The sequence below is a fragment of the Pezoporus occidentalis genome, unplaced genomic scaffold (assembly GCF_034315485.1).
Source record: "Pezoporus occidentalis ecotype Australia unplaced genomic scaffold, CSIRO_AGI_Poc_V1 ctg113, whole genome shotgun sequence".
NCBI lineage: Eukaryota > Metazoa > Chordata > Aves > Psittaciformes > Psittacidae > Pezoporus > Pezoporus occidentalis.
In genome coordinates, this window is record NW_026912918.1 from 2,526,145 (window position 1) to 2,810,711 (window position 284,567).

Genomic DNA, 284,567 nt, shown 5'->3' on the forward strand with positions numbered 1-284,567 from the left:
ATGGGATAGGATGGGATTGGGAACCGGTTAGAATGGGATGGGGTAGGACAGGGATAGAGCAAGGTAAGATGGGATGAGATAGGATGTAATAGGGATGAGAGATCAAGATAGGATGGGATGAGATAGGATGTAATAGGGATGAGAGATCAAGATAGGATGGGATGAGATATGGTAAAAGTGGATGGGGACAGGGCCAGATGGGATAAGATGAAGTGGGGATGCAACAGGATGAGAAAGGGACAGGTTGGATGGGATGGGGATGGGCTGGATTGGATAGGATTGGATGGAAACAGGTCGGGATAGAATGGGTCAGGTTGAGACAGGTTGGAATTGGATGTGATAGGATTGGATGGTGACAGGTCAGGATGGGATGGGGATTGGTCAAAATGGGATGGGGATGGGTCAGGTTGGGACAGGTCGGAATGGGTTGTAATAGAATGGAGACAGGTCAGGATAGGATGGGGATGGGTCAGGGACAAGTTGGGATGGGATGGGGACAGGTTGGGATGGGATAGGATGGGATGGGGACGGGTCAGGATGGGACAGAGACAGGTTGGGATGGGATGGGGACAGGTTGGGATGGGATAGGATGGGATGGGGACGGGTTGGGATGGGGTAGGATGGGATGGGGACGGGTCAGGATGGGACAGAGACAGGTTGGGATGGGATGGGGACAGGTTGGGATGGGATGAGATGGGATGGGATGGGGACGGGTCAGGATGGGACAGGGACAGGTTGGGATGGAATGGGATAGGAGGGGATGGGGATGGGGACAGGTCAGAATGGGATCGGATGGGATGGGATGGGGACACATCGGAATGGGATGGGGTAGGATGGGATTCGATGGGGACAGGTCGGAGTAGGACGGAGCTGCGCAGGACGGGACGGGGTGTACGGTCTGGGGACGCGCAGGTCGGACCGGGCGGGACGGGCCGGGCAGGACCCCCGTTGCCGAGCCCCGCCATGAGGTGGTGCCGGGGTCGCTCCCGCGCCCCGCGCTCCCCGCGCCGTCCTTTGTTTACATGGGCCGGTGGCTGGCGGAGGCGGAGGCGGCGCCGCCGGGGGCGGGCGGGCGGGGGGAGGCGGCGGCGGCGGGCGGGAGCCGCCGCGCTCGCACCAGCTGTTTCCCGCCTTGAGCCGCAGGCAGAGGCCGCCGGAGCCGGAGCCGGGCCTGGCCGCCCCCGCGCCGCTCCGGCATGGAGTACTTCATGGTGCCGGCCCAGAAGGTGCCGTCGCTGCAGCACTTCAGGAAATCTGAGAAGGAGGTCATCGGCGGGCTCTGCAGGTGGGGGCCGGGGGGCGCGGGGGGCTCGGCGCGGGGCTCGGTGCCCCCAGACCGCATGCGGGTGTCGGGTTTGGGGGTGATCGGGGGTGGGGGGGGGCAGCACAGCGCGGCCGCCGCAGTCCCACCGCCCGCACGTGGTCCCGCCGCGCACATGGGGCCGGGCGGCCACGCGTGGCGGGATGGTGGCGGGAGGCGCAGCCCGCTCGGCCCCGCTGCCCCGTGGGGTTGGGGGGTCTGGAGGTGTGTGTGGGGTTAACGGGGTGCGGGGGGGTCCGGCGCGGTGTGCGGGGGGGTGTGTTTACTGCCGGGCCTGGCCGTGACTCTGCAGCCCTCCCGGAGGAGGCGGGTCGCGGTCGGGGCTGCCGGGACATGTAGTGCGGGGAGGCGGCGGCACAAAGCCCGCGGACGAGGCGGGGAAGCCCCGGCGGATCGGGGCAGCCCCCGAACCCTTGCACCCCGGCCGGGCATGGGGCTGGAGCCGCGGGGCCGCCCCGGGCCGGCGGGGCCTGGTGGGGAGGCGGCGGCGGGCGGGCCCCGCCACGCGTGGGGGGCGGTGCAGGCCCCGCTGGGCCATGCGGGACGGTCCGCGGCGGTCCGGGGCCGTGGCAGCGGCTCAGGATACCCCCCGCCCCGGGCCTGCCTCGCCGTGGGGCCCGGCCGCGTGTGTGGGGCGGCCCGCGCCCGTGGAGCCGCTGTAGTGCAGCTCTCAGCAGCCAGGCCCCGCTACACGTGTGGGGCAGCCGCGGCCCCTTGAGGCCCAGCCCCGCCAGCCCGAGCCCACACGCACCCTCCCCAGGGGGCGGGCCTGCCCGAGCTCACTGCTGCCCCACGGGCTCACCTGGGGCCAGGGGCTGCATCCCGGTGGTGCTCAGGGGGTGCCCGCTCTTGAGGGCACCCGGGGGCTGCAGCTGCGGGGTGGCTTCTCCGGCATCCCCCATGTTGGTCACTGCGGGTGGCTGTGGCCCAGCGTGAGCCGGTGGCCTCCGTGGGAGGGCGAGTGCATGGGGCAGGGAAATTTGGACATTATGCCCAAAGGTGGGGAGCTGCATGGCCCCACACCTGCCCCTGGTATGGGGCAGAGCTCTAGGGGAGCCTCACTGCCTTTCCACCACCCTGAGTTCTCCGCTGCCCTCCCTATGAGCTCCAGGCAGTGGGGGATGCCCTGCCTGCAAGCTCAGGGTGCTGGGAGACACCCTGCCTGTGAGCTCGGGTACACCTTGCCTGCAACCTCTGGCAGCCTGCCTGTGAGCTTAGTGAGCTTGGGGATGCCAATCCTGTGAGCTTAGGGACATTCTGCCTATAAGCTTATGGATACTTTGCATTCAGGCTTGGGATACTCTGCTTGCAAGCTTGGGGGCACCCTGCCTGTGACCTCAGGGAGCTTGTGGCACCCTGCCTGCAAGCTTGGGGACATGCTGCCTGCACAGCCATGTCTTCCCTGCACACCAGTGCAAGCTGCAGTGCTGGTTGTGGGCAGAATGGGGCCAGTATTGGACCCAGCGTTTTTGCCAGGCAGAAGCGGCATGGCATCAGTGAGACCCAGCAGCCTTGTGGGTTTGTTACCATGGAGGTCTGGGTGAGTGTGACTTTCCTGCTGTGCTGTGCCAGGGGCTGATGGACCACAAGGGTTGGAAGGACCAAATTCTGCTCGACTGACCCAAACCTGCAGCACCAGATCTAGGCTAAGGACACCCTGGGGTTTCTTTCCTGTGCCAGGGCTCCAGTGGGTGCCACTTGCTCACCCTGCCTCTGTCTTGCCCCATCCCTGGCAGTACTGGTTGCCAAGGAGCTTCTGAATCCATGGGGGTTTTCCCCCTTTCCATACTTCACTGTCACTTCTCGGGTCTCTTCCTAGGAAAAGCAGCTGGGTCAGGTTGCGGGAGGTCTGCCGGCAAGGAAGCAGGCTCTTCCTCCTTCCCCGGTATTTAAGAAACCGCTTCCGTGCTGCCCAGTCCTGGGCCTCTCCGTCCCATTCCCCGTGCATGGCTGCAGCTGGCACTTCAACATCCCAGAGCCGCACTCTGGCCACCTCTCTGGCCCCACCAGGCATTGCTGCAGGGAGATGGGGAGCAGACCCTGCCTGTATGAAAGGATTGTGTCCCTGAGACCTGCCGGGTTTTGGAGTGTTCTGGGGACAAGTTTGGGGCTGGTTTTCAGCAGGAGCAGGGAGGGGTGCTGGCCACTGCTGGAGGGGAGCCTTGTGCCACCATCCCACTGCAGGCAGCTCTTGGTCTGTGTGGTTGGATGGCTGTTCTCTGTGAGTAGTGCAGACCCCCAGGCACCCATTTGAGCTCTGCAATACCTAGGACACCCACTGGGAACTGCACAGGAGAGAACTAGTGCAGGGGGAAGTCAGCACCCAGTGCCAGCCTGCACTGGGATGCTGCCTCAGTGGCTGGGGACAAACATGTTCCTGGCCCCATGGACTGAGCTTGGATCTTTACCCATCCCTCTGGGATGCACTGTGCTCTTTCCTCATCCCCCCTAAACTAAATGGGTATCCTTTCCCATCCCTCTGGGAATCTTTCCCATCCCATCTGGCATCTTTCCCCATGCCAGCATCTTGGAGGAGTTGCAGTGCATTCCCTGGTCACAACAGGCGATGGGTGGCCTGGGACCCTCTGGACGCTGCTTGGGCACCCAGCAGTGCAGCAAGTGGCTTGCTGCTAAGCCTAAGTAGCTTGGGTTTGCCACTTCATGCTCCCAGATCTGCATGGTTCTTCCATGGCCTTGCTGGGACCGCAGGGAGGGCAGGATGCCAGGCTTTGCTTTCCAGCCTGGCACTGGCAAGGCGCTGGGTAGGATGGTCCCATCTCCCTCTCCTGGAGCTCCTGGACACCTGGGCAGGAGGCTGGAGCCGTCTTATCTTGCCTTGCGCCTCAGCCTGGCCGTTGTGTTTAGTCTTTGATGCCTTGCAGCATCCTTGGCACCGGCGGCCTGCCTGGTGGGAGCTGGGTGCTTGTATGCACCCTGGGGAGGGCCACTCCTGGCAGTGGGGACGTGAAATGACTGGTGGTGTGGCCAGGGCTGCTGGTTGTATTGGTTTGATGTCATGGCCAGCTATTGTCCTGCACCACGCTTATTAATTGCTGATGCTGGCCACTACCTGGCAGGCTCACCATCCCATTGATCCAAAACCCTTGCCTGCATTCACTTGCCGTGCTCCCTGGGCTCCTGGGGAAGCGGGGTGTGGGTGAAGAAGCCAGAACCCCCGCAACAGCGGGCTTTGCTTGGGGGGTTGATGACCCTGACCCATGGGTGTTGGCCTTGGCCACCTATATCCCTCCCTGCTGCTGTCCCCACTTGCTGCTGGTGGTGTTGCCAGCTCTGGGAGGCATTTCCTGGCCCATCTGCGGGTCGAGGGCGTGGGGGGCGAGGAGGCAGCGGCAGGAAGCAGGCAGGAGCTGCGGCTTGGGGTGGGACGGGGGCTTCTCTGCTGGGAGCTGTCATCTGGAAGCCATCAGCAGGGTGGGAGGGAGGGAGCCGCCTTCCTGGGGCCACACACGCTGGGCGGCCCCGTGGGGACAGAGCCGGCCGACCCGCAGCCTCCCTCGCCTGCCCAGGGGTCCCTGCCATGCCCAGCCCTGGTGCTGGTGCTGGGCAGCCGCAGTCTGAGCTCAGCAGAGCTGGGGGGTCTGCAGTGGGGCTGTTCAGTCAGTGCATCCCCCAGAGCTTCAGGTACGGTGCTAGAGAAACTCACCCACCCGCTTTTGTGCTGGCCAGCGTTACAGCCATCATCCCCTCCATGTTTGCTGCCTGTGGGGGGTTGGCATCATCATTGCAAAGTGAGGGCGGCAGCTGGGGGCAACGTGGTAGCAGGGGTGCAGTCCCCTTCTCCCTTACCTGGTGCCTCTCTCCTAGTTTGGCTAACATCCCATTGACTCCGGAGACCCAGCGGGACCAGGAGCGGCGGATACGCAGGGAAATTGCCAACAGCAACGAGAGACGGCGGATGCAGAGCATCAATGCTGGCTTCCAGTCTCTGAAAACCCTCATCCCGCACACGGATGGGGAGAAGCTCAGCAAGGTGAGCAGCATGCAGGCACTGTTCTGCACGTGAAGGTTTTCAGAGTTCCTTGTTGGGCAGGACAGGGCTGTAAGAGTAATTGGAGTATTTGCTTATGTTAATTCAGTGATGGAGGTCTCTTGGGAAGAGGTTTCCTCATGAGAGCGGGTGTGCGTTGCAGCCCTGGTGTCTCAGAGTGGGCTGGGTGTATGTGACAGCACCCTGTGAGCAAGGTGGCAGGTGCCTTGGCAACAAGGTGGCCACGCTGTGCAGGCAAGTGGGTTGAGGAGCTGGCGCTTGGCTGCCATATGTGTTCCTGAGATGAGTGAACTGGAGGTTCACCATGATGGAAATCCCAGGGGTGAAGCAGAACCTGGACGGAGATGCTGGGGCCAGGCAAGGAGCAGTGCTGCTGTGTCCCAGGCAGGGAGGGAGCTTGGCTGGAGCAGGGCTTGGGGAGATGCCGTGGTCTCTCCTGTCTCAGTGTTCCCCTCCCGGCTCTTCTGCAGGCGGCCATCCTCCAGCAAACGGCTGAGTACATCTTCTCCCTGGAGCAGGAGAAGACTCGGCTACTGCAGCAGAACACCCAGCTCAAGCGGTTCATCCAGGTAACGCCTGCTTATGTGCCCCAGGGATGGGGTGGGAAGGGATGGGACAGTCCCGGTTGGCCAGGGAGGGGACATTGTCACTGTTCCTTGGTGTCAGGGCAAGACCCTCTGCCCTGATAAGCCAGGGAATAGAGATGTTTTGCACCCTTCCGGCAGGGCATTGGAGTGCTGTTCAGCCTGGCCTTTGCTTGGCAGGGGAAGAGGGGCTGGGGTCCCATTTTCCATCTGGGGTATCTTGGTACGGCCTGGTGGCTCCTTCAGTTCTGGGGCAGCGCAGTTGAACTATCATGGGTGTTACCCTTTGAGAAGTGGGTTTGCATGAGGTTGGGGACTGAGGACCAGGAGGGTGGGTGTTCTCAGGGCACAGGAGCTATCTATCCCCAGGTGTAGGTCCCACATCCCTGGGGAGACCCTTCCTTGCAGGGAGCTGTGCTAGGGGTTGGTCAAGAGGGTGGCACCATGGTCTGGATGCCATGGTCTGGATGGTGGGGAGAACATCAGACATGGTCTGGATGGTGGGGAGACATCAGAGCTGGTCCCTGTCCCTTGACGCCATGTCCCCTACTGCAGGAGTTCAGTGGCTCCTCCCCGAAACGACGACGGGCAGAGGACAAGGACGAGGGGATTGGCTCACCAGACATCTGGGAGGACGAGAAGGCTGAGGATCTGCGGCGGGAGATGATCGAGCTTCGGCAGCAGCTGGACAAGGAGCGCTCAGTCCGCATGATGCTGGAGGAGCAGGTGAGGCCATGCGGGGCCAGATCCAGCTGGACCCATCCTTTAGCATCCTTTGGCCCTGCTGGAGCTCCTTGGAAATGCTGGTGCGGCTGGAGTGTACCAGGTCATCTGCTCTAGCCACCTCTGTGCTGTGCTTGGCTGTGGGCTCCCTGGCTCTGCTGTGGCCACTGCATGGAGGGGGACAGTCCATGGCTGGGGATCAGGGGGTGCTGTGCCAGCAGCAGGCTGGGCTCCCCACCAATGTCAGGTCTCTCTTGGCTGGCAGGTTCGCTCCCTGGAGGCCCACATGTACCCCGAGAAGCTGAAGGTGATCGCTCAGCAAGTGCAGCTCCAGCAGCAGCAGGAGCAGGTGAGGTTGCTGCACCAGGAGAAGCTAGAGCGCGAGCAGCAGATCCGAACCCAGGTGAGTGTAGATGCTGTCCCAGCCCACCCTGGATGTAGTCCACCCATGGGGACACCCTGATAACCTCCCACCACCTGAATGGTGCAGCTGGGTGCATGGGAAATGAAATACAGGCAGTCGGGCAGTTTGGTGATGTGCTTGGCACCTTCTGTGGGCTAGGCGGGGATGGACAGTGAGGTCCCAGCAAAGCTTTCTCCCTTGGAGAATTGGGAAGAGGTCACTGCACAGCCCACTCCAGCATCCAGGGGAGCTGCGCTTATGGGGCCAGTGTTTTTGGTGGTGGTGGGGGAACTGCGCTTATTGGGTACCCCATGGTGGTGCGGGGGATCATGGCTTGGACCATGGTGCAGCAGCTTCCAAGCAGCTCTGTTGCCCAGCACGGATGGCTTTGTTTGGGAAGGTTGCTTTCTGGTAGGCAGGGATTCATTCAGCTTGGTGTTAGCAAGCCCACAGCTTTCCAAAGCTGTGCTGGTAGGTGCTGGATGCGGCCACCCCTCATTTGCCCCTCCAGCAGCATGTCCCTCCCTGCTAGGCTCTCCCCACTAGGCATGAGTGGAGAGCAGCTCCCACTTGAGTGAGGTGTGGTCCTGCCCCAGCTCCCAGCAGGCACATTTCCTCACCCTCAGGTGATAAAGTGACATCCATCCCATCTGGGGGTGATGCTGGCAGTGGTTGATGCAGGTAATGGTCCCTGTGCTGGGGCAGGTGGTTTGCAGTGGTGGGGAGGCCAGCCCCATCTCTGGCGGTTCACCTCTTGCTGGGTGACTCCTGCTGAATTCTGGGGACCCCCAAACCACTCCTTGCCACCCACCAGGCTAGGAAGGGGGAGCAGTCAAGCTGGCAGGCAGTGGTGCTTGGCAGATGTGGCAGGACAACAGGGATGGAGCTGTCTGCTTTTTGCCTTGGCACAGTTGGATTTGCTAACGGTGGGGGGAGCCTTTGGCCAGCCTGGTGCAGTGAGGAGGCGAGCGCAGGGTGAGCGCGGTGCCGGCACCCGTCCTTGCTCACTGCTGGCACCTGTCTTTGCTTGCAGCCACCCTGGAGCTCAGCCGAGGGGATGCTGGTCTGAGGAGCTTCAAAGGGAGGGAGAAAAACCGGCTTCCTCCCTCCCTTGGCTTCTCTGGAGCTGTGTCCCTGCAGGATCCCTGCCGGCCGCCTCCTGGGGAAGTTCAGCCTATTTTTAGGTGAACTCTCCTTAGCCTCTTGCTAGGGCGGATCTTCCCATCTGCTCTTCTAATGAGGAGCTCGGAGGGGTGCGGCGGGTTCCCAGCTGTGCAGGTCAGGACGATGGGAGGGCTGGCACTTGCCTCTCCTTGGCTTAAAAGTCCAAATCTTTCCCCCTTTGGGATACAGGGAGTTTTTTATGTTCCGCTCTGCCAAAGCTAAGGTGATGCAGCTTTCAGCTGGCATCCTCTCGCATTTGGCCGGGATGGGTGAACTGGAGCAGCTGAGCTGCTGCTTCAGTTTTTGTGGGCTCTCAAAGGAGTTTGGTTTCCACAAACAAGTGTGATGCTCTCCCCATCACCACCATGCCCTGGTCTGTTCTGACTTAAGGGGTTTTTATCTTCTCTCCCCAGCTCCTGCCATCACATGCTCCCCCAGCGCCCACCCACCACCCCACTGTGATCGTTCCAGCGCCGCCTCCCTCCCATCACGTCACCGTGGTCACCATGGGCCCGTCCTCGGTCATCAACACAGTCTCCACATCCCGGCAAAACCTTGACACCATCGTTCAGGTAAGGGGGGCACCGGGGAGGACAGTGGCAGGAGTGCCTTGGGGGGGTCCCTCACCCTGCTGGGTGCATCAGAAGAGGGTACACAATGTCCTGACGGGGAGTGGTTGCCCTCGGCAGGCGATCCAGCACATCGAGGGGACGCAGGAGAAGCAGCTGCAGGAAGAGGAGCAGAGACGTGCTGTCATCGTGACGCCGGCACGCGCCTGCCACGAGCCCTCCGCCTCCGACACCGCCTCTGACACCGAGGGCAACGACAGTGACTCCATGGACCAGAGCAAAGAAGAGCCCTCGGGGGACGGGGAGCTGCCCTGACACCCCCCGGCCAGCAGCCGGGCTGGGGACCGGGGCGGGGGGGAACGTCAGAGAATATGCTGAGATTTTTAAAAAATACAACGCGATTTGGGTCTCTTTTATGACCTCTTCCCAATACTGTAAAGCAGAGCGCTAGAGGCAGGTGAAGTCACCCTGCAGCTCCCGGGGGGGGAGGCTCGGGGGGGGGTGGGCACTCAAGGGTGGCCACAGGGGACGCGGGGGGCTCGGGGTGCAGTGGGATGGTGGTGGGGGGACATTAGGGATGGGGGGGGGGGTGTCACAGCTCCCCACCCCATGTTATCAACCCCCCCCTGCTGACCAATGGGAAATCCTGCCAAGTCGTCGTGTTCCCGATGGTTTTCCCTTGGGATGGGGCCTTTGGTTGGGATCTTAATTTGGTTTTTCCTTCTCTTTTGTGGTTTGTTTTCTTTTTTTCTTTTTTTAATTAAATGTTCGTTTTTAAGCAGCAGGGAGATGCCAAGTGACACAGCAGCAAAGGTGGGACAGGGATCTGGCTTTGGGGTACAACCAGCCCCACCACGGCTCCCACACTGTGCGGGGCAGGGAAAACCCCTTGGGAGACCAAAATAAATCCTGGGATTATGCCATCGGAGCACAGGCGGGAGGGACAGCACATGCCACCCCGCAGTGTTTCCAGTGCTCACCTCTTTGGCACAGGGATGGTGGTTCGGGGGCTGATTCCACACTCCCATCCCTGTCTCCATCCCCCCACCTTGCACCCATCTCTCCTTTAAGCACTTAATCTGGTTTGTGGGGTCTGTCAGCTCCAAAGAGCTTTTCTCCTTCATGATTGTGTCGCTTGGGTCTGTTGTGGCGGGTGGGGGGGTCCCCATTCTGTGTGTCCCCCCCACCGCCCCCCCCCCACCCGGCTGTAGGGTTTTAGGCCAGTTGTGTGTAGAGCCTGGGTGGTATTTCGTAGGTTCCCCCCCGCCGCAGCTGTTTCTCAGTTCCTTTCCCTTTTTTTTTTTGCTTTTTTTTTTTTTTGTTTTTTTTTTGTTTTATTTTGTATTTTTTTTTTACGATTTTCAGGTCTTTGTGTTGATTGAGAAGCTATTCTATTTTGTTAAGAAAGTGGAAAAAAAAAAAAGAGGCTCGTGCCTTTGTAAAGAAACAAAATAAAGTTTGTACTTGGTTTTTTAGAAGCTCAGTCCCGACATTAACATTTGTGGGGGTGATGGGGATGGCGTCAGCTCTGGGCCTTGTGGGACCCTGGTCCCTCTTGGGGGCCCTGGGGCTGGTGGGGAGGACAGGGAGCACTGCCTGCAGTGGGAATAGCAGGCAGGGAGCGGGCAGGAGGATGCTGGCCCCAGCAAGGTTTCCTGCTGAGTGACTGGGCTATATTTAAAGCTCAGCCCTGCCAGCGCTGCCCGCACATGCTGCGAGCACACTGGGGCTCAGCTTGCTGCTGCGATGAGGGGGGTCTGGGGCTGGTTTTAGCAAGGCTGTAAGGCTGGGGTGAGGTTTTGTATCCTCTGCCCTGCAGATGGCACCTGTGGTGTTCCAGGATGGGGGTGTCCCCATAGCTGGGGGGGCACTCATCTCCGCATGGCTTTCCATGGGGCTGTTGCCCTGCCTCATGGCTCTGTCGAAGTGGGGGCACCTATCTCTCAACAAGGCTTTTTTTTTGGGGGTGGCACCCACCTCTTGACATTTCCCCTGGCTCTGAGTCTTCTCCCACTCCCCATCCACATCATGGTGCTCAGTGGTGCCCAGCTGAGGACCAGCTCCTGCCTGCTCCCTCACCATTGTCCCCTCCCTGACACCTCCAGCTCGGGACCACGGGCTCCCCCCTTGCTCCCACATTTGCAAGGAGAGCTGGGCTTGGTGTGGGGAGGGGGCTCATGTTTTCCCCCAATTTGTCCCTTTCCCAGAAACAAGCTGAGTCATGGCCCCCCAAAAGTGGCTCCTCCAGTGATGGCCTGCTACAGGCAGGCTTTGGGGACAGTGCTGAATGGCTGTCCCCTACAAGTGAGGGTGGCAGGAGCTGTAGATCCTGCACCTCTGGCTCCCACCATCCCCATGCCATGCTCTCAGTGCGGTGCTGGTGACGTTGGGGACACACCCAGGCATGTCCCTTGCCTACAGGGTACATGGCATTGCCTGGAATTGGTGATGTGTGGTGGCCCAAGAGGCTCCCAAATCAGCCCAGGACAAGGTGCCTGGGGACACCCACCTCTGGGGACAGATGGGGGACTCTGCGGTGCCATGATGCTTGGCTCTCCCCCTCCGTGAAATCCTGATCCCGCCAAAAACGGGTTGCAGGGACTTGAGGCAGCGCAAGGAGATCCAGTGGGATGCTGTGACGGAGACTCTGACCCCGCATGGGCAGTGCTACTCAAGGAACCCCATGTCAGGGTGCCACCACATCCATGGCTCATGCCATGACCCTTGCCCAGTGCTGCACCACTGCCAGTGTGCCCCTTTCCTGTCCCTGTCCTCATCCCCAGGGCCCCCTGGGAGTGGAAGAGCGGCAGCAGCAGCATCTGTGCTGGCCGTGCGGCAGCTGCCGGCCCTGCCCTGTGCCTGACGACGTATAAATAGAGGCAGCGAGCAGCAAGGAGCTCCTGGCAGCCACCATGAAGTGCCTCAACCTGCTCTGCTGCTGCGTGGCCTCCCTCCTGCTCCTCAGCACTGCAGGTACAAGCTGCCCACAGGGCTGTGGATGCCTGTGGGGCTTCAGGGTCCTCATGGGGCTGTGGGTGAACACATGGCTGTGGGTCTCCGTGGGACTGTGGGTCCCTATAGGGCTGTGGGTGGCCACAGGGCTGAGGGGTCCCATGGAGCTGTGGGGTCTCATGGGGCTGTGGGTCCCCATAGGACTGCAAGGTGCCTGTGAGGGTGTGTGTGCCTGTGGGATAGTAGGTGTCTATGGGGCTGTGGGCACCCAGCAGAGCTGTGGGCACCCATAGGGCTGGGGGTGACTATTTGGTACTGTTGGCATCTTTGGGACAGTGGGTGCCTGTGAAGCTGTGGGCTCTCACTGAGGCTGTGGGTGCTCGTCAGGACTGTGGGTTCCTGTGGGGCTTTGGGTGCCATGGGGCTGTGAGTGCTCTGCAAGGTTGCAGGTACCCGTGGGGCTGCAGGTGCCATGGGGCTGTGAGTGCCCTGCAGGGCTGCAGGTACCCTTAGGGCTGCTGGTGCTGGCAGGGCTCTGGGTGCCTGTGGGGCTGTAGGTGCTGGTGAGGCACTGGGGTGCCCGGTGAGCCCAGCATGCACCCTATGGCTGGGTGGGTGCCATAGCAGGACAGGGTGACGGGTACAGCTGCTCGGGCTCCCCAGCAGCTCTGCCAGGGCTGCAGTCACCCCCAAATGTGCAGGGAAACACGGCGGGGGCTGTGACTAGGAGGGGCTGGGGGGGGGGGCATGAGCTGGGGTCCCCGCTCTGGAGCCAGGGTGGGCACAGGGGCTGTGCTGCCATTAACGTGTCCAGGGTCAGCGCCACCCATGGGTGCCGAGGTAGCTTGGTTTTGGGCTGTGGGGACCTTGGTGGGGGCTTCCAGGGTGCTGGGGCACCCTGTAGTTGGGACGGAATGGGGTGGGCTGTTTGCCCTGGGGGTCTCCCCTCCACCCAAAAACCTGCCAAGCAAGAAAGCACTTTGGGTGACCCTGGACCCCCTTCCCTGGGCTGTCCTGCTTCCGTCGAACACCCGGATCCCAGCCCTGGGGCCATGCAGCGGGGCGGCATTTCTGGTACCCTTGCTTGCCCTTGAGTTAATTTGGGCCGTTTCTCTGCCTGGCCAGGCTCTGGCGGCTGCGCTGCCGGGAGGGGGGCAGCTAAGTATGGAAACAGCCGTGTAAGGGGACACTGTGCTCCCTGCCGCAGCCCCGGCCCCCCCGGCCCTGTGCCGCCGCGGCCCCGTGCACCGGCACCCGCAGCTGCCGCCTTCCAGCACCCGGCACCCCTGGCCCACACGAGTTTTGGCCTTTTAAGGGCATCTTGGGCCATTCTGGTGGGTAAACGGGGTTTAGGGCCAGCCATGCACCCTGCTGGTGGTGGGGTGACCTCTGTGGGGCCCTGCATCGGGTCTGGGGAAGGGGTGGCTGTCACCATGGTGAGTGACCACCAGCCCAGCTCTTGGTTGTGCTGAGGCCGGCATGGAGGCTGGCATGTCCCAAGCAGTGGCAGATAGGGAGCAGCCTGTGTGATGCCATGGTTCCAGGTGTGTGACTGGGCACCTCATCACCAGCACCTGGCTCAGGCCAGTGTTGGGATCCTCCGTCTTGGAGGTGGCTCCAGGGCCAGGAGGTGCACTGGGGTCTGCAGCTCTGGAGCCAGATCCAAGGGGGGCTGGAGGTCTCCTGCTCATGTGTCTGGAATTTCACCCTCGTCCTGTAGGTTTGGTAAAAAGATGGAAGCAGGCGCCCAGCTTCTGCTCCACAGGGACCAACAGAGTTCTCACAATGGGTTTTGCCCTTCCTTTGGTGCCAAGCTGGGTCCCCAGACCCAGGCTCCTTTGGGGTGCAGGAGGTGTCTCAGAGGGATTGTTCTCCCATCTGTGGGCCTTGTCTTCCCATTTAATTCCCCTTTAGTGAAGAAAAGGTGGGAGGAGCCCAGCAGAGAACCAGGGGCTTCACTGATGCATTGTGGAGAGGTGTGGTCCTCGTGGCAAGGGCAGGTTTGGTGGTGCTTGAAGCCACTTGGGGCCCTGTTACCACTCCTGGAGGCCAGGGGTGGGAAGTGCCCCTTTGGCTTACACAGCTCTCCATGGCACTGGGATCTCCGGCAGAGGCCAGCACCCACTGCAGGGCTGGGTGAGGGCCCAGTGCGAGGGCACTCCCCTGCTACTCCATCCCTGCTCCCGCCCAGGCAAAGGTGTGCTCGCACCTTGGGCAGAGCCTAGCCACCCCTTCCAGGCTGGGTGGACGTAGTGAGTGCCTGTGACCACTGGGAATAGGCAGTGTCCATCCACTGTGCTTGGCAGCTATGTACTGGGGAGCCCTTGCCCACCCCAGGCACGGCAGGATTGAGTGGGGGCTGTGCTGTGCTGTCACCATCTCCAAGCTGGGTGAAGCTGAGGAAAGCCCTGGCATACTGGTGTTCTCCTGCAGCATGTGCTGAGGGCACTACAGGGCTGGCACAGACCTCTCCTGGTGACAGTGAGCGCTGGCCACTGCCCCTGGGACTCCTCATCCTGTCCCAGCCTGGGAGGTGTCACCTCAGTATGGGCTTCCATCACAATGGCCTCATGGCATCTTGGGATGTTCCCCATCCATCACCCAGGACATGTCACCTTGGGGTGCTCTTCATCACCTGGCATGTGTCACTTTAGGGTGGGCTTCACCTCCCAGAACAGAACATCTTGGAGTGGACTCCACCACCTGTGTCACCTTGGCTGGGCTCAGGGCCCCAGGACACAGAATCCATGGGTTCTCCCCACCTTGACCATCCCGGGCAAATGCACCTTAGGGCAACCAGCTTCCCCAGAGATGGGAGACTGCTTGTGTCCCATTAACATGTCACTGGACTCACTCCAGTTCCCCCCCAGGATCAGCACAACTGTGGGCACCACCGCTATTGGGTACAGGGGTGGCCAGTGAGGCAAGGGGCTCGGGGTGCCACAGGTACCCACAGATTTTGATTGCTTGTGCCACCAGCATCCCTGTCACATTCCTAATACTTCATCTGGAGGACCTCCCGGCCCCTGTGGGTACCTCATCTCTCACAAACTGTTGTCTGAGCAAACCAAGGCAGACGCTGGGCAGGTTGCTGTGCTGTGGCAGTCTCTCCCATCAGATATCCTTGTCTCAGTGTGCAGGTGACAGCCAGCCAGGCAGGATGGTGAGGACAGGGCACAGGGCCACCAGTGGGTCCTGTGAGAGTACTGTGCTGGGAGGGCTGTGCTGTGCCCTGGACAGAACTTAGTGGGCTGAGCTCTTGCCATGTTCCTGCTGTGTCCCCACTCGCTGATCCACCACCCCCACACAGGAGCCAGCTCCCTGTGCTGGAAGCAGGGATTCACCAGGGTGCTGAGATCAGCCTGGCCGGAAGGTCCATGGCTGACCAAATCTCATAAAATTGCCCATTCCCTGGTGCTGCAGGAATAGCAGTGGCCCTGGTGCCTTGGCAGGGCTCTGCCCGGCTATTTTCAGCCCATGGGGACATTTCCCTGGTAAGCGATAGCTCGAGGAAGCCAATGCACTCGTGTGCCCGTGGGGGCTGGTGGAGGGGCTGGAAGTCTCCAGCCGGGCACCCTGAGCTGGGCTGGGGTGTTGGCAGCAGCAGCACAGCCCCAGTGCCAGCCAGGCAAGTGGCTTGACCCTGCCACCTCCTTATGCGTGGGGACACGGCGTGGATGGGATCAGAGCTGTGTAACCCCATTCCTGTGCGACAGCTGAGCTGGGATATTCCCCATCCTGCTGCTGGGGGTACGGGTGAGAACCCCAGGGCTGGGTACTGCTGTTTGGCATGGCCCAGACATTCCCATGGATTTGAGGATCTTCTGGGACAGCAGATCATCAGGAATAAAATCCAGGCTGACAAGTCCAATGGCTCTCTCCCTGTCCGGCCCAGGTGACCGGGAATCCTTGGGATGACCAAAAAGAGGCATGGGGAGTCTTCACCCAGAAAATCTTACACTGAGTGCATGGAGGATATCCACTGGGAAGTGCTGGGGTGGGTTGGTGAAGCCTCCCATTGTTGGGGAGGCCCAGGGACAGTATCAGTGTGACCTCAGGAGTCCCTCTAAAGGAAGGGGCTCCTTCAGGCCCAGCCATGCCACAGAGTTTTCCTCAGGTCCTTCAGCACCCCCAGGCTGCAGACCCCACAAGGGACACCACAGGTGGAGAAATGTTCTTCACTGTAGAGCCTGACATCTGCCTGTGCCAAAATACATGCTTTGTTCTGGCTTTCTGCTCACTTACGGGCCCAGATCTACCCTGGCCAGGGAGTGGCAACTGCTTTATCTTCTCCCCACCCTGATCTTTGTGTCTTCTGCAAGTCAGGAGCCCAGGTTTTCCTCTAGATCTTCAGGGTGGATGCCTAAAGGCAGTCGAAGAAACACCCTGTAGAAGTGATTCCCCAATTTCATCCCTATATTTAGAAAGCTCCAAGCCTGGATTTAATCCCTTTGGAACAGCCTGGTGAGGCTTTTCTTTACCCTTTCTTAATCAAAATATCATGTAGTTCTAGCCAACTATTTATAGAAATCAAATAAATTTATGTTTTCTTTCAACTAAACTGAAGATCTCCTCCACAGATGAGGTTAGGCTAGTCTGACAAAGCTGTTTCCCATACCCCTGCTGGGCTCTGCATTGAAAAACTGGAAAATAATTGCTTTTTGCTAATGCTTTGGGATCATGAAGCCTCTGGAATGGGCTGCTGTGGTTGGGTGTTCTGAACTTTTGAGTGCACAAGGGTCTGAAGAGCCAACCCCATCCTTAATCACCCTTGTGCTGTGTCCTCTGGGCCTTTTGAGCTGCTTTGGGACACTTCCCTCTCCAAGGTGAAGGTGTTGGCCTGGCTGGTTCCAAACTGGCACTGGAGCTAGGATCCCACCTGTCAAAGGACTGCCATATGAAATGTGAGCAACAGAGCACTGGACCTTCACCTGAGGGGCTCGACAGCAGCACCGGGCTCTGCTAGGATGGTGCAGAGTGGGAAACCGAGGCATGGCAAGAGTGGAGAGGAGATGCTGTCCTTTGCTGCATCCTGGCCAAGCGCCCAGGGTGTATATGCAAGGCTGGGGTGCCCAGGCCTGATCCCAAGTGAGTGGCACAGCTCCCCTGGCCCTGCCTCCCACCTGGGAGGCGTTACTGGTTGTGCAAGGTCAGGCTCAGGGCCAACCTGCTCTACCTCATTTTCCCAGGCTGCTGACCGGCAGCGGCATGGAACAATATCCCTGTGCATCCTCTCCCCAGCAGATCCCTGCGGCACCTCATGGCCAGGGCAGGCAGGGGCCAAGTGCCATGGGGTGGTGGCTTGAGCATCAGAGCCCTGGCAAACTCATGTCAGGTCCCCAGCCAGCCCAAGCCCCAGGCTGTGGGGCCATGAGCTGAAGGAGCACCAGGGGTGCTGAGCAGATGCTATGGGGAACATTGACATTAAATGGTGGGGGGGGGGGGGGGGGGGAAACTGCAGGAAATGGGGGTTTGCAGTGAGTCAAGCAGTGTGCCTGATGTCTTCCATGGAAAATCCTGGATGGCTCTTTTGGGTCCAGCTATTTTCTATGAGGTTTTAAAGGGCTCTGTCAGAACAAAGCAGTCTTGCCTTTCCCTGAAAAGGAAGGGACAGACATTTGGGGTGTAAGCTCCCCGCGAAACCCCACTGGGAGGACAGAGGGAGAGCAGGACATGCAGGAGCTGGAGGATAAACTGGGATCAGAGCAGGGGAAGGGGGCGTGTGAAAATCCACCCTGCAGCGCTGCACATCACCGGCCCCACGCACGGGGCTCCTATTTCTGCTGGAGGGGTAGCATGTCCCTCAGGGGCCACCTGTGCCCATCTATCCCTCTGAGATGGCCCCTGCCCCGGCGCCATGCTTGGGGGCTGTCCCTGTGGAGGACCCATTTCGGCGCCAGGATGCTGCTTGCTGTTCCACATGGCCCCATGCAGGGATGGTGGTGACATGATGGCAGGGTCATGTTCGGGCTCCAGCATTCACTGCTATGCTTTCTGCATGGGCTTTTCCTTGGTGCAAACCAGCTGGGGCATCCTGTGGCACCCAAAGCATTGCCATGAGCTCAGTCCCCATGGCTGTGCCCCAGGGTGCTGCCACTGCTGGAGAAGGGATCCCCAGGCTGCAGGCAGTCCTTCCAACCCCTGCATATGGATGTGAGGTTCAGGGCAGCGTAAGCTGGGGACCCTCTGGGAGGTGAGGTCCCCATGGGAAATGGGGCAAGGGCTTCTCTCTGATGCCACTCAGCTGCTTGGCACAATGCACAGTGTGAACAAGGGGAGTCCCAGTGTCACTTTACAACACGGTTGCCCCCGCTCCCTCCCGGCTCACAGGGACCCACAGGATGGGCCCCAGGTGACGACGTCACCCTTGGCTGGCAGCAAGCAAGGGGCTGGGGCCAGTGGCTGAGGGAGCCGGTGCTTTGCCATTGCACCCTACCAAGCTGCTGCTTCTGACTCCCTGTACGGTTGCTGGGCTGTATTTTTAGCCTCCAGTGGACGTGCAGAGGGTGTTAAGCCTGTAACCTTCGTCCCATTTCACTGCTCATCGGCCGGCCATCTGCAGATCAGCACAATTTGGTGTGTGATGGATTTGGAGACCATGTAGGGGAAACAGGAGGGAGAAGGAGGTGGAGAGGGACTTTGCATGAGATCTTAAAGGTCACAGGAAATAAAGCCTGTGACCAGCACACTGGCAAGAACATCTCAGTTGTAGAGCCTGGGTGGCCATGGGAGGTGGTTTACAGTGGGCACTGGGGCTGCTGTTATGCCTGGACATGGCAGTTGATGGCTGCTCTGCGCTCCTGTGTCGGGTCAGAGAGGACACACAGACCATGCACAAAGCCCTGGGGATGCGCATGGTCTCCTTTGCTTGCTCCTCCTGTCCCCTGCTGCCTTGACCGTCCCCAGATGCCATCCTGAGGAGCTATACTCCCCTCCCATCCCTTCAGGTCACTGGCTATTTTGGGGACAAGCTGAGGATATCCCTGTCAGCTAAGAGGACCCTAAGGAGACCCAGGCTGGTCTCCAGGCCTCTGGGGCCAGGCAGCAGCATGCTGGCTTCCAGCCACCCGGGGCTTTGCAGGTCAGATGTAGCGTGTTCACCTTCCAGCAGCTCCTGCCAGGCTGAGAGGTCCCAGGGGTCCTGTGGAAAGGTGACGTGAGGAAGAAGCATGCTGCGGGTGGGAGGGAGGCAGATGGGAGCTGCCCATGACCTATCTCCGTCCAGCTGGAAGCTGAATTGTGAGCCCAGAGGCACCTGTGAGCCATGTGCCAGCAAAGGATGGAGGAGGTCAGTGAGGGCAGAGCAAGGGTGACCCGTGCATCCAGTTTTGGCAGGGAAAGGGGTGGAGGAGGCAGCTCCATCATGCCAGGCTGCACATGAGAGCGACTAGAAACCCTGGCAGGTCGCGGTGCAGCCTGTCCCTGCAGCCTCTGGCACGGCTCATTCCATGTCACGAGCCTGCCACTGCTGCCTGACCGTTGGCCAGCAGCACTACCGGCCCCAGCACGGACAGTGATGCAACCACCGGCCCGGCATCCCTGGCCACGGCAAACTGGCCTGAGTGGTCTGGGGCTGCTGCAGACCCAGCCTTAGCTTAGCCACCACGGTTCCTGTGACCAAGCCAGTGAGCCCCAGCTCTTTAGATGCTTGGCAGGACACGCAGCTGTGCGGCTCCCAGCATGGATACAGCACAGGAGCAGGAGGAGAGGGCTGGCTGTGCCTGGTGCTGCCCGTGCCCAGCGCTGCCTCCCGCAGCATGTGTGGAGATGGCATTTTTTCCTGGTTGGCATCTGCTTGCCAGCTGGAGTACAAAGGAATTATTTTCTTCTGAAACACTTCCCTGGTATGCAGGCATTAGACGTTTCAGGGGATTATTTAGACTAGCAGCAACTGTTTGTAACAGAGACAGTATAGCCAGTGATCTTTTATTTTTGGCACCCGCTGACTAATGTTAAATTGCACTTGGAGGCCTATGGAAAATACGGATGTCTTCTCCCGGGCCGCAGAACAAACTCATTGTGTCCCCGCCAGCCGCACAGCACAGTAAATGCTTTCCTAGTGAAGGGATGCTCACAATAAATAGCTCCTGATCCCTGCTGCCGGGTCAGGCCCTGCCTGCTTGTGGAAAACCCCTGCTGGGAGCCCTGCATCCGTTCCTCCTCCTTTCCCTTGCCATGGCCAGTGTGATGCTCTCCTGAGGCAGGGCTGGGGAAGGACCTTTTTAACCTGCCAAGTGCCCATGGCCCCTCAAGCTATGCTTTTTTATTCATTTCCCCCCATTTTTTAGGGCTGCTTTGCCACCTTCCTGCAGCACTTCATGGCCTGTGGAAGCTGCAGCCCTGGGCAGCCATGGCTGGTGCAGCCATAGAGCCCCCTGCTAGCATCAGCTTTGCCAGTCCCAAACCCCTCTTTGCACCCAGCTTCTTGCAACAGGGACAGAAAATGAAGCTGGAACTAGAGAGGGTTTAGGAAAGAGTTTAAGCCTCTCGATAACAGCCACAAATCCTGCTCTGAGGGCAGGCCTCCCCCCTCCCTGGCACTGACAGGGGGCTGGTGGCCCCAGAAGCCATGTGCCGGCAAGGGTAAGACTGACTGAGCTGTTCTCATCGTTTAGAGCTGCACGCCCCTGGCACGGACCATGCTGGTGCTGCTGCTGAAGGTCCCCTGCCAGCTGCAGAGCCCAGGCTGGAGGAGAAGGCAGCCAGCAGCAGCCCGGAGGAGGACCGAGATGGTGGCTCCCCCAACGCCTCCTTGTCTGCTGCCGTTGAGGAGGGACAGGGAGACGGGGAGGAAGAGCCGGCGGGTGGCCTGAGTGAGGACCTGGGGCCTGGGGATGGACAGATGGAGGAGACCACCATGGAGAAGGGCCAGGAGGGGACCGGTGAGGCACAGGGTCCAGGGGAGGATGCCATGCCGGGCACCCCTGAGGCAGCGCATCATGAAGGGAATGGCGGGCCTGGCCCACAAGATGGACTCCACACCAGAGAGGAAGAGGAGTCTGGTGGCAAGAAAGGAGCCTCTGAGGAGCAAGGGCAGCCTGGGGAAGAGAAAATGGAGGAGCCAAAAGCAGCATCTGCTCTCAATGGGGAAGAGCAGAGCTCAGAGGAAGAGGATGAGCAGGGAGAGTCTGAGGAAGATGGAGGTGAGGGAGAGTCCAAGGAGGAAAGAGAGTCTGAGGAAGAGGAAGAGTCTGAGGAACAGGACGCTGGGCCAGGGGGTCCAGAGGATGAAGGTGAAGGGAATGACGAGAAAACAGATGGCACTTCTAGCAAAAAGAGCCTTGGCAAACCAGCAGCTGCCGGCAAGGAAGAAGCCAGGGATGACCCCATCAGATGCCAGCACCCACCCTGTGGGGATGCAGCAGAAGACCCACCAGCAGCAGTGGGAGACCCACCAGCAGCAGCGGAAGACCCGCCAGCAGAAGATCCACCAGCAGCGGCGGAAAACCCATCAGCAGCAGAAGACCCACCAGCAGTGGTGGAAAAAGCCTCAGCAACAGAAGACCCGCCAGCAGTAGTGGAAGACCCACCTGCAGCAGAAGACCCACCAGCAGCAGAAGACCCACCAACAGCAGAAGACCCACCTGCGGACAAGCCATCACTGGTAGAAACGGAAAGCCCAGCTGCTGCCATGCTCCGGCACAGGCAGATAGGTTGGAGTCTTTTCTTGTCAGTGTGTAGCAGCGAGAGTGACCTACTATCAACCCTGGCAGAGCTGAGCTTGGCACATTAAACCGCGCCTAGTGCATGGCCATCTTCTAACGCTTGTGCTGCCTGCCCCTAACCGCTGCACGGCTGGGCCGGCTGCGGGCATCAAGGGTGCAGGCAGGAGCCGCGGATGCCTGCAATGTAGGCGCTCATCGCAGCGATACCAAAGCTGGCTGACATTTTCCTTGATGCAATTTTAGGCCTATGATTTCTCCTCTGGGTTGTGGACGTGGATAAGATTCTGAACACCCAGGTCCCTTTCAGCACCCTCAGGCCTCTTAAAGGCTCTTTATCCTCCACCCTTGGAGTGCCCTGGACCCCCAGCTGTCTTGGTGTAAGGGCAGGATGCTGGCTGGGCTAGTGGGTCTCTTGCCTACCAGTCCTTGCCTCGTAGGGGAAGGTGTGAAGAGCTAATTCAGACGCATGAGTTGCCAAAGCACTGGCGCTGGCCATGTTTGGTCAGTAAAAGGCTAGATAAAGAAAAGAGACACCCCGCTCCTAGAAACGCTTGTGGACTTTGGCCTATGGGTTGGGCAGCGACCTTTGGACCCAGATGAGTCTTTCTTTGCTTTCATCTGTAACATCCCAGCTCAAAAAGTTCCCATTTGTGCTGAAAGGGAAACCCAGTTTTATCTCTGTGGCTTTACTTGGCAAGTCAAAAGGTCTTTCTCAGCCCAGCACTCAGTAGACAATCCACACAACCCCAGGGCTTGACAGGGCCCTGCTTGCCCCAGGCATCCCCAGCCCAGCCAGCTGGCACATGTTTGTCCCCAGACCTGCCCCCCAGCCTCCACTAAAGCCTGACCCAGCTCCTGTTATCAAAAAGCACTGCATCTGGCCCTTGGTGTGCCAGCACCTCCAGGGCAAGGACATGTCTCTGTCTCAGGGACACTGGGGTGCCTACCCTGTGTGGAGGCAACCGCTTCATTCTCCCCCAGCCTAGCATGGAGCCACAGGGTCCCCAGGGCCCCATGCAGAAGGCTCCAGCCTGATATGGGGGCAGAGGTGGGAGGAGGGAATGACCTTGCTGTGGATGGGTCAGGCTCTCAAGAGCCAGCCCCAGCCTTGCACATGCTCATGTCTCTGGCTCAGTGCACAGTTTCTGGGGAGCGGCAGAGCAGATCGTGCCGGCACTCGAGGCTTAGCCTGGGAAGAGCCGCAGCTGCTGGGGGTGGGCAGGGGCCCCTTTGGGCTGCAGGTGCCACACGTGCTTGCACTACACCCAGCCCTGGGAGCGCTTTCCAGGCACATCCTCCACATTCCCCATTAGCGGCTGGCCCTCGCTCCCCCCCCGGGGATGCAGGACGCGCCTCCCTCGCCAGCCCCTTCTTGGAGCCAAGCAGTTGCCCCTGACGCTTCCCCCAGCAGCCATAGCTCTGGCAGCCTCCGCCAAGTCTCCAGGAGCCTTTGCAAAACAGAGCCCGCACGGCGTGCCAAAGGCAATGGGGGTTACCGAGGTGCACGGTGGTGCCAGGCTTGGGGTGTGTGTGCTCCCCTGTGCCCTCTCCGTGTGCGAGCCCCTCTGTGGATCCTCCCCTTCACTCTAACAGGTCTACTTTCCTTTTTCCTGCAGAAGAGGCTGAAGATGCCAGCAAGCTGACCAAGCGTGACCGGTCCCACTTGGAGAACACCCTCAAGCTGAATGAGGACAAACCCGCCGATGATTTCTCAGGTGAGGGGGCCTGGATGGCACTGAGCCATGCGTGCCCTACTCCTTCAGTCCACATGATCCCTGCAGGACAGCTCCTCACTATTCTGCTGCACCGAGAGCATGGATGAGATTCCACTCCCCGGAGTGTTTGGTTTTTAACATTAGTTCTTGTAAATTGAGCAACACTCTATCTTCAGTAACAGCCCTTTTGCTGCTCTTGGGTTAACCTAATTTTGGGTATTCTAAAGACAATCCTAAGGGTTTGCAAGAATTAGGAGGACAGAGAGGCTGGAAGATGCAGATGGAGAATCAGCCCAAGCTGGCCACATCCCTACCCAGAGAAACCTGGGACAACTTGTGATAAAGGGTTGGGATTTCTATTCCAATTATTCCTTGGGTTTTGCTATTATAAGGCTTGCTTCTGCTAGCCCCATGGGCAGTCTAGACTAGAAAGAGATAAAAGCTGTTGAGGAAAAGGCTATTTCCTTCTTTTAGTGAGCAGCTTAAGGGCTGTGCCAGGGTCCCTGGCATCATGGTGGAGGGCTATTTGGGATCACAGGTATTGACTGCGAAATAGCATTAATGAGGGGTGTCCCTTCCATCAGCTGCTGGCATGTGAAACACTGGCAGCACATAGGGACTGTTGCCCAGTGGGAAACATTAGCTGGGGAGAGGCATCAAAATGTTTGACCAGGATAAGTTTGGCCAAGATTTCAACTGTGAGCCAGGTCCCTTGATCCATGGGATCTGCAGGGAGTGCCCAACAGCTTACCTAGAGGGGACTCAACCATGGTGGTGGGGTTTACTTTTCACCTATCTGCATGCTTCTGCCCCTACAGGAGTACTGCAGCGGCTGAGGAAGATCTACCACTCCTCCATCAAGCCTCTGGAGCAGTCCTATAGATACAACGAGCTGAGGCAGCATGAGATCACAGGTAATGCCATGGGCACTGGGGTCTCTTGCACCATCAGGTCATTGAGATGCAGATAACAGAGCAGATCATGGAAAGGCTTGGATACTTTGTCTTCCTTTGCAGCTTCCCAAGAAGGCCATGAACTTGCTGGGCTTAGTGGACATGCCCTAGTGAACCCAGAGGCAGGCATTTCCGCATCTGCCTTAGCCCATCTGCTGTCAGTACCATCTGTGTAGGCTGAGCATTGAACCCTGCCTGCTTCGGGTCCTCCACCTGCTCAGCATCAATGCCCTGTACCCCTGCCAAGCAGAGATCACGACCCAATGAAACAGGCTTGGCAAGGACACTTAGGACCTCTCAAGGCTGGGGATGAGCTTCCTGAGGGTGCCTGGAGCTGGCATCCTTCCTGCTCAGTACAGGACAGCCATGTGGGCAGGGTATCCCTCAAGTTCAACAGCCTTCACTCATCCTGGGAGTTAGAGTTTCCACCCCTCGGCAATTACAGACCCATTGGATCAGGTGAGCAGGTCCCTGTGGCCACCAGCGTTGGCACTGCCTGAGCCCCATTAGTACACATGTCCCTCCAAACTACAGGAAGCTCTTGTGACCCACATGACACAAGCAGCCACATTTTCCAAGCACAGATGACTCAAGCCCAAGCCCAGATTCCCTGTTCAGTGGGGATCCATGGGGCAGGGACAGGGCTGTAGAGTCCTCATCACCAGCCCATGTTCTGTCCTATCAAGACACAGAGCACCCTGGACATCATCCACAACCCACTCACAGTGCTTCTGGATGGGTCAGTGGTAGATTTCAAACAAAAGCCCTGCCTAGCTGCCTCCCACAGGCAGTTCCATGCTGCTGCCTTTGCAGTGCCTCTCCCTCTGTGCTGCCTGCCAGCAGTGGGGGACCATGATCTGCTTGCCATGTGGGAAGGGAACATGAAGGCTCACAGGCCATGCTGCAGCCAGCACAAGAGAGCTGCCCCACGGATCATCACCTCATAGCTGCTGTCACTCCAAGTGTGCTGGCCTGCCCCTTCTGCATGCAGCCAGCACAGAGCTGCCAGATGCCTGGGAAAGGAGCACCAGGAGCTGTAGGACTGGCACCCCAGTGTGCATCCCCACAGCCTCTTCAGCAGTGGCATCATGCAATGAGGACAGCCCAGCCATGCCCTGTCTCAGCTGCCTCCATGCTGGGGCTCACAGATTCAGAAACAGCCCAACCTCCTCTCCAAGCTGATGTGGTCTGTGTTGGTAGCATCACAAGCATCTGCATTTGCTGTCAGCTCAGGCTTGGACACTGTTTAGGGGACTATTTGGGGTTACAGGGGCAGCCTCTAACCCTTGCTTTGCTCCTCACTGCCAGAACACACAGCCCCCAGCCTCAGTTCCCAGTACACAACCCATTTCCTTGCTCAGGACGTCTCAACCTGCCTTTCAGCCATCCTATGCCCAACCAGCCACCTCCCTGCTCCCTTTTTGGGAGGAAGCAAGTGTTTCCCAGGCCCCTGCTCATTTCCTCCCTCCCAGCTCCTGAGGAAACGACCACTAATCCTTGTGCTTTCCAGGCCTGAGGCCCCTTTTCAGCAGACAGCGAGTCCTGGTGTTCCTCTCAGCACTCCACAGTCTGTTCCACTTCACCATAAGGAAAAACCATCCCTCAGACTGACAATCCCCCAGGTCAGCTCCCAATGTGAGTGCCCAGCACACCTTGTTGTGTGCCACATGGCACCATCCCAGTGGTGCAAATGCAATCCCAGGGCTGGTAACTCATGCTCACAGCCTCCTGGCCCTAAGGGAAGGGCACATGGATGCTGCATTCCCTGCAAGCCTTGGCTCTGCCATGAGAGGCCCTAGCCACATGCTTCCCTCAAAACATTTCTCTTGCTACCAAACTCCTTAAAGCATCTCTGACATCCCGACCATACCCTAAAACACAGCCGTAGCCTGGAATTCTAGTAATTTGCCTTTAATACCCACAGATCCATCTTTTCCCAATCCTCCATTAGCTATGTAATTAGAGAAACCTACAAATTAGAGGGTTGCTGTAGGGAGCTCTTTTGACCTTGCAAGGCAGTGAGGACATGGTGAGGTTGAGGGAGCCTTCTGAGCTGCTTCCTCTGCACAGTGCCTGTGTCCTGAGGTTCCTTGCACTAGTGGTGCCCTGCAAGCTGGAAGATGTCCCCAGTGTCCCCCCCCCTGTCCCCCTACAGTGTGTGTGTGGGGGAGGCTGGAGGGCACAGAGCTGCCGCCTCAGCGAGCTGGGAGGAGCGGGACAGCTGGGAGAGCAGTGGGGCAGGCTTGTCATGGAATATGTGTGACCTTTGGAGGTGTAAGCCAATATAGAGGGGTACCGTCGCAAGCACCTCGCCCCTCCATTTCACAGCAGCCCTCCATTTTGTCTGCCTTCCCAGCAGCTCTGCTCCCACACACCAGTGTAAGCAGGGAGCCCCTCTACTCCCACCACTTGCAAAAGCACCCCTGTAGTTGAGTGTCACAAGAGAGCTGTGACTGCCGTCATCAACCGAAGAATGAACTGTCAGGGTGCATCCCAGAAAGCTCACCCCACACCCTCTGCTTACAGTGTGTTTAAGCCTGGCAGGTGCCGCCCCCTCTTCCCTGCTGCCACCCTCTTGCATCCCCACTCTGCCACCCCTCTGGCTGGGTCTGCCTGTGTTCTTGGCCACAGCAGGACCACCCCATAGGGACTGTCCCTAGGTCAGGGGTGAGGGACTCTCCCGGTGTGATGATGGGAAGCTTGCTGTGAACTCATGCCAGTTTGTAGTGCATGCTGGTAACCCTAAGTACTGTATACTTATATATATATAAGTATATATATAAGAATATACATAAGTGTAAATATTTATGTATATTACTTATGGCCCAGAAAGCCAAATCAGCTGCATCAAAAGGAGCGTGACCAGTAGGTCAAGGGAAGTGATTCTCATCTTCTACTCCACTCTGGTGACACCCCCACCTGGAGTCCTGTATCCAGCTCTGGGGCCTCCAGCACAAGAGGGACATGGACCTGCTTGAACGAGTCCAGAGGAGACCACAAAGATGCTCAGAGGGCTGGAGCACCTCTCCCATGCAGACAGGCTGAGACAGTTTATTCTTGTTCAACCTGGAGAAGGCTCAGGGGAGACCTTGTAACAGTCTTCCAATATCTAAAGGGGGCTACAGGAAGTCTGGAGAGGGACTTTAAACAAGGGCATGTAGTGACAGGACAAGGGGGATGGTTTTAAACTGAAAGAGGAGAGATTTAGTTTAGACATTAGGAAGAAATTATTTCCTGTGAGGGTTGTGAGACACTGGCACAGGTTGCCCAGAGAAGCTGTGTCTGTCCCATCCCTGGCAGTGTTCAAGGCCAGGTTGGGTGGGGCTTTGAGTAGGTCTTATGGCTGGTGTCCCTGCCTGTGGTAGGGGCGCTGGAACTGGATGGTCCTTCCAACCCAAAGCATTCTGTGATTCTATTCTATATGTGCCAATTACCAAGTTTCCCTTTATAGAGAAAGACCTCCCAGTTGCTATTGTCAGCTGGATATGGGTAAGCCCACCACTGGGGTGGTCAGAGCACTTGTCATGGTTAGTTGCTGTCCTGACCATGGCTTGTTGGGCTCCTTTTGCTCAGTGAATGCTGCTGGGGATGGCAATAACTCCACTGAGCGGAGCAGAAGGGCTGGGTGCTCTCAGACATGGCAGCTCTCCTAAGGCTGCTTTGTTGAGCCACATTCCAGGTGTGCAAAGCAGACTGGGGTTTAGTGCTTGTCCTGGTAGCTGCAGGTCTTGTTGCTCACAGACTGTAACTCCTTCTCTCCTGCTGGGAATGTGGCCATCGCTTGGCTTTTCCTGCCCACAAGAAGGCCAGGGCCAGTCTTCATCTCCCTCCTTGGCCTGGGCCAGACCCAGGCAGCTGCGTCCCTCCTTCGACTCACAGTACCTTCTCTCTCTCCCTGTGTCCCCTGCTAACAGCTTATCCTGGACGCACCCTGGGCTCCTCTGCCACAGGTTGGTATCGCTGCCTGCTGCCTGCATGCTGCCAGTCCTGCCCAAGCTCTTTGCTGGCCTGTGGCTTTTTCTATTCACCTGCCTCAGCAGAGCCACACTTTCTGGGCACTGAGCAGACCCTGGCACTCAGCATCCCATGGCACCCATTGATGTCCACAGCCCTTTCAGAGCTCAGCACGTGTGTTGCTTCACTTTGTCTCTGGCCTGACTCTGCGCATCCCATCAGTCCTCTCCTTCCTGCAATCCCTGCCTCACTCAGGCCTTGACACCTTTCCCTCTTGGGATAAAGATTCCAGAGGCTGCGTAATTCTCTAGCTGTGGTTCAAAGGCATTTGTGGTGGACCTGCGGGTAGTTCTTTGAGCTGTAGCTTGAACTGGAGGAGCCCATCAGATCGCCCACACTGTGGAGGGGAGCTCTTCCCACCCTTCACCCTTCTACATGAAGAAATTTCCCCAAAGGTCCACCCTTGATCCCCTCTGCCTGCAGTTTAAGCTGATGAGCCTGCAGCAGCTGTCCCAGGAGCACAGACTGGCCCCTGTGTGGCGGCCTCAGCCCCCTGGGAGCTGGAGCTGGCTCTTCTCCCTGCCTCTCTTGCTCAGGGTGTGCTGCCAGGTCCCTTGGAGAAGCAGGAGATGGGAGACCAGCCAGGAAATACGAGCCAACACCCAGCCTTTCCCCTGGGTCCAGTGCTGGTCCATGGGGACTATGTCCCTGCTGCAATATGAGGCAGGGAAATCCCATCTTCTGGCCCTCGTGTCCCACCCCACGCAGGCAGAGTGGTCAGCGGTGTGCAATGGCAGTGTGGGTGATGCTGGGAGGGTCTCTTGTGGTGATTTAGGTTTCCTGAGTGGTTTGAGGACAGAGCAAGATGTTTGTGCCTGTGTTTCAGTCTGAACTAGGAGAGGAAGTTTTGCTGTGTCCTCCTCTTTGCCCACCATCCTTGGGAAATACTTGCACAGTGCGGGGTGAGCTGACACCAGCCACTTCTGCTGGGCCTTGAAGACAAGGAGGGAGAGACCCAGCCCAGGGTTAATTCCAACCCCAGTGCAGCAGTGCTTCCACCCATGGCAGCCTGGTGTTGCAAGCAACATCAAAAACCTCCCAGAAAGCAATTGCTTTAGGAAAAATAGACCCTACTTGGACATCCAGGTTGCCCCTACCTCCACAGTGCAAGACAAATGCAGGCTCTGTGGAGGGAGACATGACCTTCCTGGCCTTGTTTGCCAGGTGCATTGCAGGACTGCAGCATGCTCCTTACTCTACAAACCTGCCAGCTTAAAGAAGGTGCTTTAAGCTGCTGTGTTGCAAGCAGGTCCACAGATGAAGGGGTTTAGGGTTTGAAGACCCCCCTGCTCACAGGTAGGGCCTGATCATGCACTAGCCTGTGACTCCTTCTGCAAATGCCACCGGGACATGTCTGGATGAAGCTGGGATGAGCTGGAGCTGGGAGCGAGGCAGGCGAAGCTGGGAGCGAGCAGCCACAGGGTGGCTGGAGAGAGCTGCGGTGATGAAGCTGCTGCCATCCCTGCCCTGTGCTGGCAAGGACTGTCTCTTTTCCCCCAGCTGGACCATCAAGGCGACCCAAATTGGTGCTGACAGATTCAGTGGAAGAGGACATAGCAGGGACAGATGCCAGGCCATCTCATTCCCGAGTGGGAGATGCTCTTTGCTCTCCCAGACCCTGGGCAGCAGCAAGGAGGACCCATGCATGGCGTCATCTTCAGAGCTACTGTCCCACCTGCAGAGCCACAAGGATTCAGTGCTCACAAAGCCTGTGGGGTGCCAGCACGCTGCTCCCAGAGCAGGGGCTAGAGGTGGGCTTGAGGAGCTGTTGGTGACCCAGCACAGCACTGCGGGCATCGCTGCCTGTCTCAGCACAGCAGGGCAGAGGTGAGGATGTGGAGCAGGGCCGTGTTCACACAGCCCCACCTGGCCGGGAGCGTGTTGTGAAAGAGCATGCAGGGACCCGCCTCAAACCTCTGGCACAACATCACAGGGGATAGTAATAATAATAATGATCCAAAACCCCATTAAAGCAGCAAGAGAACAGAGCAGCAGCGATAAAGTGGCACAGAGGAGTGATTAAATCAAAAGTCTGAGGTTTTGACATTTGGTTTTGTCCCATGTGAGAAGATACTTTTGGATCCCTGCAGCTCACAGGCAGTTCACAGGCAGAAGGCTGGGCTGTCCCCCTGGTTTGGACATGGCTGCCCTGCTTTGGGGAGGAGGGTTGAGCTGCACAAATGCTGCTGTGCTGCTGTCATGAGATGTCCCCAGCCCAGTGGTGACATGCTGGCCCTGAAATGGGCAGGTGCAGGCAGGAGGAGGCTGGCATGTCCTGCCCAACTCCTGCACCCATGGACAGATGGGTTTGGTGCAGAGCCACCATGCACTGCCTTCCAGTGCCCTTGGGTGGCTGGAAGCCACAGCATCATGTGGGCTTTGCAGCTGCCTGCACCTTGGAAATGGATCTCTGGCTTGCTGGAAGGCTGCTGGCTTCTGTGTGAGCAGCAGCCACAAAGCAGTGGGGTCTCTCAGCCACTGCAGGGAAAACAGCTCTGCCTTAGGTGTAGGGCCAGAGAGGGTCCCAAAGGCAGTGCAGGTACCGCATGGGCATCTTCTTGCCTTGGGCCATGGGGGAAGGCTCAGGTCTGTCTGAGGGACAGCAGCTTCCAGCTCCTCCAGTGGCATCCAGCCCCTCCTCTGGCTGGACTCCTGCTGGCAGTGTGGAACGGACCCTCTTCCACCCAGGGAAGGTTCCCACCAGCAGGAACTCACTCATCCAGATTTTACTTTCATTCCTGTCCTGACTTAGTCTCCAGCTGACTAGCTGTCCTGTGCATGGCTTGAGGGTTGGCATGGCCTGGGGGCTTCTCTGGCTCTGCTGACTGCCTGCCCTGTGGCGTGGGGGCTGTAGGGGTCAATCACTGTGGGCATAGGCTGATTGCATGAGTCCCGATCAAGTGGGGATTGCTCCTGGGGGCAATGGCTGTATGTGTCCAGGGACCTCTGTGCTCCTGGACCAATTGTGTGGCATAGGGAGAGATCCTTACGGGCCCATCACCAGCCTCCTTGAGCCCTTAGCAAACTGTGGAAATAGAAGAGTGTCAGATGGGGGCTACAGTTCATTCTCCTCCCGCCTTTCCCAAGCCCAAAGCAGGGACATTTTCCCAGCCTGCCTTCCCCTCACCAGCTGGAGCCTCACACCCAACTCACACATAGGCAGGGACCTTCTGCTTGACCAGAGGGCTGAGAGCCAAGATGCAGGAGTGGATCCTTGTGAGGGTACAGTGGAAAGGCTTACAGCTGGCACAAGGCTTGCACTGAGCTTACCAAGCACTGCACCATAGTGTTGCTCCTTAAACCATGCCAGCTCCCTTTGCATGAGGCATTCATTTGCCTGGTTGCAGCATGGGTACCACATGTCTCATGCTTTGTGGCAGCTGCTCCTACAGCCAGCCCCAAAGTCACTCCAGCTAGATCAGAACCAACTGATACGAGACTTAAAAGACCTTCTAGTCCTCCTGCAGCCTAAGAGAGTACAAAGCTCAGATCAGGTCAGAAAAGTGAGGAGCACGGTGATACCCTGCTCCTGCAGACACTAGGGCCCGTTGCTGGGTGATGCCTTGGCTCGTGAATGGCTGGTGGCCCCAAAGGGTGGCTGTTTCCCCAGCAGCATCATGGTGCTCAGATGGGATGCTCATTACAGCTGGGAGTTAATTGCACAGCGGCGACAGCTATTGTTTCTTCACTTCCTCTTGTTATTTCCCCTCTCTGCAGATGGGGAGATCACTTCCAAGCCAATGGTGCTATTCCTGGGACCATGGAGTGTTGGCAAATCCTCTATGATAAACTACCTCCTCGGGCTGGACAATACTCCCTACCAGCTCTACACAGGTACCACACTCACTGCTTCCTCCCTGCTCTGCCGAAAGTGTGCTGACACCTGCATTCTGCCTCCCTGTGGTCAGTGATTCACAGCCACATCTCTTCGATCCCCCTTATTACAACAGGGAGGTTGAGATCTATTCTGTGGTACCACACAGAAGAAGTGGTTCCCTTGGGAGAAGGGCATCTCTCACTGCAGCATCCCTGTCCCACAGCACAGGGCTCGCTGCCTCTGACCCCAATTGCAAAAGCAGTGGTCACATCACAAGGACAACTTGCCTTTGTATTCTTCCCCTCCCTCCTCACGTGGAGCCAATTAATTTGCCCTTCCAGGAGAAAATCCATTCCCCTTCCCGCCTCCTTGCTCCCACAGATATCATCTCACAGCCAAGGGCAGATGTCCGTGGCCAGCTCTGTCCTGCGGTAATGAGGGTTCTCAGGAGGTGGTTCTCCAGGGTGCCTTGTGCAGTCAGGCCACCTCCAGAACAACCAGTCCCTGCAGAAATCAGCCCTGCTGGCATTTTCTCAAGAGGTTTGGCAAGAGTTTCATAGCCTTGTTGCTTGCCTTCTTCCAACATCTCTTGGCAAGCAAGTGATGCTCCTGAGCTCCCCAGCTAGTCTAAGGCCAGCCCTATCATGTCCATTGCCTAGCACGAATCTCACTGCTCTGCTGTTCTTTTTATTTCTGGGCAGGGGCAGAACCCACCACCTCCGAATTCACTGTCATCATGCATGGCCCCAAGCTGAAGACCATCGAAGGCATCGTGATGGCTGCCGACAGTGCCCGCTCCTTCTCACCCCTGGAGAAGTTTGGGCAGAACTTCTTGGAGAAGCTGATAGGGATTGAGGTGCCCCACAAGCTGCTGGAGCGAGTCACCTTCGTGGACACGCCAGGCATCATTGAAAACCGGAAGCAGCAAGAACGAGGTAAGGGTTTATCGGGTTCACCTAAGGGACTCCAGGAAAGATGCTGTAAGGATGTGAGATGTGCCTCAGCTACTGATTTAACACTCTGTTTGTCAGCCTTGGAGCCAGGCTTTGCCAGTGGCTGGTGCTACAGCAGGGCTCAGAGAAGCACCAGTCTGTCCCCACAGCACTTGGTGGACCAGGACAGATCAGCAGGGCTTCCTGACCCACTTGGTGCCTACTGGGGAAAGCAGTGACATGGTTGATATCTAATCATAGGAGCAGCAGGAATCTGTGGCCAGGAGCAGGGAGAAAGAAGGTTTGGAGGTGGGACTGAGGGAGACACGTAGTCATAGGCCCTGGCACACAGGGATGGGTTTTCATGCCAAGAAACTCTGAAGTGTTTTTAGCACATGTGAAACAGGTTCTAGGCTGCACGGGAAGTCTGCTGTGTCTCACACCCTGTCCAACCCAGACAGCGCGTGAGGCGTAGCAGGCTCACGGTTTATCTATCCCTTTTCCTGAAGGGACTCATCCTGTGCTGACAATTTCTGCTGGATTTCTGTCTTTCTTCTCCCCAAGGTTACCCATTCAACGACGTGTGCCAGTGGTTCATTGACAGAGCTGATCTCATCTTCATTGTCTTTGACCCTACGAAGCTGGACGTGGGCTTGGAGCTGGAGATGCTCTTTCGCCAGCTGAAGGGCCGTGAATCTCAGATTCGAATCATCCTGAACAAAGCTGACAGCCTGGCTACCCAGGAGCTCATGAGAGTCTACGGTGCCCTATTCTGGAGCCTGGCTCCTCTCATCAATGTCACGGAGCCGCCCAGGGTGTATGTGAGCTCCTTCTGGCCCCAGGACTACCATCCGGATACCCACAGAGACCTGTTCCTCAAAGAAGAGATATCACTCCTGGAAGATCTCAACCAGGTGATTGAGAACAGGATGGAAAATAAGATTGCCTTCATACGCCAGCACGCCATCCGGGTGCGCATCCACGCCCTTTTGGTCGATCGCTATCTGCAGACCTACAAGGACAAAATGACCTTCTTTAGTGATGGAGAACTGGTGTTCAGGGACATTGTGGAAGATCCTGACAAGTTCTTTATCTTTAAATCCATTCTGGCAAAGACCAATGTCAGCAAATTTGACCTCCCCAACCGTGAGGCTTACAAGGACTTCTTTGGCATCAACCCCATCACCAGTTTTAAGCTGCTGTCTCAGCAGTGTTCCTATATGGGAGGGTGTTTCCTAGAGAAGATCGAGAAGGCCATCACTCGTGAGCTTCCCGATCTCTTGGGAAGCATTGGCTTGGGAAAGAAGCCCAATGTTCTCTCCTGCGACATCACTGGCTGTGGCGAAACTCCGAAGAATCGCTACAGGAAGCCCTAAGGTGTTTCTGTGATCTGACCGTCCATGTGTTCCTACCGGTGAATGAGCTTATGTCTTATCTGTCCAAGAAACCGTGGTTTGTTAACCATTTGAGTGCCGCACTGGCAAAGGCTGCTGTATGATGAGGATGTTGAGTCATTGACATCGATGGCAGGGGAAGATGGGTGGGCATAAGAAAGAGAATAAAAACTGTGAATTCCTGACATTTTATCTTTGTTCTTTTGAGTAGAAGGCAATGTTTAAGCTGTAAGTATGAGCAATGCACGGTGAGCTAGAACTGTAGCTGCTTTTTCACTGGTGCCAGCACTGCGTGAAGAGGAATTTCAGCCTCTGCATCCCTGAAGCCAGCAGGGAGCAAGAATGAGGGCACGGCATGAGAGCACAGGGGAGAGTGGTGACACACTAACCCAGGCATCACCGGGAGCCCTGGTGCAAAGCGCTGGGCAAGGAAAGAGAGGCCAGGTCCCAGCTGTTGTTTTCAAGTGCAAACTTCCTACAAATCTCCACAAATATTGATCTTGTTTTTCCTTTCTGAGACTTTCAGATTGCCCTGCCCTTTCACTCAACAGTGGAGTTGATCTTCTGCAGCTTTTGCCTTGGTTTTCACCTTATGAAGGGGCTTTTGCAGGGGCATTTGCGGCTCCAGGCAGGTGGCCATGGTGGAATTTGCAAGTCCATGTCAGAAGAAGAAGTGGGCTGGAAAAGAGCTGCCTGCACTGGCTGAGCCGTCCTGGAGGAGGAGGGTCAGCACCTCACATCAGATAGTCCTGTGAGCAGGATGCTGTGAGCAGGTTTTCCTCCCCGTGGGCCAGCACAGAGAGAGGGCACTTCCTGGCTGCATGTGCCATTAACTTGAAAAACCCAGGCTGGCAAGTCAAGCCTGCAATCAGCAGGGCTCTGAGGATCAAAAGTGTGGCAGTATGACCTTGTTCAAGTCCGTGTGGCTGTTTTTTCAGTCTCTCAGACCCTCATGGTTTTGTGCTCTCTGGAGGGAGGCAGGAACAGGGGGTCACTATCCCATCTGCTGATCTGTTCTCCCTAGGACAATCCAGGCAGGTTTCTGTGGCTTGTTCACCAAACTTCCCTCATTTTAGCCATTTGTTGGCTCACCTCTGCGCGTCAGTGCTCAGTCCTGGGAGGAGTATTGCTCTGGAAGCATCTGAGCAGGGGGAAGTTCCCTGTGGACAGCTGGCCTTGAAACCTGCCAGTGAAAGCCAGGGGATTAGGCATGGACTCACCACTTGGCCCTCATGGACAGCATAGCTGGCTGCTGAGCCACACATGAACTGACCAAGAGGTAGATGCTGCTCTGGATGGAGAATGGCACCTTCGAGCCCACCAATGAGCTTCTGAACATCCTTTCTGCTTCCTCTTGCCAAACAACTGCAGCTAAGGGTGCTCTTCAGGAGCTTCTGGAGCACAAAAGTGTGGAGGTGCTGCTGAGGCAAGAAAAATGAAAAAGGAATGGAAGAGGGAAAGAGAAAGCTGGGAATGTAAGGCTGTGTTGTGACGAGAAAGGTGTGAAGGGCTGTGCCCCTTGCCTCCATGTGCCCAAAAGGACATGAGCAAAGGCAGAAGGTCCATATGAGCTCCATGTTCCCTGGCATTGAGGCCGGGTGCTGTGAAGAAGAGGTCCCCTCGAGTCCAGGTGAATTTGAAGGATGCTGTCCAGGGACTCCCATGCTCCTTGCCTCTGCTTTGAGGTAGAACTCTACATTTGAACCAGACACAAATCTATACCCAAGCATGGGAAAGGCATGGCTCATGCAGAGCGATTTTGCCTGCAGCATGAAGGGGACTGGAGGTCCAAGGGAAGGGAAGCAGAGTATCAGAGAAAGCAGCAGCCAGAGCAACCCGGAGAGAAGCATTGTGCTCCTGAGTCAGTGCCATGAGGTCTCAGACTTGCCCCAGAGCTGCTGCCCCCTCCACTGCTGTTCCTTCTTCTTTCTTGTACATGATCCTGTTGCTCATCAGCATCCCGCTCTGTCTCACCCACTCCTCCTTGCCTCTCACTCTCCTCCGCTGGGCCTGTCTGCATGCTCTCCATTAAGAGCTGATGGAATAGAAACACCAACAGAAATGTGCTAATGCTGCCACTGTTCCTGCTGTCACACTGTGCGTCACTGTCACTGCAAGCAAAGATCATCAAATGTTTCTATTTGCAAGTTCCGCCTCTTTCCTTGCTGCCCTGTCCCCCCAAAGCCCATGGACTCTGGGGTACCCAGGGGTAGAGTCCCCCATCCCAGAAACAAGCTCCGACTCTCCTTTATGGCCTGGAACCTGAAGGCATCATTTCTCTGCTCTCAGGCCGCCCCCATCGTTCTCCCCACTCCTTCTTTTCTTTTGCGTTATCCTCCAGCACTCATTGCCTCCTCTCCTCCCTTTCTCTTCCCTTCAGCACCTGCATGACCTGTACAAACCCTGGTGCCCATGTCCTGGTTGGGGCTCCTCTGTGACAGCCAAACCCCATTTCCCCCCATGATAGTGTACGTCAGGGTTCTCTTTTCAAAGTGATGGCAGTGGTGGTCTGAGGCCAGGGATAGTTTTTGCTCCCTGTGGCACATGCTGACCCAGCTCCATGCTGGCTCTGGGAGATGCCAACACCAAGATGCTTTCTCTTCCTGTGGATCCAAGTGGCACTGAGTCCCAAGAGGATCGCAGTCCCTAGCCCAGCTCTCTCCAGGCTTTCTTAGGAGAGTTCTGGGAATCTGAAAGCAAAAATAGAGAGCAGGGAGACCTTTTCATTGTGCCAAGAAACTCCAAGGCCCTACACCTGTGGCACTGGGGGGCTGAGCGTCTTGCCTTAGAACATCACGGGAGGGAGGGAGCTGGGACACAGCCCCACGTAGATGCTCGTGATTGTGTGCATTGGGATAAAACTGTCAGCTTGAACATCAGCCTGTCTAATAAAACCTGGTATTTCCCAAACACACTCCCTGGGGATGCTTGTTGTATTTCTACTGGTGGTGTGGTGCCGGGAGTGGGATGTCCGAGGGAGTGCAGCTGCAGGGAGTGAGGCAGGAGCTCCCACCTCCTTCCCTGCACCCCAGCCTCCTACCCATCCCTGCACAGGACCTGCTGGCCATACCTGAGCCATTTGGTTGCTTTTTCCAACCTGGCTTCCTGAGCCATAGGCACAAAGGAGCAGGGTGACCCCCAGCTCCTTTACTTTGTGCTCCAGGGCAGCATGATCTCTCCTGGTGCGACAGATTATTGCTCCCAGTCACACCAGGAGATGCTCTTTTTTGTGTGCTCCCCCTCTTCCTCCTCCCCTCCCAGAGGCCCCTGCCATGAGAAAAAAACCATCCCTTCCCTCGTCCCTGAGGGACCAGCACGAAGCCAGCTCTGATTCACCCACAGTGGCTGCGGCACAAAGCCCTGGGGAGAAGTGGGAGCCGCAGGGTGGCCAAGCGCTGACAGCCATGGGGCTGAGTCACGGCTGGGGGCCCACGCGCCGCGGCAGGCACAGTGCCCGTGACTCAGCCTCGCTGGCAGCACTGCGCACCTTGGCGGTGAGGTGGGCTGCAGCACGTGGGGATGCTCTGCACTGTGGCTGCTTCGCCTCCCTCCAGTTTTGCATTGCATCCTGCCTGCCCTGACTGCTGCTCTGGGGAGAGCCCTGCAGGGATGCCCTGGCTGAAAGTTGCCTCTGTGCTTTCCCAGGTGGCAAAAGCACCCAGGCAGGCAGGAGCTGTCCTGCAAACCAGAGCCTGCACAGCACCTGGTTCTGGGTCTGCAGTGGAGGGCAGGGGACTGGGGACCACAGTGGAGAGCAGGGGATTGGGAACCATGGCAGCGGGCAGGGATCTGGGGATCACTGTGGAGAACAGGGGGTTGAGGACCATGGTGATCAGGAGGGGCTCTCACCAGTCACCCATCGTGAGGTGGATGGAGGCACCATCCTACTGAAGGACAAGGGTCATGCCAACTGCCTATTATAACCCTACTGCCTGGCCTGTCTGCCTGTCTGTCTTTCCAACTATCTGTCTCAGTAATCAGAGAAGATTGTTCCAAGAAAGCTGGAAGAGGAGAAGGAATGTCTCGCTTGGCCATGGCTTCCTTTGGAAAGTCTGGAAAAACCGTGGCATCCCGACATGTGTGAAGGTCTGCCTGGCGAGCAGCACATTTTCTTTCCAAAGCTGCTGTAAAGATGTGAATCATGAGCCGGTAACACTCCTGGCAGATCGAAAACTGATTCCACTGAGACGTGGTGCTGGCAGCAGCTCTGCTCCATCTCTTGGATGGAAAAGACAATATTTCTCTTAGAGTCATCATGGGGAAGAGCCACTGGTGCTGCCGAGAGCTCAGTGGTGGCTGGGTCCTTCCTGTGCCCAGGGTGTTCCCACCAAAGGGGGCCTTGAGCAGATTTCCCAAAGGTCTCCCAAAGCTGACAGTGGCATTACCAATATTCAAACACAAGCCCAGAGGTTTACGACCCCCTCTGGTTGCCCTTCATAACCTCAACTCTTTGGTGGCATCTCTGCATTTCAGGGATGAAAATATCCAATATTCCAGTGCCTCATTTGCAACATGGTTTTCCAGGCACCACACTGCATGTTGCAGGGAAAGACAAGGTGGGGACCATCCGTGTCCAGCCTGTCCCCTGCTGAACCCATGTATCCAATGCCAGGGCCAAAACCCCTCCAAACCTTGCACCTGAAATGCCCTGTGCTGCAACTGGAAGACCCCAGTGGACGTGGCATCTCAGGTTGTCCAGAGAAGCTGTGGCTGCCCCATCCCTGGCAGCCAGGTTGGACAGGGCTTGGAGCAATCTGAGATCCAGCATATTTCAGCCAGCCTGCAGGGAGTTGAAATTATCCAAGCAGCCCTTTGGGGCAGGAGGAGAGAAAATGGAACACAGGAGGGTGAGCTGGTGGTGAGCTTCCTTGTGACTTTCCAGTGCCATTTGCCTGAAGATGGGAATTGATGGGGCTGAGCATGTGAACCAAGCACTCCCGGGGCACGGAACGCTGCCGGGTGCTTCCTGGTAGCTGTGATTAATTGTTGTTAATATTAAATTCAGCACATCTATGCAGGATAGAGAAGTGCTTAGGCAGAAGCCCAGCTCCTGTCCTACCTGTCATTAAAAAACATTAAAAAACATTGCAATTAAGCCACAGTGGAAGGAAATCTGAGTAAAAGCGGCTTCAGCTTTCCACAGACATCTGTGTCCCACTGTTTCCTCTTCATCTGGCAGAGCTGCTTCTGTTTTCCCTCCTCTCATGACCCGTACACTGCTTTTTCTCCTTTATCCTGCCTGCAGCTCCCAGCAACGGGAGTTTGAACGGGGAGGAAAGGAGCCCCAGCTGCCTCTGACCCACTGCAACTGATGGAAATCTTATGTCGGCTGCAGCTGCAGCCCCAATCCCGGCCAAAATCAAGGCTGTACTTGTTCACCTCGTTGGTCACTGATGTCCTTAGTTGCTCTTTTGCAGCCAGCACCAGGTGCAGGCTGTACCTGGTCAAAGCAAAATGCTGAAGCTCTGGCAGGGAGGGGAGTTGTCAGGGAAGCTGGGTACATGAGTACAGCAGGCCCCAGTAAAATCAATAGTGGAGCTCCTCCACTCACCAGGCTGCCAGGCACAGGGTGCCCCCAGTACCTGCTCACACCATGATGAGTAGTGCTGGGCCCTGTGGAAACACTGAAGAGGTGCCCAGGTCCCAGGCCAGTGCTGCCAAAGAGCCAGCCATGGCTACGGCAGCCCCAAGGTCTGCAGCAGAGCTGTGCTCACAAGTGTGGTCGTGGGGCAAAGCAGAACAGGGTTCGTTGCATCCCAGGACAGGGTCTCCATAGTACTGCCTGCCTGGGTTATTCTGGCTGCAATTCTTTCCTGGTGAAGGTAAAGGCAGGATACTATGGGCTTGCAATGGGTCAGCCTTTGCCAGAGGACACCGAGAGGAGCCACGGCAGCAGGGCTAAAAGGGGACCCTCCTCTGCCTCTCCCCAGGTACTGACAGGATGGCAACATGATCAGAAGCAGCGCTGAAAATCTAGGGAATGCCTGGAATGACAGATGGGAGCGGCAGCAATGCAGAGCCAGGTATGCCAACTGCAGCAGGTTAGTACAGCATGGCCAGCATCTCTGTCCCTTCCGCAGTAGGTCCTTAAAGCCCTGATGTTGCCCAGCGAAAGGCCAAAGAGCCTAGATAAGGCTTAGAGTGAGGGAGCTGGAGATAAAAACAGGCAGCAAGGAAAAATAAGCCCTGTGGCATGTACAATACTGGTGCCAGGAATACTGCATTGAAAATATTAGGCTGAGTGTGAGAATGATCATGTGAGAAGCATCCTCAGAGGCAAAGCTGGCTTTTTAGAGCCATGCAGGAAGCTGGGTCAATTGGAGGATCAGGATGGATGGGGAGGGAGCACAAAGCATGCTGCCGACATTCAGGTAAATCTGGGACTCTGGGACATGGCAGGTGGTGATGGCGAGCAATGAGTCTGGGGTGAAATGCAGGGGACAGCGGGAATACCCTGGCTTTACTCGGTGCTGGACAACAAAGAGCAACAGCAGCAGAGGGGCCAGGGCTCCAGCTGTGTCCATGGGCTCTGCTGATGCAGCAGAGAAGGGAAATATTTTGCCAGGACCACAGTGCCAATGAATGGCTTTTCTTTTCACCCTCCCCCGCTTGCAAACATCATTGTCCTCTACATAAACACAAAATGCCCTGATGTGAGTGTGCTCAATGGCAGTTTGCTTTCTGCACAGAAACAGTGGGACTGCAGTTTGCAGAGGTGATTTATTCCTGTTTCAGGGATGCTTTGCAGCAGGTACAATATACTCCCAAGATATAAAAGAAATAGATGGAAAAAAAATAAAAATTATATGAAAATCTGTTTTTCCCGATCAGTTGCTTCTTATTGATGAGGAGAAACCTTTCAGTCTCAGCTAGTGTCCAAACATACTTTTTTTAGCTGTGATACATGTTAGAAAGTGGAAAGAAATTCAGGCAATGCCATCCTATGAGCAGTAGATTCAAAATACATAAAGGTGTTGTTTTGGTTTTTGTTTCTTTATGGGGCTTTTTAATAGCTGCTGCTTAAGTTTCATGGCCCAGTACTGTGATTCGGCACAACAAAAGCTCCTATTCACCTGAGGGAGCAGGTCTGAGACCATCTGAGGAATCTTAATTCCTGAATTTCTAACCTTTTTTTTCCCTACTATGAAGAATCTCAATAAGCCAATTACAGAGATCTCAACATAGTGCCAGTTTTTTGATAACAAATGCTCAGGTTTAAGCTCCGCTCCGTAAACACTCAGGCGCATACTTATACCTACAGGTGTGAAAAATCCCATGCAGGTCAGCAAAACCAATCACGGATATAAAGCTAAGTGCATGTGGAAAGTGTCTGCAGGATCGAGGCCAGGGCTGCAAAACAGTTTAAGCTATAATCTTCCATTTTTGTTAGTTTCTTGACAAATTTTGGCTGTGGGCTGGGAATCCTTCCTGGTTTGCTGAGCCAAAGGTGATTTTTCTCCCCAGGCAGTCTGAGCAAAACCCATCGCCCTGAGTTTAAATTGTTGGGCTTTAAAAAACACCTTTCCCACTGAGGACAGTCTGCCCTTTCAGTTTAGAGTGCTCAACATTGACACCAATTGTGTGTGACACCAATGAAGCTAATTAAAGACAGTATTTGCTGTACATTGTAGTCCTCCAACGCTACAGTCCAGTAGGGTTGGCTGCTTTTGCTAAATAAAACTGAGCTCTTCCTACATGGCAGCAACACTAAATACAACATTTACAGTCTACTAAGAGGTTTCTTCAGCCCTGCTTGACTCTCCTTACTTTCTGTAAGATTTCAGGCTTTAAAAAAGGGAGATCTTTTGGACTGAGGTGTTTTACAGCTTTGAGATGCTGCACAGCAGGAGACGGATGGGGCAGCCCAGCCATCCCAGAACACCCCTGCCAAGCATCCTTAGGCACTGGGACCATCCTTTATTCCTACAAAAGGGGTGTTCTCTTTTCAGCCTAATAGATAATTTAACTAAGACCTTAGCCCCAAAACTCCACGTGTTCATTGTCTTGCACAATGCTGAGTGGTGTAGAAATGGTGGGCTCCAGGAAGAAACCACCTGAAGCTCTGTTCTGCGAGAGACAGAGACATCCACCTACTAAATCGTTGCTACTGTGCGCCATCTTGCTGGGAAAAATTCAAGGCAGAGAGTCCATGTTGCTCAAATTTCCATGGGTAGTGAAGCATGCTGCCCACAAGATGCATTGTGGGATAGTTTGCAGCCTTGCTGAGGCTAGGAAGACAATCTCTCTGACACCCATGCCTGCATTTCTGGCTTGTAAGAAGAGGTTTGAGGCTTTAGCAAAGTGAATGCACTTGGTGCCTCCTGGTCTACGCAGCCTGCTGTAAAGGTGAGACAGGACAGGATGAAAAATGGAGTTAAAAATCAACACATCTCAATTCAAGACAAACTGCCTTTAAAAGAATATGGCATGTGCCTGGACTTTGAACCAAACACAGTGAGAAAAGGAGGTGAGTGATCCAGATTAAGGGCAGTTCCTTTGTTAAGAGCTGAAATGGCCAGATAAAAAATAACACATGGCAATCATTGTTTGGGTTATAATAAAATGGAATTTAATAAATATGTATTACAACCATAAAAGAGGAATAGAATATTTTCCCTGCTCTTCCAGATAATCAAACCTGAGAAAGGAATTGGAATGAGGATGGTAAAAGAGGGAAAATGGGCAGACAGGAGAATCCCACTGAGCACAATGAATCTGCTTCTCAGACCCCATTTTCTTGTTTATAGCTGGAGTCTTTTCTCTCTGTAACACACACCTCTGCCTCCTGAAACCACTGCAGGGATCTGCAGGAGCGTGTAACATCCTCCAGTGATCCTCACAGCGGACCAGGTCTGGTTATGAAAGACAGAGGCCTTGAGAGAGGCACGAGTACACCAGTCAGCCACTGGCACTGCACACTTGCTACACACCAACGCAATGGCACATCCCTGCTGCCACACGGCATGTCCTGTCACTGCAGGGAGAGGTTGTGTTTGCTGCCTTGCTGAAACATCAGCTGAAGATGGTAGAAAAGGGCTTTTCTAGTATGTTTTTAATAGATTTTTAAATATATATTTTCAGCCATGCTTCAGCTTTGTAGCTTATTCCTGAGCAGGTTCTCCAGGCACCCAGGAGTTTAGTCTCAATAACCAAGATGTTTTGACTAAACACATAAGACACACAATCTGCTCGTTGGTTTGTTTGTTTGGACTGAATAAATACTGAGAACCAATTCCAGCTCTTTGTTTTGTTTTCTAAGTGTTCTAGGAAATAATTTCCCAAATTAACATACAATATGTGGGACAGATATGTGGTGACAAGAGGGGGTCACATATAGGAGCACAGCAGCCAATTCCATCTGCACCAAATTCCCTCTTTGAGATATCTTTTGGTTAATAATGCATCTCTCTGAATCTACCGAAACATAACCTCTGAGCAGGTCTCACAGGTATAAATCATGCAGAGCCTCTGAAAGCTGCAGCCTGGAGGAAAACTTTGCTGGGAATGGCTGAAAAGCCTATGATAGGTTATGGCTTTTTCTGACTGTGTCATTAGGAGTTTAGCTCAGGCCATGAAGCATGGGGGTCATTTGATTTTTGCTTATCAAGTGTGAATGCGGTATCCCATCACCCCATTCAAGGAGATTCCAGGTTTACAGAAGGATTAGGGCATCATCCCTAAATCAGTCCACAAACAGCAGAATCCAGACCTGAGCTACTTCACTTTTTATTCCCATACCATACCACAGTTGTCAGGGCAGTTAACACAGGTAAAGATGGCTAGGAGATACAATAGCTATCTCTGCCAAAGTGAGTGCATTTGTGTTTTCAGAACCATTTTCTTCCCATCTTGTTCCCTGGAAACAGAACTGGGCACGTGGCAGAATCATGCATTCAGTCTCCGTTTTAAACATGAGTGTTTGGAAGGCATTCACTGCTCCTTTTGCACTCATGGTCCACCGATAGCACCGCAAAAGTCCTAAATACTCTGGAAGCATAAAGCTTTGAGAGTTTGAGAGTGTTAAAAATGCTAACATGAACGTAATGTTTTTGTGATTTTTAAGTACTTGATTCTGAAGCTCCAACAATAATCTTTTACTGCAGCCTTTCCTTTGTGAAGTGTAAATAAAATCTTTCAGTCATAAAGTGAGAAGTCAGTAGCAACTGGTTTAGAATGACATCAGTTTTTAATGACTACAAATGCTAAATATATCACCTAGCAGTAGGATTAGTAGACTGCATTGGGCCTCCCCCATTTCAGTCACCACACTAATGTAACAGGGGGCTCTGGTTTGGGTAGTGGGGGTCATCTATATTCCTAGAGAGCATCAGTGTTGCCATCATGCAGGTGAAATCTCAGGTCTAGCTGAGAAGGATGCTCTCTTCTGCCCTTTCTGGGGGGAAAAAAGAGAAGATCACAAAAAATCTGGTATTACTGAGTTGGGTTATTTTTTAAAATGATTCTGGCTCCCACAGCACAGAATAACAGATTTGTAGCTAAAATACACTGTGACAGCCTGAGCCAGGGAAGGAGAAAGTGAATCTATTCAGGGATGTGGTCGGGAACACTCAGCTCGAACAGCTCTCACCAGACCCACTCCCAGCTCAGAAGCGCTGGTGTCATCTTTCTGTCACACATCAACTGAGACAAGGGATCAAGTCACAACAATGCCACAGCAATTCTCTTAACCCCAGAAACCTAATTTTAAAGAGGGCTTGGTGAACGCACAGCAAATGTTTCACTATGCTTTACATTGTGTAATTCCTTGTGGCGGTTACAATCCCCCAGCTAGGGTTTTCTGTGGATTTGCAGCAGGTCTTTTTTCCAAACCTGTGGCGTGTGCACAGGATGACTGCATAAGCCTGTAATTGTGCCAGTAAATTCTCATCTCCACCTCTTTTCACTTGAATAATCCAAAACATTAGATATACAATGTGCTGGAATTTGCAATTGTACTGTTGTAAAAATCAGAAAATGGTAAAATCACGTTGCAACCCTCACACCCATTGCAGAAATGACAGTTTTTCCAAATCTCTACCTTTTCCTCCATAGTACCACAGGAAAATCCCATGCCGTGGGTCACCCTAGAAGGAGACTTGCCTGCATGGTTATGTAAATTGTTTAGTTCTGAATAGTTAGCCTGGTTTAGAACAATTTAGTTATGAGAGTCTGTCCTGGGTTCAGCAGTAGCAGTCATTTTTCCCCTTCTTGGTAGCTGGTGCAGTGCAGTGTTTTGACTTTCAGCTTGGGAACAGAGCTGATAGTAATGTTTTGGTTTGGCCAAGGACTTTGTGAGCCTCATGCTCTGCCAGGGAGGAGGGGAGGCCAGGAGGAAGCAGAGACAGGACACCTGACCCAAACTGACCAAAGAGGTATTCCATACCACAGCACGTCATGCCCAGGATGTAACTGGGAGTTAGCCGGAAGGACTGGGAGACTGCAGGGTTGGAGGAGGTATCGGTCAGAGCTTGGTCGGGCTGGGGGGGCGAGTTATCAGTCGGCTGCTGGTGAGATGATGTATTCTCTTCCCTTGTTATTTCCTTTATCATTATTATCATTGGTGGTAGCAGTAGTGATTTGTGTTATACCTTAGTTACTAAACTGTTCTCATCTCAACCCGTGGGAGTTGCATTCTTTTCGATTCTCCTCTCTGTCCCTCCGAGAGCAGGGGGAGGGCAAGAAAGGGGGGGAAGTGAGCGAACGAATTACCTGACTGGGTTTAAACCACGACAGGGTCCTTTTGCTGCTCCCCTTCCCATCAGGACCTTCCCACAGATACTGCAATATGAGGACAGGTTGTCTAAATATGGGAGCTCTGAGAACAGAATAGAAAGGTTTTGTTTTCTGTTTATCCAAAGCATTGACTTAATACACTGTATTTTTCAAGATTACATCAGCCGTGATATTGTGCAGGTAAAGGAGCATGTACCAGACCTTCATGGTGAGATGTGAGCAGGTTCATTGTGGCACAGAACAGCACGTGGGCATCCAGCCATTCTTTCGGAGAAAACAGAGGAGAAGTTTCCAGAGAAAGTAAAATACATCTGGACTTTCCCCAAGGCAAAGGGTGTTTTCCTTCCCCTCAGCCTGGTAGTGGCGTCATCTCTCATGTGCTCAGGGTTCAAAAGGGATTACTGTTTTTTTGTTTGCCCATCAGGACAACCCACTCTTTATGGAAGGTAGAGCTATTTCAGAGGACTTCTAACAGAAAGTGCCAGCAGCAGTCCTTTGCTTGGAGCAGGAAGAGTGTGAGACCTGCAGCACGTGTGGAGGGAAAACCAGGAGCATTCCTGGCAAGGTGGCACAAAACAAGTATCTGCTTGACATGTTCCTGAGACTTTATTTTTAACAGGTGCTGTTCTGCGGGATGCTAAAAATTACTGGTGCTAAATCTGCAAGATCAAAAGCTGAGCAACTCGAGCAGGGGAGAACGGGAGAACTAATACTCTGATTATTTTTCTACTTCTTGTCCTGACTTGAGCCACAGAAACTCCTCCCTAATTTATATCACATCGGGACTACTTTTACATGCCTTTTCACTGCCTTCCACCTACTCATGGAAGTCCTGATGATGACTTGACAGTGTCACTTCCCACTACTTGACTGCAACTGGTGGTCATTTGCACTGTTTTTGCCATTTCATGCTGTGCTATGGAGCAGAGTTACAGCATGGCAGCAAGAGTTACTAGACTCTACTTTGGGAATCGTGGATGAGTACCACTGCAGGTGATCTCCAGTCAGTGTTTTATAGCTTTCACCCTGTCTTCTTGCCATCATTTCTTAAAAGCTTAAAACTTCACTTTTGCCTGGGTGTAGTCTCCCTATTTTCAACGTCCTGAGAAGCTGCAAGTAGGTGCACTGGGAGCTTGTGCTGGGCTGGATGATATAAACAACTGCCACTTGTAGAGTGCTCCTGCTGTTTATTCCTTAGTGCTTCCACACCCAGACATTCATAGCAATATTAATGCTCACATTTCAAGTAAGAAAATGCCTTCCTGCCTTTCCTTCTTTTCTTTTTAAAGAAGAGTGTCATGCAAGTTCCTCCAATGGGTGTTCATAGTCACCAGAGCAGGTTAGATGCGGCTGTATCTGCAGACAACAGTGGTGCTTCCTGTCTTCGGAAAGGGCACTAGTTTCTATTTCAGGCTTTGCTGACTCGAGGGTGAGGTACCCGAGCTGATTCAGCAGCTTGGCAAGCCCAGAACTTCTGGTTATGAATGGAATGAACAATAAATTTCAAGTTTGTCTTCATCTTACCAAAACGTATATTTGAGTGAAGCCACCTCCTGGTGGCAGACATTTCACCAAGTAAGTGGTAGACTCTGCATTGCTTTCAGTGTAAAAGGCCACACAAATGAGACAGCCATAAAGACTGACAGTAAAATCCTGATCCCATGGGAGCCAAGGATTCCTGCTCAGGTTTTATCCTCCCTCTTGAGGTCCAAGTCACATGAAAGGATCTTCTGCTGCTTACTTGCTTATTTTATCTGCTCATCTGGGATTTAAAATGGTGTCAGTAACATGAATAATCTGAACTGCAATTTCAGAAGCATGAAAACACAGAACACAAAACAAACCTGGCTGCCCTGAGGAAGTGAGGAGAATGCACCACTTACTCAGATCCTGTGGTTTCAAAGAGACGTCAAAGATAATCCTTGTGCTCTTCTTTCATGGAAAGGTGAAATAAGAATCATGACACTTCTCTGATTTTAAAAGCCATGAGGGAGTATCGATCCTCCAAAGTATTTTCTAATGTTTACCTGGTAGTCTTTAAACAGAAGTCAGAATTTGTTGGTTTTACACCAATAACGTGAATACGTTCACCTAGAGGTTACCAGGATTCAAACTAAAGCTCATAACGAATGCTGCACATCAGCAAGGATGCAGAAGTTTGTCAGAAAGGGAGATCCTGCTATTTATTAAGGTAAGAAAGTAAGGAATGGGCCATTTGGGCTGTCTCCCTTGAGCCTTTCCGACCATGGATGGACTAAATAGGTTTCAATGTATTTTTCTCCAGTATTTATGCTGTTTCCAGAGCCAGACAGGATCAACTTCCATGACGTCTGTTAGTTTTCCTTTGACAGCATACAATAAAACCCACAGATTTCTAAAGAGCATCCCTCCTCCCAGCTACACCAGCATTATCACAGGCTGTTGTTCCAGCCAGCAGTTTCCATGCCATATTCTTCCACCTTGTGAAGGCGGTTTGTTAAGTCTAAAAGTGGGTTGTCACATTTCAGAACCCCCATAAATAATTTTGCACAGCTCCACTAGGTAAGCCATGCAATACAATATTATGAATATCAAACAAAAGCTAATCATTACAGCTGACAAAAGCTTCACCTCTTAGAAAGGAAGTAAATTCAACTCTATTAATATGTATACTTAGCAGCACAAAAAGATATGTGCAAGTAAGATACGCATTTGCCCAGCTATTGCACTGTAAAATATTTCCTCTAACTCAGTCTCTGAGAAAGGAAAGCAGTCACAGAGTATTTTGGATGGGCAGTCAGAGTTCTCTTCAGGAAAACAGCACAACCCAGGTCTACCAGGTAGTAAAATGAACCTGGGACTCAAAACTGATACAGCATGGTAGTTCTTGCTCCACCAAGATTTGCAAATGGAGGTTGCTGTGAATGTGACCAAGAGGAAGCATCTTCCTTAGAGGATGCTGCAAACATTGCCCACTCAGATGCTGCCTTAGAGGGACACACTGATTGTGTTTACATGCCGTGGGGTTAAACTCCTCCGGATGAAAACAAATCAGAAGGCAGGGTAGGAAATAACGGACACAACTTCAGACCACTTCTTGCCCTCTAAGACAAATTTTATTCATACTTGAAATAAATACAAGCATCACAGGCATTTCTTGATTACTGCTTACATATATTTAACCTGCTTCTTGAATTCAGTGGAGAAAAATCTTCATGATAAAAGCAAAGTGAAAGAAAAATGTCCAGAGTATAACACTCAATTAAAACTTCAGGAGGCAGCACTAGGTCTTTCCCAGCCTGTGCAGAGCTAACAGGAGTGTTCTCTCTCCTGCATACACACTGTATGTTTCCACAGAACTTGGTAATGACAGAAAATGACTGGGCTGGTTAGTGTAGAGGGACTCTTTCACCCAAAAGATCAAGAGGAGGAGCAGGATGGGAGTCTACAAGTAACAAATGTAGTGGGAGCTTCCTTGGGGGAGCAAGGATTCTGAACAGTCTCGGCATCACAATCTGAAGCTTACTAAGGAAGAGTATTAACAAGTCAGATGTCTCCTTCAGACCCATTTCACTGTCCTTCGAACCAGTAAATGAAAGCTGGAAAAGAGAAGACTGCTTCATCAGTGGAGATCAAAAGCAGTCTCTGACTAGTAGCCAGACAAAATTTGGGATCATGTGGGTCACTCAGTTAAAACTTGTGATGTAGTCAATACCTTTGATGGGATTCTGTTTATTTTAAGAACATACAAAGTCTGCTTTATTGAGCACAGGGGGAACAAGACACACTTCTCTTGCTTCCCAGCCTGAGCTTTGTTTCTGCTCGTCCTGTCTCCTGCACACATGTACCTCCATGCCTTTTCATACAGATGAAAAGCGTTGCTTTCATCTGTATGAATACAGGGAAAAGATACGAGCAGGCTCTCTCCTCAGACTGTGTGAGCAGACTCATTGTCAGTGCAGCATGCAGGCAGCTGAACCACCTCCTCCCTGTGCTTACTTACTGTTGTACACATACCAGCCACTGCCCAACAGCTGTATTCTGAAGGGAGGTATGATCCACAATCTTGCATCTGCATTTTAGATGAAAATTGAATTAAAGTCTACCCAAGCAAGGTTCAGTAATAAACACCAGTTTGAAGGACCTCAACTTTTATGACACTCTGGGCAAAGGATGTTTGACTTATATACCGCCCAGGCACCCTAAATAACCCAGAACCAAAAGAACCAAATGAAATCATAATTTTGTTGATACCAGAGGAAAAACTTGTATCTTCAACTAGAAGTAAATGTACCCTGGTGTTCTTTTCAATGACATCCTGATTTGTTGAGAAATCCCCTGTTCCCCCTTCCCCCAGCCCCCCCCCCCATTTTAGCTCTTTGCAGTTTCTGTCTTATTTGGGGGGGTGTTAAGGTAATGCAGCTGACTCAGGCTGGCTACTGAATAAGGGTATAGTAAGCAATAACAACAACAACCTAAAAAGTCAATACTATCATAAAACAATGATAAAAGAATTAATGCTGGAATGTTAGTACCTCTTACATCTCAAAGTTCAAATCACCCCATCTCTACCACAGCATAAATCTTACAGTTTACATATAAAAGTTTTTTGTTAAAAAAGGTAGTTTTACCTTAAATTCTTTGCCATAGAGGCAAACTCCCCTTTTTTCCTTTTCCTCCCCAATTTCTACAGTATCTTTGAACCTTTGCAAGCTGTCACATTTATTTAATTCTCCAGATTAAATAAACTCATCATCTTTTAAAAAATAAAAAATGTAACTTAAAGAACATTTAGATGATTCAATAAAAAGATTGCAAAGAAGTCTTAGTAAATTTATCAATTAATAGCCAAGCCTGGAAGTCCATCCATGCTTTCTGCTCTGTCAGCTAAGCGATTTCTTTCTTCCTAACAGTGTTTTTGTAAGAGCAGCATGGTAAGCAGCACTTGCTATAAAATATTGATTAGCCGAGCCATTAGTTGGAATTCAAGAGACAGCTGTGTCATAGTGAACCCAAACCAATTATTGCTAGTGTTTTTTTTCAATATGCTATAGATTTTTTCAATTTTTTATGGATTTTTTTTTTCGTAGAATCATGGAATGGTTTGGGTTGGAAAGGACCTCCAAGATCATTTAGTTCCAACCCCCCTGCCATGGTCAGGGACACCTTCCACTTGATGAGGTTGCTCCAAGCACTCTCCAGCCTGGCCTTGAACACTGCCAGGGATGTGGCAGTCACAAGTTCTCTGGGCAACCTGTGCCAGTGCCTCACCACCCTCGCAGGGAAGAACTTCTTCCTAATATCTAATCTGAATCTCCCATCTGTCAGTTTAAAGCCATTCTTCTTTGTCCCGCCACTACAGATCCTTGTAAAAAGTCCCTCTGCAGATTTCTTCTTGGCCCCTTTAGGCACTGGAAGCTGCTCTAAGGTCTCCCCAAGCTCTCTCAGCCTGTCTCCAGAGCAGAGCTGCTCCAGCCCTCTGAGCGTCTTTGTGGCTTCTTCTGGACTTGCTCCAGCAGGTCCATGCCGTCCTTATGTTTGGGGCCACCAGAGTATGTCAGGAAACACGAAGTTCTCCAAATCATCATAATAAAGCCACATTTTACAGCATGGTTACTGCACAATGAGGAATATCTTTACAAAGGAAATGGGGGAAAATGCACATTTCAGTTCCAATATCTGTGTGACCACGTGTTTTCTATTACTGTCTGAGAAGAGTGCGTTTTACTAAAAGGTGTTGGCTTCTGAGGGTAAGGGGCTCACTGCTGGGTAAAAAGCACTGCTGAAGGACGGGTGGCTGGCAAGCGGCCAGTCGGGAAAGGCTCACCCGGAAAACAGCAAATGGGATTGAAGGAAGCAGGAGCTGCAGCAGGAAGAAACCAGACAAGCACCAGAGCAGGGGCTAAGAGGGTCAGGATGAGGAGAAGATGGGGGGATCGAGGGTTTGGATGTTAACATCACCTGTGAGCAGGGGTAAGAAGTGGAGAGCTGGGAAGAGGGTGGGAAAAAGCTGAAGCAAGCGCAAGGAGAAACCCTGTGAAGGAGGGAGAGATACGGGCCATCTGGTAGGAAGAGATAATGAAATTGAGGGAGCGGTGCAGGCGAGATAGCGTCAGTTATAAACAAGCTAAGAAAGAGGAGAGGAGAAAAATAACTCAGCAAGTTTCCAGCAGGCTTCGGGGATGCGGAAAGGTTGAATTGTTTGCTAAAGTGCATGTTGTTTGCGCATGGCAAATGTCAGCCCTGCCAACGGCGGCGGCTCCCCGGCCCCCCCTGAACAAACACGGCCCTGAGGCGGTTGGGGACCCGCCTGGGGTGACCCGTCCTGAGGGTAAAGAGGGCGGCCCTGGGGAGAAGGACGGACCCTGCGGGACCCGCCCGGCCCCAGCCTCCGGTTCCGCCGCACCGTCCCGTCACTGTCAGCCCTTCCCTGCCCGCGGCGAGGGAGCGTCGCTGCCCCACGGAGGAGTAACTCACTCACACTCACACACCCGCTGCGGCGACAGGGGTGCGCCAGGGGGGCTGCGGGGACCGGCCCCCGCCCGCGCCCCTCAGGCCGGGAAGAGGGCGGGCGGGCGGGAAGGCAGAGAAAGAGAGAGTGAGGGGGGATTGTGTGTTTGTGTGTGTGTGTGTGTGTGTGTGTGTGTGTGTGTGTGTGTTTGTGTGTGTGTGTGTGTGTGTGTGTGTGTGTGTGTGTGTGTGTGTGTGTGTGTGTGTGTGTGTGTGTGTGTGTGTGTGTGTGTGTGTGTGTGCGCGCGCGCGCGCTCCTGCCGCGGCGCCGTGCCCCATTGGCCGGCGGGGGCGCGCGCCTGTAGCCCCCCGTGAGAAAGATGGTGGCGGCCCGCGCCTGAGCACGTCCCCGTCCTTCGCCTCTCTCGGCGGCGCGCAGCGGGCGGGCCGGCCCCCGGCAGGGCACGGAGCTCCCCGCGGCGGCGCGGCACCACCCGCCGGGAGGGGTGACAGGGCAGCCCTGAGGCAGGCCAGGAGAAGGCGGCTGCGGAACCCCTCGCCGGCGGCTGAGGGGCGCCGCAGGGGCTCTCGCTCTCTCGCCCGGGCGCTGCCCTCGGCGGCAGGAAAGCGTGGGGCAGCTGCGGGCCCCAGGCCCCGTTGGAGGGGAGGGCTGCGGGGGCGCGGTCGTCGGTGCCGTCCCGGCAGGGCGGGTGCGGGAGGGAGGCGGCGCGGCTGGAGCCAGCCCCTTGGCGGCGGTCGTGAGGGGAGCGCTGCCCGGCGGGCGCGGGAGGAAGCCGCGGCCAGCTGCAGCCGACATGGAGGAGCGGTCCCCTCCCGGCCGGGGCCCGGCGTCCCCCCCGCGGGACTGAGCTCCTCGGAGGGGCTGCGGGAGCGGGGCCAGCGGCGGGCGGCAGCCCCAGCCTGGCCGGCAGAGGCGTGCGAGGCGGGGGGACTATGTGGGGCTGCCCGCGCCCTAGCGCGCTGTGTGCCGAGCCCGGCGAGCGGCGGAACGCCGCTCCGCTGCCCGGCCGCCCCTCCGCGCAGGCGGCGGTGCCGGCGGGAGGAGACTAGAGGCAGCTCTCCGAGGAGCCCGGTGGCTTCCCCAGCGCGAGAGACCCAACTCCTGAGCGGGCTCTTCAGGAGGAATTGACAACATGGCTTCCCCACCGCACCAGCAGCTGCTGCATCACCACAGCACCGAGGTGAGCTGCGACTCCAGCGGGGACAGCAACAGCGTGACGGTGAAAATCAACCCCAAGCAGCACCAGGGCTGCTCCTCTTCCAAGCACTGCAAGTACAGCATCTCCTCCAGCTGCAGCTCCGGGGAGTCGGGGGCCACCCGCCGCGCCGGTGGAGGTGGCGGCAGTGTACCCGGCCTTCGCCGGCAGAAGAAGCTGCCTCAGCTCTTCGAGAGGGCCTCTTCCAAGTGGTGGAACCCCAAGTTCGACTCCAACAACCTGGAGGAGGCTTGCATGGAGAGATGCTTCCCGCAGACCCAGCGGAGGTTTCGCTATGCCCTTTTCTACATTGGTGTGGCCTGCATACTCTGGGGCATTTACTTTGGCGTACACATGAGAGAGAAACAGATTGTTTTCATGGTGCCGGCTCTGTGCTTCCTCTTGGTATGTGTAGGCTTTTTTGCATTCACTTTCACCAAGACTTATGCCCGCCATTATGTATGGACTTCGCTGATACTCACCCTCCTGGTTTTTGCTTTGACCCTCGCTCCGCAGTTCCAGGCTCTGAAACCTATCTCAGGAAGTGGTGACATGTCCAATCAGACTCCCCCGGCAGATCCCACAGACACTTGTCTTTCTCAAGTAGGCAGTTTTTCTATGTGTATTGAAGTGCTCTTGTTGCTTTACACAGTGATGCACTTACCCTTGTATTTAAGCTTGTTTCTGGGACTGTCGTACTCGGTCCTCTTCGAGACCTTTGGTTATCATTTCCGTGATGAGAACTGTTTTGCACCTCCCGGGGCTGGTGCTGTTTACTTGGATCTGTTGAGTAAAGCCTTCCTGCACATCTGCATCCATGCCATTGGTATCCATTTATTTATAATGTCTGAAGTCAGATCGAGAAGCACATTCCTGAAAGTGGGGCAGTCCATCATGCATGGCAAAGACTTAGAAGTGGAAAAAGCCCTGAAAGAGAGGATGATTCATTCTGTTATGCCAAGAATAATAGCCGATGACTTAATGAAGCAGGGGGATGATGAAAGTGAGAACTCCATCAAACGTCATTCCACCTCAAGCCCCAAAAACAGGAAGAAGAAGCCTTCCATACAGAAAACCCCCATCATATTCCGTCCTTTTAAGATGCAGCAGATAGAGCAGGTGAGCATTTTGTTTGCAGATATTGTTGGCTTCACGAAAATGAGTGCCAATAAATCTGCCCATGCTCTGGTGGGGCTCCTGAACGACCTCTTTGGACGTTTTGATCGTCTGTGTGAGGACACTAAATGTGAGAAGATAAGCACTTTGGGAGACTGTTACTACTGTGTAGCTGGCTGCCCAGAGCCCCGGGCAGATCATGCTTACTGCTGCATCGAGATGGGCTTAGGAATGATTAAAGCCATTGAGCAGTTTTGCCAAGAGAAGAAAGAAATGGTGAACATGCGTGTCGGTGTTCATACCGGAACAGTTCTGTGTGGCATTTTGGGAATGAGGAGATTCAAGTTTGATGTGTGGTCCAATGATGTCAATTTGGCCAATCTGATGGAGCAGCTCGGGGTGGCTGGAAAAGTCCATATTTCGGAAGCTACTGCGAAGTACTTGGATGATCGTTATGAAATGGAGGATGGAAAGGTGATTGAGCGAGTTGGTCAGAGCGTGGTAGCTGACCAGTTAAAAGGTACCTGCTTTTATTTTATGCTCAGTCTTTTTATTTCATTTTATGAGAGATTATATTTTCCCTAGCACTTGATCTATGCTTGCTGACTTGCAAATTGAACGTGTTTCACGCTTAACTCCATGTGCTGGTGATCACAAACACCATGGGAGTTATGGAATAAAAGATGCCACAGAGATAAGCATGAAAGATCTTCTGGGGTACTCAAAATCCACTTAGACTTTAAAGCTCCTTACCGATCCTTGTGAGAGTATCGTCTCATAGGGAGGAGAAGGTTAATGTGTTTGCTGTCTGCAAGAGGTTTTTGTTTCACTGTTGTGTGTCATCCTTTAATTCAGTAAGTAAACTTGTTAATTGGCTTCATGTGCCATACATAGAGCATATGTGTTTTGCAAAATTATGTGTATCTGTGAAAAGTTCTTTTTGGCATTGGGAGAGTTGGGACTGTGAAGGCATTTGGGAAATATGACAGCTGGATTCACAGAAAGAAATGAGCACTGTAGATTTGGCAGTTTGATACAGCAAGTTGTTACAGTTCGAAGTTGGGCTGGAAAAAGTTACTCAGGTGGCTCAGTGAGCTGGCAGAGGCTCTCATTGCAGCTCGAAGGACTTAGGGATGAAACTACAAATTTGCCTTTTGGAAGAGAAAATGAGGGATCCTTTGGTTCCCCTCATGGCTTGTGTACTGGTCTGATTTTCATTTTTCTGTGGAGTGTTCATTCTGAAATGAAACCCTTGACTGCTTTCTAACAGCTCTGAGAAGCGCGTGCAGGAGAATTGTTCATGCTGAGGGTTTAATTGTCTCTTTAGTAAAAGCTGTGTCTCTTCTGTGCTGTGCCTTTGTCTGGCGGAGCTATGGTTCTCTGCAGTGCCTGTAGCCCAGGGTGGGGAGCAGCCAAATCAAAATGGGAATGAAATGTGTCACAAAACCATTTATAAATGTGCCCCTTATTTATAAAGTAATCCTGCAAAACAGAGTGGAAGAAACTGAAGGAGTCACAGGATGGTGCTTTGGTGGGGGGGAAGGAGATGTTTGTTGCAACAAATACAAAACGAGGCCAGGATGGTTGTAGAAAGGTCAGTGAGTAAGGACGGAGGGGGGAGTATTGCAAAACAGTGTGGAAGCAGCAGTGGCAAGCGGCTCGCCTGTGGCAGGCGGCTCGCCTGTGGCAGGTGCTTATTCTGATATGACACAAATACTTATTTTTGGTGAGCTGGCTGTCTGCATGCGTATGGCAGTGGGGCTGAAATGAGAGGCTCATGGGGAGGAAAAAATATCGATAGTGACATTGGTGGCTGGAAGGCATAGGACTGAAGCAGATGTGTGTCCCTGGGCTTTGGCTTTCTGTTGAGCTTCTAAAACTACAAATCAGTTAATTTTTTTGAAAATTGTTGTCACTCATGTATTACAGTGTGCTTTTAAGAAAAAAGGATCAGATGTAATCTCTCCTTTACCCTAAGCTGAGTCTTGTTGTTCTAGTGGAAATAAATGCAATAGGTTGTAGAGAAACAACCCTGGGATATTTCCCTCTTCCACCTACCTTTACAGTCAGCTGCAGCATGAAGGCTGTGTTGTAGCAGCACATCAAATTAAGTATTTTTGCTAAATTTATAACTGCACTCAATTAGTCACAAAACAACATGAACTTCTTTGTGGAGACTGATGATACTGCTCTTAAATATTTTATTTGTTTATATTTTCCAGGAGATCACAGTAGCACTGTGTAGAGCAATCCTGTCCCATGCCAAGAGTGGGGTTTTTTTCCATGGTCTTTCTGAGACATTTGTTCTGTCCTTGTTCGTATTAATTGTGAAAGAGCATAGTTTGCCATCTCTCATCAGTACAGGGGTTTGGGTTTTGCAGCTTTGAATACCTTTCACAGGTCTGGCTTTAGCCAGGGCACTACAGACAACAAACTGAAACGCCATCTAAATAAGATGAAGTATGTTGGGCTGACCTTTTAATGCTCTCTTTTTACCCTGAAACCTAGCTATGAAAGCAACCGGAGCATGTGGTAAGAGTTAGTTTAACGAGGAACATGGGTTGGGTTGTTTTTTTTTTCACCCTTTCCTTTCTGTCTTTTGTTGTGGAGCTGTAATTAGCTTCCATTTCTTATCAATGTCTTAATATAGTTACAGAAATCAGCATCTGTGTGGGTTTGTAAACCAAGCAGAGCTCTGCTGTGACAGCCTCTTATCTGTGCCACATGTAGTCCCTTTCCCTCCCATGTCCAGACCCTCAGGGGCACATGGTGGGTGCTGCAGGGTTGCCCATTTTTTCTTGTTTCCTCAGTGCTTTGTTCCACAGTCAAATTCCTTGGATGATAGATAAACAGCATCAGGGAAGGAAAGAAAAAGAAGGCACTGGTAAAAGCAATGTAACAGCATTGCCACAGGCTGGCATCTAGAACCTGCTGCAAGGGAGGGTTTTGTTAAGGAGCAGCTCTGAGATTTAATAGAGTAAACTGAGATTTAATTGATTAATTGTCCTCTGACAAGCACCTGCTCAGGTTTGTGAAGGGAGGTGCTGTTAGGAAGCTTTACTTGCCTGTTTTCCCTGAGAATTCGTTGATAGTAGTGATAGAGAAGAGGAAGTTTGTTGTGGTTTTTTAATTATGTCATACATCGTACTCTTTTCAAATATGAAAGTGCTGTGGAGATAACAGACATGAGCTTTGTTTCCCTACTGGTACTTCACTTCTCAGCTTCCTTTCAACCTTTGGTATTTTAATGATATCCTATTTTTTATGTTGTATGTCTAGTATATTATCTCTTAATTGGCTGAGCTGCCAGGGTAGCTGTAGCTGTCTTCTGAGGCTAAGGCACCGTGATCAAGTAAACTCTTTATAGAGGAGAATCGGAGGTGCTGAGCACTTGGTGCCCATATTATGCACATTTCAGGGTTTTTACCCAAGGCTACTTCTGGACTGAGTCTTTGAACAAAAGTACCCCCATTATTGGAGCACATCAGGCATCCTCCTGGACCAAGTCTTTTGGCTCAGCTCACCCAGAAGGAATCCAGGCACAGCTCTACAGTGCGCACCAAAGCAGGGTGCATTGGAGTGAATTGGGCAAATGGCTTCAGAACAGTGCTCGCCGTTCCATCTGACATACTAATGTAGAGGTCCCATGAGTTGTCTTAGTACTGCTCTCCTTGGTTTTTGGAATAGATGAGACAAAACTAAGTTTCCCTCTCACTGTGCTGCTTTGTGGTTTACTGAAATCTTAGGATTTCTTCCTTTGCTTCCTCCTTTGCTTCCTTGGGTCCTTATTGCATGAAGTGAGGCCCTGGTATGTCCCCTTCTGTTTCTGACTTTTGAACTATGGTGTCTAAAACAAACTGACAAAGAGAGCAAGCCTGTGATGACCCTACAGTGGTTTTGCCTGTTTTAAGATTGCTTAGGCCATCTCTTTTCACTGCACTTAATCCCCTTGCATGTGAGGGGAGCGCAGGAGAGCGAAGTTGTTTGATATCTGCAGGCAACCCTAGAGAGCAGTTCAGTTTTATCTTTCATAATACTTTTGCAACAGAATTCTTTTTCTGTTTTCTTGTTGAGCTTCCTAGCAAGTAAATTTATTAAAGACTATGAGATGCTGAGAGTCACAGAATACACTATATATAATACGTTAACATATCCCTTCTGATTTCTGGAGTCTGAGATCTCAGGATACAAAAAGTTCTGCTTATGGAAATACTTCTGTTTTGCTGTGTTCTTTTGGGTTGTTTGCATTTCTCTTTCTTGTTACTTAGGAGGTCACGATATTGCTATTTGTCAGCCAGTAACAATTCCAGAAATACCAGGGTCACCAGCATCTTTTTTTTTTTTGAGTGCTCAAAGTACATAAGCCTGTTGGGGCAAGAAGGCTTTGTCTGTGTTTATAGAGTATAGCACAGTGGAACCATGATTTCATTTGGGGCGTTTGTATGTACGCTGGTGCTTAAGTAAGAGTCATTGTTATTAAAATTCCTGTTAAAGTAATTCCCAAACTTTCAGCAACAAGACACCTCCTTGTTTGGTTTGCCTCAAGGAATTGCTTTATCACTGAATTTCTGTTTTAGGCCCTTGAAGATACAGACATGCTTTTCTCTCTGGTTTTGTTGTTTGTTTCATCATGGAAGAAAGGTTCATGGCTCTTGTACCCTCTATCACGTGACTAATCAAAGTGGTCAATGGCTTCAGAGGCAAGGCCAGCTTTCATAGCCCTTACTGCATTGAAGTCCACCAGCTCATCTGGGGCAACCAGTGGCTGTTCCTCCTAAAGCCTATCAAAGATTTGCAGGATACTGTGTTGTCTTTCACTATGCTCCATATTGTGTTAAATGTCTGCTTTACTTTTATTAAACTTTTTTTTTTTTAATCAAGCAAATCAAAGTCACCATTTGGCTCAATATTGAAACCTCTTAATGTAAGTTAGGGCTATTATTTCTCCATAAATAGCCTAACTCTATATATGGTGGCAGACTGTAACCCATATGGTGGTCTTCCCTAGGCAGACCATGAGATACAGCTCCGCTAGGTGCCTTGATACCCTGCTGCTGCTTCAAGTTTGGGTTATTAGGGAATACAGTGTAGTGTTGCTGAAAGACAGAAGTCACAGGCAAGGTTGTGAAGAGAGAAGTCATTGATTCCTTTTTTTTTTTTTTTCTTCCCTTCCTCCTCTCTGCAGCCAGTCAGAAGCAGACCACAATTACAGCCTGGTAGCAGTGAGGTCTTCCCTGCCTGTCCCATCTTTCTGTCTCTTACTAGACCTGTTCACAGAGGGCCTGTAGCTGTTGTGTGTTTCTGGAAGTTCACAGGTAGATGAAAGATAAGATGAAAGCTATCCTTAGCTTTTTGAGCCCAGCCTGCTGGGTGTAGTATAAATGTATAAGGCTTGTGCCAGCGGGATGGCTCTGCAGAGAGCTGTGCACAGATTCAGCTTTGCTCTGTGGCTTGGCTGAGATCAGCTTTAGTCTGTAACTAATGTGTGTTTTTGGGGTGAGTGCAGGAGGTTAGGGTGCTTGTCTTGTGTCTTGCCAGCTGTTGTGAGGTTTTCCTATTCAACCTCTGGTTTCATCATGTTCAATAAATATAAATCTTTAGATACATGCTTTTTATGTTTATTGAGCTCATTTGTGACAGACATTGTAATTCTGGATTTCATGTGTTCTGATACTAATTTGAGGGTCAGGCAGCAGCTGATAGAACCAAGTAAGCATGTGTGTGTATTTCCACTTTCCCACAAAATGAAACTCCCAGTACTGAGAGACAGAAGATGTTAGTGACTAGTCGGTTTATCTATCTTACATAATCCAACCTCTTAACACTGTTACTGAGGTGTAGTGGTTCATGATCTTATTTTCAAGTGTGAGCCTGGAAATAAAATACCATCCACAGGTTGACTTCACTCCTGTTTTCAAAAAATGAAAAATACTCAGTGACAGATAAAGAATTATAATTAGAGGTAATTTGCATGAAGATGTATTGCCAGAAAGAAGTAAATTCAACATTGATTTAACATCTTGATGTGATCTGTAATTTCACCATGTAATAGCAAAAAGAAAAGGAGGTAAGTAGTGACTGTAGTTGCTCAACCTGGTTCTTGTCAAGTCATCATATGGTGAAGATGTTTCATAGCTATAAACAAAAGAAAGAACTTTGTAGGGAAACCTAATGATTATTGAGCTTTCTAAATATTTTACATGATGTGATGACATGATTTTTCCTGAAAGTAAACCTATGTACTTGTGTGTTAGTGCTGATCAGCTTTACTGCGAGGTAGGTTCTGTGACCTCTGCAGGAAGTCCAGAGGTTCTCCAAATTTTGAGGAAGATTTATTGTGTTGCTCTTGGTTTTATTTGTGCAAGACCAAGTAGAAAAATATCTCAATTAAAATGTATTCACACCTAAGCTGTTTTTATTATTTAAGGAAAACTTAGATGTTGGGTTTTGAGGCTTTGAATTTCAATCATGTACTTCAGGGCTAATTTGACAGCACACAGTGAAAAATAATTTAGAAGCATAGTTAGTATCTGTGGAAGATTCTCCACTTTGGACAGGATGGAGACTGACAATGTTCTTTGTTTAGCAGTGTGGGCTCCAGTTTCAATTTATTGTGTGCCCTGACACTAATTAACAAATAAATCAAGGCAGCACTGACAGTCTGGTTGTAAAGTGTTGCAGCTCTGTTTAAGCCCTGTGTAAGCACTGTAAAGTGAAGTCACAATTTCTGTAGACCTCAAGGCATTTACATCCTGCATGAGTTGAAGCGAGCATAGCAGGAGTGGAGTTTTATTCTGGAACATAGGACAGATGAGTATGGAAATCTGAGGTCCTGTGGTACTGGAGGGACACCATGGCTTCTGCTGCATTCTGTGATCATCATCTGCAGAGTCTTTCATTTATGTTTCTCTCTTTGGCTACCCAAATTAGAGGTGCTGCAATGTAAACAGGTACGCTACAACTAACAAATCTGGGTGCTCTTCTTCCTTATGCGCATTTACATCAGTAAATCTTCAGAGATAGGTGAGAGACTATTTAAATGCAAAAGAACTTCTTAAAATGAAAGCCTTTACATGGTGGCTTTTTGGGAAAAAAGATTGAAAAGACAAAACAAAGGCAAAGACACATAATTTACATCCATCTTCTGTCAGGAGGAGGATGCATGATTTGAATGGGTTGTTTAACACTCTTTTTGCAGTTATTTCACAATATGTACTTTTCCTTCTGGCAGGCAGAGGATATAAGAATTTACATACACCACTTTTAAACAAAGTACAATTTTATTTGTTCTCAAATTGCTGTAGGTTGTCCTGGAATATTACTAAAATTAATAAATAAAATTATTTTCTATTGTCTTCAGTTTGTGTGCAAGCTATCTCTCTCTTGATCCTGAATCAGAAGCTCTCTCCATCCATCCTGGCTCTGTAAGGGGAGACTGCCATTCCTCTCTGTTACAGCTGACACTTGAAAATTCTCTGCTATTTTTAGATGATTTTCAGTCTCATTTCTGTCCTTTGAAAAGAAGGGGGAAAAAGAATCCTAGCCTTTAAATTTTTAACTTCCAGTGGGAGTTGCTATTGCAAAGAAGCCTGCTAGTCAATGTAGTCTCATTAACACATTTTAACAGGTTCTGTTATATAAGTTTGCATTATTGTGATGGCTGTTCCATAGGTTTGTAGGAGATTGTTGGAGCTCCATTTGAAGCAAAGCCATGCAGGTCTTGAAAGCCTAGTGGTTTGCTCCCAAGTAATAATTTGAAATTGAAAATACAAAGTGGCAGTTGGAAAAGAATGATGGAGTGGAGATTGTGCCGCAGTGTTACAGCTTCTTTACCTGAATGTCCTGTTTGGGCACTGGTACTGTCAGATGTGGCTGGTTTGTCTTAGCTTGCTAGGCATATGTTGGCAGTGGATTGTACCAGAAATCTGCACTGCCCTTCCAAGCCAAAGTCTTCTCATCAAATGAATATTCTCTCATTATTTTTCTCCAGATGTTCTAACCAATGAATATATGATCTACACTAGATATATGGCTTTAGGGGTAGATATTTTTCATGATTCTGAAGTTACTTTGTGAAGGAACAAAATGTTTTGGATACATTTCTGTAGCTAGCATCCCTCGAACTCAAAATACCCCTTAAGATTGCCTGAAAACTTTTTAGGCTTGTAGTTGCTACAGTAACTTAATGTGGGAATTCTTAGCAAAACATATAATGCAAGTGTTTACTTCACTATGATACTGTTCCTTGTGTTGCACTTCTAAAGCTCTTGTTTTCAAGGTAAATTTAGAAATCATGCTATTGTTTATAAATTTATAAATCATGTTATGCTGTCATAAAACAGCATTACTCACAATCTCCAAAATTGGCACAGGGCAGAGGAACTGGTGGAGTAAAGTCCCTAGTTGCTACTGGGACCTTTCCTTCTGCCTGCTGCTTACCATGTGCAGAAACATGCAAAATGTCTTTTGCTGTCCGTATCACATCTTGATTATCTGCTAGTGAAATTTGCTTCCTTTTGCGTTTGTTTTCCTTCAGCTGTCAGCTGAAGTTCACTCAAATCCACTTGTGTGGATGTCATCATGGGCTGGAAGTCCAGGAGTTCCTGTCAGCCGCGTGATTCCTTAAACCAGGGGCCCTGCCATTGCAAGGGGAGGAGAAAGGCCATGTGGAAAGAGATGAAAAGTATCCAAATCCAGTTGTCTATAAGTGTATAAAGAGTTAGTTTCCTTCCAGTCTTGTTAATTCAGAGGTCTTAGTCAAAAGTTTCCTATTTACTTTTTAAAACAGAGGGAGGAGGAGAAAGTGGAAAGCAGAGCTAATTGATGAGCAATACCAATGCTATTAACAACTATTTGTATGATAATGATAGTTTGGTTGACTGGGCTTAACTGCACAATAAAGAAAAAAATGAAAAAAAACCAACCCCCCAAGTCTATAAATGAAATAAAATTCATGGTTCATGCTATGAAATATCATTCCAGCCTACAGGAAAGGTAGTAAAACTTCTGCTTCTGACATTAAATGCTTAGTTCTTTACATTCATTAGATAAACAAGGATGTTTGGGTCAGAAATGGAATATTTTTATTTCTTAAATGTACAGTTTTGATGTTTGATGTAGATGCATCTGCTTAACACATGGAATAGAAGTTAATTTTTTTTTTTTATTCTTTTCAGGGTATGCTATTTTCAAAAGACCTCCCTGGGAAACTTTTGCATAGCTGTGCCCAGTAGTTCTTGGAATTAAACTCTTGCATTCTTTAACTCGTGTTTAATGGACATGTGAAGTCTGTCCTGTAAGGTACTAAGAGTCTTTAACCTCTGACCGACTTGGACAAGCGTACAGCAGATAAATCTGTTGGAAATACTCAGGGCCTGACAGAACCGGTGTTAAAGACAGGATATAGTGAGGAAATGTTCCTGTAAGGGCATTATTTGCAAAGAGCCCAGGTACAACATTGGCTCCAAATTTCCTTTGTTTAGACAGCGTGATACTTGGTAAGAGCTGCTGGTGTTTCCAGGAGGTCAGCATTTGGGCGGCACTAAGAGGAGAAATGGCTGCAGGCTTCCAAATGAACAATGAAGACTCTGAATGTCGCACATGCCCATGGTGAAACTACACCAGCAGACAATCAGACTTTGATCCAAAGCTTTTGTAACCTCTCCCATCTATTTCTAGTTTTTAAAACTTGGTTGTTATTTGATAACAATATGTGGGAAATGAAAAGGACTTTACTTGTTTTGCTCTGACTCCCTGTTTGGGACTGACCTTGCTACTAAGATACGGGTTATGTAAGAGATTCATAAGTACATATAAGTTACTAATGAGACAACATAAATAATATTTAATGTTTTACTTGCTGCTTGGCAATGTGACATCAACCAGAAGCAGAGAGTGTTCTTAAAAATACCACGTGAGGATGAGAAAATTCATTATAAATTGTTTCATAATCCCAATAAACCACTTAAGAGAAACACACACCCCATGCCTCACCTGAAGTTTTGGAATCCATAATGATCAGTACCTGAATTTTTCTGCTGAGGATGTTAAAATAACATGTACATCTTTGGTTATGAAACATTCCTGCTTCTGGAATTTGCTGTGGGTACAGAGCTAAACAAAAGGAGTGCTAGGCGTCACAGAAGTCACGTTTTCTTGCCTGTGTCAGGTGTTTTAATTTGGTGTTATACAATAGTTTTCCACAAATAAGTCCAAAAAGTCTTAAGTACATAAAGCTTTTGAGTTATTTGCTTTTTTTACATACATATATATGTGTATATAGAGGATTTCAGTAAATGTGTCCTTAGGATGTTTCTCTTACGTGAAAATACTCCAAATTGTGTTTGTAGTCTGCTATTTCTTAATAATTGGATGCTTTAATTTAATCAATTTGGAAACTGTGTGCAATTCTTGTAGCGCGAATGACTAGATATTAATCAAATGGGTGGCATTCCTTAATAGAAGTTTTGCTGATCTATCTATATTTAATAGGGAGCATTGTAAAAACTCCCTGTTTATAATAGAAGGTGGGAGCCGCACCTAGGAGAGGTTTTCAGTGTGTGCTTGTCTTTGGCTGTGATTGCTTCAGTGTGGCAAGGATTTCCCCAGCACTACTTGTAGAAGACCAGCTCTGGAAAAGAAAGGTCATTGCTGCTGTAGTGGAGATGTATTTGAATATGACCTGTGTGCTCATGGGAACTGAGCCTGAGACCTCTTGCTTTATCTGATGTAGGGGATGGGGAAAAAAGGAATTTTAGAATCACAGAGTACCAGGTTGGGAGGGATCTCAAGGATCATCTGGTCCAACTGTTCTAGGCATGACCTAGGCAGGGTGTCCCAGCACCTTGTCCAGCTGAATCTTAAAATAGTGTCCAGCACAGCAGAGTGTACCACTTCCCTGGGGAGATTATTCCAGTGGCTGATTGTTCTCATTTGGAAAAATTTTCCTCTCATGTCCAGTCAGACTCTCCCCAGGAGATTCTTGTGCCCATCACCCCTCATCTTTTCCATGTGACTCCTTGCAAAAAGGAGCTTTTGTCCTCTCTGTAGCCACCCTTCAAATACTGAAACACGGTGATCAGGTCTCCTCTGAAAAGGAGATAAAGGATAACATTTTTTTTTAACATGCAAAGGCTACCAAGGGGAAGGTACTCTGAGCCCTGATGCAGCCCTCAGACACTGGTGTACTTTGTTGTTTACCCCTGCTCAGAGAGACGGCTTGGTGATGACTGACTGCTTGCTGTTCAGGAGTTGGTAATGTCCATAATCGGGTATGAAAGCAAATCAGACCATACGGAAGAGATTTTTGCTCAGGCACAGTGTTTTCCAAGTGTTATAAAAAAGTGCGTGCATGATGTGGCTATATTTAAAATATGGTGCATCTGTTAAGCATTTAATTCTTTCCAAGATTTCAGGAGGTGACAAAGTTGGAAATTGTCTTAAAATTTAGATAAAGATTTTTTTCCAAGTTAGGATATTTGCCTGCTAGGCTTCTGCGCTTACCAGTGCTTCTTGGAAGTGGTGTATTTGATAAACACTTAAAGAAACTGCATTACTATCTATTTTGGGGCCTAGATTATGATTTGACTTGTATGAGCCTAATATGAGCCATGGACAAGTGTGCAGCTGATACAGTCATAAATTTGTGTGCTGGATTGTGCTGACAGTGTATAATTTGTCTAACCCGTTTGGAGGAAAAGATTTGTTAATTCCTGCACTACTTAGTAAGTACAGGAGTTGCACCATGCCCCAGCAATGCTTGGTGCAGCTTTTTAAACACTAAATCCCCGTAATTCAAGTATCCCTTTGTTAAAGTTCACAGTTATGGCTGTTTTATTTCAAAGAAAAGTGAGTTGGGTTTAATAGCAGAATTATCAGTTTGTGGAAATAATGTGATTTTGTGTGTTTGTGTGTGTGTGTTAGATGTGACCTTTGGGACATCATGGTGACACAATAGTTTGTGTGGGAAAGACATAATAATTCAAGAGCTGCTTTTAATGTATGTTGGGTATGTCTATAGTTTATCTAAATATGACAAGTTTAAACATAGCAAATGACTTTCGCAAATACACATAAAGCAAAATGGTGCACTGGAAGACCTTGCTGCTGTATTTAAGTGATTCAGTGTAAAATGACCATAGAGTACAAGAGTTGCAGCTGTAAATGTAGGCTTTGGGTGAGAAGGATGGCCTGGAGTGTTTATAAGGGGTTTTCTTGCCCTTTTCCATGCATATGTAAAATTACAACTCCACTGCAATGACTGTTAGAAGATAAGGAAAATTAGCCAGTGAAGTATAGCTGATATTAGATGGTCATTGAAGGAGTTCATCCTTTGATGTTTATTGAACGAGGCACTTCTCAGACAAGAAGTGGTATTGAGTTAATTAAGAAGCCGCCTGCTACCTGGGCTGCTCAGTTAATGTGGAGCAAGGGGGGTGCACTCTCTCAGTGCAGGTAGAAAGCCGTGAGCCAGTACTGCTGGTAACTCCTTCCAGATGTGCTGTCCTGCTCCACATGGCAGAGGGGAGGTGTGTGATGGAAGCAGGGAAAGAAGGGATGGCAGCTTCAGTTCAGTGGTGGGCTGTAATCTAGCAAAACCAGCAAGGATCCTGTCCCTATGCTTGAGTTGGTAATGGCTTTGTTAGAACCTTGTAGGACAAAAAATAGTTTTCATTTTTTAAGCATAGTTAGCTTTCTTTTTTGCCTATGTGACTTTACCATGTCTTGTAATTTGAAGAAAACCCCCTTTCTTTCAAGAAAGCCTAAAATAAATGTCTTTGTTTATATATGCTTGGATATTTTTGTACTAATATATAGTTGAACCATAACAAATGGAGGGTGAAATTTTACTCTCTAATATTTACTCTTTCCTTTCCCTTGTCAGGGGATAAAAATTGACCACACAGGCACAGTACACAAGCTGGAAAGATCATTGGGTATTTGAATAACCAGTTTGGATTAAATGTATGGTTCTTGTACCTGGATATTGTACAGTTAGAGTGAGCCAAGTGCTTGGTTTGAAAAGTTGAGTCTAGAATCTTAACTTTAATTTCTTAATGAAGAAACTCATCTGTAGCTGTGTAGCCCACTCCTGAAAAACCATTATCTAGGCATTTGACTGAATATATTATTTTTCTGATGTGCCTGTTCAATCATCTGCCAGAGGAGGCAAGTCATCCTTAATGAAACTCCTGCTACAGCTGTGTCAGGTGTCCTGGTGTTTGTGTTTTGTGGTGTTCCTGCTTGCTCTAATCAAGCTTCTGGAATAGTTTATTTCGGTTTCCTGTTCTGTGAAGTTCAACTATTGCTAACGTAAGGTGTTTTTTTTTTTTTTTTGTTTTACATGAATCTTGCCAGACACATCCTGAAAATGTGATGATGAAGTGCTGACTTCTTGTCACTGAGATTTCTACTGGGTGTTCGACTGTGTGATTCTTAAACCCAGGTTTTAACCCCCAGCAATCGTACAAGTGTCCACTTCTAAAATGTTTGTGGTAAAATGAGCGACACAAAGTGCTGGTGTATGCTGAGGCAGGGCAATGATTGAGCTCATTTACTGATGAGAAGCTGTGCTAATGCTTTGTTGACAGTGATTCCCAAAATGCTGTATTTAAGGGTTGTCCAGAAACCCAGAGTTAAATGGAGACTAAATAGTGAGTATTTAAAATTAGTATTATTGTTCCGTGGGACACAGGATGTATTGCTTAATAATTCTTGGACACCGTTTGCCTGCAGATACTCTTTTTGTGCTGAGGTGGGTATATTTTCTCACATCCCATTGCAGTCCCACATTTTCTACCTATAGCATTTTTATCCCCATGTTGAAGTAATAGAATAGAATAGAGGGGAGAATTGTACTTCCCCTTTTCAGTATGGCTGTATGAATAATTAGTAAAATAATTTGAGGTCTTAAAAAGATAAATCTGTATTGAGACATGAGAATAAGAAGAGAGAGAGGGACTGTGGACTTCATTGTTTCAAAATCAGGATGAAGAATCGCAGGTTCAGCCCAGCAGCATTTGGTACAGGCAGATGCAGTGTCTGTAAGAAGGAGCGTTCACTTCACCTCTTCATGAAGTCCTCGTCCTGCAGCCCCGTGTCTGTTTTGTTTCTCTGTGTTTGGGTAGGACTCATTAGTGATGTTCTCCAGTTGCTTGTCTGCATCTTTTGTTTTGGTTCCAGTTCCTGTGCTGCTGATTGGAGCTGTGTATTGCACCTTGAGACCTGCAGAGGAGAACTTGTCAGGAATTGTATTTTTCAGTAGGTTTTCTTTAATACAAAACAGATGATGATTTATCTTTTACTGCAATGTTATGGTAGCTCTAGAAGAGAACAGAGTTTTAAGTGACAGTTATTTGGGAGGAAGGAAGTGATTCTTTAATGGACTAAAGTTTTCTGATGCTACCTAGCATTTGGGGCAATTTGTGTTTCCTGAAACAGAATTTAGCTTTTTGGGTGTTGGAGATGGAAAAAGCAACAGTATATCCAAGGTGGGTTTTGTTGGTCTCCCGAAAGTAAATTCCAAGACCTTTAAACCACGGAGGAGCCTCTACTTTTCCCGTCTGTAGAAGATACCGATTCAGTAAATGTATTCAGACAATATTTGTCTGTTTTGAATGCAGAGACTACTTAGCATGATTGTTTATGCGAATACTACTTCTGTTGTGAATGTGTCTCCATGGCTGGAGAAATTGGATGTTTTGAACTATCAGTATACATTGTATAAAAGAAAGGGCTTTTAGTTGCAGTCTTAGCAGCCAGGACAGCAGAGAGACCAAGTGTGTATGATACATGACAAGCCGAAAGTTAAACACTAATGTGAGTTTTACAGCAGAGTCAGTAGGTTGTTGAGTTCCTTCATGTTCACCTTGAAAATATCTTATTATGAGATTTGGAGCTTTCACTACTGAATTTTAAGATATGTTGGATTTTTTTTTTTATTTTAAAATAATAAATCTACTTAACTAAGAAGTTAATTGGGGAAAAATATACTTTAAAAGAACTTGAAGTGAAAGGAATATTAATGGCTGATTTTTGATCCAGTGGGAGATGATTAGTTCCCATGGTGGACTGAGCATGGAGATTATGGTGCTTTGCTGTTTCATGAGTTCAGGTGCTGGGGTCTGTCTGTTTGGACATTAGTTTCTTTTTTTGGATGCTTTTTCACATTCTTGACTGCAGATTTTAGGGGCCACATTGTAGTTGAATTGTGTCAGTGAAGCGCAGTCTACTACCCCTGATAACTTTTGCACTTCCAAAGAAACGTCGTGCTTGCTGGTAGATCATTCTCCCTCCCCCCAAAAAAACCTGACAGCTGTTTTAAGAAGTTATTTTCAGGCTGGAACGTGAAACTTGGAAGAGAACCAGACTCCTTTATAAACAAATCTAGCAGTACATGTGTCCTCCCCTTAAGAATTACCCTGTACTTTTATTTACAGTTTAATGTAGTTGATCATATGATAATACTGTAGTTTGTTCCCCCTTTTTATTTAATGTTTTTAATGTTTGTTTACCAATAATTCAAAGGCATGAAAAATTGGAGGTAGTGGTGGACTTTGTGGTGGGAGCTGGAATCATGTTTCCAGTGCAGTTTGCTGATGTGAAGTATTTTATGAAATATAAAAGGTAGGATTTACAGATACTGGTATTATTATGGTTTCTAGCCATAAAACTGAAAAGCAAACCTTATTTTTGAGCAATATCTCACATATTTTTGTGCAAGTTTCCAAGGTCTGATAGCTCCATGGTAGCTTTGCTCAAAATATTGTGGCTAATTTAGATAAATATTCAATGTTTATTTTCTTTCTTCTCTTGCAACTGTAGATAAGCCCCATAGGCATTATAGCAGCAAAATATTTTAATGAAATGGAAGCTGTTAAGGGAAAATAATTATTCCTACATTTTTCTTTTGTATTCTTAATTACCCATTAGATTGTATCTTCTGAGAAGTAAATTAGAGAGGAATTTTGTGATGGTATTTGGAAAAGCTGGGAGGCAGTAGAGAAGTAGAAATCAAGGGGCTGTTGGAGGACAGGGTGAGGGAAGAGATTGCAAGAAGTTGAAATCTGTGGAAAACTTGGGACTTCTTGTGGGGTGTTTCTTGTTTATTCCTTAAACTTCACAAATTTTGTTTCAGTAATGGAAAAAACAGTAAAGATGCAAACCAAATGGAGAGAGTCCGTAAGAGAGCAACCAAGACAGTCATATATCTAGAAGAGAGCAAAGGGAGGGTGGTCGGCTTAGTCTGGAATAAAAAGTTGGATGGGAGAGGTAGCCACAGTCTTCAGACATGGTGAAGGCTGCCCACGGAGAGGAAGGGAGACAGAGCAAGAAGCCCTGTACTAGGCTTGTTAGGAAACAGCAACAGCTTAAGCAGAAGTTAAGGAACTATCTGTAGCAGCTGCTTTGGCTGTCTGGCCGTGGGGCAGGTGAGTGCCTAGACTGGTCAGCAGTCCCTTCAGCCTCATCATTTATTACTTCTGTGAAGGTAACATCACTTTCTACAAAGTATCAGGAAGCTGCCAACAGTGATGTATTGCTACTGTAACAGCTTAGCTGTGCTGCTGTAAATAAAGATGCAGTATTCCAGCAAGATGGCATTAGAAGAATTTTAATCCTTTGTTTGAATTATTTGGTGTAGGACTGTTGCTGATTTACTGGGGGGTACATTGTTGGTTTGGGGTTATTTCTGTGTTACGAACTGACTTGTCCAGGGCACAGAATAAAGGAGAATTCCTCTGCTTGAAGTGGATACAGATGATCTTGGTCTCATCAGAAGCTACATGGAGTAATAATGTTCTGCTAAAGCTATGGCTTTCTTTCCTTCAAGTTCAGACCCCGGCTGTCTCGGTAGCCCAGCCCCATAGTGTGTTCCCAGGGGCGTGCACAGATGTGGGTTTGCCCACACAGGTTTTAAGATGTTGACACAGATGTGTGTTGATATCGTGGTACCCATTTCTGGAATGATAACGTGGTGTTGGACAGATAACAACATTTCTGGAATGATAATGTGGTGTTGGATAGAGTGCTTGCCATACCTCCTAATGAGAGCTGCTGAAGGTTCTTCACAGGGTTGGTGTTCCTTTTTTTAACACTCAGTGAGTCTCTGCTTCTCATTACCAAAGTTTTTCCTATTGGGTGTAAATACAACATGCACTGATAGTAATTTTTATCTTTATACATGCATGTGTAGTAGATGTATAAATAAATGCATTGATTCTATTAGTTCAGTACTGAAAAAATACATTGCAAAACAATGTTTTAGGCGGTTGTTTTGCTTTTAATATGCAAATCTTTGAATGCTGCAGCCATATAAAATGCAAAGGTGAAAACTGTATGTCTCGTTACATTCTAGCTCTTGGTAAAGTGGTGCCTCCACTACAGAGGCAGCCAATGTCACTGCAGGTACATGTGCCAGGTCTGTGTTGCCTGTGCGTGAGCAAAGCTGGCTGTTATGTCTTCTGTACTTATCTTTGTTTGCCTTGGCCAGCCAGATTGAATTCCACTTCAGTTAGCCAGGCCTCACTTTGCAGCATCAGTGATCCATGGTCTGAAGGTGTTTGTGTTGTGGGTACACTTGTATGATAAGTTTTTGTGATTACAAATGTATTTGTTGGAATTTGTTCTGCTCTGGTCTGTGAGCCTTGCTGTAACATTTCCAGGTCTGTTTAACTGGAAACTTCACTCAGGCTGCCTGAACTTGCAAAAACCAAACCAGATGTGACTATCTGGAAAGGTTGTTGTGTGAGCTGTTCTTTCTGTGTATTTTCCAAATTTATATTGCGAAGAGTAAGATGAAAATGAAAAAAATAGGTGATTTGGGAGAAAATTAAGAGCCACAAATAATAAAAGAACCATTCTCTCTGTCTTTGTGTAAACTGGAGCACACATGTATCATGAAACATTCTCAAATATTGACTTTTCTTATTTTCTTATTTTTTTCTTATCTACTAATACAGTTTTATAGGCTTCCTTATTGATAAGCAGGTAAGCCTCAAAGTACTTGTAGCAAAGATTAAGAAAATAAACTTTATTTTTTGATTGAGACGAAGTTGCCAAGTGATGGGAACGGTATGTGTGTGAGAGAGAGAACATTCTCCAAGGCCGGTGAGCCCAGTGGTTTTTATTGGTAATATTTCAGACATAGTGCCTCCCTCGGCTATGAGGGCAGACATCATAAATTTTATACCATGTTAGCAGTTCTCTCCTTGCAGTTATCTACTTGGAGACTAAATAAAAATACCTTAGAAAAAACATGTGACTAAGATCAAAATATCCTTAGGGGAGGATTGCTTCAAGGGCTGTTTTTAGGTACCTAAAACTTGAGACCGTCTCCCTCCCCCTCCCTCAGTTTGGGTTGTGTGGTGCTTTGGTTGAGTTTTTTTGGTGGTTGTTTTTTCTTTGGTGCTATTTTAATCAATTCTCTTTATTTTCATAATCAGAAAAACTGTTGCCTTAATGTACTATGTATTTTGTGGTCTCGGGAAGTTTTAGGGGATTGTTGTTTATATTAATCAGTGGTATACCAGGGCTCTCATCTGAGGATTTCATTGCATCCATCTTATTAATTTTTTTCTCTTTAATTTTCTTCTTGTAATGCACAGGACTGCGTTTAGCACAGAAAGGCTGCCAATATATGTCTACATCCAGTTTTCTTGATAATTTAAGTTTGACATTTCAGTCATTTACTAGGTTTTGTTCAAGTCTGATGTAACAGTGCCATATCTAATTATTTATGTTTACCATTGTAACCTCCTTACAATTTAAGCATTTTCTGTAACACTGAACTTTAATAAGTCCTGAACTTGTTTAGGCTATAGCTGGAATTTTATTTGCAATCTGAAATTGGAGTGGTAGCTGGTTCCTAACTCATTTTGATCTATCCATCTACAGGTTGTACAAACCAAGTTTTAAACTCAGATTGGGGAATTAAGTGACGTATAAATCTATTTTGCTTGTCTCACTGGGGATGCTTTACTAGGAATTGTGTTGAGCAATCTGAAGCCTTTACTTGGTAAGATACAGCATGTTCCCAAGGAAAACCAGGAAGAACTGATGGCCTGTTTCTCCGGTGTCCCACTTGTGCAGGGTTGATGCAATTGGGATAGACCTCAGTTTTAGTCCAGTAATCTAAATCTGGCCTTTTGATGGAAAGGAGACAGGCTTTTCTATTGCTCCACCCAGCTGCCAAACACAGATTTTTCAGGGTTGCTGGAGCTGGATATTTTTTGCTGGAGGGCAAGACCATGCTTACCAGGCTGCAGCACAGCAGCTGCAGTGGCTACAGGGTTTTTCTCTACAGGATTTTCCATTACAGGAGGTTATGTGTTCCCTGTCAGCAGTCTGCAGTTTTCCCATGTCCATAAGCTTGTGCAAGTGACTAACCAGCAAAGCTACATCCCTACAAATCCCTGCTGCTTGCTTGCACTCTTTTGCATGCATTCTTCTTCATTGCTGGTTCTTCTCTGCTAGTGCAGTTTTTGTTAAGCGTTAAGTTAATTTAGTTAGTTAATTAAGTGATGTAAGTTTTTGTTAAGTTTTGTTAAGTGCTGTTTGGAGTTTGCCTTTATACAAAATACCAGGTTTTGCATGACTTTAGGAAAGAGGCTGAAGTGAATAAGGGGTTTTAAGTAGGGGAGGTAATGAGACTTTGCTGCTTGTAAAGGGATGCAGACTGTCCATGTGGCTGTGTGGTTTCTTGGCCTTCTCCACTCCGTGTAGATTAGAATTGTTGAATTTCCAATTGCCTTTTGGAAAATTTGTTTTACCTTCTTTAATAAAATCTTAGAAATGTTTTCCTTCCCTGCCTCCAGCTTCTTACTTTTTCCCATGCCCCTTCCCTTCCTTCCAGTCCTTCCTTCCAGGTTTCCACTCTGAGATTGAAGCCACAAGAAAGGGCTGATTCAGTGCTTGGTACAACTGAAGAAGTGAAAAGCGGAAGGAAAAGGAGTAAATGAAGTAATAGGAGTAAGTAGTTGGGGTGAGCTGGTTGGAATCTGGCACAGCAGATCTGCTGATGGACAAGCGTTCCTTGTCGATCTGCAGCTGATTTGCTACACTTGTTTCCCACTTCCTCTGCTGTCGTTTTCTTCCTTGCAGTTCTCTAGTTCATGTGTCCATCAGGACAGAATTCCCAAAGAAACAGCCAAAAACTTGATTGGAAAGGCTTATAGTCATCCTTTTTAATTTTATATGGGCTGTGAGCTGGAACATTATGCAACCTCAGTGTAGCTGAACTGACAGAGAATCTCCAGGCCTTTCATTCTTCAAAACCTGTTTTAGCTGATTTTAATAATATGAAAATTGAGAGATGTAAGTGGCAGAGTAGACAAACCCCTTGTTGGCTCCTTTGCAGGAAAGGAGCCCATCTCTGGTGGGCTGAGAAGCACCCATAAACCTTTTTCAATCAAGTAGTTTGTTTTAACTCTGGATATATGGGATTTATAATAGAGCAAACCAGAAAGTAAATAATAGCGTCCTATCTAGAGCATCTCTTTTGCGCTAGAAAGTGAGTACTAGGAAGAGAAGAGTAAGGATGACGACAGGAAGAACAGCTTGCCCAGGGATAACAGTGCTGTAGGATGGATGAAGCACGCTGCCTTCCCTGTGCTCAGACCACAGCCACTGACTCTGTGGGCCATAAAAGGAAACAACATTTCTTGTCAAAATACAGCTGCCCAGCCCTTTGCTTTCTGGGAAAAATGTCCAGTAACTGCTGATAGCGCCTTGGGATGTGCAGCACCAAGTATAAACATTTACTTACTCTTGACTAGAATTGTTGGCTTTTCAGAACCCATAGGGCAGGGGAATAATGTGGTGCTGCTGATTGATGAATGGTCATCATGTAAAAGCCTAGATAGGGGTTTAAAGTTCAAAACAGTTTGCTGCTTTAAAAAAAAAAAAATCTTCTATTTTATCAGGAGGAATCTAGCAAACAAAGTAATTATTTACAAAAATCCTGCGTCTTTGCATTAAATTAAATTCTGGATAAAAAGTACCAAAGGTTTTTTTTTTCCTCATCATTAGTTTGAATTATTTTATAACACTTTTACTTATAGCTCAGAGAGTTTTAATTTCTGTAAGCTCTTTAAATGATGCAAGTGTTCTGTTGGCATATAATGTAAACTACATGAGTGGAAAAGTAAATATTTAAGGCTGACATATTGAAGTATAAATAGCGGTTACTGTGTGTAATGTTTCAATGGTAAAAATATTTCTAAGGGTCTATTGCTGTTTAAAATGGCAGTGTTTTCTAGAAGTTGCATTTGTATTTTGGGAAGTATATCTCAAATTGGTCACAAGTACATCCTTGGCAGCTGTGGTGCCTCAGATCCCTTGAGCATTTGTTGCTTGTCTCCTGAGAATGTCTGATCCGCTTGTCAGTAAACACAAACTGATTGACAACAAAGTTGATCATCCTTGGAAGTTTATCCATAAATTCCAGGCTGGATTTGGAGCTGTCTGATCCAAAGATGAGGAATATGGTCAGGCAGCAGGAGTTGGCTTCATCAAACGCCAGCGTTGAAACCACTCGAGTCCAGGGCTTCTGCCTCGCTCAGCAGACTCCTTGAGGAAGCTTCTCTGGGGGACGCTTGTGTTGCCCCTCACAGACACTGTTAATTAACTTTTCTCATCTTGAGCATCTCACCAGGCAAATGGGGTTTGTTTTTTCTCCTTCTTCCTCTCTTTGGAACTTTAGCAATTGTATTTTGAAAGAATATGGTATTTATCATACCTTGTGTCTTGAAGTACCTTGTCCCATGGCCTCGGTTGAGGGACTCTCCTCTGGATTTCCTATTCTTGTGGATTTAACAAAGATCCTAAGTGTTCTTTTGGCGCAGTTTTGTCCTCAGCAGTAACTATACAAGCTTTACTGTATACTGTTTGTGTCATCAAATGATGGCTTCCACATAGACACAAAACCAGTGAGTTGGAAGCTTTTAACATGTATTGACATAGCGCAACAGCTGTACACTACTTACAGCTAGCATTTAGCTCAGGCTGAGCCAACCTGACATTTGAATTTCATGTTTAACATGTTTTACTTAAGAAATAATAGTATAGGGAGGGATCCCTCTATTGAAAAGAGTTATTCTGATAACAGGTAACATTTCCCTGGATTCCCCTTGATAATTATAGCTAAATACACTTGGGGAAGTTTATATTTTGTATGTAAAACATGCTCTTACTAAAAGTTTTGTAAAAAGGGAATAGTGTGGAAGATCTCTCTAAATTGCATCCTTTCCAGCTCTTAAAATATTAAGTTTAAAATGCAAAAATTCAGTCTTGGATTGCACTGCAGAATGTGAATACACTGAGGCCTTTCAGAGTATTTTTCTGCCTTTCTGAAATGTAGCTTGCTTGAACCAGGTTAATAAATTTGCCAGTGGTATTATGCACAGTTATACGTGTTATTTATCATAGTCTCCGTAGATGCTGCTGCGGTCTTTGTCAGCTCATGCTTTCTCTTGTTTATTCTATCTTTCATACTGCCTGCTAATACTGAGTCATAGTATTGAAGTTGTGGTTTGGAGATTCCTTTCCAGGACCATGAGCTCTCTGTTGGTGAATTTTGCATTACTTTCTCCAGTAGCAGCTTCTCTTGGTGTTAAGTCTGATGCCCTGTTCTTTTCCTGAACTACCTGTAGTCTTCATGGCAGTATGAATTTTTGCTCACTGTTCAAAATAACTCACTAAACAACTGGTTTTGCATAGCAGCACAGGGACAGCAGCTGGACAACTCCTGTTTCTACCTGGCTGATCTTGTGATGGGATGATAATATTCATGGCAAAGGGTGTTTTTGTGCCACGGGAAGTTCCAACAAGAGGAGGTGAAGAATTAAGGGCAAGTGCTTCCATTTAAACTAAGTCATCTGGTTGTCACAACGTTAGGAAAAGCAGCTGGGAACAGCACAAACATGTCACCAAGGAATGCTCGTAGTTGTGGTATTTGCTGATGGAATTGTATCATTATTTCTTAGTCAGTGAAAAATCAAATGGTTCCTAAAAGCTTTTGTGGCCAAGAAAGAAAAAAGTTGGTTTTTTTTTGTTTTTTTTTTTTGGGGGGGGAGGGGTGTGTGTGTTTTGTGTTTTTTTTTTAATTTAATTTATTTGTTTAGATGTGTACAGTGAAACATGGCTATATTTAGCAATAAGTATTTGCTCTACCACCCCCATACCTGTGATCAGGGTAATCATAGACTCACAGAATGGTTTAGGTTGGAAGGTACCTTAAAGATCATCTAGTTCAAGCCCCCTTGCCACAGGCAGGGAGACCTTCCACTAGACCAGGCTGCTCAAAAAAGCCCTGTCCAACTTCAAGTAGTAGCATTTTTAATATTACCCTAATATAAACAATTTAGTAGATTATAATTTTTATATATTAGCTTCTAATCTAGTATATAATTATATAATAATGCTAATGAAAGTCAACAACATTCTCTTAAGTGCTCTAAAAAACCCCATTCTGTCCCTGTGAACTCAGATTTAAATAAACAAGATAGATGCAGCAGAGAGATACAGGCCATAGCAGAAATAAATCTGTATTCAGGATATGAATATACATAAATATTTTTATTTAAAATGAGGTTTTAAAAAGTACTAATGTCCTATCTTACATATTTAGAAGCCTAAAAAACTTCGTTCATAATCATCAAATGGGCTGTGCTGATCGTGCAATACAGATAACTCTGGGGCTGTTCAGCACTTAACTAAAGTCTGTTCTTGCCAGCTTTCCTCTTACAGATTTGTTCTCTCCTCCTTTTGATCTGCTGCATTTCTTGCAGCTGACTGCTGTTTTTCCATCTCACTAATTCTGTAATTTGTTTATATGTTCTCTCTGACATACCTGAATCAACATTTGGAAAGCGTGGTAGCACAAGGTTGCCCTGCCGCCTGCTGAAGCAGGAAGGTGCCTGGGCACCCTGCGCAGTCAATAAGGTCTGGCTGTGGTACTGCAGCGCTCACCACAGGGCAATTTTTACCTTTCATTTTTCCCTAATGGTGCTTTTTTTTCTTTTTTAATCACTTCTACAGACTGCTCATTTGCTGCTTTAAATGTATTCATGTACTTCAGTCCACATGGCTGTTTGGAAATGACCTATTTGAACTCATTTACTTAATTGTAAACTGGACATTTGTATTCTGTTTTATTGCAGTTTGTAAATCCTATCAGTAATTGATTAGAAATATTCTGCAGGGATTTTAGATATGGTACAGTCAGGTCTCTGAAGATGCTTGCTTTAGGCTTACTTCCTTTCTGTTACTAAAAATCAGATTTTTCTCCCCATGGTAATGACCATCGTTCAGCTGTTTGAATGCTTGACATATAGTGAGAACATTGGAGTGGCCAATAGATCCTTCCCTAACCTCAGCGCTCAGAAAGCGCCTGCACACTTTGTAATGTAGGAATCACTGAACTGACTTCCATGAATGCCATATATTTCTGCCTGTAATAGTTTTAGCTCCAGTACATTGATATAATTTATAAAGCTTTAATACTAGCAGGTTTTACAGGTGGTATGCAGTTTATGCACACCCCACAGTGATTTCTTGAGCAAACACTGAATTTCTTTTACTGCCCGAAAAATGCTAAGTGCTAATTTATGATGCAGTTGCATTCAAGTTGAATCTTAATTTTATGTGTGTGTCACTTATCAACAGATGCTTTGCGGAGTAAAGACTCCTATAATTAGATTTGGCATATGTTTTCATGATAGGTGAAATAGTTTCCATGCTTCTAGAATAAATATTTTCTGCAGCCTGTATTTATAATAACAGTAAACAATTGAACATGTTAGCTCCAAGTCCTGCATGTTTAGTGTAAGCTGTGGCTTTTGGAACATGTACTTTTGTGATTCAAAAATATTGAGTCCTTTCTAATGGCCTTTTTTTTTGTTGTTGTTTTAATATTCCAAAAAAGGGAAAGATCAAAGTGCAGTCTGTTCTTTCCTGCCCTTCTAGATATACAAAACAGCTGCAAAGCACAATCAACTATTGTAATTATATGTGCCCAAAGTCTATAAATAGATGCAAAGCTTCAAACTCGAGCTGTGCTGCTAGAAAGGCCAGGGGATTTTTGCTTGGGGTTACTAAACATTCCCTTGCTTGTTTGTGGTTTAGAATCATAATTTCCTAGGCTGCTATATATTCCAATTGCATTTGAATTCAGAATGATTTTGCCATGGAAGCTTTACATGAATTCACTGTTTGCAGTTTTCTCATCCCCTGCTTTTTTAACCTTTTTTCTTTTTTTCCCAACACACAAAAATTTTGCAAGTTTCTGAAGGAAACCAATTTAAACACAAGAACTAAATTGTTTACCAAAAGAATATTGCTGTGATGTATGGCCTTAGCGGGAAGGTCATGAAGGTGTGTATGAAGAGTGAGAATAGGAATCCCATTTCATTAATCCGTGGCCCGGACTTTCCTTCAACCTGGAAATGTGTAGTGTAATGCTTGATAAGAGCTCCATGTTCTTTTGAACTGGGAAGTAGGCGGCTGCTGCAAGTACGCTCTGCCTCACTGTGCAAGAGAGTAATAAAATCTGTACAGCAGCTTCAGAGCTGTTAGAGCTGTTCCCAGATTTTTTTAATTCAATATGCCGCATATTTTTTATTCATCATGTTAACTCATATTGGAAGAGCTGTTGAGAATGTGAGAGCTGGGGACTTGTAGATGATGAGAGAAAAATTAGTGTATTTGGCAGATGTAAGGTGTTGGAGATAATTTGAGTTTTGAGTATCCAGGATGTGGTTGAAGCTGCTGCTGGCAGAGGTGAAACAGAATTGAAACTGCTCATCTCCTTTCCGTGCTCTTTCTTCCTGAAAAACCCCTATTGATTCCCATTCCATTTCAACAACATTAGCACCGAACAGTATCAGTGGTGCTGCCCTGCTTTAAATTCAGATGAGGGAGTGAGGAAAGTAACTACTTTGGCATTTAAAATTGGTACTTTTCAGATGTAACCTTTGTGCTTTTGAGTCAGATGAACCAGTTCATCTCTTGAATTTTTCTTCTTTCAACAACAGAACTTTAAATTTGGTTTATCACTGCATATCGGGGGATTTACAAGGTCTTGCCCCATATAGGCATCTCACTGAAGGAGTTTCATGAAGCTTCTGGTGCATTAATACAATACATGGTCAGCATTTTCATGGCTGTGTGAGGTTATGATGGAGATCGCTCTGAGAACAATTGGGAATTTGCCATTAAACAGTGTTGTTTCTGAAGAAATAGCAATAAAAATGTTGAAGGAAACATTTTGTAATCTCAACTGAAAAAGATTTTAATTTTGTTTTCAATAATATGTAGGCTTATGAAGTTTATTGCAGCACCAGAGTTTTGTAGGAGAGGCAGTTGTGTTTATAGGGCTGCTGTTATGAACGGTGATGATTGTTACTGAGTGGTGTTTAACCAGTCAGACAAAATGAATGATGAATTCAGATTTGCCTGAATTGAAAAAAATCCATCTAGTATGGCCTTCCTTTGTGAAGATTAGGGCACAAAGAAGAATTTTAAAATCAAATATGATGAAAACTTGGAAAACTTCCTTCTGCCTACGTATTCTTCTGCTGGATCAATGAAAATCTAAACCGAGCAGGCACACAGCAGATCTCTGAGACAAAGGAAAACTTTCCTGTGCTGCACAGGGGACTCCTTTGTCCATAACTGCTGTGGCTCACCTGTGTGGAGGCAAGCATAGTAGAAGAGGCTGAGAGAGGAAAAATCAGTCTCCTGCTCCCTTCCTGCAAATTCTATGGAGGATTTTAGCTGTTTTGCAAAGGCCTGGAATCTTCCTTAGTGTATGTGTGTGTGTATATATATGTGCTTGGGGTGTGTGTGTGTGTGCATATATATATATAGTGTATGCATCAAGGCGCTTGCTTTGTAATCCTGGTGGCTGGGTTTGTAGAAAGGATCTAGAGAGGGCAACATTCAACTTGATAAACAGCCCTCAGAGGCCATCGCCACCCTTGGTTCTGAAACATGTCCTGATGTCTGTCTAACCTGTCAGTGGTTCTGAGCTGGTCCAGACTTGTCTCCAGGGAAGAAGCTGGCCAGAAGTTCACTTTGGAATGCCCGGCTTAGTGCCTGATTCTGATTCCTCTCTTGTGGAACCTGCCTTGTATTGTCTCATGAGCACAGCATATGACTTGAAAGTTCCACTCTGCATTCAGTTTAACACAAACCAATGATTTTATGCCCTTTTTTTCAGGAAAAATATTCCAAAATGTAATTGCAAGATTGACTCCTCATTAGAATGACAGAAATGGGGCAGGGGGTAAAAATAAACAGATATAGAGATGTGTGGATCCATCTGGTTACAGACTTGGGGGGGGGGAGGGGGAAGGAGCATCTTTTGACTTCATTTTCAGGCCAGTGCAATGACAGGGCACCTCAGAGGCGCTGCTGCAGGCACAGCATAAATCTGGGCTCCTCAGCTGGATATGTCCGTGGAGTGCCAGAGGAGATGCAGCTGTCAGCAGGCTCTGAGCTGCTCCAGCAGTGCTGCAGGTGCTTACAGGAGCTGCAGCAGCGTGAGGACCTGTGTGGGAGGCACGAGCTATGATGCTGCTCTCATTGCACATTCTGTGCCATAAAGATGATGAAGAGCCTTTGGGGAGGTCAGTGGATTCTTCCTTTTGGGCCAGAACAAGATGATGTCCTCTAAGTTCATTTTCCCAGAAAAGAGCATGTAAACTAAAGTGTTTCATAAAGGTTTCTCAGGGCAAGTTCTGGACTGCATGCACCTCTCTGGGGATCAGCATCTTTGTCCAGCACTTCTAGTGCATGAGGTAAAAATGTGCTCAGCCTCACTTCAGAACCCAGTGTTTTTATTTATTTGCTTTTGAGAGCAGTGGCTATTCTATATCTTCCTGAAATACTGTTTTTTTTTTCCTGTGAGATCTTACTTGGATTCTGATGTTGTTATGGGCCCCTCAGCTGAACTCCTGAAATCACCTTGTTATCTTGAACAAAGTGTAGCTGCTGTGATAGTCCTCACAACAGTTCCCTGTTTGAGTTGGCAAATCTTTTCCTGAACTTGCTGTACCCTCCAGTAGATAAAGTGGCAATCTAAAAGCAACACAGGCTTCACAGCAAAAGATCAGATTCAGGCCTTGCTGAGCACAGCTACAGGGTTTTTCAACATTTTTTTTTTAACCTTCAGCGGAAAAGACAAATGCTTTGCTTGTGCTTTGGTGCTAATGGGAGAGCAGGCTTAAAATAATCAGTTTTCCTCTAAAGTAAATAACCTTTATGCCTCTGACATAAAAGATGAAAAGCACACCTCCCTTTAAACCCCGAGCTTACTCCTTAAGATTGTGACAGCTCCATAAATTAAATTAAAGAAAAAGAAAAAAAAAAAGAATTGTAATGGTAATGCTTCATTGGAGAAGCTCTCATTTCTTTTTTTTTTTTTTCTACATTCTTTATTCTTTTTAAGAAACACTGTATGATTTCCATATTCTCTGTATTCTACAAACAGGACACCCAGCTGTTGTGTAATACCTTTGGTAGATGGCCATGACTCAGTAACTATTGGCCCTCCAGTAACTATTAGAACAGTATTTTCTTTCTCAGTTGTAAGCTTATACGCCCCCGTTACAGTTTCCCAAGTGAAGTCTTGCATGAAATTCCAGTGGCCTGGATCAATGAGAAATTAAAATGTCCTTTCTTGGACTAGGCAGCTAATTGGAAAAAAAGACATTGAATTATGGGTTTAGCACCGAAAGTTTGTTTTCGGTTGGATTTTGTACTCTGCAGGAGAATGCTGCTGTTCATTTTGAAGTTCCATTTTCCTGAGAGATATGAATGGAGGTTTTCAGCCTGGGGATGTGTCTCAAGTGGAACAAAACATGCTGGCTGAGGGTGTCACCCATTGAGGCTTTTTCTGTTACACAGAGAGCTGCTGCTGTGCACTGCGAGATGGGCAAAGCCTTTTTCAAAAAGATTCAACTGCATAATGCAGTTGATTTTGGCTTGCCCATTTTGATACAACCTCTGATCTTCTTCCCCTGTGGAAGAAGTGATCGTTCTATAAGCTTCAGTGGAAGGCTGCTGTGTTAGCAACATCTATTTGCATGCTTGTAATACTCTGATTTCCTGGTGTTTCTAAGATCCCATATGATGATGCTTTCTAAGGGAGGAAAAATTCTTTGCTTACATGTGATACCCACAGCATTGCTGTGTCTTCCTTTTATATTAAAAATTATTTTCACAACGTATTTGTTCAAATTTAACTGTTTTCAATAAGTACACTTTTATCAAACAGATTTATTGAAGCTTTTTTAGATTTAATCATTTTGGAGGGCACTCTTTATTTTTACATAAAATACTTCTGTAATTTTGTGTTGCTGGTTAAGGAAGGAGAGTGTGCAAAAGCAACAGGAAGAGTGAAAGGCAGTCAGAAGTCCACCCAGAAGGGCACAGTGCCCACAAAATGTAGGGATCTCACTGCACATAAAGTTGATGTGGAAAGTGACAAGCTGACTTGTGTGACTGAAGTTTTGATGTTAGTGACAGGGAGCACATGTGCCGAATAACCTGTGAACTCATCTGTAAGCCAGGCACTCTGTTTAAAACCATTTAACAAGGTCAGTGTCTTTAACTTCATTATGTTGGATGTTTAATTTCAGTTTCCTAGAAAGACACTACAAATTGAAGGATGATTTTAACAGTCAGTGTTTGTTTTGAAACTTCCTATGCTTCTCTGAGTTTTGCAACTGCCTTGCTGTACTCCAAATAGGCTGTTGCCTCCAAACTAGCAAGAGTTATCTCAGCGTGATACTAGAAAGTGCCATCAGTTGGTCATAAACCCCTCCCTTTACATAAAATAATATGTACAAGGGTGAGAGTAAAAAAAAAAAGCATATTGTTTCTCATTCAAATAAGCTCATAGTGTTTCTTAGATACTTTTGAAAAAAAGAATTGCTTGTTATCAGATTAAAAAACCCCACTTTTTAAGATGAGTAAGCTAAACTCGCAGTGATTCATCAAGTTTCTCAGAAACCTTGATCCGTAACCTCAGGGGGAAAGTAATCCCACGAAATACTTCATTCTTCATTGAAGAATTTTGTTTTTGCGTGCTTGGATCTTCAAATAAATCATGAAGGACTTCATTAGGCAAGTGATTTAGTCGAAGTACAGAGAAATTGGGCCATGGAGATGCCCCTTCCAGTTCTAACAGAGTTTTGACAGCAAATGGCAACAGCAGCACAGAAGCAAATACAGGTGTTGGGGAAGTATTTAACCTTTGTTGGATTTCTTTCAATTTTGCAAAGTATAGCCAAGAGCCTCAGGGTTTGTTAGGAAAGGGGATGTTTCTTTTGTTTCTGTGCTTTCACATGATTTTTAGATTTTTAGATGTTTCTTTAAAAAGCTTTTTTTTCCCTACAGCTATGGTTGCAATTGAATATGTAGCTTTCAGAAGAATATTCTCCTGGAGACTTGAGATGCGACTTTTGCTTTTCCCAGTGTCCCTTACATCTTACTTCAAAGTGATTAAGAACAACTCCATGTCTAAATGAGAAGGGATTTTAATTACACAGATATAGAACAACATCACCCCATAGCTCCCAAATTCAAGCTGGGGGTGCTGATTCCCTAATTTCCACAGGTACCTGGGCCTGTTTATGTAGGTACATTGCAGAGCTATTTTCTTGCTATGTGCTATAACATCCTTTGCAAGGAGGCTGGGAAAAGAGAAGAGACCTTCATGCTCTGTGTGCTGCTCTCATGGTTTAATACTCTGCTTGAAGGTGCTTGGGCACTCTGAGATGGAGGTTCATGCAGGAGTTTGCATGGACTAAAGTAAGTTTTCATAACTGAAACTTTCTGTCAATAAGCCTGTTATGTGGTATCATTTAACCATGAAGAAAGCTTCCATAAAAAGAACTTTTCCCCTATTTCTTTCCAAAATGTGAATATCAAAACTGCTATCTCTTCTATTGGTTTATCAACAGGTTATTCAAGGTAGTTGACTGTTGAGCATGTAAGCATAACAGAAATGTCATTTATATGTTGTGTAGATATGAGATGCCACTTCCCAAGAGCTAGGATCAGCTAGGCTGAATCAGTTCACCAGCAGATTAACTAGAGGAGACAGAGAGCCACTGTCTTGGGGCTTAGGTTTTTTGAGAGGAGATAAGTTTCCTTAGTGAACTATCTATCTACTTATACCAGCTCAGAGCCCGCTGATTTTCACCCCGGTTGTTTTTGCATTCCAGACACATTCCTGTACTCCCCAGTAATAACTTTTAGCCTGAGGGTTTGAAATGTAATCAGCTAGTTATTAGCACAAAGTCTGAGAATGTTTTTGTAAAGGATGGAGAAATCTAATATGGGACATGAGCTGACGGAGGAGCTGTTTGTTGGGGGCTTGCTTTGGTATGAAGGAGGCTGCCAGGTTTGGTCCAAATGCAGATAATAATAACAGAGGATTTATGGGATATTCAGACCTTGGAAAAACAGAAATGGTGATTTTACCCGTGTCTGGTTTATGTCACTTGAAAGACTTGTAATTGCTTGTCAGCTGCTGGTGTTAGTGTCTCCTTAGGTCTTAAAACCTAGGTTTGAGTATCAGCTTTGGGCAAAGACTTGTTTCTAGTGTGGGGATGAACTCATTTCAAACACAGTGACAAGCCCAAGGAACATGTTGATGGACTTGCATTGGAGAATGTTTATTTAACTGTATGTTATTTAATGTCATTCACATTTGGTAGTTTTAGTGGCATGACGTAATGATGGTCAAGCGAATCTGTTGACTAACAAGAGACGAATCTCAGTATTTGTTTCATCAGGTAGTTTACAGTTTGGATACATGCAAGAATTCCTTACGTATGTTCTGTGTTTTACGGGCGTGTTTCATCTGAATTATGATTAAACTATCATGTTATATTATTTGGTGAAGTACAAGTTGTGAAACTGAGTAGGGATACAGCATTTGAAGTGAAGGAACAGGACCAGAGGTAGTGTGGTTTAAGTCTTGGCATGAGGTAAACAGTAGAGCACAAATAAAGCACAAATACTGGCTGGGTGGAGACTGAATTGAGAGCAGCTCTGAGGAGAAAGACTTGGGAGTGTTGGTTGATGAGCTCAGCATGACCCAGCAGTGCATGCTTGCAGCCCTGAAAGCCAACTGGTCCCTTCTGACCCCAAATATTCTATGAGACACCTGTGTTTGCTCTAACATCTCCTGACCTAGGTGTTTGGCTCCTGTGTACTGGGAGCTTTTGAGTGATGGGCTGAAGATTCTTAACAGCTACTCATGTGACAGAAAGGTTGTTCTCTGGCCTTGTAGCTGGTGAGGGGTCATCACTCTTCTTGCCCATCATGTTGTTTTCTAGTAGTAAGAGATGCAGTGTGCTCCACTGGACAGTGTTATAATGGGAGAGGGCAGTAGAAGATGACCTAGAAGATCCCTTGTTATGGTGGTTTTCAGCCTGTTCTGGTTTGCAGACTCTGAAGAGTACGGGTGCTTTGGCACACTTAGAGACTCAAAGCCAGCTCTTAGAAAGCTTGTTTCCTTGGTTTTCATTCACAGACCCTAAAACTCCTCCATAACTACAGAGAGTCTAAAGATCACAGTCTGAAAAACAGCTTAAACTATTGGATAAGATTCTTCCAGTGAAGAAGTTGGCTGTGTCTTTCTCATTGGCCTAACAAGCCAGGAGCATGGCACCTTCACATGAAGTGGCAGTTGCTGTCGTATCCTTGAGGCTCCATGTGTAGCAACACAAGACCAGTTTCTGCTGTGGGTTTACTGCCATGTCCTAGGTAAAAGGGATCCAACCTGGAGTCCAAACCTGTGGCTACCATGTGAAGAGGAACACACAGGTAGTGTGTTGTGTCAGGACAGGAGAATGTCTGAATGTTACACATAGGGGAAATGGAAGACATTTCAGAAGCGTTTTGATTGTGTGAATAAACACAGTTCTGGAAGTACTTCCTTTTTAGCTTTGTTTCACAACTTTCAAATTCTTTTTATTTTGGGGAGGGAGTGTTTGTATGTTTCACTTAAGGAGGGAAAAGAAACTGAAAAGATGATTCTCTGCTTGGGGGAAACACAATGCTCAGTAGCTGTTCTCAGCAGTGGTTCTCAATCTTTTTTTTTTTTTTTTGTGCTGGAGACACTGCAAGTAGTCAGTGGCTGAAGTTTGCCAATTAAATTAAAAATCCAGCTGTATAGTGATGCATCCTTACATGGTGGCTGCACTTAGGAATTTCTTCTTCACCACCTGACTGGTGTTTATACTACTGCTGTGTATTGTTATACTGAAAAGTGCCTCCTGCAGCAGTTTTATTTGCATTAGTTTTATTTTTCAGTACTGAATTAGTAACCATGTAAAGCTGTCAACCACATGTAAACAAGTGGTGCATAGGTTATAAATAACAATTTACCTTGAATTACAGCTGCCTGTTTGCATTGTACAAGACTCAGTGTTGAGGGAATTAGGAAATGACTGAATTCAGTAGTGCAACATCATTTCTGTTTGTCTGGTTTCTTGTACATTTGAGTAAGTATATTGATGCTCACACAATTTCCACTGCCAGCGGTGCTCGTGGGGGAATTGCTGGCTTGCTATGTTGTTGAAACGTGCTGGCCCTGCTCCAGTCTGTCTCCCATGTGACAAGCAACATTTTTTGCAGGCTCTGTAGAAGCTCACTACGTAGCTCTCAGTTCTGACCAAAGAGCAACAGAGCTGGGATGATCTTTAATTTCAAAATTATAGAGATGCAATTAAAAAAAAAAAAAGTCCTCTTATTTTTAATGCAGGAATTATCCAAGAAATGCAAACTTAATTCTTTTGATTTTGATTTGGTCCCTTAAGTTCAAGTCTTTTATGTTCTCCGTTTTATTCTTTGTAGACTATTTCTGTGTCATTTATTTCAGTTAAGTGTTTAGGGTTACTTGCAGAGCGCAGGATGCCCCAGTGCAGATAAACAGGCATGGAGAAAAGCCAGACAAAGTTTGCAGTCGAGTAGCAGGTGTGTGTTTCCTAAAGCCCTGATGCGCCTTCTTGAGTAATTGCTTTTATTTTGTTGCTGCCTTTTGTAATAGGAAGAAGTAACAAGTTACACGTGGATGGCCAGTACTGAGGAAAGGTTCAATGAGAAGGGCCATTCTTAGCAGTAGGTGGTAGATATTTGGAAACCTATGAGTTAGAGTTTATTTCTGGCAGTGTTCAAAGCCAGGCTGGACAGGGCTTTGAGAAACTTGGTCTAATGGCAGGTCTCTGCCCATGGCAGGGGGTTGAAACTGGATCATTAAGGTCCCTTCCAACTCAGACTATTCTGTGATTCTATATGTGGCCATAAAGATTCCTCAGATGATATATTTTCATTTTGACACAAGTCAAAACGTGGGTGCTCACTGTGTGCTTTCAATAATGATCAGTTGCTTGGAAAAAACTTTGAAGGCTCCTGCTGAGAGTATGATGCCTGTTTTTTACTTTTCCTCTTAAATGTCAGATTATGAATTTTTAACAACAGCCAACCAAAAAAAGTCAAATATGCAGAGCCCACGAGCTTGTAGCAGGCTTGCACACGCTTCTGGTTCAATTTAGGCTTACTTGCCTGCAAGTCCACAGTGAGCAGAGCAGTTGCATGGCTCCGCGCATGGGCAGGATTAGCTGGTAGGATTGCCCTGGTTTAAGTAAAATGCTGATTTAGCATGGCAAATACAGACTACCTGCATTATGCAAGAGGGAAGGAATGTGCCCGATTGTCGTCCTGTCAACACAGAGAGATTGCACCAGTAGAACAAAATAGACTTCTAAAGTCTTGTTTAAATTGGTGCATGCTCTTGTCTGGATTCTATTAAAAAAATGTTAGTACTGAGAGCCACAATAGCTCACTCTGTTACCAAGGGCCAGAGCAGGCTCTGGTTGCATCAGACCATTGTTTTTTATTGGAATCCTTCTGTGCATCCTGCACGCTTGCTATTCATCATTTCTAAAACAGCAATCAAAAAGATAGGTGGCATCTTCTGGTCCTGAGTGAACTTTTCCTGGGTGGGATTTTTAATAAGCTTCTAACTGCTTTCAATCTGGCCATGCCTTTTGAGTTTGGAATGAATAAAATCCCATGCCCAAAAACCTGGAGCTGACAAAACTTTCACTTGAAGCTTCTCTCTCTTCAACTTATTGCATTCTGCCTGTGTTTAGCAGAGACTGGTATGGCATCCACAGCTCCTGAGGCATGCCAGCCAGTATGTGGGTAGAAGAAAATTTAATATATAGGATGTCTTTCTGGAATGCTTGTGGCTTTGTATATTGTTCAGTCTAGAGGAGTGGAATTTTTTGTGAAAATTCCTTGTCTATCCATAGATCTCTGTTTTGTAATGCTGTTGTTTAAATAGATGTTTTGAAGTCCTTGCCTTGGAGATCTCCCCCGTGCAGTTTTCTGACTGCTGGTTCCCTCCCACAGTAAAATGTAATTTTAAGTTGGAAACATATTTTTGTTTATAATAAAGGGAAGTTATGGAACTGTATGCTTCATATCCCAAAAGGATTGCTGCTCTCTGCGAGCGATGTGGAATGCCAGAACTTCCCATGTGTGCAAATTCACCAGGGAAATGTTGACATGCCTGACAGAGAGCTTGGATTGAAGAGACTATACAGGAAGCTTCTCCCAAAGGCTTCCTCCATCACCTTGCTGCCTTCCATGCTGTTACCATGGCCTGGCCACAGCAGTAATTTAATGTAAGTACAGGGATGCGCATAATGCAAGTGTGTTACAGAGGAATGCCTCAGTCTCTGTACATGAACCTGCGTTTGTTAAAATTGAGGGCTAGGCAAAAGTTAAGGTTGGTTATTGCCTGAGCTATCTGGCTTTGAACTTTGAGATACTTTCTTGTCAGTTATGAAGGAGGGGGGCACACCAAACCAACATCTGCATCCTAAACAAGAAACTGGAAAAAATGTCTCTCTGTTGTCTTCAAAAGACTTTACAGTGTTGTGACCTTATCATTTTTCTTAAAGAACAGGGTCCCTAGCATGCCAGAACAGGCATGTTGTATATCTAAAGTGTATTTACATCTGCTGTACATCACTGCCACCATGCACACCAGTCTGTGTGTCTCCATACCACAGCTCACAACTTACAGTGGGTGCAGTAGTGAGTAGGGTAGTGCTAGGGAGCAGCTCTCATGGGGCTGAGATTGCTCAGTTCTCATTCCTCTGCCTCTGTCATTTCTTCAGCACTGGCACCTTATTCACAATCCAGCCAGTGAAGTGAGTGTTGAATTTCTAAATCGGCGGTATTAATTGTTATAGTCAATTTCTAGTTCATTATTTGTTGCATATATTTTAAGAAAGGGTATTCTGTGGTAGGAATAGAGTCAATTTGGAAGGTCTGAATGCCCTGAAAAAAGCCATGCCCTCTGTGCTTGGTTGACTCTTGGTTTGGCAGCTGCATTGTTCAAAAATTTCATTTTCTCTCATCTTGCTTATTTCCTCTCAGGTGTTAAAATTAACACAGTGGGCAAAAGGTTAGTCAATAAATATGAAAAATAAAAGCAGATGCTTTTTCATGACCAAGACTGCAGGAGAGTTTACAGAAGGCTTTAGCAATGCGAGTAAAACCCAGACAGTACCTTTACCAGTTAATCCTGGAGCTGGAATTAGGCCACCTTTTTGCTTTAAATGTAGGAACATCATACATCAATTAGGTTTTGTGGGGAACCCTTAGAATAGAGATAATCTGTTATCTGCAGCATGTTACTAAATCTGCTGGACTTCAGGCTTCCCTTGTGGAGCACACTGTTACCCCTGGCAAGACTGAAAAAATCCCAGGCTTATCTTTTGACTCAAAGCTACTTTTTTTCCTATTAAGGTGCCAGCCTCTGAGCTGCACAGAGTCATTCCAGAGAATGGGCTCATCTGCTGTTTGCATTCAGGCCGTGATCAGTCGGAACTGGTGGAGCAGAAAGTAAATCAGGGCAATTCTAAACCCCGGGATGGGGCTCAGGGTCGCTAGTCAGACTGTCTTTAATTTTGCCAGTAGAGTTTAGAAGTACATATGTAAATATACCCCTGAGCCAAGAGTGGTAGCTAGACCTTTGTGTTTGAGCTGCATGTCTGGGTTTTTTGTTTGGTGGTTGGTTTTTACCATCCCACACGGGTGAGAAAAAGAAAAAGAGACTGAAGGAGGATAGACCCACAGCCTGCAACTTTCTTTGTGCTGTTTAGTTGTAAATGTAGATTGTGGGTTTGGGTACAGGGTTCCCCACTTAAAACTGGCAGATGTTGAATACCAAAATTTACACATATGTTGTTGATCAGCATTTTCCAAACCCACTGTTGTCTGTTAGCTGATCAAAAGTAAGCATTTGCTAAACAAAAGAGGCAGAAGAAAAACAGTGGTTTTCCATAATGCAGAAGATGCCTCTGGTTTCTCTGGCTCTTTGCAGTCCTTTGGAGATTATGAGGATAGGATTTGAGGTTTGTTTTTGGAGTTCCTTTTGTGTTTCCAGTCTGTAAAGCTCTGTTTCTTATTATCATTGTTTCTGCTTTCCAGAGACCAAAGATAACAAGTTGGCTCATAAATTCCTGTTCTATTTCAGCGACAGGAAATGTTGCTCCATACATTCAAAGTGCTTTTCCAGGTAGGCTCTATTGCTAGAATCCAGGCATTCTGGGTTTCATCTTTTGTGTGCACTGGGCTGGAAGTGGTTCCTGCAGGTGAGAGGGTCAGACTTGCTTCATTGGAAATTTTGCAGTTGGAGAAAATTACTTTGCAGGTTGGAAAAAATTACTTTCATTTTTTGTAAAGTCATCCAGTGTTGTCTTGTGTAGAGCTGTAGTGTGATTGACAGAAAATGCCTGTTGGTATAAAAGACAGTGATGAGCTTTTGATTTTTTGGTCAGGTTCTGTTCTGAGGGAGAGGTGAGGTCTGTCAGGCTGCTCCTAGTATGTGGAGGAAGGATGGCCAGAGAGATGCTGTGCCTGAAAGAAAAGTAACTCAGTGATGCAGGAGAAGTTGTATGACAGAATGAAGTAAATGTGCATTTGCTGTATGGCTATGGAAACATGTTCTGCTCCTCTCCAAAAATCTTGTTTACTTTATCTGGGAAGATGGGAAAAAAAGTGAAAATCTAAAATGAGGGAACTGTGAGTTTGTAGTCAGAAGCAAGCAAAAGTCCCATCCTTGGAAGTGTTCAAGGCCAGGTTGGATGGGGCTTTGAGTGACCTGGTCTAGTGTAAGGTGTCCCTGCCCATGGCAGGGGGCTGGAACTAGAAGTTGTGGTTGTTGAACGACAGCTGCTGGTAGTTCTTTCAGAAAATCAGATAAACTCCCTTTGGCACATCCTGAGCATGGCTGGCAGGGTGGGTTGGGCAATTTGTTTCCACTCTTGGAGCATCTTGTAAACTTGCTGGAAAAGCTGCTCCTCTTGCAGTTAGAGATCAGACTAATAACTGTATCTTGGGCATGATGCCTTAAAGGGAACCTGCAAGGTCTGGCTGTGGAAGCTCTGCATTCTCCTCTGTTCAGCCTGGGCAAGCAGATGTTTGATTGCTTGCTCATGGCCTCAGGGGAGGAAGGTGCTGCCAGCACTTGTCCTGTAAGTGGCCTCTTAGCACGAGTCTCAGAAGTTCTGGGCTGCTTCAGAGGTTCAAAGCAGAAATGCGTTTATTATTATTATTACTGTTGTTGTTATTATTTCCCAATTGCTGACATGCTTGACTACAATTTACTCTCAGAGCAATCTAATTACAATGCAGTCACCTCCTTGAAATTGAAAATGTAGCTATAGGCCTTTACATGCCTATGTTTCTGAAAGTCAGAAGTTGAGCTTCAAAGTAAGAGTGATTTCACTGAGTTGTGATGAGAAATAACTACTAGGGCGTAGACAGCATTTCTGCTCTTGCAGCTGTGACAGTTGAATTAACTGAAAGGTGCCTTGCAGGGATATCTCAAGACCTTTAATTATCCAGTTTGTATTTACCAGGCGCCGTTGCCCCGGTAAGGATGTTCCTCTGAGCCTCTGCTTCTCTCTTCATTTCTGCATGCACAAATACTTTAATAATGAAATTAGTAGAAGCTTAAAGGGGGAAACTTTCTTGAAATTATTTTGTAAGTGGAACAATCTTTTGACAAAGTTGCAGAATAGGGAAAAAATACAAGTAATGATGCCTATTTACAAACAATACAACTTTCTTGGCACTGTGTTCAGATTGGTTACTGGGTACCTCTCTGAAGATGCCTCAGTTATCTGTATGACATTAGCTACAGAGTCTTACCTAGGAAAAGGAATTTAAATCTCAGGTTCATCCATCTTCAGTGTTGATCTGAAGTGAAACACAAAGTGAAAGTTTCTGTCCATCGGTTTCTAATGTTATGTGTGCTGAGCAGCACCTCATCATGTTCTTCTTGTAGTGGGCAGTCAATCTGTTGAGGCATTGCACATGTTGCCAGTGCATGTCAGCGTTGCTGTGCAGCACCATTGGGCTCTCGGGGTCAGTGGCCGTCCTCAGAGTTTTCTGGTTCTGAGGTTTCTTGTGTTGGTGTAAAGTACCAGTTCCTGGTTCAATAGAGGAGAATGATGTGCTGGGGAGGGAGGAAGAGGTTTGCATGAACTCTCTGTGCAAGAGTAGGTCTAACAAAGTGAGAAATAATCCTTATAAATACAGATTTGGCATCTATTGACTGTTAAGAGTGAGGGAAGGGTATTTCCTGCTGAAAATCGTCTTTAGATTTAGCAACAGCTTGGACCGAAAGGATAGTAAAGCTCCTGGAGTAATGGTATGCACTATGTTATTTCTTGCATAAACAGGCAAGGTTAGTACCTGAAAAATTACTTAAGCTTTGACAAGGAAAATAAAAACAATGTGGAAAAGTTAGATGCAAAAATAACCTGCAATTAGAAGCAGTAAATAAGTTTCTGGTCTCTTTTATAATTACTGTTATTTGCCTGTCATACTACATTTCAGATGTTGCAGTTAATAATGTATTTTACAGAGCAGGTCAGAGTTTAATAAAACCATATAGCAGCATATTTTATGGTATGAGGAAACCTAACTGTAGGTCTGTTTCCTTTCCCTGGAGCGGCAATGCCTGAACACTATTTTCACTCCCAGATTTTTGGCAAGGGCAAAGATGATGTCTTTAAAAGGCATGGAGAAAACTTTTTATTGTATTTCTAAAAAGAGAAAGCAAGGGCTGATTGATTGCAGAGAAGTGTAACGCAAAACGGAGTTACCACACATTAGCTTATAAAGGAGCTAATGCCAGTCCTGAACCGCAAAGCTTCACTTAGGAGCTTGCTACACCACTGCTAGTTACTTGTATCAGAGTTACATAAAATGAGATGTTAAATTGTTGAAAGATAATATCTAACATTGTTCCTTATGGCAGACTGTGGCAGGTGATTAGAATTACTTTCTAATTGGAAGGTAATTCTTGCCCTCATGTGGGAGTGGCAGCCTAAAAATCAGTGCAAGTGACAGCCACTGTGGTTCTCATGATGGAAGTTTTCATGCAAACTCCAATTTTGTGAGATAAGATACTGCAAAATAGAGGGTTGTGAAAATGGAGCTCATTTGGCTTTTAAATATATACTTGTTTGGAAAGAGATACGATTAAATGATTGAAGTATGTGGACTTTAAGGGAAATGATGGAAAGATAAGCAGTGGAGAAGCATTAGTATGAAGGTGTGTGGTTAAAGGGGGGATAATCAATACAATTTGGATTTTATTACAGCAATACAAGGAAACATTGCTAGTCTTACAGAACAGAGGGCTGTGTACTGGGAAGTAGTTCTGAAGAGGCATCACCTGTTAGTTAAATGCTGTTTCCATGTACTGCAATGAAAAAGGGGAAGGGTTTAATGGAGTAAGAAACAAGGATATGAAGTAAGAATGGGATTATATTGTTATTAAATGAATCACTAAGACCACGACTGAAATATTGCCATTGTTTTTTGGTGTCTGTTAGAATCAGTGCTAAAAGGGTTTCAAAAACATTTGAAGTTTGTTAGAGATGTGAGAAGTATGACACATTCAGTTTGCCAGAGAGAAGGTAATTTTCCTGTCAGCTATCAATAGAGTCAATAGAGGGCTGAGAAGTTTCAATCGCATGCAGGTGAAGCATCAGAAGTTGAAACTTGTGTCTTGTTTTACCAAAGAATTGCTTATGAGTATTTGCATTAATCCCCCGTTTCTTGAGATCTGTAGGAGACATCTCATCTTCAAAAGACGCATGGAGGAATGCCCTCTACTAATGTAAAAATCAGATTAGATTGGCATAACAGCATCTTCAGTACTGAAGTCATGAGGATAAATGAGCTGAAAGAAAGGAAATAAATTACTTGATTAAGGATTTGAAAGACCAGAACATCTTTTCTCTCCTTTTCCCTGTTCCTTCCCAGCAAGTAACTTCCTACTAATTACCAGTGACAGTTTTTCTCCATAAACACAGCTACAGTTAAGGCTGGCAGAGTGGCTCCAGCCCAACCTGGTTTGGTATCATGTGGGGTCAGGCAGGGAGGGAGCATGTGGACAGGGAGCTCCGGCCTCTGCCCGCACCCGCGTTACTGAATGTTCCATTAGCTCTGCAGTGACTGGTTTTCTCACGCTACCAGAATCAGGTTGAAGACTGGGATGTTTATATGCAGCCTTATTTATACTTTTGTTTATTTTTGTGTATACAGAAAATAATTTGTGTGTGAGTGCATGCATATGTTTTTTTTTATTGTTATTAGGGGTTTTTTTTTTTAGTGTTTCGGATGATTTTCTGTTTTCACAAGTTCAGAGGAATATCACTGATAAAAAGAAAAGCTAACTTGAAGAAAGGAGCCAGAAATTTCCTAATGCTTTGAAAATTCAAGAGTAATAAACCCACTGTGGTTCTACAGAGGCCTCGCCTTAATTATTAACTATTTTGTCAAAAATGCACTTTACAAATGCTGCCATGTCAATATTCAGAATGGTTGAATTAAAGAAATGAATGCTTTGGCTCAGTGAGCAGGATCATTTACTCTTCGTAACACTTACAGATTCTCAGACCTTGAAGACAAGCGAAGGAAATGGCTTGTGTTTCTCAAAGATAAACAACATGGCTCACTTTTTTCCCCTGGAGCAGAAAATACTGTATATGTTCAGTTGGTATGTTGGGGGGTGGGTTGTGGCCAGTTCCCTGTATTTGCTTCCAAGAGCCATCTCTGGAAAAACCAGCAATGTGCTGCAGGACAAAGCCTGCCAGAGCAGAGATTTGCCATCAGGCAGTTTGAGGTTGTGTTATTTTTCAGCATTTCTTTTGAATAAATTTAGGGGAAGGAAGTGATTATAAGATTGAGAATGGCAGGAGGGGAAGAAAGGGTGAGCTTTGCCTTTATAAATAGCAATATAAGCATCTCGTAGTGCTTTCTTCGTTGCCATGTCTTGAGTTATAGCGTTGCGCAGCAACCCACCAAAAATTGCACCTTGTTTACTGCTTTTCACATAAAATAGCAGCTCCTCCTTTGTTGGCTTATTCATTTAATATTACTGTGTTACTTAATTGATTTGAATGTGCTGCATGGTGGCATGGATATTTTTCACTCCATGCACCGACTGTATGGAAGATGACAGACTGTTGATTGTACTAATTCACTGGAGATGGAGAAGGAGGAAGAATATTGTATTATACATCTTGGTTATATTGATACAGTTCTACTGAATTAATGACCCCTTTTTATACTCAAATATTTCAGACTGAAGGTAGGAGTTGCTTTTTGAAATGTTAGGGTGTTGCAAGGAATACTAAAGCAAGTTAAACCTTCCTATAGTAAGAAGGATTTAATAACAAACCAAGATTAGGTTGGCAATGTTAGTAAAATTCTGTAAAGATGAATGATTTTTGCACCTCCTGATTTTCCGAAGCTTTCCAAAAATAAGCTTTTTTCCTCCCCTTATTTGCTCCCCTGAGATCCTGACCTTGCATTCAGCTCTAGGAGTAGCTCTGCTGACTTCTTATGACACATATGCTGTGATTCTGTAGGACATTGACTTCTCTTTGTCTGATTTCACATTGCAGATTCTTGTTCAGTGGACGTGGCAGGGCTGAGAAGCACAAGGAGGGAATAAAGAGTTTTTGATAGTTCCTGTTGCCAACAGCAGCTGTCATAGGCAACATTAAACCCTGCAGCTAGAGCCTGTGGGGCAGAGCGGGTGAGAGCTGCTGTGGCTGCCACCATGGAGATGGTGGCCGGGGTTGGTGGAAAGCAGGGTCGAGGAGTTGCAGCCCACTGCAGTTTCAGTTTGGGGTAAGGGTGGATTCTGCTTTCCTAAACACGTTTTCAGGTCCCAGCATACCATAGCCTTTTCCCTTTCTTCTCTGTGAGGAGCTCAAATTGGAGATAATTTTACTGTGTGCAACAGATTGACAAAATAATTATGCTATGCAGCACAAGAAGACATTCAAAGTGCCTTTTCAAAGAGACAAAACCTCAAGAGATTTTGTTTGTTAAGAGAAAAAAATAAGGGAATAATAGGAGTGGTAAAATAATCCTTTTGCTTTAAGGTAGCTGTTAAAAATAGGAATAGGAAGCTTAATGTTCCAGCTTTTACCCCAGTAAACATATAATTGTAAGCTGATTGTGGTGAATTCCTTAAACAACAGCCCCCATAAATATAAGTTTTAAAGGGGCAGCCCTACATCTGGAAGCCAGCAGCAGCTCAGAGGGTTATGAAGGAACACTGCCAAATAAAATTCAAGCGTGACTATAAATGATACAAAAATAAAGATTGGTTCTAGTGTAACATCCCTAGTATGCAAGCGGGTGCTCCGGGGCTTGGATCACTACATGAGGGCACCACAGCTTTCCAAGCAGCTTCTGAACCCAAGGTTGAAATAGTCGATATGGCTGCAGGTTTCTGTATTGGTTGTAGAAGTGGAGCTGAAATTACTAGTGGAATAAACAGAGAAAATGTGAAATTGTTATTAGTACGCCTAACATTTTTATTGGAAAGGTTACAGATGAAATACTGTCTGTGTTTACATATTGTGGACAAAAAAAAATACAAGGTTTATAGAGCATGATTTTTTTTGTCTGTGAAGAAGGTTGTGAGAGAATGACCTTAGCATACGGAACAAAACCTGCCCTCTTCCAAGGGCTGCAACTTGACATACTCATTTCCAGCTTTCATCCCGTGCATGGAGACAGTTGAGTGCAGTCGATGGCTGTGACAGTCACATGTCTGCCTGCAACTGGGTGACAAGTATCAGTAAAAGGGCTGAGGAGGAGTGCTGTGCAGCTGACCCAAATAGAAACCCAGCAGTCATCCCATGAGTTTTGAGCTGCAGAAATACCCAGGATAACAGCCTCTGGTACCACAAAGTAACAGGCGCTCTCCAGTTCTGCAAGCTGATGACCTCCACGCTTTCTGGAGCACATCGGTGTCCTTCCTTGCTGACTGGGAGCTTTCCCATACAGTGGCAGTAACATTAACTCATTTGGATTCAGGAAGCAGTGTGATTTGGAGCTCCTTCTCAGTCTTTGTGCCTAGAAATAACCCAGAAGGTCATCACACAAAGTTACAAGGGAGTAAAATAAGTGATATTCTAAACAAAATTCAGATCTTTTAATTTTAAACAGGTTTTTGTTACAGCTCGGCTTGTTACAACATGATATTTATCAGCCTGGCCTTTAATATGAGATCTGCTTTCCAATTATGCTTCAGTTCCTACAGCAGTTGCTGAGGGCGTGTGTGGGAGTACGTGTGAGAGGGAGATTGATTCTGTTCTTTAAAAATGTGAAGTCTGCACTAACTATGAAAACCCATCAGGATTTTTAGCACTTAAACGCCATTTCCTTTCTTGTTGTGCTACCAGCGTTAAACAATCTTCACGACATCTCTGGCAAGTGGAGGAATATGTGCTGTTTTTTCAGAAGTAGAGTATTAACACGGATATCACTGAAAAATGGGCTGCAAATCCTTTCCAGAAGTAAAGAGTTAATGCGAGAGCTCAGATTACAGCTTGGAAGCAAATACATAAGGTCGTAGCTCTATTTTTCAGAAGTACGTGAGTGAAAATGGAGTAAAGAAAGTACGTGTAGGTCCTGGCTGTTGCTGTGTGTTAGTCCCTTGCACCTGGGACAGCAGATGTTGGAAAGTCCTACTTGCCACAATTTCACACAGAGCATCTTTATATTCCTGGTGGTCATTCCCAGGCAGTCTTTCTGTGTGCTGTATTCCTGAGTCTTGATAGTGCTTTGACAGTTGCTGTGTTTCGTATCCAAGAAGTCCAAAGGAGAGTTATTTTTGTCTTTCTGCAGTTCTGACTGTTCATTTCTTTTTTCGGTAGGTTTGAAGACCTATCTGATCTCTGGTCAGAAGGTGAAGGAGCCCCACTGCAGCTGTTCACAAACATTGCTTCCTGGCTTGGAGTCTGGAGATGGAGCCAGGATACAGGGAGTATTGTCAGCCGAGAATGCCAGTGACTTGACAAAGACTCTCAAGCATGCAGAAAAACCTAAGGTGAGTTCTTGTTTCAAAGCCAAGCAGCACAGATCTCAAACTGTGCAATTGAGGGACAGATGTATGTATGGATAGGGAAACCTTACAGCCTTGTTCATGCACTGCTCTAGAGATTTGCATGCATGTGTATGTATAGGTGTATATATATACATGTAGTGACAAGAATTAGTTTGAAGGCTGAAAAAATTTACAAAGTAAAATGCCTCACCAGTTGTCAAGCAACCCCTAAGGTAAAGTGAACAACTTTTGAAGGTGTTTTCGCATAAATATATATTTTTTTATATATACTTCAGGACTGAGAGGTCAGTGCTGCTTTTTCAATGGTCTTGATTTTATGGGGGAATAAAGAATATGCTTTATGCAGCTACTGTAACTTCTACAGTTTTCTGCTTTTGCTGCGAATTGCTTCTGCCACTCCTCTGTGTTGCAGATCACGTACCTGTGAATTTTTTCATATGGGTGTAGAGCAGACATCCCTGCAAAAAGATAATGGGATTGTTTGTGTGATGGGAGAAAATGCTCGAGTAGGCTATGGGGTTGTGTTTTATCTGCTTGCTCTAGAAACCTATATCTGGAATTGAGAGCAGTGATTTGTATGGGTTCAGCTTAGAGAAATGATGACATTTTGTTATGTTCACACCTCTCAGAAGATCTCTTGACAAGGAAATCTGTGAAACAATGTGTATTGCTTTGAAGCTTTGCTGTTACTCTCCATCTTCCAGCCCAGAACAGATTTCCCAAACAACAGATGTCTGTTCTCTACTTTTGTTTGTGCTAAGAGTTCCTCGTCCTGTGTTGCCTGAGGTGGGCACAAATGCCAGAGCCACGGGTGGTCATCTGTGGGTCACTGTCCTTAGACTTCAGTGTTTAGTCCTCAGAGGGTCTCTTCAACACCAGTCTGAGATTGAGCTGACAGAGTTGATGGGGGGGTGTGTGTGTGACTTTTAATGCTACTCCATTTTTGTTGCCTTATAATGTTTGTTGTCTGTGTTAGGAGAGCATGGGCAGGACACCTTTACCCTGCCTCTGTCCCTGGTTATAAGTTGTAGAGTGCAAACACTGGATCACAGGTGAAATCAGCTGGAAGGCTTGCCTAACGAAAAAGTTAAACGAGCTCCTTCGAGAGCAAGCTAGGACTGCAGAAAGCAGCTGTAGACATATTTATCCTTCCCCAAAATATGCACTGTGTGTGGTTTGACTGCATCCAAGTTGCTGGTGATGCTTTTCTATTCCTTCTTCCTTATAAGAAAGAATATATTTGGCATCCCTCAGACACCAGCTTTCCAGCTTTCTCTTCTCTTTCAATGAAGGTGCTAGAAAGTAAAGCAGGAAAATACATGTCAGTGGGTTATCTGCACAAATAACCTCGTCTGTGCTGGCCGGTGCATGGCCATGCAGAGGTATAGATGTGACAGTAAGGGGTAGAAACTCCTTTATTTTAAGTAGTGAAGGAAGAAGAATGTACCAAGTGGAGCAGTAATTACCAAGCTGCCTGTCCGTGGAGCAGGAAGGAGAGAGCAGGGATTAAGCAAAGCAGTAAAACTAACGGTGCTGTTTGGAGGGAAAGCGAGGATGCCTGTTAATATCAGACAGCAGAGTAAGCTCTAACTGGAGCACAATGAAACTACAGCAAAGTACAAGACTGACCTGACTGCAGCTGGGATTTGATGAAATTTGTTATGTATTAACTTGTGGTGGTACTTGTTTAAATGATCCAAGTCCAAAATGAGATCTCTTGTTAAGGATCAGCTATGGTAAGTATTTTATAGAACACGGGGTGACTTACTCTGCAGAAGTGTGGACACAGATGCCCTGCTATTCCTGAGGAGCCAGTGTGCAGTATGGAGTCGTGCTGCTGGCCACGGTGTTTTGTTTGCTGCCTAGCCCCTGATTTTCTGCTCAGGGACTGTCTTGGCTGGGTGTTAATTGCTGTTTAAATGCCAAATGACTGACTGTACAGTGCGAAAGTACATACTTTCCAGATAAGTGAAGGAGAAGCTAAAAGAAGCTGCTTCAGAAGAGCATCTAGGACAAGTGCCAGCTCAGTTTCAGCCTTCTTGGATACCCTGTCTACTGTTATGCTAACACTACTGCATCAAGTTTATGCTTGCAGGTATCTGGTTTTATCATCATCATGAGCACTGCAGACCTCGCAACTCTTTGAAGATAGTGTGCCTGTCTTGCCCAAAATACACTGATGCTGGAGTGAATTTTGAATGACCCCAAACTTGGCTTTCCCTGCAATCTGATAAGCATCCATATAATGTGCCACAGGCCATGTCAGAATGCGTGTAGCATAGTGATGAAGCAATCGTGTGAATGCTGAACACTTACTTAAAATGTGTTCTGTGTTACAGCACAGGAGTGCAAAGTGTACTTGCTTCTCACAGCGTAGCTAAGCTACAGGTATTCCAAACCCCACAGCATGCTTCCAAGTGGAGGTGTGCACCAGCCTTCTCTCTGCTGCATAGTTTGTTATTGGAGTGACTGTGGACTGAGAAGCCTCGGTCAAGTGTTTAAGGAATGTTTGATATGTCAGCCAGGCTGAAGCAGGTCTTACAGTGGTAAATAAATAAAAATGTATATTAAAAAAATTCCACAAAGAACAACTGTGCAGTTAAATCACAGATTTTGTATGATTTTTGTTAAAAGGAGTGGGTTTTGTTTTTGCAGTTCCATGGTTCGGTTTTTTGTTCGGTTTTGGAGGGGTTTTTTTCAGCCTGCAGCTTGCTGGTAGTGTCTGGAGATAATAATTTGCAAAAGAATCATGACTTACATGCCAAGTGTTTTAAATACAAAGCTGTAAACAGTGTCAGTGTAGGAGGAGATGACTCCAGCTCTGCAAAAGAGACTAAGTAGGAGGGGCAAAATTACAGGCAAGCTGAAATATTTTTGTTTTAAATGGTATAAGGGGCCATATTGAATGCAAAGGATAACTTTCACATTTTGGGCTTGAGCAGATATTCTAGCCGATAAGAACTGTTAAGGAAAGTCAGGAGGGAGAATGCGACAGTAATTGATCCATGAAAGGAGCTGTATTTCCTCCTCTCCTCCAATGTATCTGTAGTTCATTTAATTGCCAACCTTGTTGCAGCATGGATATCAATAAAATGGATGTACATAATTAAAATGGTGATAGAGGCTAAAAACTACAAGCAAATCTATAATAGCAACTGATTTTTTTTAATGAAAACACTGCATCATGTTTAAGTGGTTTTGGTATCTGTTAATTTTCCCTATCATATTTTATGAAATCCCTTACTTGACAGGGAATCATAAACTGTCTTAATCATCTCTTGGTATGAAAACAGAAAGTACTTTTGCTTGTCTTAGTGTTTTCTGAAAGTGCATTAATGTATTATTCATCATGATGAGGTCATGTACACACTGAGCTCATGTGAATGTCTATAACAGAGGATGAAGTTAATGATGTTGACTTGAACACATGGGGTAAGTCAGATGGACTTCCACCTTTTCCCAAGAGGTTGGGCTTCTTTTCCGAGGTTTTTGTCCTTTGGATTAACCTCAGAAGCTAAGCATTTGAGGTGATCTTGCTGATTTGTTAGCAGGATCGAACAGGGGGTATTTTATTTTTTGCTAAGGGGTTTTGGGTTTTGTTACCGCTGGCTGACTTTTGCCATGGATACATCTACTGACTAACGCTGTAGGAGCACAGAAGGCTCATTAGCCCATTGTCATATTGCTTTCCACAAAGTGCCCAATGCGTTCATCATATTTAGTCCTAAATTATTTTTAAACAAAAACATTTGAGAACCAACTTCATTGTTTCCCCAAGTGTGCTGGTATTTGTTCTGACTGTGCAAGTCCAGAACGTGGTATAAATTGCTTATCTGATGTCAAAGTGAGAAACTCATAATTTCAGTGCCATGGACTGGGCCATACAGTATCACAGTATCAGACAGTATCACAGTATGCTAGAGATTGGAAGGGACCTCAAAAGATCATCTAGTCCAATCCCCCTGCCGGAGCAGGAACACCTAGATAAGGTTACACAGGAATGTGTCCAGGCGGGTTTTGAATGTCTCCAGGGAAGGAGACTCCACAACCTCCCTACCCATGAAGAACAGCAGATATGATGATCTGCTGGCTGCTAAGGAGGCTCAGCTTTCATGAAAGCCTTTGAGAGGCATTGTTGAATGATTAGGTGGATTGGCAGCCACAGGAAGAGTGGGCTGGGAGAAATGCTGTAACATCCTGTGAATTAAACAACCTGCATTATACTCTCTTTCAGGTGTGACACCAGAGACTGATAAGGGTGAAAAGTCAGTTCTGACAAGACTTACATGCTGGTCTCTGAAATTGGGAGTGAAGCTGAAGACAGAAGTTGTTGTGGTTTTGGATCAGGAGAGTAAGACTAGTGAGGCTAGAACAAGTCCCTCCTGAGTTCAAAATAAACAGATAAAATGAACAAGGGGTGTTGAGTTTGTGAGAAAAGGCTCAAGTTCCTTGTTGGGAAATTTATCAAAATGTTTAGTGAATCACCTACCACCATTTAGTGGGCCAAATTCAGTATGTCATTCCCCATTACTGGTTTCTCTCTACCCATGAGTAGATTTCCAGTAAGTAACAGCAGCTGTCTCCAGAACAGTGGAATTGCCAGTGGCGATCAGACAGAAGGTCCCCCCAATGCAGGATCCCTCCTGTATGTTGCCAGGACTGGAGAAAAGGATGAAGAACTTGGAAGATATAGGCAGGGGGTGAATTCCCCTTAAGTTCATTGTATTTTAACTTTAAAGGTTTAGGTTGTTGTAAAAGCTGAAGTGTGACATTTTAGGTTGCTTCCAAAATGTATAACCTGCAACTGTTACAGGTCCTGATGGCTATGTGTTCCTTGTTTCTTGTGACATCTGCTGGGTGTTAGGGTTCAACAGTGTATGAGAGCCTGAGCTCCACTCTGTGGTCTTAGAGCACTGTATGAAAAAGTATTTCTCTTTATTAGTTTCAGATTTGTTGCTTTCCATTTTGCTGTACTGTTATTCATAATGCATCATGGTGTTTCGTGCTTTTATTTGAATTTTGCTGCATGCTGTGCTAAGTCTTCACTCATAATGATGTTCAGATCGTTTTGCAGGCAGATTTGAAACAAAAAAAAAGTGGACTTCTCTTACTGCAGAATATTTTATTCTTCTTGGGGAGGTGCTTTGTTAGTATGCAGTGATTACAGTGTTTCTGTGATCTTGCACTAGTAAACTTCTCCTGGATTCGATTTAGCTTCAGCAAACAGAAAATCTGTGATTTATTTTTGAAGTGGTGCATTCTGTTCCAGTTAAATTTTGCTCCCTGCTGCCCATTCTGTAGCTTTGTTTATCTTTTAACCATGCTGCAAGTATACAAGTGGACTAAATTACAAATTTCATAATACTTACGAGGACATCAGAACATTTGTGGCTAAAATTTTTTTGTCTCCTTGCAGCCTTGCCCTTCATGTAGTACCACCCTTGCTCCCCACTGTGATGTCAGCATAGAGGAAGGAGCTATCCAAAATGGTTGTCAGGATGAGCATAAAAACAGTACCAAGGTAATTTAAGTATTTGTCACTTCCCATATTTCCTCTTATTTCTCTGCTTCAGTTAGCTTTCTTTTGCATTGCTGTTCCTTTATTCAAGCTCTTAAGCAGCAGAACTGATTTGGGTTTTGAGCAGATGTTCTAAAATTTAGTTGAGCTCTCCCCCAAATTTTTGAAATTATTAGTAGTTTTATGACCTCAGTTTGATACTGAGAAGAACCTAAAATTGGACTCTTTAAATTACGCTGAGAATAGCCAAAGCAAGTGGGACAAACACTCCTGCTGCGCTCTCCATCCCTTACACCCACTGGCTGTGCGTCATCTAGCTGCAAGTTACACGTGTCTTGCCAGTGTCTTCTGTGTTGTACCTCTAAGACAAGCCATTCCTGTTCATGTGCCCAGCTGAAATTCATGGCCTTAAAGTCAGTTCATGTACTTTTTCTGAGCAACAAATGCAGTGTCTTACATATTTAGCATGCTACTGCCCAGATTCCTTTCCTTGCCTGTTGCTGGAATTGCAGGAGTCACCTGCTTCTTTAGAGTACCAGACATTGCTGGTTCATCATCTTGTTTGTGGGCTTCGTAACCTCTTCGCTCTAGCTGTCATCTCTCACTCCTTCCTGAATATTAAGCTCATGCCTAATGCAGATTGGATACCATTGTTCATCACCTGATTGTTATATTTTCAAATAGGTTTAATGCTTTCTCTCACTGGGAAGAATCGCTTTATAAACACACTCAAGAAATAGCCATCTTATTCCTCACATCTGTCTTTACAACTCTTCTCACACTTATTGCTAATTGAAAACCTTGCCAGCACTTATTCTACTGATGAGCTACTACGTTAATCTGTGTTTGTCCCTCTACTCTGTCTGTATTTGACCCATTGTCTCTTACACTGAAATTGTAAGCTCAAAAGCAGGGACTGCCTTACTGGGCTGAAACAGTATGTAACGCAGTAGACCATGTTCTGTGCCAGGGTTCCTAGGAAACAGCCTGAGAAAAAAATATAATGATAACCCCTTTGTCTCTGAGAGAAATATTGCAGAGTGGCCAGCAGGTACTGGTCTCAAAACAGCATGAGATCTTTAAGACAGAAAACATTGTGGGAAATCTGCCCAGGCTGCCAAGATGGTATGCACGATATGCTGCTTCCCCAGGCTGCCTCTGCCCACATGCCAGGGAACTCCAGGAAGCGACTGCAGACAGAGATTTTCCTGAGGTACCAGTGTCATGTGTTGTCTTCATCAGAATTATCCTTTAAGGTTCTTCCTACTACAGGTGTATTAGTTTCATGTGTGTTAATGAGCAACTCATCTAACCTTGCTTAGTCTGCACAGCGCTGAGTAAAGTGTCTGTCATTTCACTGGAAGAAGCACAAAGTAGAGACCAAATCACACATGTCCTTCTTTGATTTGGTCGTTACTGCTAAGGCAAAAATTGTAGCAGTTAGGTGGCTGTTCAGTAAGTCTGGGATGCCTGTTTAGCTGAAAGCTTAAAGAGCAGCTACATGCATGAAGTTGCTGTAGCGTTTGATTTCCAAATCTTCTTTGCAGTCGCAGCTTTCTTGAGAAGAGCCACAAGCTCCCTCTACCCATCTCTGGAGTCTGTTCCCTTCCCATGTCCTGGTGCTGTGCCTGGCCCTGTAGCACTCATGTCCTCCGTCTTAGGAAACATTAGTGCTGTTAGCCATGTCCTTGGACCTCCATGGGTCCCAACAGCCTCTGGAGCTTCTTCTTGATGAGAAGAAACTGTCACATGGCGCATCAAACCTCTGAGTGCTCAAAAACACCCATGCGGGCTGTTGCCATCAGAAACCACAGTAACATTGGAGCTAACAACATTTAATAAATAGGGATTTTCTCCTGACACGCAAGCACTTTCACATTCTAATCCTCTCCTGTTAAGATTAACAGAGTGGAGACAGCACAGGAAAACCTTGAGCTGACTGAAGGGGAGAATTTTCTTAGGGATTTGAGCCTTTGCCAAGGAGCTAAAGAGAAAAGGCCAAGAGAAGTCCATGCTGACCTTCTCTGAAAGAGCAGGAATTTTCACTGTGTTTTTCAGATGAACTTGAGTAACAGACAGGGAAAGCAAACAGTGCATGGAGCCCTTTTATTTGAGATGTTCATAGCAAAAATGCTGCACTCTTGGTTACTGCTTTTCAAGTAATGACACCTGCTGCAAGGGTGAAGAAAAGAAGAAAGATTCTTTACCAGGAAAAAAATCAAAGGTGATAACTATGACCTTCATCTTTTTTTTAGGCCTCAAGTTCTGGGAAGTGCTCTGAGCATGAATTAAAAAGAACCCCTACCAAACAATTAAAACCTTTAATTTCTAGCAACTTTTTGGACATTTCTCTTTGGTTTGCCTTTGTTAGTACTTCTCATCTCAAAAACAGAGGTTACCCTGGCACTGAAACACGTCTTGTGCTCCATAGCATTGTTCCCTCTGGATAGGCTGGATAACTTGTTACGGTTGCAGGAGGACTTTCTCTGAAGCTGCTGAATCTTTTCCTTAAGAAAAGAAACTGGTGACCTTTTATGGGAGACGTTCTTGTATTTCTGGCTTGTCAGGAGAGTCCCCTTCTGTCATACACAAGCATCTCTCCAGTCTTGGGACTTGGTCCGCTTTTGCTGAGATATGTGTTGTTGAAATCACCTTTCTCTTCTGATGATTATGGTCTTCAGCAAAACATTGGCAGCACACCAAGGTAACTACTAAATTTCCTATTCTACTTCATCATCTGCTGCCACTCTGTTGGGAATACCTGCAAGCTACCAAAACAACTGTTGTGAGTGGTAGAGGGGACTAGACTGGGAATCCTTGCCTGGCTCCCAGCAAATGGCTCTAGGAGCTCACAGCTCCATCAGAGCAGCCTGCAGGGTGGGGATCCTGCATCCCTCCTAGGCAGGAGGAAGAGGAAGCATAGCCCACCTCCCCCCTGCTCTTCCTGTAGCCATTCCAACACACCTTGTTATGACTTCAGCCCTCGAGGTCTTGGCAAGTTATTGCTAAGTCAAAAAAGGAGCCAAGCCTGAGTGCCTTCTGACTCTTCCCTTCACAAAGAGACATTCTGCTGCTCCTTTAGTCATCTATCTGCACTGCTTGTTTCTGCAGCTTTTGTTATACCTCTCTATATTCATATCCCTTGTTTGCTGGAGAGGGACTTTTTAAAGGGGCGTGTAGTGACAGAACAAGGGGAAATGGCTTTAAACTGAGAGAGGAGAGATGCAGATTGGATACGAGGAAGAAATTCCTCCCTGTGAGGGTGGTAAGGCACAGGCACAGGTTGCCCAGAGAAGCTGTGGCTCTCCCATCCCTGGCAGTGTTCAAGGCCAGGTTGGATGGGGCTTTGAGTGACCTGGTCTAGTGGAAGGTGTCCCTGCCCATGTCAGGGGGTTGAAACTAGATGATCTTTAAGGTCCCTTCCAACCCAAACCCTTCTGTGATCCTCTGATCCATACTACAAGTAGGTTGAATTAATTCTGCATGGGCAGCGAGAAACCAGGTATTTCTTAACTTTAACTAAGTTGATTTTACAATCTAAGTAACATGTTTCAGTGCATAGTTGGGGTGGTGAATTATATTTATGGTATTTATGGTCACTGTGGTGGTATCCAAGAATACTCTTCTGGAGGAGCTTGTCACTGTTGTGCTGACTGCTGTACAGGCAGGAATAAAGAAGCTTCTGTCATGAGTAGGTTTCAGGATGAGGATAAATGGTACGTGATAAATAGTAAGATGGCGGGGGAGATGAGCATGCAAATATACCAAGTTTGATACATGTTTGCATTTGTCACAGTTTAAAAATGCAGCATTAATTAATGCAAAGGCAAAAGAAAGCCAGAAAGAAGTAGTATATTTTAGTGAAGAAAATACGGTTTCATTTGCAGGAAGCTCTGTCTGAGAAGGCATCAGGGCTGTAGTGGTCAGTGGAAAGATCATCAAGGGCTGGCAGAATAAGTTGTCTCATGACCTGTGGAAAACAGCATAGTCTAAGTAGGATTTTGAAAAGCTTTTTAGAAGCATCTTGACTGTAAGATGAGGGAATGAAGTTGGGGCTTGTGGGTGGTCTTCATTGCGTGTGTGAAAATGGGCTTTGTTTTCTGCTTCTTGGAACCTTGGTTCCTTGGTTCCAAAGAGAGGCAAAAAGATGCTGCCTAAATCAGCATGCCTTGCAGAAGATGTGAGCGACTTCAAGGCAGGTGGAGTTAGGTCTTTGACACGATCAGGTAGAAGCTCAGTGTGCTGAGGGAAGAACCTCTTTCAACTTTTGCTCCATAAAATCTCTTCTACTTTCTCAGCCGCTAATGTTCCCTGTTGTATTTTGCTTTCTGTCATTCAGGGTCCAGGAGGACACAGTCCAAAGACTCAAAATGGACTTTTGAGTCCTCCACAGGAAGAAAAGCTCAGCAATAGTCAAACCTCGCTTTATGAAATGTTGCAGGAGAAAGGAAGATGGGGCGGAGTGAGTCTGGATCAGTCAGCTCTTCTTCCTTTGAGGTTCAAAAATATCAGAGAGAAGACAGATGCGCATTTTGTGGATGTGATTAAAGAAGACAGGTAAGGAAATTAGAGCTGTACAATATAAAATTGTGTAAAGGCGAGAGGTCAGTAACAGGGGTCCCATATCTTTAATCTTTGTGTGCTTTTTGCCTAATATCAATAATTATTGTTAACATATGTCATATGTTTTCTGATCCTTAGTCTGTATTCTGCTTAAACTACAGTAGGAGCTTGAAGTCAGAAACATTCTGTTCAGGAATACATTAAGCCAGGTTTTTCATCATTTGTGTGGTCAATGGGCATTCTTCAGTCAAGTCTTCAAAAAGGAAAAATACTCTTTAAATGACTTGTCATGAAGTTGAATTCTTATCTCTGCATTCAAAAGTCCTCCTATTGCACAGAAGTGTTTACCTTCCCCTGCATTTTAAAGTGCAAGATAAAATCTGAACCTCAAAACCTCACATTTTTGTATAGCAAAAGAACATCTGGTAGCATTGTGTGACTAATACCTGGAAATCATATTGGACTTGGAAGCATAATTAATAGCAGTGAATTCTCATGCACCTACTACCTACCTACATAATTTTGTAAAGTTCTTCTTTCATTCTTCTGTAAAGAGCCTCTCTCTCTGTTTCAAACAAAAGCCTTATTTAGGGCACAGGAAAATAATGTTCTTCAGAATTCAGTAGTGTGTGATTTCTGTACTTGCACAACCATATCTCCATTATTATGGCAGTGATTTGACTGAAGCAACTAAACAGATAACTTGAGTTTATTATTATTTATGGTTATTCTAATTTTTTGCTTCACTGTTCCCCCCAGATTAAGGGTATTTTATTTAAATATCCTTGAAACGGGATGCTTGTTTAGATTCCAGGCCGCTTGGAACCAGGGACACTGTTGTTTTAGCTGAAAAACTCATTAAAGCAAGAAGTGAGAGGGAGAGATACCAGTCTCTCTCTGATCTCTTCTGTAGATTTCTTCAGATTACATTTCTCTTATGGCCAACTTCAGGTAAAATTTAGGGTCTGTCTCATTTCCTCATCGATTCCCCCAGTGCAAGGTCTGTCATTAGTGACTGAGAATAGTTGTTTAGCTGATATTTTCAAATATCAGAAGAGATAGACTGGGAAAGTCCAAGTATCGGCAGAAATCAGCAAGAGCAAATTGGATTTTGTTTAAAATGTAACTAGCATGCTGCAAATTTTAAGTTACAGAAGTAGCTGAATTTATGCAGTTGCTCTGCTGAAGGTATCAAGCTCAGGCCCTTGTGATATTGATGCTTTCCTCCTCCATTTACAACATCGATATTTTTTCTGATTTGGAAAAAGGAAAAAGTAGGACCATATGTGACATCAGTCAAAGCCTGGCTTTTTTTTGGTCTCAATTAAATATCATAATTACCATATTAAGTGGGCCATTTCTTGTTGCCAGGGAAACTTCTCTGCTGAGTTCAGTTCATGTAAACATAACTTTCCAAAAATAAGCTTCTGATTAATTAGGTCTATGCAAAATGCTTTAAGTCTACCATTTTACATTAATCCTTCTTAACATTTCTCGATGTGATGTAATAAGTCATTTTAAAAACATTCGTTATCTCCTACTGTAAAAATTGCTGGTCTTGACTAAGTTAGTATCCATGAGGATGTTTGAATGGGAAATTGGAGTTTTCTCAGGGAGGGGTGAAGTCCAAACTTCCCCGTGGTCATTGTAAGTGAAACTCTGTTCACAAGAATAATACTGGAGTTCTACTGCTTTGGTTTTAGTTACTACACACCCAACAGCAGCAAAGGGTGAGGTTCACCTAGCACTGTGCAGTGATGTGCACGTGTGGTGCACAATGCTGGTGTTCTGGCCAGTGATATAAGTTCCTATAAACAGAAAGTACCTAACCCAGATATGGTGATAAGGTGCATAAATTAGCCACACCGGCTTCCTGTACATCTGGAAAGAATTAAACACATCTTAAGTAGGATCTGGGAGCCTGTGCATTGTGTCAGGAAGCTGCCTAGGGCTGGCTAAGCTGAAATGCTGGACACTGGTGATATTTTTTGTTTATCAGCCTCTTTCTGGAGTTTAGGTGTGTGGCTGAGAGTTTCACAAGTGGTCACTGATCTCTCTATGCTGAGACGTCACCTTGCAACAGATACCTCGGCACAGTTCCAGCTGTCTTTAAGAATAGTAATAATAAAGGCAGTGTTAGCGCATCATGTTTGTATCCTTGCATTATACGAGATTCCTTTTCATAGAAGTTATCAGTTTGCATCTTCTTACTACTTGATTATATGTATTTGTCAAACAGTATATAGTTTTTTGAGTCTGGCTTTATTAAAACCACTGAAAATATCAAGCTTTTTTCATGTTAATCTGCATGTTACTGTGCATTTTGAAAGAAAACTGTAATGTAAGAGAGCAAAATGTTTAATTTAATTGGGGATACCCTCAAAGGATTTTCACTTTTTAGATTTTTATTTCCAAGAAAAATGACATATTCTTTAAGTTATAAACCTTTAGAAGAAGTACAAGGAACAAATACTCATGCATAATCAGGACAGTACTTACAAATGATCTCTGTAGATTTACAGAGCAGAAATACCAAACTCTCCCAGAAGCTGGGTTCTGTGCAGCCCTTCATCCCCTGCTTGGGTCAATTTCCTGTTTAAATACTTTTAAAATCTGTTTGTTTCTTTCATTTCCCACTTCCCAGTCTTATTTGATTGAGGGAAAATAGAAATCAGCTGTGCTGGGGAGGCACAGCACCTCCCAGGAAGAAGATTACGTACTTGACTCTGTTTAGTCAACTAAACTGGGATCTTTCTCTCTGGGACAGACGACAATGGACAGGGAGCAGGTCTGGCATGGTTTGGCTGGATGACATCAGAAATGCTGCATTTGCCCTGGTTTCATCATGTTATATGTTCTGTTTCGTGCTGCACTGACAAATGGGATTGTTCTTCCTACATCCTTTAACCACTGTACCTCCAGCACAGGATCACCATCCTCACTGTGAGCTCCTCTGGAGGAAGAAAGTGAATTCAACAGTATTAAAAGAGAGAAAGGAAAGGAAAGGAAAAGAAAAGAGAAGAAAAAGAGGAAAAGCTTGCAAAATTCATATTATAAGATGAACTTAGAAACATCTAAGAGAGATGAGGGAGGGAGGGAAGAATAAAAGAGGGAAAGAGGACTCAAGTGAATGTGTCCTGTCATCCCTCCACAGTATCCTGATGTTTTTCATATTTTTAATATTCTAGCCAAGGCCACAGTGCTTCAGGGTTATAAAGTGTCTGCCATAATGATGGTTGAAGTCTTTTGTCTTATTAAGCTTCAGTCTAGGAATGTGTGGTTGGTTGGTCTTGCATCTCAAGGAAAAAAATGCTTCCCAGATGATATCATGTGCTGGGAGCTTGAACTTCCAAAAAACCTCTTAACCAAGTGTTCATGAAAAATTAGAAGAAAACAAAAACACCCCCACCCCACCCCCCGAGAAAAAACAATTCAGGCAGAGGTTAGCTCTGTGGGATATTTCAGTTTCTTCATCTGCTTAGGGTTTGATCTTGTATGCATCTCTGGATTTTGCTTAGAGAGATCAACTTGAAAATAGCCCTCTCTGTTGCTCCAGCGCTAGAATTTCCAAGGTGGAAAAAGCACTTGGAAAGAAGCTGTTTCTACACCAATTTCAAAAACAGCTAGTTCAGTGTAAATAACAAGTGCTTGAGAATGAAAGGAGTTTCATAGCAAGAGCCAGTGTTTGGAAGTCTCAGATGAGGATGGCAGAAGAGAGTGTGACGAGCGGTCCCAGCAATAAAGTGATGTAAGCAGACATGACCTTACTCTGTGACTGTCAGGCACGAAGCACTCCGTGCACTGTAAGTTGAATCTTTTCAGCTCTTTAACACCTACTGGAGAAAGAAAAGGTGTGCACACCAAGTGCTTGCTGTAGGTGTCATTAGAAAACTTTCAGAAACCTCTGACAGCTAATGTAAAACTCAAAAATGTTCCACTTTTGCTGCAGAGGATGAGGCATAGAAAGAACTTTTAATGATTGAGGTCTCTTTTATGATTTTTTCTGCACCTGACACTGGAAGAGAAGGTGAAGGAGTGCATAAACACCTGCTGGTAGATGCTGCCTCCTGCTTCGTTAGTCCTAGTGAGCTGGCTTCATTATTTGTCGGTGCCTTTGTTGATGATTCTGGTGATTCCAGGTCTTCTGTTTCAGAACTACATTTAAGCTACCCATCTCCTCAGGTTCCGTTTCTCCACAGCGCAGATCATTAACACTGGGAATGTTCCCAGTTGAGTTACTGAGTTACTTTAATGTATTTGAAATAACAAGAAGGTGCTGATTTCTAAAAGGGACAATGCGTTTTGTTGAGTTTTTTGTTCCCCTAACAGTTTGTCACCTTTGTCATCCTTGGCTTGCTTTGAACAACAGAATTCCACCCAAGACACAAATACCTCACAGCCACACGTCTCCTGGGGCTGTGCCTCTGTAGCAGCAATTAACCTTTATTACTTGCTGGCTTATTTACAATTAGCTGTAGTCATCTGGGGTTACAGCTGTTAAATTTCTGGAGGGACTTGTTAGTCTCTTTCTGAAAGTATGAAACTTTGCTCTGTCATTTTTTATGTAAAGTAATTCCTTTGACTGAGCAGCAATGTGGATAAGTAGGTACCTCAGTGATCGAGAGCAAAGAAAACCTGCAGGAACTTCAGAGCCAAGTAGCAGCATCCCTAGAAACAGAAACCATGGAAGGAGGGGCTCTCAAAGAGTAATAGCTGAATTAACTGATGTTGATACCATCTTTTCTCTCTAGCCTCATGAAAGACTATTTCTTTAAACCACCAATTAACAAGCTGAGCCTGAACTTCTTGGATCAGGATTTGGAGATGGCCTACAGAACAAGCTATCAGGAAGAGGTATGTTTCTCTCGGCATTGGTTTCTTTTGTAATCTATCTAAGCAACTATCTGCCGTTGTTTTTAACACTTTTCATCGCAGTTGATGGCAAGGGTCATGAAATGTCTAATGCGATTTACTGTTTGTTATTGCTGCCTCTGGAAACAGTCTCCTTCCAGTTTACCTGTCTTGTGCCATGTCTAGTCTAACATTTGAGCTAGAAGTGCATTTTCACAGTCCACCAAGATACGCTAATATAATACACTAATACTTGCCTTTTCTCCATTTTCAGGTTGGTTAGGGCCAAATGCTACTTGCCTTGTCATCAAATATCCTAACTTTTAGAATCGTAACTGAAGTTGATCCTTGTTCATGTCACAGTCTCACAGTTGTCCCTGTGGAACCCAAACCTGCTCTGAACTCAGATGTCCTAAATTCTGTTCAGTGTGCTGCATTTAGAAACAGGCAGTTCAAATCACTGCATAATTCTGAAAACACTGAGTAAATTGTAAGAAACTTGGTGCTTTCTTCAGTACTCTACAATGAGTGTAAAAAGTCCTTACTTCCTTTGGCAGCTAATAATATCACAGGCTTTCCATATCAGTAGATACTTGCTTGTTTTCCAGTGATTACAAATGAGGTTTAACCTTTTGGGTTTGTTTTTTCTTAATGACAAAGAGAAGCGTAGTTGTGTTGCTGTTCAGTTTGCTCACTTTGTTCAGGAGTTCCGTACTCATCCCACAACACTGTGTTCTAGTGGTATCTCTCTGAATAAAGCTTATGTAGCAGTAGCAGAGAGAAGTGTCCGATGGGAGACAGCCTGCAAAATATGCACAAACTATACAGAAAACAGTAAATTTATTTCTTCTCAATGAAAAGTTTGGAAAGAGAAGTGAAGCAGTGATAGGTCAATCTGTATCTGCGTGACTATTACTGTAGATACGTAGGAAATTCCTAGTATGAGCAGGAATGTGGTCTGTGCATTTTGTTAGTGCCAAACTGTTCATTTGGAAATTATGTAGAACTCCCTGGAAATGGGAATCTTCATTCTCTAGCAGTAACTGCAGCACTGGGCAAAAATCTGTTAAAGCCTCAATATTAGCATAGAACTGGTCCAGAACAACAAAATCTTCCAATGGAGAGTGAAATGATTTGTCAGCACTCCTAGTTCTTTAATTGCCTTGCAGTAAACTGTTGCTGAGAGTAACTTCCAACACGACTGAACTGACCTCTAATCTGGCTGCATGTGTGTTTGTGATCATTGTCTGTAAGCAGCTGTACTGCCCAGGAGCTTGCTTAGCCTGTTCTTGTTTGGAAATTAGGCACTACTTTACACTGCTAGGGCATCTTTAATGCTGTCACTTCAGGCTACAGTGCTGCTTTCCTTAATTCAATTTATGTGACTTTTGTGTGGACTAACAGGATTATGCTACAGCTCTCGTTAAAAGGTAATTTTGGCACTGAAATGATGCTAGCTGAATTTCTTATGTTGCATAGAGGGTACAAATGAGGAACAGGTTCATATTCCCAATATTGCTAAGTGCAGATAGCATTCTGAGGAGCAAAAGAAATTCGCAGTTGAACCAGAATACTCAAAATGAGCTACTGCATGGTGATACTGATAACATACTTTCTTTTTTTTCTTTGGAACTTGCTCTTTGTGGTCCCTTGGGCAGACATAAACTCTCATACAACTGAGCCAATCTAAGTAAGCCAGGTTGCGAAGCTCATGATCTCGTTTTCAGCTGGACTGGCCAAAGGAGCACACAGCACAGCTGCTCAGCAGTGCAGCCAGAATGAGATGGGATGGGAATGTGTGGTGAGGGGTTATGGAAGAACAGAACTTGATGTCCTGGGCTCTGATCAATGCAGATTACATAGCTTCCTGGTGGCTGCTTTTAGTCTGGGCTGAAAGGGAGGTACGAACTCTGCCATGGGCAAGAGACTGTTTCTGTAGGGTGGTGTTTGGAGGGTTTATTTAAGCAACCATCGGATCTTAAAGGCATATTGTAAATTGAAATACTATTTTAAATTAAAATCCTTGAAGAAAACTTCTTACAACTTTATCTCCTAGTAATTTATGTTTCCTTGCATAGAATAGACACTTTTCATGTGGTTTATTTCTGTATTGCAATCCTCTGTAAAAATCACCCCAGACCAAAGGGCTATGCTGCCAGTGCTTTTTTCCAACACAGACTTATTCTCAGGGAGCTGATGGCTGTTGAACTACCTTTACTATCTCTTGTTTCAAAACAGTACTTATGCTGGATTAATGAAGTGGCCAAATGTTCTGTATTCCTTTATTTGGTTTTGTGAGCTGCTGTCTGTGGCACAATCGAATTCAGCAAAATAGCATTTATTCATTTTCATCCCTTCCCTCAATCCCTGTATTCCACACAGGTTATAAGGAATGCTTCAGTGAAGACGTTTGCCAGCGCTACCTTCAGCTCGCTCCTGGACGTGTTCCTCTCCACCACAGTCTTCCTTATACTCTCTGTCACATGTTTCCTGAAACACGGGATGGTCGCATCCCCTCCACCACCTGGAGCAGTTGTGGTGTTCGTCATCGCCATCCTGCTAGAGGTGCTGTCCCTTGTCATCTCAATTAGGTAAATAAAGCATAAGAAAGTCTTGAAATAGCAGTAAGAACTGAAATGGTGGCTGGCTTGGGAACATTTTGTTTGACAATATCCTGGGAACTCACTTGGACAGTCTGTTATATTTGGAGAACAGTGCTAGTGAAGCCAAGAAGGCTTGAGGCAGATCTTGTGCAAAGAGAGGTCTAGCTACAGAAATTACACAAGAAAAAGGTGACTCTAATAGAGGCCACTTAAGGAAACAGAATCTGCACACCATGCCTGCCCCTTATTGTTCCTTGTGATGCTACACACAGCTGTATACCTTCTCCTGTCACAGGGCCTTCAGAGTGAGGGAGTTCAAACTGAAAACTTATCTGTCCTTAAAATAAAAACTTAAAATTCCCAGCCAAAAGAACACCATTCTGGTGTTAGAACTGAAATAATTTAACAGAAATGCAAAGAACAGTCCTTTCCTCAAAGCAAACAAACAAGAAAAGTCAAAAAAGTGATCAAAAAAGAAAAGTCACATTGCATCTGTCTAGAATTAGTTCTCTTTATGATCTCTGTTTCAAGTCTCATGGGTTTAATAGTCAAATAGTTTTGTTTTCTCTGTTTGACACATAATTGGAGTTCAGCATTTCCCCTGACTCCTGGGCTGTGTGGCAGTCCTTGAGAAGAGAAGTGGCACTGGTTTGTCCCTGCAGAAAGAGTGGCTTTGCAGGCAGTGCCAGCCCCACGCTGGCTCTCCACAGCCTGCAGTGAAGAAACCCTGATCCCTGGATCCTTAAAGGTGTCCCTGCAACCCCTGCAGCTCAACCCCTCCTGTGTCCTTGGAGGTGAGGCCTGTACAAGTATTCCGTAAACTCATGCTCTCCTGGGTGTGTTGCCCAATTTATACAGATACCACATGTAGCCTGTTATTAACCCAGATGGCAGACCTAATAGTAATTTGCTTGTTTGTCTATACTTGTGGGAGCAACTTTATTTTGCTCTCTTCATCCCCCATTTTCACTGCACTTTCTCCAGCACAGAGCATGTTAGAAAGGTTGGTGTGTGGAAATGCATGTCCTACATGTAGTTCTGCAAATCTGTCAGGTATGGGTAAGTTAAAATGGTTTTGTAATTACAAGTTAGAAGCCATTCTGCTGTTGTTTAAAAAGGAACAAGAGACTGCAGTTTGCACTCTTATTTTGGCTTTTCAGGGTCAACGTAAAACCCACTCAATTAGTACTTAAGCCACTGACGCAAGCTTTTAACTCGGCATGTGTATAAATGTATATGCATACATACATGCAAGTTGGCATGTGGGGGTAGAGAGAGTTCATTTATGGACAGTGGAAATGCTTTTAAGGGTAGTATTTCTTACCAGGTGTCTTTGAGAGTTGCAGTTTGAATAGTATTGTGGTTCTGGAGTTTTTAGAAATTCTAGGCAGTCAGAAAGTGTTAAGACCTGTAGTGGGAGATGGTTGAACTGGTAGGACTGTCATTCTTGTGCATCCTACACTGGATTATCTGTTGCTCTGTCCTCTCTCTTACATCAGAAATACATTTTCCCCTTTGCAAAACAATGTCTGTACTCTCTCTTAGGTAGGGGGAAGGTTTTTTGTCAGTTTAATGTGACCAAGCAGCTCTTCAATGGCACCAGTAGGAGAGTAGGAAGGCAGCAGTGAGCAGCTAGTCTGGGTTCAGTGACCGTGGCATTGTACCTTGAATTTGTTCAGCTCTGGCTAACTCAGCCACTACTTTGCAGAACAGTTAGTTTCTGCTCTCCTGGTATGTTTGGAGAAAACTCATGTTCATTCACCTTGCAGGTAAATTTTTACTCCATTTTAGTATTTTTCAATTCATTATTGTTCCTGATACTATGTTGAATTTGCCTTTTTTATTTTGTACATTTAAAAGAATTATTACTATAATCCTGAAATTTTTGTATGGAGGTACATAGGGTTTAATTTCAGTCCTGTTCTGTAATTGGTGGTTTATGGGTTTCTTAAGGAAAAGGAAAATTGTTTTCAATAGGCTACCTGTTTAGTCGAGAATTCACAAAGAGGTTTTGTCTTTCTGAGCTGTGTATGGCCGTACAGGGGTTTAACCTCATGGCAGGACTGTGTTATTGAGAGCCATGCTGTAGTGAGCCTGGGCTGTCACCAAGGTGAGTTTAAGTGGCTTTATAGTGTTTTCTTAACACTATTTGGTTTTGCCACTGACATTTCTAATATTTTCATGAGACTATGTTGGTTTAAAGCCCAAATTTTACTTCCTAAGCTGGCTTGGATGCCTCATTTAAAGTCAGTGAGATTAAAAAGGAAGTGTTTCAGGATGACTCCTAAGTCTTAGAAGAATATATTTTTTAATACTAATCATTCTTCTGTGCTTAATTCTGATTTGAAAAATGGATTGAGAAACATCTCGCACTGTGGAGAACACCAGTAGCCAGCCATCAGAACTCACATCATCCCACCTGGCGTAATAATAACAGGTTTTCAATAAAGACTGTACTGACATATGCAGGACTGTCTTCATCCAAAGGAGCACTCACAGGTTTGGGCACATGGAATACTGCAATTCCTGCACAACTACTGTGGGTGCAGATGATTGGTGGTCACTAGCACCTGCTGCACTTACTGAAGTCAAGCTGACCATTAATCTTAAGACACCACAAATTCTCCTGGTTAGTTTGGGAAATGGAAATCACTGAATGGGATAAGCGATGGCTGCCCTTCCCTGACCTCTCAGTCAAGTTGGCAGTTGAGTAGGAACTTAGGAATCAAGTCACCATGCATCCCTTGCTGCTGGAGCCCTTGTTGTGCAAGTGAGAGACATGTTGCTCCTTTCTTTCGGTGGGAGAGAAGTGTCTGCAAATTACTCTGTATTTACTCCACAGTTACAAGCAGTTGGTTCTCAGGAGCTTGCTACCCTGGGCTCACATTCACAGTCTTTCCTATACTAATGAGATATAATTAGTATTTGGCTTAACTCTGATCACACCTAAGGTAACACCTCAGCAAATCTCTTAACGTATGAAACAGGATCATCTCGGATCTGAGCAGGTCTTACTCAGATACCTTCTTGAAAATAGCCTCATACTGTACACCAATTTGTAGATGAAAGATCTTAGAAGCTTTCTGGTGGGTTTTCAGTTTTAAATGTAACGGCAATGTCATATTTGGGGGACAGAGGGTGCTTTTGTAGGAAAAGCTATCTGTTTTGGCTTGGAGGGCTTTTTCTTGTTTGTTTTGAATTTCCTGTATGTATTTACTTCATAGTAAATACATAAAATATGCTTTTGGACTGCTCAGGGCTCCACAACCTGTGACACACACCTCTGTATACTTCCCTTGAGCACAAAGAAGAAAATCATCTTTTTCCTCTTCAAAGTGAAGACTGCTCACTCTGACTGCTCGTTACTCACAGAAACAGTGCAGAACTTCCTGTGCAGAAATGTCATCCCAAATGACAATCACAAAATACCACTGAGATATCTTAAGGGAGGAGGTTAGATTACAATGCTGGGCACAATCCCAGAATTTCAGGAAAAGGGATTATTTTAGGACCAGAAAGTTCTTGCCTAAGTTTCTTATTGTATTTCCATTGTCATGATGTGAAACACCCTGTCTTTAAATCAGTCAGTCTCTTAATTGAATCCAGAGCTTAGCCTAGGAAGTACTCTTGTGGCTCAGAGCTTTAGTCCAGCTGCAGGAGTGGGAGGGGAGAGCTCTATCACTGGTCGTACAATGTGAAACAAGTTGAAACGTCTAAGTTCTGGAAGAGAGGTCCTAATGGAGCAAAGCTTACAAGGGAGAAGGATGTTTTGATTCCTCTGAAGTGTCTCATAATAAGTTACTGGAGTATCTGTAGATGAGGATCCAACTGTTCTCACAAGTGCCACTCTAAAATTACCTGTATAAAGCTACGCACAAAAAAATGGTGTTTCATTTGTAAGCATGTGGGAGATGCCATCTCCTGTTCTGTAAATGTAGTGCAAAGAATGTCCTGCCTACTTGAAATGTGACTACTTTGACTTTCATGAGTGCAGGTGAAGGGTAAGAGGTCCTAAAGTTCTATTTTTTAAAAGTAACTTGGGAAATGTCATTGAACATACAACAGAGTGTGAGATTTCACTTGGGATTCTTAGGACTGCTTCCTTCTGCAAGAGTACAGCTAAAAGCCATAGAATCATAGAATGGTTAGGGTTGGAAAGGACATTAAGATCATCTATTTCCAGCCAACATCTGTCCACTATTTTAGCTGTAAATACAGGGTTTTTGTTAACTAGATACTTCCGACATTTAGTTCTTGTTCTCAAGTGAAACTTATAAATAAGTTTGCTTTTTAAAAAAGTGTTGCTTTAAATAACATCCTTCAGCGCAGACTTCTCAGTGAAGTAGGGCCACAGCAGTGGATATTTCAGCACTGTTCAAAAGAGTGAGAGGTGGGAGCACTGCAAAAGCTGATTCATGAATTTCGAAGAACCTTTCTAGAGAGCAAGAAATTATCTTCTGGATAAAGAAAGCAAGTACATCAAAATGGTAGAATGGGGAACTGCTCTTGTCTGACAAAACAGCCCTTTGCTTGGCACTTCCTGGGTTTGCTGAAGTAGAACCCACCGTCTGTCCATAGCCAAGACCCTGTGGCAGACCAGTTGGTTCTCCTGAAATTCCAAATGACCAGGAGCTGAAATTGTTTTCTGCAACTAGAGCGTAATGAACGGCTTCTGTTAACACCATGACTGATACAGAGTACTGATGCAAGGGAAAACAATGTTTTCTGTTTGCCTTTATTTATTTCTAACATCTGTGGCTTTGCTATTTAATATCCCACCAAACTGCTGCTGTGCCAAAAGCTTTTGATGTGAACTATGGGAATTGATTTTAAACTGCCAGTAAATACAGGAATGATGATACCATTCTCCATTACCCATTAATCATTTATGTCAAAGTTACTAATTTGAACTCCAGCTTGTGTAAACATCTTGGATGCTTTAGCATTTAAGCCCTGTTGAGCTACCCACTGACACTGCATTATTTACTGATACTGCCCTGTAGCCATTAAATCTGTCTGCAGCTCTCCTTGCTGTCTGGTTTTAATGTTTAATGCACTTCTTACTTCCTGCAATGCAAGGATTGTGCTGTATTCCCAGGCTTTTGCTGTTTTGTGAAGGATGACATTTCAATTGTTGTAATTCCAGAGTGCAGAAGATTGTGATGAATACTGGGGGGGGGGGAGGAGATAAAAATATCAATGCAAGAAGGTAAAACATTATCACAAGAAATGTGGCATTGTCCTGGAACTTGCAGTAGCTTTTTGAAGCACACAGCTGCCTAAATAAAGAAGTGTCCTCATGGCAGGATTTGTTGCTATAGTTCCCACAAGAATTTGTCCTGGCATAGAGGCTTGGCAAAAACCATTAAAACTAGAAAAGCTTTCTGCACCACAGAGCCCCTGTTGTGTGGGTTGGGGCTCCGTGGTGCAGCAACATGTGCTGAGAGACATGAGCTGCACTGGTATCTGCCACGATTTGCGTGCCACAGAGCTGGTTCCTGTGCCAGCCTGCATGGGAGCAATGTGGAACATCACGCAGAGCGTGGGCAGAGGTGTCAATGATCTGCCTCCTCGGATTCCACTTCTCTGGGCTTCCCACCCAGCTGCCAGTGGGAGCACTGGGATGCAGCCTGGCCCCACGAGTGCTCAGCTTTGTGGCCCAGGTTGGTTTCCTTGAAAAAGAAGCTGTGGCTGCCCTATCCCTGGCAGTGTTCCAAGGCAAGGTTGGATGGGCTTAGAGCAACCTGGTCTAGTGGAAGGTGTCCCTGCCTGTGGCAGTGGGTTGGAACTGGATGAGCTTTAAGGTCCCTTTCAACCCAAACCAGGCTGTGATTCTGTGATTCCTTTCTCACAGTTCAGCCATGTAAATGCTAATACTAATTTTCAGAGGCATCAACTCAAGTGGCATTTTCAAAGTACTTGTTACTGGATGACCTGGGCTGCCACTGAAGACAGACACAGTTCTGTCACTGATGTTAGAGGCAACTGAGTTGGGACAGTGTATAACACTTCAGAAAAAACAATTCTTCTTTTATAGAGCTTTTTTAAAAAAAATTCTTTTGCTTTACATACTTTTTTAAAATTTCTGTGCTTTAGAAATTCTTTTTTATGATGGAATATAGCTGTCATTTTTCGTGCAAATGGAAGTTCGTTAAACTAGGAGCTAGCAAATCTGTGAGCACCCTCTCGTGGAGTCCTGCTGTATTACAGCGTCTTAATCCTGCTACCCCGAATTTATCTTTTTCTATGCATTTAAGCGTAATTTCCAGATTTTGATATATTAAATCAGAGAAGAGTTCTCGAAGCTTCAAAAAAATGCTCGGGGTCCTAAAATTCTCAGCAGTCTGGACCAAAGAATTAAAATATCAATCTTAAGCAATACATATTTAAAGCTGTGGAATAAGTGTCAGATTCACATAAAGAACTTCAAATTTATTCTGGTTTGTGTCGTCTTTTATCCAGAGTAATACCTTGGAATTTAGGTAACGCTGTTAAAAAATCAGTGGGTAGCTTTTCCTCTTTTAAAAGTTGTAGGTGATACGGAATAACTTGTGTAACTTTAGAGATGGTGAATTTCGTATTTAGCATATGTTGTATTTATTATTTACTGTTTGGGCTCTGCTGTAGTCTGCTGTTACAAAAGCAGAATTACTTGCCTGGACTGATTCTGATAATTACATACGTCCACATGCAGTGGCTTTGAATGAAGTGTGAGTGTACTACGTTACCTTTTTATGGCTTCATAAAAATAATTAGAAACTTGAACTGCAGTTGGAATTTTTCTGGAGTGAGTAATGTTTTTGAGCTGTAAGAAGGAAGTTGTCCTGAGGATTTGTTTTTGTAGATAAATAACCTTTTTCTATGCCATATCCTCGAGCATTAAGTGTCCTTTTACCTTTCCTTATTCATTTTAACGATTAGAAATGTTCTCATTTAAGAAGTATCTCCGTTAAGCTGCTCTCCAGAGCTCTTCCAGTTGGCTCCTTCAGCACTTCACAGGTTTGGACCATCACTTTATCAGCAGCTTGAGGCAAGAACCGTTCCTTCCTGCGTGCCTTGTGCGGAGCCAACTGGGTTGCTGTGATAGATCCCGACAGGCAGCAGAGGAGCGTGCCAGCTGGCCCCCGAGGTGCTCATCCCAACTGCTTCTCAGACTCTGCTGCCTGCTGAGGGTGCCAGCTCTCAGCCCACACTCCTCTTCCCCTTCCCTAATGAGAGGGAACAGAGTCTGATTGCAGACAGGAACTTCTGTCTCGGTGGTTGTAACTGGGAGAACTGGTTTTGATTGCAGTATAACATGAAGATGGCATGGATTTGCGCGGCCTCTGAGTGACTGAGCTCTTAGCAGGGCATAAAGCCTTCTATTTCAAACATTTCTGGTGTTATGTTATGGGGTTTTTTTAACTTGTAAAAGCTTTCCCCTCTCCCCACCTGATTTGAGGCTAAATATTTATGAACGGAGAGAAATCTTCCCTATGCTTGTGTCTCACGGAAGTGAAATTTGGATTTCAGATTGTTTTGTCCAAGCCCACCATCCCACTTGCTGACACCCCTTGTGAGCCACCAGCCAGTCATCTTCCAGCAAAGGTGGATCATTTCCTGAATTCACCAACAGGTGCTCTGGTGTGTAATGTGTTGCAATTGCTCATGCAGTCTAAGTGAAGTATTTGAAGTTATATCATTACAGGTAAATGAGATGTACGAAGTGATGGGCTGAAATTAATGCTGGATCTGGGCTTTCCTTTGTTCCAGAATGGCGTTCTTTCTGGAGGAGGTGATGACTTGCACCAAGCGTCTCCTGGAGGTGATATCTGGCTGGCTGCCTCGACATTTTTTCGGTGCAATCCTGGTTTCACTTCCAGCTCTTGCAGTTTTTTCACACTTCACCTCTGATTTTGAAACAAATATACATGTAAGTTGTCGAACTCCATTTCATAATCTGACGTTTTGGATCTAACAAAGCTTGTTGCTTGCCTGCTGTCTCCCTTCACCTCCCTCGTGCTTTACATCTGTTTGATACAGATCCCTTAGAGGGATAGGGGTTTGTGTGTGATGAAATGCCTAGTTTGTTATGTAAATACAGTCACTTGCTTATTTGAAAACTCTCATACAAAAGAGGAGAGGGATGCCTCTGAATGCCTGCCTACGTACATGCTTACATATATACTTTTATTTTTTTCTTAGACCAAACCCTTTCTGCAGGTGGTTGTTTCAGATAATACAAATAGTGTAAGTCATGTCATTGTGTTGTTTCTGGGTTTGATTTACAGTTTATAGTGGGAGATGCTGTGTATGACTTAAAATTTTGCCTGCATGTTAGTGAATTTCAACAATGACAGCAGTATTGGCAGTGGATGTTTTTTCATTGTGGAGTTAGATGGAGGAACTTGAAGGAGAGATAGCACATAGAAATGATTACTGTGCTGTGCAGGAGCTGCAGGAATGGTTAAAGGAATGCAATAGCTGTCTGTTTAAAAGAATTGAAAGAAGTTGGCATATTTAGCCCAGCCACAGAAAGGTCCACAGGGGATTTGTTGTCTCCTTTAATAAAAACAGTAAGAAGAGGGGAAAAAGGGGTTAAATATTAACTAAGGGAAAGAATAGAATACTTTAAAGGCTAACTGTAGCATAAAATCAATGCTTAAAAACTCTGTGAATAAAATGGACTGGAACCGGAGATGAAAGTTTGTTTTTCTGCAAGTTTCTCTTAGGCAGCACAGTGCAACATCCTTCCTTTCCTGGATCTTCAGGGAATTCTGTTTCACAAACATCTTGCTATTTCAGGGCCCTGGGCTTAGGTAATAACCAGATCCTCTTCATTCTTCCTATCACAGCTTATTACAGGGTATTGGGAAGTGTTTGTTCTGTGGGAGCATATGAACCAGACGGTTTTTGGTCCTTCCCAAATTAAACAGATATTCCATGATTATCACAGTCACAGAGGAGTGCATTTGATATTCTTTCACATTGAGTATTTGAAATCAGTTGCAGCTTTTACCTTTTGTGAATGTTAATTAACCATTTTAAAGCTGTAAAATTTATTTGTTTATTTATTCAGTTTAATGATGGTCTTTCTCCCTCGTGACCACCAGTATGTTAACTGTAGGAATGTTTTCCTCACACTGAAGGGAGGTGAAAACCTTCAAATCTGTCCATTGACTGATATCATCCCATTCATCTGCATCCTTGGTCATCTCTCCAAACATTTATAAAAAATGTTGGAAGAACCATTCTTTAGTGTATTCTCGATGCCTGCTCAAATCAGGTGGCCAGTCTGAGTGCTTCAGGCAGCAGCAGTGAGGTGGTGGTGTTCATAACCAAACTGAGAATGAGCTTTGCTTTCTTTCCTCTTGCAGGTCCTCTTAAGTTGTGCAGCTGTTGGCTTACTCTCCAAGAGGTGTCCCAACTCATCTTGTGCTCAGTGTTCCAACAATCGTGGAGCTCTGGGAAATGAAGTCAATATATAGAGGGTCAGGTAAGTGTCATATTTTACTATGACATGGTTTTGCAAAGTTTTTTTTTATTCATAGCATTTTATACCTTCCCTGGATATAAAATAATTAAGATCAAAATTAACCAAAGCAGCAATGAAAAAAACTTTCCAAAGCCATGCTTACATAGTAAAACAGCGCTTACTGACCCTCTATAGGCTGGCTCCATGCTGGGGCATCACTTGGAGTGAGAACCCATGCTCTGCCACTTTAGGAGACCTGAAATGGGGGGGGGGGGGGAAGTAACTTCAAATTCTGGGGGGTTTATGGACACTTCTGAAATTCCTTTTATCCATTTTTGGGTCATTCAGAAAAACAACAACTGTGATTGTGGTTTAAAAATGGTGAATTATGTAAGGATGTTTTTCCATACACTGTGTCTGCTTCTGAATCACATGCTTATTTGTTATGCTACAGAATTGCTAATCTGCATTCTCTGCACTTCAGCTGTAAAGGAAATCTAAAATGAGAGAAAAAGTGAGAGAATGATCATTTGATACTGTAAACTGCCATATGTAGCTAGAACAGAAATCCATAATATGGTTGTGAAGTTTCTGTTCTAGTTTGGATGGTCATGAATATTCTTGATAAAACCCAAATCTGCACATCAGCTTGAGAGTTTTGACCACTATAAGATTATGTCTTGGGAAAATTAAGACATTCTGGGCAATATATCTGTCCTGCGCTTCCTTTTCTTTATCCAGTGAATATGTGGAAAGGGAAAAGATTTTTGAGATGCAGCATTTGGAACAGAAAATCTAAAATGCTCCTTTCAAATTGGCACAAGTGAGTGTGTTACCAGACATTAGCTTGACGAGGACTGATCCTGGCCTTTTGTTACCAACACAGATTTTTTTTCTCATTTGAATCCACCTGTTGCAGGCAGGTGTGATAACAACCTTTAAAAAGTGTTTTTAAAAGTAGGCAGTTGGGTGAAGTTTCTGAGGGTTAATGTGTTCCACATTTTCAATGCAGTGGAATTTTGATGTTTGGTTAAAAATAGACAGGGCCTAACCCCAGCAGCTGAGAGGAGATTACCAACTGTTTACCTTCCTCTTTTTTTTTTCTTTTTTATTCTTTATTTTTATCTTTTTCCTGTGTTTTGCTTTTCTTGCTTTCTCTTTTGCTTTCCTTTTCCTTTCTCCTTTCCACTTACTTTTCTTTCCTTCTTCTCTCTTTTCTTTTTTTGATAAGAAGGTGCACTGAGCCTTTTGCAAAGGTAAACTGAAGGTATTGTAAGTTACTGAACTAATGGTTGTGTAATGTAGTAATATAAAACTCCATCTACAGAAAATTGTGATGAGCTACCTGTGCTAAAAGTTTTCTTGCTCTTTGAAGGGAAGAGCTCCATCTTTGAGTGCTGTGTCCTGATGCAGACACTGTGAGGGATTACTTGCCATGCATATAATACAACCAAAATCGGATCCTTCTCTTTCATATCACACGTTCTTTAATTTACACTGGCATTTATGTGCAGGAGGGCTCCAGTCAGCAGAAGACGCTAACTCGTGCTCTCTCTCTCTGTTGCAGTACACCATGTTTATGTGTTGCGCGATTCTCATCACCGTTGTGCAGTACTGTAACTTCTGCCAGCTTAGCTCCTGGATGCGATCTCTGCTGGCAACTGTAGTAGGAGCAGTGCTTCTCATTCTGCTCTACATCTCCTTGTGTCCAGACAGGTGAGCATCACACCTTAGCACTCATAGCCTGTGTTTTAGATTAACAACTCTGGTTTTCTCTGCCAGTGGAGTGAGGGTCTAATGCATGGGATTTTAGCATCTGCCATGACTTTCTCCAGCCCCTCAAACTTAGTATTTGGGAAGAGTTCTTCATTTTTTATTTTTATAATTTTAAGGATTTCTGGACAATATCTGAGGAGCCCTTTTCCTGACATCTGTTTTGAAATGACACTGTCCTCAACCAGTGTGTTTCCAGGGCACACATTCTTATCAGACCCATAGAATTGCCTTTCACCATTTGTCTGAAAATCTGTTTTATTAAAAGGAAATCTCCGGTACATTTGGTGATACCAGAGAGCCCAGTTGTTCCCTCCCTTCCCTCTGGATTTATTTTTGTCCTTAGGAAGCATGTATCTTTCTAATACCTCCTTTCTCAAGGATTTTTCCACTGTGGGAGGCAGTTGCTACTATTTAATAGGATTCTAATACACTGTTTCCTTACTCACTTTCCTGCCTTTTCAGAGGATGCTACAGGACAGTAACCGAAGAATCAAGTTAATGCAGTTTCTGTGCAATAACCTTAAGGCTTATAAGTTTTTCCTCTGATTTTCTCCGTAGGAGAACTTGTTTGCAGTATTCTCTTTCTACATTCTTGCCAAAAGATTCAAGGGAGTCCTTTCAGGCCATTCACTCCTATTGTCAGAATTTTATAATCAACTTGCACTTCTCAGAGGCTTGAGAAATGTCACAGCCTTCGGCTCTCCTACCGTAGTGTGGGCTTTGCAAAGACTTTTAATGCTAGATTATTCTAGTTCCTATCTCTTCTTCAGATGCCTGCTCAATCATACAGTGAAATACATGAAAAAACAGCAAACCAAACAGAGTTTGCAGATAACATGTTTTGTGTGGGCGTTCAGCTTTTAATCCCCTCTTCAAGTATCTTCAGTGGTCTCTTTAAATCTTGATCAGATTTGTATAAAAAAGGGCAGGGAGAATAAAAATCACCCTTTATTCACATCTGTAAGTTGGGAAGTGGCTGTAAGGGTTATAGGAAGAAAGTTCTTCCTTGGGAAAAAAAATAAGCTGAAAGTAAAGTCAGTTGACAAATGGTTTCCTTGGTCATATTAGACTAAACCTGTGATTTGAAGAGGTGTGACCATTAATGGGCAAAGTACAGAAATCAGGGAACGTATTGTTATTTCATCTTGAAAAAATAAATATTTAAAATAACAGCTGTTCAACTGCAGGACTGACAAAATGATATATAGAATTGATCATGAAGAAAAACAGTACAGGTTGAATTAACAAGACCCATAACTTTGGTTTGTTAATAATAACTTTTTTGTTCCTCTCCTGTCATTACTCTGGATAATGCGTAATTGGAGCTTTGTGAGCATCACAGGCAAATAAATCCATGCTGCAGATTTCTTTACTTTTTCCAAAAGTAATCAATCTTGAGAGTTGTAATACGTGACTGTGATAGAGAAATTGCAATACAAGTAAACACAAAAGTTGCTTGAACTACTGAATGATTTTCTGTAATTGCATTTTCAAAAACAGGCTCCACATTTGTTTGGGAAGTGGTTGTTGGCTTGGTTTGTTGGTTTTTTTTTTTAAACTTTTATTGTGTGGTCAGATAAGATGAAGCCATGAGTGAGTTTTAGAGTTCTGAAATTGGTTTTTCATGTTGCCAAGGTAAGATTGGATTGTTTAACACTTACTTGATAACGCAGTCAAGTTGATGCCTGTTACATCTGTTACTCTTTAGGGATGTTTGTATCTCTGTGTGACTAGTTGCTTTTTCCAAGCAAAAAGTGCAGCGAAGTCCCATTCAAACAAAGTTTGTCTGAAGCTGATCAAGCATGCAGTGTGATTACTGGTCCTGCAGTCTATGTAATAGAAAAGTTTAAAATGATAACTGGAATTCTGACAGGGTGCTTTGTTTATTGCTTTAACTTTCCTTCTGAAATCAATGCATTTTTATTTCAGCTCCATGGAAACTTTTCATCTAGATTTGGCACAGAATTTTAGGTAAGCTTTATATTAAATTACTGTCTTTATGTTTAGGGATAGAAAAATTTCCAGTCAGTTATATGTAGCAAAACTTTGCTGTGGTAATACACGTGGGAATTCAACAAATTGTTTGAGCAAGTTGTGCTTAAGCTCCTTGTGTATGTAATTTTCTTTGCAGGGGACTTGGATATGACCAAAAATCATCAGAGAGCTGACGCTGCAGTCACTGAGTTATATAATGTTGTTTTCTTTCAGAATTTGATTTCTAGGAACTAGAACTATGGAGGAGCTATAAAATACCATCTGTTTTTGTAGTAGTAGCAGTTTTTAAAGCATTATCTGTACATCATGAGCTATTTATTTTATTTCCTTGGTTGATTTGCACCATCCAGAAGCGTTCTGAGTTGGATGCTATCCACAGCTTGCCAGGTGAGAATTTTCTGTGGTAGAGGAGCTTCAGCTGAAAATGCTGTCTGTGAAGCCAGCTGCCTTCACTTGGGATGAGCAGCGCTGGTGATGACAGTCTGGGTGCTGTCTGCCCCCCTGAGCTCACTTAGGCAGAATTGCAAGGCATATCCTTGGGAGCAAATGAGATTTTAGCCCTCAGATTTCAAAACAAACACACACCAATCTTTTCTTGGGTTATTAATAGCCCCTTATAAGTACACATGTTTGAGATTTGCTCTGATTGTTTCAGTGTGGAATTTCGCCCGGTTTTATTGCAAGTTTTGCATTTTCAAACTTTTTGTTGGTCTCTGCTATTAAGAAAGTAGTGTTTGCTAATTACAAGTTTGGGGCAGTGATGGGGCAATGTTGTACTTGATGGAATTAACAACTCTGAATACATGAGTCAGTAATTAATGTAAACAAATGTGTTTTGAGGTGTGTGTCTCTTTTACTGGCAGTATGTATCAAAACAAGTACCTTTTAAAAAAAGCCATCTACATGAATGTTGTGGTAGTTTAGAAAATGTGTTTAGAGAAGTTTAGAAATGTTTTAGAAAACATTTGTTTAGGAAAGTTATTACAGAGAGGTGATAACTGTGCTTTCACACTGGATATTTATTCACCAAGAAGTCAGCACTTACTACAGTGTTGAGGGGTTTGTTTGTTTGGTTTTAACACGGGTTTTCCTTTTTGTGTGGCTTTGATTCATGAAAGATAACTTAATTTTCATAACAGAATTCCAGTTCACTAAGTCCAGAATGGCAAGTTAAAGCCAAAAGAACAGAGGTGGCCTGAGGTTTTTTTTGTTTTGGTTTGGGTTTGTTCGGGTTGTTTTTGTTTTTAACTAAAACATTGAAGGGAATATTAAAGCATCACTGATTATGTGGTGTACAATGTACAAAATATTAAAGGTGATCACTGCAGTAATGTCTTAGGATTAGCCTGAGCGTGGATCCTTAGTGGTTTATTATGAGTTTGTGAAATCACCAAACCTTTTATGCTGCTCAGAATTACAAATATCTTGCCCAAGCACTGACAACAGCTTAGTTAGCTCCTGTCTAGCTGCTGATCACTTCTAAATGATAAATTCTGCCTTAACTAGTTGACAGCCCAGTCTTCTGTTCAGTGACTGTTTGTACATCATCATTTGTTAGAAATCTGTCAAAAAAAAAAAAGCTATCGAGCATTGTTTGCATGCAAATATTTTTCTTCCATAAATAATCATATAACTTTCAACTGATGACAAGTACAGGTAAGAAACCAAACCAAGCAGCAGATGTTGCTGCAAGCAGTCATGGAGTACACTCTGCCTACTGTACAAATTCTGGCTTGCCAGCTAAAGGCCAAATAATGCAGTGACCAAAATATCTCTCTCATTAAACACTTCTAAACTTCATTTTTAACTTTTTATTCTGAGATGTACTAGATTTGTATTTTGTCACTCTTTCAGTTGGGGGAAAAATCCATGTCTATAGTGCACAAGTTAATACTTTACAGCGCTCGCTGTTGTGTATGTCAGCAGTGGTTTTGTCAGGTTAATTGGCCACTGTCTCTGTTGTAAAGCAGGAATTGCACCAGTTCAGTGTGATCTTTGTTAACAGTCCGGGCTCCACTGAACTAAACCAACCCAAATTCGTAAATTAACACAATCCTTCAAAGTGCTGGGAGTTAAAGAGAGAACTAAGAGTTAGTCCTATTCGATTTCTATGATTAATTTGCAACAGAATTTGGCTTCTCTTTTCAGGGATCTTTTAAATGCATTATTGTTTACCACAGTTCTAGTGTTGTGTGCAAACAGAATTTCCCCTTTCTCCTGGTGATGGAATAATACAAAGTTGAAACTCCCTTATCTTAACAAACTGGTTTGCTGTTGCTTTCTTACTGAAATAAATAAGGTTCCTTGCTCACTTCAGTCAGCATACAAGTTCCTTCTGTGTTCCAGGAGGGCCAAACAGACTTACTTGTTTTGCATGCCTTTAATGAGGTTATTCCCGCTTCTTGATCAAGAATTGAGATAATAATTAATGTTGTGTGGGAAGGAAGTCTTATTGGTAACGAAGTCTTAGCACAAAGTTCAACTCTGGACTGTCCACACTGTGCTCAGTAAATCAAAATATGGAATTTGCCCTGTTTTACAAACAGATGAGCTCTTTAGTCCCAGAGTGATACAACCATAAGCTTTGTCTTTTAAGCAGGAAATATTTCTTGTTCACATTAATTTCTTAGAGCAGGTAGAGTGTATTGTTTTCTAGTTTGTGACCACTCAAGGAGGAACACCGATAGGCCACTTGAGGTGGGTTTTTTTATAGCCATCCATTACATGTTCTTCATCAAAAGTAGCACTTTGATTTCCCTTTTTCACACTGTTCCACCATAGCGTTACTCTTTAAGATTTAGCAAGCATGCATCCTCTTTAAATACAGCAAGATATCCAAATCCAAACATAGGTTACTGGCTCAGAAGCAGAATAGCTTTCCAAAAATCTTTGTAAGTGGAAAGCCATTATCTTTGTGATTTGTGATCAAGCCAAAGGAGATTCTATCTCCGGAGCTCTCACTTGTTCCATGCTCAACACACAGCCTGGATGAAGATGCCAAGTTAATAGTTAGGTGTCTGTGCCAGGAAGCACTTCACCAGTTTGACTTAAAGGAACATAGTCGGCTTAAGATTTCAATTTGCATGATTTTTAAAATCCGTTTTCTGCTGCAGCAACTCATAAAAAGTAGATCTTAAAAAGATTTGGGTGGGGTGTGATCCTTTCTGTTATAGGTATGTGCAGGGGTTCTTTTTCCTTCTTTTCATTCTGAGAGGTGGTTTCAGGTCACCTTTGCTAACTGACTGTGTAAGATGATTTATAGTCCTGTAGGTCTTGAAATCTGCAACATCCAGAAATTCGATTTCCAAATGAGTAAGATGCAATTGCTCTCTCCTTCAGGCTGGCATCTCGTGGCTTTCTGTCCTAATGCTTGTAGCAGTCCCACTGTGATCAGAAATGCCTGCTCTGGAAAAGATACTGCACCTTCTTTTTTGAGATACTAACCCATTACCTTATTAATGAAATCAGGTCAGCTCACAAGTGAGGCACTTGATTCACATGCAGATCTCTACGGTTGTACACCCACATGGGAAATAAGGTCAGGTCAGCGCTGGAGGAGATGACTGAGTGCTTGCAGATGCCAGTACTTGAGGAGTGGTGAATGAGAGGCAGCAGTTTCTTCTTAAAAGGCAGATCTTGTGTTCAACACAAGCCACTTTTTGTAACAGAATTGGTGATGCTTGCCTAATACATTTAAGAGGAATTCAAGTACTTTGAGGAACATTTTGTACAACAAACTGTAAATAAAAAGCTTTTAATGACTTAAATAAATCCCTGTGGCAGGGATGTTTGATGTTAGAGCAGATTATCTGGATCAGACTCATACTCTCAAAGGGGTAACATGTCCTTGCTCAGGTCCTCTAGCAAATCTCATCTCACAAGATACAGAAAATAATGAACTGTTCTGAAAAGAACCTGAATCATGCTCCTCAACCAAGATTCATTCCTCACCTTCTCCAGGCTTACTTATTTTCTATGCTCTCTTACTTATCCTCTCCTCATTGTGTTTTATAAGCCCATCGAATGGGAGGATGCTTTGCCACCTGCAAAATAGGTAGCAAGAATTGTATTTCAGGAATTGTTACGTGTTACATTCTAGTCACTAACAACTTAGCCTTTGTCTTAGTGTCTGACTTGTCTTTCTAGGGAGAAAATCAATAGGTTCATGGCAAAGGTTCAGTTGAGAAAAGTAGTTGTCAGGGAGAAAGGAAGAAAAGGAAGGAGTCTTAGTATAGCAACAAACCAGCAATTATGGGAACCTGACTGTAGGGACCTACTTAGTGAGTTAGGAGTAATCTGCTCCTTTCATTCTTCCCCTGTGTTTTTTTTAAATGCAAGCCAATAAAATTAATCTCCTGGGAGAAGTATATTTGTGGTTGAAAGTATATTTATGTGTATTTATGGAAGTATATTGAAAGTATATTTATGGTTGAAAACAAAAGCAGTAATTTCCAACAAAATATGCGGTTTTATCTTTAATCTGAAATTCAACCTGTGAGCTCTCTGGTGTAAATATTTTACTTAGGGAAATTTTTTCTCCTACAGGGTTACTCTGATAAGAGCTAATGAATATAAATGAAGACCATAGCACCTAAAGATGTATTCAGAGACTGTGCACATTCATCTGTTTCACAACTCTGCTATGGTTTTGCTTCATTGTGCTTGTTTTTTGTCAATCAAATATTGGAGAATGAACATTCAGAAAAAGAAACTGAGCCCATAATATAGCTCCATTGCTAAAGTGTCTGCTTCCATTTCAGAAGTGGAAGTGTCCTACACGGGCATAAAGAAACAAATTGAACTTAGAAATGCTTTCGTATGTTACAGAAACAAATTCAGTTGTCTTCAGCTGCTGCTACACTTGTGCTTTGAGTTTTAATCATAGAATCATAGAATAGTTAGGGTTGGAAAGGACCTTAAGATCATCTAGTTCCAACCCCCCTGCCATGGGCAGGGACACCTCACACTAAACCATATCACACAAGGCCTTGTCCAACCTGGTCCTGAACGCTGCCAGGGATGGAGCATTCACAACCTCCCTGGGCAACCTATTTCAGTGCCTCGCCACCCTAACAGGAAAGAATTTCCTCCTTATATCCAATCTAAACTTCCCCTGTTTAAGTTTTAACCCATTACCCCTTGTCCTATCACTACAGTCCCTAATGAAGAGTCCCTCCCCAGCATCCCTATAGGCCCCCTTCAGATACTGGAAGGCTGCTATGAGGTCTCCACGCAGCCTTCTCTTCTCCAGACTGAACAGCCCCAACTTTCTCAGCCTGTCTTCATACAGGAGGTGCTCCAGTCCCCTGATCATCCTCGTGGCCCTTCTCTGGACTTGTTCCAACCATTCCCTGTCCTTTTTATGTTGAGGACACCAGAACTGCACACAATACTCCAGGTGAGGTCTCACAAGAGCAGAGCAGAGGGGCAGGATCACCTCCTTCGACCTGCTGGTCATGCTCCTTTTGATGCAGCCCAGGATACGGTTGGCTTTCTGGGCTGCGAGTGCACACTGAAGCCGGCTCATGTTCATTTTCTCATCGACCAACACCCCCAAGTCTTTCTCTGCAGGGCTGCTCTGAATCTCTTCTTTGCTCAGCCTGTAGCTGTGCCTGGGATTGCTCCGACCCAGGTGTAGGACCTTGCACTTGGCATGGTTAAGCTTCATGAGGCATCAGCCCACCTCACAAGCGTGTCGAGGTCCCTCTGGATAGCATTCCTTCCCTCCGCTGTATCAACCGAACCACACAGCTTGGTGTCATCAGCAAACTTGCTGAGGGCGCACTCAATCCCACTGTCCATGTCAGCGACGAAGAGGTTAAACAAGACTGGTCCCAGCATACCTTCATAAGAAAAATCCACATAGACACTGAAGAGACGGATTGTCTTTCTGTGTGTCAGGGAGAAAGTTTGATGCAATGCCTTCCCTTATCAAACCATTTCTTTAATGTGAAGAATTTCAGCATGTGTCTGCTCATATCAGATCTCGAGCTTTGGCATTATTTTATAGAAAACTTGCAGTGAAGAGACTCCAGGAATCACTTCATGCCAGTCTGTCTGGGTTCAGACTTAGCTTCTAGAATCACATAGGTGATGTCTCCTCAGAGGAAATTTGTGGCTGCATCTCTTCAGAAAGTTGAGCTGTAGACTGCAGATGTCTCCTTGTTAAGGGTGGTTTGGCACTGGAAGTACACGCCATCAGTGCTTCATGATCTCAACAGGCAGTTGACGAACTGTTGGAAGGATTTGAAAGCCTGTTCTGGAGCTATGTGAGACATGGGTGGTTTAATTTTTTTTTAATTTTTTTTTCTTTTTTTTTGGTTTTGGCACTTTGAGAAACTTTCTGTCTCCACCATAAAAAGCTTCAGTGATTATAATGTACAAAAGGTGTCAACCCAGAGCTCCATATTGTTCACTTTCATGCAGTTCTCCATGAAGTGTTTTGTACAGGGTTATCTACTTCCCAAACCTTCATGTGTTAACATTAAAGGCATACTGCAAAGGTCTTTGACGAGGAAACAAGGGAAAGGCACTAGGAGTATAAAGCAGATGTTTCTGAATATTGGAGGCGATACAAAGAAAGATAAATTCCCCAAAATGTATGGACACCCCTCATATAAACGTGTATGTGCACGCATATCACTCATAACACATACAGAGGCATTTTTAAATACATATTTACTTGTAGTGCTTTTAGTTGTATATTTAGATATAATGATAACTGTTTCCTTGGTGACTGCTGCACAGGCCAGGCAATTTCTGTGTTGCTGAACCTGATGATAACCCTTTAAGGAAGTACTCAACAAGTACTTTAACAATAAAATTAATTCTTTAGCATGCCTAACAGCAGATAAAGTTATCTAAGCATATTTTACAACTTAGTATGTAATGTACACTGCCTATACTTCTTTTTCTAGCAAAGAATGCCTTTGCTAGATAGGATACGGAGCAGAAATGGCAATGCCCTAACTGCATTTTTAAACACACCTTTCATGTTCTTCTGCTTCCAGCTCCAGAAAGAGTCCATGCAACAGTTCGGTGCCAAATAACATGAAGAGGCCAGCAGACCTGATTGGCCAAGAAGTGGTTTTGGTTTCCTTCCTTCTCCTCCTCCTGGTCTGGTTTCTGAATCGAGAGTTTGAGGTCAGTTACCGTCTCCACTACCACGGAGATGTGGAGGCCGACCTTCATCGCACCAAAATTCAGAGCATGAGGGATCAAGCAGACTGGTTGCTGAGGAATATTATTCCATACCACGTGGCTGAGCAGCTGAAGGTGTCCCAGAGCTATTCCAAAAACCATGACAGTGGCGGAGTAATCTTTGCAAGTATTGTGAATTTCAGCGAGTTCTATGAAGAGAACTACGAAGGAGGCAAAGAGTGCTACAGAGTCTTGAATGAATTGATTGGGGATTTTGATGAGCTGCTGAGCAAACCACATTACAGCAGCATTGAGAAAATCAAAACAATTGGGGCAACCTATATGGCTGCTTCAGGACTGAACACCTCTCAGTGTCAGGACAACAACCATCCCCACGGACATTTGCAGACCCTTTTTGAATTTGCCAAAGAAATGATGCGAGTGGTGGATGACTTCAACAACAACATGCTGTGGTTTAATTTTAAACTTCGGATTGGCTTTAACCACGGCCCCCTCACTGCTGGGGTCATTGGCACCACCAAGTTGTTGTATGACATTTGGGGTGACACTGTGAACATTGCTAGCAGAATGGACACCACTGGCGTCGAGTGTCGTATACAGGTGAGTGAGGAGAGCTACCGCATCTTAAGCAAGATGGGGTATGACTTTGACTATCGAGGGACAGTCAATGTGAAGGGGAAAGGTCAGATGAAGACCTACCTTTACCCAAAATGCATGGACAATGGGATTGTGCCACATCATCAGTTGTCTATATCTCCAGACATTCGGGTTCAAGTGGATGGCAGCATCGGGCGATCTCCAACGGATGAGATTGCCAACCTGGTGCCTTCTGTACAAAATTCTGATAAGGTAGCCCATGGCACAGATAACTCAGAAACCAAGGACATCCTTCCTTCCGCCAAGAAGCCCCAGAAAGACATGGTGAAAGCAGAGGAGAGGTGCAGGTTTGGCAAAGCCGCGGAGAAGACTGACTGCGAGGAAGTGGGAACTGAGGAGGTCAATGAACTGACAAAGCTAAATATCTCTAAGAGTGTATGATGCACTGTCAGAGTTGCATGAAGTGCTCTGTCAATAGAAACACAAAGACATTTGCAATTGGCAGTTTTCTTTTTCAAGAGAGACCTTCTGAACACCTGGGTTGTACGTTTGTTTTCATTTCAGCGCCTGGTGCTGTGTGGATCACAGCTCTTCAGGGCTTGTTTTCATCCATCTCTCTCCTCCATGCCCCAAATCACATCCCAAGCTCCCCAGCTCCCTGTGCAACCATCTTAAGCTGAGTAGAGGATATTAAGTGCCTTCAGATATACTCCATTGGACTCCCTGTCAAGGTACAGAGGCCCCAAGTGAAATCATAGCTTTGGGTATTTATCTAATTTTAGAGAAAAGAAAAGCTGTGGTTATATCATTTTTATTGTTGTTTCTCACAAAACACTTTTTTTGGCTAATGCAACTCCTTGGGTTTTTTATATCTCTCTGAACAATGTTTTACTGTTATCAGACCTTTTGTATGTAAACACACAGACAAATGTGCATGTATCTACCATATGAGACTGACATAAAGTGCCAGTAACATACGAGAAAAGAATGTCTTGGAGAGGGGGTGACACAATTTGACTTTGTGTTGGGCTGGAGGAGGAGTTCTGGAGTGGCTCAACATTTAGTTGGAGTAGGCTAAAAATCTGCTGTAGCTTTTCTTCTCCTGTACCAATGCTTTCTTCAACCTTAATGTGCCATTGTGTGCTTTGGATACACTTCTTTTCCATATAGCCAATGAGTTACTGATGTGGGAATGGAATAAGGGTTTGGACATCGCCAGCTCTGAGGACAGGTTTCCAGAAGCAGATGAGTGACCACGTGAGTGTTACAATTCATGTCTTAATGAGTCTAACACAGTTTCATGTTAGTCAGTTAGCTGGCTGAATTTGCAAAGGTTGGTGAAGTTGGTGTCTCTAAGCTGGTCTGATTTGAGAGAGAGAGAGAGAGAAAAGTGAAATGAATGTTTGGGGAATGCCTCTATTTATTTATTTATTTTATTCCTGTTTGGGTTTTTTGTTCTGTTTTGGTTTGTTTGGGGGTTTGTGTGTGTGTATGTGTGTGTGTGTGTGTGTGTGTGTGTGTGTGTGGACGGGATCAGGACAGATGAATTGGTAATGGGTTTAATAAGAGTAATAAGATGGTGTTTCAGCCTCTTTGAACTACCAACCACACTGTGAGGATGTTACCTAGGCAATATTTGTTTCAAAGCTGGTGAAACTTCCAAAGCCACCAAATGCATTTGAGTATCCCAGCTTCCCTCTGTACTGAATCAATGGTGCTGCACAATATTTTTCAGGATTTCTCCCCCCTACACTGTGCTTTTGCAGCAGGGAATGGAACAGCATGCTCCCTGTGTGCCACTGAAAACAGGAAGAGGGAAAAGAGTCCTTTCTAGTGAGCTGAGAAGCACAACAATTTCCCAGTCCTGCAGGTGACTCTGTGCAGGTCCCTGGGACTGGAGACCTGCGGGAGCACAGGAAACTGCTTGCACGGAGGGGCCTGCAGGACAGGGGCATTAGACTATACCAGTTTGCCCTCTGCATGCTTCCATCACCTCCTTCGCTTACATTTGATGCCCTTTAGGTAATGTTAATTATTCAGCTATTCCAGTTCAGCCAACTCCTTGTGACACCAAATAAAATGAAAGAACTTTTATGCCCAAAGTAAGTTCATTAGTTGGGGAGGAGCTGGTGAGATGCAATGCTGTGCTGTCTGCAGGTTGGTGTGGGGTTTAATTCTTTGTTTTCATCTGAACTAAAGTCAGAATATATTGATACTCCTTGTTATTCCCTATGTGATTTTTGGAGTTTGAGTAATAAATATATACATTGTGAAGTTCCTATTCAGCTATTTGAGATCCATCTACACTCCAGTTAGCGTAGAGCCCTTGAAGCCTGTGTCAAATGTAAATCTGAGATTTCTGGGTCAGACTCTGCACACTGTTCTCACAAAAGCTGCTGTTTATGCATGTCTAAATTGTGCTTGATAGAAAAGCTATTTAAAATTAATCTGACTTGCTCAGTCTGCCAGCATACAAAACAAGCAGGAGATACTCCTTCCCATACCCTTTGCCACAGATGCTGTAGCCTGTCTGGGGGCTCTTCGTGATGGGCAACAATATAAGATTTTTATTAGTGCACAGTTTTACAACAGCCTTCCTTCTCTGTAGACTGAAACTAGCCCCCTTCTGACCCCATCCCTGTAGCGGGTTGCACTTCCAACTTTCAGGTAGTATAATTCTGCAAATACCTCTTGTATCTGAAGAATGTATTCTTGAAACCATTTTTAGGGTTCTTGTTTGAGTTACATGTGTGTCAGTATTCCTTTTCTTACAGTAGAGGAGTTAGCGTGGTCCAGAATTGTTTACATGCCTTCTAGTGTTACATTAGTGTCTTCAAGTCATTCAAACCTTTCTCCCTTTGACTTCTTTCTCCTAGTTTTATAGATGACCCTACCTAGCATTTCTCTCTCATTGATCTGCTGTTTGCAGTGGCAGAGTCCAGTTGAGATGTGCCAGCTTCTTGTGTGAAACACTGCACAATAACTAAACTTCCACCAGCAGCCCTGCATCCAGTGAGAGTTTTGCACCCTGTGATTAAACCTGAAGGGAGAAGGTGCTGGAGTAGGGCCCTGCACCAAGAGCACCTTCCTTCCCCTTAATGAAGCAATGCACTGCAGAATGCAAAGCCTCATCATCCAGCCTATAGAGCAAATACTGTTCCTGTGCTGTTGTGGTATGGTGCTGCGGGAGGATTGTTGGGTTTATAGTAATTGGAATACCAGGAAAAAAAGATAGCAGGGCCTCTTTTTTTGTGGCACTGAGCAAATAAAGTGACTGAGGACAGGAGTATTAGTGGACTCTGAAATTAAGGGCTGTTCTCTGCTCTGGGAACTGCTGGCCGCGTTACTCTGCTTTAACTCTGAAGTTGGGAAAAAAGTCAGAAAAAGCTGAGTAACTGGTGGTTCCCCTCTGCTTATTGCCACCAGGAGAGCAGCAAGTGTTCAACACCTGAGACTGCAGATCTTCTTTCAGAGGTTTGAAATCTTCCCTTTAATGCAGCATAGTAAGGAAATGGAGAAGCTCACAGCTTATGGTTTGGTGGATAGTCAAATCTTCCCAGGCACAAGGAACAAGGAGATACCTGTTTTCTGTTGTAAAACAGTGGGAGATGAACCTTTCCACCTTCCCTTTACACCTGTGAAGAGATGTCCCAATACTCGTCATTAAAATTGCCTCCAGAGTCAGTTTTACCTTGTGCACTACTGCATTCCTCTCTGCAGCCGTGACACGTGTGTGCTTGTGGGAGGCCATGAGCAAAGTTCATGTCATTAAAATCTCTTCTGTGCTTGTTGAGTTAGTGCCAGCACAGTTCAAACACCATGTAAGGGTTGAGGAGTTGGCCAGGCACCTGGAAGTGTATTCTGCAGGAACAGTCAGTGCATGGCTGTGCTTCCTGTTCACAGGGTGGTTTAATGGTGATGATTTTAAACTTATCCAGAGAACGGGGGTCAGGAAGATTGCTGGGTATTTGCTAGCCCCATGTTGCCTCCTGCCACAGCTCACTTACGGGAGCCGCTCTAGAGCGTAATGAGGAATATGCTGAATGTTTTCCTCAGTGTGGTCTTAATCTGCTGCTAACACACAGAACTGCTTGTTTTTCTCGCAGCTACTTCTGTGAAACAGATTTCTCATTCAAAAAAACAAGTAAATGGCATCCACCTCGATTTACTTCTGGCATTTATGATCTTGAGAAGAACAGATTTGCCTGTTACTTCCCAAGGTTTGCGGCTGTTCCCCTTTCCTGGAGGTAACGCAAGTGCTGGCACTGCTGCTCCTGCTGTGTCCTAATGCAGAATGCCAGAGGATTTCGATGTGACAAAAGGAGGTGGGGAGAGGGTGGACTCCCAAAGGGCTTCACCAAAACATAAGCATTTGGATACTCTTATTTCAGGGCTAAAACACAGAAAGGAGGTGTCCAGAGCAAAAATGAAAGGAGCTATAAACCAAACACTGTACCCACACCAGCTAAAGGAGAGTTTATTCTTCATTGAAGAGCCAAGATTTATAGTATCTAGAATTTTGAAACTGCTCCTCTAACCTGTTTCTAAAACTGTAATTCTGAATGCAACAAAAATGTTGCAAGGGAGCAGTTGTTAACTCCATGTTGTTACTTTGCAACACCATGAGAGGCTACCAGGGCTTGAGGTTGGATATGGTGGGATCAGCTCTTTACAAAGCAATCAACTTTATGCCATCAACTGTGCAGCTTGGGCGGGGGGGGGGGGGATGGTTTGCCGAATCTAGAGGCTGTGTTTGTTTTCTCCATTCTTCCCTGTTGTGGTCTCGTTTGCTCAGTCTAGATGGGATGCTGGAGTGGTTCTTGCCTCCCTGCCGCTCACCTTTGCTAAACTGTGTCTTCTGCATTGCACAGCAGCCTTTCAGCTCTGCTGCTGGCAGGTCAGGGCATCAGATGCTGCTTTTGCCGTTTGCCTCTCTAGTTTCCTAATACAATTGGGAAGAGCACGTTCGCTTTGACGCCTTTTGTCCATTTGTTTGGTCACAGTTCTCCTTGTGTTTAATTCATTTGTTCTCCTTGTGTTGTTAAGCAGCTTGGCAGAAGATGCAGAAGAGCAGCAGGCATATTCCAGTAGTTAAGCTTAAGAATTCTGTGAAAAAATTCATTTTTTCATCACACCAGAAGTGGAAAAGAAGTTTTATTACCCTGAGTTTTAGCTAATGTGCTAAAGCAGAAGAGGGGAAGGAAAAAACTCTGTGCCTATCCCAGTTACTGAAAATGTCACAGGGGTGGTTTGACTGTAAATACAGAATGATATTCATGTGAGGAGAGAGACAGTTGAGGTGGAGGTGCAGGAATCCCCCAGTGCTGTGGTGCTTACATCTCGATGCCCAGGCAGCTGTGAAAACCCAGTGGGGGTCTCGGAGTAACCCTGAGATTTGGCAAGCTGCATGTGGAACATCACTTTGGGCAGGAAAGTCATCTGTTCCAGTGGGGTTTTCCCTTTTGAGTTCTCTGTACATGCTGTATCAGTCCTTGTTTTGATTTGTAAGAGAGCAGCCTTGAAGGGAAGAACTTGAATTACTGCTTGCTGTTGCTGGGCCCGGTCTCCACTGGTGGTGATGGTATGATTGTGTGAAGCCCTGTCAAGAAGTTGGGCCTCTTTCTGCTAAATTATACCCAAAATGTAAAGGAAACTGGAGAGGTGGAAGACAAGGGTCAGCAGCAATGCAGCAGGAGGGCTGTCAGGTGCAGTGTGATGGTGAATACTTCTGGAAAGAAGCTGTCAGCTTCTCCCCTCTTGGCCTTCCCATGGTTTGTTCCGTTCTCTCCCTTTTGTCTGGCTCACTGCAACAGTGCATATTTTAATGTCCAGAAGTTGCAGTGTTCACTGACTCTGAAGAGCTGCAGAGAAGACTGGGGCTGGGAACAGTTGCTAAGATTTTAAGTTTCAGCTCTAACCACTGGTGCCCTGACCAGTTTGTCATTGACGAGGAGCAGCATTATGTGTGTCTCTGCTTTGAGCATTGGTTCTCAAATCATCTTTAGAATGAGTTAAAAAAAAAACAGTAACTTTCTCAAGTTTTTCCTTCTTTTCCTCCCTCAGTCACTCATCTCTTTACCTGTTTCTAGCTTTATGCACTGGCTAAATATAGTTTGCAGTTGAAAGATGGTTTGTATCAATTTATTGTTGAAGGATTTAAGCTCAGGGCAGCAAAGGATGCAGCATATGGTACATCTGCAGGTGTGCCCTGAGGGAAGATGCCTCTTTAGCGACTTTGAAACTTTGCTTTTGAGTGAGACCAGAGCCATTTGTCATTTACTTCTAGTATCAGCTGTATAACTCCATCTTGCTGCTGCTCCTAGAAATTGCCGGGGGGGGGGGGGTGCTGCAGTATTGTAGAATCACAGAATAGTTAGGGTTGGAAATGAGCTTAAGATCATGCAGTTCCACCCCCCCTGCCATGGCCAGGGATGCCTCACACTAGACCATGTCACCCAAGACCCTGACCAACCTGGCTTTGGATGCAGTGGTCTGCTCCATGTCACTGCATGAACCAGGCTTTGCCTACCATGCAGGTACCAGCACAGTCGCAGTGGCACCATCTAATATTTCTCTTCGTACATAGTAGTTCCAGAGTACAGTTCTGGAGTTGCCAGAGTAACCCTCTCCTGTTTAATTTCTTCTAGTTTTTGGAGATCATGTTAAAAGAGAAAGAGAGAGATGCTGAGACCGAGACTTGCTATACCCTTACTGCGAGTACTGCTTTAAACTTCCAAAGTAATAAACTCTTTAAAGCCAAGAGCCTTAACAACCCCAAACATCTGCTGAGAGACAAAACCCAGTTTTGATCTTGTGCTGAGAATCTGCTCAATGGCAGGTGTCTCCTCTGTGCGAGGAGGCAGTGGCAGTATCCAAAGATGATAAGGACCTTGGCCCCCCTCACCGAATCACCCAGGAGCAGGTAGAGAGGCTCCCCCTTTGCTCTCAGGAAAGTCACCTCTCTCCCCCAGGGCTGGTGTGGTGGCTTTTTATATCGCATTGCTCGGGAAAGCTCCTTCTTTCCATGAAACAGTATTTTTAACTGGACATAAAACGACTTCTTTGCTGGTGGCAGGGGCTGGATTCCTCTTTTCCCACCCCCAGGCTCTTTCAGTCCTGCAGCATTGAGATGGAGAAAGCAGGGATGGAGATGATGGGAAAGCTGGGTAAGTTGGGAAGGAGCTGGCCACTGAGGAGCTGCCATGTCAGTCCCACAGCAGTGCTGAGCAGCAATGGGCTCTGAGTCCTGCTGAGCTGGTGAGGTGGATGAGGTCTGGGAGCTCTGCTTCGGGAGCAGCATCCTGCTGCCCTGCTCGGCTGAGCCACTTCCCGGTCAGCCTGGTGGCGGTTGGATGCCTTTGTCAATATGTCTTCCCTCCCGGTCTCTTGGTTGTGTTTTGTGTTTCAACATCAGCAAATCTCAGCTGGTTATTAAAACTGTGCACTAGGCATCGTGCATGTCTAACCGTGGCCGGGCCACGTGGATGGTTTGGCTCAGGTCTGGGTCTGTCCCGCTGTGGTTTATACAGCATCACACCAATGCCTGACCCTGCATGAGCAGTCACTGTATGTCGAGCTGCGGTACCCAATCACCTGTAAGAAACTCTTCTGGAAGCAAGAAACTCAATCCAGGGCTGGCTTTGGTTCTCTGGGGGCTGTCGGCTGTGCAGCAGCACGGGGCCGGAACTCCTGACCACCCCCTGCTTGCTTTCGAAACAACCTCGCCAGTATCACCCAAAGCTTCAGCACTGCCTGGCCTTGCATAAGCACATGGAGATGATGTAGAAAGTGTTAATTGAGAACGTGATTGAAGTGCTACTGAATTATGAATTGAAACATTAATTGAGAGCAGTTTCCAGTTAAAAGGACAAAAAGGCAAATTAAACCATTTTGAAGTCTCTGGGTTAGCTGGAGGTGTTCTCCTCTCTGTTTTCCTTCTCTCCTGCCCCAGTGAAGCCCGTGTCCCCTTGCCTTGTCCCATCCCTACCTGCGAAAGGAGAGACCCGCTCTGTTTACACGCACCGCTGGGGGACGCGGCAGCTTCTGCTGGGGCTTTGCTGGGGATGGGGCTTCCTCGCAGCGGCTTCCCTGTAAATATTCTGCCTCCGCTTCGTTGACAAAACCGAAATGGGAAAAAGTTGTTATCTGTGAAATACTAAGCTACAAATGTACATAGATAACTGTGTATTATCTCTGGCTCCTCCCTACAGCTCTGTAATCGATTGTGTATTAAACTGGTTTACTGTATGGCAGATCATTTCACGCTATCGTAGCTGTAGAAAAGCTAAAAACGTAATTCACAATACACTATGTCAACCTGAAATTGGTTCGCTTTCTTATTTTTGCTCCAGCACGACTTCAAACACAGCCCTGGGCCGTTTGCACGTTGTGTCAAAGAATAGTTGTTGGAAGAGAAGTTTTATTCAGGCCTTTGCTTTGGATCTGGCTTTTTCCAGTGTTTCTTTGGTAAATGATGAAACCACGGAGTTAAATTATGGTGAGGTGCGTATTTAGAAGGCATTTCAAATGCGAAAGGAGTTTGCCACATAGACTTGCTGCACTTTGATGTGTTGGTTGGCAGCAAATGACTTTTGCGTTCCCAGTGCTGGTGGGGAATCCTTCCTAAATTAGGAAACAGCTGACTCCTTCCTAATTTTTCCTCATTTTAATACTGTTCTGGAGTGCTGGGAAGGGGCTGGCCCACAGCCCAGCCAGCAGCGATTTTGCAGCCATCATGTGGTCACTGCTGGCCATGGCGGGAGGTCTCAGCAGGATCTTTTCCACGTGGGGACCTTGCATTGGCCAGAATTCGGGATGAGTTTTTAAACAGTTGTTTTTCCCTTTAGTGGAGAGCACTGATGGTTGCTTCTGGAATAGCAGTGCCTTCCTTAGGTTCTCTCAATCCACTTGGAAGGTGGGGGTGAGGCACTGTTGGTCTGGAGTGTGAGCCCACAGGACAAGAAATGACTGACCAGGAGCAGCTGTCCAAGAAGAAGAGCCGTTACACTTCCAAAATCAGGATCTGTCCATGTGGAAGAGCTGAAGGTGTTGGACTGCTGTGGGCAGCTCAGCACAGTCTGTCTGCCTCCCACACATCCCTGCCTCCCTCGGAATCTCTCTTAAGCATCCCACTGTGCGTTCATTGGCCTTCACTGAGGCAGGGGGGAAATAACCTAGTGAAGCCCTGAGCCCTTCAAAGTCAGGATTTGACCTGGAGTTTGTGGTTCCCTTGGGATCTGCGCCCAGCACTTCGCTCCCTCTGCCCACTGAGACCAGTGACCTGCTGCTGGAGGTAGCTGCTGCCACCTCCTGAAGCTCTAGTCCGTCTCATCGTGCATCCTGGTGGTGGGGCTGTGCTGCAGGATGCTCCCGTGCAGGTGTCCAAGCTTCCCCTTCCCTCGTTTCCCCCGCAGCTGCAGCAGACCAAGAGCTTTGTCCTCCTGGAGTCACGGAGCCATGGAGTGCAGTTTCTCTGAGGGTGCCAGTTTATTGTTTTCCCCCATATTTTAAATAGGTTTGGGGTTTTCCACCACCATGGTAAGTACCGGAGCACATGTGTGACACGTGTGGTGCAGTTTTCTCTGCAGCAAGTGGTTGCACTGTGTTCCTTCATGCCAACCCCCATTTTCAATGCCCATAGGTGTGTGTAAGCCGTGGTTGAGTGTTCCTGGGTGTTCGCCTTTGGTTGTAGGCAAAACTTGTTCCGATGTTACCCAGCCGGGTTCCTGTTGTAGATCGTGGCAATTGTCAACTGCCAAGGGATATTTTTTAATAAATCTTATCAAAGCATTTCAAATAAAATCAGTCTGCCCATTTTCCTTTGCAGATCTGCGCTGGCTCCTCCCCAGGTCCCCCCACATTACAGTTTCTGTGCTTTGATTCATAGCTACAACAAACGCTATACACCGACACTGGGTATGTTGAGAGATGCACCCTGCAGTTGTTTAGTTTACACGGGGACTTTGGGTACGAGAAAAGCCCAAAGGTCTTTCAGGGACACATTTCACAGTGGTGCCCAAAAGGCCAAGCTGTGTTTGGCTGTAGGCAGCCTCAACATGACCAGTGTCCTTGGTGAGGGGCACCAGGGGCAATGTGGAGGCCGTTGCTCCTCTCCCATCTGCAGGTGCTGCCAGGATCCAGTTCCTTGGTCACGCTGTGGCAGTGGGGAGCCCTGCAGGAGTTTCTCCTTGGTTCCTTCCTTCTTTGTGCTTCAAGATCCTCCTGGGTGCCCAGAGGTTAAGTGTTGATTTCCCAGGTGGGTTACTAGTGAGGTGAGGGGATGCCCAGCAGGCAGGGGTTGGTGGGTGGCTGGAAACTGCCTGCTCCCAGATACTAGAGGTGGGTTTTCAACTTGAAGTGTGGACCTGGCCTGAGCTCGGCATCACTGGGAGTAGGAGGTGGGCCTGGAGCAGATCTGCTGACTCCTGACCGGGGTTCCCTGGGTATCCTTGGGGGTTCTCTGTTGTCCTGGGGCTGCTCCAGCTCCCTCTGGGTCTCAGCCATGCAGCCCAGCCTGAGCCAGACACCGTCCCTGCTTGTGGGTGCTCTGCTGCACCATTACTGAGGCTTCACCAAAGGACCTGGGAGATGTTGCTGACCATGGACCTGCTTCAGGTGCAGCCAGTGGCTGGGTCAGTGAGGGACCTCCAGCCTGGCTTCCTGCATTGTTGACCAGCTTTTGGTTTTGCACCATGGAGCTTTTCCTCCATCTCTGGGGTCAAACCTTTCTTTGCAGTAATGATTTCCCTCCAGCTTTCTTAACATTTCAGTGCAGCCAAAGCCCATAAGCAGTTTTTATCCATCAGAGAAGCGCCGTTGGGGGCACTGTGCGGCGGGAGTAGGGACCTGCTGGGGCTCTGCTCGGCTGGGACCACAGACGGTTTTGTTCCCACTTGTCCATCGGTGTTTTGCTTTTGGTAACTGAATTTTGTTGCTTTGCGGCATGGACTGGCAGTTCCCATTTCACAGCTTTGCGGAGTTTATGGGAATTTAAGAGCTGGATGCAAATGAACTTCATTAACATGCTTAATTATCTTATAAACCTCATATCCATCTGTCCTGCATATGCTTTGTACTCGATGCTTTACGACAAGCGGCCACATTGGGTTTGGCACAAAGAGCCTTTGAGGAAAGCGGAGGGACTGGGCTTTAGTGCCAGGGGCACATATTGGAGGTGAAATGTCATTTTCCAAAGGCTGTGTCAAAGCTGGGAGACTGGAAGCAAACCAGTAAAACACGGGAGGTGACGTGATGTTGGGAATGATTTGCTGAAAGCAAACACTATGGAAGCTTTCCTGATGTGTCAAAAGGGCAGAAATGCTGGCAAGAGGCTCCGGGACAGCAGCTCCCAAGAGGTTGGGTCTGAGAGGGCAGAGCTGGAGCCAGGAGCCCCGACTGTGGCACTGCACTGGAGAGCCTGTCCCCTGCCTGAGTGTCCCCAGATGAGATGGTTTAAGCCAGACGATGTGCAGAGGATGGGTCTGCTGTCAGGTTCGCTACGTGGGTCAGGCTCCTTCCTCTCTGGCACCCAGTGGCTATTGGGGAGCTGTGGGGTCCAGCAGAGCACCCATGAGTGCCCCTCACAGGCCCCAGCCTGGCACACGTGATGATGTCCAATTACACACAGCAACCTCTGGCCCTCGACCGGGATGTGTGGGGACGCTTTAAAACCTGGCTGGTGTGTGTAGTTCTTGGGGGAAGCTGGGCATGGGTTGCCCTGTTTCAAAGATGCCAGGGCGGCAACACCCGTAACAGCAGCAAGAGGGAGCACATGGGGACAGGCTCCCTGTACCCCACTGAGCTCTGCTGCCTGAATCTGTGTTCTGCTGGTGCACGAAGAAAAGCTGAAGCGTTCAAGAGCCCAGGGGAATCTTCTCCAAGCTGAGCCCCTCTGGGTCTAGCTGCCTGTCTCACTGGTCAGTGTTCCAGCCTGGTTTTGGGAACGTGAAGCACCTGAGCCTTCCTAGATGGATGGCTCCTCTCCTGTGTGGGGACTAAACCCTGAATGGTGCCCATTTGCAGCCCAGCATCCTGCCCTTGCATCCCTTGGAGGCACACGACGCACTTCACAATGGGGAGGCTGCACTGCAGTCGCAGCACTGCCATGGGCAGAATCACAGGGAATGCTTTTGTCCTTATTAAATGGCGTTCAAAAATACCATCAGAACTGAGCCTTTACTTCCAGGCTGTTCTGCAAATCCACAGCTCTGGTGGGGAAGAGACTGCAAATCCCAGCCTTGCCTCAGAGCCCCGAAGGTTTTTATGGGCTGTAGCAGGGGCTGAGCACAAACCTTTGCTCTTTTGGATGACAGCATTGTCAGCAGGCACTCAGCACATGGGGTAACCTGTCAGGGTGCTACTTGGTGCCCCCACTTGCCTCTTGTCCCAGAAAAAGCAGTGCTGTTGCTTTACACCATCACTGCTTTTGGAGCGTGCTTGGAATGAAGCCAAAGTAAGATGTGAATTTTTCCAGCCCTGGGAGGGGTCAAGGACCCAGTGTGCAGCAACCCTGGAGCTGCACAGCCCTGGATGGCATTCTGCCACAGCAGCAGTGAGGCCATGAGCCCAGTGAGCGGGGAACGGGCAGTGCGAGGCACAGCAAAGTGCTGATGGAGAATCTCCTTCCCTTCCCTTGCTCTCATCAGCTCACATCATGGCAAAGACACCTTGTTCCTGCAGGGGCTCAGGTAATGCCCAGCCTGGGCACTCCTCTGCCTTCCTCTCTGCACGCAGCCTCCCTGCTCCAAGGTCCCTATTCCATTATTGGCCACCACAGCGCGGCTAGGCATGAAATTTAAGAGAGAGGATGTTGAAAACTTTAGAGCTAGAGCCCTAAGCATTAGCAAACCAGAGCTGGGCTGCAGGGTGAGCAATGCCGCTTGGTGCCACAGCATGACCATGGGCAGTAGGACCCATTCACAGCCAAAGAGCCCCTTCAGAGGGTGGTGGAGGAGGTAGAAAGCCCTGTGCTGGCAGGGAGAAAGATGGGTTTGGCAAGACCCAAGAGTGGACTTTGCTCTGCAGAGACCCCAGCCATGTCCAGCTCCCCCTGGGACTGAGATTTAGGAAGGCTGTGAGCCCAAAACCTTTGCAAAGCCAAGCTCTGGGGAGAGAAAACATGGTTTTAGGGTGGGTTGGTAGGTTTGGAGGTGGGTGCTCTGCGGGTGTTCTGGGGGGAGCTCAGGGACTTGAGCTTGTTCCAGTGTTTAAGGGTGGCCAGAAACAAGATGGAGGCTCCCTTTTTACAAGGAGTCACATGGAAAAGATGAGGGGTGATGGGCACAAAGTTACTTCTGGGGAGATTCTGACTGGACACAAGAGGAAATTTTTTCCTAATGGGAGCAACCAGCCATTGGAATAATCTCCCCAGGGAAGTGGTGCACCCACTGACATTGGACACTTTAAAGGTTCAGCTGGACAGGGCACTGGGGCATTTAGCCGAGGTTTTCCAGGCTTTCTAGGTTTTCTTTCTAGGCTTTACCTAGAAAGGTTGGACCAGAAGATCCTTGAAGTCCCTCCCAGCCCAGTGTTCTGTTATTCTGTGATGTGGCTGGTGAGCACAGGCCCCAAGGGCTTCATGTGTTTTTGGCATCATGGGCAATGTACAGTCCTTTATCGACAGCATCTGTGATTATAGCTCTGTGCCAGCCAGGCTCAGAATCCTTCCTGCTGGAAAAAGGGACAAAATTTACCCTATTTCAATCCATGGAAAATACCAGTGAAATGTGCCCCTCTCAAGTTGTTCCTGCCTGGGGAGCTGCTGTTGCACTGTGCTTTTCCCAGTGTGCAGCGCTGATTCATGTCACAGGACCCACAGCTACACCCATGGGTGCCTGTGAGATCCGGCTGTGCACCAACAGCTCTGACAGGGACAGGTCCTGTTGGTTCTGCTCCTTGTCTCCCAGGAGCTCCAGAAGCGCTTCCTGGTGAAACCCTCCCATCTCCAATGCAAGAGATCGCAGGGAGCCTATGGAGAAGGGAGCATCTGGGAAAGGAGAGGAGCTGCTATGACACTGGGGAGGTGCCTGAAGCCAGAGATCCCCCTGAAATGGTTTTTAGCCCTGGAGGTTCCAAATTTACTGGTAAAGGGGCCCTGTGGGGGCTGGCATTGCTGTGCTGATGCTGAGTGTGCCCACAGTGGCATCGGGAATGGGGAGCCAGGACAGTTTCCAGCTGAAGTCTTGCAGTGTGCATTACACTCAGCTTTCAGGCCAGCTCTCCAGACTCCTCGTTCACTGCTGGCCCCTCTTCTGTACATCTTGTGCTGTTTTCCTTCCCTCAGGTGCATTTTTTGGTGCCCCTGTGCTATCCACACGTGGCAGAAGGCAGCTTCTTGCTTTTGTACCTGCTGCATGCAGGTGTAAACACCTTAAGGAACATCACTGTTAAAGGTGCTTCCCAAACACTGAAGATGCCAGGAAAGACACGTGGAAACCTACAGCTCTGCCCTTTGCTCCTACAGGCAGCTGGAGACAGAGTGGCCCTGGGGACAGGGGACAGGAGTGGCAAAGGCACAGTGCCCGGCATGTCCCGGCCTTTATCTCCCCCTAGTGCCACCCGCTCGGCTCGTTTGCTCCGGGGCTGCGCAGTGCGCAGCCCAGCAGTGCTGCACACAGCGGCCGTGGTGTCTGGGGGAGCCCAGCTCTAGGGCAGCGGTGTCCCGGACCCATGCAGGGAGCACGGCTGCTGCTGGGAGTGCAAGGGATGGGCACGGCTCAGGGTGCAGCCTCGTGGTGGGGCAGGACCCGTGTTGGTGTCAGGAGCAACGACCTGAGTAAGCCAAAAACTTGGTTGAGCAAATGCCAGGCAGGGATGTGGCATTTGACAGCACTAAGGAAGCGTTACCTCTGTGGTGGTGATGAGGAGGAGAGGGAGATGATGGAGAGTGAGGTGATGAAGGCACCCTCCTTAGCCTGAAGGTGAGGTTTCCATGATTGAAATGAGGTTGTTCCAGTGGCAGGGTCAGCTGAACATTGTGACCTGTGCAGGCCTGAGGTTAATGGTTCATCACAGGATCCCCAGGGTGAAAGGAGTCCGTGAGGCCCTGGGGACTGGAAGGACAAGCCCTGACAGGTCTGCACCAAGCTCAGGGCAGCCCCAGCCCTGCTGGAGGTGGGGATCAGTCCTGGGCACTGTGGGACCTCTGGGGACAGGGACCTTGCTGGGTCCTGAGCCTGTCCTGTCCCTGGGCCATGTGTGCACTGAACTATGTCCAGCCTCAGCAAGAGCTGGTGCGGTCTCACACAGCCCATCAGGGCTCTGTAGGTGGCTCCAGCTCTGCTGCCTCCAGCGTGCAGGTCCATCCTCTGCTGTTAGCTCCAAGCTTTCCATCTCCTGTGGCTGAAGCACAGTAAAAGGAGGAAGAGGCTCTTCCCAGAGACTGGCTTGACCTTCAGCCCAGCGCAGTTAGGTGTGTGACAGAGAAGTGGTTATTGACTTTGGCACCATAAAAGGGCTTTGTACAGCTTCGGTGTCATAGCAGGGGTCTACCCATGGGTTTGGCTCCCCAGGGAGCCTCAGGCCCGTTTGCACCCAGGTAATGAGTTGTGCTCTGCCGTGAGTGACCTGGCACCACTGGGGACGCAATCTGGGAGCTGTCCCTGAAGCAGGGACAGATCTAGTCCTGATTTAGTGCATTTCTATGTATTTTAGCTCTTCTGCTCGAGCTGGAGGTCACACAGGGACTCTGAGTGTGCCTGGCTACAAAACACCAGTCCCCTGCAGCCTCCCCCAGCCCTGCTCTGCTCCCCCACTTCCTGTATAAATCCCTGGGCTGTTCCCAGCAGGAATCAGCCCACAGAAGGAGTTTGCTGCACTCTTCTGGCTTGAGAAACATTTCAAATCAGAGGATTCCTCTTTTTCAAACAGCACAGAGGGGAGTCATGCACCCAAAGGGTTAATTGCAATGAAACCCCGCTTGGTTTTAGCACCACCACCCCCCCCACCCCCACCCCCCCCCCCAGCCAGGAGCGTGCTGGCAGCCCTGCACCCGGGTATTTATAGCACAGTGAACTTTGAGTGTGTCCCAAGAGTGGCCAAAGCCCCGGCTGGAAAAGCAGGGATAGCCCGGCAGAGCCAGAGGCTGCCAGGGGTCCTGGCTGCAGCAAAGCAACCAAGGGCACCCGGCCCTGTGCTAGAACTGGGTGCCCCATGGCCAGACAGCACCAGGGCACTCAGGGAACGTGGACTGTGGAAATCCCTATGAACACACCTGGATGGGCAAGGACACGGGGTTAAGTCTCCTTCAGCCACAGTCTTGGAGCAGCATCCTCCCCAGCTAGTGTTCCTGGTTTTGGGAGCAGCGTGTGCTGTCAGCAGGACACAGATACCTTCCCTGTTCCATAACAAACAAGAGGCAGAAGCTCCCACCTTCTCATGCTGACTCAGGTCAGATCTCTTACCTGCAGACAACCTGCCAGCCAGTTCACCACATCCTGGAGTGAGGAGAGCAACGTCAGTTCTGGCTTCCTAACTCTGGAACTGGGCAGAAGAGGTGGGGAGTAGGGATGGCAGGGGATAGGAAGACTTTGTGCACCACCTTGGAAAAACCCTAAAAAAAAAAAAAAAAGGAGGATTTGCTTATCTTCTAATAGGTGTCACCCGTAGCTGTGGATGGATGGGCCCCACATTCGACACAACAGTCCTGGCTGCTAGTTTGTCCGTGCTGATGTGATTTGTAAGAGATGGGGAGAGGTTGGAGTATGCACTGGGCTTCCAGATGGCCACAGCCACACTACAGCCACAGGGAGCTCTGGGCCATGCATTGCTGCCTAGAGCTGGTGAGCCTTGCTCAGCCAGAGCCCCCATCTTCAGCCCAAGGTTGTCCTGCTGCTGGAGTTGTCCCAGATCTGCAGCACTGTCCACAGCCATCAGATGGTCCATCAGTGTCCTGGGCTGTATAGACATCAATGGTCTCTGCAGGAAGCTGATCTTTTTAGGAGCAAGGGAAACAAAGGAAGAAGTGTCTCAAAGGGATGCTGAATGGTGCATGGTGGATAGATGGGTGCTTCCAAAAGGGCATTGATCTGAGGTGGGATCAGATCTGGCAAAGTCAGGTGGAGCAATGTCTTCTTGCCATCAATGTGGGTCAGGAGCCAGCCACAGGCACGAACCAGCTCAGGAGGAGCATTATGAGTCAAAACAGGCTTCTTTCAAAGACAGGGTTGCTGAAAGCGAGCAGTGGTGTCCCTGAGGGTGGGCTGAGCCACTGGCCACTGTGCAGGACACCCCAATCCACCGCAAAGCACCCGGTGCTGTGGCATAGGGTTCTCTGGAAGGCCCCAGCCCTGCTGGTTGATGGTTCTCCAGCAGCAGCATTGCCAAGGCTGGGAGCTGGCTGGAGATATTATTTTTAGGAATGTTTGAGACTGAAGCAGAGAGGCAAACAGGAAGTCCTGGTCTAGCACAACTCTGTGCATGGTGAACTTCTGCTTTGACTGCTCCATGCTGCTGAGGTTCAAATTGCTGTATTTCTTTGTGCAGAAGGGCTAGAAGAAGTGGATATAGGCAACAAGGGTGATTAAAGTAATTGAGTAGCTTCCACACAAGGAACAGCTAAACAGGCTGGGATGCTTCATCCAGGGCCTGAGATGATAAGAGAAAGACAACAGAAATCTGTGTTCACCCCAGGTCAGACAAACCTTCATGAGGATGATGGGAGATGCTTTGCTCACTCAAACGTTATCTCCAGCCCCTGGAGCTGGGGCTGAGCGTAGAACTTACAGACCTGGTTACTGGAAAGCTACCAAGACCACATAGTGACTTTTTTTCCCCCTCAATAGCAACTAAAATGTTTTGGCTCAAATTTGTCTTTTTCTTGTGAGCTTTTGCTGTGATTCTGGCCCCAGAAAGGAGCTTTTCATCTACTGTAGGTAATGTTTGACAGCATTGCAAGCAAATGAAAATTGGGTCTTACAAAGGCCAGTGTCTGGAAATCTTCATCATGGAGGACTGACCTCGTTTATGATCACCTACATGTACAGTTTTGTACAATTCTGTATCTTGGCCAGTTCTGAGGGCAATTGCTCAAGATTGTGCTTTTTTTCCTGAAAGTGCTGGCAATTTATTGGTGGAAAAACTTATTTTATACCTTCAGGAGAATACAATGGCATTGCTGTTGCCCTCTGAGATGTTTTTAGGTCTTAACTACCCCAGGAATGCCAACAGACCTTTGCACCAGCAGGCATAGGAGCGAGCACTGAAATGTCAGGGAAGGGGAGGAATGGTTTCAGTCTTTTGGATGTCTGCATAAAATAGAGGCTGAAAACATGTCTTCAAAATAATTGAGCAAGGATACTGCACATTACATAAGGTTGTTGGGGGAAAAAATAGGCTGATTTACATTTTTATAGGAAATAAAAGGAGTTTAGTGGGTGACATAGCACCTTCCACTGAGAACGTCAGCGTGAGATAAGTGGGCTTCAAATAAAAGAGTAAACATTTTCCTGTGGGGACTGGATCCATCCCAGAGAGCTTGGTCTGGGAGGGAAGCATTTTTTAAAGACAATTTTTGTCGCCATAAATAATACGTTGCTTTAGCACAACGTGTGTGCACTGCAAGGATGCTAATTCCCATCTTTGCCTGCTGATTTTTGCTGGTTCATCTGAGGTTTGGTGCAGCTCCGGGTAGCAAGAAAACTGGACTGCCTCCGTTTTGTGGATGTGGTGTTTTCCAGGGCAAGGGGAGGGCTGGATGTGCTTTTCAGGAACAGAGGGATATTTCAGTGGCTGTCAGAACAGGCTCTAGTTTAGAGATACATTAATTTCATTCACGAGTAGCCCGGTGGGGGTTTTATTCTGGTTTCAGGTTGGTGGCCCTTTGAGATTCGCGATGCCATGCTTCAGATCCGCTGCTGTCTGGCATAACAATTCAGGTTGCTCAAAAGCAGTGATTAGCATAAACGAACGAGCGGGTGAAATGTTCATTATATTGCCTACTGTCATGTTTGTGTACCAGATTTTGTTACCATCTGTCATTTCTGTTTTCTTGTTGTTGCCAAAAGTTGTCATTCTGAATGGAGGGTGGAGACATATTTTGAAAAGCTAACACAAGATAATTTTAGGTACTTTAGGGCTCATATGTTCCGTGCTGGGTGTCAGTAGCTCTCATGTACATCAGCCTGGCGAGTCTTTGATAAATTCTGGGCGGTGATTTAGTTAAAAGAGTTTTTAAAGTCATTGGTTTCAGTCATGCAAATGCGTGAGGTTCTCAGCTCTTGCCAGTTGAATAAAGGATCTGGCCCTCGGAATTGTGAAGAAAAGCTTGAAAATAAAATATTACATTTCTCCTAATGTTTAAAAAAAAGCAAAGAATATAAAGGAAGGGGACATGTAGTGACATCAGACTGTTAAAAACCAAGCTGCTGCCTAAAGATCTGACCAAGGAAAGCGACAGCTTCGCTGCAGCAGACTGCAACGAAGTCCCCAGATTATTTCCAGAGATGTAAATGTCCTGGGGATGAGAAGCTGGACAAATTCAACCTTGAAATAAGTTGCAGCTCTCTCGCAGCGACGGTAACTGCATACTGTGACAATTTGCAAGGGGAGCAGTGTACTCACCAGGGCTTGCAGCCTTTAAAGCAAAATTAGCTCATTTTCAAGTGCACGTTTTCAATTCAGCTTCTGGGAGGAATGGCTCAGCCTGTAAGTGGGGAGTTGGTAGATGAAGCTGTGAGGATTTCTTGACTTGCCCCAGTGCTACAAGATCACCCAGTCCGAGAGCTGGGTGGCCTGTGCCAGCCAGGGAGGGAGAAGGCTCCAGGGCTTTTTGTCTGACCTGAGTTACAGGGCTCAGTGTTCACATGAAATGCAATGATGTGTGGCATCAAAAAATGCAGAAAAGATGATCTAATGGTTTCAGTTCAACTTAAACTCCAGGAAATACAAAGCCTGACAATTTTAAGGATGTTTTTGTGATGGTTGGGCACAGCCAGCCAGTGAACTAACTTCATAACCAAAACTATAAGGATACCCCGGTGTTGTGGTGAGAACTCACACTGGAGTGGGAGTTCGGGGAGCTACTGCTTGGTCAAGGAGAAGGAGATGGGGCTGCCTTTGCTCTGAAAGAGCTCTGAACACCTCTGACTGAAGGCTGGGGTAGACCAGGACCATGTCATGACAACAACCACTTATAGACCAAAGGAGGAGAAGGATGAGAATGAGACTTCTTTCCAGGAAGTCTCAAAAAATCCTGACGTTTCTGGCAGGAAGGATTTGAGCTCTGTGTCCAGAGTCTCAGGCTGCCCACCTGCTGCCGCTGAGCCCTGCTGGGATGTTTGCTGGCTTCAGCAGGATGAGGAGCCACCAAGGGACCTGCCCTGGGAGAGCCTTCAAAGAAGCCCAGAAGTGGCTCCACCATGGTTAAGTCTGCACCAGCTACTGCAGGCACAAAAAGGTAAATCATGTTGTGAGCAAGTGAAATCCACATCCAACTCCCTGTCTTCACTGGATGCCTCCTAGAAGCTTTAAGCAGCTCTATGGTGGGTTTGTACCCTTAGTGGTGCTAGCCACCTAGCCTTGGCTGCCCTGGCTGGCCTGGCCCCCGCTTTGTAACCGCAGGAGGAGGTAGGACCAGGGGTACAAAAAGGGGCTTGAGAGCACAGCTGATGTTGGTGCTGTCAACCAAGGCTCAACCCAAGCGCCACTGTATGTCCAGGCTGGTCACCTCCATAGCTGTAAATCTCAGGTCACTCTCTTCACAACTGCTTCTCCCTCCCCATGCATGGGCTGGGATCAAGGGACTGTGCTTCCTCCAACAACTGGGCTCATGCTGGCTCTGGTATATTCTGTGACGTTTTAAGTTATAAACTTTTCCTGGCAGAGTCTTCATCCATGCAAAATCCTGTATTGGGAGTCTTTGGCTTCTTTTGTTCTATGGGTTTGAGATAACAGCTCTGTCTTGTTTTAACACTTCAGTAATGTAAATTTGCTTTCCTAGCTTGAATTCTCCTGTTTGCTCTCTCCCAGAGGGTAATTTTACAAAGCTCATGAGCAAATTCCACCCAAGCATTTTGGGATGCTGCAAGCATCACCGAAAGCCATTGTGAAAAGGTTGGGTCTGGTTTTCTTTCACAAGTGTGCTTCAGAGTTATCTGGTAAATTGCCCTAAGTATGAGCACCAAGTGCCTCCTTGTATAGAAGAGCCTGGAAGACAGGTGCGAAGCTTTTGAAAAGCTTTCAAATAAACAGGGAGATGTGGGCTTGGGCAGAGAGGCCAAACTGGTTGCTTGCAGGCTGATTTAATAGATGTGACCATACACTGGATATGGTGGAGTTGGGGATTGAGATGAGGTGCATTAGTTTGTCAAGCACTGCTCCAGGATGATGATGGTGAGACCTCCAGGCTGGGTGATGTGGAGCTGCTCTGGCTCCACTCCCCTGATGAGCACAAGGCTGGGGGAGCTTTAATGGCTAATGTGGGGTAGAAAGAACAGCAGGAAAAAAAGGGAGTTTCTCTTCTTAACACCTTATCTGCTGTTGGCTTAAGTAAACAGAAAAACAAGTGACAAGATCATCTGAGGATGATCTAAGACCTAAGCAGAGAGCACACGTATATGGCTGTGCACATCAGCAGCCAACCTGTTGAATTCAGTGTTGTAGGAAGTGAGCAGCATGCATAAGGTGGATAGGTTGGTTTGAAGAGTTAATCCTGTTATAATTAGACACAGTGTTGTAACAGCAAAATCATAGAGTCAGGAATCAGAGGGTGATTTACCAAGACCTTACAGTGTGTCAAGTCTTGCAAGTACAGGACAGGAGTAGTGCGCAGAACAAAAATAACTCAGCCTCATGCTTAAAGAAATGGAGCAATAATCTGAAAGAGCTGGGAGAGGCTTCTCTGTCCAACAGACAAGGTGTTTGGCCTTGAGGAACTGCAGGCGAGAAAAGTATCATGTGCAATCAAGGACACAAAGTCCAAACAAATTAGAATACATTTGGACTAATGTGCAGTGATGTGCATGTACGCTAAAAGTGCTTCCTGACCTTTATAGGGATTGTTTCATACCCTGGAGCATGACATTTTATTACTCTTGCCTTCTACATAGTTTATCATAAAAAAATATTATTTTGGCTATAAAATTATTCACCTTCATTTTAAGCTCAGCAATAGTATTCAACTTTCTGATCCTTTTTGAAACTAATTTCCCCAGGCAAATTACATACTGTGCTGGGAGATTCTTTCAGCTTTAAATTGTCCTGCCATTAATGTCACAGAATGGGACAGCACAGCTGAGAGAACGATCATGTTTTTGATAAACTTGAAAGCAGTGGAGTACAGCACCTCACTGGAGTTGCTCTCACACGTGTTTTCCAGTAGAAATTATCCCAGTTTTTCCTGTACTGATTATCACCACCACAACAGGACACTTTTTCTGCCCTGCTCTGATCCCTTCACCTGAGCTAGAAGCCGTAATGACAACAATTATTTCTATTTTCACCTGAGCCCATTATTTAAGCACTATGCAAATGCATTGCAAAAGGTGATTTCTGCTGAAAAAGGTCTTTCAGCTAAAGCCCTCCTGCTGTGTTTGGGAGAAACTCTGGATTGAATCAACAAAAAGGGCTTGGGTTTGGCTCTGCCGTACTCTACAGTGGGCATCCAGGAGATGCCAGGTTGTGGATGTCCCATCTCTGGAAGTGTTCAAGTCCAGGTTGGACAGGGCCTTGAACCTGGTCTAGTGGAAGGTTGTTCCTGCCCATGGCAGGGGGTTGGAACTGGATGAGCTTTAATGTTCCTTCCAACCCAAACCAGTCTATGGTTCTATGATTCAGACAGCTGATTGCAAGCCAAGAGGGAAGTGAGATGCATCTGAGTGGGATGCATGAAAGCCAGACCTTACCAAAGGAGCTCTTTTGAGAAAACCACAGAGCTAAAGAAATAGTAGTGCCTTTGAACTGGTTGTTGCTGTAAGAAGAAAATATTAGGAATTTGGTTTGAAGCAAACTGATGTGAAAAATTCAGTGAGAGCAAGATTGGTGAAATGATAGATTTTGGTCACTTGTGCTTTCTTACTCTCACTTGTCCTTTCTTACTCTCACTTGTCCTTTCTTGCTCCTTTTATTTTGCCAGTTTCAGAGTGAAAAGCTGGTTTTAAAGCTTAGTTCATGCAGCATGGAAATTAAATGGGTTTCTTTATCAATTAATAGATCAGAAGGTTTCAGTGCTTTCCTAATTCCAAACATGAAACCTCAGGGGTTTTCTGAATCCTTGCTGAATACCTGAACGTGCGAGAGTTATTCACCTGCAGAAAGGTGCAGTTTTCCACAAATGTGTTGTTTGCCAGAAAGAGGGGGGAAAAAGCCATCATCACCCAACTCTACCAGTTCCCCAGAAATGCTGAGAAGACAACCAGCATTTAGTTTCTCCTACAAATTGCAGTTTCTAAACCAGAAGTAGGTGTCTATCCTGCTTGACATCTGCCACTGTAATATTCTGATATCCAGCCTTACACCACAATCTGCTTGGCTTGGTCCCATGTCTCCTGAACCACAGCTCCTGAGCAGGAGGGCCATCAAGGGACCACCATGTCCACCCACCCCAAGGCTGAGCCTGGAGCTTGATCTCTCCTGATAGCTGCCTTGGCCAAGGTGGTGATGGGGACCAGACACCCACAGCATGCCTTAGCTGGACCAGACACCCACAGCATGCCCTCTTCAAGCAACATGGGGCAGGACCACAGGAGCTCCCACATTGAACTAGACAGCACTGAGCTGTGAGATCATGTGAGTGTTGTTTTTTTTTTGTTCAAAACAAGGAAAGAACCCTTGTGGTGAAGGAAGAGCGAGGCCAGAGGAACAAACAGGTGGTTAATGTATTCACCTTGTCAACCCAGCTCAATGGGCTACCTGCCCTGATGAATATTGAAGGATTTTATACAAATTGGAACTGGTTCAGCAGGGCAGTTTCCCAGAGACCCAGCCCAGAAGGGCTTCCTGGTCGCAGCTGGGGGCCCTTTCCTAAAAGGGAGGAAAGCACAGTCACAGCTTTGCTCAAAGGCTTGAGGAGGGTAAGGACCCCTGTTCCTTTTCAGGGTGAGCTGTGGAAGATAAAGGCTGGAAGTGCCAGCCTACACAAAATTTAGGTGCCTTGGGAAAGCAGAGGCTGAGCAGAGTCTTGGTGGTGAATGGGTGCTCAAGACAGCAGTAGGACAGGGAAGCCCTGGGTAGGAGGTGACCATTTTGCCCAAAAAGTTTAGACTGGGGACAGCGGTTGGGGTGTGCAGAGACGCACAGGGCTGTTGTGCATTCACCTTTGGAGGTGGTCTCTGCCCCGAGCGGGCTTTTTGTACGCATGATGGTAAGTGACAGGGCCTCAGTAAGGACAGGACAGCCACCTCTGATAACTTAGACAGAGTTAACTCTAGAAGCTTAACACAAAAAGCAATGGAGCTGTCTGCCACCTAAACCCAAAACATTTCACAGAGTTGGTTTTTAATCCAGGTGACAGAGAGAGGCAGACACTACAAAAGAGCTTGGTATTGCTCTCTGGATAATTTCAGGAGTTCAACAGAGTCTCTGATGAGAAATAAAGTTTTTTAAAAGGTGTGAGGGTCTGAAGCCAAAGCAAAAAGCTCACAGGTTGCTGGGCAAGCCAGGACTGACACTTGACAAGGAAGAGAAAATTTTCCAGGAATAAAGCTCCTAGAGATAACCAAAAGTCTTGCACTAAAGCTGTGATTGACACCAAGAGCTTCTCTATGGAAGAGAACTGAGGCAGAGAGACAGGCAAGGCCCAATGGAGCATGAACAATAGCAGAGCAGTTCTGTTGTGGCTACCTCTACCTGCCAGGATGATGGCAGAGTAGGGGAAAGCTGTGGCTTGGCTTTGCAAAGGCTCAGGAGAATTTTGAGCACAGTTGACTAACAGGATGATGGTGAGACTATGAGCTCAGGTGGAGTTTGCATGGGAGCATCAGATTTTGCTACATCAGAAAAATAAGGGCAGTCCACCAGAATGCAAGGAGGGCATTTCCAAATATCATCTTTGACACTTAGGTGGAAGTCAATGCATTGCTGTGAGCACTGCTACCAATAAAAAAAGAAAGCTGTACACATAGCTGAACTATGAGATTTATAGTAATTAATTCACTTCCACAAAAGAAATATACAGTCTATCCAAGTAGGTTAATAAATGCTTGGATGGCATTTGATCGAATGGAGAAATGCTTATTGTGGTAAAATGTGCTGAGCCCTTGATCTCATCTCTCTATGCCCTCATGGAAAGAGCAGAGGACAGAAGTGGCCGAGGAGGAACCTTCCAAGGGACAGCAAATCACCCAATCCCCCATACTGGGGCAGAGGTTCGAAGATGAACATGTTACTGCTCTGGGATGCATGGAGTGAACAGAAGAAAGAATGGATGGAGACACCAGGTCTGAAGGGAAGGATGAGGTCTTTCTCTGAGACACAGGTTCAGGCAAGAGGTGGATTCTGTGGTGAGCTCGGTGGAAGGGAGTGTGAACAGTGCTCACAGCTCAGCACACTAACCTGGACTGCCATTCATTTGGGATTTAGCTAATGCCAAGCTGTTACACACAGCACCTGAAGAGCTTGCAAATGCTCCCTCCTACTGCCTGTGGGATGGGGAAGGCCAAATCTTTGACAGAGGGAGAAGGCAGAGAGCAGGGAGGTGGAAAACACTAAAATCTTCCTATCTAAAATGGCCAGTGTATCTTTGGGCATCTCTGTGTGCTCTAGCAAAGGATCTTTCACTGTAATCTGCAGGGGAACAAAAGGTTTCTTGTCTTTAATTTGGCCCATGTTGGCTGAAACCACCCATAAGGCACTAATTGCAACTGCTAAAAGGGAGCTGGCAGACATGAAACTTTCCCAGATTACTATTTTATGGATAGAAATACGGTTTTCAGAATGACCATGAGCCTGGGTGAGAGCTGGTGTCAGGCAGACAAAACTGTAATGTGACAGAGCTCAAAGACAATATTTTTCATAGCAGTTTGACTTTAAAACAAATGGACTGTTGTCTCTTAGACATAGTGCAGATTTTATACAGATTTTTCTTAATAGTTCATCAGGCACGGCTGAAGTACAGGCCAACTCCAGCGAAAGGGCTTCACATTTTGGACATAAGAAAAAAGGACCTCTCGGAGTGACAAATTTGATTATGTGGGTGGCGGAAGACTGTGTGACACTGTGAACTGTTCTCACTTCCGTGAGATACCCTTGCTTGTTTCATGGATGATTCCTCTACATCAGTGTTATGCTGGTAGAGAGGATGGGCAGGATTTTGAGCAGTAGTAACATCCATGGCTGCATCCAGTCCCCACTAGACTCTATTCAACAAGTAGGTAGGAAATGGCTTTAAAATAATACATATGTACTGAAAAGGCAGACAGAATCAGATCTGGCCAGCGCTTGACAGCATTAAATGACAGGATGGCACCTATGGAGCATGGCTAGCCACCTGCAGACACATTGTTTTGCATAAAATGAAGCAAAGAGACCACTTGGGAAGTTAGCCAGCCTCTGTAGCCCAAGCAGCTGAGGTTTTGCAGAAGTGCATAGACATACATAGCTAAACACAAAAAAGCACTAACAGCACAGTGATTGCGGTCCCAGGGGTTACCACCACTTCCTGAACACCACAAGAATTCACAATTACAATGAAAATCAGAAGCCAGAAACAACAGTTGTTTCACATGAAGTTGCTACACAATCCCATGAGTGCAGGGTGTGTGTAACCAGACAGATGTCCTTGGAAAAAGAATGGGCAGCACCTTCTGTGGCAGACAGGAGGAGAGAAGGTAACAAGTGCTGGGCTTGTCTTTTTGCCTGGGACAGCTTCATCTCACAGCACACAGTGATGGTCAGGCCCTCAGATGCTGGGATGTAATGTTACCAGGAAAACCAGACTCTTATTCCCTATGAGAACTGCTTTGGTGATGCCACAGTGACTACAAGTTACCGGGCAGAGATCCTCAGAAGTTCTTTAGACATTGTTTATTGTTTGGCTGTAAGGTTTTGGGGTCACAAGCTATAGAAATGATACTTCCATGTTTTGGCCAGGGAAGGAAGGTAGGATCTAAGAAACTGTGTCTTTAAGCAGCTTACTTCTGGGGACAGGAAGTCTGGGAATGGGCTGCGGCAGTGCAGATTTTATTATGCAATTTCTCTTGGAACTAGTCTCTGAATAAAGAAGTTATCCATTAAGCACCTGCTTCACCGTGCCTCCTGAGCAGCACAGATTAATTCCTCAGGATCCAAGAAAGGGTTTAACTATCAGCTGGAGGAGTGGGAAGCTGTGCTCTGGGATCAAAACTGGGAATCCTGGGTGCAAGTTTGCAGTGGTAGGGCTCGTTTGCTTGCTGTATAATGTCTTTCAAAGAGTTTCCATTCTTTCCACTAAATCCTTCTACTCCATTTAAATTCTTCTGTGTTTGGCATTACCAGTGGGTGAGGCTACCAGCTCTTGCAATACTGATACCAAAGGGCTATGATACCCCAAGCATTGAAGAAGTATTAAGCCTTTTGGTTATTGATTCATAGCCCTGTTTGCAGGGGCAGTGGATAACAGTCAAGGGCTTCCTCTGCCTTCTGTGATTAACCCAATGCTGTTCTAACCCCATGGCAGGGAGCAACTGGGGCCATCCTAAGGGGACATTGTGTCACAAAGAAGCTGTGGGACACAGGAGCAATAGGGCCCTCTTCTGCTTCCCTTACTGCTTGGGTTACAGGATTCCCTCCTTCCAAAGCACTTCTTCCATCTCCCACTCTGTCCCCAGGACCCACAGCCCGCCTCTTGCTTCCCCCCCCTCCCCAATTTCGCTGATGTGGCAAGCCTGACGCTGTAAAGATAGAGGAGGTCTCAGCTAATGGGAGAGGAACCATGGCCTGCATGAGCTGTCCCATATGCTCCCTGTTCCCAACACTGAGTATCTAGTGTTGCTTGGGCAGGCACACATACACACCAGCTGCTGGTGCAGCAGTGGTGGTGTCCAGGGCCCCTTGCGCAGTGGCTGTACTGGTGTAACATCAGTGAACTGTCTAACACCAGGCAGCATGAACATCTTCCTGGAAGTAGACGGTAGCTGTGGGACCACTCGGCTTCTATCCCCAGTGGTAAATCTCCATCCTGACTTCATGCCAGAGCTTCAGAGTTGCTGGAACTGGATGATCTTTAAAGTCCCTTTCAACTCAGACCATCCTATGATATAATGGGAAAGGCAAGCACAAAAGGTTATCCAAAATACAGTTTAAAATGCATTGCCCAAACTTCTTAAAAAGTGGAAGCAGCAGACAGCAAAGAGCACTGGTGTCCTCAGCTGTTCCTGACAGAGAATCTCACCTGATTTCCACCCCACCCCCCCAACAGCAAAACATTTTCCCTCAACCTGAACTGGGGAAATGCCTTATATCACAGTAAACCACTGCTGGACAAGAGCTGGTGCTCTCACATCTCGAGCTGCTATGAGACACCAAACCCTGTCACACACTGAGCCATCCTAAACCAGACAGGAACTCACTGCTTTTGAAGGAAATTAAAGCAGGCATAACCAGAGAGCACTTACTTACGTACTAATTAGTAATATAGTGACAGAAGCAGAGGCCTGTAAGAGACCTCCAGTGTGATTACAGTCAGACCTCAGCGAGGACAGGCACCATGTAAATAAATACAGAATCTGCAAGTTAATGTAATGAAATGCATGTAAATGTAGAAGTAAATGTAATGAATTCGAGTTTTGTAGTAAACAGAAGGCAGACTTGCTCTTCATAAAAGAAGATGTCATTATAGATCTTCTTTAAACCAATAAAATATTTCTGATTAATCCATCTTGGCTTATGGACTTCATCAACACATCCTCAGGATTGTCTCAGTGCCCTTCTCCAGCCTATCCTCTGGTGTGGCTGCTCTTTGGGGACATACCTACATGTAGGCAATGAAAACAGCCCCAAGCAACCCATTTGGGCACAAGGAGGAATGCTGCCACATTGGCACGTCACTGTGGCTTATATGACCTGCTTCTCAGGTTGGGAACCAGTATGGAAATCCACAGAAGTATGTGAGCTCCAGTCCCATAAACCTGTTTTGGGCTGGGGAAGTCTGTCTAGACAGAACACGAGGTATTTGTTAAGCAAGGCTGGGTTCAGTGCTGGTGCCTGAGCCATTGGGCTGGCTACAATCAGCTCAGGTTGGAGATCTGCAAAGCCCCACTGTGGAGCCAGCACAGCCACATATGACAGTTGAGGAGCAGGAGGAAGCCGAGCCCATGGGTGTGCACAGAAAGAAGCCTATCAGCCAGACCACAGCAACCCCTCACATGGTGCAGGCACAAGGAGGACGCAGAGGTGCAGAGGAGGCTGTGTAGGTTCATCAGGAAGGCAAGAGGAAGCCCAGAACAAGTGGGGGATGCTGGGTGAAGCCTGGGGGGGATACAAGCATCCCATGGCCTCAGCATCACCTAAAGGCCTCACTAGGTGTCACCCCCTGAACTCAACACTTGAAGAAGCAGGAGGGCACTGGCTGCCGTGGCCACCACTGACTGTGTCAGGAGTGTTAGGTCCTGCTGCACCTCAGCTCTGAGGGGAATCTGGGCCAGTGAAAGGGGTTATGAATGCTTCATCCCTGGCAGTGTTCAAGGCCAGGTTGGACAGAGCCTTGGGTGACATGGCTTAGTGTGAGGTGTCCCTGCCCATTGCAGGGGGGGGTTGGAACTTGATGATCTTAAGGTCCTTTCCAACCCTAACTATTTTGTGATTCTGTGATGCTCTGAGGATGATATTGAGAGGGGACATCTGTGGTGGGACTGAAAAAGGAGACTGAGGGGAGAAAGAGGGTAAACGGGCTGGGGGGTGGGGGGTGGGGGGGTGAAATGAGGGGAGGGTAATGTGAGGAACAACAGAGACGGGACACTGTAAAGGTGCTGATCGGCAACCCTGACAGGACCAAGGAGGGGAGACTGAGGAAAGACAGACTCTGTCTCCCCGCACTCAGCGGGGGGAAAGGTGGAGGTGGGGATAACCAAGCAGGACGCTGACAAGGGGACCGAGGCGGAAGGGCATCCCTCTCCACCTGAGGGGGGCGATCACCCGGTCCCAGCGCGCCCCGACCCCGCCGCCGAACACCCGACGACGGCCTCGCCTTCTTCCGGCACCGCTCGCGCCTTTCCGGCGGCGGCGGGGGCGGCGGGGGGAGCGTGCCCCGTGCGCGGTGACGCCATGCGCAGGCCCCGCCCCCGCCCCGCCCCCATGGTCTCTGGAAAAGAGAAGAGAAAAAAAAACTTTTTTTTTTAATTGAGGAATCAACAGCCGCCATCTTGTCGCGGAGCCGGAGCGCGGCGCGAGCGGAGCGGGGCCGGGCCGGGCCGGGCCGGGGCAGCGGGGCCGCCCGCCGGGACACGGGCAGCCGCGCCGAGCGCCGCCGACGGGCAGACGGGCTCGAGGCAGCGAGGCAGAGCCGGCCGGAGCCAGCCGAACGCCGCCGCCGGGACCGGGAGCCGCGGCCGCCGCCGCGCCGCGCTCATTGTTTTGGGGCGTTTTTCTGGTGTTTTCGGGGTTTTTCCGGTTTTTTGTGGGTTTTTGCTAATTTTTTTTTACCCCTCCCTCCTTCCTCCTCCTCCCTCCCCCCCCCTCCCCTACCTCGGCCGCGGTTCAGGCCGCGGGCGGGGGCGGCGGCCGCCGCGGGGCTGGGGCGAAACCCCCGGCGCGGAGGGGAGGGGACGGGGCGCGGCGGCGGGGCCCGAGCTGGGGGGCGCTATGCGTCCCGAGTGACTGCCTGAGCCGCCATCCGGGCACCTCCGCAGCGGCGGCCGGGCGGGGGAAGAGGCCGGGAGGCGCGAGTCCGGCAGGGAGGGGGCGCTGGGCTCTTCCCCACCCCGCCCCGAACCCTCCTCCCCTGCGGCCTGCTGCGGCGGCGGCGGCCCGGCTCGGGTATGGGGGAGCGGGGGCCGCCGCCGGTCGGGCACTGAGCGGCGCTGTTGCTCGGCGGTGGGTTCCCCTTTGGAGGAGCGGGGAGAAAGCGAGCTTCACCCCCCCACGGTCTCCCCACCTCGATAACGATTACCGGCTCGGCAGCCTCTCCTCGGCCCGCTACCATGGCGGAGAACTTACTCGACGGGCCGCCCAACCCCAAGCGAGCCAAGCTCAACTCGCCGGGCTTCTCTGCCAGCGATAGCACAGGTAAGGCCTGCGGGGCGGTGCGGGGGCGGCCGGGCTTCACCGGCGGTTCCCCCCCCCCAACACCATTTCTTTCCCTCCGGCGCGCGGTCGGGCCTGAAGGCCGCTGGGCCCAAGCGCCCGCTGGAGGGAAAGGGGCGGGGGGAACCGCCCGCCCTTCGCCGGTTCCCGGCGGGGGTGGGAACCGGCCTGGCGAGGTGCCGGGAAAGGGGGGAAGGATCCCTCCCGGAGCGGCTGGGCCTTCTCCATTCGAAGTTACCAGGCGGGACCCGAACGCCAAGTATCGTCCCGGCTATAAATAGCGGTAGGGAGAGACGACTAAGGCCTTTTGAGTTGAATTCCCTTTCCTCCATCATTGACCACTACTTATTCATTTTAATGGTAAAAGAGTGGAGGGATCCACCTCGGCTTGAGGGTACCCAGGTGAGAAGAGTTGTGGGTAGGGAAGGAGAAAACCCAGCAGTAGGAAGCACTGACTTCCCTGCTTCTTTCACGGAGTGGTCGGGGTTTCTGTCTCCGCTTCTTAAAACCCATATATTGCCCACAGCTACAGCCCCAAAGCAGACAGTCTCTTCCCTTCTCCCCATGTGTGAAACGCACCGTGGAATAAAAACTCCTTAATAGCATATTAACATTTTTCATTTCCCACCTGTAACCCTGGTTTACCGCGCTTGGCTTGAAACATTCCAAGTGTTTTCCTTTAAGAAACACAACGTGTAGGCAATAATTGAAGTTGTGGCTTACTCGTGTGATGAAATGTCCAGAAGACTGGCAGTCACCGCGACTTGTCGCGTAGTGTCTTCAGCGTGCCCATGCCTTTTTTTTCCCCAATCATAATGGTTTCATAGGTAGTAAAGTGCATCAAAATGTCTCATTTCCAGCAAGCGTGTGCCCGTTGTAAATACGCACGTGTGTGCATAACAGCATGTGTCCATGTACTGACGTCTTTCAGTGTACCAGCTGTTTTAATCACTGAAACGGTGGCTTTGTAGGAGCATGAAGTATGTTGGACTTGCGTTTCTGTTTTCAGAGATTAATGAATCTTTTTGAAGGGACAGTGATAAGTTAATCATGCTGTGCCTGCTGTGCTTTTTTATAGACTGAAAAAATTATTACTATAATTTGGCTGATAAATTCTGTGAGTTTTTTTTGGGTTTGCTTAATCTGCATTTGGCAGTAGTTTAGAAATACTTCAGTCCTTTCAGTTTGGGGGTGTGTGTGTGTGTTACGGAATCTTTTTCTTCTCAGCCTACAAATAAGCATGCCAAAAAGAAACGGTATTTAGAGTAAGAACTGGTAGAGAATATCTAGGTGAGGTTTTGTGATTGAATTATGCTAATCCTTTTCATGGAAGCAGTAGAATGTCATACGGGAGGCTGATATGCGAGTTGCTACGAAATGCACTGCAGTAACTTGGGGAAAGCGCAGTTCTTTAGTTCTTCAGCTAGACGTTTTAGACTCTACTGGTAGGTAGTGAAAGGTGTTTGAAGCGGTGTCTTTCTTGTTTTTTTCTTTCTTTTTTTGAAGTTCACTTGGTCTGTTCTGGAATGCTTCAGCCATAATTACGTCCTGTTCAGCAAGTTCTCATGTGTCTCAGTTAGCTCTGTGCAGTGCTAGATATGTAAACTCCAGCATCTGCATGAAGTTTTGCACGGCTAAGGGGGCCTTTGGTCACCAGAGATAGCACACACCGTGTTGTATTTGAACAAGTAGAAGTATGTCCGTAGTGTTCAGTTGCCGTCCTGGTGTTCTTTAGGCAAAAATACCTGTTTGAGAGTGCAGGTAAAGTTAGAAGAGCCTTTTCCAGAAAACTCTCCTGAGGTTTTTTTGCCAGCAGCTAATGCTGCTTGTTGAAAGACTGCTGAACGTTTCTGTGCGTTGTAGGTAATACAAATAGTAGGTGTAGTGATTGCTATCAAATACCTGCTTCTGAACCTAAACCGGTCTGCTTCTTTGCACCGAAGCTTCAATGAAAAAATTGTTGCAACCCGGAGAGTTGCCTTTGTGAGCATAGGTGCTCAGGGAGGTGGGTTTGAGGTTTGTGCCCAGAATGAGTAGCAAGCTGTGTATTGGTTAACTGAATGGGAATGGCAGTTGTAAACCCATGCTGTTTGCTGCTGCAGTAGCTTGCGTGACTGGGACGTGCTTTAAAAGATGTTGTGTTAGGCCTGCTTGTACAGTTCTGTTGCTGAGAAGTACAGCTCAGAGCCTGAAGATACTTGTTACTGAGCGCAGTGGTGCCGTGGTGAAGGGTCTGGTGGCAGGCCTGAACGTTTGGCAGAAAAGCAAATGCTTGTCCCTGTTGATATTTTGCTTTATGCTTTGATGCAATGATGTTAAGAAACTCTTGCCAGGGTAAATTTTAGCTGCCTTTAATTTTTCTGATAAAAATAGCTCCTCATCTTACCAGAGCAACTGAAATTGGTCTGCTTTACGTTCTGAAAGTGCACCTTTTCTGTTAAACTTAAGCAGCTAAATCAAATGTCTTGTCTCAGAGAAGGGAGTAGAGATGAAAGGGTAACAGAAAAGTGAGCTGTGACCATTGCTAACTTTCATGGTAGTCCCATTTTGCAGTTGCCCCGTTGCTCTTTGTGTCAGTAAGGAAGGTTGAGACTCATGGCTTGCTGTTTCTGTGCAGTATTGAACAAGCTGGCTCCTGTGGTAAAATGTCCATGGGAAAGACTTTTCCTTGTCTATCCAGGTAAGAGTAGTGTGCTTGTCTAATTGCCACTCTTAGATGCATGATGTTTTTCATACCTGAGCACTTGTCTTCTCTGTAACTGTTACGAGGCATTCTCATTTAGTGTGCTTCAGAATAAACCATGGACTTACAGAAAAACAGAATTACAGTAACTTTGGTTATGGCAGTGTATTATTTTAACATCAGGTGTCATGATTATGTTGTATGTTGTCAGCATTGGTCCTTGGGCAGAATATATAGTGAGCTGGCAGCATTCTTGAGCTGGTCTCAGTCTGAACTCTGTATGTGGATTGTGAGAAACCTGTTTGAATGGAGCAGCAACGAAGCTGGTGCTTTGTGAGTGCCCCTTCACTGTGGCTCTGTGGGTAGCTTGGTGGTAGTCTGTGTTGCATTGCAAGTAAGGCTTCTGTCTGCGTTTGTTGCATACCCGACAGCTTCTGCTCTCATAGAGCTGTGCTCAGTCCAGAAATGACAGATCGTGAGCAGCTTCAGAAGTCCATTAGAACTGGATTTTCACCTCGTATTTTCTCATGTATGTGGTTTTTGTTGGGTTGTTTTGTTTTTTGGTTGTTTTTTTTTCCTCCACAACTTCAGCTCATAAACAGATTAAGCAGTATGGCTGCTGCTGCAAAAGCTGCAGGCTGAGATCTCTGGTAATTCACGTTCTCTTTATGGCCCGTCGTGTCAGCGTCGCAGTGCCTGCATTTTCAAACTGGGGAAAGACTGGCCTTGTCGCACATGCCTTTGTATGTGCTGAGATAAGTAGATCTCTGACTAACTCCCAGCAAGCTACAGAGCTGTGCAGGAGGGAGTTTGTGGCGCTACGCAGCCTGATTTGATCCTGCTCTCCTGCTGAAAACCAGATAGGTGTATTTCTGTGGATTTAGGTTTAAAAGAGGTGGGCTACCTTTAAAACAAATTAGCTTAAGGAGACACAGCAAGGCTTTCTAACCTTATGTTCGCATAGTTAGCTGAGACTGCAAATGGACTGACATCTCGGTGATCTAAAACCAGATTCTGTTTGTGCACATGAAAGCATTAGTATGTGTGTTTTAGGAGGGTTCATTCCCATATAGTTGAAAAGTTTCATGGAAGTCTGTTTAATTAGTCTGCTCTTGGTTTATAGGATGTGTGCAAAATTTGAGTGTCAGTTGCGTGCTGTGACAGTAAGAATCACTTTTATACACGTGCTTTTCTCCATCTCTCCCTGGAATAAGGAAACAGGCAATTCTATTAAGTGAACAAACCTGGATTTACAAGGTAGAAATTGGGGGAAGAAACTTTTCTTCTGAAAAGATGTAGGTGAAGGGGTGTGTGTATTTATAATTATTTCACAGGGGTGTCCTTTGTTTCATGGTACTTTTCCTATTCCAGCTATTACTATTTTCTCCATGACTGACCTGCATAACTTCACACGTGCAGTTGTAATATGGGACAGCAGATTTAGAGATTAGCTCATTTATTGAGAATCTAGTGCAGCTAATTTCTTACCGATTCATGAGGCATTGCTGACAGCAGATTATTGTGTACTTTCTCATTGTTGGAGGTTTTTTTAATAGGTTTTTCCAAGGAGTTTAACACTAACATCTGTGTGAGATGAAGAGTTGAGCAGATGATCTGCCAGCCTGATTTTAAGTGGCAGTCCTGTGGTTGCGCCTGTTTCTTTTTTTGAAATTCATACTTTGAGTGACAATTGTTTATGTACTTGGGAGTTTATCAAATTGATTCCTTCCCTGTTCATGACTTAAAATCAACTTGGTAAGTGCTGTTCTGTGCTGTGGCATATTGCTGCTAGAGAAGCACTGCCAGCAGCAGGCTGGAATAAGACTGTGCTCAAGGGTTTGGTCTTTGTTGTACCCCAGAGATCTCCTGATAGCTTGTGAAATGATTCCCAGTTTTCTGTTGCAGATTATTCACTTTCCATTCTGGTTGAATATTCCTAGGAGTCAGAGTCCAGTGCCATTAATTATTTCTACAACAACATGCTGTGTTTCACTATTATGTCTGCAGCTTCACGTTACAAAAAAAATCTACCTATTCTTGGTGTTTATTTTTATTAGTGATACTGCATTCTGCTGTTACCTGCTAACAGAGCAAAACATGAACAAAAGTTTATTAGCAAAGTACAGCAGGTTAATGTGAAATCAGAGTGGAAGGGGTAGTTGAAAAACAGAATTTGAAAAATTCTGGGATTTGTTCTTACACAATGAAAAAGCATGTGGGTAGCTTAGAAATTTGACACTTCCACCCTAATTTGGTTTACGCTTTCAAGAATTTTTGCTTTGTATATCTTCCTTTTAACATGTTATGTTTTCCATCTGTCTTCTCAGATGTCTAAGATACAGAGAGAACCTAAAACTTTTATTTGCAAAACTCTAATAGAGGTGTCTCAACAAATACTATAAAGTATTGTGCAGAATCATGGTGTGAATCAAAAGAAAATGGAAACTTCTCACTGGTAATTGGCAGTCATAACTCAGAATCTAAATCTCTTGACGTAAATCTTCAAAGCTTCACTTAATCTGTCCTCTCCTCTTATTCACTGCCATTGAGAAATAAGGATCTTATTTAGAATGTTGGATAAATACAGTATCATTGACTTGCAATAATTTTCTGTATGTATATTTCTATTTATGCATATATAAGTGTAAAATAATCTGCTTCTCCGATGGTCATCTTTAATGTTGCGAGAACTTCCTCAGTAAGACAGTGTTGTCAGGAGTTGCTTTCTCTGGGTGACATGCTCCCCTTTCTCATGGGCAGGCATTATTCCATTGCTGCTGTTGGACATCTCTGAGTCAGGCATCAGAGCTGGCTCTGTTCTGTTGCACAGTGTGAGGGGAAAAAGGACCATTAGATTCTAGCCCCTGGCTGTGTGTGTCGCACCTGAAGGACATGAGCTTCTCTTGCTCTGCCCACCTTTAGCACTGCTAGTACTTTGACAGCTGTTGTAGTGGGTGTTGTCGATGACATAGCTTCTGTGTCGTCATCTGCAGTTTAATCTAATGGAGCAAAGAAATGTGCAAGAGACTACAGCTCAATAAGTACTGAATGTAAATCTGGTTTATAGTAGCTATGAAGTTCATTCCTAAGGTTTGTAAACTCCTTTAAGGAAAAGTATTAATGAGAATGGTTCAGAACAGCCTTATCTCTGAAATTAATACGTGAGGGCATTGGGGTTTTTGTATTCAGGCAGCTATGCTTGGAAGCTTTTTTTGAGTGAAATATATAGAAATCATTAGTTTTAAGTGGATGTCTATTGTTGCTTCCTCATGCACATTTGGTTTATTTTGTGTTGTGCGTTCTTACTCAGCTGAATTTGAGCAGCTAGGCAAATGACCCTTTACTTCTAATTTGGTATCAAAAATAAGGAGGAAAAAGTGGCATTAAAATAACAAGAAAGAAAACATGCCTTTTGCAGCTATTATACATCATAAAGGAGACACAGTTTTGCTTGTGCCTTAGTAATCTTGCATAACAATTTTTGGGTTTGTTTCATAATATTACTTCAAGTACATATAAATCATTGCTATTTTAATCTTCACAGAATAGACCTGTTCTGTGCTTCTGTTAAGGAAGGTAAAGGTAGGAACTTCCTGAAAAGTAGTAGTTGATGGGATGAGAAGGCAGTCTTGCTTCTGTTAATGTGCTCCAGGAACACTAAAATATTTAAGCTTCATCAGGATGATCTTGTGAATGAGAAGCTGATGTTACCAGTGGGGCGGTCTCCCAGTGTGTAGGCAGATTGCCTCCTATTCCTTCTGTCTAGATTTCTGCTCTTATGGCAAAGAAAATTACTGAAGCCTTTTGGTCAGTAAGTATATGTAGCCTGATTGTCACCCACAATATGACAATAGTAATGTCTGTGTTGTAGATTCTACTGGGTAGGATTTAAAGTTACTCACAAGAATGGGCACAGCAATGGTGTCAAAACAGTGAAGACACCTTAGGAAAAAATCCAGAGGAAGAAGGGTTATGGAGAGGCTCTGTAGGATCACAGGAAAGCAAAGTCAGCCCATCATTTGCCATCCAGTGCTTCCAAGAACAGACGAGATTGAGCACTCTTGTTGGGCTGCTTCTGCTGCACATTTTGGGGATTATTTTGTTTTTATTCTCATCTGGCATCTGGGAAGAGATGAGAGAGTAGCTTCTTACCTGATTGCACTTCTCATATTTGGTTCTGTGTATTAACTTTGGTTCCAGATACATTTAATGTGCCCTTACTTTACTTGAATGTTCCAATATTAAAAACATTTATTTATTTTAATGGAAGGGTAGATCTGAAAACAGGGATTATTCCTGAAAGAGGCTAATGTCTTAGGTTTTCTGGACCTTCAACACAAATTGTATTTTCATTATGAGCACAGCAAAAGAGAGATGGTGGAGACAATTGGGATGAGTACAGTGTAGAGAAACCTGAGGATAGGACATTGTAATACACAACATGCAAGGAGAAGGAGAGGCTGGGAAGTAAACTCAATGTGATCAAGGAAGGATCTCAGTTTATACTGTTCTGTCTTGGGGGGAGTGAGAAAAAGCTGGGGGCAGAACAGTCGGTCATCCCCCTGTCAGGTAGTTACCACACACATCACTTGTGGTACAGAGGATATAGACACTGCATTTTTTCCCATCCTGACTTGCATGCCTGGTGTTCGGTCTGGTGTAAGAAACTTTTTTAAAACTGAATCAATAATACTGGTAATATTGCAGTAGAGGTTAGATGAGAACTCATTCTTTTTCATTAGCTTCTTGATTTGTTCACTCTGTGTAATGAGCTTCAGTTTTGAAAAGTCACTTAGATGTTGAAGTCTTACAAAAATGTATTTGAGGAGATTTTAGGAGCTTGTAGCTACTTCAGGATTAACTAGATTTTAAGCTGATAGTGTCCCTTTTGGTTATTGGGATGCACAAAATAGGTCTCATTTAATAGATTTTAGGAACTGTGTCACTATTTAGTTGCATATCTGTACCCTGAATGGTATCCATCTTATGGGGAATCATGCTTGCAAGAAGACAAGGTGCAAAGTAAGCATGGTAAGAATGAGTAATTCCCCAAACACACCACACCTTCCCCCCTCCAAAAAAAAAAAAAAATCCCAGCCGTAGTAAGGCAAGAAAAGGTGTTATACCCATTTTCAAGAAAAGCTAAAAGGACAGTGCAGTCAACTACAGGCAAGTCAGCCTCCCTTCCATCCTGGGAAGATAATAGAGGTGCTGGAGTGGATTTAGTGAAGGGCTGCCAAGGAGGTCAGGGCCTGGGCTACAGCCCTCCTGATGTCCCTTCCAACTTCAGTGTGAACCTGTAAGTGAGAGACCACTGTGATAATTATTCCAACGAGTTTCCTAGAGGCAAATACCTAGAATGCCTTTAGGTGAGGCTCATTTCTGTTTAAAGGTGTATTTGAATTTTGACTGGTCTACTGACTTAAGAGCAAGCAAACGAACTATTTCTTTCTCATCCCAAATGCAAGTGGTTCATAAAGATCAGGCATAAATAAATAAATATAAATATCCCAATCTCTTTATCATGCAAGCCATAACTTGTTGGAACCCAGTCAGATGTCTCCTCTCATTTCCTCCTCACTGCCCACCACCCAACCAATGGGCTTTCCTTGGCCCAGCCAGGTCCCTCAATGCTGTCTTTCTCAACCTGGTTGTTAAACATCATCTTCTGAAAGTCAGGGTCAGTTTGCAGTCTCTCTCTGTCTTGTTAGGTTAAGATGCTAATGTAAAGATTGTTCTACAAATACGTTGCTCAGTTGCTTTAAAACATATGTGCTTATTGTCTTCTATGAAACAATAAATTACAGAATCCTCAGACCTCAAAAGGAGGTTGGAATGGATGTGTAATTCCTGACTGCACCGAACAGTATTGCTATTGAGTTGAGTTACCTGACATCGAATTTTAGGGAATGACTGGAGCTCTGAACTGTTGAGGCTTTGTTTACTGGGGTCTGGCATGATTGAAAGAAGCCTTACAAAACAAAATTGGGCTCACTGAAATGTAACAGCTATGTTGGCAGGAAAGAAAGGCACAGTGAAAATACTGCTTGTATTGCAGTGTGACTTCAGTGTCTGCTCTGTGGAAGGGCAGTCAAAGTTTGTAATGGGAAAACTCCAAATCACGTTTCAAGTGGAGATTATGCAGGAAGAAATGAAACTGAGTTTGGTAGTTCTTCTGCTTGTTGTGTGATATGTTTGAGATACTAAAGCATGTAAAAAAAATACCTTAGAATGTTTGTCGCCTCTCAAGGCTGAGCTAAAGAGAGGGGGAAATGGTGACATTGAAACAAGTTAATTGAGTATTTATGTTAAGAAAATGTCTCCTGATAACAGTTGCAGGTAGTCATACAGCTGGAGATGTTCTGCCGTAAGAAAGCAATGCAGTTTGTTTTTCTTCTCAGAAGGCTTAGAAGGAAACAGAACATCTTTTTTTATTCTGGTTACTGAAAGTGTTGTCCAGGAAGGCAGAAAGCTGTGACATTTAAGCTCACAAAACTGAAATTAGGAGAGTGTGTGTCTCAAGTGTGGTTATCTTTATGTGTGAAGATAGCTGCTCAAAGAAGGCAAAATTCTCAAATTGGAAAAGGAGCTTTTTGGGAGGAGTGGGGGTGTTGTAGCTGCCTCGTGGTTTTCCATCCCTTTTGAAAGACATGTTATCTCTGGGTTTTGGCACTCTCCTGTTAAGAGGACATTTGTGTTTGTGTAACAGAGGTAATGAAAGGTGTGAGATTTAGGATCAGAAGTGGTGTGTTAGTGATGAGACGCTATGAAGTGGGTCTCCACAGCCTTAGGCAGTTCTCCTGCTTTCACACAGGCACTGAAACTAGATGTATGTGCCTTACTAGTTAAGGGAGTCTAACCTTTAAAATGAAGACTGCTTTTACTATTCTGTTGCATGCTAGTTGGGTTTGGGAGACGGAGTAGGTACAAAGCTCTGTAATTGGGGTGGGATTCCTCAGTGTAGGTGTTATTTGAGCGTTGCTTCAGGTAACTATAAAGGCGAAGGCATCTCTTGATTTTTTAGACTCTTGGTAGCTGCCACTGACATTGACATAGTCAAACCATTGAGAATGGAAGCAGTTAAGTTCTTCTCATGAGGATGGGGGGCTAAGGTTGCTTCTCATTTTGCTACCAGTAGAAATGGGCCACATTCTTCTTACAGCAGATTTTTACCTGTGTATAAGTACATTTATTATTTTTATAACTGCCAAGACAATCTTTTTATCTTTATGGGTTTGTTGCAGACATACTCAAGTAGACTTTTGTTTTCTGTTTTATAACTATTGTAAAAAGTGCCTTGTGTTGATGTTTTTAATGTACATGACTGACTAAAATATAAAAGCAGGAAGATTAATCGTTGCCTCTATGTTTGGATACTCAGGGAGTTTTTACACGGCCACCATGCTAAGCTGTTTACCTGCTTTTTATTTTCCTGCTGGAAGAGCTGTAAACTTTCCATGCCTAACCTTAATGTATAGCCTTCTTACAGGAGCCTTAAGAGTGGTAGATGATTTTAGGTTTTAAGAGGCAGTATTCCCAAATGCTTTTTTCAATCTTTTTGTAAACTGCAAAAACATTTCCAGCTCTTGGCTCTGGTGAGACTGTTAAGAGTCTGGCCAGCCAAACAAAAAAGATTTGAGTACTTGTACTCCAGCATCCCATTTTGAAATGCAACTGGAAAAAAAATGCTCTTCTTTTTTTAAGCTACAGCACCATCTTCCCCTTCCACATTTTGTCACTTCTCCTCTGCCCCTGGCCCTTTTAGTCATTAAATATTAACTATTTTGGTGCAGAAGCTTGAGAAGACATAGTTTCATGGGCCTTATGGAAGTTGTCAAATCAAGCAGTGTAAACCTTGAACTTCCCAGCGAGCTGGGATGGTGAGCTGTTTAGCAAAAATGGCAAAGCCTCAGCCATAGACCCTGTGTCACCTTAGTGACATGCAGACAGATGGCTTTGGTCATGCTCCAGGCTGCAGCCTTCTGTATGCAGGGAGATGGGCTGTGCTCTGGGGACCTGGGACTTGCTTGTGGCCAGGTGGGGCTTGATGCTGAAAACAGGCAATGGAGTTTTCATCAGGGGAGTTAGAGAGGGATGGAAGGCTAAAAATAGTGAAATCTTGGAAGCAGGAAAAGTAGAATCAAAAGATATAGTAAGAGACACAGATTGCACCATCGTATCGAGTAGCTGTGTGGGAAAGAGGAAGTGAAGCAATCACTGAAGGTATACCAGGAATTTCTGTGAAGACGAGCTGAAAAGGTGAACTAAACAAGAGAAGGGAAAGGTGGCAAGTAAGAGAGAAATTAAAAATACTTTCATGAACCTAGCTAATGAAAATGTTAGTTTGTTACTTGCCTGCTTGAAAGGGCATAGCTCTGTTCCTGAGCTGGGGTGTATTTTGTCACAGCTAACTTCATGCCAGCCTGCAAAGCTGCTTCAGAGCTGACTGACCTCAGTAGGTCATGATGGCAAGATTCAGGACTCTAAGCTGCCATGAGCACCTCAAAACAGGCAGAATTTAACATTTTTGTATGTGTTTACTGTGACTGTGTAATTCACTGGTCATTGCAATACATCTGAAAACTTCCATTCGTTTTTCTTCAGTGCGGCTGAATTGAAAACTTGAGTGCTGATGAAATGCATTGTGTTCAGATGTACTGAGGTGTCTTGGTAATGCATCATGGTGTGGTCTTACAGGTTATGTGTTGTTTGGGTTTTGTTATTTCTTCTCAATGCAGTTAGAGTGGTCCATGCTGTCACTTATGCTGCTTTTGCAACCTGAGCCCTACACCAACTTTTTGCAGTTGAAGAGTGAGAGGTTTTTAGGGCTAGCTTGGCGGGAGCCAAAATAAAGTTTTCACACTTTTCTGTTATGTTACAGTAAAAAGTGGTTGGTTTAGATCACATCCTTGGGGCGCAAAGCTTTTCTGACATGTGCTGCATGTTTGAACAACTACTCTGATGAATTGAGGCTAGTCTGTATGTATTGCTGTATGTACTTGTCCTTAGGTCTTCAAATATATAACTTGCCTTCACATGGAAGTACCTATACAAAGTGAGCTCACCTACTATTTTTAGTTACATGCTAAAATAATTCTTACACAGAGGCTGCTTATGATGTGCAATAAAACATTTTGGTGAACCTGAGTTGCTCCTTTTGAAAACAAAATGAAAAACCCCCACTGCTTTTTATCAGTCTGGATGCTCAGCCAGGCAGAGCAGTTCCTTCAAGTGGCTTAATGAAGATTAGATTGATTTATTTCACTCATCTGGAGAGTGTGTGGATTACCTCTGTCAATATTGGGCATGATAAATGAGGGCTGGGCACTTAAGAGAGCAGTTTGAATTATTTGAGCTGTTCAGGGGATCAAGAGTGACTTGATTCAAGAGACATTATGAGGAGAAAATGCTGAGCGCCTTTTGGGATCTTCTGAGATAGTGGATCGTGATGCAAATCAATAACTAGAAACTGATAATGCATGTGTTTATATGTGAGACTGGGATCAAACTACTGAAGAAATAGCTGTTATCTTCTAATCAAGTTTTGAAGCCTAGCTGGAGATGTTATTTGGCCATGCGCAAACAGAAATTACAAGGTTGAGGTAGGATTGCTGGGTGAAATGCAGTGGTTTGGGATTATATAGGAGGTCAGAGAAGGTGATTTAATCATTCTTTTGGGAGAATAAATGTGTAGGGAAAAAATCTCTTGATATTTTTGCTGCCTTCTGTTAGCTAAAACTAGAGAAATTGAGGAGTTAGGCTAAATCAGATCATCATATATGTACCAGCTTAGTTTCTTAAGCTTGGTACAATGTTTTGTTAAAAATCTTGTGAAAAAACAACTTGTTGGCTATCCTTATCCTGTGTGGTTGTGTGTGAGTGTGCAGTACATACCAAGAACTGTGCTTTCTGAAAGGCTCGTGAGTGTGTGTCGTGGAGACCCTTGCTTGTTGGTTGGGTTGTTGAACCTTGGGTAAAGATGTACCTTAATGCATGTCATTGTGTAGGACTGCTGCAAAATACTGTAGATAAGTGTTTTAGTTACTTTTTTGTCATTTTTTTCTGACCTTTATTTCTGTTTTTAACTTGTAGATTTTGGATCTTTGTTTGACTTGGAAAATGATCTTCCTGATGAGCTGATCCCCAATGGCGAGTTGGGCCTTTTAAACAGCAGTGGGAACCTTGTTCCAGATGCAGCTTCCAAACACAAGCAACTTTCTGAACTTCTAAGGGGAGGCAGCGGCTCTTCCTTAAACCCAGGAATTGGAAATGTGAACTCAAATAGCCCTGTCCAGCAAGGAGTTGGTAGTCAAGTTCAAGGGCAGCCGAACAGTGCTAATATTGGTAATCTGGGTGCTATGGGTAAAAGTCCCTTAAACCAGGGAGACTCTTCTGCTTCTGGCCTGGCAAAGCAAGCAGCCAGCACCTCTGGACCTACCACACCTGCGTCACAAACTCTGAACTCTCAAGCACAAAAACAAGTAGGGCTGGTGACGAGCAGCCCTGCAACATCACAGACTGGACCTGGGATATGTATGAATACTAATTTCAGTCAGACACACCAGAGCCTTCTCAACAGTAATTCTGGTCACAGTTTAATGAATCAGCCTCAGCAAGGACAAGGGCAGGTAATGAATGGATCTCTTGGGGCAGCTGGAAGAGGAAGGGGAGCAGGAATGCAATATTCTGCCCCTGCCATGCAGGGGAATGCAGGCAGTGTGCTGGCAGAGACTTTAACCCAAGTATCTCCACAGATGGCTGGTCACACCGGACTGAACACAGCACAGACAGGAGCAATAACTAAAGTATGTACAAATACTTTGATATATTCTATTTATTGCACTTGTTTTTTCTCCACACAGGTGTTCAGAACATTTAGTAGATTCTTTTCTGAAACAGAACTAAAGAATGCACTTTCTTGAGTCTGTAGTTACCTGTTTCAGTCACCAGTGATACCATGAAAGCAAGATAATTGAAACAGTATTTCTCATGTAATGAGAAATGAAAGCGCTTGTTGAAAAACGCATCCTTAAATTTAAAAGTTGGATAGTATCTTAGCAGGGTGGATTAGAAATGAGCAGCATAATCCTGCAGAAAGGAAGAGAAGATTACTTCTGTGCAGAATCGCAATTTAGTTGCCAGACAACAATATTTTCTAAAGTGATGTGAAAACTTAAGTATTTGTAATTGAAGGGAGAGGTGTGACAATCGGTCCCCTTGTCAAGGACCACTGTCAACAGCTGTGCAGTGAGTGTTTCCAAATCTAGAGGAACTGGTCTGAAAACATCAAATTTCACATAGATTGTCAAAGTAACGTGAAGTCTGTGAAAGGGAAGGGCAGTGTCGGGGCAGGAAGTCTAATCCAGTGACCATTGTTGAACGGCAGGGAATATATACACCTGAAAGTATCTGCCCCTGCTTGGGGCACTGTGCTACTCCCTGCTTGATATAGTCCTTGTTTTTTATTTCTTGAGCTTAGAGAAGTGTCTTGATTGCTGCTCCTCTTGTCTCAATTAGACAGCAGTGTGCCTCATCTCTTGGCTGTGTTGCTTTGGTACGGCTCCTTTGTGAAATTTTGGTGGCAGGCCCACCATATTTTGATATGTAGAAAAAGATAATTTTCTTATCTCTGATATTTTATCTCTTCATAGATCACTAGTCATTGTCACTTGTTAGCGCATAAATGTTAGCTCATTGATGTGTTAAGAATAATGAAAAAAATGCATTGCCTGATATGAAAGTGTGTGTCATCTCTGAAGAAATGCTGACATTGCTGTGGAAAACTATATAGTTAATTTTTACTTTTCAGAAATAAAAACCGTAAGAAGTCTTTTCTCTGCAGTGAAGGGGATACCTTTGCTCAAGCAGGGGATGCTTGTGATCTTAGTAAAGGTGTAGCATGTGAAAGTGGATATGGCTGTTTCCAGCTCCCAAATTTGCGACATTGGTTATGTGAGGCAGGTTGGTGTGCGCATAGAGAATCAGCTTATCTTTCTTTTTCTTTCTTCTGAAATATGTGGGAAGAGTGACAAAACCCAATTATATGGCTTATTTCTGTAAACTTCTGGATATCTAATTTCTTAGATTTTTCCTAGTCACTATGCAGTTACATGGCAAAGCTACTAATTTACCATGTGAACTAGCCAAGTAGAATTACCTCAAAGCAAAGGGGCTTGCTTGAGGTCTTCATCTGATGAAGTAATGTGTGAGCCTGGTGGGGGGAGGTTCAGTAATGTCTTGGTTTAAAATAAACAGACCCACCTTGGTAAGGAATAAGCCACCACTCAGACAGATTTCATTCTTCAAGGACTTCACTGTTAGCCTGATGCCAGCTGCAAATGGGATTCACCAGCTTGGGAAGGTGATCTGTACTTTGTCAGCACATCTTCAAGAAGTAAGGGAAAAGTTAATTTGAACAAGAAATACATTGGAAAAGAATAGAGGAAGTATCCCAGTTAAATAGTTTGTCCTCGTATGCGGTGCTGTGCTCCTGTGCACTGGTGATGCACTTCCAAAAGACCAGAGCAAAAGTAGTGCTTTCAAAGTCCTTACACAGGAAGTTGTTTGGAGAAACTGAGAAAGTAGGGCTGCTTAATGACAGAGCAGAAATGATAAAATGGTGCTTCCATGAAGGGGCATGTAAGAGAAAACAGTTCTTAAAATTTGGCCAGTTTATTAAGAATAGAAGCTAAGGTATTTTCCAGGGCTCAACCTCTTGTTGAACAAGATGAAGCTTAAAAGATTAGTGGGTTTTGTTTTGTTTTCAAGTTTTACTTTATTTACAGCTTAATTTTGTCATAGTAAGACAGCAGGTGAGCACAGTGTTTTACACAAATATTTTTGGAACAAATTACTTGCTCCCTGAATTTTCTTCTGACAGGCAGAAGCATTCTCTGTTTTTGCCATTTTCTTAGTTGGCATTTGAGGATTGGCATCCTTGTCCAGTCTCTCCCCATCCTCCAGTTTTTATCCTGATAGGATGATCAGACATGATTGTGTGTTAGCTTTTTTGCTTATTAATGCTCCAGTTGTGGTGAAGGCTTTCAAGAAGAGTGAAGAAACACTTCAGTCAGCCAGTTTGTCCTTCCAGAAACTGAAATTTCTGCTGAAGGAGACTGGGGGTTAGTTTAATTTTTCACCTTCTGTTCCTCGATGTTTTCTACTTAATGTATGCTGTTTAAAAGATTCAAAGAGCAGTAATAAAAGTGGTGAGGCAGCTGATGTACCTAATAGTGAATGTGCCTAACTTGGCTTAAAATGTAGCTGCCATCATGCTTGAAGATCTGTGTTAAGGCTGGAGATGAATTCTGGAAGGGTGATGGCTGTAGTGCTCTATCCAAAGGGAAAGGAAAGTATGAAATACAAATGCAGAAAAAGAAAATATTTTAAAGAACTTTTTAAACCCAAGATTTTCTCATTCTGTTTAAAATAAGTGATGTGTATCACTGATTAAAACCTCATTCTAGTGTGGCTCAGAAGCCTGTCTTTCTCAATTCAGTGTGTTTATAGGCGGTGTGTAGCACTTGTGACCCTTTATGGTTTGGGTCTAGTTTGGAGCAAGACCTTGTTCCTTGATGGCTTGTTCTAATCCTTTAGTAAATTACTAATCAAGAAAAGTCCATTGCTTTTTCTGTTTTTCTTTCTTATGGTATGTTTTTATAAGCATTCTTTCTAGTAAGAGAAAAAGGGAAAAGAAAAATCCTGATTCTCATCCCTTCACCTGCTCTCAGAAATAACTTGGATTCATCTCATCTGGAGCATCATAAGCCAATACTGTTAATTTTGAGCAGAACTTGCCGTTTTAAGGCAGCTCTAGACAGAATGAAAAGTACACTAGAAGTGAGCATGGTATCTTGAGCTTGTGATCGATGTGCTTGCATAAGCTGAAAGCGGTGGTTCAACCTTACCCTGAACCAGTTTAAAAGGGCATGAAGAATAACTGATACTCTATGTCAGAGGGCTATAATGTGCTTGAGATCAAGACAGCTGTTTTTCCATTGGCAGGGGGAGATTAAAGCAAAATACTTCCTCAGTCTATACAGATGTGAACAAAGGATTTCATAGATTTCATATGGTCCACTCTGAGAAGCAACCTGTCAATCGATACAAGTTAGGCAATACCTATTAAAGTCATAGTTATGTTTTCTTGGGAGTGTATGGCGTGTTCTTGATAGCCTAGAATGTTTTTGGAAATGGGCAGTAGCATAGTCCTTGAGGAGGTTTTGTGAATTAAAGCTACAGCTATTTACTGTATCAAGGATTTGAATTCTTCCTTGGCCGTGACTTTGCAGTCTGCATATTCAGATTTATTTAGAGCACCTGCTTTGTGGCATTTGACTTATCTGAGATAATCTTGAAACCTCTGAGGAAACTTCTCTTTTATACTACTGTGCGTACTTCTGCTCTCCTCACTACCACTCCTTTCCTGTAAGTTTTTCTTATAACTCTGGCATTGTGGCCATGTTTTCTTGGATGACACTACAGAGATAGTTTTTATTTGATTAGGTTTGAAGTTCTTTAACGTATCGTCTTAAAAGAGCAGAAGGTTTCCTCTTTGAACAATCATCACTTGGCAGGTGTAGAAGAACAGATCATTTTGTCACAGTAATTTGTAGTAGTAATGCAATTGTCCTCTTGTGCCATGTTTTTTTTGTGAAATCCATTAAGTCCAGAAAAACATGTTCAGACAATCTAGAAAATCTTTTTAAATCAGAGTTAAGATTGTTATAGAACATGTTAAGCAGTAGCAAAGCTAAGCAGATGGTCTCTTGCTTCCATAGAAGTCAGCACATCATTGCAAGCATACTCTGTGTCTTAATACTCTCCTGTTGCTGTCACAGTTGCTTTTTCAAATGAGGGAGACAAAGCCTTCAAGTAGTTCATTGTGGTTGGCAAAAGCTTGAAGTTGTGTTTCCAGAGATCAGATATTATATAGTTTCTTGCTGAGATGCATTCCTCTCAGGCTGATAACTGCTATCAAAGCTTGTGGAAAATCAGAGGAGAAATTTGGGACATTCCTCTTTATTTTGTACAGTTCTCAAGCTTCTATTTTGCGCTCTGTTGAGAGTTTTGGACAGTGATTCACTTAACTGGTACTTTTGTTCTTTCCCTTAAGAAGTAGCAGTCCCATTGAGATGAGTAGGACTTTTGAGTGTTTTCCATGTATTTCCAAGTTGTAATGCCTCCTTCTACAGTTCTGTAAGAGGAATCGCCTTTTCCTCAGTAACTTCAGAGCTGTATCACTCTAGTAAGGAGCTGCTGATACCCAGTAGCAGGAACTGCTACTACAAGAGAAACTACAGGAGGAATCCTGTAGCTGTTTGTGACTAGTGATCGGCAGAAGCTATTGCTCTTAGGTGGCAATGAAACTGCAGTTGGCTGGGGGTTCCTTTCAAAGTGTTTTTCCCTATAGAACTAGTAAACCTACCTAAAGGTTAGTTTTCTTTCTGAAATGTGCAGTTTAATCAAACATGTTATTGGGCTCTGTATGCCCCAGTAAAGGATGGAGCTGTTTGGTCAGGTCTTAGTCTAAATCTTTACAGAAATCAGGAGAAAGTGATTGTTTTTTTTCATACCTAGTTACAAGGTTTAAAACATTTTGTTAGTTTGGGTATTTATTTATTTATTTTTGTTTTTTGGTTGTTTTTTTTTTGTAAAATACCTTTTAAGATTGTAGATTTTAAGTAATTACATTCTGCATATTTTGAAAACTCTGAAGGAAAATACTAGAGGCAAATATCACCAGTAGTAGGATTGATACAAAAATAGTAAAAGACTCATAACCACTAACTGTGCAAAGTCAGGTCTGTTACACTGGATTTTTGCATGCGAGTTCGGAACAGTGTTTTCTCTTAACTGTCTTGGCCTAATTTATTGGAATAGTGCGTGTTTTTATGTTGTTTTAGTTAAAAAAGCCACATGACAGTGCATATTGCAGTAGGAGAAGTTTTTATATTGAAGAAGAGGAAGAGCTCTTAGTAGAAGTGAACTTCAGAAAACAGTAAAAATTTTTTTTCCTTTTTTTTTTCTACCAAGAGAATAACCAGTTGTCTCATTTTATTACTCAGCTGTAAAAGTTGTTTCTAGGTTGGGTGTACACATATATACTACATGTGCCTCTGACAAGCACTTTTCACAGTTTTGCTCCCTGTTGTTGTTTTCCTGAGTGGTTTTTTGGTGTTGGATATTAATCTTTAGGAAACTTAATAAGATAACTGCATTAAAGAGCAAGAATTCTTATACAAGACTGAAATCGTTTATGTAGTTATGTTACTTGACTGGAATATGTAGTAAGGAAAACTTGTGATGAGAAAAAAATTATGCTAGTTATTTAAAGAGCTCACCCAGTTTATACTGCGAAGTGCCAGGTTTAGCTACGCTTGCTGCTTGTGAATTAAGTCAGCTGAAGATGTTCTCATTCCTTTGCAGTTCTGTGTGTTTTAGCAAACTGCTGGTGCTGTTTGTTTCTCTGGTGACTCTCAATCTGTCTGAATCCGCCTGAATTGTTCTTACATGACTTGCAGTTAATATGCTTGTCATCCTCCGAGTTGTCTGTCCTAGGCTGCCAAGCTGTCTCCTAGCAGACCATGTCTCTGGCAAACACAAGTAGCCAGTTCAAATCGTATTCCAAAAAATGCTGCTTCCCAATTGCAGGGGACTCTTAACAAATGTTACATACTTGACCATGGTCGCTTAGTTCTCTGTTGAATAACTGTTGCCAAAACAGCGTTTTTACTGAGAAGAGACATATGTGCTTTTATAATAATACAAACAGAAGAAAGATCTCAATATATAGAAACACATAACAGCAAAACACACTGACTCGTGGTAAAATTACAGTATCTGTAACACAGTTTTGTTTTGAAACATGACCCTGGAAAGTGGTGCTCCTCAGATGAGTTTACTCTGATCTGTAGAAGAGATCTGGTGACTAGAAAAGCTCTCTTACCACGACTGTTACTCATGGCACCTGAAATTGAGTTGTTTCCTATTTCTAGTACACGAGTTACATTTCATTTGCAGTTGTGCAATATCATTGAAGATCTTTGAAGTGATAGTCACTTGGCTGCCATCTTCTGCATACGCTTAAGCAGGTATCTAGGTTCAGTTTGGCTCTACTGCTGCAAGGTAAATACTGCAAGAAATGGAACAGACAGCCTTCACGGGGGCAGACCACAGCATGGTTTCCCCTCTTGCTTCCAACTCAAGCATCAAAAAGCCTGTTTCTGTTAATTGGCATTGGCTTGCCATTCAGCTGTCAAAAATGTTTATGGTGACTTTTCAGAGTAGAATTGTGCTGTGATCATCTACTGTGGTCACACAACACAAAGGTTAAGGATTTTGTCACTAACACTAAATAATATTGGTTCCTGTCTTCTTCGATGTTTGTGTTTGAGGTGGGGTTTATTTCTAAGTAGTTTTTCTGAAAGACACTTTTGGAAATGAGACTAACAAATCCACCAGTTCTTTTGGAAGCCATGGATTAAAATCAAGATTTCCATTGTTGTTTCAGAAGGTTTATTAAAATGATAAAATTTTCCAAGTCTTAACTAATAGATGTGACTGAAGTTACTTCTTTTGAGTGTTTAGACTGTTTTCACATACCTTCCTGCTGCTGTTTGTAGGTTGTTGTTTTTTTTACACAGGTAAAAAATGACTCAGATGTTGGGAGGGAGGAACACCTGCGAACTTAAATGTTGGTCTGTTACGAAATACCTGATTACTTCAGTCAGAAGGAAGTGTCTTTGTCATAGTAATTTTCTTAATAGACTGCAATCATTCCCATAGATACTATATCACGGAAGCATTTCTGATGACAGAATCTTTTACCATGCCTCAGAACTTCTTACTTGAAAGATAAACTTAATGTTTGTACTTGACAGTGAGCTGTGATTATTCTGGGAATCCTATAATTGGAATTACATGCAGGAATGTGTCAAAGCAGCCAGTATTATGGTCTGAAAACTAAATGCTGGTTGCCTATTTCCTTAGAAAAAAGGAATGCAAGAAATCAGAGAATTACTTATGGCATTGTGTCAACCTGTCTAAGAAATGGATCAGGAGTGGAAGAGCAGTGAGAGGAGGCTGTTCTTTTTCTGTGGCTTCCACAAGTGATAACCACTTTGTTGAAGTACAGATGGGACACCTTTTTACTCTCGGACAAAAACCAACAGTACATTTAAGAGTTGTATTTTGGGATTTTGAAATCTCCTCACTTAGCTAGGGGGTTGAAATTTCAATACAAGAGGCTACACGGCATGGCCAAGTCAACCTTATAGAGGGTAGGCTAGTTTTCACCTGTATTTAAAGATTAACTTTTAAATGAGAAGGGATGTTTTGATACAGTTTCCCCCACATCTCAATAAAAAAAATACTGAATTCTTACACAACTGCTACTTAACTTTGCATGGCTGAGGATAAGGAATGGCAAAAAATTAAAATATTCCTTTCTTCCTGTGAATATTCAGAGGAAATAACTGGTGGTTTGGAAAGCTAAATCCATTTGTGTAGCATATATAGCCAGTTTGACTGCTGCAGCTTTGTCCGTCTTGCTGTTACAGTGAAGAGTATTTACTCCAGAAAAACCGGGGAGGAAAGTGGCACACTAAGCTTATTTATTTGTGTCTTAACTGTTTATATGTAATTGCAGTGATAGCTTTAATTCTAAGGCCAGAAATATTTTGTAGAATCGAGATTTCCATGAATGAGGACTGCAGATGATTTTTGAACTCCTGGTGCTACAGAAACTACCTAAGTAGCATCTGGAAATGTTAGTACTTACAAGCTCTGAAAATGCTCAAGCCCCAAGGTGATAGTCATGTTCTTTCGTATGTGTGTACGAATCTGCTTTAGGTTTGGCAAATAAGCAGTGTACTGTGCCATAAAAGGGATTCAGTAGTGCCTTTGTTTCAGAATGAATCATAATGCCATCCAGAGGGACCTCGACACGCTTATGAGGTGGGCTGATGCCAACCTTATGAAGTTTAACCATGCCAAGTACAAGGTCCTACACCTGGGTCAGAGCAATCCCAGGCACAGCTACAGGTTGGGCAAAGAAGAGATTCAGAGCAGCCCTGCAGAGAAAGACTTGGGGGTGTTGGTCGATGAGAAAATGAACATGAGCCGGCTTCAGTGTGCACTCGCAGCCCAGAAAGCCAACCGTATCCTGGGCTGCATCAAAAGGAGCATGACCAGCAGGTCAAAGGAGGTGATCCTGCCCCTCTACTCTGCTCTTGTGAGACCTCACCTGGAGTATTGTGTGCAGTTCTGGTGTCCTCAACGTTGGGACAAGTCCAGAGGAGGGCCACAAGAAAGATCAGGGGACTGGAGCACCTCCCGCATGAAGACAGGCTGAGAAAATTGGGGTTGTTTAACCTGGAGAAGAGAAGGCTGCGTGGAGACCTCATAGCAGCCTTCCAGTATCTGAAGGGGGCCTCTAGGGATGCTGGGGAGGGACTCTTCATTAGGGACTGTAGTGATAGTACAAGGGGTAACGGGTTAAAACTTAAACAGGGGAAGTTTAGGTTGGATATAAGGAGGAAATTCTTTCCTGTTAGGGTGGCGAGGCACTGAAATAGGTTGCCCAGGGAGGTTGTGAATGCTCCATCCCTGGCAGTGTTCAGGACCAGGTTGGACAAGGCCTTGTGTGATATGGTTTAGTGTGAGGTGTCCCTGCCCATGGCAGGGGGGTTGGAACTAGATGATCTTAGGGTCCTTTCCAGCCCTAACTATTCTGTGATTCTGTGATTCTATAATGAAATTAACAGCACGTTAAATATAGAAACATCATTGCCAAAAGGACCTGTCTGAAATAGACTTTTAGAAGAGAGTAGTAAATAGATTCTTTAGCAGTCTCTGGGAGGTGCTGCTGTTTTGGGGTGGAAAGGTTTTGAGTTTTCAGAGTGACTGCAGCATTATGCTGTTCTATCTGTAGGGTATTCAATTTTTTTAAGGGAATTTTAGAAAACAGACCAAAAACAAGTGCCCTTTGAAATTTTTGGCAAATGGACTAAATTAAGTGGCTACCCTTACAGCAGGAAGATCTCTGTGGACAGTCTTGAAGGAGTCCAGAGAAGGGCGACAAAGATGATCAAAGGACTGAGCAGCCCTTTGAGGAAAGGCTAAAAGAACTGGGTTTGTTCAGCCAAGAGCAAAAAAAAAAAAAAATCAGGGGAGACCTGGTCACCATGTTCCAGTATTAAAGGGTGGCTGCAGAGAAGATGGAGACTCCTTTTTCACAAGGACTCGTGGGAAAAACAAGGGGTGATGGGCACAGAGTTACTCCTGGGGAGATTCTGACTGGACATAAGAAAAATTTTTCACGGTGAGAACAACCAGCCATTGGAATAATCTCCCCAGGGAAGTGGTACACTCCCTGATGTTGGACACTTTTAAGATTCAGCTGGACAGGGCACTGGGGCATGTAGTCTAGATCATGCTTTGCCAAAAAAAGTTGGTCCAGAGAATCTGTGAGGTCCCTTCAGTCCAGTATTCTGTGATTCTGTGCTTCCATGGAAATCGAAAAGTGTTGGAACACCATCAGTCGAAGATGATGTTTTGTTCTTGGAATGAGTTATCTTTGCTTCATTAGTCTGATATTGGGTATCTTGCATTAAAATAAGTTCCTGGACGGTGCTGTGTGCAGGCTGCTTTCGGTGAGAGGCATGTATGGGCAGGCCTTTGTTCACACTGTTCAATTTTAAGTGTGCATTTAAAGACAACCATCAGAGTTTGCCTTGTTTAAAAACGTCTTGAGAAGTCTCCTGGTAGGCTCATGTGAATTGTTATTCCAGGAGAGCCTGTTTCTACAGAAAGACTGGAGGTTTCACAGTAACTGTTGGAGTCATTGTATTTCAAAATAAACATATTTGGCTCTTAAGAGTTATTTAAGTATTATTTCAACAGTGTGTAAATTATTTATAGTTCTGTTTCTCCTTAGTTACTGTTAATGTCGGGCTATGATATTTGTGCTAAGTGGTTGTTTGGACTGAACTCTATTGATTTTTTTTTTTTAATTTCTTTTTTTTTTTCTTTTAATGTATTTAATGTAACCTGTGGTGTAAGTTTGTTTCTTGTCTGTTTGAAAGGTACCTCCACCCCCCCAGCTCTGGATTGAAATAGAATAATTAATTCGTAGCAGCACAGTCTCTCCCTTTGGCATGTCCACTTTTCCCTTAGGACTCATGTCTGTCTAGGAAGTACATACTGTAAAGAAGGAAAACAGAAAACCTCTTTTCATTATATTTTTGGGACACCTTTCCTGTTGCTGTTAGTCTGTAGAACTACTAATGCCTTTTCTACACCTCTTTGTAGGCTGTTATATCACACAGACTACCTGGTAATGTGTCTTTGGCCAACTTCTGCGAGATAAATGGGAAAGAATCTCTTAAATAGTGCTACTGTTTTTCTTACTGAAACACTTTATTCCAAATAATACTGATTTTTTTGGAGAGTGTTGAACTCTCCTTTTTTTTGTCTGTCTCCAGCAAACTGTAGGGACTTCAGAACTGCTGAGGTGCCGGTAGCCGCGTCTGTAAATTCTTCTGTGACCTGTTGGGTACATTTCAAAAGGCTAATATTTGTGATACAGAAAATAATGGAAGAAGCATTAACTTTGCATTGAGATTTGCTGTTGGTGTAGAAACCTGCATTTAGCTTGATGATGATGAAGTAGAGGAATTAGGGGAGGACAGGGATATTTGAGTTGAGATCAGGTTAGATCTTAACTCAAAATTAGAGTTAGAAATTTGTTAGAATTAGAAAATTCTGGTTTGGTACACACTGTATGTGTACTGATGTGTTTTAATACAGACAGATTCTGCTTCTAGACGTAACTCGTAAAGATTTTGGCCTGTGAATATACAGTCTGTAGAGGTGTTCCTTAACTGGATTTCAGTCTTTCAAAATCCTCTTTGTAAGTGCTGTGGAGTTACTGTTTGTGTCCAAACTATATTTTTTGGATGAAACAAACCTTTGAAGCATCTTTGGTTAATTTAGCGGTTCTTGTTAATTTTCTATCCTTATGTAGTAAGAATATGTCTTGTTTATCTTGAGAAAGCGACTTTTTCTGCTTGGCATTCATGAAAGTTCTTGAAGCAATTGGAATGCATTGATCAGTTGTGGCTAATTATCCATTAGAGCTTTGATGTTTTTATTTGCAGAGGTGGCACTTGTTACAAAGTAAGCTGCCTGAGCTTTGTTTTTGCTTTGTAAGTACAGCAGTGCTGCTCAGTGCAGAAATTACTTTGATTCTTCCTGTAGTATACTTGGTTGTATCAGCGCTCGGGCTTGTGCAGAATTTTGGAGACATTTTCTTTCCTAAGGCATATTCACAGTGCAAGCATGTGATTAAGTTCTTTTTTTTTTTTTTTTTCTCCTGGAAAAGGTTAATTTCTAGTTAAGTGTATTAAAAGTTTGTTCTTTATATACCCAGTCATTTGTAAGGAGCACTTTGCCACAAAATTCCGCCTCTTGTATTTCAGTAATTATGCAGAAACATTCGTACACTTTTAAAGTGGTCTTGTTGCCCTGGAATAACTTAAATTTGTCTTTGACCTCTATGAAATGCTTGGAAGAGAATTTCAAATCTTGTTACAAGTGGTAATAAAACACCTGGTCTCCTCTTCAGGGAATTTTTGAAATGTTATTTCCAGCTTTACCAAATCTCTCATCCTCTAATAAAGGATGAAGTAAATTACAATTGTTCCTGGCATTTGAGTATTTTTCTTTGACTTAGAGAGTCTTGCTCTGCAGTAGTAAACTAAATGCTTCATGATTCTGTTGCAGTAGGCTTTTATTAGAGCAGTTAGCTTAGGTAGGGGAGTGGAGACTTCACAACTCAGGCTTCCTCTGAATGCTGCTTGCCAGGTCACGATTTAGTTCTCAAACTGATTCTTGGTTTGTTTTTTTTTTGTTGTTGTTTTGTTTTTTTTTTAAGGCATTCTTGTTATTGACTTCAAAAGTGAGTATTTTAAATGAGTGGTTTTGTCAGACCTCCAAATCTGCAGGTTGGTTTAGGTGAGCTCTCGCCTCAGCTGAGGTAATAGTACTGCCACTGGGCCTGCACCGAAATGGAGTTTTGTTTTTTTTTTATTTGGTAACACCACTGGCTTTCTGCCATAAAATGATTAATCTTTTCCTTGCTTCTCCATCTGTCCCCCTGGCATATACATCCCAAGCACCATGGAGACTTTCTTCTGGAACATGTTACTATAGGATGAAGTAGTAATTAGTAGAGACTTTTTTTTTGTCAGTAAACAGATAGAGGATGGTGCCAGCATAGTAAAGAAAGCCTGTCTTTCCCACTTCACACATGAATGTGAATTCCTAGTGGACTTCTCTTTTACACTTCTTGGAGAGCCTTAATCGGTTAGGTAGACCTTGCTTTGTGTCAGAGATTGGTGCTTCATACCAGAGGGAGGTAAGAGTCCAAAGTGCAAAGTCCTCAGCATTTGTCTGCCTGGAAAGCAGCTCTTTTGTACTGAGTGTGCAAGCAAAGTGGCTGAGTGGAGTTGTGGCAGTAGCGTACAGGACAGGGACCAAGGAGGGGATTAATTCCAAGTAGTTGATGCTAGGTCATAGCAGCTCTGGAACTTGGGTGTGTTAAGCTCTTTGGGAACCAGTGGTGAAGCAGTGCAGATGGCAGAGCATTAGTCTCTATCTCTCCTGGAGTTACCACTCTGGGAAGCAGAAAGAAGCCTTCTGAAAGGAGTTCTGTCCTCTTTACTGTTGCTTACTAACAGTATTAAAATCAACTGTCTGACAGTCTGAATTTCTGATATTCTTCCATTACTTAATGCAGATACACTCTTACGTTCACAGTGCTTTGTATACTTTTATTGATAACTTCTGAGACGCCCAACTGCTTCGTTTCCTTGCCTTAAGCAAAAGATAAGAAAGATCAAAAAGTAGAAATTATTTAAGCCAAGTAAGGTGACACACTTCTTGGTAGCAAAATCATTTAAGTTAATGGGAAGAGAGAAGGGAGACAAAATGCTGAGCTTGTTAACCAAGTTGCATGTTGAAAGCCCAGATTTCAAGTAGGTGTAGTAATTTGATGACAGGGAATATGAAGGCTTAGTCTGATAATGGAGTATTAAGTGACTGGTTTTGGTGAGGCCCATAAAAGAGGAAAGTAAAGGGTGCAAGGGATTGAAGTGGCTTGGTGGCAGCAAGTACAGGAGAGGTTCTGAATCATCTCTGTCCTGTGGTGACTTGTGACAGTGCTGACTTGGAGGCAGGAGCAGTATACCTATGTCTGTATACCAAATCATTCTGTTCATGCTGAGCCCAAAGGATACTTCTTGGATCTGTGGGTCATAGTGGGAAGTGCAGAATTTCCATTTTGTACCAGCTTGCTCTTAAAAAGTAGAGAGAGGAAAAGTGTCCTTAATGTGTCGGTAATGTAATAGGGGATTTTGAATGAAGCATGTCAGATGCCGAGTTGCAGCTGCTCTGGAAGGGCTGGATTATTTATGCACAGTTGCTCTGACAACTAAGGGCTATTGATTATGGTATAACCCTAAAGTTGCAGCTCAGGCATTCAGAAAACTGAATCATTGTTCACAGGTAGCTTTTGAAGCGTGAAATGGTTATTGTCATCTTGGTATTTAGCATGTTATTTCACACTGGGTTATTTCAGCAATACAACAGGAGGAAGTAGGGAAGGTTCTTTGCAAGTACAAGGGGTTTGGAAGAAAGCAGTGGTGAGTGACAGATGCGTCTTACTAGAGCAGTTTATACTGTTGAACAGGCAAGCTCTCATGTATGCAGCTCTTCATCACTACTCTTAATTTGTGAAGACCTGGCCTTTTATCATAAGAGATCATGTCTAAGATGTCTCTGCTCTCTCTCTTCTTTCCTTAATTATGACATGCATTTTCTGTTCTCTGAAATAGCTCAAATTGTAAATCTGGGTCTTACAATTAAATTGATTTTAGCTTTCATACATAGACAAGTCCAGAAGAATGTAAGGGTAGAGGTGGCTCCCTGAAAAGGCCGTCTTTGTCTTCCTCTTGTAACTGTCTTGTCAGATTCAGAGACATGGGAACAGTTTAGTGGGGGAAAGAATGGTTTGACCTTTCTATTTTTCTGTTGCCAAAATGGATCTGAGAGTGGCATACCTAGTAGATTTTGGCTGTGTATCCTCACGCTGCACTGTAGAGGCTGTAGTTCTTCACAACACCCTTCCCCAGGGGTCTTCTAAACCATTCCCTATCATACTTTCAGTTTGCTCCCATGTCCTCAGATAATCTTTCTGAGGTGCTGACAGGAGTAAACTGGCAATAACAGTGGCTCATTGAGAGCCCTGGTTACACCGCCCTCAGCTAAACATGTTGGGGAATAGCAGAGGTCTTTGTGCCTTTTCTACATGGTGATGTTAATCCGAGTGTCATAATCTACCTGTCCATCTCTCTACTTAGGAACTTAATTATCTGTGAGACCTTTAACAAAAATGGGTAAAATTGACCAGTGATATACAAAGTGATTAAACTGATTGGAGGAAGGGGGAGGAGATGCAGTGTTGATAGTCACAGCACTGTTGCTTAAACCCAGTTTCCTTAGGTTATCCAGCTATCAACTTTACTGCAATCACTGTCAGTCTGAAGAGGCAGCTTAATTGCTACTGGATTGAGTGAATGAAATTCTGTCTTGCAGTGCGCCCTGTCTTGATCTTGTGTCATTAGAAGAGCAGTCATCTGAAGTTGCACTAAGCCATGTTCTGTCTAGTATGGTTCTGTGGTGCCAAGAAAGATACGATGGTTTGATGCAGTTTTGGGGTTTCTGTTCTACACCGCTGCTTTCCTGGACTTTGATACTTGTCTGTGGGTTTGTTTAGTGGTTTTGGCAGCTTGGTCAGAGTCTTAAATGATTTTTACTTCCTGGGGTAACTTCTTCTCAACCTTTCTATATAGACAAGCAGAAGGGAACTTGTAATTCCCTTTCAATTATTAGGTTCCATTTAATAAAGAATTATGCATATAAAAATGACAGTGATAAAGTCAGACACGATACCTGTGATTATAGGTCTTACAGCTTTTGTGAATTAATTCCTGTTGATGAGTAAAAGCACACACTATTTAGATGAAAGATTGCCTTAATCTTCAGAATTTCTGTGATATTTGGTCACTTACATTTTTTCTAATTTTTGCTTTGAAGCTGTAGAGCTTCAGCTCTTCCCTGTTGATACGTCTTTGCTGAATAGGAAATATTCCTGTTATCACCTTCCTATTCCCTAAATTGGTACTTAGGTTCACTTCAATCCTTACCTTAATAAGATACGCAAATTAATAAGCTTAAATAGTAAGCTAAATAAATTAGGGTATGATTGCAATTAGATTCTGTTGCAGCCATGCATTTTAGTACTTTTAATAGTCCTTGAGGCTTTTCTGAATCCTGTCATTTTTACATACTGTTCACGAACTAATACAGCGTGATCGTTGTCATTGCAGTAGCTTTCACATCAAGCCAAGCATATAAAGAAGCCTCTGCATGCTTACCCAGTTTTCTTTTCAGACCTCCTGTTGTCATACTGGGAGCTCAGGGTTGTTCAAGCACTCTGCAGATTCACAGCTTTCAAAGTCCAGCCAAGCTGTCTAGCTTGCTTCCTCTCTTTCTAGGACTGTTTTCTAGTGAAAAATCTAGTAGGTACCAAACAATATTAATGGTAACTATTTTTAGTTTACAGAATTGGATCATAATCAGATTACTTCAGCCAGGCTTATTTTCTGCTGAATCCATGCTGCTTTGAGTTCTTTGATTGTCATATCAACCTTTCAGTGGTTTTGCTGCTCTCAGGCTGGTCCAAATCTGGTGGTATTTCTTTTTGTTTTTGGTTTTAAATACTGGCCATAATAACCTTCTATATTTGTACAGAAGAGTCAGTGCTTCAAAACTTCATGAAAGTCAACATTTAGCTTAAAGATAAGGAGGGGGTTTTGGTTTTGGTTTTCTTCCCCTGGACTAGTCTGTCTGGATCAACTAACAAAAAAAAATTAACATTAACTCTGTGTAGGCAGTGGTGGTACAAGATACAAAACTGGGAGTGTTGTCAGAGGTGGGTGCTGCTTCTTGGCATGTGCCTGCAATGAGGATGCTTTCTCTCTTGCAGGAAAACTGATAGTGAGCTCAGTCTGTCCTACCAGTCCCTTTAATTAAGTTTGGAAACCCTAGAGAAAGGTGGGTTGGGGCAGCCAGAGGAGAGCAGGGTTGCCCAAAGGAAAATGGGTAGTAAGGAGCAGAAGTGTGTACAGTTCTGTGGTTTATGACAGTATATTGGCAGGAAAGCTGAAAAAGGGCTTGTGAATAGGAAATCGAGTGCTTGTAACAGTGAATGGGTTTTGCAGCATGTTGTGTTAGTTGCATGTCTTGGGAGCATCAGAGGAATATGTGGTAATGAAGTAACTGAGATAAATGGCTGTAGTGGTAAAGGTGAAGGGACAGTTAATAAAAACTTGAGAGTAGGAGGAAAGGAGAGGATTTTTTTATGGCTTAGATGCTTCATGTACAAAGAGAACAGCTCCTTGATGTTCAGCTAGAGGAAGTTCTGTGGTATGTCAGCAGTGATAAAGAAGGGAGGAAAAGGGTAAGTTTTTAAAAATAGAAGAAGTGGTATAGTGTAAAGGTCCAGTCTGGTCCTAAGGTATCTCTTAAATTAGGTTGGTGAACTTCTTATTTCAGTCCCATCAACTTGGAGTTGAGCCATTGGATGAGATATATAAATTTGGTTACAGACTTGATCTATAATATCTGTGAAGCTCTAGGTGCTAGAGGAAATTGAATTGCTGTTCTGAAAATAACCAGAAAGTAAACCAAAGAGAAGTACCTCCCACACCTGCTGCTCAAAACTTGTGTAGTCCAAGTCAGCTAAACAAAGGTTTGGTTTTCTTTTTTTCAGCTTGGAAGTTTCTGCGTTCCTTGGCTGGTGAGAGTATAGTGAAATACCCTATTTCCTCTCCACTCTAAATAATAGATTCCAGTATCTTAGTGAGTTGCCATAGTGATATAAAAGGGAACAGAATCTGCTTGTATTTCTGGGATAGCAGAATTATTAGATTAAATGTCTTTTCCATTAAAGGAGAATAGTATTATTCTGTTTCTGAGAAGAACTATTTTAGAGTAGGAATAATGTGTTTAAGCTGGTTTCCTGCATTAATCATGCCACTTCTTCAGGTGCTTCTAGCCTTGACTTGCAGTTCTGTGTTAGGGTGGTTTATAGCACCTTTCATCTCCCTATTCACAATTGATCCACAGCTGCGTAGAGAACACCTGGCTTGTGAAAATGTCTGCTTTACTCTATCAGAAGTCATTGCAGTTGTGAGTGCAAAGAACCAGGCAAGAACCAGGAGTTGCACAAAATTGTGACACAGAAACATGAGTATAAAATGTGAGTTGCCAGAGGACGAGGAGGGGTGAAAGGAGCTACCCAGGATAGACATCAGAGAACATGGCCTACAGAAAATGGTGCTTGAGAAAGGAGATCAACTGACAGTTGAATGAACTGATGGAAAGGAAGAGAAGGCAACAGGGGAAGAAACATCCTTAAGCTTAGTACTAAATGGGAGTGAAGTGCAGCATAACCCAGGTTTTCACAGAGCTTTCTGCTTCTGTTGTGAGGGAAGTGCACCAGCTACCATGCTAATAGGTTGAATCTTGAGTGGTCCTGTGATACACACATCCATGCCCATTTGTTGCAGGTGTAAAAAGAAACAACTCACACTGGATAGCTTTTTTTATTTTGTTCCTTCCAGGAAAGTAAATTTAACAAACTTTAAGCAGTACACAAATCTTTGTATTAGCTCAGAGTCCTGCATGAAAAGACCATTCTTACCAGGTTGCTGACTCCCATGTTCATGTTGGTTTGTCATCTTTAATGACTTAAATATAAAAACAAAGATCTTATGAGTATCTGCCTTCTTCCCCCACCTGCCCCCTCATTTCACATTGGAAAAGAACTGGGGGAAGAGGCAGAAGCATTTGAGCCTTCTGAGTTGCTTGGTTCAGAGCTGCTGGTTTCAGTTTGCAGAATGAATAAGCAGCATAAAATCTTTACTATGTGCAGGCTTGATCATCTGATTGTATTTTGCCAGTTGTTTTTTGAGATTTCAATTAGTGGTTTAAATGAAGTTCCGAGGAAGGTCACCTTATCTCGATGCTCAGATTAACCAAGAAATGCCAGCTAATGTCTTAGGCAGTAGGATATCTTTCTGTGTTGATATGCAGGGGTTTTGCCCCATTCTTGCTTTTCTTCCATCTCCTATTTGCTGCCTTTGCACTGGTGAGGTGCTGGCAATGCTTTTGCTTTGCTGCTGGCTGTGTTTGCTGGAAGTGCTTGCTACTGGAGTAAATGTTGAGCTGATCTTTAGGTTGCTAGTAACAGCTCTGAAAGGCTGTTGATCTTAATGCTGTTTGTCAGCAGGTTCTTCTGCCACTAAAATTCCTCGTTGATCCCAGCCTCAGTTGAAAACTATTATAAATAGATAAGAGTTCATTAGAGCAATTCTTGCATTGTGATGTGCACTTCTAGTCTCTGGAAATCACACTTCTGTTAGTAAGTTTAAGTCCTCTGAGGTGTAACTGAGCTTAGAAAACCTGAAACTATGAACACCTCTGAGCTTTATTAAACTCATCTTGTATATGGTCCCTCCTGACATTTGTCTCCATATTTACTTCAGGGACTGCCACATAAGAAAGATCTTAACACATTTTCAGATTTATTTTTTTAATATGGACTTCAAACAAAAAAGGTCTTTAGCAGTTTGTTTCAGTGGCCATAATTTACAAAAAAAAAAAAAAATAAAGTGTAGGTTAAAGTGCATATCTAATGTTTTACAATGTTATCAAACTACCTGCTTTTTTTAAAGTTGTAGACTGGTATTACTCTTCAGCCTTAGGTTCTTTTAGTTGGTTGAAGAACAGCTTTGGAATTGGAACACCATGTGGCAGATAGCAGATTTAAAAAACCACAATGTTTCAAAAGGAAGCTGCTCTGCTTCTGGCTTGGTTTCAAAGAATAGCAAGGCATTTCTTAAAATTTCAATCAGGTATCTGTTAGTTGATCACCTAGAAGAGAAGAAATTATCATCATCATATTAAGCACCCAGTTTGGAAGGCTTGACAGGTTGCTTTGTTGTACTGAGTTGTGATATGTTTAATAACAAGATCTATTGAAAAGGAAATATTTTAATATGATAAACCTGTTAGTATTGCAGTTTGCTGATGCTTTTGGGATGTTCTAGTGGCTTAGAGTTATAACAAACTTAAAATGAAGTTTTCTGTTCTTTATCTTTTGAGTCAGAAATATTTGTAATATTTTTCGTAAAAAAAACTATTTTTAAACATTTTTCCTGTAATGTTAATCTTTCTTGAGAATGAAATGAGATGAAGAAAACCTCTCTGTTTCTTTTGGAGCAAGAACTTAAATTTGGTGTAAAGTTTGCTTAACATCCTCACTGCCTAAAGAAAATCTCCCACTTTTTGAAAATTCAGCTGTGTTTTAAGATTCTGCCAGAGGCTTAGAATGTTACCCTGCACAAACTGAACAAGTCCGTGGTGGGCAACTTTGTTGCCTGCACTGGGTCTTTTTCATCTCCTCTCCTGGTGATGAGGTCTCCCCTGAGCCTTTTTTTCTCTGCTGAGGAAGCCCATCTCTCTCAGCCTTTTCTCACATGGCTTCCCAGCCCTTGGATCATCTCCATGGCGATTCTCTCGACCCTCTCCAGCCTGTCCAAATCTTTGTTTAGCAAGGACCAAAACTGAACACAGTACTCCAGGTGTGGCCTGACAAGCATTGAGTAGAGTGCGATAATGACATCTTTGTATCTGCTAGAATTGCCCTTGTTGATATAACCCTTTACTGCAGCTGTACACTGTTCACTCGTGTAGAGTTCATTGTCCACTGGGACCCTGAGGTCCTTTTCCACAGAGCTGCTCCCTAGCTGGGCTGATCGCAGCCTGTGCTGCGCTCCTAGATTATGTTTACAAATGAATGAAGTTTGTAGTTGGGGATTTAGTTGTAGTTGGGAAAGCGGAAAACAAGTAAGAGCCAAACAGCTAATGTTCCTATTTCTGGCCTCTGAAAGGTTTAAATAGTCATAAGCTGCTTTCTCAGAATCTCACTTTTAGTTTCAGAAATTTTCTTCACAGTTAGTCTGATGCACCATCATAGTATTAATGAGTAGCTCTAGGTATCATATGATCCTTTCTCATACTTTGTCTGAAATAGTGGGCTAAGATGAGTGGGTAAGTTTAGTAAATACTTCACTATTAATTCCTCAGAGAAAAGCTGCCAAAATAATAATAATAAAACCTTAACATGCAGTCCTACAGAAATACAGAAAATATAATTGTTAATATTTGTGCAGTGTGATGGTAGCTGTGCTTTTCTGTAAAAGCAGTCTTTACTACTTAGTTTTTGATGCTGTTAAGCAGTGCATTTTTTGGACTTAAATGCTGTTTGAAGTGTTCAGCTTTACAGTGGAAGCACATATCTGATAACCTCTTACACTGACAAAGAACAGCTGCAGTTTCTTTTAACATGTGTGTAGTGGGTCAGGTTTTTCTGTCAAGATTTAACAGTTTGTACAGTGGTAAAAAGGCCTGAATCTGGCAACAGCCGCTTGGCAGGATGCAGGTTAAGGGAGTATTTCCTAACAAAGCTACTTTGAATGTGGTTGGGCCAGCTGTCTGAAACCCAAGTGTACAAAGTACACTGACAAAGAGGACAAGGCACAGTCAAACTGTGTTTATTGGACTCTGCTCTGACGTAATTCAGTGATCTTAACCAGTGCTTAATCAACTGGTCATACAGCTTGATTCCTGTAAGCGTGAAAAAACAACCACTGAGCAATTCCTTATGATGAGGCTGTTACACTGGCAAACTGATGTGCACATTTCCTCTTCCAGCCATGGGAATAGTCTTCCTGAATCCCTGCTGGTAAGGAGAGTGAAAAGACCAGGACCATGGAAAACCACTGTGTTGTATGTGGAAGGGCCGCAGAGGTCAAAGGAAGGGGAAAATAGGATTTAATATTTCAAGACTTGCACAGTGGTTGGATTTATATTTAAGACATTCTGACAGATGATAAGGTCATCTAGAAATCCTTCCAGTGTGGGGCAGGGGGGAGCACAAGCATTGTCTGTCAACTTTTATTTCCTCTTTATTTGGAGGGAGAAGGAGAGTCCAAGTCTTAGTTGTCCTCGTTGAAAGAAATAAATTCCTGCTAAAATGTCTTTTCAGGACCTTTTGTACACTGTAATATTAACTGGCTCAAGTAATAGAGATTTCACTATTTCTCTTGAGAGACTGTTCTTCAGGCAAAATGCCTCTTCAGATGGACAGTGCTCTCTTTACTCATTCGGAAGGAGTCATGTAGAAACATGGCTTAAGGTCATGACTCCTTAAGAAACATTGCCCTTAAGGAGTTTTGGGGGTCTGATTTGTCAAGGATGTCAGCCTTAGATAGATGTCCTTTTTCTCAGACATTTTTCCTCAAGTACAAAATCATAAGTAGATAAGCATTTGCTAGATGCCTCTGTATATTCCCGCCCTTCTAGTCCATGTACAAAGTCATGCTTTGTGCACAGAGTGCACAGAGTGTTACAGGATTTGAGGTTTTGTTGGTTTTCAAAAGTTTTTGCAGTGCTGAAAAAAGTAATTTCTGTCAATGCAGATTAGGAAGGGTAGTTCTTGTTCTCCCCTTCCCCCCTTCCCCTTTCCCCATCTCATAATGATTTTGTAAGTTAAGTTGCAACGCCTGAGACACAGAACTGTGAATTTGGAAAATTTTTTTTTTCATACTTTTATTTAAAGTTGTAAAATTGATACTATAATATTGAGGAACTGACAGTGGAATTTGGTGTCTGTGAATGCAAAGATCAATGTTTGACAATGTTTTCTTAATGTCCCCTTGGAATCAAAGAGGTGATAATAATTTCATTCATTCATTCTTTTCCAGATGGGAATGACAGGTAACACTAGTCCCTTTGGGCAGCCTTTCAGTCAAACTGGAGGGCAGCAGATGGGAGCTACAGGAGTGAATCCTCAGTTACCAAGCAAGCCAGGCATGGCGAATAGTTTGTCTCCCTTTCCGGCCGACATCAAGAGTACTCCTGTCACCAGTGTGCCAAACATGGTGAGTCGTACTTGCCTGTTTCCCTTATTCATCATGTCTCCATCATGCATTCTAAATTCTTGGAAGATACAGCTTTGGCAGCATTACTGGACCACTACTCCATGATCATTTAAACATCAGAGTTGCCCCGTGGTTCCTCACTGTCACTCTGTAGTGTGTGCAGTAACTTAACTTTCAAAGAAATCACAGTGCTTTGGTGTAAGAACTGTATTACTTCCTTTCATTTTGTCTGGTACATTTAGTTCCAAACCAAATTAAAATGCCTTCTCTTTAAGTGCTGTTTGTCAGTTTAAATTCCTAAATCAATTATAATGTGTTAGATAGAACATCAGCTTCCTGAAACAACATAGTACTTTTCATATCCTTTGAATCTGAAGTGGTAAACATGCCACATGTTTCTCAGTTTCTATTGTGTGTGACTTGCAGCTCACAAGCTTATGAGAACAGTTCTTATCAGGATACCTTGCCCAAGTTTGTAGTATTCTGTTTACTAGAGCTTGCTTTATAAAGTGAAATGAAGTATTCCCATTTGTCTCAGTATGTCTGTGTATTAATCAAACTGCTTGTGTTGTTTCTATGGAAACTCCAGCTTGTTGCATTTTATATTCTTGTACATGGTAGCAGTTACTATAGAAACTTGTAAAACCTTCCATAAGATGCAAATTGCTTATTTTTCAACTTAATTAGAAAACTTGCTATTTTTTTTGGCACAAGCCATGCTTGTCCTTCCATCAGTGAGTTTGCTATCTGCCTATCACTAACAAGGCTAAGTATGAGGGAACAGAGTGTAATAAACTTCCTCTTTTCTCCTGATTTTAGAGGACCACTTCCTAATTTTCCTTTAGTTACACTATAAAATCTTTGCTTAATATCATCTGTCATTTACTGCTTATGATTATGGAAAGGAGCTGGTGACTAGAATTAAGACAGTGTTCAGAATATGACTTGCACTCATGCAGATTAGTTGTAAAAGACAATTTGCTGCATGACTATTCTAATTTTGTTTTTAAAATACTTTAAGTTTAGATCAGGTATAAAGCAAATGAATTATTGCCCTGATTCTGCAGCGAACCTGCAAATCCTCCAAAGTGCTGTGTTCATCTCTGGGATTGGATCATTCTGAAGCCAAATTTTTTTCTCATTTAAGTACCAGGGTTTGGGAAGCCTAAATCTTAATGTACTAGTATAGGATGTAATGGCAGATACTCAGGTGGAACAAAAAAAGGCATTTGCCATCAAGGCTTGTCCAGTGGTTGGGAAGGAAGTAAAAGACTTTCAATTTCCTTTCTCCCATCTTGTCCAAGAGGTGGAATACAGCAAGGGAAACTTACTTTCCTGGTGCTATCAACTGCAGTTTCTTTAAAACGTCGGAAATATCACTTGTCTTCTGCGAGGACAATCAGTGACATCTTTCTTTGTTTCTCAGGTGTGTTTCTCAGCTTCATATGTCCAATATATCTTTTTCTCCTCAAGCCAATACAGAAAGTAATGGCCATTCCAGCTGACAGACATCTGTACTGTTGAACCAAAAGGTCTCACCCTGCTTATGGGTCATGTGGTAGCTAGAGTTTGATTACAGTTCTGAGGGGGTGGAATTTTTATCTTTAAAATCTGAAATTTCCACTTAAGCATTTTTATTGCAAAGCCGAGAATTTAAAAGGAAATGTCAGACTTGTTAAAATTTAACCTTTACTTGGCAGCAGTGGGTAAGGCAGTGTAATTATTTGGTAATGGTGCATACATGGCCATATGCTATTCCTTCCACAGGGACTTTGCTCTGTTCAGTGTACAATATGAACAGTGCCCTCTGAAAGAGCATCTAGTCTACATTTTGTTCTATTTTTGATGCTCAGTGTGTAGCTGTGGGCCTTGTTGTCTGGATGTAGTAATATATTTCACTCAGACAGTCTTTTCCAAGCAGTCTTTTCTGTGGCAGTCATTACTGGAGCAGGCACATACTTCAGATTGTTTAATTCTCACAGTGCCTCTCTGAGATAAAGACGTGTTGCCCCAGTTTTAAACATGAGGCTGAAAGGCACAAAAAGACTAAGACTGGAAGAATCTGCTGACTCTGAACTTGAGGTTTGTATCCTCTGGCTTGCTAAAGCCTTCCTCATTTCGTATGTTAAGATGTTATGGGTAAAATAACATCTACATCAGCTAGATGTGTGCTTCCATAACTCATGGAAGTGCTGTCTGTGTCTCATGTTGGGCAACTAAAATATGACTCAAATAGCCCTTGTGAAAAGTTGTTTGTGACAGAGGCAGCTCCCCAGAGCAGAGTTGCAGTGTACGAACTATTGTGCCATGCTTTCTTTCTGCAATCCCTTTGCCATTTGCTGTATCCTGTGGTGCATATTCCACAAACCCATGTGAATGAAAACATTGGTTATATGTCGCATGTCTGACACAGGAAAACATGTTCCAGCATGATGTTAAAACCTTGGTTACCAGTAAGAATATCTAAATAAAAGAAGAGGAAATGGAAAGGTGCAGCGGTTGTCTTAAGGCCCCTTAGTCTTGAGAAGCAGGAATTTCTTAAACACTCATTTTGCTTTTCTTTGTAACCTTGCGTACATTGCAAAAGTAAAGCAAAAGATGGGATGTTTTTAACCCACATTATTCTAAGCATCATTATCTGTGGCACCCCTGTCCTAAATACTAATGGGGAGTTTTCCCACTGTGAGGCATAAACCTCACACTGGCAGCTGAGATAAACCTCTGCTGCAACAGTGGACTTTTTTAATCTTAATTCAGGCTGCCCCTCTCCTGAGAAGACCACACTCTCTCTTGCTCCCCAGCTCCCGAATGAAGTGGTTCTCAGAAGTGTTAGTTAATGGCATCTTCCAGCCCTACACTAGACGCTGAGAAGCATGTTGGTATAATCTGTTTAATTAGGATAGAAATAACAAACCTTATGATATTAAAATGATTAAAAGGTCAGCATTAAGGTATTAATTTTCAGTGCCAGCTGGATGGATTTATTTTTTTGTTTTGTTAACTGTGGATCTGAATATTAGCTATTGCTTTATATGACTGTGACAGGATACAATCAGTTTTCCTTATAGATTAGGCATCTTGAAATCTTGAGTGAATGACTTCAGAAAAGCAGATGTTGCTTCTTATGTCCTGGGAAGTTTTGGTGACACACTGTTGGGTTTCGGTGTTACTTAAATTGTTTGATGCAGGATTGGCAATGCTCTGCCTGTAGTGAGATTATGCAAAACCTCTGCGGGACTGTGGCAGTGAGCCATGCTCTGCACTTTGGCACTTGCCGCAGTATGCAATTTACACGGGAACCAGGAGCCTCTTGATACTGGAGAACCCAGACTCTGGGGTGTGCTGTCAGTGGGGGACCCCTGTTAGACTTTTTCATCAAACTTGCTGAAGCTTTGCACTGTCTGCAGTGCTGTGTGTTCCAGGCATTGTAATAGATGGCTTCTTCATGGACATACCAGTAAATCTAGTATTTCTACAGGGGTTAGGAGTACAATGTGTGGAGTTCAGCTTCCAGACACCAGCTTGGCTTCACAGTTATCCCTATGACCAGCAGATGGAGTTGAGAGAATATTACTTTCTGGAAGCAAAGGAAATCGTTTCTCCTCATTTCTCTTGACTTGGAATGGAGCAACACATCTTCTCTTGTGTTTTTTGCCCCCCTGTCCCTGATCTCTTATTAAACGACATCTTGCGTTTTCTGTTGCATTCTTCCTTGTTCCTCTGGGTTCTTCTGTCTTTTCGATTTCTTTATTAACAGATTTTGATGAGAAGAGAGGAAAACAGTGACTGGGGATGAGGATGTCTTAAGTATGCCTTAATGTGGACCTCCTAGAGAGAGGAAGAAAACTTTGAAACTGGGAGGCCAGGTTTAATTAGAACAAATAGAACTGTAGCTACTTGAAATAGACAACTCGTATTTTATTCTAGAGACCAGAAATAAAAGGCTTTATAAAAAACCACTAACTGTTGAGTCCTGACAGTGAGGACGTCTTTATTTCTTAACCTTTCAGTGATTTATTTTTTATTTTTTTTTCCTCTCTCTTGTAGCAGTCAGTCTTCTCTTTCACTGTGGGAAAGGTCTGTGACTGTTGCCCCAGAGACATGCTGTGTTTCTGTTTCCTGCTCTCATCAGTAGTCTCCTGGTCTCTGGTGAGCTTGCTGTGGGCTTGCTGTTTGTTGTGCTCACCTTCCCTGTGCCTGCCCTGAGCTGCATGCTGAAAGTTTCTCATTCATAGACACGCTCACTCCTTCCCATCCAGAAAATCTCAGCTGGTGTGGAGCAGTGGCCTCGTGAACAGCTGGGAAAAGCTCTTGTCCGTGTTGCTTAGCTGTTGTCTTCTAAAGAAGATCTTAATAACCTGGAAACAAATCTGACAGTGTTCAGTGCCAGAGAAACTATGTTATTTTGTCAGGAACAGAATAGGCATCTCTGTTCTGTATTGGTGCAGGAGCTCCTCCCAGAAACACTGCTTTGAATGGCAGAACATTTTAGGTTTTGCACTATCTGCAAATATGGTGCCAGGCTGGCAGAAGCTGAAAAAGAGGATCTGCTCTTTCCCCAGAGTTCTGGCTCGTGTTCTGTTCTCCCATCCACATATACAAAAATATGTGGTAGAGAATATCCATCACCACTTCTTACTGTCTCCCAGTAGTTGAGGTGAAAGTACTCCAGAGCTAGCATTCTGACAGCATGCCTTCCCTTCACATACTTCCCTTATTTGTCTCTTATCCACAGATTTTCTATTTGGGGTTTTTAGTGTTGCTTATTCCTCTGTCTGTTTTATCCCCTAGTAAATCCTATATAAACCTCTCTTAATATTTTGTTGGAGTAATTTCCTGTGTGTGAGAGCTGGTCTCTGTCTGCAGATTCCTTTATCAAGTTTTATTCCTTTTTGTTACTTCAAACACTTCAGTGTGTGTTTCTTGGCATTTGCTGGTCTTTCAAATCAGAAAGACAAGGAGATAAAATTCCAAAAGTGTATCCTTAAGAAAGACATTGATCCAACCCTGATTCCCAGCAGAGTCAGTGACATAATATTGAGACCTTTGCTGGTTTTAAAAGAAAATTCCTTTACCAATTAAAAGCCAAGTGCACGGAGGGTGTTCTCTAGGACCAGCCATTCGAGTTCTTTCTATGGCATGACCATAGGAGCCTCCTCACCTTTTGCAGTTATCATGGGCTTGCAAGGCTCACTCACCAATACCAGCTTCAGAGGTCAAAGTTATGTTCAAGTAAGTGAAAAGTGGAAGTTGGAAGATGGAAATACTCCTATTCTCTCTTGACACAAAGGCTCTGCCTGTAGCCATGTCAGTGTCAAAGCTCTGAAATAAATATTGGGCTCTGAATATATTCTTCATGTTAAGACTGTGCATCATGTTGGCTTTGTATGTGGGAGCTGGGCATCACCTTACTTCTTTTCATGTTTGATGGCTGCACGGCAGCCTCTCACATTTGTGCTGCTAACAGGCTAACATAATTTCTTGCCACTCAAGTCCATTGCCCTCCAGAGAGCACAATCACCTTCTGACGTAGTGTCCAGTTCAGGAAGCCTTCACCCCCCCACCCCTTCCCTACCCCGTCTTAAGTCTTCTGCCCACCATACAGACTCAGATTCCTATGCCTCGTACTCCTGCATGAGGAAGTGAAGCATTGCAGGGTTATTGGACACTAATGCTTGTGCTTGTACTTCAGCTCATGTCAGCCGCCTTTGTGCGTGCATAAGCCTCCAGCCTCTGGAGCCAAAGCAGACCTGTGGATTCCTCATTTCAGAAGGATCCTTCCTGTTTGGATAGGACTGGGCTGTTCAGACCATACCTGTTCACAGTAACTGGTGGAATGAGAGAAACCACCATCCACGTGGAGTGTATCAGAGTGAATTGCAAGAAGTGTAAACTGATTCTGTATCTCTTTCACAGGGAAGCTCTAGTAATTAGCCTGGGTTCCTAAGTGACTGCACTGAGAAGCACCTCCTTCCTTGATGTCATTGCAGTTTTGTGCAGAACAGTGCTTCATGGATTGTTCAGAGCTGGTTCAACACCGATCAGAGCATTTCTGTCAGTGATACTGCAAATACTTAACTCCAGTAGAACTGTGGCTAATTAGAAGTGTGAATCGAGATTTACAGTTCATACATACATCCAGTTTGTGCCCACTATCCCTTCTCTGAAGGGGACCCTCAAGATCACACTTCAAGCCTCTGATTAAAGGGGAATTGAAGAGGTTTGGGGGTGTTTCACCTTGTGTGAGTGAAGGTGGGATGCAACCTTGCTCTCTTCTGATACTGAAAGGGTTGGGGTTTTTCTGAAGTGTTAAATGATAGACTGGATGTGCCCATAATGTAAATGTACATGTGGGTGACAAGTTAAAATCTCTTGTCACTAGTGACTAACATTGCTTTTCTAGTCTTCTGTGGCAGTGGGTTCTTAATCTTACTGAAGTCCACTGTGGATTACACACCTGGCTTAAAGAACTAAAAGATATTTTTAAAACGCAAAATTTGTCCTAATAACAGGGGTTGCAGAAGGTGGTAATCTTCTGTCAGGGAGAAGGAATGAACATGGAGATAAAGATGAAGATGAGATATTTGTGTATCTGTGCTGCCCAGAAGCACAGGAAGTTTTTGCCCTTTGAAACAGGGAGAGGGCAGAACTGTCTTCTTATGTGAATACGTGGTTTCCATAATTTTAAATGGGATTACCTGTTTTGCACTATATAAGTGCTGTATTACTCTGTTTCTAGAAAACTGATTAATGAAGCTACCATCTCTTGGAGGAGGTTTTAGCAGACTTTGAACACGTGGTGGGTGTTTTTTCTGTGTATGGTGGAGCTTGGCAAGGTGGCAAGAGAAGCAGAACTCTTTCTTTTACCTTGTGTGTCTGACCATTGAAGCATTTATTTTAATTGTGGGATCAGGAGTGTCTAAATTTCCTACTTCATCAAGAAAATTGTTAGTTGTTCAGGTGCAGCAGTATGAAGCGTCCCCCTAGTTCTGGAATGGAAAGATTTCTGTGGTTGACAGAAGATTAGGCACCTTTGGCGTGACTGCAGTGTACTTGCGTATCTCTAGTTTTGAACTGATCCTGCAGACCGCTCACTGTTCTTAAGACAAACTAGCAGAGAAGAGATCAACTTCCTCCAGCAGTGAACAGCCCCGAAAGTAAGATAGGTGGTGGAAAGATCATTCATTGTATTTGTAGGTTTAGGACTTTACATGGTTGAAATAGTGATCATAACTCTGCAGTGCTTAGGCAATATTCTGAGTTCCTTTTTTATGCCTACCTGCAGACACTGTCATCTGGACCGAGCCTGCTAGTTGTTCTAACTGCCGATACTCCACGATTCTGCTTTTTCTTACTCAGTCTTCAAGAAATTCCTTTGGATCAGGGCATCTGTGCTGATACAGCTGTAGTCATGTCTGTTAACTGGGAGGGTAGTAACAAAAGGAAAAGTTTGGCTTGGGAAACAATTCTTTGACTGGGATGAAAGCATCGCTTCCAACAAGATTTTCTTTGGCATGGTCTGTATTTTTTTGCAGTTTGGCTGAACTAATTGTTTCCTATTTGTGACCCAAGAATTGTTTTAGGATAACCTGTCTACTCTTGTTGGTTTGTTTGCAGAAGAAATGAAAGAATTCATTTCAGTTTCATGCAGTGAGAGCATAAGCGGATGGGTTTCCTTCAGCTTTCTCCGTTTTGTAGACTGGAATTTTCTGGGGAGTCTTTCTTAAAGGTCAGAAATAGAGTGGGCTACAAATAGTGTTTTCTGTCACTTCAGAAGGATTTTCCTTAAATGTATTAAACAGGCTTTGGTCAGTAGTGCTTTAGACAGCATTGAGCTATTTCCTCTGTTACCTCCCCATTATAATCCTGTTCTTGTATTCTATTTATAAATGTTTTTAAGGGCTGATTTTCCTTAGATAGCTTGGAAGTTGGTGAGCTTTTCTGTGGTAACCTGTTTTGACGGTGTATAATCAAAGCAATTCTTGGGACATTTTGATTTTTACCCATGAGATTAATTCAGGCTGCAAATCACAGGGATTTAAACCCTTTTGCAGTCCCGTATCTGCTCCTGCTAGTGGAGTCTTTGCAGGTTTTGAATGTGTTCAATTTTGAAAATCAGGTTTCTACATTTGTTGTCCTTCAAAGGTCCAAGAAGGTAGTAGAAAAGCTCTGAATCTGTGCTGAAGAAATTACATGTTAAGGAAGCTATTTCTCTTCTGTGGTGATACAAGCTATGTCTTAGACTGAAGGTCTCTGTGGGTATGTGGGCTCTGTCAGTTAGGGCATGAGCACTGGTGCAGAAGAGTGTCTGTGAAGAATGAATGCTGGAAACAAAACAGTAGACTTTACAAGCTGATACAATCTAATGTCACCCTGTAGTTAACTCTAGCTCACGTCAGCAGACATAATGCAATCTAGATTTAGGCAGCAAGAAAACTGTATACATCTTGGAGATTTTGTCTGAAAAGAATATCCGCACTTAGTTGTGAGAAGAAGGGTAATTTAGGCTTGGAAAATCAGTTCTACCTTTCACTGTAGCATGTAGTCATGCAGTTTTGCCTGTCTTCTCCCATTGGACTCCTCCTTCTGTTGGGGACAAGGAACTAGGATTGAAGCATATAAAACCTATAATATGAAAATACACTAAACAGACATGAATTTCATCTGCAAGTGTGGCAAGGGTTCATTCCTGTTGGAATTATGATCAGTCTAATAAACTGAAGATTTTGGATTGCTTGTTACTTAAACTATTATAGAATCATTGAATCAGCTTGGTTGGAAAAGACTTTTAAGATCAAGTCCAGCCTTAACCCCAGGACTGTTAAGTCCACTCCTCAACCATGTCACTAAAGGCCTTGTCTACACAGTTTTTGAACACTGAGGGATGGTGTTTACTGTCCAGCCTGTTCCAATGTCTGACTACCCTTTCAGTGAAGACTAAACCTCCTCTGGCGCAGCTTGAGGTGGTTTCTTCTTGTCCTATGGCTTGTTACTTGGGAGAAGAGATTAATCCCCACCTCCCTACCGCCTCCTGTCAGGTAGTTGTAGAGAGCCATAAAGTCCCCCTGAGCCATCTTTTCTTTAGACTTACCAACCGCAGTTCCCTCAGCTGCTCCTCATTAGACCTGTGCTCTAGACCCTTTAGCAGCTTCACTGCTCTTTTCTGAACCCACTCCAGCAACTCAGTAGCTCTCTTGTAGTGAATGTCTTGTCAGGAACTTCTCAATGTATTTTTACTGTGCCAGGGTTAGAATAGAAATGTTTGAGAATGCTACAGAGACTAGCATAATATTCCTTGTAGTCAGTTGTAGTAGAATGCTTGGAAAATAGTCTTGTGGTACTCACAAGATCAGAATTGAGACTTGCAAATGCGATGCTGAACTATGTGTTCTCTCAGTCGCAGATGCAAACCCAAGTACAACAAGTGGGCATCGTACCGACACAGGCAATGGCAACTGGACCAACAGCAGATCCGGAGAAGCGCAAACTGATCCAGCAACAATTGGTTTTGCTGCTTCATGCTCACAAATGTCAGCGGCGTGAGCAAGCCAATGGGGAGGTGCGGGCATGTGCTCTCCCGCATTGTCGAACCATGAAAAATGTCCTCAACCACATGACACACTGTCAAGCTGGAAAGGCCTGTCAAGGTAAGGGATGCTGCTGAGGCTACTCTTGTAAATGAGCTGTGTAAGGTTTCTTGCCTGTTTGTCAGCAGTGTTTCTTGTCTTGTTAAGAAGATGCCTATACCAGGCACGAATGAGTGCCAGAACTGGTTCTTTAATTAAACAACTGCTCCCTTTTTCAATACCTTCACCTGGTTTCCGTTTCTGATCTCTCCGTAGTTGTCAGTTTAGAAAACAGAATGCAGTGTTTGCCCTTTAGAAGTAGGATAGTACCAGTGTAGCCTTGCAAGAGACTTTTACATCTTCTCTCTGTAAAGAGGGTGTAACAGCCACCATGTCTTTGTCTTAGGTTTTAGTACTAGTTTCCCTCATTTTTTTTGCGCATACCAAAAAATTCTAGTTACGTTTAGCTGTGATTGCTTGTAGAGGAGAAATAATGGGGTTGCTCTAAAAAATGAGGTAATTTAAAACCGGTTAACCAAGGAGTGAGATGAGTTAATTCAAAACCATTTAACCAGAGAGTGTCCTTAATTCTATTGCTTTTCCTTGTTACAGTTGCTCATTGTGCATCTTCAAGACAAATCATCTCCCACTGGAAGAATTGTACTCGGCACGACTGTCCTGTGTGCTTGCCTTTGAAAAACGCCAGTGACAAAAGAAATCAACAGCGTAAGTATTTGTTTTACCACTCTCACAGAGGAATGATACTGTTAAAAGTTGATCAAACTTGCAGGGTAGGAATAACCTTTGAAAGCGTCCCAACAAACTTCATTCTGTTTAATAATCTTGTATGAGGATAGATACGTTAGTGAATTCCCCTTTCTGATCAATGAACCCAATTTATTACTAAAATACACAATAATTGAAAAGGGAGAGTATCAGATAAACACACATCTTTTTTTTTAAGGAGTGTGGTGACTTCTAACTGGCGTTCCATTGTGAGGCAAGTCAGTAGATTCCTGTTACAATGCAACTTTGGATGTAGGGAGGGTTTTACGGAAGATAGAAGCTACTTCATTATTTTTCTTTCAGCTAGAAACAAATCAACATGCTAGTGATTAAGAATGATCAAAAAATGTTGGAAAAAATGGACAAAAAATATTCTCGTGCACAGAAAGATCTGGTCTGGTTGTCTTAGTCATTAAGTGTATTTAATGCTGTCTGAAGTTCTGCAAATCATAGTGGTTTTGCCCATGCCTGTTTTTTAGCAATAGTGTACCTGTCACTGATGCACGCGGGCAGTCAATTTCCAGTTCATTTCTTCCCTCTTGCTCTGAAACAGAAAATACTGAACTGCTGTTGGTAAATTTGCTTCTCATCAAACCCTTTGAAAAGATGCCAAGGTAGAATGTTTGACAGTATAGATGCAGCAGTTCTAGAAGTCTAAGTGATGTTATGCCTAAGTATATTTAAATAAGATTTAAGAAGTGAAAAACAGCTGGAAGACTTGTGAAGCTTCTACATTGGAATTGTGTTGGAAGCATTCTGTTAATTTCCATTAGGCAGATACTGCAGTGAGGAACACTAGTAAACCTTGGAAGATGGAGAAGAACTCGTGGGTTAGGTGAAGTTAATGCAGGGGAAAGAGTAGCTGGTGAGACTGTCATAAGTATCCATTGAACATGTTCTCATGGTTTCAGAAGCGGGTTTTTCCCCTCCAAAACTGAGAAAAAACCCCAAACTATAAATACAGAGCTACTTGGAATTAAGAATTTTGTTTTTGTTTTGCCAAGCAAGCAGACATTTTGGTAAGCAAGATACGTCTTGTATGTTGAAAGCAGTCATTTGTTGCAAGTGATTAGTTATGTTTGGCCTCTGAAAAATGTGTTGAAAGCTTTGCTTTTTAATATGACATGGTCCATTTGTGCATAACATCCTTATTACACAGTTGTTATCAAAGTGCTAACAACATCTAGCACAACAGAATGGTTTTTTTCAATACAAGCTGCTGGAGAAAAGTAGTTTGTGCAGTATTTGTGTTGTCATTAATGCAGCTTATCAAAAGAGAAGGCACTTGAACAAAACTTGAAAATAATTTTGTTACAGGATCAAATAGGATGTTGTTTGGATGCAACAGAATTATAACAGCTAAGTGCAGAGTTTGTAGAGCGTAGAGTTTGGCTCTCTTGTTGCATGCGGGGATATAAATGTGGAATCTCCTTCCATTCAATTAATTAATGATCCAATGGTAGTAAACAGGAAAATTTGCAGTTTAGTATGCTGAGGTGCAAGGTTCCTTGACTCAGAGACATAATCTAGAACGTACACATAACACCTTGTGGCTGGTTTGAAGGTAAAAGATGAGCACTAAAAATGATTGTTTAGATTATAAAGGATGTCCCTTTTTAGGCATTCAGAAATATCTTACATTAATACATGCACTTGAAAACACTGCCGGATGAGGTAACAACTAATGTAAGCCAGAATAGTTTAAGACTTCAGGAAAATGTTGGCTCTCCTAGGAAAGGTAATTATAGCATCTACTAAGCTGGGCAGGGAGGAAGGGGTCTGCATATGGCAGAACATGCTGAGAACATTCGTAAAGGAAAAAAAATATCCTGAGAAGTATAGCAGCCCTCATTACTTTTGTCAGGCTGTCTTCCTTACAGCATGAATGACCTGCCTTCATGGTCATGAAAGACTGAGTCCTGAAATCTTCTTGCCTGTGCTCATGCTTGTTTTACCACTGCTGTTTTTGAGTCCTGTTATACCCGGGCTGGGCTTTCAAGCAGCTCCTTCAAAGTGTGCCGATCCTTCAGAAAGTTCTGCACTTCAGCACTTCTGAGCCATTGCAGTTTAGTGCTTGCTTCCACCCTTCCCACATGTGCTGGTTCCTGTGCTGTTTATAGCTATCTGTTCCTGCTCCTTGGGGAATTTGCATGCTGCACAAAGTCCTGGGGTTTAGGTTATTACCATGGAGCTGTTTCTTTACAGGTATCATACCCCATGTTTTGGTGTTTAGATACTTTGCAAGGCACATCTGTGCCAGGTTTCACTTTTATAGCTTTTGTTTTTATATAAGTAATCTTGAACTATCTTTTATTGTAATTGCTGACAGTAACATGACTTGTTAATAGAACATGTCGGGACAAGTTTGAAATTATTTCTGTTCCACATGGTTCTTACGTGTATACCTCCTCTGTGGGGAGGGAGCAGGGAGAAAATGCAAACCAAATATGATTTTGCACATGCTAAAGCATGATAAACTTTTCTTTTGAATAGGCCAGTGACTCCTGTGTTTTGAAGTAATGACTTGGAATTTGATTGTAATGTTTTGGGGTGTGGGAGGTTTGCTTTTGTTAGGAAGTACTTGCTCCCTGCTGAGCCTACAACAATTTGATTTATAAACTCTTGCAAACAGCTGTTGATACGTTTCCTAGTTTTATGGCTCTATTGTGACAGTTATTTTTCTGAAGATTCATCTTGTCTTGCACATGCTTGAGCTTCTTAATTCTTCCTGACTTCAGCAGGTATATATTGTGCCACCAGACAGCTACTGAATGTGCTTCCCCCTTGCAGCCCTACTGGTGGTCATGGGTGTGTTGTGCTCACCGTTTGTTAGGACCTGGCCCATTCTCATGCACGTGCTTCGTTCCAGGATCAGGGGACACTAAAATATCCTTGGGACCCCTGCTCGGTTGAGTGAGACTGGAAGGTGAAATCTTGAACATGGAGTTAGCAGTTAGTCTTCCCTGTATTTTACCTTGTAGGTAAATTTTAAATAAGATACAGTGAGGAAAAGCTGGATTGAAAAAGAGTAAATTCTAGATGACTAACCTTAATCTAAAAATTAGATTTTAAAGATGGGGCCAGAAATTCTGGAGCATGTGGATTTGGGGACGGAGGGTGGGATTCTGAAGAAGGAAATGGAAGTAAGGACTGGGAGCTAGCTGGCTGAGGGAGTAGGTTGAGTATGAGCAGAAAATGAATGAAGACTTGGATGTAGAGCATTTGGAAACTAACCCTTTGTAGGGAAGAAAAGAGTGTATTGGTGCATGGAGAGATGTGTTCAGAAAGATAGACAGCTACTTCTTCACTAGAGCCTGTTTCCTGCAAAAACTGGAAATGAAATCCAGTTCAAGTCTTACTGTCAGTGACTGTAAAAATCTACAAACAAAATGTCTCGTTTTTTCAAGTGCTGTAAATCATACATAATGGTGACCTGCCAGCTATCAGTTACTCCACTGCGCCACATGGTTAGCCCACAGATTAAGAAGTTCCATTCGTTGACTAATACGATGCTATACTGTGAAGGCTTTTAATTTAATGCTTAATATAAATAAAAATTAAAATGGCATTGGGGGTGAAGCTTAATACCAACACTTCCTACCTTTAAGCTGCTCATAAAATTTTTAGTTACCCCATGATTTGATTCATGATCCAGCCTTTAATTAAATGATGGTGTACACTTAACCTTCTGTACACCTCCATAATTCAGGGTGCAGGATAGGCTTATGCTGAGGTGAGTCAAGGTCACCAGCAGATTTTTTGCTCCAGCCACTCAGCTAGAATGAGTATAATGAGCAGAGCGAGGACCTGCAGGACAGAGCATTTGAACCCTCCTGGACAAGTCTCAATTACAGAATTGGAAAGTAAAATGAAAAATGTAAATCAGACTTCTCAAAAATGGATTAACTTGTTGCTTTCACTGGGGTGGTCAGGTTAGGGAAGCGCTGGGCATACATACTTAAAATAGCAGTAGGAATCTGTGTTTAAAATAAATTCTAGGCGGGTGAAGGGGTTCCCCTCTAGAAAACATGGAGTTTCATTAAGGCAGCATTATCTACTTTGTACACTGAAACAGTAAATCTGTAGATGAGATTTTGATCATTTAGGTTACATCCTAATGCATGTGCCTGAGAGGGCCTAATCTAAATCAGGGCTGTTCAGGAAGTTCTGGGAGTGCTTAACTTCTCTGCTTGTTTGAACTGTCACTCATAAGATACATAAACTCATGTGACTTTGTAAGGTGGGGACATATGCAGCTTGGTTGTCTTTAAGGCAATTAGAATGTGAGTAGTCCTGTACAAAGCTGTCTTTGCACTTTTGGCTTCTGTCACAAGTTTATCAATGTTTGAAACATCAGTTAATAAAAATCACTGTAGACTTTGCTTCATGTAGTGGTGCCCTAATGTGATAACTTCTGTTTGTTTCAGTTCTGTTTATTTTAATTGACTTGACTTCCCATGGTATATCTGCCACAGAAAGGACTGCATTTGCACTTGATCTGTTCAGTACAGAAATATAATACTCTCTTCCTCCATCTTCTTTTTTTGGCAGGTTGGGGTAATGTCATGCATTCATATAAAACCAGTGAACAAGCAGATAAAAGAAACCACCTTCAGAATCAGATCCCTGATGTTACGAAAATACCCAATACAGTGTACTATTAAGTGAATTACGAAGTATAGAAAAGCTGAGACCAAATAGTCAGGAGCACTTAATTCCACATTGTAAGTGTAGTACTGGCTGTGGGAATGTAGTCTGTCCCCAATAATACTACAGTTGGAAGTGTTGAAGCAACATTTGGCTGTTTTTCAGCTTTACTGAGTTTTGTCTGCTTGAATAGATACATGCGCACATGTGGAACTTCTTTGATATCATTTGCGTTTTTAAACTGCAAGTTAAAATAGTGCTCTTCATACCGTGTCCCCTTAGGGTAACATTGTCACTTTTAAAGTATCATTGAGTAATTGTCAACTCTTCTGACTACCCAAACTGAGTTTAGTTGTCTTTTTTGGCTGGGGCAGACTGACCTTGCTTAAGTGAACTTCTCTAGAGTTGGCTGAATGGTGGTTCCTAAAGCTGCTCTTAACACAGGGGCTGAACTTCTGCTTCATAGTGATGGATACCACTGCCAAAGCTCAGCCCAAAGCTGCAGGCAAGAGGTGCTTGACTTCTCCAGGGTACTCCTGAGCTTCGCAGTGATGTTCAAGCCAAGCTTGCAGTCTTCTGGAGATCAATGTCTGCTTTTTTCCGTAGAGGAGCATGAGGAATGGTGAATTCTTGGCTGTTCTCAGTGGGATGGCTGGAAGCCTTTTTTCGTGTTTCCAGCCTTTGGCAACACCTGTGGTCATTCTGCCACCTCCAGAGATGTCCTGATTTACAGACAGTGCTGAGAGCATTTGGGGGTGTTGTATTGTAACTTTTCTGGAGAAATGTCATCTTCTAACAAGCTGGAATTTTTATTAGCTCCTGAATCAATCCTTTGCTGTCACAACAGCTTTTGAAGCCTTTTGAATTCCAGAGTGCCACAAGTTTTGTGCTATTTAACCATCCTAGATACTTCCTATTTCTTGGCTTCTGGTGGTGTAAAGACATCTTTCTCGTAGAGATTCCATAGTGCTATGTGCAAGTCCAACAAGAAATTCATACTGTAGATCTTTAATATGTTGGTTTTGGTATGCGTGTGTTTGTTTTAATGAAACCTGACAGGATTTCAGTCAGCTTCTTTCTTTTTAAACTTGCTTGGAAATGATCAGTGAGTTCAGAAGTTAGTATGAATGTGTCCATAAAATGTAAGCATATGTAAGCCTAATTTCCATGGTAAACCCAGTGTTGAAAATACCATGGATTGTTCTTGGGGAAATGAAGGATGTTTTCTGTGTAGCTGCCTATTCTGGAGAGAGGGATCTCTGACTGTGTTTATTTGTAGTCCTTTGGCAAATAAGATCAAATTGAATTCTCATCCGGAGAGGGAAAAGTCTGGACTCTCTAATGTGTGTGTTTTCTCTTGGATGGAAGCTGAAAGCATGTGTTTCTTTTTCAGTGACTCTCCCTGCCTCCCTAGTGGGTAAGGATTTAAGAAAGCTTAGATAATGCTGTTAATATCTTAGAAGGCTTGTTTTCCTGATTTTATTTTTTTTCTAAACATGTGCCTCTCCTAATATTTCAATAAAAGTTATTGTTGTCTATATAAAAAGCAATTATTGTTGCTGTGTTTAGCTCACAAATTTGTAATGCACGTTTCATATTTAATTACTAGAGGAGAAAAATATGAAGTACATATTACTTCCATCAGAGTCTCAGTTATCAAAATGTGGTGTCTCTGTAATGAAGGATATGCTTCATATGTCATTCACAGTGGAACATGTTATTACTTAGAATGGCAGTTAAAATGAGGACCAGAAAGCAGATTTTCATTTACTTCTGGGTTTAGTAAAAACTACTTTTTCCCTGTTGTTTACATTTCCTGTCTACAATGGAAATGACTTTTCCGTATGTCTGTGCGGTGAGAGAGGTTGGTTGGTTGTGGTGATCATACAGGTTTATGAGTACCTAAATATTATCTAAATTGTTTAGCAAAATCAGTAGCAGGTTCATCCTCTTTCTGACTCTTCAAATTATTTTAGATACTGTCAGTACAATCTGAAATCCATCTGGGCTTTTCATATCTCTGAATAACTTGGGGTTTAGGATAATTTGGCCTTCAGAGTTTTCATCTAGTTACTGCTCGGAATGAAAATTTCTACCAACAGATCTTCAGTATTACCTTTGTGTCCAAGGACACAGTATTTCTGATGAACTCAGGATCTCTGTTCTGGAGCCAAATATTTTGACCTAAAATGGGATTGATGGGAAAGAGGGAAGTAGAGAAATTAATTTTTATTTTTTTTTTTTTAAAACACACCCACCCTCTCCCCACCCCCACCCCCCCTTAATCTACTGTCCCAAGCATGATATTCTATTTAGCCGTATATTGGAGCCTATACTTTATGTATATTATGTTAGTTATGGGCCTGTCTGCCCAGAATTTACAGCACTTCTCTTTAGACTGCATGTATTAATTGCTAGGGTGGTTTCTGTCCTGTAGAATCAACGGCTGAGTTTTCCCACTTGGCATCTCTGGTGTTATTCTGTCCTTTGTCAGAAAATGCATATGATATAACTATATGCATGTCCTGTTGATTCTTGGCATGGTTTGTTAAATTGTTTGTCCTCATTGATTTCCATTTTCTCTTATCTCCTTTTTTTTTTTTTTTTTTTAATAGCCCTTTTAGGGTCTCCAGCTGGTGGAATCCAAAATTCCATTGGCTCTGTTGGCACAGGACAGCAGAATACTCCATCGCTAAGTAATCCTAATCCAATTGACCCCAGCTCCATGCAACGAGCCTATGCTGCTCTTGGACTGCCATATGGCAACCAGCCTCAAACACAGTTGCAGCCCCAGGTACAAGGCCAACAGCCGGCACAGCCTCAGGCTCACCAGCAAATGAGGACCATTAATGCATTGGGTAGGTGGAAAAAATAACAGGAAACTAAGGTGTTAAAATAAACAGGACTGTTCAGTTTTTAGTGTAGTCTGTTTCACTTGATTACTGTACTATTTATAAGCACTACCATTCATTTACATTTGAATTTTAGAAAGCTTCTGCCAAATAGGAGTAGTTTTAGTTTCTTTTAAAATACGGTCCTTAGTGTGGTGGTGTCTGAGGTGTTAAGGCTGAATTGCAGAAGGACTCTGGTTTAGCAAGTATTTCGCCTATTTAGTAGACAATTCTGTCTCAGAAGCTAACTTCTTTCGGGAGCTTAATTGGTAGTATTATCTTTTTTTATATTACTGAACTAATCTGAAGAGTTTATGAATTTTAAATGTTACTAGACTAGTTTTTGAGGGAACAAAAATGTTCAGACTGAAAGTAACTTGGTTGCATAAGTAGTTCCTTGTATGTACCACAGGAGATACTATCATAAAGTACTTACCTGATATACTGTTTCTTTCATTAAACAGTTGTGTCAATAAAGTGTAGTTTTGCTGTGTTATTGTCACAAATTGTTAACTAGGTACCGATGATGTTTAATTTTGTTCCAAAGGAGCCAACCAGATGAACCTTCCCACAGGAGGAATAACAACAGACCAGCAAGCTAGTCTAATTTCTGAAACTGCTCTTCCAACATCCCTTGGGACAAATAAGTAATGCACACATCTTTATTCTTGTTCAGTTAAATATTTATTTACACAATTATGAATGTAAATAAAGAGCATGCTTTAAAAAGTAACTGTATTGGCATGGAAACGATCAGTCACATATATATCTATGCTATTCTTTCCTATTTCAATTCTGTATCTACCACTTTGTCCCCCTAGAGAATGTACAAATACCTTAACAGTTGTGATTCTTTATAATTCATACCATGTCTTGTAAATTCCTGAGCTTTGCTGCTGCTTTAGGTGTTGCAGTTTGTTGATACCAGGATTAGAGAATGTTTGATGCAGTAGCTAGAAGTGATGAAAGCAATGACTCAGAAATTACTTCAGGCATCAAACATACAACAAAACCCTGCATTCTTGTACTGTAACAGTCGCTTGTCTTTTTATATTAGCCCACTAATGAATGATGGCACAAATTCTGGCAATGTTGGAAATCTCAGCTCAATGCCAACGGCTGCACCTCCTTCTAGTACGGGGGTAAGGAAAGCATGGCATGAACATGTCACTCAGGACCTGCGCAATCATTTAGTGCATAAACTGTAAGTATTCAGCAAGACTGTCTTTTTCCTGAATGTTTTGAAGAATTTCAATACAGTAGTTCCACCATTAAGTTGAAAGGTTGTTGAGAAAGTTATCAGTGGTGGTTGTCTGACAGCAGGCCACTGAGGATGAGCTGTTACCTTTAACCATCCTTTTCAGCTCATTCAGCCCATTAAGGAATGGGCATGAAACCAGTTCACGCTGCTAGTAAATTTGTACTGCTGTAGTAAACAAGTATTTAAACTCTAGACTGTTAAATCTCACATCTTTTTCATCATTGAATTTGCTTTAGTCTTGTGGGAAATAATACAATACTGATTTTTTTTTTTATTTATTTTAACCAAACTATTTTGCTATGATTTTACATATCTGGTGTATAAGGGAATGTCTGGGATGATATCATAAAGCTGGATTGAGTTTTTTTTTTCTCTGAAGAATTTTTCTTTTATTTTTTTTTTCTTTTTCTTAGTGTCCAAGCCATCTTCCCCACGCCTGATCCGGCAGCACTGAAGGATCGCCGCATGGAGAACTTGGTGGCTTATGCCAGGAAGGTGGAAGGAGATATGTATGAATCTGCTAATAGTAGGGTATGTTGCTGTTTGATATATGTTAAAAACCAGGAGCACCACAAATCTCATAAGTATAATGAAAAGCACAATCATTCCACTGTTCTCTTGATGAGAGAAGTCATGTTTTCTGTCTATGACAGTGTTTGTGTAGTCCGAAGCCATCTGATTAATGTCACTCCAAGTTAATTCACTTCCCTCGGCTCCATGAGAGCTAGACAGCATCATCCCAGCCCTGTTTGCATTCCTCCTGGAAGCGTGATTGATGTGCACGGAGACTGGAGCACAGCTTGCTGTTCTTGATGTTTCCCTTACTGACTTCCTCCTTTCTGGAAGTCTGTGTGAATAGTAGTTTTGGAACTTAATGACTCTTTGAAACTGCAGTTTTTCTCTAGGACTCAGTCCTATTGTACTGCTTACCTTTACCTGTACTGTTGGAGTGATTTCTCCCCTACTCAGCAGCATTGAGAGTGGTTTGGTTAGGATGCATAGCTATTTCATGTCTCAACATAATGAGTCACTTTGCCTGTGTTTGTCCTTGTGTATAGGAAACAAGACACAATTCCTGTTCTTGTTCATGATTTTTGCTCTGTCACCAAGGGGGTGCCAGTTCAAATCTATATTACTCAGAAGGAGCAAACCCTGTTTGACATGCAAAGGATACTAATTCATTATGATACTGTGCTAATTCTGCCATAAAGGAACCACTTTCTGAAAGTTTTCATCTGGTAGAGACAATGTTAGTAGTACCAGTCATCATAGCTGGTGAGATTTTACCTGATCAGAATCTTGAAGTCCTTTCTTAAGTAAGGTAAGAGCATCCAAAGAGAGCAGTTAGTGTAATTTCAAGTAATAATCATCCAGTAAGACAGTAGCACTTAGCTGGCCCCCCTCAGACCATCTTCCAAAAGAGCTGAAGGTGGAATTGAAGTTTTATTTCCTAGAAGTAGATAGGCAGTGGCCATAGATGTAATGCTGCTGTTGTGTCAGTATTGGTCAGTGACAATATCATCTTCTCCTTGTGGCTACCAAGAGGTTGTTTAGCAAGGAAGATCTCTCTGGCAGCTTTAGGAAACTAATTCAGAGAGAACAAGGGTTTCATAGACATACATACGTATCTAAATACGTTCTCAATAAGGATGAGCATAGTAGACTTCTATTCATAAATATCTTCTGACCTAGTGTGCTAGAGAAACACGCAGGTGTATCTTCTCTTTACCTGTTAAAACAGCTGTGAGAGTTTAATTGCCAGAAGTCTCTTTTATGGGAATGCATCTAATGTGTTTGGCTCCAAGCAGCAAACTTGGAAGAATGTAATAACAAGGCCACATGGAATTGCATCTTTCTCTTACAGGAGCATGCATTCCACTTTGACATTGAAAAATATATTAGTATGAGGCATGATTGTAAGCAATTGTTTTACTACATACTGCATGGTTTTAGTATGATGTGCTCCTTGTGAGCACATCCTTTTTTCAGGAATCTTTGTGGTGTGGATGTAGCACAACATTACATTTACAAGTAGGCAGCTGAGCCAGTAGGGGGGAAGGGACTGTAGTGCTTTTAAATTGGACAGCCAACAGTGTCTGCACTGATGGATTTTTGAGACACTTGGAGGAGGGAAATGACCTAAACCCAAAGCTTTGTATTGCCGTTCTGGACTTCTTTAACAAGGTTGATGAGAAATCCCTATCTCCTGTTAAGTTTTCTGAAATGAACTCAATCCTAGTGTAATAACAAAATCTAGTTTTGAGGAAAATTGGATGAAGACAAAAGGATTGTGGGACAGGCATCACTCAGCCTTTGCTCCATGTACCCCTGGAGTTTAAGCGTATAGGTGATCCCACAAAAGAGACATAGTCTTGAGGGTTTGAGGGGGTTTTATGTCTTTAACAGGTATATAATCTCATGCACTTAATTGCTGGACGCGCATCTGCAAACAAGGAAAACTGTCTGTTTTGCTGTGCACTGTGACTGTGTTATTTGATCTGTTGTCAGTGTGGATTGAGTAAAATGGATTTTTCATCTCATACTGGTGTTGTGTTTAGTTGTCTGTGCCTGTGGACTATTTTTCACTGATTTTCTCCATTCCTCTGGGGTTTTGTCTGATTTTGTTTATTCCCTGCAATGACTTTCAGTAGTCAGACTCCTTAGTAAGAGTGGTTCCTTTCTATGTATAAAAATTGGTCTGTCCTTAACACCTGTCTCCTGAAGTGTAATTAGTCTGTGTTGCTGGAAATGTATTTTTCTCCTGTCTGTGGAAGTATTTATTGTAAATATAACATTTAAAAATAATTTAACACTTGGAACCTAAATCACAGCTTCATGTTTCTCATCCGAGCAACAGAGATTCTACAGTCTTCTCCTTTGTTTACTAATCTACTCAGAGTAGGTCTGAAGGATAGCCATAAAGCCAAGTCTTATATATAGAAGGGTTGTTTTTTTTTCTTCCTTTGCTGCAGTAAAGCAGTGATGAGACTGTTTCAATTTAACGGAATTCTAAAAAGAAATATTTATTTTTCAAATAGGCAGGTGTAGACATTACAAAACCTAAACCAGGTGATGTTATTCTGGTAGACTACATGAGTTCTGCTGCTACTTTCTTATAGAATCATAGAATAATTAGGGTTGGAAAGGACCTTAAGATCATCTAGTTCCAACCATACTTGACACCGAGTACTAATTTTTTTTTTTTTTTTCTCTCTTGTAGGATGAATACTATCATTTATTAGCAGAGAAAATCTATAAGATCCAGAAGGAACTAGAAGAGAAACGGAGGTCTCGTCTTCACAAACAAGGGATGTTGGGGAATCAGCCAGCCTTACAGAGCGCAGGCCCTCAGCCCCCTGGCATCCCACAGGTGGCTGCTGCCATGGGCCAGGCACAGCCTGTGCGGCCACCCAGTAAGTACTTTTCCAGGATGTACTTGTGCACCTCACCTGTAGCTCTGCAGAGTTTGTGTACTTGGGCTCTCATGCTAATCCTGAGTTCATAGTTTAAGTTGGGTTTTTTCTGACCATTCTTCTGTTGTGTTGCAGATGGGCCTATGTCCATGCCAACCGTGCCTATAAGTCGAATGCAGGTTTCTCAAGGTATCTATGTTTTCCTCTCTATATACAATTTATGTGTTCAAAATAATTGTTAGGGGGAAAAGCTGGTTTCTGTTTTTCTTATGCAGTTGGGGTGGGGATAGCTACTCGCTCTCCCTTCTTATTTCGGCATCATTCTTTATTATTGTTCTGTGGTAGGAGCTGTCTTGGTGCTGTCTTGTCTTAAGAACTGGCAATATGTACCCAAAACTTTACTAGCAATTGCGAAGTAATTTCAGAAAGAGGAGAGCACAAGCACGAATACTGTGGATAATCTCACTTAAAACACTGTAAAGGGGCGGGGGGAGAGAGATGTTGGCATGTTTTCTTCAGTTAAGTAGCCAAAAATACACCTGTAGCTGGAAACTTAGCACTTTAATCCTAGGGTATGTACAATTAATAATGTCCTTTGTTGGTTTCTGATGCAAAGTGGGTCTAAAAGAGCCTTGTAGCTTATTTGTAGCTCTCATGGCTTGCCATTGCTCATTTAGCCTCCTCTGGGCAGGTTTTTTTCTCTGAAAAATAAAACCCTGTGACTTCAGGTGCTTCAGTTTCTTCCAGTTACTTTATTTTTGAATCAGAATTAGTGTAAGTTGAAACTTGTGTTGAAATGTCCTTGACGTTAACATCCTTTTAAAATGCATTTCAGTAGGAGAAAAAGTTGATGGCATGTATAGCTCAATTATTTATTTACACATTTATTACTAATAGACAAGTTTGGGGTTTTTTTTTGGAGGGGTTAAATGTTTTGTATAATAAGCCCAACACCCATTAAGCCTATTACAAGCTTCTGTCCTGAGTTGCCTTCATATATACAATATGTGGTTTCATTATATTTACTTCAACCATTTCAGTGAGCCCTCACTAAGATATTGCTGTTTCAGAGCAAATGCCTGATTTTAAGAAATCATCCCAAGGTATCATTTACACATAGCATCCTGTCTTTGCACATCACCCCCACTCTTCATCTTCTGCATTTTAATTTTTAACCAAAAATTATATTTCACCTTAACTGGTATTCCTCTAAATACCTCTTACATCCTGATTTGTCTCCTAAGTCAAGTAATTTGAACAAAATTAAAAGAAAAAGGAAAGCGTAGGGCAGTCAAACTTCAGTTATAATAAATGTTAACTTCATAATTGAGTATACACACGTAAATTCTGATGACTTGTTCCTAATGAGTTGTTTTGGGGATGCATTTGCAGGAATGAATCAGTTTAACCCCATGTCCATAGGGAATGTACAGATGCCACAAGCACCCATGGGACCCCGTGCAGCTTCTCCAATGAACCATCCCGTACAAATGAACAACATGGGCGCCGTTCCTGCGGTTCGTACTTCTTATTGCTAAGTTCTTCTCAAAACTGTTTGATTACATTTTAGCAGTGTTAATGCTGTTCTGAAAAGGCCATGTCATAGAATGGTACTGTAAATTGTAGGGTAATTTCATGGAAATGGACAGAGTCTGTCAGGCCTTTATTGAGGCAAAACTACAAAACAGAACAACCAAACCAAAACAACTTTAGAGAGGTATATACCAGAGATGAAATAATCTCTAGCAGTTTGTGCAAGAGGATAGTTCTTTCAGAAACTCTTTGCATTTTATATATGTTCTTTATTCCTCTATTAAAACATGGTTTTATTCTTTTTATTCTGGATTGTCTTCCTTAGCTCAGAGAACAAAGCAGAGTTAGCACTCTTAGTATAGTTTTGGATATTACTTCTTTGAAAAGAACTTCATGAATACTGTGGAACAAATGCTAGTTATATGCATATGCCCATTTCCACTTGGTTTGCTGAAATCAGTTTTCTTTTTATTTTTTTGCCCTGTCTTTTGGTTAATTACATTGAGGATATTTTCTTTTGTCTTCCTACACAATACTAAATGGCAATATCCTTAATTTGGGTGTTACTTTTTAGATGGCAATGTCTCCTTCCCGAATGCCTCAGCCACAGAACATGATGGGAGCTCATTCCAATAATATGATGGGTCAGGCTCCTACCCAGAACCAATTCCTGCCTCAGAATCAGTTTCCAGCATCCACTGGGGCTATGAATGTGAACAGTGTGGGCATGGGTCAATCAACAGCCCAGGCTGGGGTGGCACAGGTGAGATACGTTTTCTATTGCTTGAGTTACTCTAATTACTTTGTTCTAATTTGTTTAATTTATGCCTGTTTATTTATATTTATATATCCACTGTTTATTGTAGTCATCCCTGACTTTGGGGGATACTGGGTTACACTTGCCTTCTTCATAAGGTCTTGTATTACTTATTTACGTATACTAACTGGGGGCAATGTCCTGTAATTTCCCATTTAAATTCTAAAAAAATGCATGCTGATGAGATTTTCAGGGGGAAAAGTTAGGTCATGGGACATCTGTGAGCATATGCTTTTATCTTTGTGTGGACCTGAGTAGCTAGACTCTAAATCAGGAATTGCAACTAAGTGGTTATTGAAGATCTTTCAAAGTTTGCTTTAACCTTCCTACTTCTGAAGAGAAAATTGAGGGGTTTATGTGACATTTTTCTGTTAACAGCAGTGGTCAGTGAAGTAGCAGCTGTGCTTATGATGCTGAAGTATATGCTTTTCCACAGGAGAGGCTTGTCTTTTAACTTCGGAGTTCTAGTAATTTAGGTTAGTTCGGACCTCCAGAGTTCTCTGGTCAGTCCCATCCTCAAATGAGAGAGAACTGAGATTACAGAGGTCTCTGTCGAGTCAAGTATGGAATATGTGCAGGATGCAGCATCTACAGTTTCTTGGGCCATGGCTCACTTTTTTGACCACTTTTGAGGTGAATTTTTTCCTGATGCACTTAGTTTAATAAAACTGACTCTATACATACAGAACTATGTTTTAAATTTGAAAACTCATCTGTAGGAACATTAATTGATTTGAATTCAAGTAAGACGTACATCTAGAGATAAGAACATTCTTTTTTTATTGCTGGTTATCTGATGCAACCTTTAGTAAAATGTACTAAATGTAAAATAGTAAATGTAGTTTAAAAGTCTGTGCACATCCAGAATACTTTATCATAGCTGTTCTGAAAAACAAATTCAAGGTTTTCTTAAGCATCTGGAGTAGTCTAATTAGAAATTAAAAGAAAACAAGAAGAAAACCAACACACACCACCTTTTAAGTGTTGCACTGCGCACAAGGCAGGCATTAAATAAGTTGAACTGTCCTAAATCAAGGCTGCTCTAGAGACCTGGCCTAAAATGTGTATTTGCTGGAAACCATTTGTATGCAAAACCTGACCTTTGCCCGGCTAATGACATGATTTGGAGATTTTCTGCATGTGGGTTTCTTTGTTACTCAGAGATGGTGAGGATTCCCTCTCAGTGCCCGTAGAATTAACTTGAAAAGGTGTGCATGGCACATCTAGGTCTAGGAGCAGCGTCTTTGACTAAGAGCTAATGAAAATGATTAGAGAAATCAGAGCATAGTCATTTGCAATAGTAGCATTTGCATATAGCTGGTCTCACATTTATATTTAGGGATTATGTTAAAGAAGGCTTCAGTGCTTTCTCAGAGTTTTTGGAGTCACATGTCTGCAACACAGTCTCTCTTTCTAGCAGGGGCAGGTTCCCAGTGCTGCTCTTCCAAACTCCATGAACATGCTAGGACCGCAGAGTGGGCAGTTAGCGTGTCCACCAGTGACCCAGCCACCTCTACATCAGACTACACCTCCTGTGTCCACTGCTGCTGGGATGCCACCTATCCAGCACCAAACATCAACAGGAATGACTCCTCCTCAGCCAGCAGCACCCACTCAGCCATCGACACCGGTCTCATCCTCAGGACAAACACCAACACCAACCCCGGGTTCTGTTCCAAACGCGACGCAGACACAAAGCACACCTACAGGGCAGACTGCTGCACAGGTTCAAGTCACACCGCAACCTCAGACCCCAGTTCAACCCCAGTCTGTGCCAACCCCACAGCCATCTCAGCAACAGCCAACATCTGTGCAGGCACAGCCACCTGGCACTCCAGTAAGTACCAGCTAGTTGCATTTTTCTTGTCTAGTGACATTCCACAAAAGTCCACCCTATGTATACCACCATGTTGTGAATGTGTAGAGCCTGTAGTTGTCAGTAGTAGCTTCTCTGTTAGAGCAAAGGGTTCATTATAGAGATGTGTAAAAATGTGTGTGTTCAGATGTTCTCAGTATTGTTTGAAGGAGGGGGGGTGCCTTGAATGACTTTGAACTGCTCAAAATAAAAATTGCAGCAGTGTGCAGAAAGATGAGGTATAACAGACCTGATGTTATATTTGGCCTTAATCAGAATTGATCTTGTCCGATCATGAGATTTGCATAGGTTTGTTTTTTTTTTCTTCTAAGAATCAGTCAGGACAAATGCACGTTTCAAGGGATGTACAGTGTTTTACTGGGCAGGTGTTTTCTCTGTAAAAGAAGCCACTTTTGGGGCAGAATTCTTCCTTGGCTTCTCCTCCGTAAAGCAGAGTTATTAAATGTGGGATATCGAAACTTGGCTACAGTAAGCTCCTGTATCCATGTTCTGCACTGTTTTAGAATATCATCTCATGTCTCTTTTGTGCTGTTCATTTTTAGTAAAGGAAAATATTTCTATATATGCAGTGTCTTTCTTTTGTACTGTTTTTACAACAGCTATCCCAGGCAGCAGCTAGTATTGATAACAGGGTCCCCACCCCTGCCTCAGTTGCTAGTGCTGATACGAATTCCCAGCAACTAGGACCAGATGCACCAATGCTAGAAAGCAAATCAGAAGTTAAAACTGAAGAAACTGAGCCAGAGACTAGTGAGACACAAGTGGAAGCTAAGACTGAGGTAAATGAGATTCTATACAGCTTAACTGAAAGCAGTGATAGATATAAAAGCACTTAATAATGTGTCTGAATTGGTGAGCTAAGGGGTGAGAGGAGGGTCGTTACTGGAAAGTAACTGTCCTGAGGAAAGCCATGGATGGAGAGTGCTTCAACAATCTCAAACTAATATTTTGATGTTTGAAGTTTGGGTTGTAGATTTAATAGTACGTCTTGTTGCATCCTTTCTTAAGGTGGAGGAGGATTTACAAGGACCTTCACAAACAAAAGAAGAAACGGATGGAACAGAACTGAAACAGGAGCCAATGGAAATAGAAGAGAAGAAGCCTGAAATAAAAGTAGATGTTAAAGAGGAAGAGGAGAGCGGCAGTAATGGAACCACTTCACAATCCACATCGCCATCTCAGCCCCGCAAGAAAAGTATGTGCATGAAAACTGTGGGTTTTTTCTTGTGTTCTTAGGTTTTACTAGCATTTGTTATCCATGGTCTCACCTGCTGCTGGGACGTCGATTTTGCACATGTTCCAACATGTGGAACTCTAGATCAGTACTCTAGCTTGGTTTTGAAAGTAGGATTCCTTTAATGTTATGTGAATCATGGGCTTAAAAGCATGTCATTGTGGTCTTGATCACAGCAGTCTTCTCACAGACTCCAGCTTCTGCTCAGAAGGACCAGGACAGTGATTACTGGAGAATTATGTATATAAATCTCTCCCTGTACATCTTGGCCAGTGTCTTTCAGAGGAGCTCAGCATGGATAAAGGTGCTCTCAGTAACCAAGAATACCTGTTGCTCTGCTTTTCCATTAGAGGATTCACACACTGCCCCCTGAGTTTCAGCATTCACTTCTCTGGAATCTGGTGTTTAAACTCCACTCCTCAATCTATATTCCTGCAAGGCTTGACTGCTGCAATAGACTGAAACTTTTCTTAAGGTCCTGTGTCATTTTCAGTGTAGCGTTCATTTGAAAGCTTTCTTCTCAGAAGTGGTTAGGTCAGTAGTCTCCTCAGTTAATCTACAGTATCAGCATAAGTCTCTGTGTGGGTGTCTGTATTCTGTATTTTTCCAAAAGGAAACTTGATGGCATTACAGATTTTGAATGGACTTATGTAAATAATTGCATGCCCTGGGTTAATAAGAAATAAATGAATAAGACTGTTAAAACAGGCAGAAATAAATTACTTGTCATGCAGGCTTTGTGGGAGCCTGCAAGATAAGTTTTTTGGATTCAGAAACCTTAGCTGTTTAGAGACCTCTCTGTCTTGGCATCCACTTTTTTGAGATGATGTTTTCTGTGGGTGGTTTTTAGTTTTTGACCAAAGGTAAGCTTCCAACATGCTGCGAATGTCAAAAAAGAGAGTGGTGATCCATTTAATTACCTTTTTTTTTCCCTCCTTTATTTGAAAAGGAAGCTGCATATAAGTATATTACAAGAACATTACATGTGTAAGCTTTCCAGAATGTGATCAAGTAATCATGAGGTTTGAAAGTTTATGCAGCTTGAATCTTGATCTCCTGTATATGCTTTAAGTTGCATTTAATTACTAAGCATAATACTTTTATGACATAATGCTATAAAACACATTTTTCTGTAGATGGTGTTTTCAGTTTGTAGCACAGTGTACCGGCCAAATGAGAGTATGCTGCAGAACTAACTGGCAGAGCCTGTTTCACACAAAATGTAACATAGGGAGTGGAAAGCTTATTAGCATTTATAAAGCAATTATATTCCCAGTGGAAAGAATCGCTGCTACTTGTTAGAAGGAGTGCACTTGCAAGCAAATTGAGGCAAGAGGTGGAAAGAGGAAAGTCCTTGCAGAATTACTCCATAGAAGTTGTGCTGTGTCCTTCTGCTGATTCGGTCTGGGTTACTACATATTTCCAATACCTCATTTAATAATGCAGTTTTATCTTGGAAATAGTGTCACTAAGTAGCCATGTAGTATAATACATGTGCAGTGTGGGCAGGTACAACCATATATGCAACTTTAAATGGTGACATTTTCTCACCAACTAGTTTGTCCAACTTCAATAGAGCATTTGTATTAAAATGCTAAATAAGAGTTATTTGAGGGTAAATACTGTGAAGCACGCTTAAAGGTTACATGACACTTTAAAACTGCTTATGAGACTCATGGAGTTTTGCATGGGTTACAGAAATGCTGGAAACTCTTCTTCATTCCCCTGAATCCAGATTCATGGGGCTCACCCCACAGTAACCTGGGATGTAGCAGGTACATGCTGCAGCTATGAAGGGGAAGGCTCACGGCTGGAGATGTCAGAGTGCATGCTCTAACATAGCTTAACAAGTTTATAGCCTGATATGTTAATGTTTGAAAGGATTCACCTGGACCTCATTGGGTTGTTTTTCTGGGTACAGGAGGCTTTAGCTGTGGAAGTGGAATCTCATCTGTTTATACCAACCATCCTGGTGTACTGAACTCCATTGGCTTGACTGTGTTCACTTAATACAACTAGTTTTGTAACCTGACTGAAGTGATGGGGAATACTGTATGAGCTAGAAAACAGACCAAGATAATACTGCTGAGATACTGGTCTGCTCAGTTCACTTACAGCTGAACTTTTGTAGTTGAGATTTTTTGGGAATTGCAGACATCTCTTCAGCAAGCTTCTCTTCCTCATCAAGGATTTGCCTTCATAAATGCAGGCAACCAGACCCTTGTGAATGCAGGGATTGGCTTGGTTTTGCTTTTTTTCCCCTGTGTATCTAATGTGAGCAAGAAAGGAATGGATTTGGCTTCTTGCCTATTCCCTTGCAAAAGAAACAGGATGATATTCATCCGAGTAGCTTCTGTCTCCTTGTCATAGGTGTCTGCCTTAGTTTGACCTCCCAAGATTAGTTTTACTGGTTTCTTCCCTTCTTTATAAGACTTAATAATACAAAACCTGCGAGGGATTGGTTTGGGAGGGGTATTCAGGTGTATTGTCCTTACTGTTTTGAAAATGCCTTCATCTTCCTTTACAAATTTTCTCCTTGGTAATTACAAGCAGGATTTCCTCTGAAAGAAATACAGATCTAAAAAGGTAGCATTAAGCTCTTCTCTGGCAGATAATATGTTATCATGATTCAGGCAAAGATCCCATTTTCTTTTTTCCACCCACACATCCAAGACAAAAATGAGTAACTGAATGCCAGCTCCTTACAAAGATCATCCAGCTACCAGCGGAGAACCAAGAGCATTTAAGTTTGGGAAAGGATAGAGGGGAAAACAGAAACTTTCTTGTAAAATCTGTGTAGAAGGAGATCCTATGATGAAATGTTCTGTTACTAGTTGTATTCTTAAAAGCAGAGCAGCTTTTTTGCTGCTAAAGACAAAGACAACTTTTCTTCACATTTTTAGGTCAAGTCGTAAATTGAAATAATAACTGGATTTTTATTTCTATTTTTTCAAACTTCCAGAATGAAAGTGGCTTGTAAGCTTTATCATCAAAGATAATTGGGCTTTAAGGAACTTGGCAGAAGTTGTGCTGAGTCTCTGTAGTCTGGATTTAAATTAAGATTGGATTTATTTGAAAGATACTCTAGCTTAGTAATATGCTGTTACAGGGGTCGGTACAGGGAAAATTCTTAAATGTCAAGCAGTTGGCCAGAATAGATTATTAAAAGGTGCTTTTTGACCTTTAAATTTTATTAAATAAAATAATTCAGATTATCAGATTATGAACTGCTTGAGCTGGAACAAGATGCTTCCAAAAGCAATAGAGAATAATAATTCTCATGAATAGAATTTAGTATTTCCTTCTGTTCTCAAGAATTCCATAATATGACTTAGTAGTTGTTCATAAAACTTTGAGAGTATATGATAAGGTTCCCTTCCTAGAAAGGTGCCAGCATACATGGTATTGATCAATCTGGAAAAGAATGGCCATTTTATGGGGACTGAGATTGTGGCAACAGCTGAAATGATCATCAGGTTGCATTCATTGTTGTTGTTGGCTCATCTCATTTTTAATCTGCCAAGTTTGAGTTCAGTAGTAGCAGCATAAGGTCTTGATACAACTGTGAGGCAGGCCCTTGCAGAAGCCCTTCTGGCAGCTTGCTTAGTCTTTTGCTGTAATTTGGGTGGTATCTTGCCTGTTGTGTATATGAGCAGCAATCTTTCCTCTCTCTCGAGGCAGTGCAGTCAAATGGTCATACAGTTTCCATCCTAACAGTTTCCAAGAACTGCAGCATTTACAAATGGCTATAAAAATGGAGAACGTAACACTTCAAAACATCTTCTGAGTAGTGTCAACTTAATTTCTTGTCTTGCTTTATTTTGTGTGTGATTTCGGTGAGTGCGGCGGACATGAAAAGACTTCTCTCAGAAATACCTCCCAAATGAAAAAAGGAGGGGGGGGAAAAAAAAGAACTTTTTCTAAAATCATAGATTTTTAACCAGAAGTCACAAAAAGCAGTTTATATCTTGCCAAAATAGCAGTTGAGTGACAGAAGCTATGATCAGCTTCGGAGGGGTCACTGTAGCCCTGTTGATTTAAGTGCTTTCAACAGAACTCCTAATTGCACCCTTTTCCTGGTATCGTTCTTATTTCAGCCAGGTAGGTAAATATTAGATGCCATCTTGCTTCCTTTATTTGTTTGTTGTTGTTTTTTTATTCTCAATAATAGGCATTCTTTCCTATTTAAAGACTATGTTCCTAAGGAAATAAATGTAATTACACCGCTGAGATGTTCAAAGAGCTCTCCAAGTTATTATTTTTCAGAAAATGCATTGCCTTTCTTGTCCTTGTCATCAACTATTGAAAGAAACGTGGCTGTTGCCATGCCACTGTTGCCAAGTGGTTGTAATGATGCATATAAATCTGAAAGTATTAACACTTTAAAAATCAATTAACAGTGCATCAGTTCAGGAACGTTTGTATACTGTGGCCAGGAAATTCCTATGCCAACTATCAAGACATCTGGTTACTCTCTGTAGAGTTGGTTCTTCAGCCTTGTCCACTGTGGTGTTCTGCAAGAAGTGTCATGCCTTGGAAATAGCAAACAAGGTTAGAAAAGAGGGGGAGGAAAATACGCTTTGTCTCCTCTCTGAAGAGCTAAGGTTCATCCACATTAAAGCAATTGAATTAATTTGGTTCTGGATAACTACTTTTTATGTGTTAGAATATATATCATTATCAACTACAGTTGTTCCTGCCTACTTTTTCTGGGAATGTCACCTACCGTGATTTGAGTAAACAAAAGCTGTGCAGTAGCCTCTTGATCATAAGTTTTACCTCTAATCAGCTATGTAGATTAGGAAACCCCTTTAAAGATTTTTATGCTAACATAGTTCTTTTTTTTTTTCTTTTTTAGTGGAGTCAAGAGGTTAAGAAACACAGAAGGAAATTTTCTAACCTTTCTGACTTTCCTTAACAGTTTTCAAACCTGAGGAGCTGCGTCAGGCTCTCATGCCTACCCTCGAAGCTTTGTACCGGCAGGATCCAGAGTCTCTACCTTTTCGACAGCCTGTGGATCCCCAGCTTTTAGGGATTCCGGTGAGTTGGCATTAAAAAACCCGTAAAATGTTTGTGTGTTTTGTCTTTGCTCGTAGAAATGTTTTGTCTTTTCTGTTCAACATATTGTGAACAGTTGACATCTTAAAAATAAGGGGGTTTGTGTGTGTTTGAAGGACTACTTCGACATTGTGAAGAATCCTATGGATCTTTCAACCATTAAACGTAAATTGGATACTGGGCAGTACCAAGAACCCTGGCAGTATGTGGACGATGTTTGGCTGATGTTTAACAATGCCTGGCTCTACAATCGCAAGACTTCCAGGGTCTATAAGTTTTGCACTAAACTTGCGGAGGTGTTTGAACAAGAAATTGATCCTGTTATGCAATCACTTGGCTACTGTTGTGGGCGCAAGGTATGTATTTCGTGGATTGACTTGTATCCTTCCAAAGAACTTGGCTTGATTAATCAGATAAAACATGAGCTTTGTAGACTCTTTTAAAAAAAATTGAAGCAGTGAATGAAAGGCTTGCTAGAAGTTTGGCTTTATTATTAACATGCTAAAAACTAAAGAAGGTAGACAGCATCCTTCTTGCTGCTATTCTATTATTATTGTTGTAATTTTCTCTCTTGGAGAACACCTTTTTTGGTCATTGGCGACATTAAATGCTTTGCTTGTTTCCCATGTCTTTTGCAATGAAGTAGGTGGTTAGAGGGTTAGTTCTTTAGCTTACATAGTTATTAACTGTAATTAAGAAAGCTGTGCTAATGCATTTGCAATAGTTTGAAAGAGCTTGATAAACATAATATGTTATGATGTCTGTAAGCATCAGGTTTGTCTAATAGATACTTGATTAACGTAAGATTACATTTTAAAGCTTCTTTTCTCACTGTTGTTCTGCAGTATGAGTTTTCTCCACAGACATTGTGCTGCTATGGCAAGCAGCTGTGTACTATTCCTCGTGATGCTGCCTACTACAGTTACCAGAATAGGTAAGTCCATGATGGTTTTATTCCCTTCTCCCCCCCCCCCCCCCTTATTCAGGAAGTGAGATCCTTTGAGTTCTCTGCACATACAGAAGAGAAGGATTATTAACTTTCTTTCCTTTGTCAGCCCAGTCAAGAAAAAGTTGCTTGCATATCTTTGCATGCTGTCCTTTTGCAAGTGACCTGTTAGTTTCCTGTACTACAGTTTGATACTCACTGTTCCTAAGTACTTGCTTTTATTTAGGATGCACCAAACATCATGTAAGTGAAAATGAATTTGTCCATGTTTCCCACAAAATGAGTAGCAGGGTGCTGAAGGAAGAAGGGTGGAATTGCACAAAGACACTGAGAAATCATGTTACCTTGTTATGGGAGAAATGTAAAAAAGTACACAGGTTTGTGCTTGTCAGAATTAGTGTCAAAATTTGCAAAGTAAGGGATATAGTGATTGATTGCAAGACTTACATTCTCTATTGCTAGTTAGTACTTATTTCTATTTAAGTTAGCATTGAAAACTACCCAGAGACTCCTGAGAAGCTGTGACAACAATTGTCTCTTATTTCTTAATTAGTATTAGGATTTGGTATTTGTACGATTATTAAACAATTGTACATTATAAGACTAATTTTCCACTTAATGCTTAAATCAACAGTGCTGTAATAACAAAGTAAACTTAGAACTTGGCTTTGGTTTTGGTTTCCTAGATAATGTTTCCCCTCCCCAAACGCAAACCATAAATGGGCTGACACTCAAACTTCCTTTTCCCTGTTTAAAACAAAGTTATGAATTACTTTCCATAGGTTTGGCAGGCTGTAAGTTTTGCCAGCTTCAAAGTGCACAGCAGGCTGTTGTCTGACTGAAGTTAGAGAATTGATTTGGACAGTCAGTGCTTGCATTTATTCTCTCTAAGGGCAATCCCTACATCACCAAACATGCTGTAAGATAGTGCAAGACTGTTGTGTACAACCTAGCTGAAGCAGCACAGTGTGGGAGATGAAGACATGTCTTCTTCAATTGTTTGCTGGGTTTTAGGTGGCCTTTGTGAGGCAGATGCTACTGACATGGAGGAATGTAAATTCGTGAGGTCTCATAAAAGGTTTTCTACAGCCACTGTGAACTCTGAAAATAGTCTGGGCAGAAATAAAGCAATTAGAATGCATTTAAAGAGATAATGCTCAATACTGGAAGTGGGGGAAAAATAACCCTTAAATACCAGCTTTTAAGTGGTAGAATTTCAAATACTTTCCATGTTATTCATCCAGGTAGTGCTGTATTTGAAAAGCAGCTTCATGAATAATTGAAGGAGTAATTTTTAATTTTTTTTCTGTTATATTTTTCCTGTTTAAGTCAGTGTTTAATCATATGGATTACTGAGTGGAAGGCAGTGTTGATTGCTAGCGAGTACAGGCTTGATGGGGCAGTGTGCTACTCTGGAATCAGCAATGCAGTATTTCAGTTTCCTACCTGTTATAACTGTGATAGCCCATTTACATTGAGTTTAGTCTAAAAGGGTAGTAATAAAAAGGAGGTGATTAGCCTTAAGTGTCAGTAGGCCAGTAGCAGAACAGAAATAGGTGTAGGTTTCTGTTGATCCAGATGTTGTGAGGAAGGGTTGAGTTTGGGGATTTGGGGTGGGTTTGGCTTGGGGTGGTAGGAGGTTTTTTCTTTCAGGCCAACTAAATTGAGTGATAAATGGCGTTTTTGGGTTGGTTTTTTTGAGAAAATATTTCTAAAGCTCAATCACCATATTTTAAAGTGTGCATTTGGACTGTCAGATCATAGAAAGCCCTTACTGATCAGATGTATTGCTCTAAAACAAAGTAACTGTTTCCTGTGATAGTGATCTTCAAATCTTAGTTTTTTCATAACCAAGTAGCACATTAGTGAAAAACACATTCTGTTGTTCCCACAGATCTTTAACTGATCAGGTGTGTTTGACTTTTTCCATTTGCAGAACAGACAAAATGGGGTGTTATTCAAGTTCAGTGTATCACATACCTAAATTACAGCTAGTAGGCACCACAGAATAAATGATCTCTGGCACTACAGTTCAGTAATTAAAAGTTAATTTTTTTCTACAGAACTGTTGGGCTTCCATAGTAAAGTAGACGTTTAGGTTAAGTGTTCAGAAAATATACTTCATATGTGAATATCCAGTTGAGAACACTAATTGGTTTTTCATATCAGTACTAACATCCAATTACTAATTTAGAATTTCCATTGAATGCACTTAATTACATCTGGAAATTCACCTGTTAATGCAGAGATTGAGCATTTTCTGGCCTTCAGTGTGGAACCATACTGTTACTCTTTGATAAATGGGAATGAGTCATCTGAACAGTCTGCATTTGAAAAGTTTTTCGTTTTTGATGTGTTGCAGTAAGTACATTCTTTGGATTTTCTGTGACACTTATAACTAGAATACTGTATGCTTTGGGGTTTGCTCAGTATTTCTAGTGACATGCAAAAGTCAGTGATTTACAAGCAGGCCTCCATTTCTGAGAGTCCATATTCATAATAAGTTACAGCTATTGTTTCACCTTGGTTATTTTATGAACAAATGTTCATGATCTTTAGGTGACTCATTTTCACTGTATTTCAATTTTTATTTCCTCATTTTAATATCATGCGTTAAGGCTTGATTCTTGCTAGTGCTAAGGCTTTGGTTCTGCAGGGTCTAGAATCCTGTGATACCCTCTGGATCTGGAGCACGTGCTTAACACACTGTGAAACCGAAGCCCTCATCTCTGCAAGACTGAGCTTGCTGCAGCATGAACAGAGGGCAAAAATACATGTGCTGGTGAAGCTAGTTGGAGTTCTTCAGTGTAACTTAAATCCAGTATTGAAGGCAACCCTCATTGCTCAGTTTCATGAGTGCTTTGAAAGCCCATAAATTATTCTGAAAATGGATTAGAGTTAACCTTTTCTGGGATTGTTTAAATGTAGGAAAGTATTAGTTAACAGGAGCCTTTACCATGGATTTTTCTGGTGTTTGGGAGGGTCCTTCTGTGTTTTAGTCCTTCCCAATCTGACTCTTAAAAGGAACAACCTGTTAGTAAGGAAAATAATACATTTTTTAATGGAAGAAAAATCTAAAGAGACATATTATAGAACATAAAGGACATAGAATTTTATATTCTTTTACACACTGAACTTGTAATGTTTAGAGTTTGGGGTGGGTTTTTTTAATTATCAAACAATACTGTATCCATTTAGGTGTACAAAGTGAGTGAAGTTAGTGTAAATGAGACCTGCAGTGTCAATATCCAGTCCTGAAATTATCTTGTAATATTGGTTTGTAACAACCATGATACATTTATCATTACAAATTATTGGAATTCTTTATTTTTCTCCTTGTATTGTTCTCTTGCACTATCAGCTCCAAAACGCTTGGTTTTAACTGGGAGGGTGATGGTCAAGCTGACCCAAAAGTCACTTGCAATTTAACTTGTGGAAGGCTGGCAAGCAGCCCTCTGGGCAGGAAGCAGGGCATTTTAGCTCAGTTGTTTGCTATCAAAGTTGCAGCTGCCCTTCTGGTAAGATGCCTACATGGATATGTCAGTATGGGCTGTATTAACTAGAATAAAATACACCTTTTTTTCCTCTTTGTAGCAGTCCCACAGTAGAGGGAGCATTCAGTGTGCTGCTGCATTTAAGTGCTTCTTGACTAGCAGAGTAGCTCTTTGAACCTGAGCCAGCTGGCAGTTTGCAGAAGTTTTCAGGCTCTTGTAAATTATGCTGTGGTAACACAGACCTGGCTCCAGCCTGGGAAGGACACATTGCTCTGCAGAGCGTCTTTCCCTAGTGCATCGGGCGCTGCTGGAGAACCTGCTTCCGCTTGGGTTTAGAAACACGTAGTGTTGACGTGTGTGTCCCAGGAGGCAGTTCCATACATCTCAATCAGTGCCTGTAAATGGCTTCCGTGCCTCCAGAAAAGCACAGCCTTGGAGTTCTGTCACCTGGATTCCAGTAGTTTAACTGTATGAGTATGTGTTTGAAGGGGCAAGCCGCCTTTTTTATTAATCTCCATCCCTTCAGTTGTTGGTTCATTGTGACATTGAGTCTCGTTTGATGCTTTTTAAACTTACCATTCTTACAGTTCTAGTGTTTGAGTACTAAAACTGCGTTTTACTGTGCTGCCGTTGCTGCTTATACTCTCTCTCTTGATCCTCCATAAAGCTTTTATTTTGGTGATCCTTTGTGGCCTTCCTGCATTTTACAGCTCTGGCCTCTCTTTGTTACCTTTGTTCATGTGTGAATTCATATCCTTTCCAAACGTTTGGCCTCCTTTGTTTTATTTTTAATGACCCTGACAACTTTGGTTCCAGTTCATCTGAAACAAACACACCCAAAACCCCCACCAAAATCCATGTAACTTTGATTTTATTTCTTTTTTTCAAATGCAGATTGTATTTTCATAGAGTTGTATTCCAGTTTACTCAGTTTGGTTTGTTAAACTGCAGCATTGGTTTTGCTGAGTATAACTTGGATTGGCTCTTGGTCTGGTGACCAAAAATTGTACCTAGCCTCATTCAATTTGTAAAACTTAATTCCACATCTTTAATGTACCCTGATAAATGTATGTATGTACAATATTTAATGTTGTTCACATATATACATACATTATACCTATATAGATAAATGGCTGGAAACTCTGACCCACAGTTGCATTTCTGTTAAATGTTTGTCTAGAGTATGGATTTGGTTTCATTTATATTAAAGAATATTAGCTGAGCAGTTGGTCACATTTAATCTTATAGTCAAATAACTTTTTAATATTTTTATAGACTTTTTTCTGCTTTTATATTTTTTACTGACAGTAAATGCTTTCAGCATATTTTCTAATCACTTAAATCTTTAATAAATGTGGTCTTAAAGCTTTCGGACAGGCTGTGTTTTTACCCAAAGGAAATTTGATCAGTCGCAAGCCTGGAATCAAAGAGCATTTTTTCCTAAGTAATGCAAATCAAATCCAAATTCTTAAATTTGAAGTCTATACAAATGTAGCACTTGGTAGCTACTTTATTAATCCTCCCCAAATTTTGAATCTGACACCTGACGACTTGTTAGTGATGTCTAAAATGAGACCGAATGCTAATCTGTGCTTTGCCTTGGCTTTCTGCTCTGTGTTGTCTTGGTGTTTGCGTCTTACCTCTTACGTCTGTGCTGTTTGTTCCCTCCCCTGTTCTCTAATCCTGCCCTCCCCTTCCCTCTGTTCCTTCTCATTGTCCACACTGACCCATCAATCAACCAACAACGCCCCCCCTTTCGTCGTGGTGATCTGCCCTGCTCTGGTTGGTGGCTCCGTGCTTGGGTGGCTGTATGTTGTGCTGGACCAGTTCACCCAAATATGGCCTTCTTGCTGACAGGTATCACTTCTGTGAGAAGTGTTTCACTGAAATTCAGGGGGAGAATGTCACCCTGGGTGATGACCCTTCCCAGCCTCAAACGTAAGTTGCTTCCTTTCTTCTGCATGCCATATTTTTAAATAGGAGGGATGATATCTAGCCCTGATATGGTAGTAAAACACCATGGCCAGTGGTGGTGTTCATGGGGAAAAGTCTGCTTTCTTACTGATAGGAGGTTTTTGCCAAACAGTGTTGCTTGTGTCCAGTTGTGCTACTCAAGAGTTGCCCTTAGACTGATTGCAGGGGTAGCAGATACTAGATAATGTGGTTGCAGCAGGGGGAATGGAAGGTGTGGAAATAAATACCACTAATCCATTACCTTTTCAAATTAAAGACTTCAGTTAATCCTAATGTCCTATTTTTAAATACAACTTTTTTTTCATGAAACCGAAGGCTTGTCTTTAACCTCACTAAAGCTCTTAAGATTTGAGGAATACAAGCTGTTTTGAAAAGTGGCTGCTTTACTGATGATAGCTTCCCTTGTTTTTTATGATCTTAAATTTATGTGTATACTTGGGTGTCTTATTTTGCTTTTAATTTACACAGAAAGTGAAATGGGAAAATTATTTTCTGGAGCTTACAATAAACTGAATTGCTTTCTCTGAATAGAAAATAAATGATATACGTTCTTCAGACTTAAGGTCTGCTCATTTGCTGCAGTTCAGAAAAGCATGATATTGTCTTGGCCTCTGATATAAAGGTACTACTGAATTTTCATATTAACTCTTTGTCTCCAGAACCATCTCTAAGGATCAGTTTGAAAAGAAGAAAAATGATACACTAGATCCAGAGCCGTAAGTACCAGGCCATAGTTTTTCTTAAGTTAATCTCATCACTTTTACTTGCCCTTTAGCCAGCACTTCAGAAATGAAAATAATCAAAATAAAAAAGCCTTAATTTTGCCCCCATCTCTACCCAAACATGCTGCCAAGTCTGTCTCTGGAGTTGATAGAACATCAGACAAACGCGATGTCTAGTACTGATATCCAAGGGGAAAACATGAGCCTGCTTTAATGGCAGTTTCTAGTTCTGTTTATCTGTGTAATTCCTAAGGTGTGTTCTGCAAGGCACTGCACAACTAGCTGAAAATGGCGCTCTGTCTTATAGAGCCTTTGACACCAAACCCTGAGGACGTGGGGGAGTTCAGCATTTTCCTCTTCTGTTTAGCTAGACTTTTAAAACACATTTTTCTCTTTACTTGAGTGAAGAGAAGCTTAACCTGTTGAAAGAGCCATCCTCCTCCCTTGTCCTTGTTGCCCTCAGGAAGTCTGGTGAAAGCCAAGTTGACCATTCTTTCAGCAGCACTGTGCTACTTTTCCTACTGTCCTTAACTAGCTGAAACAACATCTTATTTTGCTACTACTTTGTTCCCTGACAGTTTGATACAGAATACATTTTGATTCTTTTTCTCATCCTTGCAAATACTAAATAGAATTCTTTCTATAGATCTTTAAAGGGAAACTGCAGAGATAGACCCTGATGCATTTGTTTATCACTGGTGTTGCAGTCTTGACTTGGAAAAGCTTTAATGTTTTTCCCATCCAAAAAAGGAATTTTGATGTGCTATTTAAAAAAAAAAAAAAAACAAAAAACAACAACAACAAAAAAAAAAAAAAACTAAAATAAAGCAGCAGAACTACAGCAGACCCATGCAGGCAAGGACAAGCTAATACATGTTCTCTTGGCACAGTGATTCACTATGATGACTAGTTTTAACATCTACAGTAAGTTGAATGACCATTTAGTCAGCATGTGGTTGTTTTTTTAAACTGACACATAAGTGGGGCCTGCTGCAGTTGATTCAGTTCTTAGCAAAGGGTTGAAAAGTCCTTCTTTCTTGGTGAATTCTGGAAAATCACTTGCCTAACAACAGAAGTGATTGCTGTTTTTCTTCTCAGGTTTGTTGACTGCAAAGAGTGTGGTCGGAAGATGCACCAGATTTGTGTATTGCATTATGATATTATTTGGCCTTCAGGGTAAGATGTTTGTTAGTGTTTTTTACCCTTTGTGTAATAATCCGTGTCATTTATATAATCAAGACTTTTGCCTTTGCTCTTTCATGTGCAGTCACTGCCTTCTAAGAGCTGAGTACAAAAGGACAGAGTGTTTCTAAATACATTTTTTGATGGTTGGGGTCTCAGTATACTCAGATAAAAATTGCATGAAATGAACTTGTTCATAGATGCAGATTTCTGCATCTATGCATCTACTACTAAATAGTGGAAGGTGGTTGGAGTAAGTTTCTATAGTGCAGAACACAAATGCAGGTGTAACTGCTTGGCAGAATTAAAAAGGGAGAGATGGGTTCAAACATTGGGTTTAAGGTGGCCAGTAATTGGTTGTGTACTAAGGCTTTTTGGTAAAAAAAAAAAAATAATAACTTTTTTCTCAATAGGTTTGTCTGTGATAATTGTTTGAAGAAAACTGGTAGAACACGCAAAGAAAACAAATTCAGTGCTAAAAGTGAGTTTGATATTTCTATTTTTATCTTAAGCTTTCATCTTCTCCCTGCCACCCCTAATAGCTTTTTGATTGAGACCTTCTGTTGGCACCAGGAACAGTACAGGAATGTTTGCAGATGGGGAGTAGTGTAGCCCAAGGCTTTAGTAGCTGTCAGAGTTTTAATCAGTGTTTTAAAGACCTGCTCTTTTATGTGTTTGTAGTAAGTTTTAATGCTGCCTGAGGTATTTGGTGTCTGTGTTCTTACTTTTCTAAGATTCAAAGAAGTTAGGGGAAAACAAAACAGGGGAAACATAAGGCTGTATGCACTTTACTATCTTTAGACACGTTTCCATGTAGTGTTGAAAATGTAGTAAATTACTGTAACCTTTGTGTCCTTCAAATAACATGTAGTAACAAGTTATGCTGCATTTCAGGTGTACTGTGGTGATGTCAAGTATTAGTGTACTTGAAGAGCTTTTACTTGTAGAGTGGAACTGTCCACTAGAAGAAGTAACCAATTGTCCTTTGTGTCTACATTTTCTTGGAAGTAACCATTGTCATAATATTGTTGAAACATGCACTAAAGAGCACACCAAAAGATGCCAGGTCAGGTTGCCTCAGTCTCCAATAGTAATCCTTACACAGGCATTCTTTACATGCATTTAAGATAAGGGAACATAATTCGGTAACTTTTACTCATACAGACTTACGTGGCAGGGAAGGAGTAGGAACTAGCATTGAAAATGCAATGTCAGTGCACAGAGAATGAAAACGTGAGCGTAGAAACCAAGAGGGTGATTCAGACACTTGAACAACTCGAACTTACAGGAAAACTCAATTCCTCCCTTGTTCTTCTTTGGTCCTTGAAAATTCTGGGCATTACCTTGTCGTACTGTGACTTTGCAAGCCTGAATCTTCCAAGTTGTAATAAAAAACATGGTTTTGCATTAATAATGGAACTTCTTGATAACTTCATGTGTGGTTGATTGCATAGTAAGAGATTTGAAGGGGGATAATTTGGAGATGATAATGCTGCATGAGGCGTATTAGGTTACAGTAATCAGAATGGTCTCTGGAGTAACCTGACGCATGCAACATAGTATTGTTAAAAATACTAAAATTAGCCTCATTAAAGATCATTTAAGATAGTAAGAAAACATTAATAAAATGATGAAATAAAAATGTAGGTTTAGGCAACTGTTTTAAATAGATGTCTTTTCTATTATATGCTGACTGTACAGCATATATTAATGTAAATTGTCTTAAATAGGTATGGAGTTCCTTGTATGTCTGCAGTTGTTCTGTGACATTGCTTAAAGTTTGAGTAAGCAGCCATTTAGTTCCAGGTGACCATTTTGCTCTGGGAATCTGCACAGAGAAATAATGATGCTTTTTTTCCTTTCCACTGATCTCTGTTTCCTTCCCCTTGTTTTCTTTTTCTCTTGAGTCCTGCTGCCACCTGTAATCCACTGGTGGGCTCGGCTCTTGAGATCAGTTTTCTTGAACAGTGCTCTAGTGGAAACATAAGAATAGGGAAGGAAAGCCTGCTCTTGTTGTAAAAACCTTGGTCTTACTACTGACCTGAAAACAAACATGAGCAATGAAGGTTTGAAGCATTAATGTGTTACCACTTTCCCTCCCTCCCCATAACAAAACTTAATGAATTGCCATCAGTATTTCTACCCTCTCTAAAGCATGCTGGCACAACTGCTGATAATCAAGATAGCAGCGCATCTCTCAGCTGCAAGCTACTGCTCAGCTATTATGGTAACATTCATATTCCTAATGTATATTAAATCAAATTAGTTATCTTAACCACATAGCAAGTAGGTTGCATAAACCTGACTGATAGCATGCCAAATACAACATATAAACCAGCATATAGATAGCTTATGCTGTGAAAATTTTTAACTTTTGAAGTATGTTTCTTACTAAGAAAATCTACAAATATTACTTAACCAGTAGCTAATGCAGAGACATTCAAAGACAAAAGATATCTTGACAAGTAAGTCACCCAAAATATTTTCCCAACAAAAAGACACAGTCAGCCAGAAGTTTGACTTTCTTCCTATCTGTCCAGTCACTCATGCTGTAAAAGAAATGTCTGGCCATCGCTACTGCAGCAAAACTTTGGTACTTAATGAGCCTGAAAGTCTTCTATGCTGTTACTGATTTGGATGCCTTTTTTCAAGTTTGCACTGCAGTTTTCATTGAGACCTGTGCTTTTATTAGAAATACATATGTTAGAGGTGTCCAAAAACCAAAATCTAGTTGCTTTCGAAAAGAATTCGCACATTCTAATGTATCCAAATACGTGATTGTAGTTCCTTTCGTTACAGTGCTGCCTCCTTCTTTTTATCTTCTTATCTGGTCTTTTTGTTTGTTTTTCAACTCTCAATGAATTGCAGCATAAGGACGGTAGCAGGCATCCTTTGGCTGCTTAGCATTGAAAAGATGGTAAAATGAACACACAAGAAGACAGTAGTGTTAACTAAAGTGGCTTTCTAAAAATGTACCAATCCATTAGCTGAAATTGAGCTGTTTCTTTTTTATTATTTGTTTTCTGAAAAACTAACAAAATGAAATAATTTCTTCAGAAAGTATTTGAGATTTTTATTTAAAAATCTTTTTATTTCCTTTAAAATCAACCCCTTTCCTTATGGAAAGCCCCATGTATTGTATTGGGCTGGGAAACACTGGGAAAGGCCGGTGTATTGGAATTGGTAAAAGGCATAGTGTAATTTTTACTTTAACATGCCTTTAAGTTTAATTATTGGCTCTCAGTAAATGATACTTAGAATCATAGAATGTGTTGTGTTGGTCATAGCCACAGAACCCCACTGCACAAGGGGATAGACTAAAAGATGTAAAACAAGATTAGCACATTTGGCCATTTCTATAAACTGATTATAAAATCAAATTTTATATATATAAATACCTTAGAAAGTGAGGTCTTCCTTTGAGTATATATGGCTTTTTTATGCAGTATTGGAGCCTAAAATAATTTTTAGCATAGGTATACAGCATTCTGTATGCAAGCTCTTAGTCAGGAAGAAGAACCAACAGCCTTGTGTTAATAGCCAAATAACAACTGAAAAATGAAGCAATGGAGAGCTGAAAATTAAATGTATTTTAGTAAAATAAACATCCGTACATTGCACTGTCACTTTGAAAAAGATAGCAGATTGACGGTAAGAATGAAGTAGAAATAGTATTTGGTAAATAAGTACAGCGGGATAAGAGAAATAGTCATAAGTCTTCAAGTCGAAACAGCGTGCTGCTTCTATTTTCTTAAATTAAAATCTTCAACTTAATTTCTGTAATTTATGGATTTATTTGAAATCGGTCACATCCTGTAACACCACAAAACCAGCTGTCCCTACAAAAACTAAATGTAAAAAGAGGGGGGATCTGGACAATGTGTGGACTTGAACTTTTAAAGACCTCTATCGCTGTGCAAGAACTATGTAAGCTTTATGTGCATATTACTGTAACTGTTCAGTCTAAAAGCTCTCTTGAAAAGAAAAAGCAATGAAATCTCCATTGAAGTCAAAAGGCTTTTCATTTCTGTTGATTTGCTTTCCTCTGCCTAAAACGGTGTGGCGTTGAGCCAGATCTGTAAAGTGATGTAATCTCTGTCAAACAGCCAGATAGTGGTTTTGTTAGGAGAAAACATTTGCAGTGTTCATAAAATAAGCCTGCAAATTCAGAAACGCGATGTAAAGCTGCCTTTGTTAGTTCACTTACAAAGTAATTTTCCCACTATAGTGGTTTTAGCTTTCATGATAGGGTGTGAACACTTACAGCTTGGTTAAAAACATGGATGGGTTTGCTTTTTTAATTTTGACTGCATAAATAAAAGCATCAAATTTTCATATGGAGGTAAAACAAAGGGAAAAAAGCCTACTTCTATACAGAGAAGCAACCTGAAAGACCTTACAAGCATGGTAACACCCTGAGTTAACAGTAATTTCTCCAGCATTAACATTTCCATTGTCATGTTCTGCCCCTTCATTTCTAGGGCTACAGACTACACGTTTAGGAAACCATTTGGAAGACAGAGTAAACAAATTCTTACGGCGACAGAATCATCCTGAAGCTGGAGAGGTTTTTGTCAGAGTAGTAGCAAGTTCAGATAAGACAGTAGAAGTGAAACCAGGAATGAAATCGAGGTTAGTTCTATTAATTACAATAAATGTGGTCTTGATTTTTTTTTTTTTTAATTACTATACTGATGTCTCTCTGCATAAAAATCTAGAAATGGTGCTAATTTGTGCCTTAATCCTTCTGCATGTTTTTGAATTTTAGGCATTTATAAGATAATGAAAGGTAAAGGAAGCAGTATGCAGTAAATGAACTGAGAAGAGATGACACTTGTATTTGGACTGTTGGGGGGCAGCAGGGACATCCTAGTTTTGGTTATGCAATGACTTTGTATTACTAAATCTTGAGAGAGAGTCTGACTGTGTTTGTTTACCATTACAGAATCCATAGTTTAGTTTGGAGCAGTAGCTGAGATTCTCATCCTAACTGTTCCTTCTTTTTATTGTGTTTTTATACATACCTTAACTTTTTGAAGTTACTTTTAATTTGCCTCATCATGAAGGAGAAGCATAAAATGTTTATTCTAGAAACTATTTTGGCTTTAATTCACAAAGGCAGTGTTTACATTACATTACAATGTGATGCATCAGGTTTTCTGCTCTGCTCCATGTTACAAGGCTTGTGGTTTCTGAGGATGCTCTTGCACTCAAAGCTTGCCTGTTCATTCGCATGGTAACTGTATGGAAACTGACTTGTCATGAGTTTTATAGTAACAGGGCTCCCTGTTTTATACAGCTCTGATCTGACCATGTTTAACTTCTGCATAAATATTTGTCATAAGTTAAAAATAAGGTTGAAAAGAATTTCCTCTTTCTGGTTGGACACTGATTTAATAATTGGCTTTTTGGTGGTGGCGGTTTGTTTTTGTTTTTTTAACGCCTGTTCCCCTTCCTACTACTCTTCCTCAGATTCGTGGATTCTGGTGAGATGTCGGAATCTTTCCCTTATCGTACCAAAGCTCTGTTTGCATTTGAGGAAATAGATGGAGTCGACGTGTGCTTCTTTGGCATGCACGTACAGGAGTACGGCTCAGATTGTCCCCCTCCAAATACAAGGTACTTTTTCATTTCTGTACTGGTGGTTCTTGCACAGAGAACCATCTTGCTACATTTACTGGGCAAATACAGAAGATGTGTTTCAGTTCTGTGGCACAAATAAGTCCTCCTATATGACTGCAGATGACTTGGGAGGGGAAAACAAATATCACAGCAAAAATGTTACCATTTTTTGTATTCTGTATTTAATTTTGCCTTTCTGTATATTCTTGCTGTCTGAAAAAATGCTACCCATCTTTTGTTTTTGAGAACTCTTCATACCATGTTAAGATGCCTAAATATGCGTTAAATAAAATCATTAATTTGTTCAGTCTGGCTGGATACATATCTAAAATAAAAGTCAGTTCTCAGCAGACAAAACAGATGTTCAGCCATACATGATTTTCCGTCATTCTTTTCTTGTTCCTACAGGCGTGTGTACATATCATACCTAGATAGTATTCATTTCTTCCGCCCCCGTTGTCTCCGAACTGCAGTTTATCATGAAATCCTCATTGGATATTTGGAGTATGTGAAGAAACTTGGGTAAGTGAGGTCTTTGTAAAGAAAGAAACCCTTTTTCTTAGTATTGTTTTTTCAATTCAGGAGACTAAGTAGCTTTTGACTTGGGATAGTCTCTCTTCTGCCCTCTCTGAGATGCATGGAACAAATGCCTCTGTGGAGAGGCATATTTCTCTCTGCAGAAATTTGGATTTTATCACTAATGTGGTGTTAGGATTCTTTAACTGACAGTATATTTTTTTTTAATCAGAGGTTCACTTGATGTTTAAGCTTCCCTGTTGTATCTCAGGCCTTATCTCTTGTATAATAGAGGTTATTGCCTCAGCATTTGTTAACAAAGGAAAAGGAGGAGGTACAAATTTGTATCTCAGTTTGTCTGAATTAATTTTAAGATGTTAGAATGATTAAGACTTCTTACTTGTGTGTGAAATGCAGGTATGTGACAGGACATATCTGGGCCTGTCCCCCAAGCGAAGGAGATGACTATATTTTTCATTGCCATCCACCTGATCAGAAAATACCTAAACCCAAACGTTTGCAAGAATGGTATAAGAAGATGTTGGACAAGGCATTTGCTGAGAGAATCATTCATGACTACAAGGTTTGCTACTGTACTTTCTGAATTAATTTTTATGGGCTTTTATTTGAAAGTAGCTAATAGTGTTTCACAGTGAATGAAGCTGTGGTAGTGTTGTACAAGGGGTTTTATTCTCAGCTGGTCTTCATTTTTCTAGATTTTCTGGAGGTCCTGCCTTACAGACTGAGTTCTTTAGGTTTGGTTTCTGCATTAAGAGAACTGCGCAAGAACCTTCCTTTGTATATTGTCTTCCACTGCAATCTTCTAGGCAAGGAACTATTTGGCTTGTTAAGGTTTATACAAGTTGTTTGCTTCTGGTGATTATCAAGGATCAGGTGGAATATGGGACCCACTAAGTGTAAAATGAAAAAACTGCTTATAAAACAGCTTCTTCACATGAGGAAGGATTATTTTCACAACTGGAGAATATTGCACATGTAACCAAGGAAATATGTTAAAGATGGCAAAAGTAGCATTTGCCACTCTTTTAAGTGATAAAATTCACAAGAGTTTCTTAATGGTAGTGACATTGCAGGAAAAAATCGATGTTTTGATTGCCAGTGACAGTTTCTAAATGTGTGGAGTAGAACAGTGTATAGTAAGCCTTGTCATCTGATCTGGCGTAGCAAAGAACTAGAAAATCTGTTTGTCTCTGGTAAGGTGGTCTTGAAGTTAATCCGGAGAAGAAACTTGGCTTGTGTTATATGTGCTTGTTAAACACAATGCACCTTAAAAAACCACCTCCAGACCAACTGTATAAAGTACCTGTTCCTTTTCAGAATATCTGTTCCTCTTGGTGGTCCCCAGTCTTTTTGTCCAGGTGGCCCCCAGAGATTCAGCCAGCCGTTAGTGAACGACACAGGCTGCACATGGTCCCCCTGCCACAACCAGACTTCAGGATTCCTCTGTGTAATAGATATACAGTGCATTCAGCAATTCTTCTGGACTTACCAGGCTCATTGTATCTGTGATACACAGCCCAGCCACATGCATTGCATGCTTATGTGCTTATGAATGCATAAGGGAAAGGGCTGGATGTGACACACTTGCTGTCACTAGAACGGTTCCTGCTCTTGTTCAGTGTAGGATAAGCCAGGCACTGTAGGCTTCATTTTTAATTGGCATAGTTACCAGGGAGGGGATGGTTAGGTTTTCCAGGGGTATTGTAGTCTCTCCCATCATGTCAGGAACATGAACCCATTGCATGATGGGGGTCCAGAAGAGCCTCAGCAGCTGTCTTTCTGAGATGAAACAGGGAGAGTGCTGTTATCAATACTGCGAGGCCAGGTTTTGAACAGCACCCAGAAAAGGAGGCCTGCCAGGGGTGGGCTGTGGGCTTTGAGACACAGCTGTTCGGTGGAACACTGGATCAGGTCTCTGGTTTCCCTCTCTCTCCTGAGCAGTTTTTATTTATTCTTGGCATTGTGCGATATGCTTAACAGGACATCTTCAAGCAAGCAACTGAGGACAGGCTGACAAGTGCCAAGGAGCTGCCTTATTTTGAAGGTGATTTCTGGCCCAATGTGCTGGAAGAAAGTATTAAGGAGTTGGAGCAGGAAGAGGAAGAAAGGAAAAAGGAAGAAAGTACTGCGGCTAGTGAAACAACAGAGGTGAGTTAACTTTATACGCTATGTTTGCTTCTAGCTCATGAAGCTGACAATTAACTCTTTAATAGAGAATTCACATGCAATAAACGAGAAAAGAGGGTCATTCACATCAGTTGTTAAATCAGGGTTCCGTTTAACTGAATTTCTGATTTTCCTCTTAGGTAATAGTATACTGATGACTTGTTATTTTTGTACTTTTAACAGAATTAGAAGTTCAGCATCTCTGTTCTCAGAGAAATCTTTTAAGCTACTTTTGCTTGCATCGTCACTGTACATTTGCTTACAGCAGTTACTTGGTTGAGTTTCTGGTTCACACCTTTGCCTGTCACCTTCAGGATGTGCATTTTGAAAGATGCTTTATTTTTCAAGGCTGAATTAAGTTTTGCTCTTATTTAAGCAAAGGCAATTTGTAGTTGTTTGAGACAATAGGAAGTTGAAATTTCAAAGTATTTATTGCAAGCTTTGCATTGATGTGAAACATTGATCCTGGTGCTGGTTTTCCTTCGCCAGCATTTTCAATCTGTGCGTAACAAAAAACTCAACAACTTAGTTTTTCTGGGTCCTGGCCAGAATTTCATTACTCATTTTATTCCTGTCTTGATTGTATCTGTAAGCAAACGGTCTTGGCACTTTTATACTTCTTTACTTGTGATTTGCAGCAAGGTGTTTTGAAAATAAATACAGTAGGAAAATCTGAAGTCTACTAGCTTGAGGTGGAACCAGAAGCTTTAACTGGGGGAAAGCTGCATTCAGCTTAGAAGCCATGGCCATTTGCATACAAGTATGTGTTACATGGGATTGATGTGGAGTGGTAGACCTTAATCCATCAATTTCATTGGGTCAGAAAGTTCCTTACATTAAACCTTAGCAGCTCCTTCAAAGCTAATAGTTTTTGGTATGTTCTTTATAGAACCATCAAGTTAATAGTTTTCACCTTGTTGCTTCTAAATGTAACTGTTAATATTGAAATATTTCCACAAACACAGCAGTATAAAAGTAACTGAAACAGAAGGCTTGGAATTTAAGTTGCAGTGCTCTTTTGCTAACAGTATCACTTTCAATCAGTCATAGCATGCCCTTCCAGTGAAAACACCAGTGTAAACCTCTATGTCCAAAAGGGGGAAAAAAGGTGTTTTGAAAAGCCCAGCACAGCTAACTGTGGAACTGGTACAGGCTGTCTGCCCAAAGTGAGAAGATGTAGCCTTGACTGTTAACATCCTTATGTTCCCCACTTAATGCTGTTGATGTTGGAATAGCTTTGTACAATTGATCAAATATAAACTTGCTAAAGGTGCAGTAGAAAAAAAACTTACACTGTTAACCTAAGTTTCAATCTATTCTCCCTTTTGGTGTTCAAATTTTCAAATCCATTGGCACTGTAAAATGCTTAGGCAAAGCAGGACATGTCCTAATTCCAGCTGGGTGGCAGAGAAGATGAAGTGGGAATGTACAATAACTCATTTCTGAATACCTTCAAATCACTTAACTGCTCTGTCTGGTTTCCCGTAAAATAGTATAATTCTACTTTCCAAACAGGTCTGGTCAAAAAAAGTTCATAAAATTAGTTACAGAAAAAAACACAATTGGACAAGCAGTTCCTATCTAAGCCTAATTAATGGAATGGAAGGATGGCAACAGTGTATATATATAATTGCTTCAGTTGGAATATTTTCATGTTCTCTGAATAAATGTGCTTGCGGATAAAGCCTGTGTTTGCTTGTACATAGTGTTCATGAAACCTTCTTGCATGTATATATATATATATATATATCAGAGTATTTCAGTAGGCTGTTTTAATATTCTAGCAGTTAGAGAGGGGTTTGTATTGAGTGGTGAGCTCCCTGCTGAGACCTTGGGTTTTTATTTTCCAAGGACATGAAGTCTGAAAGTTATTTCTGTTTCCACAGGTCATCTGAATAGCATCATCTGCTATTTTTTACTCTTTACTTACATCTAGTATTCAGTATATGGTCACTGTGGTCTGCGTTGTTGTAACTTAGGTGAAGATTTTGGGGATTTGTGGCATTTTTTTTTTTTTTGCATTTCATATGCAATCATAATTTTTCAGAATAATGTATTTTGTTAGTATTACGTCCTGCATGTTTTGATCTGTGTACTAGCCCTAAATTTGTTCAGTACAAAGAAACATACAATAAATGAGAGCTCAAGCAATATGTGAAACCCCAAATGCACAATGAAGCGAAATACTCCCCTTCTGCAATTTAAGTTAATTTTATTTGTAACTCAGTTTATCAAGTATCTGTGAGATCTTATAAAGCAAGCAGTGGAAGTTGAAGTACAGTGAGAAGGGAAAAAAATAGTGTAAAGTAGGTATTATTTCATGTATATGCATACTTTAAAAACCGATTTTTTTTTTTTTTTTTTTTTTAAAGGCTGTTTGAATTTACCTGTCAGTTTGGCTTTTGATTTTTCCTGGAAGATAGAATATATTTAACACAGTATTGTTAATTTTCAGGCATTGGAACAAAGCTCTATTATTGACAGTGAAAGCGTTTCACTTTCAGCTACAGTGAATGGGAGAGAGCTCTAAGTGTAACATCTTTCCTATGCATTTATTGCAGGGAAGCCAGGGTGACAGCAAAAACGCCAAGAAAAAGAACAACAAAAAAACCAACAAGAATAAGAGTAGCATCAGCAGAGCTAATAAGAAGAAACCCAGCATGCCAAACGTGTCCAATGATCTGTCTCAGAAGCTGTATGCCACTATGGAGAAGCATAAAGAGGTACTGTCAAAATATGCTGCATAAAGGGATTATTTTATTCATGTAAATCCAGGCATGATGATACTCAGAACTGAAAAATCAGGAGGAGTAAAGCTTGTGATTGCACTAGAAACTTTTGTTGTCTTAAGAATATATTGGAAGAGATCAGCCTAAACTAAGTTAATTAGATAACATTTGTAGCATAGCATTTCTGCAGCAGAACATGAGCTTTTTTCTGCAAGATGATCTAACCTCATTGATTTTTCTTTTCCCCCATTTATCTTCAGGTCTTTTTTGTGATTCATTTACATGCCGGGCCTGTAATTAACACCCTGCCTCCCATTGTGGACCCTGATCCATTACTTAGCTGTGATTTGATGGATGGGCGAGATGCCTTCCTCACTTTAGCCAGAGATAAGCACTGGGAGTTCTCCTCACTGCGCCGATCCAAGTGGTCCACGCTCTGCATGCTGGTAGAACTACATACTCAAGGGCAGGATCGCTTTGTCTATACGTGCAATGAGTGTAAACATCATGTGGAAACAAGGTGGCATTGCACTGTCTGTGAGGTAGGTGGATGTCACCAGAGACTTCTGCTCTCTCTTGCCCTACAGCTGAGCTTGAGGGTTTGTGGTGGGATATTTATTTTTTTTTTTATACTGCCCAAAGTTCCTCCAGATTAAGCCTATCTTGATAAAAGGGCTGCTAATCCTTAAGGGAAGGTGACGGCCACAGTAGGGTACCTCTTCATCTAGATTAACTACTTTTAGTTTCTTGACATGAAAAACACCAATACTGCAGAATGGCTACTGCTGCATCATTTATTGCACTGTAGCTCCTCTCCATAGACAAGTTTTTAAGTTAAAGATCTTCAGGACTGAGTGGTGGGATATGACTGCACTCAAACTAACCTGAATGTGCAGGGCACTAGCTCATCCACATTAAATGGATGTCCACAAGAGAAGTTAGTGTACCTTTCTGCAAGGTAGCTTTTGTTCTGCTTTATATGTGGTACCTTGTGTTGTAAGGAGCACAATGTGTGTGTGTCCGAGTTGCTGCAAAGCGGGGCGAGGAGCTGCCACAACTCTTGATTATTGTCTCTTCAGCCCAGCATTAGTGGTTACCTGCCTTGCAGATCAGACCAAATAATTGCTTCCTAACCTGGCTCAATGCCTTTAATGACTGCTACTTTTACAGCATAGATCAATTTCACTGAACTATGTTAGAGAGCAATTATGAGTACAGTTATACTGGTGGACTTGAGGAGGAGGAGGTGTCCTCTGGAGGACTTGTGATGACTTCTGGCTGTAGTTGAACCAAAAAAAAAAAGGAAATTGAATAACTGCAGCCTAGTGCAAGTTATTGCCAGGTTTGTGGTGGAAGTCTTAATTAATCCCTCTGAGGAGAGCAGTAAACAGGGTTTCTTGAGGCAAGACTGAAGGAAATGGATCATACACACTGGGGGAATTAAGTGGTGGAAGTATGGAATTAAGTATGGCCATTAGGCTGCTTCTGGGTGCTTCTGTGTCAGGGAGTGCCTTTCCTTCAGCCAAAAAAAGGACAGGGTAGCAAAATGTGGGGGGTGTGAGCGGGTTTTCAGGTTTATGTCTGTCATAGCATGAAACTAGCATTTGATTTGAGGGTCATTTTAGAGATCTAAAAAAAAATACATAATTTCAGGGTAGTCAGTAATTACACTAAGAATAGCTAAATGGAGAACCAAACCAAATCTTTTAGGCAGTTGACAGTAAGTTTGTCTTACTAGTTGGAGGTTTTGGCTCTCCTTCTGTAGGTTACCCAGGTAGACATCATAGAAAAGTAACCAGTTCCTCACATCAAAAGGGGAAAAAAAAAAAAAAATAATTCCTGCCAGACTTCATGTAATAAAATGAAGATACGATTACATCCCCTCAGTATGTTGTTCCTGATAGTAGTCAAGACTTGTGATTGTAGGTTCACTTTGCTGACCTGGCTTCTGTCCTCAGCTGCCCCACACTCCCTGCCTCAAAAGTCTTCTCCTGCTGTCTCTCCAGGCTACACAGCCACTTCTCTCCCTCGGAGTATGAGGTATAAATTGAAACAGGTGGCTGTTGACAGCTCATGGCTGTTGTCCTGCTTTTGTTCTGTGCATGAGTACCCACTGAAACCCAGAGTGTGCTTCCACACCAGGCTCATGTTGCTCACCCAGCACCCCTGTTACTTTTCTCATCTTCTCCTGGTACGGTTAGTGCTCTGTAGACAACCAAACTCTGTGTTTTCTTTGTTTGCAGGACTACGACCTCTGCATTAACTGCTACAACACTAAGAGTCATGACCACAAGATGGTTAAGTGGGGCCTGGGTCTGGATGATGAGAGCAACAGCCAAGGAGAGCAGCAGTCAAAGAGCCCGCAGGAGTCGCGACGACTGAGCATCCAGCGCTGCATTCAGTCCCTTGTCCATGCCTGTCAGTGCCGCAATGCAAACTGCTCATTGCCATCCTGCCAGAAGATGAAACGGGTTGTCCAACACACCAAGGGCTGCAAGCGCAAGACCAACGGTGGCTGTCCAGTGTGCAAACAGCTCATAGCTCTTTGCTGCTACCATGCCAAACACTGCCAAGAGAACAAATGCCCTGTGCCATTCTGTCTCAATATAAAACACAAGCTTCGGCAGCAGCAGATTCAGCATCGCCTGCAGCAGGCTCAGCTCATGCGCAGAAGGATGGCTACCATGAACACCCGAAACGTGCCTCAGCAAAGTTTGCCTTCTCCTACCTCAGCAACGCCTGGTACCCCTACGCAGCAGCCAAGTACACCGCAAACACCGCAGCCTCCTCCCCAGCCCCAGCCTTCCCCTGTAAGTATGTCACCGGCTGGCTTTCCCAGTGTGTCGAGAACTCAGCCCCCTACTACTGTTTCAACAGGAAAACCTGCAAACCCAGTTTCTGCACCTCCACCTCCGGCTCAGCCTCCACCAGCCGCAGTGGAAGCAGCTCGGCAGATTGAGAGAGAAGCTGCCCAGCAGCAGCAGCAGCTCTACAGGGTCAACAACATTAACAATGGTTTGCCTCCTGGTCGCCCAGGGCTAGTAAACCCAACAGTGGGTTCAGTGAACCAGATGCAGCAAGTCAGCATGAATGTACCCCGGCCCAACCCTGTAAGTGGTCCAGTGATGTCCAACATGCAGCCTGGGCAATGGCAGTCACCTCCAATGCCACAGCAGCAACCAATGCAGCCAGGAATGGCAAGACCCGTTATGCCAATGGCAACACCACAGGCAGTGGCTGGGCCACGGATGCCGGGTGTGCAACAGCCGCCCCGAAGCATCCCCCCAAATGCACTTCAGGACTTACTGAGGACCTTGAAATCACCCAGCTCTCCACAGCAGCAACAGCAGGTTCTTAATATCCTTAAGTCCAACCCCCAGCTTATGGCAGCTTTTATAAAGCAAAGAACAGCCAAATACGTGGCAAACCAGCCTGGGATGCAGCCACAAGCAGGCATACAGCCCCAGCCTGGGATGCAGCAGCCACAGACTGGCATGCAGCAGCCAGGCATGCATGCACAAGCAGGATTGCAGAACATGAGCGCAATGCAAGCAGGAGTGCAGAGACCGAGTGTTCCTCCCCAGCAGCAAGGGATAGGAGCTATGAATCCCCAGGGGCAAGCAATCAATATTATGAACCCTGGTCACAACCCAAGCATGGCAAACATGAGTCCGCAGTACAGAGAGATTCTGAGGCGGCAGTTACTGCAGCAGCAGCAGCAGCAGCAGCAGCAAGGAGGGGCTGGCATGGCAGGAGGGATGGCAGGCCATAACCAGTTCCAGCAGCCTCAAGGACCAGGAGGTTACCCTCAAGCCATGCAGCAGCAGCGGATGCAGCAGCATATATCAATACAGGGGGGTTCCATGGGACAGATGGCTCAGATGGGACAGCTGAACCAAATGGGCCAGCCCGGCATGGGGGCTGACGGCACACCCAACATCCAGCAAGCACTGCAGCAGCGGATCCTGCAACAGCAGCAGATGAAGCAGCAGATAGGGTCCCCCGGGCAGCCTAACCCCATGAGCCCGCAGCAGCACATGCTCTCAGGACAACCGCAGGCGTCTCATCTCCCTGGCCAGCAGATCGCCACCTCCCTCAGCAACCAGGTGCGGTCCCCAGCACCTGTTCAGTCTCCCCGTCCCCAGTCCCAGCCACCACATTCCAGCCCGTCACCCAGGATACAGCCCCAACCGTCACCTCACCACGTCTCTCCCCAGACTGGTTCCCCCCACCCAGGACTCTCAGTTACTATGGCTAGCTCCATGGATCAGGGACACTTGGGCAACCCAGAACAGAGTGCAATGCTTCCACAACTAAACACCCCGAACAGGAGTGCGTTGTCTAACGAATTGTCTCTGGTCGGTGACACCACCGGGGACACACTAGAAAAATTTGTGGAGGGTTTGTAGCATTATGGGAGCATCACTTTTTTGTTTCAGTTTTTGTTTTTCCTTTCGTGTTCTTGGACGTTTTGTACTGAAAATTCAGACATCTGGGTTGTTTTGAATCCTGGATGGAACTGCTGCTTCCTACACATGGAAGAATGAATTGCTGTTTAAAAAAAAAGAGAAAAAAACAATACAAAGAATATATTTTTTTGTTAAAGCCAGGCGGTTAAAATATCTGGTCTCTTTTGTGGGTTTTTTTGGTTTTTATTTTTTTGTTGCTGTTGACTCATACCTTTTTTTTAATGGGGAAAACAAGTTCATTATAGTCATATTTTTTATTTGTATTTTCAAGACTTTAAACATTTGCGTTTAAAAGAAGAAAAAAATAATATTCAGAAACTGTTTCCTGAAATAATGCAACATTATAATGTATCCCAGTAACTTTGACACGTTGTGGGAAGATTTTTGTTTTTCTATAGTGAACTCTGCAGGCATTTGAAGTATTACCCCTGGGAAGATAGGAATGGACTCTTGCACACAAAAACACACATTGGCCAATGCCAAAATCCTTGTCTTGCAGATGTAGAAATTGTTGCTTTGTTTCTCTGATAAAACTGGTTTTAGATGAAAATAGGGATGATCACTCTTAGACCGTGCTGATTTGAATAGAGAAGAAGCATTCTTTTCTTTCTTTCTTCTGTGTGAAACTTGAAATGAGGAAAAGCAATTCTAGTGTAAATCATGCAAGCGCTATAATTACTATAAACAAGAAAATCCAAGAAGATTCAATCACTGTATAGAATGGTAAAAAAAAAAAAAAAAACAACAAAAAACTCATTTCTTACTTATAATATCATATTGTTAAATAAACTGTGTGCAACAGACAAAAAGGGTGGTCCTTCTTGAGTTCATGTACATGGTATTAACACTTAGTGTTTGGATTTTTTGTTATGAAAATGCTGTTTTCAACATTGTATTTGGACTATGCATGTCTTTTTTCCATTGTATATAAAGTATTGCTTAAAATTGATATAAATTACTGAAGTTTTTAACATGTATTCTGTTCTTTAAAATCCATGTAAGAATGTTTAAGGTTTTTATTTATTTATATATTTTTTGGATCATGTTCTTTGTAAGACATAGCTATGAATATTCACTCATTACACAGAGCAGCCAGAGGCAGCGGTAGGAGTGGCACAATCCATGGCGTATTGTAGGTAGCATGTCTGTTTTACAACACCCTTTAGTGATTGTTTCCTTTTCGGGGAGGGAGAGGAGAGGGCAGTGGTTCCCATCCATTGACTATTTGCAGGTGTTCATCCATAAGGGTTAACTGGAATAAATTATTAATAGCCGTTGCTTTTTAAAAACTGCATTAATTTAGAGAAGGATCACCAATGAAAGGAAAATAGAGAGTACTGAGTTAATTCTAGGCTAATTTATTTAGTCTACAGTAAAATATGAACCTATTGACTTTAACACTATTTTTCTGCTGTTAACTCTGAGTCTAGATTTGAGGGTTTTCTGTGGAATAAAAAATAACAAATCATGTACATGTTCCCTTTAATATCCTGTCACCATGCCCTCATGTCCCTGGGCTACTTGTTCCTTCTCCCCCTCAGTGAATTGCTTTCTCAGAGCTAAAAGCTCCTGGGAAACTTTCCCCCTTGTAGGTGTGACCTAAAACCATGGCTGGTCGTAACCACCACCCCTCAGCCCGTAAGGTTATACACGCCTGGCACAGGATCTGCAGCAGACCTGGGAAGGTATCCCGCCCCAGCAGGAGCACCGGGCACTCCTGGCTTCCTCCAGCCTTACTGGTTTTATTGGCACAATGTTGGGGCAGGATTGGGGGACAACAGCAAAAGGATTTCTCTCAACTCGTATCCCCATCCTGTGCAAAGAGCAGTGTGCTGTGGCGCTGCTTCGTTCTTTTTAACTGTAGAGGGTCTCCGCTTAAACTTTACTGGCAAACTCTTCACTGTTGCATCTTTTTCACCACCATTGGATTCATCTGCCCATACCATTGTCTTCAGCAATTCAAGATGTCAAAATCTGGGGCTGGGGTGAGGTCAGTGAACACTAACCTAAAGAAAGTGCTGTAAAAAGAACAAAAAAGGATGGAAAGCCCTAATGCTGTGTCTCATGCTGTGTACTTAAAAAAGAGGAAGAATACTATATTTGTGATCAAAAAGAGGAAACTTGAAATGTGCTGGTGTTTCTAATAAAAGCTGGTAAAACTGCTTGGATTGGAGGATGGTTCCACTTGGCTGGTGCCCACTCAGATCAGTTATGCCTGACAGCCAAGGTTAAGGTAACAGCACTCAATCTCACTAATACCTTTATGTAGTATCCATTCTAAAAGCATCGGCACTGTGTCTGGATTTGGATAAACCCAGCCCTGGCTGGGGCACAAAGAGGAGGTGTGGCTCTCATGCATTCCTGTTCCTGTTGGAAAGCAAATGCCAGGATACTTTTAAGTACCACCTGAAGTAAGTTGAGAGCACAGAGCAAGGGATGGGTTTAGATCTGACAATCCCAGCTTCCTGGAGCAGTTGTTTCGGGTAAGAGCAGGTATTTTACCAGGGAGCAAAGGGAAATGCAAAGTCAAACAGGAGGAGGGGCTAGGCTTGGTGTGCAACCACAACAGAACTGGAGGCTTCACTACGGTCTCCTTTGGGCATTGGTAAATGCAGCATATCTGAAGACTGGATGGACATCTGATCTGTGTTTTGATCGGGGAGGTACTGGTGATAAAGGAGCAGAATCCTAAAATCACACCACCACAGTGGAGAGTGGTGCAGGATCTTGGTCATTGAAGGGGATGACCAAGACCTTACTGAATTCTGCAGGGGATGGTGAGTTCTGAATGGTGAGCTGCAACAATGTGGTTCTCTGCTCCTAGTCAGATGTCCACCAGCACTGCCACCACATCAGGCTGCGAGCATGTTTCTTCTCACCGTAGATACACCACTAAGGCTCACCACCTTGGTTGCGTGTTGCTGTCCATCAAGCCAGAGATCTGCCTGCTGCACTGGTGTAAGTGCTCCCTGCTCTGGACTTCCACCTGGATGTGTTAGAGTGAAGGGGTGAGCCCTGGCTGCAGTGGTAGGCTGAGGAAGAGGAGCCCTTCTGCTGGGGTGCAGCCAGTGCCAAACTCCCCATCAGTCACTGTCTCGGGAGCCAGAAGCAGTCTCTCTACAGCCTTAGCACATAATATTCCTTTAAGTCTGTGCCAGCATAGGGCAGTAAGTGAAGTTAATGGCCTACAAGGTGACCCTGCTGTGCAGCAGGTGCTTCTTCCACAGCAAATAACAGCCCATGGTTTACTCAGGGCAGTGAAGATCAGGCAGCCACCATGGAGTTGGGAGCTGGGGGAGCACTGCAGAGCAGATAAGCTGCTGTGTGGGAGCAGTGTGTCCTTCCTGCATCACCGTTAAAATGGGGAGCAGGGTGATCTATTCAGTGACCTGCCAGGGCAGCAACTGGTGCCAGTCAGTGCCAACCACCAGATGACTGAAGCGAGCCTGGGCAGAGAGGAGGACTTGTACTAGACGCCAGGCAATCCCCAAGCCTTCCCTCCAGCACCATACTTCATGGCTTAACGGTCAGACGCATGGCAAGGGAGGAGGAGGGTTCTGGTGTTTCACAGCAGGTACCAGAGCTCTGTGGTGTGGCAGACCAATGCTCAGGAGTGCTGGGGGGTCAGCTGGAGGTAGCAATTAAAGCAGTGGTAGGAGGGAAGTGTTTGAAATGGGCTTGGAAGTTATTTTGGTTTTGGCGGCAACACAGGGAATCTCGAGGAGGAGCTGGGGTTGGTTCCAGGTGGAAACACAGCCCAGCAGGAGAGTGCCAGAGTGATGAAAGGGCTCACGCTGGGTTAGTTGTGCCTGATCTGTAACATCCAGCACTGAGGAACCCCACTGCGTGCAAGTGTTTCCTACACACAAACCTCCAAACCAGCACATGCATTGGTCCAGTCCCAAAGATAAGCTGCGAGCACAAGTGCCGTGCGCGTGTAGCTTTTCCAGCCAGCTCCCTCAAGTCGGGCTTACAAAGCTGCCTCTGTTAGGTGGTCACAGTTCTCACCTGAAGGCCCTCATCTCTGCCTGGAAGTGGTTAGCGCTCACTAAAATGAGACCTGCTCAGGCTGCTTATTTTTAGCTGTGTGTTCATTGAGGCCACGCGGACGGGTTTGTAGTAACTGTGCCGGGCTCCCGCGGAGGCGGAGACACAGAAAGGGTTTTAACCGGGCAGGTTCGTAAGTGGCGTCCTGGGCCTGACACCTCTGTCACAAGGTGCAGCAGAGCGGGGCAGAGCCGGGCAGGGAGCGCGGCGGGAAGCGGCTTTCCCGAGGGAGCTCCTCACCCCGCAGCTGGTGAGCGGGCACCGAGCGGAGGAGCGAGCGCGCGGACACGACCCAGCTTGAGCCGCGCTGCGCAGCGCCGGGTGGCGCGCGTGCGTGAGCATGACGTCAGGGAGGCCCGCGTGACGCCATCGACGGGCGCCGGCAGCAGAGCGGCGTGAGGCGGGAGCGCGCGGCATGGCGGCGGCGGCGGCGGCGGCGGTGGCGCGGCGGGGGCGGTGCCTGGCGGCGCTGCTGAGGGCCGGGGCCGGGCCGCGGGCGGCCGTAGGTGAGCAGGGTCCGCCCCGCCGCGCGTCACCCGCCGCCACCGAGTCCCGGCGGGCTGGCAGGGGGTGTGCGGTGGGGGCGGGCGGCGTGAGAGACCCTTCGCCTCCCCGGGGCTGCCCTCGCTGCCGTATGCGCCGGTCGCGTCTTTCGGGGGCGGACCCAGGCCCGCGTGTGCACAAGCAGCGCTGCCTCCGGCCGGGCGAACCACGGGCCAGCGGCTCCACAGGCCTCCCGTGCTCTCCACCACCGGCAACCGTGAAGGCCCAGCCCTCACGGGGGGGGGGGGGGGGGGGGGGAGAGGCTTCGCGCGGGCTCGCGTAGGGCACACGGCGTGCTTGGGGTCACCTGCTGGCTCCCATAGGATGTGCAGCCTGTCCAGGTTCATGTAGGATGAAGAACGTGTCCGTGTTCCCATGTTGCTTCATACAGTGTGTGAAACATGTCCAGGCCGTATGGCACATCCAGGTTCATGTCCTGGCTCATACACGGTGTACAGTGTGTCCGAGTTCATCTCCTAGATACATGATATGCTATGTACAATTGCTGGCCTATGGGGCATATAGTGTGTTCAGGTAATACAACATGACCAGATTCATCTGTTGGCTCATATGTGGGTTCATATCCTGGCCTTTATAGGCTGTGTAGCATCCAGGTCGTGTAGCATCCAGGTCATGTAGCGTTGGACATGCTTCATGGACATGCTTCATCTCTTGGCTCATACAGCATGTATAGTGTGTCCAGGTTCATGTCATGGCTAATGTAGGGTGTATAGCGTGTGCAGCACGGAAGGCAGCAGAGAAGGCAGCAGGGTTGCTGTTCTTTGACTGTTCCAGTTCCAGGGAACCATACACATGAGCCTGAGGGTTTGTTTTCCCCAGAGGTGTGCTCAGGATTCCACCCAAGGCGGCTGGCAGGATTGAGGGCTGAGACGGTGGGAACTCTGAGGTCCTGATGATGGGGTGCCCTGTCCCATCTACGTTACAGTGTGCCGGTCTGGAAGTGCACTTGTGAGCTATCATCAGGGGTGTGCTGACAGTTCCTGCGTGTCTTCTGCTCAGTATCTGCCAGGCTTATCTGTCGCCTGGCTCCTGATGGATGGGTCTGTAAGTTGTCAGTGTGGCCTGTGGTTTCCCTGTGGGTTATGAAGAGAAAAATGTGACAGAGGAAACTGTGTGACAAAGATGGTCGATATCAGGGTCAGACTGTTAGATTTATTGTGCCACTGAGTGCTGCTTCAGTGTTTTCACAATTCAGTTCTTCCACCACAGAAATCCCCGGTGGTTTGTTAGTGCCTGTGTCTGAGAGGGAAGCCACATTTCTCTGTTGGGTCAGAGAGACTCCAGCACAGCCAGAGGTTTATTCCTTAACCTGCCATTCAGATCCTTCACAGAAAAAATAGTCAGCAGAAGCTGTGTGGGGTGAAAATAAAGAGGGAGGCACAGGAGGTGGTGTCCTTCCACCTGGTTGCAGGCAGAGATCCCTGGCTTCAGGGGCAGCTGGTCCTTCCCTCCAGCCACACAAAGTTGGCATAATTTTCTCTTGCCTCTCACTTGCTGAAGGCTGAAACTGGTGTAGTTTTTGAGAGGTGTTTTGGGTTGAGTGCATCAGGCAGGAGCTCTCTTCTCCCCAGCTTCACGAAGAATCTGATGCCCAGCTCAGAAGCCTCTTCTTCTGATGAGATCTGGCCTGGAAGCATCTTATACCTCGTGCTCTTCTTTGCAAGAGCATCCTCAGGCTTGCAAATGCACAGCAACCATGTTATGGTAATTTCTGCTGACCAAAATTCTCCTCTTTGTCTTGAGCTGGTTATTCTTTGTGCTCAATTCCCCACCCTAAATTTCTAACTGGCATTGGACTTGGCTCACAGCAGTCCTTTTCCCAGAAGCGCTGTGTTTCCTGAGGGGATCGGGAATCACTGAGGCATCTGGCACTGAAAGGAGCCCCCGAGCCCGAGGGTCCTTCACTTTTCTATGGTGTGGTCCCTACATGCAAAGGGGAACTGCCCTGTGGTCATACACACAGGATCACTTGGGAGCCACCGAGAACTGGAAGTTGGAGAGTAATGTGGGTATCTGCCATCTTCTATGGTGCAGGTGGGGCAGTGATGCAAACAGGAAGGTATGTGGTAAAGCTTAGCAGTTGATTAACTCGATACAAAAAGACCCGATTTGCCCCAGCACATCACAGCACTCATCCAGAGCCATTCCTTCTTTGTCTCTTGGTTTTAGGCATTTGTTTCTTGTTCTGGGTGTCACTTTTCCTGTTAACTCAGCAGATGCAACTTCTGTGTGCTGATAATTGTGGGTTTATATCCAAAACTGCCTGGAGCCTTTCCCTGCTGGCCAGGCAAGGGCTCTGGAGGAGTCAAACAGTCTGAAGACGCTGCAGCTTGCGTTTAATGAGCCTTGTCTCTACCTGGCACAGGATGGGCTGTTAGTTAAGGATGACAAGACCAAACATCACACAAATCCACAAGTAACTTCTGAACTGATGGGTGGTGCTTTATTACTGTGCTTTAGAGGTCGGGGGACAAAAAAAAAACATGAATATATCAAAAATTATAAATAGCTGTGGTTTCTAGAGTTAGGCAGTGGTTATGGGCTACAGGGGTGACCTGTGTGTTGGCTCCAGATCTTCTCTGCCTGGAGATCTGATGGTAGTTAAGGTTAGCACGGAGCTGCTCCTGGCCTGTTTCTCTTGGATCTTGGAGTCAGGGAGGGAGCAAAATTCCCTCTTCTGTTTCTGCTGGATGGAAAATGTGTATGTGCGTACATACATGTGCAGATTTTTCAGAGTAACCTACACTGAGCATAAAATGAGCATAAATATGTAAACCCTGTGTAAATACGTAAATAAATGTGTGATCCCTGGGCTGACTCAGGCTGACTCAGCCCTCTCCGGTGCTGGATGGGCTGGATGGCCACACGGTGAGCTCTCTGCTGCTCTCCATTCCAGTCTACCAGGCTGTTTTCCTTGTTGCTTTCTCAGATGAGCCCAACAAAGGCAGTCGAATGAAAGATAAAAAACTTGTCCTGTGATAATGCGGCAGAACTGTTTGTGACGCAGGGAGCGAGCAGTTATGTGTGTAGGAGGTGTTCAGATGCATTAGGAACTATTTGTGGGCTCTTTTCTTTAAGGGCAGAATGACTGGGGTGTAATTCAAGCTTCTGGCTGGAAAAGTGGATCTTGAATCAAAGCTTTCTGTGAGGAGGAGGAAGAATGAGGACTGACAACCTCCTCGATCAGCTCTTCAGGATGAGGTGTAGGAGCCAAAAGTACTGCTAAAGCTCAGGGGTTTGTGTTCATCTGAGCTGGAGGAAGAGCCCAGACTGATGATCTGGAGCAGCAAGACCTGTTCTCGATGACTGTATTGGCTGTAGAACCTGCTGAGGTGGGCAGGAGGTTTGCATAGCACTTGTGAAGGGAGCCTGAGACCTCCCAGGATGAGCCAGAGGATGAAGAGTGGTGTTGGTGAAAGGGCTGGGATGCAGAGTTGACTGCAGGGCTGCGACAAGGTGGAGGAAGGCTCAGAAGGGCACTGAGCTCTCCTGGTATGTCAGCTGGACTGGAGGGCTGGGGACAGACACAGAAGCTGTTTCCAGGGAGGTCACAGTGCATGGGGGGACTGTGGCCATACTAATGGTTCTCAGTTCAGTCTTTGAGTGAGTTTGTACCCATTCATCTAAAGGAAGGACATCTTGGAAACGCACCTCTTGCAGGCCTGCTGTGTAGGGTTTGCCTCCTTTCCTTGCTTTATGGAACAGCATGTAAGCACAGAGTGAGGTGTAAGAAAAGCGTGGACTTCTCACTCCTTCCAGACAGTTGCTGCTTATCCAGGTTCTCCCTGCTCGGACAAGACCATCCTGGTTGCTTTATGTTCATCGTAGGGCTGGGGAAGGCAAATCGCTTCCCACCTCAGTACAGCTGCATATTTAGATCCTCCAAGCTCTTTCTCTGGCACAGGCCATTCTCACTACAATGCAGAAATCACACCAAGAACCTGGCTTTGGACAGAGCTCTGTAGTGCTGCAAACAGTCTTCCGGTGGATAGGTTTGGCTTTGTTTAATCTCCCAACAGAGGAGGCATCTCCTGGAGGTGCAGGCTGCCTTGCACTGAGGTTTTATGTTTCCACTGGCAGTAATGTGAGAGTTGAAGTGTTCCCTGTTGTCTTCAGCTTGGCCAGGTAACAGCAATAAAAGCTGCAGACTGCCTCTTCCTCACTGGTTAATTTGTTGTGAGAGCTGCTAATGGTCATCTTCTGGCTAGAATTTTAATTCAGAAGAGACAATCTAAAGCAGCACTTTGCCCTTCTTACGCAGCAAGTGCAATGCCAGAGGGAAATGGTGCCTGTTCCACTGGGAGGGAGCTTCAGTCTTGATCAGGCACTGCAACTCCCCATGGGATTGCTTAAGTGGGACCTTTTAAGAGTGTTCCTGTTTGCTGCTGGTACTTGTGGTGTGTACTGACACATCTTCAATTGTGTCTTCTAGCAAAGGGAGCAGCAGGTCTCCAAAAACAAATAATCCATCATGGGAGCCTCTGGTACAACATTCCTGCCGCCAGCATTTCTGCTGTCCGGACGTACAGCACGCAGACAGCAGAGGAGAAGGAAGAAGAGCCCCTGCACAACATCATAAACAACACAGAGAACGTGAAAGGTGGGCAGAAACATAGCTGTCTTGTGGGAACACTCCTGGGGTGCAGGCAGACCAGGGACAAGGTCTTGGTGCCTCTGTGTCCTGACTGTGAGGGTTAGCTCTCTGCAGTAGTGTTTCTGCCTCAGGAGGAGGTGCAGGTATTGATCACTGCATCCTGGCTGCAGTCTGAATCTGTATTGCACCATCATCTCCCCAAAACTGGAATGTGAATCGGAACGGCCTTCACTGAGAATTGAGGCCATCAAGACTGCTGGAAGAAGTTGCATCTCTGGGCTTAGCCATGCAATTGATGGCCACACATATGCATAGAGGCTCCACAGGCACTAGAATTTGCCTAAAAAGAGACTTTTTGTCCCAGAAGCAGGCTGTGCTTGCCCAAGTCATTGCTGTAGATCATAGAGGTCTAATGAGAATCTTAGTGTCAACCTTTTAGTTAGAATTAATTGCTTTGCACCTCCAGGGAGAGGTGCATTAAAGCGAAGCCATTTGAGTTACTCAAGCACAGAAATAGCATCTTAACTCTGTGCTCCTGTGTTTTTTCTGACAGGTACTTTTGAGACTGCCAGGCTGGGTGGAACACAGTGGGGTTGATGCACTGCTCCTGCTGCTGTTCACACCCCAGCTTCGCCCCTGTCACTTGGGAATATAGATTCTTGCCAGCAAGGCATGGCAGTGGTGATGTGGGACTCATGGCTTTCCCCGTGTTGCTTCAGGGTTCTCTAATGCCTCTGGCAGGAGAAAATGCCATTTTTAAAAGACCAGAGGTGGTCTTTCAGCTGAGATGTTTTGTAGTGTTCTTCTTCCCAAAGAAAATTCTCTTTCTGGGCACAGCTACCCACCTGCAGACATGACTGTACATATGCGCGCCCTTGTCTGATCCAGAGAGATATTTGAGAATCTGCCTTTTTCTGCTTAAGGCTCTGAGTATTGTTTGGGCATGAGAAATGCCGCCTGGGTGTAGAAGCTCTTGGAGCAGAGCACGTACAGATGGTTCCATTGAAAACTGAGTCAAGGAAGAGTATGGAAGGCAGGCTAAAAACCATGGGAGGCATTTGAAAGGGTGACTGGAAGAGCCACACATTAGGAATAAGTGGAATCAGCTTTCACTTCTCATTCACTGATCGCTCTGCAGCCCAGATAGGGTGACCAATGCGCCAGTACCACAGGCTTTGGCTGTCTTGAGGTTTGTGTGCCAGGAGCTGAGGTTCAGAGGCAAATTGTCAGCTTGGTAAAGCATGCTGCCTCATAGGCAGCATGTTATCATCTTTGTTGTCATCTTCTTGGAGGCTGCAGCTACCTATGTCCCATCCTGCTTCAGGCTTTCATTCCTGGGAAGCTGAAGTAAGTGGTAAAACTGCAGTTTTGCCTTCCTGCCCAAGAGGACCCTGGCAAAATGCCTTGAAGGTCTCTTTGTGATTTTTTTCTAGGTGCAGCCTCTAAACATGAATTTCAGGCTGAAACGAAGAAACTGCTGGACATTGTTGCCCGTTCCTTGTACTCAGAAAAGGAGGTGAGGCACCCGCTAATTGCTGGTAGATTTTCTGTTGGGAAAGCCCTATCTCTGTCAAGGGGTACCTCCAAAACAGTGGAGCTGGGACAATACCTGTTCAGTTTCCCAGCGAGTCCTGGCTGTTGAATGACATTTTCTTAAGACACCTTGAAAATGTATTTTCAAAGCAATTTGTAGGTGTGGCTGGTGAGCCTCAGAGCCTCTGCACTTTGATATTGAGTTCAGACAAACTGTTCTCCTGGCAGATAATGGGAAATGCAGTTCTTTTGCTAGCGAGCTGGGAATTAGTTTGTGAGTAGACAATGATTTCCCAGGTCTCTGGAGTCCCATGCAGTGGACAAGGCCAGGCTGCAGGGTCAGGATGTGTCTCATCCCCAGGTATTTATCCGGGAGCTAATTTCCAATGGCAGCGATGCACTGGAGAAACTGCGTCATCGGCTGATGGCAGAAGGGAAGGCCTTGCCAGAGATGGAGATCCATCTGCAGACAGACAATGGAAAAGGAACCATCACTATCCAGGTACCTCCCTTTGGTAGCGGGAGAGTGTTACTCTCTGGGGCTCTCATCGCTAGCCTCTGTCCTGTGACAGATCAGTGGAAGCTGACTGGCAGCACAGTCCTGTGGGTTCCCAAGCCTGCCTGAAGTGTTGTCTGACAGAAGTGTTCTGTCCTCAGCTGGACCCTGGTTCATGAGGCTGTAACCTCAGAATCTGATGAGAAACCACTGATGTATCTGCTCCGCATTTGTCCCCATAGGAAAATTTGCCGCTCCTTCCTTCCCTATGAGGAACTACCAGTCCCTTTTTTCCCACTACCTTACCTGTGTACTTCCCAAGTTGTGTGTGCATTTCTCAGTGGTGGAAAAGTTGGGAGTCTGGTTTCATCCTGACCTTTGGGGAGGATTTCCTTCGCCTCCTTAAGTCTGAGGTGTTAACCTCCCATTGCTGATGTTTTATCTCCTGCTCCAGAACAGGTCAAGCCCAGCAGATGCTAAGGTTCTGCTCTAATGTACAGGTGGGGCTATATACATTGTGGCAGTACCATGGCACTTATCTGTCCTCCTTTCTGCAGCCCTGGTTTTGATTATTCCCTCTGGTGACAAAATGCTTAGCAGAATGGGGACAAGCAATGTCAGCATGCTCACCTGTGGGCCTCCATGTGGCAATTGAAAGTGGAGCTGGTCCTTCTCTCTGTACTTTGATTGCTCTTCTTCATGGCTGTTGTCCAGGGTGGAAGGCTGAAGTTCAGTTTTGGTGTTTTCTTGGCAAAGTTCTTAACGCAAAGAAGGCAAACTGGTAACTTTCCTTGTGGACCAGTATCACCCATGAGAGAGGTGCTGTGGAAAGTGGAAAACGAAGCAGAGAGCAGTGTGTGAGTGAAGGCTGACCACAGCAGGTCCAGGGGAGCCATGGCACAGGCAAAGCACACAGTGGTATTTTTCACGTGGGACAAAAGCACTGGCTGTTAGAGGCTGCATAGTTATTTTATACTGATGTTTCTCTGCAGAACAAGTTGCTGCGGTTGCCATGGGGAAGTTGGTGATCATCAGTGGGCAACACAGCCATCAACCCAGAGATTCTCAAACCTTAATGCAGAGCCTTTGCTATTCCTATCACACCTGACTATTGCATTTTCCTAACTGCTGTGTAACACCAATTCTTGAACCAAGCTCTTGCTTAGCCCCAGGCAGGGTGGCAGTCCTGCCTTGCACTTGTCCTTCCCTTTTGAGACCATATTGGCCTCTGACTCCATCCAGACATTCTTACAAGTCGTGCCCTGTGACTGTGGAAGCTGCCCCCTTCTTTGGCAATTTGTTTAGGGAGACCTGTTTGCTCACCTTGCAGATAGGGTGCATTTTGACATCAGAGCGAATTAGACATGTTAGGGATTGCTCTTTTTATAACCCCCTACCTGGCTGCCTGTGCATCTTTAATGTGATTAAGTAAGTCTTAACTAGGAAGCTTTTAACTGCAGCAGTTCTGCCATGAGAAGGGAGAGAGAACGGTGCTACTTCAATCTCTTTTAATAGGTTTCGTTCTCAGTGCCTAAAGCTCCTTACCTCCAGTGAAGGGTTTATTTATAACCTCTTTGAGAAATGTACTGCATATGATGATTACTTTGAACAAACCTCATTCAGAACATTTCCCTACCTTACAGGAATGCTATGTTGCTTTCTGTACCCAGTAGGACCCACCAAAACAGGTGCAGCAGGTCCCTCACATGTGATCTGTAGGAATGGTCACCCCAATTTGTTTTCTTTCTAAAAAAGCCCTGTGGTCTCACTCTCACTGCTAGGTACTTCTCCTCAGACCTTCATGCTACTCTTCACCTCTGGATCTTCTACATCTCTTCTCTCTCCTTCCAAGCCCTGTAGCATTTGTTTTTGTCTCACCAGTTGAGAAAAGGCAGATCTGTTACGTGTGATGATCTCCATTACAGGCATGTTCATTGCAGGGATTATTTAGCTCTAGTAAAGGACTATGTTCATCTCTTGTAAGTGACTGCGCTTCCGTTTACTTCTCTGCCAAGACTGAATTTCAGTCTCAAGCATAGCAACTCAGAAACTTAAAATAATGTCCTCATTCAGTGATGTTCTTCTTAAGCATTGCCAAGTGTTCTATCTGCTAAGGGGGAATGTTCACTGTCTAGTTCACTGGATTACACCACATCAGTTCCTTCACCAAAGTCCCATTGTTTTAGCAAATTCCACTGTGTCCTCCACCCCTTTGAAAACTGCCTCGTTCTGTTTCTAGGACAGCTCCATCTGGTAGCAGCCACAGCCTGCAAGGTCAGATCTCTTTGGAATATCCATTTGAAAATGTTAGGGGTGTGTTTTCAGTGAGGACAGATCTGCAGAGCTTTGCAGTTCTGCAGGCTGAGGCTTTCCAGACATGTTTTTTTGACCCTTTGAGGTGGGAACAGAGAACCCTTTAGAAACCCAAAACCTGTGACCACAGATCTCTCCTTCAACACCTGCACAAGGCTCCACTGGCTGGCTGGTGACAGGCATTTGGCTGTGATGGTGTCAGCGTTACTCTGCACAGCTCTGCCATACTGCTGTGTGGTTTTGAGCTCAGGCACTGGAGCCCTGCTCGTTGTTAATGCTCCATTTAGGGCTAGGGCAGTGGTAATAGTTTGGAGGAAATTGTTGGAAATGTTCCCAAAGCTCATAGCTGCTGCTGCTGCTGGGTGCGAGTGTGGCTGCTGTTTTGACACAGGTAAGGGGCATCATTGCTGCCAGAGCTTGGGCTGCTCAGTTCTCTTTGCTGGGCTTTCTTCTCACTGTTGCAGTCATCCAAAATCGGTGCCTGTGAAGCCACAAAATAACAAGTTTGCTGTATTTGGGAGGAGTTAAAATGACTGCAAACACCACTCCTCCCTGCAACTGCTCCCTGCATCACTGAGCAGATCTCTCCCGGAGTTATACAGAGTCTGCAACAAAGCTGCAATGGGGCTGTCCTGAGGCTCTGATGAGGAACTGGAATTCAGCGGTTCAATGCAGGTGCATCCACATGTCCACCGAAGCTTGGTGCAGGCAGGGAGCCAGTCCCCCTCCATGCTGGGTCATGTCCAGCTACCAGGCTGCAGTAGGGAGAGGGTTACGTCCTTCTTCTCTTTGAGCAGCACTGCAGTATCCCTCTGCTACTTGGGCCTGAGGAAGCTGTGGAGCAAGAGGTGGACAATAATGCAGGTGGAGATGGAGGGGTAAAGTTGCCTGTACTTCAACAAGCCTTAGGTGGAATTAAGCTTATGGAAATGTGCCACTGATTGCAGAGGAGCCATTAGAGCTTCCAGTTGTTGCATCATCTTTAACAAATAAGCCAGGGAACCAGAAATATAAATGTATCAAATAACCTGCAGCCTAGGAAAGAAAGTGCAGCATCTTTTCTTCCTCTTCATGCCAGAATAGGAGCATGTCACCTTTTAAAATGAGAAATTCAAAATGCATAGAAGGAAGTACTTTTCTGAACAGTGGGTATTTAGACCTGGGTTGGGGGAGGCTGAGTCTGTAGCAGTGCTCAGCATTGTTGAAAATCATGTTAACACAGGTATTGGAAGGAAAGAGACCCTCAGGCTTTCTGCTTTGGACAGCCTCCATGTACTAGGCCAAGAGTACTTTGTGTCTGTATGGTTCAGTCTTATTGTGGCTTTTCTTCCTGCTGGGTGTTGCTGCAGATGCCATATTGGTTCTAAACCAGAACACTGCTTCAGTGCAGCTACTGTCCTGGACTTGGGTAATGAGCAAAGATGTTACATTATTGAGGTTATTGCTTACCAGCTAAACTAAGAAATTTGTTGATTTAAACTAATTTGTTCTGTAATTATGCACAGTTGGTTTCTGCTTTACCAAAAAAGTATGGTAGGAAATCAAGAGCTGTGGACTGACTGATTTGATGAGACAGATAGCTGGGCTGAAGGTGTTCATTTACCACTTCATCAAGGAAGAGGGAGACCCTCAGGGCTGCAGAGCAAACATGGAGGATTTTACTGTGGGAGCCCTGAGGTACTGCATGCAGGACAGTTCTCTCGCCCCGCTGTTGTTACACAGAACAGCCTCTGTTTGCAATGTCCAACACTCACACCACAAAGGTTAGAACAAAATGCAGGGAAAGCACAAAGGTCCTCTACAGTTCAACAGCAGGCTTTGCATCTGTGAGGGCTTTACACACACAAAGGTGCTAAAAGCAATGTTCAGCTGCTGTCTCCTCAGGGTAAATATTACTTAGTTTAGAAGTGTAGTTCAATGAGTTTGGCTGTAGAGCTCTTCAGAAGATGGGGTGAAGGTCTGTGTCCTGTGGTGTTTCCTTGCAGAGGGACAGGGCAGTAGAGGGGATGGTTCAGGGGGAGGCTGTTTACTCTGCACCCTAAGAAGTCACAGAAGGGAAATTCAACCAGGTGAGTAGGTTGTTCTGCTCAGTAACAGAAGGGCTTCTGTAATTAACCTTCAGCTAATGAAGTGTCAGCGCGCTGAGCTCTGTTTCATGGTACGCAGTGGGTGGTTACTCCAAGGTGTGGAGAAGCATTTTTGCACTTTGAACATACCCATCACACCTTGTAATTTGTGAAGCCCCGTGTACCGTTTGCTTCGTGCTTGTATGAGTGACTCTACTGTGGCTGTTTGCAGCCTCATGAAACTTTCCACACACACTGAAGGCAGGGGGAGAAAGCGTTCGAGGGGGTTGTGTGATGGCACAGTGGTTCCTGGTGAAGACACCCAGAGCACAAGCAGCAGCATGCGTAGCAGGGAGCGGTGTGAGACGGGCAGTGGAAGTCCAGCCAGCTCCTTCTTTGGATTACATGGAGCTGCCAGCGCTCGCGTCGGCCCAGCCGGAGGCGGGCTGTTCGTGGCAGGTTCATTTGCCTCCCATGGGCCTGCTCTGCAGCGGCCGAGCTCTGCCGTCTCGCCGCCGCTTTATCCTCCGTTCCCCGGCGCAGCACCATCTGGTGAAGGGAGCGGAGAAGCGCAGCAGGAAAGCCGCAGGAAGCGCGTCCGCGGCCAGAGCGGTTTGAATCCTGAGGGCTTTTCCCTCGCAATCCGCCCAGGTGTTTTCCTGCAGTAGGAAATGTCTGCCCGGCCAGGAGCCACCTCAAAGGACTTTCCGGCTTCCGCGGCAGCGGCTCGGGCTGTTGGGCGAGCGGAGTGTTTGAGCCGTGCTCTCTTTCTTTGTTGCGATTCGCCCTCATCGAACTAGTCTGCAGGAACTGCCATTAAACATTTTGCAATAAGTTTGACAGGGCACTTATAATTTGATAGCCAAATAAATTCATGGGGTAGGGATATATATTTTTTTAACATACTGGAATTTGGAATGACATGCTGTGCTATAAATAGGACTGGATCAGAGGATTTAAGAGTTCTTTTCAGAGTCTGGCATGAACAAAACCTGAACCAGATGCTGAAAACTTTTCTTTCTGGCTTCTTCTTCTCTGGGGGAAGGGACCATGTCAGATTCCTGAGATTTTGCCATAGCCTGTTTGTTTTTCCTGGTTTTTCATTTCCTGCTGTTGAGATCTTACTGGGCATCATCCCTTTTCTCAGCCAAGTCAACTGACTGGCCTTAGTGTATTTAATCAAGGGAAAGGTGTTGCTGCACTGTGACTTGGGGGGCTGCAGAAAAATGTCTTACCCACATAGCACCTCACAAGTTCAGCAGTTTGATCCTTCAGTGGAGTTAAACACTGTATTACAAAACACGTACTGACATTACTTTGCTAATAAGCCCAGCAAATGCCCCACATGGGTGGTTAGAGGCATCTCACCTCTGAGCCATCTATCAGCAGTCAGCTCTGCCCTTGCTCATTTTGCTGACTCCTGCACACTGAATCCCACCCTGCATTAACAACACTGTGAGCATGTTGGCCATTCCGGGCGTGCAGGCTGCTGTCAGCTGCGGTAACTGTGCTCACCACTACTGGAGTAGAGCTGAACTTCTCATGTGGATAAGAATCACCTTTCACTTGCCTCATGTTCACTCTGCTGCTGCCTCACAGAGTGGCTCAGAGAACCTGTAAGACTAGCTTCTCCGATGTTTCTGTCAGGTAGAGAAGCTGCTGGGATTTGGGGAGGGGAGTTTCAGAAGTGGCATCCTGGGGGCGTTAGCCTGCCCTTTGCTGCTCTGCAAGATGTATATCGAGAAAGTCTGAAAATACATTGGACTACAAAGCGGGAAAGATTTTTGTTGGGATCCTGTGTGGTCATTTCTAGCTGGGGTTTGCTGTTAACCGTGTTGTCCTGGGATCATGCAAATATGTTGTGGGAACAGATGAAACTGCAGCCCAGTCTGAGGCTTGCTGCAGCCTTTTCTGGATGTGCTGCTGCAGGGCCTGCTGCCTGAGGGGCACATGCTAGCAGCAGAGATGTTTGTCTGCACACAGCAATGCAATCTGGATTAATAGTGGTGATGACAACAAACTGTGTGCCTTTGAAACCTGGACAGAGCACTGCGAGGTGTGGCTGGTGTTAGTCTGTCCCCATGGGCACTGCAGTACCCAGTGCTCAGGGACCTGGGCATTGACAGCTTCACACTCAAGTCTTGTGGACCTTAATGTGAGGGGAAGACAGAGTTGATGGAGATCAGTGAATGTGGTGCTTATAGACAAGGGTCTGCATTACTTCAGAGTTAAGGGACTTGCCGCTCTGCCACAGATTCTGGGTACAAGAGGATCGGGTCCCCATCTGCTTCTCGCAGCCTCCCCTTTGGACGTGTTCAGGAATGGAAACTCTCTCTGTACATACATGACAGCTGGCACAGGGAGGCTGTGACTGAGTTGAGATCTGTTCCCAGCACTGTCCTGTGCCTGTCTTAGCATGGGTTTGTCTTCTCTTGAGAAATGGCTTGAGTCTCTGAGCTTTCTGAAAAGCTCCCTTGGAGCTGCATGCCTTTTCAGTCCACTGTCCTGACCATGAACAGGCAGAGTTACAGCTGGAAGCCTCCTCTTGCCTTTTCTGCTCAGCTGGCTGGGAGAGAGTGGGAGTCAGAAGTTGTGTGGTTGCTGTTTGCTAAAGCAGTGCTTTTCTACTGATATTCTTGCTACAATTGCCATTTGTTTTCAGGACACAGGGATTGGGATGACCCAGGAGGAGCTGGTTTCTAACCTCGGTACCATTGCTCGATCAGGCTCAAAGGTAACTTGGGATGAGGCATCCCTTTCCCCCCGCCTTAGAAAAGTCTTTTCCAATTACAGCCACTTTTGTTCTCTCAGTAATTTCTCATTCCATTTTGTCCCTTGGCCCCTGACACAGCTGTGAAGTTACACCCCTCTTGGAAAGTGAAACCTACCTCTGGAGTCTTGTAGCTCTTAATGGTGTGTGCTGTGGTGCTCAAGCAGCACTAATGGGCACTGCGTGTAATCCTGCTGCACCTGGCTGCCCTCGCTCCCAAACACCTTCCTCCCTAGGCCATCATTATGGAGGGGCACATGTTCCCTCAGCATTCACCCACTGTCCAGGGGGCAGCAGCTGTGCCCCATAGATATACCTCATCTTGTTTTTCATCGCTGGATTCACTATTTTAAGGTTTCATGCTTCTGATTGACTGAGCCATCGCTTGTGCTCCTTTACTCCTAGTGGCAGTGCCCTAAGCAATGCTCCTGTTTTCCAGAGGTGCAGTCCCCTGTGAGAAAACCCTTTTCCTTAGGCACTGCCCTCAGAGCACTGAATGTGGAACTGTGGGATGAGGCTGGGCTGCTGGCCTGGGTACCTGACACAGGGCTGCATCAGGGCATGAGGAGCCCAGCCAGAGGCTGGATTGCAGCCTCCTGGTGGTACCTGACATCACAGGTGATTTATGTCTCCTTTGTTCTTCTAGGCTTTTCTAGATGCTTTGCAGAGCCAAGCTGAAGCCAGCAGTAAAATCATTGGCCAGTTTGGAGTGGGTTTCTACTCAGCCTTCATGGTGGCTGATAAAGTGGAGGTGTTCTCACAGTCTGCAGAGCCAGGGAGCCCAGGCTACCACTGGTCATCAGACGGGTAAGGCTACAGAATGGGATGGAAGCATGTCAGCACTGAGTCCAGGCCAGGCACAGACTGAAAGCTGTGCAAATCAAGATGGGGCTTGTGTTGTCTTTCATAACCACACTTACTGGTTTAGATCCTGCACAGATTATACATTGCAACAAAGTGCAGCCAGATGTGCTAGGGTGAAAACCACAAGGACAAACTTGCTTTGTTGGAGCAGGCATGTTGTGAACAAAGAGAGTACCTGCCTCTCCTGTTCCTTCCCTGCTGGCAGGCAATCATCTCAGCAGTGCCCCAGACTGGAGAGACATATTTAACCTCTTTGGCCTAGTCATCCCCTGGGTTTTTGCTCGAGGGCACCCATGGTAAGCAGGGTTTGTGCCATGCTGTGGCTCTGTAGGCACGTCTTCTGTGTGTCAGATCTGTGTGCTCATCTTTTGCTTTTTGCTTGAAGTTGCAAACATCAGTGATGACAAAGCTGTGGACTGCTGGACCATGTTGAAATTAAAGCTTCTGGGGTTTACAAGCTTTGCATTCAATTAAAATCTCCTAGGAATAAAGAATTTACTGTTATTTAAATTCTTGAAAAAGCATCTTGTAACTGAGACATCAGACTGTCTTGGCTGTAGTCAGGCTGCCATACACTGCAATCTGTACTGCTGTACGCTTTGAAGGCTTGCTTGTCTGTCATTGCTGCTGCTGGCTCTGCCCTGGGTCAGTGTGCTCACCAGTCTTTGATCCCCATATGGCATTCACTTAGCAGTAGGGTATGAGGGGTCATCCAGAAGGGCTGTCTTCAGCAGACTACAGCTGCTTTTCATTGTAACCAGTCACTGCATTCTCCAGTGGAGATACGAACAACAGCCCGCAAACATGTCAGAGCTGACAGGTGAGAAGGCAGGAGCCTAGGTGTTGCAGTCATTGTAGGAAATGTAGGAGAGGAGCTGAAGGCTAGGCTGAACCAACCTGAACTTTGTTTCATTTTCAGTAGAGGCTGCTGGTGTCTTTACAGAGAAACACCCAGTGTGCTGGGTGTGGAGTCTCTGTAGGAAAGACAGCGACATGTTCGGGGGGGCTTCTCAGGGGCACAGAGAACATTCAGGCATTCCCAACTTTCTGTCTTTTCTGCTTGACACTGAAGTATTGTGTGTGCTCTTAATTTAATAAAACATTTTAATGTCCTATCATGGGTGTATCTGAGGCACAAAATGACACAGGGTCTGTTTCTAATCCTAGTTCAGGAATGTTTGAGATTGCAGAAGCATCTGGTGTCAGAACTGGGACTAAGATTATTATTCATCTCAAAGAAGACTGCAAGGAGTTTGCAAATGAAGACCGAGTCAAGGGTGAGTGGAGGAGGCAAGTGCTGTTACACTGTTACCTGCTATGGGGCTGTGTGAAGGCTATTGGTGCCCCATGAGTGGGAGGGGCATTTACAGCATTTCTCCTCTCCTGCAACACCTTTCATCTGCTCTTACTGAGGAAATTCTTAACTCTGTGGTTTTCCTATATGCAGCTCTTCTGTGTCTTCTGTCTCCTTTCCAGAGGTGGTGACAAAATACAGCAACTTCATCAGCTTCCCACTGTACCTCAACGGGAGAAGAATTAACACACTGCAGGTGAGCAGGAGGGCTCTTGAGGTCACTTGTGGAGGTGAACCACTGTAATCCCCCACAGGAGACAGAAAACAGCATAGAGCTGCTGCTGTCCCTGGAGATCGGGAGGATTGTCCAGGATATCACAGACCCTGCAGTGATGAGTGAGTTAGAACAAAAGAAGACAATCTTACAATCATAGAATGGTTAAAGATGTTAAAGATCATCCAGTTCCACCCCCCCGCCACAGGCAGGGATACCTTCCACTAGACCAGGTTGCTCCAAGCCCCGTCCAACGTAGTCTTGAACACTGCCAGGGATGGAGCAGCCACAGCTTCTCCGGACAACCTGTGCCAGGGCCTCACCACCCTCAGTTTAAAGCCGTTCCCCCTTATCCTATCTCTACTTGCTCTTACAAAAAATCCAGCAGAAGTCATGCCTGGAACTGCTTATTTGCATTTGTTGGAGAGAATTCCTGTAGATTAGCAAAGCAGGTTTTATTTATAGTTATCTTCTGGATCTTCCCTTAATCAGAATTATTATTTCGGTGCTTTATAATACTTATTCTAACTGTTCCAGCCAGGTGACATGTTAGTGGTGTGGGGATTGCTCATATCACTGGTGTGCTGACACCTCTTGCTTCAGTTCTTTGTCCTTTAGCATGGGACAGCCAGTGCCAGTGAATGGTTGGCTTTCTAAGTGGCTCAGGTCACAGCCTGATCTTCTTCACAGCTCCTAGCTGAGCACTGCTTGATGCATTTTCTGCCCACTTGCAATTATATTGCAGCCAGCTCTATTTTAGTCAGTAAGTTCTTGGCCCAGTTGCAGGAGTCTGGCGAAATTAATTATCTTTAAAACAAGAAACTATGAATCATTTTCTTCCAGCTTCTCCTTTTCTGGTTGTTTAAAGCTTCCTTACCTAAGAGAGCAGGCAGAGAGCATGTGTGTGGGTTTTTTGGTTGCTGGAATGTGGCACTGAATGCATAAACTTTCAAGCCTGCACTTAAATTCATTATCATTTATCTAAGGTTCTGTAATTGCTGTTATCAGTCACTGATATTTATTTGGATTCCTGTGTAATAGTGTTTCTGTTCCAGAGACTTTATACCTGTTTCCCTCAAATTACAAAACTGGAAATAGACTTAGACAGCTGTTTGCACTTTCTACCTTGCAATCAACAGAACAGGCTCCCTAGAGAAGAG

General features: G+C 44.7%; 5 protein-coding genes and 3 long non-coding RNA genes across 21 annotated transcripts in view; 6 read left to right on the forward strand and 2 right to left on the reverse strand.

Annotated features, from left to right (window-relative positions):
- The first annotated feature begins 1,076 nt into the window (after positions 1–1,076).
- On the forward strand, positions 1,077–10,251 carry TFAP4 (transcription factor AP-4). Its single transcript, XM_062635514.1, has 7 exons — positions 1,077–1,285; positions 5,147–5,312; positions 5,801–5,899; positions 6,470–6,640; positions 6,903–7,040; positions 8,618–8,776; positions 8,894–10,251. The coding sequence occupies exons 1-7, from the start codon at positions 1,197–1,199 to the stop codon at positions 9,086–9,088; spliced, it is 1,017 nt and encodes a 338-aa protein (XP_062491498.1). The 5' UTR covers positions 1,077–1,196; the 3' UTR covers positions 9,089–10,251.
- LOC134172429 (uncharacterized) lies at positions 5,652–7,777 on the reverse strand. The gene is made up of 3 exons (XR_009967914.1): positions 7,661–7,777; positions 6,534–6,804; positions 5,652–5,839 (listed from the first exon to the last, which is right to left on the reverse strand). It is a non-coding gene; the product is annotated as an uncharacterized LOC134172429 (long non-coding RNA).
- Positions 10,252–11,519: 1,268 nt separating the features above from the next.
- On the forward strand, positions 11,520–34,400 carry SRL (sarcalumenin). Of its 3 annotated transcripts, XM_062635485.1 has the most exons (8): positions 11,521–11,746; positions 20,341–21,378; positions 23,007–23,105; positions 23,924–24,019; positions 27,973–28,008; positions 31,790–31,906; positions 32,591–32,824; positions 33,386–34,400. In XM_062635485.1, exons 1-8 carry the CDS (start codon positions 11,686–11,688, stop codon positions 34,195–34,197), a joined length of 2,493 nt encoding a protein of 830 aa, XP_062491469.1. In that variant the 5' UTR covers positions 11,521–11,685; the 3' UTR covers positions 34,198–34,400. The 3 variants fall into 3 exon arrangements, with proteins under 3 accessions (XP_062491478.1, XP_062491469.1, XP_062491487.1); XM_062635494.1 differs by lacking the exon at positions 27,973–28,008 and having other exon boundaries at positions 11,520–11,746; XM_062635503.1 differs by lacking the exon at positions 20,341–21,378 and having other exon boundaries at positions 11,591–11,746.
- Positions 34,401–49,021: 14,621 nt separating this feature from the next.
- LOC134172431 (uncharacterized) lies at positions 49,022–52,281 on the reverse strand. Its single transcript, XR_009967915.1, has 3 exons — positions 51,755–52,281; positions 49,931–49,999; positions 49,022–49,526 (listed from the first exon to the last, which is right to left on the reverse strand). It is a non-coding gene; the product is annotated as an uncharacterized LOC134172431 (long non-coding RNA).
- Positions 52,282–53,162: 881 nt separating this feature from the next.
- ADCY9 (adenylate cyclase 9) lies at positions 53,163–140,980 on the forward strand. 4 transcript variants are annotated; one of them, XM_062635542.1, is made up of 10 exons: positions 53,163–55,230; positions 99,998–100,170; positions 105,605–105,709; positions 110,046–110,263; positions 115,021–115,123; positions 117,503–117,711; positions 125,476–125,635; positions 128,745–128,893; positions 130,883–130,924; positions 137,959–140,980. In XM_062635542.1, the coding sequence occupies exons 1-10, from the start codon at positions 53,532–53,534 to the stop codon at positions 139,145–139,147; spliced, it is 4,047 nt and encodes a 1,348-aa protein (XP_062491526.1). In that variant the 5' UTR covers positions 53,163–53,531; the 3' UTR covers positions 139,148–140,980. The 4 variants fall into 4 exon arrangements, with proteins under 4 accessions (XP_062491526.1, XP_062491539.1, XP_062491530.1 ...); XM_062635555.1 differs by having other exon boundaries at positions 110,148–110,263; XM_062635546.1 differs by lacking the exon at positions 130,883–130,924.
- Positions 140,981–149,070: 8,090 nt separating this feature from the next.
- On the forward strand, positions 149,071–159,550 carry LOC134172467 (uncharacterized). The gene is made up of 2 exons (XR_009967939.1): positions 149,071–149,320; positions 155,299–159,550. It is a non-coding gene; the product is annotated as an uncharacterized LOC134172467 (long non-coding RNA).
- Positions 159,551–169,390: 9,840 nt separating this feature from the next.
- CREBBP (CREB binding protein) lies at positions 169,391–264,755 on the forward strand. 9 transcript variants are annotated; one of them, XM_062635615.1, is made up of 32 exons: positions 169,392–169,837; positions 182,631–183,166; positions 183,293–183,343; positions 205,493–205,669; positions 215,067–215,316; positions 215,848–215,961; positions 223,284–223,526; positions 224,107–224,206; positions 224,617–224,763; positions 225,234–225,351; positions 228,041–228,233; positions 228,369–228,422; positions 229,626–229,750; positions 230,341–230,529; positions 232,001–232,420; positions 233,059–233,238; positions 233,468–233,654; positions 238,615–238,733; positions 238,868–239,107; positions 239,597–239,685; positions 245,019–245,129; positions 245,825–245,881; positions 246,986–247,063; positions 247,483–247,550; positions 251,551–251,701; positions 252,542–252,688; positions 253,100–253,213; positions 253,625–253,790; positions 255,209–255,376; positions 257,956–258,117; positions 258,384–258,665; positions 260,367–264,755. In XM_062635615.1, the coding sequence occupies exons 1-32, from the start codon at positions 169,753–169,755 to the stop codon at positions 262,530–262,532; spliced, it is 7,287 nt and encodes a 2,428-aa protein (XP_062491599.1). In that variant the 5' UTR covers positions 169,392–169,752; the 3' UTR covers positions 262,533–264,755. The 9 variants fall into 9 exon arrangements, with proteins under 9 accessions (XP_062491555.1, XP_062491565.1, XP_062491582.1 ...); XM_062635571.1 differs by having other exon boundaries at positions 169,391–169,837; positions 182,631–183,343; XM_062635581.1 differs by having other exon boundaries at positions 169,391–169,837; positions 182,631–183,343; positions 232,004–232,420.
- Positions 264,756–267,024: 2,269 nt separating this feature from the next.
- The window catches only part of TRAP1 (TNF receptor associated protein 1), a 25,104-nt gene continuing 7,561 nt past the window's right edge, over positions 267,025–284,567 (forward strand). The window contains exons 1-8 of the mRNA XM_062635654.1: positions 267,025–267,145; positions 271,636–271,803; positions 273,231–273,313; positions 273,692–273,832; positions 280,868–280,939; positions 281,622–281,782; positions 283,007–283,116; positions 283,316–283,389. Coding sequence (XP_062491638.1) covers positions 267,055–267,145; positions 271,636–271,803; positions 273,231–273,313; positions 273,692–273,832; positions 280,868–280,939; positions 281,622–281,782; positions 283,007–283,116; positions 283,316–283,389 — 900 coding nt within the window. The 5' untranslated portion in view covers positions 267,025–267,054. The remainder of the gene's footprint in view (positions 267,146–271,635; positions 271,804–273,230; positions 273,314–273,691; positions 273,833–280,867; positions 280,940–281,621; positions 281,783–283,006; positions 283,117–283,315; positions 283,390–284,567) is intronic.

Excerpts from the sequence above, each read along its gene's own strand:
- ADCY9 (XM_062635542.1), top strand. The coding sequence starts at position 53,532 with ATGGCTTCCCCACCGCACCAGCAGCTGCTGCATCACCACAGCACCGAG. Across the intron at positions 105,710-110,045 it reads AGCATAAAAACAGTACCAAG|GGTCCAGGAGGACACAGTCC; the intron begins GTAATTTAAGTA and ends TCTGTCATTCAG. Across the intron at positions 117,712-125,475 it reads TCCCTTGTCATCTCAATTAG|AATGGCGTTCTTTCTGGAGG; the intron begins GTAAATAAAGCA and ends CCTTTGTTCCAG.
- CREBBP (XM_062635571.1), top strand. The coding sequence starts at position 169,753 with ATGGCGGAGAACTTACTCGACGGGCCGCCCAACCCCAAGCGAGCCAAG. Across the intron at positions 238,734-238,867 it reads CCCAGCTTTTAGGGATTCCG|GACTACTTCGACATTGTGAA; the intron begins GTGAGTTGGCAT and ends GTGTGTTTGAAG. Across the intron at positions 251,702-252,541 it reads AAACCAGGAATGAAATCGAG|ATTCGTGGATTCTGGTGAGA; the intron begins GTTAGTTCTATT and ends ACTCTTCCTCAG.
- TFAP4 (XM_062635514.1), top strand. The coding sequence starts at position 1,197 with ATGGAGTACTTCATGGTGCCGGCCCAGAAGGTGCCGTCGCTGCAGCAC. Across the intron at positions 5,900-6,469 it reads AGCTCAAGCGGTTCATCCAG|GAGTTCAGTGGCTCCTCCCC; the intron begins GTAACGCCTGCT and ends CCCCTACTGCAG. Across the intron at positions 7,041-8,617 it reads AGCAGCAGATCCGAACCCAG|CTCCTGCCATCACATGCTCC; the intron begins GTGAGTGTAGAT and ends TTCTCTCCCCAG.
- SRL (XM_062635485.1), top strand. The coding sequence starts at position 11,686 with ATGAAGTGCCTCAACCTGCTCTGCTGCTGCGTGGCCTCCCTCCTGCTC. Across the intron at positions 24,020-27,972 it reads GAGGCAGCATGAGATCACAG|CTTATCCTGGACGCACCCTG; the intron begins GTAATGCCATGG and ends CCCTGCTAACAG. Across the intron at positions 31,907-32,590 it reads TCCCTACCAGCTCTACACAG|GGGCAGAACCCACCACCTCC; the intron begins GTACCACACTCA and ends ATTTCTGGGCAG.